Here is a 288358-nt window from a genome sequence, read left to right on the forward strand (position 1 = left end):
GGTTAATTGTTATTTTTCGATAAATAAGTTTAAAGGAATTGTAGAAAAAAGAGTACAGTAAAATATAAATGCTTAGATTTTGTATTTTTTATTTATATTCTTGATTGTTTTACTCATGAGTGATTACACATCAGAATTCTTTAGATATAAAATGCAAGGGTTTTTGAAAGTTTTTTTAAATATGGAAATAAATATTATTTTGTTTTAATTTTTTTAATATAACCAAATGTTTACAAACAGTTTTATTAGTTTAACTTACTTATTTAAACATTGTTAATAATATTTGATAAATTAAGTTTTTAATAAGTGCGTTATATCGGAGTTATTCGAACATTTTTTGTTTGACAAATAGATAATCTAATGTATTATGGTTGTAAATAACAATTTCATTAAAATTGTGTTCTATATGCTAGTATATCTGTAGATGTCTATAGATGAAAAACATTATAACGTGCATCTATAATACTTTACACTGCTGTTACTGCGCATCAAAGAAAAATATATAGAAAACGCTTTTAAGATATGTTTGTAAGTTTTTTATTCTCAGGTTTACCATAAATAAAATTTTTAGCTTACAGCTTAATTGGAAGCTAGATCTATGTTATAATAAATACTGTACTGTTTCACTTTTTCAAAAAAATTGTTTTAATAAATAGTCCGTGACTTCTTTGTCTTTAAATAATCTTCGTCGATACAGTATAGTGCTAATCTTGGCGCATTAGCGCTAAGAAAGTAACCAAAAAATTTTGTTAATTCCTGTAAAAATATTATCGATTAATGCAATGTATTGTAATATATAATATATTTTTTATTGTAAAAAACAAAATTTTTAAAATATCTCAAATTTGTTCAAAAATGAATACTAGTAGAAATATAACAGAATGCTAATAGAACGTGACGACAGATTAATTGTAAAATTTGTTATTTTGTATTACTGTAGTTAATATTAACATATTTTGTCTATAGTTACAAAATAACTATTCTATTTGATTTCTGCGTGCAATCTGTTATCGGTAATATACAATTGAAATCTATAAATAGAATATGAGTTTAATGTAAATGCAGTTAATAGTAATTTGCTACAGTATTCTATTCCAATCTGTTGAGAAGCTGCATATTGTTTCTTATTCAATAATTATTAAATTTTTAAGAAGTAAGATGTTCTTATATTTAAATGCTTATTAGCATTGTTTATTATTAAATTAATTTTTAATTTAATAACATAATTTTACTATTTTTTATTCAACTTAAAACTGTGTTTCAAGACTGATAATTTATGCGATGCGCAGTTTCTTGAATTTGAAATGTATAAAATCATCTAATAAATATCACTTGATATCTATAAGCTATGATCTGTTAGGACATTTTGTTTCCTTGATATTGAGTTATTAAATTTTATGTAATATATTATTTTAATTACAAGTGTTGTTAGAAAACTTCTCATCGTGATGTACAGTGCGTTGCATTGATGACTATACAATATGATTACTATGTAAAAAATTAATTTTATTTATTTTAATTTGATTATTTAGTTAGACAATTTGCGTCATGGTGTCATGCAATAACTTTACAAAACGATATTGTGAATGTGTGTATAATGTTAATTTTTCGAGTTTTATTTTTATTACCTACGCCTTACGTATCCATCATTACTCTTAAGACGGATAAATATGACAGCGAACTTTTTAATATGGTCATGTAAGTTCTAATGTTTATAATAAAAAATTTGCCAGCTAATAGCTGAACTGGTTGCTGCGATCTCATGGTAACGAACAAGACATTCCTCATCAATTTCGTTGACAAGCAATACCAATTACTACTGTAAATCGAATCTGCGATATCTTCCATTTGACACTTCAGATAATCGCCCACAAAACTATAAAAAAACAATTGAAACAGGAAAGAGGCCAACACTGATACGGATTTAATAATCATAACTGCGTCATTTACTTTCAATGCCAAAATAAATTGAAAACCTGAAAAATATTATTACAGTTATAAAATATGTATAAATTAATTCTCTCTGACAGTATTAACACAAAAACTTTGTTATGCTATATTACGAGACAGATTTCAAAAATATCATAATTCTACAGATATTTGATAAGGTTTTAGATAAGTAACTTTTTTTAAATCTAAAACAGTTTACAATATTATAATGGTATCATAGACTTGTGCAGAGAAGTGCTGAACTTAAAACATATTTACCGATTAAACTAATAATAAGACAACTAAACAGCACTTGTACAAGCAAAACGAAACTTATTACATCTGTTAGAAGTTTTGCATGTTCCATTAAATAACGATGTCTTGATCCCAATACTGAAAAATTCTCATTTTCGTTTTTATTTGTCTTGCCGTATTTAGTAAACTCGATTTTTAGAAGTTCCATTTGACCACAAACATGAAGAACGATAGCAAAGAAAAGTGCATCATTGCCTTCATAAATAGATTTTAATATTATATTAAAATAATTTAAATTGAACGTTTTATTTATAATAAAAATTTTACAAATAATAAATTTAAAAAAAATAACTATATTAATTAAATTAAAATAATATGTTGTATGCAAATTTTTTTGGTATTAATAATTAGCTTTTTACCACAATTACTAGTGCCAGTGAGAAGCAATATGAATGATTCCATCGAGGAAATCACAAAGTATACACCCGCAGGGATATGTACGTCCCCTAAAAATGTTACAGGCACGGGTAATTCTGAAGCTTGATTCTCGATGGTTACATTAATTTGGATATCCTCACCATCGGCTGCTAGCATAGGCATTACCGTCCAAATTAATGAACACCCATAAGTTGAAAGTATGCAAATGTAGCAAATTATCCTTCCCATGTATGCGTGTCGCCTCATGATGATACGCTTCCATTCGTCGTCGATCGCGAGATAATCTTTCACAGCAGAAGAATAATTGCGAATCAGATTGTCGGCGTATAAGCGGTACGATAATAGTTTTAGTACACAAAGAATGTTGCAAGACATAAGCATAAGATCATCGAGTTTTACATAAGCATCGCTGCTACCGAAATTGATTTCGAGGAACAACATAATCATCATCGCGGTCTACACAAACAAGAAAAACGGTTTATTATATAGTTTTAGTATTTGCTTTAGTATTTAGCTTTGTTTTCCACTTTTTGTCCATACTGCACTAAACGTCTCACTTGATCCACCACACATGACGTGTCGAAAATACAAGTGGCAGAGAAGTTATGTTAAGACATGTAATATAAAACTTGAGAACATACCATACTGACGCCACACACGATAGAACGGACTAAAGAAAATGTATTATATTTTTGCAAGGGCCAAACGCCTAATGGTAGAGTTAAGAGTTTGAAGGGAGTCATAGCATAAGCGATATCGTCATTCCATGACATTATTGCAATTTGCAATCGTCTAGAGATCGACGGTGCACTACACTCAATAATTTCGGTCTTTGTCCACAATACGACTTGATCCACTACGACGTTCGCTTTGGCATTCATATTTTATTGAAACTAGCAATTTTAACATTTACTAAATTATCTTATTATTTTTCGAAACATAGTTATATTAAAAGCTGAAGTTAATGATACTTTTATACGAAAGAGTAGGGTGAAAATCGAATTGATAGAGAGCGCTATATATTTTTCTTTCAGCGCATCGTCCGTCATTGCTGGTGCTACTATATTTTTTATTTGGATTATAGGGATCGCAGATCACAATACTTAGAACATATGTTCTAAGACCTGATAGCACATGCCGCATACAAGCGATGTAGAACAGAATTGACTCTAATATAGAATGCGATGTACGTTTGTGGTGAAATGTGCTCGTATTACGAACAACATCGGCTAGTAAAAGAAGTCTGACATACACGATTGTCTGTATTTCTCGCTTGAGCGAAGTAAGTCGGTGATGATCCAAGTCTGATTGTGAGATGATATGAGTAAAATATGTTTACGCGTAATATTTCTTTACTTTATGACCGAGTTGAATATACCACATTTAAAAAAAAATTATAATTCTATGTAATAAAAAATTTGTTTGCTATCACTCTATCGTATAATTTTATGTTATTAATACTATGTTGCAGTTTCAGTTTTTTTACTATAGTTGATATTGCACGAGTATATACAGATTTCTGTGAGCGCAACAATATTAATAAAACAATTGTGAGACGAATCAATATTGTAAATACTGCAACAATTTTTACAATCTACATAAAATAATTAGAAATTTGTTGCTATTTTGCGATGAATATGTATAAAGAAATAGTACAAAATAGATTACAGTAAAATATCAATGCTTAAATCTCATATTTTCATTTTATATTCTTAATTGTTCTATTCATGAATGACTATACATCACAGTTTTTTTGATATAAAATGAAAATTTTTAAAAGTGTTTTTTTTAGATAAGGAAATAAATATTACTTTTGGTAATTATGCAGTATAGAGGATCCAATCACATTGATCTTGACATATGTTATACAGACAAGGATACTGAACAACTTTTCCTTATAAATTAATTGGCTCTCTCGTACAGTTTTCGAGATATATACTTACAGAAAGGAAAAACAGTTTGTCTTAATTATTTCAAAAAATATTTATTTTACCAAAAAAAGGATTAAACAAAAAATGAAGCTCGTGTTAAATTGTACAAAAAAGATCATGTACATATTTTACCTAACTTCAATACTTTAGTCGTTATAATAAAAAAACTTTTTTAAAATGAATTTTCTTTATTTTCCTTAATAAATTATTTTTAGTAACTACACGCACACACACACACACACACACACACACACACGCACGCACACACACACACACACACACACACACACACACACATGCGCGCGCGCGCGCGCGCGCACACACAGGGGGGATGCAAAGGGTGAGCCTGCTGCCTACCCTCTCCCGTAACCGCCCCGTCGGTTGATAGGTTGTAAAGCGAGGTCCTTTACCGACGGGATGGGCCTACAACTCACCCCCTTGCATCCCCCTCCTGTATGCGTGCGTGCGTGCGTGCGTGTGTGCGTGTGCGCGCGCGCGCGCGCGTGTGTGTGTATGTGTGAGTATATGTATAGTTCTTACTGAAAAATAAATTAATAATAAAAATAAAAAAAATTTACTTTAAAACAGTTTTTTTATTATAATGATTAAAGTATTGAAGTTAGGTAACATATCTCTAGAACTTTATTTGTAGAGATTTTGTAAGCTTTATTTTCTATTTGACACATTTTTTTTTAAATGAATATTTTCGGAAATAATTAAAAAAAACTGTTTTCTTTTTTTTAAGTATATCTCGAAAACAGTACAAAAGTGCCAATTAATTTATGAGGAAAAGTTGTTCACTATCCTAGCCTCTATAATATATGTCAAGGTCAACAGGATTGGAGCTGGGTTCCCTCTACTATATTCCCTCATAATTATCTTACTTTTTTCTAATTTTTTTAAATAATAAAAGAAACTTTACAATATAAAGTTTTTATTAGTATTATACATTTATTTTAATTATTGTAAATAATATTTGAGAAACTAATTTTTTAATAAGTGCGGTATATAAGTAAATCAGAGTTTTTCTAATATTTTCGATTTGACTAATAGACGAATACATCGATGTATTATGATTGTAAATATTAATTTTATTAAATTGTTCTCTATATGCTACTATATCTGTAGACGTCTGTAGGTGAAAAATATTATTATAATGTGTATCCATAATACTTCACACTACCGTTGCTACCGCATTAAAGAAAGATAAAAGAAAGTTAAGATCGTTATGTAAGTTTCTTCATTCTTAAGTTCACTACAAGTCAAATTTTTAACTTACAGCTTAATTGGAAGCTGGATCTACATTACATAATAAATACAATATATGTAATAAATACTATATTTCTTCACTTTTTCAAGAAAATTGTTTTAATAAATAGTCTAGTAATTTCTTCGGTTTTTGTCTTTAAATAATCTTTGTCGATACTGTATCGTGCTAATCTTGGTGCAATCGCACTGAGAAAGTACCAAGAACATTTTTTAAATCCTGTAAAAAATGTTATAGATTAATGTGATATCTTGTAATAAAAACAATTAATTTTATTTATTTCAATTTTGTTATTCAATTGGACAATAATTTCACAAAATGATACTGTTCATGTGTGTATAATGTTACCTTTTTAAGTTCTCTTCATTAATTACTTATGCTTTAATAACTTATGCCTTACTCCACCATTACTCGTAAAACAGACAAATACGACAGCGAACTTTTTAATATGTTCATAAAAGTTTTCATGTTTACAAGGAAAAAGTTGCCAGCTAATAGTTGAACTGGTTGCTGCGATCGCACCATGACGAACAAGACGTTTCTCATCAATTTTGTTGGTAAGCGATACCAATTACTAGTGTAAATCGAATCGGCTATGTCTTCCATTTGACACTTTAGATAATCGCCCACGAAACTATAAAAGAACAATTGAAGCGTCAAAGAGGTCAACACTGCTACGCTTTTAATAATCATTACTGCGTCATTTACTTTCAATGCCAAGATAAATTGGAAACCTGAAAAATATTATTACAGTTATAAATTATGCATAAATTAAATTTTTCCGACATTCTTGACACAAAAACTGTGATATGCTGTGTTACAGAACAAGATTAAGAAATATAATATTTTCATAAATATTTGATAAGTTATTAGCTAAGTGTCTTCTTTTTACAAAAAAGTTTACAATATTTTAGTGCTGTACTATGATATTGTAAACTTGGTCGTATCATGCAGAGAAGTGCTAAACTTAAGAAATATTTACCGATGAAACTAATAATAAGACAACTAAACACCAGTTGCACAAGTAAAACAGAACTTATTACATCTGTTAGAAGTTTTGCATTTTCCATTAAATAATGATGTCTCGATGCCAATATTGAAAAATTATCACTTATGTCTTTATCTATTATGCCGTATTTATTAAACTCGGTTTTCAGAAGTTCCATTTGGCCACAAATATGAAGTACGATAGCAAAGAAAAGTGAATCATTACCTTTATAAAAAGATTTCAATGTTACATTAAAACAATTTAGAATAAACGTTTTATTTATAAGAAAAAATTAATATCTGTGCAAGAAGTGATGTACATAAAATCAAAATATTATCATATTGGAATTGCAACATAGCTACGATATACATTAAAAAAAAAACATCTATTTAAAAGCATCAGAAATGTTTAGCATTAGATGCATGTACAATTGAATAGTCCAAATTTGTCGACTAAATTTAATGTTTACTTTGAGACAAAGTAATATAAACTTTTCAATCAAAGTGTTCACGGTTGCTTTGTATACTTTTGAGTCATCTTTCGAGAAGCTTATGAGCTTATAAATTTCTATCTGGAAAAAATACTGTGTTTTTGCACATGATAGAGTCGTTAAATCATTTTCGTATCTCGTTTATTGTAAAAACGTATTGGACAAGACGTGTTGCATCAATCGAAAGAAGTGATAATCTGTAAAAACTTTATCTTGTGAATAAACCAGATGATACAAGACGTCTAAGATTTATTATGTTGCCTTTTGCTTAAAAGCAGTATGTAGTGTAACGTTGTATTTCATCAATTTCACAAGACACAATTATCTTTGCTGGTATTTTATTTTAATTTCTCACTTAAGTCATTTAATTGACGTTGATACAAGTTCACAATAACCATTTTATTCAGTTCTAACAGCTTGTAATAAATCACGCCCTTGATTAAATTCTTCCTATAGAGTATTACTTATCGGTCAGATTGAAATCACTTTTAAATTATTTAAATCAAAATGCGCCTATATCGTACAACACATCTTCGCTGAGAAAAGAACAAATCTTCTATTCGCACGCTTTTGCAGCATTTTTTCCATGAAATTCGTAAAGCGTTGAATGCACATTTTATCTGTTTCTATGTTTTATGCTGGTAAAGTAAATGTTTTTTAAGATTTTGTTCGATATTCTGCCAAGTTAAATGCTATTTTTAATAGATATGTGTCGACTCTACGAAATTTTAAAAAGATCGAGAATATTAATTTTAAATCAATTTTTGAAGTACTTGAAAAATTGGATTATTCATTTATACGCTTAATATATAATATTGATAAAAATAAATGTATCATGTTATCAAATCTCATTTAGTCTGTCTGTTGATAGTTATAGTTTGCATATTAATAGATTTGTTAAGAAAATAAAAATATAAAAATTAGGATTCTTACTAATAAATTGTACATAAACTAAACTTTTCAAATTAAATAAAAATAATATGTTTTATGCACATCTCTTTGGTATTAATAATTAGCTTTTTACCACAATTGCTGGTACCAGTTAGCATCAATATAAATAATTGCATTGTAACAATTACAAAGTATATGCCCGTAGGAATATCAGGGTCTCCTAAAAATGTTACAGGCACGGGTAGTTCTGAAACTTGATTCTTGATGGTTACATTTACTTGGATATCCTCACCATCGTCTGCTAGCATAGGCATTATCGTCCAAATTAATGCACACACATAAGTTGAAAGTACGCAAATGTAGCAAACTATCCTTCCCATAAATGCGTGTCGCCTCATGATGATGCGTTTCCATTCGTTGTCGATCGCAAGATAATCTTTCACAGCAGAAGAGAAATTACGAATCAGATTGTCGGCGTAGAAACGATACAATATTAGCTTCAGTACACAGAGAATGTTGCAAGACATAAGCATAAGAGCATCAACTTTTACATAAGCATCGCTGCTACCGAAATTAATTTCGAGGAACAACGTTATCATCATCGAGCTCTACACAGACAAGAAAGACGATTTATTATAAAGCTTTATTATTGCTTTTTATTTCTATTTTTTGTTCATGTTGCACTGAACGTCTCACTTGATCTACCACATGATGTGTTGAAAATACAAGTGACACAGAAGTTACGTTGAGACATGTAATATGAAAATTGAGAACGTACCATAAGGAAGCCGCACACAAGAACACGGACTAAAGCAAATGTATTATATTTCTGCAATGGCCAAACGCCTAATGGCAAAGTGAAGAGTTTGGAGGGAGTCATAGCATAAGCGATATCGTCATTCCATGACATTATTACAATCGACTTGAGGTCCACGATGCACGATACTCAATAATTTCGGTCTTTGGTCTTTGTCCATAATACGACTTGATTCACTATGATGGTTACTTTCGCATTCATATTTTATTGAAACTGAACAATTGTAACATTTACTAAATTACTTTATTATTTTCCAAAATACAGAACTGAAGTTAATAGTACTTTTATATGAAAGAGTGGGGTAAAAGTTGAATTGATAGAGAGGGTTATATATTTTTCTTTTAGTGCATCTCTCTCGTCTGTCATTGCTGGTGCTACTATATTTTTATTCGGATTACAGGAATTGCAGATCGCGATACTTAGAACATATGTTCTGAGACCTGGTAGCACATGCCGCGGTGTAGAATAAAATTAAGGGACTGTAGTATAGAATGTACGTTTGTGCTGAAGTATGCTCGTATTTCACAACATCGGCTAATAAAAGAAGACATATAACATTGTCTGACATATAACATTGTCTGTTTGTTTCTCGCTTGAGCGGAGTAAGTCGGCAACGATCCAAGTCTGATTGTGACTTGATATGAGTAAAATATGTTTACGCGTAATATTTCTTTACTTTCTTACATCACAGCTTTTTTGATATAATATGAAAGTTTTTAAAAGTGTTTTTTTTTTAAATAAGAAAATAAATATTATTCTTGGTAATTGTTCAGTATAGAGGACTCAGCTCCAATCACGTTGATCTTGACATACTCGTATATTATAGAGGTAAGGATATTGAACAACTTTTCCTTATAAATTAATTGGCTCTTTCGTACAGTTTTCGAGATATATATACTTACAGAAAGAAAAAACTTTTTTAATTATTTTAGAACATATTCAGTTTACAAAAAAAAGTCAAACAAAAAATGAAGCTCGTGTTAAGCCTTACAAAAAAAAATCATGTACATATTTTACCTAACTTCAATTTTAGTCGTTATAATAAAAAAAAAACTTTTAAAATAAGTTTTCTTTATTTTCCTTAATAAATTATTTTCTCTCTTTCTCTCTCTCTCTCTCTCTCTGTGTGTGTGTGTGTGTGTGTATGTGTGTGTAGTTACTAAAAATAATTTATAAATAAAAATAAGAAAAACTTATTTTAAAATAGTTTTTCTGTTATAACAATTAAAGTATTGAAGTTAGATAATATCTATAGAATCTTATTTGTTGAGGTTTTTGTAAGTAAGAAGTTTTGTAAGTATATTTTTATTTGACACATTTTTTTCTGAAATAAATATTTTCTAAAATAATTAAGAAAAATTGTTTTTGGTTTTTGTAAGTATGTATCTCGAAAACTGTGTGAAAGCGCTAATTAATTTATGAGGAAAAGTTGTTTATCTTTGTCTTTATAACATATGTCAAGGTCAACATGATTGGAACTGGGTTCTTTATACTGCATAAATACTTTACTTTTTCTTAATTTTTTTTACAAACAAAAGAAAATTTCCAATATAAAGTTTTTAATAATATAATACATTAATTTTAATTATTGTAAATAATATTTGAGAAACTATTTTTTTAATACGTGCGGCACATAAGTATATCAGACTTATTCTAATATTTTTAATTTGACAAATGGACGAATAAATCAATGTATTATGATTGTAAATATTAATTTTATTAAATTGTGTTCTATATGCTACTATATCTGTAGATGTCTGTAGGTGAAAAACATTATTATAATGTGTATCTATAATACTTTACACTACCGTAGCTACGCATTAAAGAAAAATAAAAAAAGTTAAGATTGTCATTTAAGTTTCATCATTCTTAAGTTCACCACAAATAAAATTTTTAACTTACAGCTTAATTGGAAGCTGGACCTACATTATATAATAAATACTATATTTGTAATAAATACTATATTTTTTCATTTTTTCAAGAAAATTGTTTTAATAAATAGTCTGTAATTTCTTCGGTTTTCATCTTTAAATAATCTTTGTCGATACTGTTTTGTGCTAATCTTGGTGCATTTGCGCTAAGAAAGTACCAAGAACTTTTTTTAAATCCTGTAAAAAATATTATAGAATAATGTAATGGCTTGTAATAAAAAAAAATTAATTTGATTTATTTCAATTTTGTTATTCAATTGGACAATTTGTGTGTTATGGTATCACACAATAATTTTACAAAATGATACTGTTCATATGTGTATAATGTTACCTTTTTAAGTTCTCTTTTCATTAATTACTTATGCCTTACGAATCCATCATTACTCGTAGAACGGACAAATACGACAGCGAGGTTTTTAATATGTTCATAAAAGTTTTAATGTTTACAACGAAAAAGTTGCCAGCTAACAGCTGAACTGGTTGCTGCGATCGCACCATGACGAACAAGACGTTTTTCATCAGTTTAGTTGGCAAGCGGTACCAAGTACTAGTGTAAATCGAATCTGCTATGTCTTCTATTTGACACTTTAGATAATCGCCCACGAAACTATAAAAGAACAATTGAAACATCAAAGAGAGCATCACTGCTAAGCTTTTAATCATCATTACTGCATCATTTATTTTCATTGCCAAGATAAATTGAAAACCTGAAAAATATTATTAAGGTTATAAATTATGCAGAAATTAAATTTTTCTAACATTATTGACACAAAAATTATGATATGTTATAGTACAGAACAGCATTGGGAAATATAATACTTCCATAAATATTTGATAAGTTTTTAACTAAGTGTCATCTTTTTTAAAAAAAATTTATAATATTTTAGTGCTATACTATGATATTGGTCGTATCATGCAAAGAAGTGCTAAATTTAAAAAATATTTACCGAGCAAACTAATAATGAGACAATTAAACAGCAGATTTACAAGCAAAACAAAACTTATTACATCTGTTAGAAGTTTTGCATTTTCCATTAAATAATCATATCTTGATGCTAATACTGAAAAATTCTTATTTACGTCTTTATCTGTCGTGCCGTATTTATTAAACTCAGTTTTTAGAAGTTCCAATTGACCACAAATATGAAATGTGATAGCGAAGACAAGTGAATCATTACCTTTGTAAAAAGATTTTAATATTATATTAAAACAATTTAGATTAAACATTCTATTTATAAAAAAAAATTAAGATCAGTGCAGGAAGTGATGTAATAAAATCAAAATATTATCACATTGGAATTGCAACATAGCTGTGACATACATTAAAAATAAACATCTATTTAAAAGGTTCTGTATTAGATGTACAAATGAATAATCCAAATTTGTCGATTAAATTCAATGTTTACTTTGAGATAAAGTAATATAAACTTTTCAATCAAAGTATTCGCGATTGCTTTTGAATAGCTTATGAGTTAATAAATTTTTATCTAAGAAAAATACTGTGTCTTTGGACATGATAACGACTCTATCATGTGACTTGTGCTAACGTCAATTAAATCACTTGAATCAGGAATTATTTTTAGATCTCCTTTATTGTAAACACGTATCGGACAAGGCGTGTTGCATCGATCGAAAAAAGTGATAATCCGTATGAGCTTCATCTGAATGAACCATGAATAAACCAAATGCTACAAAACGTCTTAGCTAAGATTTATTATGTTGCCTTTTGCTTAAAAGCAGTATGTAATCTAACGTTGTATTTCATCAATTTCACAGGACACATTTATCTTTGCTAGTATTTTATTTCAATTCCTGACTTAAGTCATTTAATTGACGTTGGTACAAATTCATAATAACTATTTCATTCAGTTCTAACAGCTTGTAATAAATCACGCCCTTGATTAAATTCTTCTTACAGGGTGTTATTTATCGATCAGATTGAAATCACCATTTTTAAATCATTTAAATCAAAATGCACCATATCGCACAACACATCTTTGCTGAGAAAAGAACGAATCTTCTATTCGCACGCTTTTGCAGCATTTTTTTCATGATGAAATTCGTAAAGCGTTGAATGCACATTTTATCTGTTTCTATGTTTTATGCTGGTAAAGTAAATACTTTTTAAGATTTTGTTGGATCTTCTACCAAGTTAAGTGCTATTTTTAATAAATATGTGTCGACCTTACGTAATTTTAAAAAGATTGAAAATATTAATTTTAAATCAATTTTTGAACTACTTAAAAATTGGATTATTTATTTATACGCTTGATATATAATATTTATAAAAGTAAATATATTATGTTATCAGATCTTATTTAGTTTGTATGTTGATAGTTATAATTTGCATATTAATAGATTTGCTAAGAAAATAAAAATATAAAAATTAGGATTCTTATTAATAAATTTTACATAAAGTAAAACCGAGACGTAACCACTAGTTAAAATGTTGTCCCACGGATTACATGATTTTATCTGATTGCAAATAATTTTATTAAGATTTTTGGTGACTTTATATGATTTTATAATGTCTTCTGATAATTTCATCTAATTGCAGAATAATTTTTTATAATTGGAATTTATTATAATTTATAAAGATTTTTCTAAAATAAATGTCGTAAAAATTTTTAATGATCTTTTTCTTAGAAATGGCATGGTGTGACTTCTAGTAACTGTTTCTCATTAAACATTGATTACTAAATCCAAGAGTTTACACTGGTTTCATAATAAATTTTATGATAATTGCACATGATTTTTAATGGTTACATAAAAATCCAAAATAATTTTTGATGATTTCATGAAAATTTCTGATAACTTCATAACGATTTCATTACAATTTTTGGTGATTTTATCTGACTTCATGATTTTACATCTGATTTCATAATGATTTTGAAGACACTATCCCACGATTACATTAAGTGGTTACACCCTCGAGTAAAACTATTTAAATTAAATAAAAATAATATGTTGTTTACAAATCTTTTCGGTATTAATAATTAGCTTTTTACCACAATTGCTGGTACCAGTTAGCATCAATATGAATAATTGCATTGTAACAATTGCAAAATATATGCCCGTAGGGATATCAGGGTCTCCTAAAAATGTTACGGGCAGGGGTAATTCTGAAACTTGATTCTTGATGGTTACATTTACTTGGATATCCTCACCATCGTCTGCTATTATAGGCATTAGTGACCAAATTAATGAACACACATAAGTTGTAAGTACGCAAACGTAGCAAAATATTCTTCCCATAAATGCGTGTCGTCTCATGATGATGCGCTTCCATTCGTTGTCGATCGCAAGATAATCTTTCACAGCAGAAGAGAAATTATGAATCAGATTGTCGGCGTAGAAACGGTACATTATTAGCTTCAGTACACAGAGAATGTTGCAAGACATAAGCATAAGAGCATCAACTTTCGCATAAGCATCGCTGGTACCGAAATTGATTTCGAGGAACAACGTGATCATATTCGAGCTCTACACAAAAGGAAAGACGATTTATTATAAAGCTTTAGTATTGCTTTTTATTTCCATTTTTTGTTCATGCTGCACTGAACGTCTCACTTGATCTACCACATGATGTGTTGAAAATACAAGTGACACAGAAGTTACGTTGAGACATGTAATATGAAAATTGAGAACGTACCATAAGGAAGCCGCACACAAGAACACGGACTAAAGCAAATGTATTATATTTCTGCAACGGCCAAACGCCTAGTGGTAAAGTGAAGAGTTTGGCCGGAGTCATAGCATAAGCGACATCCTTATTCCATGCCATTATTGTAATCGACTTGAGGTCCACGATGCACGATACTCAATAATTTCGGTCTTTGGTCTTCGTCCATAATATGACTTCATTCACTATGACGGTTACTTTTGCATTCATATTTTATTGAAACTCAACAATTGTAACATTTACTAAATTATCTTATTATTTTTCAAAATATAGTTATTTTAAGAACTGAAGTTAATAGTACTTTTATACGAAAGAGTGGGGTGAATCGAATTGATAGAGAGGGTTATACTTTTCTTTCAGTTCACCGTTTACCACTACACCACCTTGGCGCATGAAAAGAATCGATTTTTTTTTTGTAATAACGCGAAATTCATATCGCGTACGGATATACGGATGTAATACATGCATCATAAAGAATAGGCAAAAAACGGAAAAGAGAAAATCTTGGACGTTAGGAAAGGCCTCGAGAGCATTTCCGGTTGACACGCAATATTATCCGACGACAAACATCATTCGGACGATGCGGCATCGATATTACAATTGTAAATACATTAAATTGTAAATGATCATCCTTAAGATAACATCGGTGTCGTTAATCCTGGGATCTCGGCAATCGTTCTCAGCCGCTCGCCTCTCATTCGCCACGCTTGGAATCTGAAGATCCGGATTGCTCAATCAAAGCAAAGATTTCGGAAATAGGAACCAAGCTGGGCAGAAACGCGGCAATTTGGAATTTTATAAATAAAGAGTCTGGAAGGTTCTCTGGCACTTATTCCACTCATTTTTGTCGAAGTCAACATCGTCCGAGTCTTCTCTCTCGCTGCTGTGCCTCCGCAAGCCGGAACATACAAATTTGTCTATTCACAAAAAATATAGTATCTTCATCTCGAATACGAGTCCAGAGCGAAATATGCTCCTGGGCCAATTCTGGCGATCACTCCACGGCATTGTCGTCTCTCGCGCAGCGAGGAAAATATTATCACTCGATCCACGCGAACAATATTACGCGAAAGTGTCATAAGCTATTGTAATCGTGACAGTTTTTTGAATAAACACTAAAGCGAAACTACAATGGTGACAATTAAGTTTCTTAGGAATGATGCGATAGTGTTTCAAATGTTCACTTTTTTGACGAAAATTAATCTTTTCGAAAAATCCTACTTGTGTCTTTTTAGTATTTGACACGTAGGTAAGTGTAGTAAAAATTTTCCAGCGTGCTGTAGCGCGTGGAGTATCGCGCTCGCATAGTAATGGCGATGGCCAGTGTCCGAGCCGTCACAAAGTAATTTTGAAAGCATTCTCAGTTAAAGTACACCTAAGATATTTTTATTTTTGAATACAAATTTGAGGATTTGTATTAATATTTTCGTAATTGAAAGAGCCATGTGCCTTTAAAAATTTCTTATAATAATGTATAATATATATTTATTGATGTAACAGAACATCAAATTTGTTTAAGGTAATTGTACCCTGTATGTTCTAATACTTAATATAGTTCACTTGCAGTCTCTCTCTCTCTCTCCTTTTTCAAGCAGTTACATATTTATTAAAAATATTTTTATTGTACCAACATAAATATTTGAAATTGTTCCAACTCATATAAATAATTTAAATTAATGTTAAGAAATGTTTCTTACTTTTATCAGTTTTAATTTTGAACTTATCAAAGAATTGAAAAAAAATTGCAAAACTTAGGTAGCCGGGCTATTTAGCGTACAGTTACCTAATTTTAAATTGATTATACAATTCCACATTATTTATCTTGCATTAAGATGTTTCGCAATAATAATTACAAATAATTTTACAGAATGATATTACTTACGTGTGTACAATAATATCTTTTTAAGATTTTATTTGAACAATTACATGGCTAATCTTCATTTACGTATTCATCATTACTCGTAGAACGGACAAATACGAGAGTGAGCTCTTTAATATAGTCATGTAAGTTTTAATGTTTACAACAAAACATCGGCCAGCTAGCAGTTGAACAGGTTGTTGCGATCGCATGATGACGAACAAAACATTTCTTATCAATTTCGTTGGTAAATTGTACCAATTGCAGCTGTAAATTGAGTTAGCGATTTCTTCCGTTTGACATTTCAGATAATCGCCTACACAACTATAAAAGAACAACTGTAACAATAAAGCACTCAACACTGATGTGGTTTTAATTATTATGACTGCATCATTCATTTTCAATGCCCAGATCAATTGGAAACCTGAAAAACACGATTATATAGAATGCAAAAATATCATCCCTCTTTCATGTTTGGTACAAAAATTTTGCCAGTTTTATTAAACAATTTTATTAAGATATCTTGGAATTAAGATTAGATTACTCTGTAGACATTTGATAAAATTTTAGCTTTATAATTTTTTCTGCAGAAAAAAATTACAATATTTTAGCGGTGTAAAATATTCACACGTAATAATGGGAGAAGTACTGAAAGATATTTACCTACTAAACTAATAATAATACAACTTAATAACAGTTGGATAAGTAAAACAGAGCTTATTGCATCTGCCAAATATTCCGCATGCTTTATTAGATAACGATGTCTTAATACCAATATTGAAAAATCTTCATTTAGGTTTTTGCTCTTCATGCCGTATTTAAGAAATTCAATTTTTAAAATTTTTATTTGTCCGCATACATGAAGAGTGATAGCGAAGTAAAGTGAATCATTACCTTCATAAATAGATTTTAATATAACATTAAAATAATTTATATTAAAAATTTTATTAGAGTAACTCCGATACATACGAGTACATATATCGCACCTAATAAAAATTAATTTTTTAATTACTATTTATTGTATTCAAGAAAAATAAACTATATTAATACAAATATATCAATACAAGGAATATAAACTATATCAATACAAATTTTATACTATCTTTTACGATTACACTCTAAATTTTTGTAAGTAAAATTTTACTCCTAGCAATCATGATAGTTGCGCCAGTCCAGCAAGAGTAAATTTTCACTACAAAGAGGGAGTGAAGAAATTTTCCATGCCGTGTAAATATCGGAGTTACCCTATAAAAAGATTATTAATTAAGATATATTGTAAAAGGGATGTAAAAAAAATCAAAATTTTATTATATTAAAATTATTATATATAGAAAGAATACCTACAAAGAAACATTTAAAGTGTAATATTTAATATTGGCAAAAACAAATATATTACTTTATTAACTAGAAGAAAGTCAATAATGACATAGATTTTCTAAAAATGCACACTTATTTGTTGAAAATTTTGGATTTTATTAAAAATATGATTTGCTTAGATAAGATATTAAAGAAGTAGAAATCCATATATTATGTATTCCTGACTTTTATTATATAAAATCTTCTAAAAGCAGTCTTTAAAAGAAAGAATAAAGTTTTCACGATTTTCATTACAAATTGCAAAGTTCAATCAATATGTTATAAGAAATATATTTTTAATATTAGATTATTCTACATGTTTATAGTATTCTAAAACTGTTTTATTTATATTTTTTCTTTTTTATTTTTATTATAATTTGGTTTTAAGCATGAAATCGAAATGTAAGATAAACTGGCACACCTAGCGATAAAAAACTAAAAGAATAGAGTAAAAGGCACTGTATTTTAAGATCTGTTAGTTAAATTAGTAGCATAATTTTATCTTTATATATGTGATGCTATATACGTGTTGCATCTTGCAAAACCTGCAAAAGGTATTTGAATAAATCAACAAAAAATTGTTTAACATTAAAGTGAAAAGGCTTCTTCACGTTAACTTGTATTTTATACAGATGACTCATGTCAAAGAAAATAAAAAAGAAAATATAACATTACTGCCTATAATATAAATTTTGAGGCTTCTTTAGTCAGATTTTTGCTTATCTTACTCCATTACTACAAAATTTGAAACAGTATTATAAAAACTGCTATATTATTTGGTGGAAGACATTTTCTAGTTTGCGTTCCAGTTTATGTTTACAAAGATTTATTTTTAGTTTTTAATTAAGAAATGTAATTATCCAAAACAAAGTGATGTGTCGGTATTGGCGGCTTTATCTAATTTAGCATATTACCTAATTATTAATAAATTTTATAGAAACAAAAATTTAAATATAAATTAAGATTCTTATTAATCACTTGACTGGTATTAACGTGTTTCTGCATCCAAAACAGGATGTCCAAAAAAGAGTATTGATTGATGCAATAATGCGCATTTTATTCTGCTCTGATCAAGAAGGTTTTTATCAAATTCATAAAAACGTAACAATACCAGTCAAGTGGTCAATACATTTTTTGAAAAGTTTAAATCGTTTAAAGTAAATTATACGTAAGAAATCTATTCGGTATTAACACATTAACAATTAACATATTACCACAATTGCTGGTGGAAGTAAGTATCATTATAAATACTTGCACTGTAGAAATCACGACGTATACACTCGTAGGGAGACATAACTCCCCTAAAAATGTTACGGGCACGGGTAATTCTGAAATTTTATTCTTGGCGGTTACATTAACTTGGATATTCTCACTATCGCCTGCAAACATAGGCGTGAATATAAAAGTTATTGAACCCAAATAAGCGAAAAATAAGATACTGTAGCAAATCATCCTTCCCAGAAATGCGTGTCGTCGCATGATCGTACGTTTCTCCTTAGTGTCAATCGTGAGATAATCATTCACAGCAGAAGAATAATTGCGAGTTAGATTGTCGGCGTATAAGCGGAATGCCAATAACTTTGTTACAGCGAGACTGTTGCAGATTATAAGCATAAGAGCATCGAGTTTTAAGTACACATCGTCACTACCGAAATTGATTTCAATAAGTAACGTGATCAACATTACAGTCTACACAGACAGAAAGAACTGTTTATTATAAAGCTTTATCGTTGTTATTTGGTTTCAGCTGTATTTTGTTTTCACTGCTACATCGTACGTCTCACTTGATCTGTCAAATTTGATATGTCGAAAATACAAAAGTAGCAGAGAAATTTTATTGAGATGTCTAATATGAAAATTGAGAACGTACTATGCTAAAACCACATATGATAGAACGGACCAAAGAAAATGTATTATATTTTTGCAGGGGCCAAACGCCTAATGGCAGAGTTAAGAATTTATAGATCGTCATGGCATATGCCAGATCGTCGTTCTGCGACATTATTGCAGTCAGTGTAGACCTTTACGTTGCACGTTACTCAATAACGTCGGTCTTTATATATAATACTAGTTGATCTTCAACGACGTTTGCTTTCAGTTTCATATTTTATTGACGTTGCGTAATTTAACATCAATTACCGAGGTACCTTGTTATTTTTCAAACTACAGTTATTTTAAAAATTGGAAGAAATGACTGTAGAAATAGCGCATTGCAAAGACGAATGGAGAATTTTTCATTTTTCTTTCAATATATACGTGATATACGCTTGTCATGGAGCGTGCTGCAACATCTTTTATCACATATCATCTTTCTATCACAGGTACAATTAATTTAGAATTTAGTGCATTAGTTTTATTTAAAAGAAAACACAGTTATTTTTAGTGCCATCACGATTTTTCAAATTTGTTTCATAAATGTCAAATTGCTGACAATACATTCTTCTACAATACATATAAATATATAACTGCTAAAAGATTATACCAATGAAATTATTAACACAACTATTTTTTTCATTATTTCATCAAATTATGTTGTTATAACTTTAGTTTATTAAAACATTAGCAATATTGCACAATATAACTCATTATTACAACTTTTTAAAATAACGTGTTACAGTGATGTACAAGATATTCATTTATACATATAATAAAGAGAGCAATTTTATTTACTTTTGATTATTCCCTTTAATATAAATTACTACAGTTAGACGTATTTATAATAATTTTATTACAAAATGATTTTGCTTGCACGCGTATGTCAGTTCTTTGACCTCTTCTGTCAATGATAGCCTATGCATCTATCATCACTCGCAAAACCGATAAGTACGACATAGAGATTTTTAATATGGTCATATAAGTTTACAACAAAATATTTGCCAGCCATTAGTTGAACAGGATGCTGTGACCGCATGATGACGAATAAAATGTTTCTCATTAATTTCACCAAAAAGCAATACCAAGTGCAACTGAAGATCGACTGTGCGATATCTTCCATTTGACACTTCAGATAATCACCCACAAAACTATAGAAGAACAATTGTAACAGTAAAGCGCCTAACACTGCTATGGTTTTAGTTATCATTACTGCGTCTTGCGATTTCAATGCCAAGATAAATTGGAAACCTGAAAAACAAGCAGTTACACAGCTTGCACATAACAACTCCTTTTGACGTTACAGACAGAAATTTTTCTCTAACTTTATCCAACAATTTTGTTATATCTATTAAGGTATCACAGGATAAGATTAGAAAATATTTCAATATTTGATATTTAATAAAATTTTAGCTTTTGTGCATTGAAAATTACAATATTTCAAAAATATAATATAATATATATGTATAATGATTTTATCATATCGTAAAAGTATTGTATTTAAGAAATATTTACCGATCAAGCAAATAATAAGATAACTGAATATTATTTGTACGAGCAAAACGAAACTTATTACATCTACCAGAAGTTCTGCATTCTTCATTAGATACCGATGTCATGTTGTCAGTACTGAAAAATCTTTATTCAATTTTTTGCTTTTCATACCATAATTGCTAAATTCGATCTTTAGAAGTTCCATTAGCATTGAAAGTAAAAAGACTTTATTTATATAATAAAATTTATTTTTTTACCGTGTTTTACATTTGTTTTAAAGTAAATTGTTAATGAAATAAACCAAAATTGATAAAAACATTATTTTTTTAAAACACAAGTTTTATTAATGAAGCCTTAGAATTTGTCATTTACAAGTTTATCAATGTTAAACTTTATTGTTGAAGAACTGATACGTATTATGTTTTAAATGTTTTTGCATATAATAGTGCAAAGTATTTGTAAAACAAATATAGCTAGAAGACAAAAGTGGAAAATATATATTTTAATGGAGTATGTATTTTACTATTTTTATTTTTAGTTTTTCAAACTTTAAACATCGCATACTTCTTTATGTCAGTGAGAATGTCGTATCATTGCAAACTACTAGTGGGCCGCGAGTGGGTCATCCTTGTGTAGAATGATATATAATACGCTTATTAATATAATAAAAAAAAACAATTTTATTTACTTATAATTTAATTAATCCGTTCAAGAATGATAGTGCCTTACAATAATTTTTTTTGCGAAATGACACTGTTACGTATGCATGTATGGTGTACGGTGTTCAAATTATCCTATCAATTATTAAACCTGCATTCTATGTATCTATCATCACTCGCAGAACTGACAAGTACGACATGGAGGTTTTTAATATGGTCATGTAAGTTTCAATGTTTACGACAAAGAATTTGCCAGCTAGCAGTTGAATAGGTTGCTGCGATCGCATGATGACAAATAAGACATTTTTCATCAATTTCAATGGGAAGCTGTACCAATCGCAGCTGTAGATCGAATGAGCGACATCTTCCATTTGACACTTTAAATAATCGCTTACAAAACTGTAGAAGAACAATTGTAAAAGCAGAGCGCTCAACACTGATCCGCATTTTGTAATCATCATCATGTCATGTGTTTTCAATGCCACAATAAAACTTAGACCTGAAAAACACATAAACAGTACATACATAGTATGCAAATATAAATTTTCTTTGTCATTATTGTACCAGGAATTTTTATCCGATAATTTTGTTATAATATTATAGGGTACTACAGAATAAGATTAAAAAATATCTCGTGGACGTTTAGTAAAATTTTAACTTCATAACTTTTCTGCATAAAGATTTATATCATTCTGATGGTATAATGTAACGATTTTATTATATAACCAAAAAAAATATTGATTCAATGGATATTTACCGATGACGCAAATAATAATACAACTGATCAGCACTTGCACGAGCAAAACGAAACTTATTACATCTACCAGACGTTCCGCATGCTCCATAAGATAGCGATGCCTTGATATCAATACTAGAAAATCTTCATTTAGATTTTTACTTTTCACACCATAATTAGTAAATTCGGTTTTCAAAAATTCCATTTGTCCGCAAATGTGGAGAACGATTGCGAGGAAAAGTGAATCATTGCCTTTATAAATAAATTTTAATCCTCCATTAAAATAATTTCCATTAAAAGTTTTTGTGATAATAAAAAAAGACTATTAGAATTTGTATAAAAAATTATTTAAGAAAAGACAAAATGTTATTGCATTGTAGATGTAAATTAGAAAAAGAAGATCTATTAAAAAAACGTTCGTCAAATGTGAAACCTGTATCTATTAAAAAATATATACAGTTTCAGCATTTAATACAACCAATGAAAATAATTATTCTACTTAATTAAACACCAAATTTATATTTTTTCTACGTTAATAAATAAAATTATTGATATTCAAAATCTAAAAATTTCGAAACTTATTACTAAATTAAAAAAAATAAGAAGTTTAGATTAAACAAATATGTTGGACAAATCTCTTCGATATTAATGATTAGTGAATTACCAACATTGGCGTTAGCATTGAGTAACAATAAATAGTATTGCACTATAAAAATCGTGTAATATAAACTCGTAGAGAAGTGATATTCTCCTAAGATCCATGTCATAGGTAAGGGTAAATCCGCTGCTTGCTTCTTGGATACATTAACTTGAGCATTCTCATCGCTTAACATAGGCAAAAGTATGAACATTGTCGCAGCCACATAAGCCAAAGATATGGTACTATAGGAAATCATCCTTCCTATAAATGCGTGTCGCCGCATGATCGTGCGTTTCTCCTCGGTGTCGATTGCGAGATAATCACTCACAGCAGAAAAGAAATTGCAAATCAGGTTGTCGGCATATAAGCGAAAGAACACTATCTTTAGTGTAGAAAGAATGGCACAAGACAAAAGCATAAGTTGATCGAGTTTTACGTACGCATCACTATTACTGTAATTCACTTCCAGGAATAACGTGATCAGCCATACGACCTACACATATAGTTTGGTTTATTATGAAGCTTTAATGCTGTTTTCTTATTTTCACTGTATCTACGCTGCACTAACATCTCATTTGAACTGTCAAATTTCATATGACGATAGTACAAGTGGAAGAGAAATTTTATCGCGATAAGATCAAAATGATGTACGTACCAAACTGAAGACGCTTACGATAGAACGAATTAAGGGAAATATACCATATTTTTGCAACGGCCAAATGCCTAATGGCACAGTTAAAAATTTCAAGGGATCCATAGCGTATGCCACATCATCATTCCGTGGCATTGTTATAGTTGAGTAGAGTTCCACGTTGCGCGGTAATCTCAATAATATGAGCGTTTATCCATAGTACGTATGTACGAGACGATCATCGGCGACGTTCGTTTTTGTGTTCATATTTTATTAAAGTTGCGCAATTTTAACATTTACTAAATAACCTTGTATTTTCTAAAACGCAGTCATTTCAAGAACGAAAAGAAACAGTCTTTTTATATGGAAATAGAGTAGAGCAAAGATCGAATTAAGGGAGGGAGTATTTTATTTTCCTTGCAGTGCACCGTCTGTCATTGATCGCGCTACAATATCTTTATTCAGGTATGATCCTTTCATCGAAGGTATGATTAATTTAGAGTCGAGTGCATTAATTTCTTAAAGAACACGAATAGTGTTTTCAGTGCCAACAAAATTCTTCAAACATTTTATACATGTACATTTTATATACGTCAACTTATATTATACATAAAAACTACTATAATGTTGGTAGAGTTTTACTACTGAAATTGTTTAATTAACTTTCTATTATTTATGTCACAAATTTAATTGATTAAAATATACATAAACTTTCAGGTTTATAACGTAAAGTTGATAAATTTGTATTTAAAAGTTTCAATTAACTATACATAATAGAAGAAATTTTAAATAGAGAGAGAGAGAGAGAGAGAGAGAGAGAGAGAGAGAAGACACAGAATAGACTATTTTTAAACATTATAATTAAAAATACGTAATTATACGAGATATCTTTGGTATCTCATTACCTCACATCTATCTCACAACCTTTTCTCTAATGATATTTTGACACTTATAAACTTGATTTGAATGATTACTTTTTTGTAACGGCGAATCGTACATTATTACAGCTTGTTAAAATTATATGTTGAAGTTGATAGCCAATCATTTTGTCAAACGTATCATTATGGTGATTCGAAATCTTTGATTTGTTCTTATGGTATAGAATTAAGAAAAAGAAGACTTTAAAATCTTACCTATACTTTTCTCTTTTGCATTAAAAGCGAAAAGGCTTATTCAACAATGTTTGTTTCTTTTGCTCTAATCTGGTTTACATTTTGAATGAATTTTTTGTTAATGAGGCTTTTGAATTTATTTGTCATTTACATAAGTTTATTAATATTAAGTTCTATTGTTGAAGAATTAAGAAGTATCATGTTTTAAACGTTTATGTATATAACACATTAGATGATCACTCACGATACTGTAAAAGTATAACTGTAAAACAGAGTGTTCATTACCGATGCGCATTTTTTAATCATTACTGTGTCATGCTTTTAGTACCAAAGTAAAATTTAAACTTGAAAATCATACAAATTTACTATATGCAAATATCCATTCTCTGTACTAGAAATTTTGCCAGTATTGTTCAATAATTTTGTTTTGTTATGACTATTGTTAAAAAGTTCGTACAAGATCTCATGTCGCGCACTGTTGAGCATCACCGTGTGCAAGTTGTCAGTATAGCGATTGTCAATGTCGTATGATGTACGGTCCGTTGAACGTATACTCACACACGCGCACCCAACTCCTGCGCAACGATGCTCAACACGCGATCTGTAAATTTTAGTTATTACAGAATAAGATTAGAAAGTATGTCATGGACATTTGACAAAATTTTAGTTTCATAACTTTCCTGTACTAAGAAAAAGATATACTAAAAAAAAAACGAAGTTTTAATTTAGTAAATCTTGTGTTTGCGCATAATTATAAACACATTTTTTAAAATAAGAATTGTATTTACTATAAAAAACATAATTTTCTTTTTTTAGTAAATTTATTTACTAATTATCAAATCTATTTTATGCAATACAGTTATCAGTTATTGAAATAAATATAAATTTTACATTTTCTAATTAACTTAAAAAAATAATTTTTCTGTTAAATAAATTATTCATTAATTGTAAGAAGTAATTTGCTTGAATTAGTTAGTTTATATTTATTAAAATAGTTTTATTTTTTATAATCTAGCAATTTGCCAATAATATTTATTCAGTTTAATAAAATAACGTTTTTATTAAATAAATTTATAATTTATAAAAAGTATTTTGTACCATCTAGTAAATGTTTATTTAAGATCTTAGAATTATTATTTATTGAAGATTATTAAAGTTGCATCACACAGAGGGCGTAAGTGTATGTTACCTGAAATTAGATTGTGTGATTTGTATTGCAATATTGCATTTATTATTGAAAAAACACACTTACCTTAGCAAGATTCGAACTCTGGATCTCTAGATTATACGTCTTCTGCAAATGTGCTATTCCATTTCTTCAATTGAGATATATATTAGATATTGTATATTTATGGTAAATATCGCACTTTATTATAACAAATAAAAAATTATTTTTATTTTATTCGGATATATTAATTCTATTCAAATATATGTTTTCTTAAATCTAATAAGTTGTATACAAAATTATTTATTTATTATAAGTAAGTTATTTATTATTTTGAAAATATGAATTTAAACAAATATTTAACAAATGTTAATTTTAAAATTAACAGATTTGGATTCAATATTTTAAAAATTTATTTAGATTTTAACAAATATTTTATCAAATACTTAATTTAGCCGTTGCAAAACTAGGCAGCGTTAAGAATTTTAGAATACTAGCGTATGCTACATCGTCGATCCACGCCATTATTACAGTTAAATAGAGCTGCACGATAACTCAGTAATATCTGTCATTGTCCATAGTACCAGATGTCCATCAGCGACATTTGCTTTCACGTTTAAATTTTATTGGAGATACGCAATTTTTACATTTATTAAATTACTGTAGTATTTTTTTGAAACAGTTCTTTAAATTCTGGAAATAATAGTCTTTTTATGTGGCAATAAAGTGGATCAAAGATCGAATTGACGGAAAGAATGTTCCATTTTCCTTTCAGTATCATTGATCAGGCTATAATACCTTTTATTTAAATACTATTTTTTTATCAAAAACTTGTACAATTAATGTAAAATTTGGTACATTAGTTTCTTAAACAATACTCATAATATTGTCAGTGCCATCATGTTTCATTGTTGTAAATGTTTTTAATTTGAGTAGATGAAAATGTATTGTGATTATAAATTGACTAATTATTCTTCTAAATATCTTTATGTGAAAAATTGTTTATTTTCTGTTTTAAGCTTCTACCATCACGCGTAAAACAGATAAATATGAAATCGAAGTTTTTAAAATGCTCATGTAAGTTCCCAAATCTACCACAATAAAATTTCCAGCTTGCAGCTTGATCGGAAGCTGATTCCACATCATAATAAATACTATATTTTTTGTCACTTTCACAGGAAGATCGTACCAACCGCTCTGATAAACGGACTGCGCAACTTCTTCCATCTGCACTTTTAAATAATCCCCAACAACACTATACAGCGTTAACTGCACTAGAAAGGCACTAAGCACCATGAAACTTTTTGACACCATACCAAAGTCGTTGGACGTTAAGGCAATGATAAATTGGAATCCTACAAAAACATTGCTGATTAATATAATGTTTTATATTTCATATTTTTTGCTTAATGCATGGATATTATATTAATGCATATTCACCTACTATAATTATCAGCATACTGCTGACAAAGAATTGTACCACCAAAACAAAACTAATTATTTCAGCAAGTTTTCTGGTCATTCGTATTAAATGATCGTGTCTCCTAATTAATGCGTTAAAGCGTTCGTGCACTTTCGGACTTTCAACGTCAAAGTTGACGAAACTCGCCTTTAGAATTTTTAATTGACCGCACACGTGCAGTACGATATGAAGGAATACAGAGTCACTACCTAAACATTGTGATTAAGAATATGCCAGTTGCAAAATGCATAATTATTGATTATAGACATAACTAAATGTAAGAGAAAAAATAATTTAAATAAATACATTATTTAGTATTATTTAAATATAACTATTTTATATAAAAACTGTAATTTTTATTTTAAACATGTAATATTTATTTGTTTAATGTAAATAAGTTATTTGAATAGTACTAATGACATACCTATTTGAATTAAATAACCTTTTCTATCAATAAATATTTAAGAATACTCGCATTATATATCAAATATATATCAAGATTTTACAAATATTAATTAGAAATTTGATCTTAGCAAAATTAAATTTTTAAAATAGACATAAAAGTTTGCTTTACATCTGACAATTGAACAAATTTATATTCAAAATATAATTACATAGCATTTTAGTAAATATTTGCTACGAAATATTTCAAACTACGTCTAAAATAATTTAAATACGAAATAAATTAATATTCTGTAATAATAATTACATAAACAATAACTTACCATGATTGCTGAGGCACATGATTATTAAACAGACATACTCCAGCACAAAAATCACTAAATATGAGCTCGTCGAAATGTGGAAGTGCGCTAAGGTACATGTCGATGGAATAGCATATCCCGCTTGGTGGCCCAGGATAGATATATTAGTTTTGGCTTCTTCACTGCTTAGTTGTGCGTGTCCCACAATGAAAATCCCCGAATCGACATAAGCGATAAATATGGCGAAAATACAGATTATTCTTCCCCAGAAAGCATGCTTCCGCATAATGATGCGCTTCTCCTCGGTATCGATCGCAAGATAATCGTTCATAGCAGAAGAGTAATTACAAATCAGATTATCGGCATATATGCGAAACGATATTATTTTTGTTAAAGCGACAATACCGCATGCAAAAAGTGTTAGGGCATCAAGATTCGCAGTCGCGCTGGTGCAGTTGAAATAGAGTTCCAAATACTGTACGATCACCGCCACGGTCTGAACAGAAAATAAAAATAATGGAACAATCCGTCACGAGATGGCTTTATTCGCTCTTTGTTTTTATTATGTAAATTATTATTAAAACGTACGACCGTTCATGATAAATTCATGTAACATTGATAATTCATTTATAAGAACGAATCTGTTTGTATATGTCGAAAACACAAACACAAGAAAAATTTTGTTTCATGTTTTGCGACAAAAATGAAAATTGGGAACGTACCAAGCCAAAACTAGACAAGATATGACGCAACAAAGCGAACTTATTGTATTCTTGCAAGGGCCATGCACCTATGGGTACGGTTAAGTGTTTGACTAGGGTCATAGAGTACGCCGTATCGTCATTCCATAACATTATGGCAGTCAAGTAGAAGCGCACTGTACTGACAAATATTAGGCTTTGTCCATAATGCAGGGTCGATCATCGACAAAATTCGCGTTCGCATTCATATCTTATTGAAATTGCACTTATGAAGTTGAGCAATTTTAATACTTATCCGTATGCTCTGCTATTTTTGAAAGTACTTACAGTTATTAGGAACAATTGATATAACATTTTTTTTATGAAAGTACGGAAAAGGGTGAAGAATAAAATAGAAGGGAAAAACTTTTATTTTTATTTCGGTATGTTTTCTTTGGTTGCGACTGTCGCCTTGGCAATATTGTAATAATTTCTCCATTTTTTTAATGTTTTATTGTTATAATATTTTTCTATAGTTTTTTTTTTATAGAGAAAGATATAAAGTATGATACAATTTTTAATTTAAAGTATCAGTTTTTGAAACATTATCAGATAATTAAATTTTGTTGCGTATACATTCATATATTGTTAAATGTGCCTAAATTTAATACTTAACAACCCTTTAACTTAATAAATAAAAAATGAATATTCTTGTTTGATAGATTTTTAGTACAATATAATTTCTAATTTATAAGAGAAGTAAAATTTCTCACATTACATAATAAAAATTACGTTTCTTGTTTATTTGTAAGAAGATCGTAACAAGTGCTCCAAGAAACAATTTATAAACCGCTAAAGAAGAAGAATGTATAAGGAATTTACACAAACGTTTATACGTAACAAATATGTACATTGGTCAAAAGAAACAAACGGTAAGAAATATGTTAAAATTATAAATAATTGTATTTATATTTTATTTTACTTATGTACACAAGTTGCTTTTACATAACGCATGAATTATCGAGAAAATATTTTATTTAATTAATTGTCATTTGTAAGAACGATTTATATGTTACAGTTCTCAAGATATCTGTTATAGTAATTCGCGTAAGAGTGAAAAATTTTCCAGCACTAATTCGGAGAGGAGTCTGAATTCTCATCATAATGAATAGCAGATCTTTCGTCATTGTGAGCGACATTTCGTGCCATGTAGAGCTATATATGGTGTAAATAATCGATTCGCTTTGAGTCTGCAAAATATCACTGGCATACGTGAATACATAAAATTGATTAGAGAGTAACATTTTTATCATTTCTTTGTAATCCTGTTACCTCACTGACAGGATAATTCTTACCCCTGAAAAATCACAATTTTTTAAATTATGGACATATTATATTTACTAAGATATTTATGTTTAACGTATTTCACGTAAAAATACTGAAGTATTTTACGTAAAAATTTTGAAGTATTTTTTTATAAATTTTATAATTATTATTACTTTATTCTTTTTTTATATCCATATTGGTATTTTTCTCTTTCTTATTATATAATTTATTTACATTATAAATTTAAAAAAAATTCAATACTTTAATTGGATTATATAAATGTACTGCGAAATTGTTTTGTAATTATTATTACTTTTACTTAAGTTTGTATAGATATATATATATATATATGTATGTAATATTGTATTTTGTAAATCGTTTCAAGATAAATTAAACTAATAAAGTTATTAATGTTATCACAAAATGAGTTAGATATATCTGAAGCTGCAATAACTACGCTAATTGATTATTAAAAGGCATATTAAATTAACGATATTAAAAATATCTTCAATATTCTTAGACAATACTATCAGCTAGCAACGTCTTTTGATCAATGGTCCTAGCACATTCCTGTAACTTTTCCTCCTAACGTTTGTTATTGATCTTCGTAAATTGAATCATGAAAAGCTCAAACTGACCGCAAAGATGCATAGTGATGCTGAAGAAGAAATTATGGCTAACACATTCCGATATTAATACCAGAGACCTTTGTACTATATTATCATAAAAAATATTTTGAAAGTAGAATATAAAACTCCTACAGGCACGTTGATGGAAGAACAAAAATCCCTGCAGTCTCAGTGCTGTTATCTATAGTTACAATCTGTTAAACACAAAGTTGAACATATTTATTTTTACAAAACAATATATGTCTAACTTTTTTATTAACAAAACATATTTGAATTTTATTTAACAATAATCTCATAAGGATCTAATACAACCTCTTGCTTATTGCTGAGGAAGGCGGATGAAAACTATACGCTGCCTGCTTTCCCTCCAACGGTCAACTGAATCGATGCGATTGAGGCGATTAGACGTCCTACACGTGCACACGCCGTCATCACTAAGCGCAATTCTTTCTTCATAGACGGAGATGACCAGTCTTCGATCGCAAAGTTGACATTAACGGCAAATTTTTTTCATGTAAATTTGCACGAAAAGATATTCAACCACGAATGTATGGCGCTTTCTATCATACGAAGAATTTGTAAATCGTCTCTAACAGCATTACAGCTCTTGAAAAGTTCTATCACCACGTTGATCAGCGTAGGGGATTGCACTATAGCAAATATAAAATTTTTATGTGAGGCTGCACTACGTGAAAAACGATATATCGAGAAACAACATTTAAATTTTTCATAAAATTTTAATTATTAATTATTTTTTATGATATAAAATGTTTTTAAACTGTACATTTTCTAAGTATTATAAATATTTTAAGTAATTTATATTTTTTAATATATTTCATACACATATAATGTTATAAAATTTGTTCTAATCATAAATAACAGATTTAAATATTTATTAATTTAAAATTAAAAATTTCTTTTAAAATTGATTGAGAAAAGATGTAAGCAAGTACAAGTGCTTAACTTTGTTAATTTTTTCTAAGAAATTGCATATCCTTTTGCTCTTACCATTACAAGCAACTAATTTCTTTATTGCATATTATCTTACGTTATGTTACATTATTTTACCTCTGCTGTGAATATTATGAACCACAGATTAGTGTAAACTACGTTATTTCGCTGTAAACAAAATATTCGCGTCATCGATCTTATCACAGGAAAGCTTATAGTCCATATTATTGTCCCAATTCATTTTCATGTTCAGTGATGATTTCGACCTCAAAAAGAAAAATTGCAGTCGTGCGTGACTGAATATTCCTCGGGTCGATGCCTTACTTTTGCCCCCGAAGAAAATTGCTATTGTGTATACGCATCTAGTCCTTCCGCATTGACCAGCCCTTAGGGTGGTAAGATAAGTGACATGACAAATTCGTGTCTACCGCGCGTCTTCGGAACGGCCGATAATGCACGCACAATTTTCGATGTACAATGCTCTCGTGTCAGCGCATAGATGCTCACGAATAAATTACGTGTTGAATGATGATGTCCTGTATACTACTATTTGCGTTTCCTTTGCGCGAGCAAAATGTTTTTTTTTCCGTTATATCGTCTGTTCGATGCGATATAGAGAATAAAAAAAAAAAGAACTTGTCTCGAGCTATTTATTGACAGTACGTATGAAGAAGTAGAAGAAGCAACACGCATAGTTGCAGTAAGCCTGCATAAGCCTTCTGTACGATTCTGGAATATTGTTGATCTTCTGGTATGTATTTAAATTAAAGCTTAAAATATAACAATGAAAATATAATTTGAAATGTATGAATACAGGTCAATGCTAATCAGAGCATGACGCGGGTATTAATGTGCAAATTTAAAAACGTTTCCATTGCTTTATTACATTTATGAATTTAAAACTTGGAACTTCTCATTCTTTCGTTATTATTAATCAAATTATATATAAAAATTAAGTATAGGTATAATATTTTAATTAATCGCATTTACGAATTTTGTATAGCAATAAATAATTTTAATTTTGCAAATTTTAATTAGATTTGTTAACTTTTATTCTCTCAGAGCCACTCGCAAAAACGAAATGTATGAAGCTGCCGTCCTCAGAACGTACACCATCGCCATGCGATTAACGTAGAAAAATTTTCCACCGGTGAGCTGAAATGAACGAGCTGACCTCATCAACGCAAAGTTCATGTCTTTCATCAACGTTAGAGGAAGCGTATACCAGGAAGTCGTGTACATTGCATGGAATATTCCTGTACTTCCTCTTTGTATAAAATCACCGCCCCAACAATACAACAGCGATTGCATAAACAGGTAGTTTATGATTAGACCAGTTTTCGCTGATTCAAAATAAATACCATTTCTTAAGTAAATTAGTATACGTATTCCTGAAAGAGATTTTATGAAACTACGATAGAAACTCAAATTTAACGCGATATAATGTGATAAAATTAAAAATTTTTAATAGAAACGCATTACATTCAAATAACTTAATAAGAGAATATAAATTTCTAAATAGTCATTGAATTAATTAAGCGTAATGTAATATTCATTCAATATTAAACATTTGTTATACGATACCTGAAAGTGCGAATAGGAGAGTTACTGTAACAAGTTGGTATAATATAATCAAATGGAACGTATCTTCTATATTCTGATTGTGCTCCATTAATTCGCAGTGTCTATTAATCAACTTAATAAATTGCTTTCGATAGATTAGCAGAGCATCTGGCTTGCTTGTTAAAGTTTTAAATTTTGTTTCAAGCACTTTAAGTTGACCAGAGATATGTAGAGTAACATTAATGAAAAAACTGTCCAGAGTAGATATTGCTGTACATATTGACAGCAATTGAACAGTATGCAAGATGGTGAACATTGTGTACTGCAAAGTTGTCATATTATCACCAATATCACCAGATGGGATTATATATATCCTTTCTGGTAAACTAATATTACCTACGTATAATAAAAATGCAAGTAAAGAAAAATGCACATGCTTAAGAACAATAACATAATTTAACGTAATTAATTTAGATGTTAGAATGAAACAGAGTTAAAGTTAAAAAAAGATAAATAATAAAACAGTATAATAAAGGTAGCACTAAATTTATAATGGCCAATATCTTCAAAATTTTTTTAAGACGCTAACAGAAAATTAATTTTAATCTAAAATAGGTGTACTTTGTTGGTTGAAAAAATATAGAAACGACAATTATTTACATACAATTACATAATATACTTTTCACATTTCTACACTAAAAAAAAATACTTAAAAATTTATTTGTAAAATAGAGGAAGATCGCCAATGCCGACATATTTTGTTCTTGGATTATATTGTTTATTTAAAAATAAATTTTTTTTTAGGATTCTTTGAATAAATAAAAAGTATTTTCTATCAGTTAATATAACAGCATTTAAAATATTCTTTTGAATTTCACAATCACTAAGTTTTTTGTAAGAGTGTCTGATAGAATGTGCCTCAAACCGACATAGTAAGTAGTAACTAAAACAGTATGCATACATTTTCCTTTGTTTTTCTTTTAACATAAGTCATGTAAAAAATACTTATAAAAGTTAATACATATGAAAGTTCCAAGAAGCCTTTCACTTCGATGTAATACATCTTTGTTGTACAAACAGGAATGATCGGGGCTCGTTGCCACAAGAGGCAAATTGTCAATGATTTTATTTATGTATTTATGACGAAAAAAACAATAGAAAAATTATAGCAAATTATCTCTTTTATAACATAAGTATTGTTTCCAGTTTTAATTAAATCAAGTAAGTATTACAATAAAGAATGAGAAAAATCTTATTTAAGAAAAGGCAAGTAAGTTTTCGAGCATCTCAAAATTACGTATTAATATTTTTTTATTTGAGAGATTAAATCTAAGTTATACATTATTAAAAGCTTTTGTAGCTATATAACATGCTGTTTTGATAATAAATAATTTGTTATAATAAAATGATTTTAATATATGCATGTATGCTTTTAAAAGATTTATATCGTTATTAGCGACTTCTCTCTATAAATTTTATTTGACTGAAATAAATCTTTATGTAAATATGGAAGAATTAAATTTTATGCCTAGCAGAAAATTAATAAAAAAAAATGAGATATTTTGAAAAAGTGAGAAATGCATATTTCAATATCACAATCAAATTCTTTTATAACTAACAAAACCTTACAAATAACATTTGATGACTAATGTTTAAATGTTTTGGTACAATTATCTCAGAGTTAATACACATTAGAATATATCTCAGTCTAAATTAAAATTCAATATATAACAAAAAATAACTTCTTCAAAACAAATATCAAATTTGAATAGATTACTCTAGAAAATTCAGATAATGCAAACTCTTTGAGAATTATTTCTAATAATTATTATTAACATACATTTTTTATTTATTATAATTGAACAAGTATTATAGAAAAATGTCATATTACCATTTGATGTATTCATCATTTGGGCTTTGAAAATTATTTCTTTTACGTTTACAACAGCGACAGATATTATGTAAAGGAAACCACATATGTAACATGAATATATCATAATGAAAGTGTACAGTCTGGATCTAGATGATTGTTCTTTCATAATCTTGTATGCTTTTTCATTATTCTTTGCAGACAACCAATCGACAAAAGCAGCATTGATGTTTTGAGCTAATTTTTGTTGGTTAGCAACAACACAAAAATATTTCAATTTCATAGACACCACGCATACAGCGTATATTATGGCATCCATGTCTCTACCAGTGTCACCATGCTTTGCAGTCAATTCCATGTACAGGAACAAGAGTGACAAGAACTAATAATGACCCCATTGCTTTAGAAAATATGACATATGCGCGTATAGTAACGAGTTAAAAATATAATCCGATCTTGAAAAATTTGAACTGTTTACAAAAGTATTTAGTAACTTTTCTGTACTTTCTTAGAACTGAGGGTTATTCCAGTAAGCTTATTTTCTGACTGGTAGTTGTTGCAACGCGTTTGTGCAATTTCTTTCCTCAACGTACTATCAACGTACCTGCAGAATTGTTATTACGCTCCAATGGATTATCGTGAATATCGTCTTCTTTTGTAGGGGCCATATACCGAGTATTTGCATAAATGTCTTGTGAGTAGAGAATGCATAAGCGATATCATCGTTCCAAACATCATTCGACATTATGGTGGTTACACGAACTACGCGGATGACTCAACATGCGAAACTGTTCAACTCGCTACGAGTGCAATTTTCGTAATATCGCAAATTCAATGTCGAATTACGAACATTGTCACGAAACATTATGGGATATCAACCACGAATAAGACATATTATCTCCATTAAGTTCATGTTTTATTAGTTCATTCCATGCACGATGGATGGTAGTAAGATAAACGTGAAGAGATACACATGTCTATACACTGTACGTGACAACCATTTTCACTATCCTGTAGTCATGAAAGCAATAGAAAAAAGGTCGCGTCAGCAGTGACAAAAGAGAACGTGCATTGTTCCAATTTTAAATGACAAATTAGTTTGGAATTTGAAAGCAATGTAATTTACAGAAATTTACGTAAAATCTGTTTCAGTCTGATTAATGTATTCCAAGGCAAGTGTGACTTTTAGTGCAATTTGATTGCAACATAGGTTTGGGCTTCGATTGAGTGCTGAAAACATCGCAGACAATACGTCGCAATAACGATATGTAACAATTGGTAATTATATTTAGAATTGGACATGATGGATAAAAGGTAATAATCGGTATGTTTAAATTATAAAAAGTAAATTATAATAAGTTAAATATAATGATTGTAATTATTATGATATAACTGATCTAACAATTAAAAATAGTGGACACAAATTCATAGAAGTATGCAAAGTGTAACTAAACAAAAGGACCTGGAATATACCATAAGATAGAGGACATGAATCCAAGTCAAAAAGTCCTGAGTCATTTTTTAATCTGGACCTTCTGTTCCATGTTATACAATGTTAAAGTTAGCGAATCAGCGCTCGTCTATAGAAGGAAAGCAGAAACGGACAATAGTGGATAATTACACTTAAATGTAAAGTTGGTCTCAAACAAACCATATGTTATTAGGTTTAAATAAACATATTATTAAAACCATTTATGCAAATTATTTACTTCACACAAATAAATATTACTTTAAAAAAATAAATAATACTTTAAAGAAATAATATTTTCTACAAACAAGTAATACTTATTTATGTAAAGTAAATAATTTGCTTGAATGATCCTAACAACATATTTACTTGAACCACGAAAAATTTTTTCACAGTGTACATAGAAGAACTTGATTTTATCCAATAATTTTTTATTAATTAGAATTAGTATTAAAAAGTAGGAGAAGCACACTTCGAACATTTATTGTAATTATAAGGAAATAAATAATTAAGTCATATTGAATTGATAAATTATTACAAAACATCGAAACGTTTATTTTAGTTGTACACCTTAAGATCTTTAAGATTTTTTTAAACAAGATGGAAAGAGAAAAAAGAGAGAGAGAGTGTGTGTGTGTGTGTGTGTGTTTGATTACAACTGTTCTCCCGCTACGTAGTTTGTCAGCTCCGCTCCGCCCGTCTATTGTCCTTTCCTTTTATAGACAAACGCTGATTTGCTAACATTAACATCGTATAACATAGAATAGAAGACTCAGATCAAAAAATGACTGAAGACTTTTCGATTTGAATTCATGTCTTTTATGTTATGATATAATCCAGATCCTTTTGTTTAGTTACACCATATATAAACATGAATACTGCATAAAAAGAGAAAAAAGAAATTATTTTTCTCTTAAAAAGTGTATATAATGCCAAGTTAAGGTTGCAATTTTTAAAACAAGATAGCATACCGTTTTCAAACACGTAGAAGAAAAGAGGGTAATATGGCATCCATTTTCATTTTATTGATTAACTTTGTTTATCATTAATATTTTCTATTGAAACTTAAACGATTACATCTCGTCAGAGTGTTGTTTAACAGATTCTAGACTCAAAGTAATGAAATATTTATTATTTAGGACGTGATTTATAAAAATCTAATGCATTGCATAATCGATGGAAGAAAAAAAGTGATTGTAATATGGCTATCCATAAAAATAATTAAAAAAAATTAATTTAGTTTAAAAGAAACATAGTACCTTATTAAAAAATTATATATTTGTAATTTGACATTGTTTAGAAATTTCATGATTTAGAATTTTCTTACGTTCAAAAGCTTTAGAAATACTATTAAAAATTTCATTAAAAATTTCATTAAAAATATCACTTTATCCCCGTTTAACATTAAGAACAAGCATAAAATTATGTCTCTAATGTTTCTAAACACTGTTCTTTAAAATAACAATCAATTTATTAAAGAAATATTTTCATATAAAAATTTTGTTTAAAAAACCGTATTTACAAAATTCTGTTATTGGTTTAAGTTTGTATAACTCGAAATGTATACAGTCAAATAAAAAGTTAAATAACAAAAAAAATACTCAAGTGTGTGTACTTTCGTGTGGTAATACACTCAAGTTTAAGAATAATGAGGAAGTGTATGTAATTAAAAGTTAAAAGTGTACCTTGAAAAAGTTTAGAAGTGCCCAAAAGTAAAAATGCCTTATAATAATTGTCAGTTATTATGTATTGGCATATTAGCATCACTAAAAAACGGCAGGCTACTAAACGAATAACTCCATAAGCAATTGTTAGAATACGTCACCGAATAACGGAAATAATAGGGGTAGCCATATTGTCGTCAATAGTCATAATACTTCTCTTCTCCTCTATATATTTCTGAGAATTTCTTTGTGAGAAGAAATAATTGATTTTTGGCACAGTTAGATCATGATATTGTGTTGTAATTAGTAATTTTATTAAAACAATATTATCATAAACTTTTGATTCTACAGAATTCTATCTTGCCAAACACAATTCTGAATCGTAGATTTGTAAATTGTAAAATATTTCCATCAAATGTGTTAAATGTTATGTTTCTATCATTACACATAATACAGATAGATACAAAATAGAAGTTTTTAGAATACTCATAAAATACTCTAACAATAAGTTGCCAGGTTGACTACGATGAAATTTCTAGCCTGCAGCTTAACGGGACAATTGTGTACGCATAATAATGAAGATTAAATTTTTTGCCAACTTCGCAGGAAGATCATACCAGATGCTTTGATATATGTAAAGTCCAACTTCTTCCATTTGGGATCAGGTAATCCCCGACAAAGCTGTATACGGAGTTAGAAAAGTATTATACCATACAACTTTTCCCCATTACAACAATGTTGTGCGTTTTTAACGCTAAGATAAATTGAAATCCTGAAAAATTATTTATTTGGTTAATGTAAATTCTTATAATTACTTATATATTGTGGAAAACTTACGATGTATATGATACAATCTTTACCCACAACAATACGTTGCTAATAAATAACTGCATCAGTAAAACTAAACTAATCGATTCGATTAGATTCTTGGCCAATTCCATCAGATAATTATATTTTTGAATTAGATCACTGAAACGGTCGTAGATTTGTGAACTTGAAGCACCAAAATCAATGAAATTAACTTTTAAAATTTTTACTTGATTACACATATGCAATGTAATATTAAGGAACAGAGATTCATTAACTAAATTTTGTAGGTGTTAATATTTTATTATTTTTAATAATTATATCGGTACTTTTTTCCTTTTTATTATATATTTTATTCATACTATAGACTTTAAAAATAATTGAATAATTTAATTAGATTATATAAATGTACTGCAAAACCTTTTATGTAATTATTATTATTCTTACTTTTATATATATATATATATATATGTCAGGGTGTCCCCGTATAAGTGGCTACCCCCTTTTATCTCGTAAACTAACAAAGATAGAGCCCATAAATGTAATATTAAATTAAATGTCTTGAGCTAAACTTTATTGTAAGCACAGTGGTTACTTAAAAAAATTGTCTATGTTAACGAACGAAGAGACATGCATAATTTTTGCATGGTAAAGTGAATATTTCTATATGATAAAAGTCGTGACGTTTTTTCTAATGAGTACAATGATGTATGATATATCAAAATTATTTTACAAGTTGTACAAGTTATGTCAGTTTAAAGTTTCGCGGGCGACTAGTATCATTTCAGTTTCGTTCCTGCGATGTGACTAACTTTCGATTCGGAAGTTATATATGTAATATTTTATTTTGGAAATAGTTTCATGATAAATTAAACTAATATAACGTTATTAAAGTTATCATAAAAAGAATGAGTTAGATATACAGGGTTATTCAAAATAACATATTGGTTTGCATATTTGTAATCCTCCTACTGGCATATTTGTAATCAAATTCTGAGACGATTTTTCTTATAGTAAAAATTTGTCCGAAGCTTAGTTTTTAAGTTATAAGAAGGAATAGTTAGCGAATGACAGATCAGATACAAGTAGTAGACAGGGGTGGTGCAACTCGCTGTTACCCGCGGGTATTTCCGTGAGGCGCCTGCTGCACTCAGATGACATAACACTACACGGACAATACATTCACATTAAAAGTTTAAATGTAAATGTTTTGCCCGTGTACTGTTGTGTCATCTAAGTGCAGCAGGCGCCTCACGGAAACACTCGTGTGTAACAGTGAGTTACGCCATCCCTGCCTATCACTTGTATCCGACTCGTCATACGCTAACTATTCCTTCTTATAACTTAAAAACTAGGCTGCGGACAAATTTTTACTAAAAAAAAAATCGTCTCAGAATTCAATTACAAATATGCCAGTAAGCGGGCCAATATGTTATTCTGAATCATATATACCTATATACCTGAAACTGCAATAATTACGCTAATTATTAAAAGGCATATTAAAATAACGATATTAATAATATCTTCAATATTCTTAGACAATGCTGTCAGCTGGCAATATCTTTTGATCAATGGTCCTAGCACATTTACGTAACTCTTTTCCTCATAGCGTTTGCTGATCTCCGTAAATTGAATCCTCAGAAGCTCTAACTGACCGTAGAGATGCACAGTGATACTGAAGAAGAAACTATCGCGAACACATTCTAATATTAATACCAGAAAACCTTTGCATCATAAACAATATTTTGAAAATAGAATATGAAACTCCTTTGTACAGACATGTTGATGGAAGGACAAAAGCTATGTAGTCTCAGTGCCGTTATCTATTACAGTTACAGTCTGTTAAACACAGGGTTGAACATATTCATTTTTACAAAACAATACATATATGTAATCTTTTTTATTAACAAAACATACTTAAATTTTATTTAACAGTAATCTTATAAGGATTTAATACAACCTTTTGCTTATTGCTGAGGAAGGCGGATGCAAAGCATTCGCTGCCTGCTTTTCCTTCAATGGTCAATTGAATCGATGCGACTGAGGTGATTAAACGTCCTACACGTGCATACGCCATCATCACTAAGCGCGATTCTTTCTTCATAGACGGAGATGACCAGTCTTCAATCGCAGAGTTGACATTAACTGTAATTTTTTTTCTTGTAAATTCACGGGAAAATAATATTTAACCACGAATTTATGGCGCTTTCTATCATACGAAGAATTTTCAAACCGTCTTTGACAGTATCACAGCTCTTGAAATATTCTATCAGAACGTTGATCAGTGTAAGAAACTACACGATAGCAAATATAAAATTGTGTTTTTATGTAAAGCTGCACTATATGAGAAATATCGAAAAACAACGTTTAAACTATTCATAAAATTTTAATTACCAATTATTTTGTGTGATATATAATGTTTTCAAACTATACATCTATTAATTATAAGTAGTTTAAATAATTTATATTTTTTAATATATTTTATACATATAATGTTACACAATTTATTTTAATTATAAATAACCGATTTAAATATTTAGTAATTTAAAATTGAGAACTTTTTTTGGAATTGATTGGGAAAAGATGTAAACAAGTACAATGCTTTACCTTATTAATTTTTCTTAAAAATTGCAAATTTTTTTGCTTTTACCACTTTAAGCAACTAATTTCTTTATTGCATATTATCTTACGTTATGTTACATTGTTTTACCTCTACTGTGAATATTATGAACCACAGACTCGTGTAAACTACATTATTTCGCTGCAAAAGCCATAAATCAAGTATCCGCATCATCGATCTCATCATCGATCTCATCATCGGAAAGCCATAGTCTATATCACTGTCCAATTCGTTTTCATGTTCAGTGATGTGTTGATTTCGACCTCAAAAATAAAAATTGTAGTCGTGCGTGACAGGATATTTCTCGGATCGATGCCTTACTTTTGCCACCGAAGAAAATTGCAATTGTCTATACGCATATAGTCCTGTCGTGACCAACCTTTAGGGTGGTAAGATAAGTGCCATGACAAATTTGTGTCTACCGCGCGTCTTCGGAACGGCCGATAATGCACGCACAATTTTCGATGTACAATGCTATCGTGTCAGCGCATAGATGCTCACGAACAAATTACGCGTTGAATGATGATGTCCTGTATAGTACTATTTGCGTTTTTCTCCAGCGAGCAAAATGTTTTTTTCCGTTATATCGTCTGTTCGATGCAATATAGAGAATAAAAAAAAAAAGAAATTGTCTTCAGACATTTATTGACAGTGCGTATGGCAAAGTAAAAGAAGCTACACGAATAGTCGCAGTATAAGCAATAAGTTTTTGTACGGAAAGTTGCTGAACTTTTGGTATGTATTTGAACTATTTAAAATATTAATAATTAAAACATAATTTGAAATGTTTGAAAACTAGGCAAGGCTATTGAGAGCGCAACGTGGTTACTAATGTGCATTGTATGGAAACAACGTTTCTATTTCTTTTATTACATTTATGAGTTTAAAACTTGAAACTTCTCATTCTTTTGTTATTATTAATTAATAATTATATATAAAAATTAAATATATGTATAATATTTTAATTAATCGTATTTACAGATTTTGTATAGCATCAATAATTTTTATTCTGCAAATTTTAATTAGATTTGTTGACTTTTATTCTTTTAGAGCCACTCGCAAAAACGAAATGTATGAAGCTGCTGTTCTCAGAACGTACACCATCGCCATGCGATTAACGTAGAAAAATTTTCCACCGGTGAGCTGAAATGAACGAGCTGACCTCATCAACGCAAAGTTCATGTCTTTCATCAACGTTAAAGGAAGCGTATACCAGGAAGTCGTGTACATTGCGTGGAATATTCCTGTACTTCCTCTTTGTACAAAATCACCTCCAATGCAATATAGCAGCGATTCCATAAACAAAAAGTTTATGATTAGAGCAGTTTTTAGTGATTCAAAATAAATTTTGCTTCTTAAGTAAATTAGTATACGTATTCCTGAAAGAGATTTTATGAAGGTAGAAACTTAACTTTAACGCGATTTAATGTGGGAAAGTTAAAAAATTTTAATTGAAGCACATTGCACTGAAATACCTTAAGAGAGGATATAAATTTCTAGTCATTCAATTAATTAGGCGTAATATATATAATATTCATTTAATATAAAAAATTTTCTATACGATACCTGATAGTGCCAATAGGAGAGTTACTGTAACAAGTTGGTATAATATAACCAAATGAAACGTATCTTCCACATTCTGATTGTGATCCCTTAATTCGCAGTGTCTATTAACCAACTTAATAAATTGCTTCCGATAATATAGCTGATTATCTGGCTTACTTGATAAATTTTTAAATTTTGTTTCAAGTATTTTAAGTTGACCAGCGATATGTAGAGTAAGACTAATATAAAAACTGTCCGTAATAGATTGCGCTGTACATACTACGAGTAATAGAACAATTTGAAAGATGGTAAACATTGTGTACTGCAAAGTAGTCATATTGTCACCAAAACTACCACATGGGAATATATATGCTCTGTCTTCTGTATTAATATCTGCGTGCAATAAGAATGTAAGTAAAGAAAAATGCATATAGTTAAGAACAATAGCACGATTTAACATAATTAATTTACATATTAAAATAGAACGGAATTAAAGTTAAAAAAGATAAATAATAAAGCAATATAAAAATGTGTTCTGTAATTTAATTCTTAATGCCCTATATACAGGGAGATTATTCATGGTTGTACCCCTTTTTATAGAAACATGATTTACCGACGGATATTTATTTCTAATGTATTATTATATTAAAAATTACAAATGCGTGCTCCTATGGTAAAAAGGGTACAACTATTAATTTAAGCCTGTATTTAAGTTTTTTTTAAGATGCTAACAGAAAAAAATTTTAATCTAAATGAGAAGTATTTTATTGGGTAAAAAAAATTAAGGAACGATAATTATTTACATACGATTACATAATATACTTTCACATTTCTACACTAAAGAAAAGATACTTAAAAATTTATTTGTGAGGTAGAGAAAGGTTGCCAATATTCAAGAAAAGGCAAGTAAGTTTTCGAGCATCTCAAAATTTTGTATTAATATTTTTCTGTTTGGCTAACTAAATCGAAGTATACATTATTAAAAGTTATTATTGCTATGTGATATGTTGGTTTGATAATAAATAATTTGTTATAATAAAATGATTTGAACGTACGTAAAGATGAATGTATTGATTTGTTTAAGACAAACTTAGCTCACAAAGTGAGTAAAAAATACGTGGACGTTTAATCACAATGTAACTTTATCAAAACGTTTCATATTTTATAAAAAAAAAAATAAATAAATAAATAAAAGAAAAAGAAAAATATAAATAAGTGTTAGAATGCTAAAAATATGTGAAATGATCTAATATTATTAATTAACAATTTGTTTTTAGTAGATTTTATATAGAACAACGTCTCAAACTATGGATATATATTTATTTTGTTATCTATTTAAACAGAATATGTTTTTATGTTATTAAATGATTGTTTTAAAAGATTTATGTCGTTATTAACAACTTTTCTCTATAATTTTTATTTCACTGAAATAAATTTTTATGTAAATATAGAAGAATAAAATTTTATGCCTAGCAGATAATTAATAAAAGAAATTTAAGATATATTTTATAAAAGTGACAAATGCATGTTTCATTGTCACACTCAAATTTTTTTATCACTAACAAAACGTTACAATTACCTTTGATTACTAATATTTGGATTTTATTATACAATTAATATATATCTCAGAGTTAGTACACATTAGAATATATCTCAGTCTAGATTAAAATTTAATATATAATAACAAAAAATAACTTCTTTAAAACAAATATCAAATTTGAATAGAAAACTATATTAGAAAATTCAGATAATATGAACTTCTTTAGAATTACTTCTAATAATTATTATTAACATAAATTTCTTATTAATTATAATTTAGCAAATATTATAGAAAAATGTTATATTACCATTTGATGCATTCACCATTTGGGCTTGGAAAAATATTTCTTTTATGTTCACAACAACGACAGACATTATGTAAAGAGAACCACATGTGTAAGTTGAATATAACATAACGAAAGTGTAGACTCTGGATTCAAATGAATGTTTTTTCATAATTTTGTATGCTTCCTCATTATTTTTTGCACACAACCAATCGTCGGAAGCAGCATTGATATTTTTAGCCAGTTTTCTTTGGTTAGCAGCAAGACAGGAATATTTCAAAATCAAACACACCGTGCTTGATATATATATTATGGCATCCATGGTTCTACCGGTGTCACCATACTTTTCAGTCAAGTCCATGTAGATCAAGATAATTGACAACAACTAATAATGATCCAATTGCCTTAGAAAATATGACATTTGCGCGTATAGTAACGAGTTAAAGATACATCCGCACTTGAACCGTTTACAAAAGTATTTTTCTGTACATAATTCTTGGAACTTAGGGTTATTCTAGTACGCTTATTTTCTGCCCGGTAGTTGTTGCAACGCGTTTGTACAATTTCTTTTCTCATCGTACTATCAACGTACCTGCAGAATTATTATTACGCTCCAATGGATGATAGTAAATACCGTCTTCTTTTGTAGGGGCCATATACCAAGTATTTGCATAAGTGTTCTGTGAGTAGAGAACTCATAAGCGATATCATCGTTCCAAACATCATTCGACATTATGGTGGTTACACGAACTACGCGGATGACTCAACATGCGAAACTGTTCAACTCGCTACGAGTGCAATTTTCGTAATATCGCAAATTCAATGTCGAATTACGAACATTGTCACGAAACATTATGGGATATCAACCACGAATAAGACATATTATCTCCATTAAGTTCATGTTTTATTAGTTCATTCCATGCACGATGGATGGTAGTAAGATAAACGTGAAGAGATACACATGTCTATACACTGTACGTGACAACCATTTTCACTATCCTGTAGTCATGAACGCAATAGAAAAAAGATCGCGTCAGCAGTGACAAAAGAAAACGTGTATTGTTCAAATTTTAAGTGACAAATTAGTTCGAAATTTGAAAGCATTGTAATTTACAGAAATTTACGTAAAATCTATTTCAGTCTGATTGATGTACTCCAAAGCAAGTGTGACTTTTAGTGCAATTTGATCACGACGCAAGTCTGTGGGTTTCAATTAAGTGCTAAAAACATCACAGACAATACGTTGCAATAACGATATGCAACAAGTGATCACTATATGTGGAATTGAACATGAAGGATAAAAGGTAATAATCGGTATGTTTAAATTATAAAGAGTAAATTATAATAAGTTAAATATAATAATATTATAATTATTATGATTTAACTGATCTAACAATTCAAAATAGTAAAAACAAGTTTACAGAAGTATACAGGGTGATTATTAATAGTTGGAACAACTATTTACCATAAGAGATGCCAACTGCACATGCAATGTATATGGAGTAAAATCAGTAAGCCATCTCTTATGATAAATAGTTGTTCCAACCATTAATAATCACCCTGTATAAACATGGATTTTGCATGAAAAGAAAAAAAAATCATTTTTCTCGTAAAAAGTGTATATAATGCCAAGTTAAGGTTGCTATTTTTAAAACAATACAGCATACTGTTTTCAAATACGTATATATTTTTGAGACTTTCTTTGTGAGAAGAAATTATTAATTTTTGGCACGGTTAGATTATGATATTGTGATTGTAATTAGTAATTTTATTAAAACAACATTATAGTAAACTTTTGTTTCTACAGAATTCTATCTTGCCAAACACAATTTCGAATCGTAGATTTGTAAATTGTAAAATTTTTTTATCATGTGTTAGATTTCATGTTTCAATCATTACACGTAATACAGATAGATACGAAATAGAAGTTTTCAGAATACTCATATAAGTTGCCAGGTTGACCACGATGAAATTTCCAGCCTGCAGCTTGACTGGAATTCGTGTACGCATAATGATGAAGATTAAATTTTTCGCCAACTTCACAGGAAGATCATACCAGGTGCTTTGATATATGTAAAGTCCAACTTCTTCCATTTGGGATTTCAGGTAATCCCCGACAAAGCTGTATACGGATAATTGCGTCAGGAAAGTACACAATACCATGCAGCTTTTCCCCATTAAAACAATGTTGTGCGCTTTTAACGCTAAGATAAATTGAAATCCTGAAAAATTATTTATTTGTTTAATATAAATTCTTATAATTAATTATATATTGTGGATAACTTATAATGTAAATGATATAATCTTTACCCATTATACACAATAATACGCTGCTAATAAATAACTGCGTTAGTAAAACGAAACTAATCGATTCGGCCAGTTCCTTGGCCAATTCTATCAGATAGTTATGCCTCTGAATTAAATCATTGAAACGATTGTAGATTTGCGGACTTGAGGCACCAAAGTCAATAAAATTGGCTTTTAGAATTTTTACTTGACCACACATATGCAATGTAATATTGAGGAACAGAGAATCATTACCTTTATAAAAAGAAAAAATAAGTACAATCATAGAGATGTAATTTCTCACTAGCGTAATAGAAAGTACATGATTCTTATAGTAAAAAATTTTTATATATAATTTCTGTTTACAGAATCAAATATTTAACTTTATCTTTTATAGATTACATTTTTATAAAAATATTTTTTATGCTTTTATGTTATATATTTCACTATGTAATAGTGAAATATTTGTACAATTAACCCTAGCTCTCCACACAGATTTTCTTTTATCACCTTCTTCCCCATCAGGTTTATGGAACCCTGTAACTTCGACATGTTATATCTTTAAACAGAAAGCATATTTTTTAGCTCATAATATATTAAATAAATACCTGAAGGTCTGATAAAGACAATAAACGAAACTCGAATCAAAAATATTTTATTTTCAAATAATTATAATTTTTTTTAGAAAGAAATTTTGTTGCATAAAATCCTAAAATATGAGTACTTGCATATGGTCCGTCAGACCCATGTCTGGAAAGCTAGGGTTAAACAGACACAAATAAATCAAAATGTGAATAACGTCGTGAGAGTCAACACAAGATTTTCATGAGTGAATTGATGCAATTAACAAACAATTGTTATTACAGTACAGACGTTTCGATCCTCAGAGCTCAAAAAGATCAACTTCCAACCGGCTTTCAAGCAAATGTCGTTTATAAAATAAACTGCAAAGATTGTGAGGCGTCACATATGGGGCAGACGGACAGATTTTTAAATATTAGAACCATGAAACATAAGAATCAACAGAAACACGATTCAGCTTTCCGTTAGGTATCACAGATCACAGAATTATGCAGCTTATCACATAAATGCAAAATTCTTTTCCGTGTATTTTATTATTTTTCCTTTATTCATTTTCCGTTATTCAATGTTTTTGCATAGCGCTATTCTTAGAAAAATATTATACATAATTGTTTTAATATGACTGTTCAAAAAACTTTTTATGCAACGACGTCAACCATAACGTATCAAAAAAATCCGCATTGTCTACACAATTGTACCGCATCATTTTCAGCTCCGAACATATCAATTTTTTTCTATCTGCGCTACACAAGTTTGATTATTAACCATTGTACGTGAAATGGAGTAATAATTTTATACTGAAGATTTAATAATGAAGATGATACAAAACAGAGGATCGAAACGTCTGTACTGTAATAATAATTGCTTGTTAATTACATTAATTCACACATGAATATCTTATGTTGGCTCTCACAACATTATTCATATTTTGATTTACTTCTTCAGAGCCTTTCCTAGTTTAATTTTAATAACAAATAAGTTGTATTAGTAGAGTTACTAAAAAGTAGTGTTAATTTTATATTCACAATTCTAAGACACTTTATGTAGTATTGTACAAAAAAAAATATATAAAAGAAAACGACAAATAAATATTACCATGATTACAAGTACATGTAAGTACTAGCACGATAAACTCCAAGAGACAAATAATTTTATACATGCTCGTTGGGACATGCAAATATTCTAACGCGCATCTCGATGGCATGGGATAATCCAATACAATTTCATCTGTTATGTTGATCTGATTATCTTGTTCATTAGTCGGTTCTTCACCCAAGAGAGGAATTAGCGAATAAATCATTACACTAACATAAGAGAAGCACACCATGAAGCAAGAGACAATTCTTCCCAAAAAAGCGTGTCTTCGCATGATGGCACGATGCTCTGTGTTCTCAATCGTCAGATAATCATTTCGAGCAGAGCCGTAATTGTCAGTTAAGTTTTTCGCGTATATACGGAAACATATAAGCTTCAGCACTCCGAGCACACCGCAACAGGCCAACATGAGACCGTCGATGTTCTGCTCCGCGTTAGTGCAGCCCATGTGAAACTCCATGGAAGGGAAGATCACTATTAGGCTCTGTTGATATGGGTAAATGGTATATTTTCTCATTCAAACAGCTTTTGTGTTTCTAGAAAAAAATATGCGCCAATTCCAGATCGACGGATCTTTAAAAATATTAAAATTTAATTGTAAATGCTGATCTCTAGAACCGAAGTAAGTGACTCTTAGGCCTCTACGCATATGAAGAAACGTAAGAATTATTTGAGCGAATGCAATTTTAATATTAAAATAATAAATAAACTTTTATTATATCAAAATAACACCGAATGGTACTCTCAAATTGTCAAAAAATTGGAAATATAAAAGCTAATAAGAGTATATTGGGTTGTTAATGCGTTAATGCTATTTTAACTTACACAATAACAGCCGCGATATACTCTTGTCAGCCCTTATATTTCCAATGCTTTAACTTTTATTAGATAATTAATAATACAAATTTTTTGTGCTATAGAATAAAAATTTAATAAAAAATAATATTAATAATGATTCCTTTAACTTTATACTTATGATTCATTTAGTTGTTTTTAGTTTGTGTATAGTCTATTTTTTTATATTGTGGTATAAAAAAATGTGTTAACGCAATTTTCACGAATGACGAAATAACACAATGAGCGACATAACACACACGCTACCCCCGGAATTTCTGAGAAACAGTTACGCTACCCCTCAATATGACCAAGAAATAAACCGGTATGTCCTAAGCAGAAATGTATTCATTAGTCAATTTACAACAGCCCTTCTGTATATCTATGATATACTCGATCAATGAGTTGCTACTCCTGAAAAAAAGCATTTCGCTATCTACGTTGTCAACGGGATCTCTATCATTTACGAATTTAAACACTTGATATTGCCAACGATATCAACACAGTTTTATTTCAAGTGTTGTAAAAATTGTTTTATATTTTCAAGTAATCGCGCGACAAGAATTGCCGAAATCAAACTGTGACGATGCGTACCATGCAACAAGTGGCCAAAATGCATCGTATTAGCGAAGAGACGTTATAAACTTGAAGTGGCCAAACGCCGACCGGCCACGCTAACAGCTTGAAGGGAGTCATCGCATATGCGACATCGTTCTTCCATCGTTCACGTGCCATCGGGTCGGGGTAATGACTGTAACTGATGCCAATAACCGATGATGTGCACGACATGTGCATCGACACAATGCAGGTATTACGATTCATTTTTTATTCAGCTCGAAACGTCTACCCGCTTATCAACTCGCCTGTATTTTCTTAATGCATTATCAGAAAATGCAGAAGATTATGCTTTCATATCAAATTGATGTTGCAGAATTTACGTAATCGTTTCTTCTGAATTCTGCTGCGGACATTCAACTACTGTATCCTTTGTATAGAGAGGACGTGTACAGTTCAGTCACTATGGTCCACTTCGAATGTAAGTATAACATTTTATTTCGCTTTCGCAATTTTGATGCTACGTCGATCGAGTTTTATGAATTCTTCTGCTCAAAAGTGATACAACAAGTGAGTCTTTTTTACTTTATGAGTCTCTAAAAAAGTAAAAAGCGAAATTAAAAATATTACCAATATATTTGTTCCCAACAATATTTATTGAACAACCATGATTTGTAATACAAAAAATAAAAAAATAAAAAAACTGAGACTTTCAGAAACTATTAAAATATATAATGTAGAATTTACTCATTTTTATGTAAACGAGTATATTAGAGCTTTGATAAAATATATATTTGGTTTATAAGCAAATCATATCATTTACTTGAATAAATCGAGTGAGAAAATTCCCTGCGTTTTTGATGATAAAGTTTTTCCCTTATAAGTAGCTGTATAATGACTATATCATAAAACGAAAAAAGGTTATGATTTGCAAACTGCAAAATGATCTGTAATTTTGAAAAATATTCAATGATCTATTTTGTAATATTAATTAAAATAATTATATGATTTTTTTTTAATAATTGATTAAATTGATTGATTAAATGCAAGCATAATATAGTATAATAAAAAATTATTATTGGAAAGGGAGAAATTTCTGTCTTAAAATTAAATTAAATACACCTGTTAAACATACATGCAAAGTATGGAAGATCAAATAAACGATCAAAATGATATCAAATTTATCTACAATATCCTTGGCTAAATTCAGAAGGAAACAACGCCTGTCGATCGTGTGACCATTTTAGTTCGTTTCCAATAACCGTTTTTCTTCCCTCCGTGCAGGAAGGAAACCGCAACAGCTCTATATAGACAGAGCATTTCCAGTTGACCACAGAGATGCATGCAAATGCTCAAGAGGAAAACATTGCTGTCAACATTCTTCGTGGTTGTGCTGAATAGTTAGAAAAATATATAGACCGTAGCAAGCGACTTGCGTATCAAACGGACAAATCAACACGTAAGACAGCTTAATGCTCTTTTATTTTTTTCTCGAATTTCTCAGTTAGTGTAACACTCTGTAAAAATGATGACGTCGCAGAGGATAGAAGTAATCTAATTATCAACGATGCAGTAAAAATTTGAAGAATTTATCTGAAAAAAGAAGACAAATCTGACCAGGTTGGTGTAACAAAATATAACTTGCTGATGTTCTTGTTTTCTAATATATATTTAGTCATAGATAGTTAGTTCGCTGCTCTGCACACTATTTAGATTCTTCAACAGGTCGTCGCTCTGTAACGTTATCAATGTTGTCTTTATATACCAAAATCCCGCACTAATAATATAGATAATTATACTCAGAGTAACATTGTTATTGTAATTGATATCCACGCTTATATAAACTGTCATAACTTTTGTAAATTAATATATATGTATATGTATTTATTGTGAATTTTAAAAATATCTCATATTTTTTATTTTTTAAGATATAAAAATTTGTTTAATTGTTGCTTATATGTTCATAGGATGCAAATAAAAATTTCTAATAATTATATTATATTTTAATGTACTTTAAGTACATCAATAATAAGAAAAATAATACACTTCAAAAAATATAACATAGTTATTAGAAATTTTTATTTGCTTCCTATGTACATATAAGCAACAGTTAAACAGATTTTTATATCTTGAGAAATAAAAAATATGAAATATTTTTAAAATTTACAATGAATACATACATACATACATACATACATACATATATATATATATATATATTTTTTTTTTTTTTTTTTTTTTTTTTTTAGCCAAATGGACACATTAGTTGTTTATACAGAGAAAATTTGTGAGACTTTTTTTTGTTCTATGTTTTACGCTATCTTCGCATGTTAAGGGTTACAGTGTCATCAAGCGTAAGCATAAACACGCAGCTCATATTATTATTTATTATTGATCGGAGCACATTTCGCTATGCACCCCAACGTTGAATGTTCCTGTGGCCTTGTATGTACATTTGCAACTCGCACATATGACTAAAAATGACTATGTTCATTGTATTCAGTAAAAAGCTTTAATATGTGTCATTGATCTAATAACTTGATGATAAAGCACATGTTAGTTTCTCATATTGCGTCTCCACACCGTTATAGACCCGTTGCGAAACGTTATCACGAAAAAACTTTTGAATTTAAATTTTTCATTATTTTTTCAACCAATGTGACAATTTATTGTCTAGTCGTGACAATATTTATTTGATATAAAAGCCCTAATCTAAACTTAAATTGGAGTCCGCAAACATGTAAATTATAATTACATGAAGAAATTACTTCAAGTTCTTAGAATTCGACTTAGACATCTAATTCGACATAAAAAAACTTATATGAAAATTTATCGCTATATGTACATGCGATATTGATGGTGTATTGAGATTTCGTTAATCATACATTTGTAAATTATATGAGTATAAGTCATTGTTTATTAAAACTAACAATTTTAGCATCTCCTTACCATCCATTTTAATCATTAAACATTTAACGTTATATTAAACTGCAAAACATTTTTAGAAAAATTTACATTAATTTTCTTATTTTGAATTAAAATTGTTGACACTTTGCATATACCAAAGTAATAATAATTGTATGTTACAGATATAATAAGTATTAGGAAACTTTTATAACTAAAACAATTAAAAAATATACTACTAGATTTATTTGACTTATGTTGCATTATCTGTGTATTCAACAATATATTTTGAAAAAGAAAGAAAATGATTCATAATCTGAATAAACATCAAAATAAAATTTTAGATTATAATATTAACAGATTTAAACGTATTATTATATATTGTAAGAGAATATTGTAATAGCTGAACTGGCAATTGTTTCAAAGAAAATGAAAAATGTATTATTATAGTAAAAAATTAGGAACATTAAGAAAAGAAGAAATCATACTTTTTATCAAAAAATGTACAATGATTTAAAGTTTAAAGGAAACAGTGCTAGTAACTGTAATTTTCTAAGCACATGTATATTTTAAATATTACATGAAAGAAATTAATTTGGCACAACAATTGCGCGTTATGGCTGTAATAAACAATTTTATTTAAAAATGACATTCTATTAAATTCTTTCTTTACAAATCTTTGTCTTGCTAAATCGTGAACCGATTTAGAATTTTAGCAGATTTCTTTTACTTGTACGTGTCATTTTTATTTTTTTATGTTTCCACCATTACTCGAAGTACAGATAAATACGAAATAGAAGCTTTTAGGATACTCATGTAGGTTGACAAATTTACCACAATATTTCCGGCTTGCAATGTGACAGGAGTCTCAGTCCGCATAATGACGAAGATCAAGTTCTTCATTATTTTTGGAGGGAAATTGTACCAATAGTTTTGATAAATACAAAGTCCCACTTCTTCCATTTGGGTTTTCAAGTAGTCTCCAATAAAACTGTATAGCGTTAATTGTGACAGAAAGGTACTCTGCACCATTACACTTTTTCCTGCCATAACAGGATCATTGACTTTCAAAGCTAGGATAAACTGAAATCCTGAAAATAAAATTATTTTTTAGAGTCTCGTAATATCATTTCATGCTTTGAAAACAATACATAATATAATATTCACCTGTTATACATAATTGTATGCTAATAATGAATAGCTGAATTATTAAAACAAAATTAATTGTATCGGCAAGTTCTCTGGCCATTCTTATCAAGTAGCTATGCCTTTTAATCAACGTGATAAAACGCTCGTAAACTTGTGGACTCGTAACGTCAAAATTAATTAATTTTGTTTTCAAAACTTCCACTTGTCCGCAAACATGCAACGTAATGTTGATAAACATAGAGTCGTTACCTTTTAATAGAAAAGGAATTGATACACGATGCTGTAATATTAATTGAATATAGAACAATTGATATTTGATTTTGTTATTTAAAAAAATGTTATTTAAATAGTATTAAAAAAATGTATATAAATATCAAAAGTATGCATCCAATAATTTTATTATATCAGAGTTTGTAATTATATATTCTTATAATTCTATTTTTTCATATTTTTATAAATTTATTTTTATATTTTTACGATATGTAATTTATTTGCGTTCACATTATATATGCATTTGTGTGTGTAATGTTTGGTCATATTGGATAAAGTATATATTTTTTTAAGTTAATAAAAAATTTTGATATATGGCATTACGTAATTTTGCCTCATAAAATTATAAAATTTTCTAAATGTTATAACACACAAAATAAACGAAAATATCACATAGCAAATATTACCGTGATTAGTAGTACTTGTTAAAATAATTGAGACTGCTTCAATGAGACACATGATAGTATGCATTCTTGCTGGAGCATTGAAGAAGTACTCCACAGCACATCTTGATGGTACTGTATACTCTAATATGTCCTCGTGCGTTACATTTATCTGGTTATTTGTAGCAGCACCCAAAAAAGGAATTAGCGCATATATTATACAACTGAAATAAGAGAATCCCAGCATGCAACAGCAGAGCATTCTTCCCGTAAAAGCATGTTTTCGCATAATGGCCCGATGTTTCGTGTCTTCAACCATCACATAATCGTTCAGAGCAGAGCTATAATTTTTAGTCAAATTCCTTGCGTGTTTACGAAACCATATTGTCTTCATTATACCAAGTATTCCGCAACAAATTAACATGAGGCTGTCTACGCTCTGTTCAGCATCAGTGCAGCCCATGTAGATTTCCATGGAAGGCAATATCACCATTAGGCTCTGTTGATATGTGTAAATCATATAATTTCTTTTATGTAAAACTTTGTGTGTCTACAAAGATACATATCGATACTATTTTGATGAGTTTTTATTAACATTAGATAACTGCAAATAATAGTTTTTAAAATCTAATGTGATTGCCATATCTTTGTACAATACATGAAGCATAAAAAGATACTAGAATAAATCAAACTATTTTAAAGATAAATAATAGTACGTAATTATATGTAGTATAATAAATGACAAAAATTGTACAGGCAGAGAAAGCTAATAAAATATAGTCGCTCAAATGTATCCTTAAAATAGGGACAACTAATGTAGTTATCGGAGCTCACGTTATTAGGTGCTAAGAAAAAAATATTCGCTGTTATTAATCAACTAACATTTAGCTGAATCCATATGTTATTTTCTTTTTGCAATAAAACTAAATATTTGGCTTAATATTTGTTTTGAAGAAATAATATTTGTAGTTAAGAATCTTAAACTAAAATTAAATATGCTTTAGTGCTTTAAATTTTTCCTAAAGAAAATATCAAATTCCCAAATTTTAATTTTTAAAGCAGAAATAAATGAAATTGTAATTATATAAAATATATTTTATTTACTTTTGCTTTAGAGTGCAATTTTGGGGGATTCGAATAATCCTTTTATAAAATAGAGTTCTCTAGTAGAGAGTTTCAAGACAAGAGTAAAAAATCTCATAACGCTGCACCTTTTATTCTATTCTGTGTAATTCTTTACTTACGAAAAATATGGGAATATTTTCTCTACCGCGTCAAATCTGTTGATTGCATCCAATCGCGAATCGGATATTTGGTTTCACGTGCGTGAAATATTGAAGAATAGCTGTCACTTTTGCTACAGTATGTTTTTAATTTCAGATAATAAATTTTTTACAGCAAATATATTTTACTATTAATAATCAATTTTAATAACCAAAAAAATTTGAACTAACTAATGTCACTAAATCATTTCTTTGCAAGTACATTAATTTTTTTACGCTAAAGTGTAAAGCGCGTTTAACAAAAGCTTGATACTGATAAGAATTTGCTTGCCATTCTATATCATGTCATTTATTTAGTTCGTTCTGAGACTCATACGAAACACGAGATAAACTATACAGCATATATCTACAAAGTCTCACATTAAATTATGCTATTTTTAAGCATGAATGAGTAAAAACAGACGTGAAGATTTCAAAAGAGATTTGTTAGTTAAAACTTCCAAGGATTTACGATCGTGCTTATTCACGGGTTACTCGTATTATGTCCCTTAGATAGAAATATTTCACTCTCTACGTTGTCATTAACGAAACATTTATTGTCCAAAAGTTCAGGCATGGTGTTGCCTGAGAGGAACACTTGGTATTGCCATTGCGTAGCTTTGTTTAGGATGACGTGACGTTGGAAATGTTTTATATATATCCTCAGCCTATCACGCGATAGAGATCACTGATATCGAAAAAGGATGCGTACCACGCAACAGGTGGCAAAGATGCATCGCAATAGAGAATATATGTTATAAACTTGAAGTGGCCAAACGCCGATGGGCCACGTTAGCAATTTGAAGGGGGTCATCGCGTATGAGACGTCGTCTTTCCATCGTATATTCGCCATCGGATCGAGGTAATAACTGTAACTGATGTCAATGACTGATGATGCGCTTGATACATAGACGTGATGCCTCTACTTCGATTCATTTTTTATTCAGCTGGAGATGTATACCTGCTTATCAGCATGCCTTTACGCTCTTAACGCATTATAACAAAACATAGAGAATTATGCTTTCACGCAAAATTTGTGTTGTTGCATACGAATTTACTATATTTTCTATTGACTATATTTTCTGAGTCATCACCCATCGAACAACTACCTCTTTTATTGCGCGAGCTGTTAGTGCCGTATATATTTTGTTCACTATGCAAGCGTTTTATATTTTATTTCAGTTTAACATCTTTTCGATTGAATTTCTATCCAAAAATACACATTGTTTAAAGAATTTCTTTTTTTCTTTTTTTATAGATTATAGAGATCAGCGAACTGATGAAGGATTATGCGTCACAAGTATGTAAATAATTCTACTGTAAGTAGTTCCATAAATACGTAAGTAATCCTATATCCAGAGATGTTTTTTCTTCTGAATTTTAAATATATTATTTTAATAATAATAAGCAAGTTCAAGTATGTATATTGTTAAAAGAGAAAATGGTATTATGGGCATCCATTTACAATTTTATTCAATAACTTTGTTTTTTTTATAATTAATACTGCATATTAAAACTTAACGATTATATTCATCAAAATGTTGTTTAACAGATTATAGGTTCAAAGTTATGAAATATTTATTACTTTGGGCGTGATTTACAAAAATATGACGACATTGTATCATAGATTAAAGAGGAGATGACAATGTAGACTACAAAAATAAATTTTAAAAATTGACAATGAATGATATAAGGCTGAGAACGAGCTATTCTTTCGTTTTTTGAATTACAATTTATTGAATCTTAACAACCAAGATACAGTTAGCGGAACGTTTCAGACGTACTCTTACAATTCAATAGAGAGACTTGGAACATCGAAATGTTACTTCACAACGAACCATGGATTCAGATTGTTCTCGAGTTGCATCGACGAATAAAACTATGCTTATTTTTATATAACGAGTAAAAATCAGCAGTTATGTGCTCATGTAGAAATTTATATTTAAGTATAGTAATTCGACATTGGAAATGTAAATTAATGCGGCTGAAGAAGGACAAGTATTCAGTTCACGCCTTCTATATATCCATATGTGTACGCATTCTGCGTTTGTACACATTCACGATTTTCACGTTTCCATACGTCTACTTGTCCACACTCTACGCATTAGTATATTTTTATTAAAATTAAATATTTTCATTCTTTACACTTATCTCTCAATTTATTTTTATGATTAAATTTTATATTCCATTACAGTATACTATTTGGATTAGAAAAAAAATATATTTTAACATTTTGCACATTTATGTTCTAATGAAAAAGTGGTACGTTATAAAAATTTATAATAATTCCAAATAATAGGAATTGAATATAGCATATTTTTTACATATTTCAATCCATAAATAATAATATAAATTCAGCTTCAAAAAGAAGGTAGTAAATACTGCTCAAAATTCTGAATAAGTAATTATTTGCTATTTTTTGAGTATATCTAAATCCAAAAAAAGTTTTTCAGCGGAAATGGACAATGAATGCAATTCTGTTCAAAACTATAAATAGAAATTTGGATAGAAAATGCATTGCTTTAATTTAATCTATTCAAAACCAAATAAAGTTTTTTTTAAAAAATGAATATCAGTTTTTGAAAGTTTGGAAAGTTATATAAAGAAAATCGCGTGTTTTGCGTAACACTATCCTCGCATTTTACGGCGTTGAATGTAAGCACGCATCTCATATTTTCATTCATTTTTTATCAGAACGTATGTATTTCACTATGCACCTCAATGTTGAATATTCTTGTAGTCTTGCGCAATTGCAACCCTTATGCACGATTGGAAATAACAGCGTTCGTTGTAGTTTAAAAACTCTAATACGTGTCATTCATCTAATAGCTTGATGACAAAACATATGTCAGTTTCTCAGCCCATTGGGTCTCGACCCTTATAGGGTGGAAATCATTTTTGTGATTATAGACCACGTTCTGTATTATATTTTATTTCATGTTAACAAACTTTATATCATTTCAGCTATGAATGGTATAGATTACTGTTGAAACATAAAAATATACAGCGTGGCTAAATAGATTGTTTTTTTAAATGCTGTTCTCTGTGGACCGCATTAAGGAACCTGGTTAGAGTAGTATACAAATAATTTTGCATATCAAAGAAATCTTTTTGTCAAAGCAGATGTAAGGATTAATTTTAAGCAGAAATATATTTATTAAATGCTTTTTACAATAACATTTTTTTGCTGATATTTTATTGCACTGTATTATTTTACTTATTAAGAAAATTCAAAATAAAAATCTTTTTAAACAATTCGCTAGTCTGCAATATTTTCTAATGTAAGAGTGTCAAGTTTTTAAGTAATATAAATTAAAACCAAAATTAGTTAATTAAGCTAAAAATTCCACATTGCTATAAATGCTTTTCTTAAATAATATGTGAAATGACTTATAAAACAAAAGAAATATTTATTAGTAACTATTTGTTTTTCGTTTTTTAATCATAACACTTAAAACTGATAAATAAGACAATGCAGTTTTTAGGATATCAGTAAAGGTAGCACGTGTGACGTAGAAAAACTTTCTTGCAGTCAAACGAATGGGCATGTTTGTTTTTATCATAATAAACGCCAAGTCTTTTATATTGTTGGGTGAAAAATCGCACCAGTTGCTGTCGTAAATGCAAATGACAAGGCCTCGCTTTGATCCCTTAAATTATCGCCCGCGTACGAATACAGGAAGCATTGCATCAACAAAACGATCAACATTACAATGCTCTTCACCGTCATAATTGTATCCTGAACGTGCCAGGATACGATAAATCCAAAACCTTAAATTAATACATTTTATTTTCTGACTGATCTTTTTCAAACTATAATTATGTTAAAATGTTATTTTGATTAAACCTACATATAGTTGACACCATTTATAATAAAAGCATACTAATATGAAATTCGAAAGCTAATACATCGACTTTTTTACGATATATAAATTTATTTTTTGTAGTAAAGTAATTGTTAATATGATATTTTTTGGTTTTGTAATATCCAAGTACATATACGAGTAACATCTCTTCTTCATCCTTCTTAGCTCTATCTTATCTCCTATCTAGTATTGATCAAGAGACCATAGCATTTCCGAATTACTCGCGCGCATCCGACTACATGCATATTTAAAGATCCAGCAGTCAAAAATTGCTCGATGATCGTATTGTTGCTTTAAATTTTCTGATGTCTCTTGAATTGTCTAACGTGCATAAAAAAATATTGGTAAGCAAAATTTACGGTTTATACAATTTTCTAACAAATGTTATTCGATGCCTTTTAAAGTAATGCGTATACCTACAGGTAAAAAGAGATCACCATGGAGCTAAAAGTTATTCCGTTTTATCGATCAAATAAGATTTTTTTATCACTCTATTTTTTTAATTTTAATTACAGGATTAATAATCAATTTTACAAATCTAACTGAGGCTGATTAACTTTATGCCAAAAACAAAAAGTCAAAAAATTTAGATCTGTTTTACCTATTCTTAATCTTATATGATGCAGTTATCTGCAGTTATCAACGTGTGCTAATATTTACTTTATACAAAAATTTTGCCGTTTCTTTGTATAAAATGAAATGGTCTGAGATATAGATTACATAATAAAACAACGTTTTGTACTTTAATTTTAGCTTAGATACGTAATATGAAAGATTAGTGTGCTAGAAAATTTGTGCACTTACTTACTTACCAATATTGTTATGGTAGTATGTATTAATTTATTGATGTTTAGTCAATAAAATTTACGAGTATCCCCTTTTAGTATCCACTTAAAAATTAATTATTTAACGCTATATTTACTCTTAACACTTACTTTTTCTCGTGGGGTTCACTTGTATTTGAGCAAAATTTTGTGCGTCGCGTACGCTGGTAAAAGTACGTGCTACGTTAGCATGAAAAATTCATAGAACACGACTGATTTCAGCCTGGTGGATGAAAATATTAAAGTTGCGAATAAATATTTTTGTATATAAACAAAGTGCCTTTAACAGTCATAGCTAGATCTGACGAGAGAGAGTAAATGTTAATAATAATTAGAATAGTAGAAAATATATAATAATAATAGTTTTACTTTACTAAGTCATATTTTAAAAAGATATTAGTTTTACAGTTAAAACAGGCTGACGCAATAAAAGAGAAAAATATTTCCTTTACTAAAAATATTTTTGCTCACGTTTCTAGTATTACTCTCAATACAGATAAATACGAAGCGGAAGCCTTCAGAATTTCCTTAAAGCACATAAAATTTATTGCTAGAAATTTTCCTGCGGTTAAATGATGAGGATTAGATGCGCGTAGAATCATCAGTGGTAAACTTTTCATCACGCTCACGTCAAAATTGTACCAGGGCGTATCGTATATCGCAGAGGCTAATTCTCGCGATTGAAATTCCAACGTTTGTCCCGCGAAGCAATAGAGAAAAAGTTGTACCAGCAGTACAACGATAAAAAGAAAGTGTTTCATAGCAGCGTACGTATTGTGCATCGAAAGCGTAAGGATTAATTGAAAGCCTGAAATACATACAATAATTATCGATAAGTTCAAAAAAATTTGTCAATTTTTAATTTGTACATCTTTTTCTATAACAAAAGCAAAAATATTATACTTTGGCTTCTTTATCTTTATCTTTTACGCGTGGCATGAAAATTATTATTGAATGAGCCAAATTATAATTGCTCTGTTTTTTTAATACTTATATAAAAATGTAAATCGAATTTAATAAAATGTACCTTCGACGCATAATAGAATGACGCTCATTAAAAGTTGCGATAAGATGACCAGACTAAATGCTTTTTGCAAATAATGCGCCAAATATATAAGACGATTATGTCTCTTCAACAGGATACCAAGTTTTTTGCCATTAAAAAATTCTTTGCTATCTATTTCAGCAAAGTCCATTCTGAGAACTTCGAACTGTCCGCACACATGCATTGTGAGATTAAAGAAGAATCCATCGTTTCCACACTGCGAGGTACAGTTGACAAGAATTTGTAATATCTGCAGGACTAGAATAAAGCCGTAAGCGGAAGATGTATAACTTTCGAAGATGCAATAAGCTGCTAAAAGCAATCTCTTTTCGCTCGTTCTGTTGTGAAGCTGTTCTTCAGAGATCGAGAGCAGATTAAAATTGGCGAATATAAGGGGCGAGAAGAGAAACACGCAAGAAGCACACCCGAAGTAAAAAAATACCAAGGATCCCATCCTACTAATGCGCGCGTACTTTAGCATAATATTGCGAGAATAAGGCTTTTTCACAAAACTCCAGTCATGGATGATAGATTCCACCAAAATTAATTTATATCTCCAGCTCACACGATGCAAGAGCAGTTTTGCTATACTAGTTACTGATGTGGACACCGATAGAAAAGCGTCCAATGCGTCCTCGTGACCACGACAGTGTCTAATAATTTCCAAAGACAGGCTGATCGTTGCACTTAGCTAGTTTACAAAAAAATAAAGATATTGAGTTTTTACATATATAAATACTTCATTTTTATCAAATTGTATACAGGATGATTTAAAATAACACATTGGTCTGCTTACTGATATAATCGTAATCAAATTCTGAGACGATTTTTCCTTTAGTAAAAATTTATCCGGAGCTTAGTTTTTAAGTTATAAGAAGGAATAGTTAGCGAATGACAGGTCAGATACAAGTAGTAGACAGGGGTGGCGCAACTCGCTGTTACCCGCGGGTATTTCCGTGAGGCGCCTGCTGCACTCAGATGACACAACAGTACACCGACAACACATTCTTATTAAAAGTTTAAATGTGAATGTGTTATCCGGTGTACTGTTGTGTCATCTGAGTGCAGCAGGCACCTTACAGAAACACTCGCGTGTAACAGCGAATTACGCCACCCCTGTCTATCACTTGTATCAGACCCGTCATACGCTAATTATTTCTTCTTATAACTTAAAAACTAGGCTGCGAATAAATTTTTACTAAAAGAAAAATTGTCTCAGAATTTGATGACGAATATGCCAGTAAGCGAACAATATATTATTCTGAATCACCCTGTATATTTCGCTTTTTTGTCATTCTATCTTTATCTTTTATTAGACATAAAACGTGGATAGAATGAAAAAAAAGCACGTTAATATAAAAGTATCTTTATAACCGCGTTCTGTATAAGCCTTTATCTACATGTTGTAACGTATACCTATTTATACATTTTTATTAAATTAATACTAATATATTAAATATCACTAATTAATATTATCTCTTATGTACCGTAAAAAAAAATATTTCTTTTTATTAAGAGGCGCATTTTTATCTTGTGTCTCGGATTCTAAAAGTCTAGTCTAGTCCCGGCTCAAAAACACAATATGAATATGTATGGATAAAATATGTCATTTCAAATTAAACAAAAATTAGTAAACGTTATACACAAATAAAAAATAAAATAAAGTTTCTATATAAAGTAAGTAATATCTTAAATAATATTTAAAAGTTTAACTTACTTCTATTATCGTCGACATAAACCATCGAATTCTTGAAAATTTATTTTCATCTAACACCCAGAGTCCAATTGTACCAAGAAGATATTTATAAAGCGTTAAAACGTATTTAGTTTCAGCATTCCATTTTATAGATGATTTCATTTTTAAATACTTTAGAACTTCAAACAGTAGCAATTTCTTTTGATTTATTTCATCCGATAACTGTTACAATTATATATATTTCTTTTCAGTCTGCTTTTCCTTTAAAGCAAACGTAGTCGTTTCTCCACGATAACAGTATCGTATGATACAACACGTACTTCGTTTTGCTGTGACAACCCCTCGCGAAACTAACTTTCCTGGATTTCTGTCTGTTTCATTATTCATACTTTCAGCTCTCGCTATTTCCTTTAAGAATGCAAGTAGAACTTGCGTATTCCCATACGTATTTGTACAAATAATAGGGTTGCACGGCATTGTCCTCGACGATTCTTCGTCTTTCAAATAATAAATTTACAGCCCTTTAAATTGTATCTGTCAATAAATAAAAATCTACGGCTGCAGTAATGAAACATTCTCATGAATTATCATTCTATCTTTTTTCCAAGGAACGATTTATACATTTTTCTAGGTAAATATAAATAAGGTACAAAAGGTAGAAAAATATATACGGAGATAAAAGATATATATTAGAAAACTGTAAAGAAAATGTAACATTTGACAATAGCATTTCTTGGCAACTAAACCGACAAGTTTTTCACAGTATATCATTATAACAAATCAAGGAGCGTATTTTATGTCTCCAAATTTTTCTGCGGTAAAATCTTTTGTGAATATGAAAAACAACAAAAATATAATTTTTACAAAGGAGAATCTACAAGAGAAGTAGAAATAAAAGGTCGTAAAAGTAAAAATCATTGTGGACAATAATAGACAATATAAGAATACTAGAATTAAAATAAATAATGTATATAAATTCAAATCTGCTACAGTTAATAAATCAGTTTTTCAATGTAAAGAAAAGCATATAAATGTAAAAGATCTCTCTATCGGGATCAGAGAACCAAGATATATATATATATATATATATATATATATATATCATATTAAAATTAATTAATTTTCTTTAAATTAATCTTTTCAATGATTGAATATTCTTGACAAATAGATGCGCAAAATATTATACTAGTGCTCAATAAATATGTTTGTAACATTTGTAGTGCCACATTCAACAGATGCATAGTGCTTACAATGTGCCATTGCTCGACGTATTTACACATTTATAGCATTGAAAAGGTTAAATAATATAACTTAATGTAAATTATAAATAAAAATCTTAAAATTAAATTCTTTTTATAATTGATATACTATAAGTGTATTTTAATAACAATGAACAATTTGCTATAATTAAATAATTGACATTCTTTTTCTTCACTGCAAAAATCGAAGTATATATTTGAAAATACTTTTTAATCAAACACATCAAATTGTTTGCATATATTACATAAAATCAAACATAGGATAGATTGAGGCAGATCAAAACATAAAACGCGTCGATTATAGATTAGATTTTAAAACAGTTATCATTAGTCTTTTATTTTATACGATCTGTCTTATCATTCTACTAATTACGTCCGCACGCACATTTGCACCGTGGCGGAAACAATAGACATCAATTTTGTGTATGTATTGCGTATGATTCAGTATCAATCAACAGTATAAGCGCAGAGATCGTAACTGCGCAAAGAAATTTTTGTCTCCCATAAACGATTCCAATTTTGTGAGAGTGTAATCAAAAAGCTTAATAAACTTTTTTAAATAGTTTATTTATTTCTTTTTATTTTTTTTTAATTTTATTTTTTTTAACTGGTAATCCGTTTTGTCCCCCATGTTGACACAAATCGGATAATTCCCTTTTTATAATTTTTTTGATGTGTTATAAGAAATACTCTGTTTATATAACATTTAAAACTTACTACATAAAACTCAAATTAAAAATGTAAAGACTAAGAATTTATAGTAAAACTTACTAACAAAATTAGTTTTTTTATATTTTTTTACCTACAAAGATAAATTGATCTGATTCGCTTTGGTCTACGCACATACACACACAACGCATGCACGCATGCACACATTAATGGTATTGATTAACATTACTTTTCTAATACAATTCGTAAAACAGAAATATACGAAATTACTGTTTTCAGGATATACTTCACTGTTTCACAATTAACATAGAAACATTTTCCACCGGTAAAACGAAACGGAATTCTTGATCTCATCATTGCGAAATGCAGATCCTTCTTCAATGCTAAAGGAAGCGTATACCAGGAAGTTTCATATAATGCATAGAATATACCTTCAGTTTCCTCTTGCAGGTATTCACTACTATAACAAGGTACCAACGATTGCGTTAAGATGACGACTAAAGCAAAAACAAACTTCACTGATTCGACATGATTATTCTTTTTTAACTGTACCTCTAAAAGCAATCCTAAAAATAAGTATTTTATTATAAAAGATGCACAAACACATTCATGTAATATGCAATAAATACTTATATAAAATATGATCAAAGGTATTAAATACAGAAACAAGAGGTTTTATTTTAAAGTTGTCGCTATTTTTAACTTATTAAAGACAGAACCGTCATTCCTTAATAGTTGACAAGTCAAAAATATGCAAAAATGGACAATATACTTTTGAGCAATATACAGAAATTATGAAAATTTGCTACAAAAATAGTAAAAATTTTGCAGAGACACTTCATAAAGTTCGTACTGCTTTTGGTCGTAATGATGTACCTCTGCAAGAATTGTTATTCTAATCAAGAAATTTGAACCTTTAAGTCATGTTATTATTCGCGAAATCAAGCCACAAAAATATGATGGAAGATTTCCTTAAAGAAGTGATTTGTAAAAAAATCAAGGCGGCCATTTATCAGATATTGTATTCCTCACTTAATTGTATAGTTTGTACTTTAGATTGAATTAAAAATATCATTAAAAAAAATTATTTTTCTAGTAATTTAAAACAATATCTCTTATTGAAAAACTCTGTATAATAAGTTTCTTTTTAATTTTTACATAAATATGCCGTGTGTGAATTTTATATAAATATATTACGCATTGCATAACTGAGAAGTAAAGTTTTTTACGTATGTCTTACCTATGAATACAAGCAAAACCGTCGATACCACCATTTGAAATAGTATAAGTAAATTGAAGCTGTCTTCTAAATTTTGATACAATTCCGTTAGTTCGCAAAATCTGTTAATTAAGTTGACAAATTTCTTTTGATAATCTAACTCAGTGTCCATCTTATTCGCAAAAGTTTTGAACTTATTTTTAAGTATCTTGAGTTGACCGGTGAGATGTATTGTGATGTTATACATGAAGGTGTCCGCCATATATATTTTGAAAGCCACTATGACTATTTGAATAATCTGGATAGCCAAGATTATCACGAATTGTAAACCAGTGATTGAATTACTCAATAGACCAGATGGAATTATAAATACCCAATTTGATGTATTAACTACATGGATCATAACAATAAGAAATGTCAAAATAATGCATTAATTTAATATAAATTAAATTATAAAGTTAACATTTAATCTCCTTTGTCTTTATTTGTTCCTCATTTGCTCTCGTGGGGTATTTCACATTTCAAGTTTCTATTAAAGAGTTACACTGTTCTTGAATAATCATAACTATCTTAAAAATCATCATAAATAATTAATTTTAAGAAGAAATTGGATTTAAAACATCATATTTTTCCTCTAACTTTTTAGTCTTCTTTTCTAGTTTTTTATACAATGCACGTAACGTATCCTATATGAACGCATGCGCATATGGAAATGCACCGGAAAGGCATTTATGATTGCTATTATATGCGATGTATTGCCATGAGAGACCTCACGAGGACACAAAGGAAAGTAAGTGTTAAGTTAACAAAGATAATAATGTAATAACTACAATTAAATAATTTTACCATTTACTGAATCATCCTTGAAGAATATTTGCTTGGTATTCACAAATATGATGGCTAACGGATAAAAAGCAAGAAATACAACGAAGAAAACTAATAACGTATAAGTAAACACTTTCGCTTGAGTCGCATATTTCTTCATAATATTTTTTTCTTTGTTATTTGTAACAGACAGCCAATCATCAATAGCAGCATTAATATTTGTACCAAGTTTCTTTTGGTTGACTATAATACACAAACTTTTCATGATTCCGAGCACCGGAGTCGTAAAATATACTATACATTCTATATTTGAGTTGACATTCTGGGTACTCCAGAGATTCATCATTACAAAAGATAGCATTGTCAACTGAAAAAATATTTAATATTTACTCAAATATTAATATACATAAATAATTTTTATAAATAATGTTGCAGGTAATAAAATACTAGATAATTTCCTTTATGTTTTATTATAAACATAAGTTTTAAAAAGTAAAATATTATAAAATTAAATTGTATTCCTTAAAACTATTTTTTCACTGAAATCATTCCATGAAGTCACTAAATATTGATCTCAAATTGATCGCAAACTTATTTAAAAAATTTTAAGGCTTTCTCTTTTGTGGTTTACTGTATACGTTATATTATCCCACTTGCATTGACGTACCTGTACAATTATGCATAGGTGCCATCGTAGCTTCGTGAATATCGTTTGCGTTTGTAACGGCCATAAACCGTATATTTTTAATAATACTTTATGAATGTTGAAAACGTAAGCAATGTCATCATTCCAACGTTTATCCGTCATTCTGATGAATGCGCATGTGCTTGTGTGAAAGTGTTAATCAATAATTACACTGTTACTCATTAATGAATATTAGATCGTGGATTTTTCCGCAATGAACTCTTAGCTTCTAATATGAAGTAAGGTAGAGATGTATCAGGCTACCGTGTATTTTGTTAGTGTCTTGCATAGTCGAAAAATCAAATTACCTTTGTTATGTGTGCACAGCATCCAATTCTCGCTCCAAATAAGCAAGCACAATATTATCCAAGAACTAAATCATCACCAATGTGCATTTAAGAGCTTCAACATTGTATATACACTATCCATAATTGATGTAGTTGTTTCAAAATCGTATACATATTGTTTGATTCTGAAGATCTAAAGAAACCATATTCCTTAATGATCATAAGTATGTAGGATTCTTTGGCCGATATTCATAGTTGATTCTTATATTTAAGATCGTCTTAAAATACTGTTTTAAGATGCCATTAACCAATTACATAGCCGTATTACCATTTTAAAACATTATTTAAGGAGACCTTAGTACAATGTTCAACTGTAAATACAACTTGTATTTTCTCGCTGAAACAAATCTTGAATATCATCCAGCTACAAATTACATATATCTAATATATTACAATGATCAAGTGTGTTTCTAAAATAATCTACTTAAAGGCTCGAAAAGTCGCTAACCTGATTGTAGTTCAAACGAATCAATCTTGCATTTCTCGTACGAAGATTTTCCACTTCCGCTCGCGCAGCTCCGATTTCACAAGTCAGTAATAATGCAATATAAAAATTATTCCAAAACTATACGTTCAAAAACTTTTCTAAGGTTTTGTCAGACATTATATAATGAGTTATTATATATGTATTATTGCGTTCGCCGCACATGCACGACTTCTTCACGGCACTCGCAAAAGGAAGGAATTCTCATGTAACTAACAAAAAGAATTTTATTACAACATAAATACAATCGAGTACGAAAGCCAGATAGCACGTCAAACTCAGACTAGCATAAACGTCGCAAATAAACGATCCTTCTCTGTCTGGTTAATTTTTCCCTGCGGCCAGTTGAATATTGATTTTTCTTCGACCAGCTGATTAAGCCAGTCTTACAATACGGGAGTAGCAATATGTATAATAAATATGAAATAAAATTTTTACATGTACATTACATTGTTAGCGTAACCATCGCTTTCACTAGTTAAAATAAGTTGAAGTAAAATGGAAGCTATTTTCCAAATTTTACAATTGCGTTAGTTAGTTTACTGTGCATAATTAAACTGAAAAATTTCTTTTGATAATCTAACTCGGTATCCAATCAGCAAAAGTTTTGAAATTATTTTTAAGCACCTTGACTTAACCAGTGATATGTATTGTAAGGCTAAAAAAGAAACTGTCCGTCACACATATCATGATGTAATGCTTATTGAATAATTTAGGTAACCAAGATTATTGCAAACAGTGAATCAGTGATCAAAATATTCATTCAAATCCAAATAATACTCAATTTGTAGTATTAAAACTCTCAAAGAGTTTATTTATATTTCTTTAAAAAAATGATGATCTGCTTCGTCGCCAATGTAGGAGCGAATCGGATAATTTCCTTTTCTTAAATTTTGTTGTTGTATAAGACTATAAGAAAAATATTTTTGTATATAATATTTAATTATATAAAACTTAAGTAAAAAATGTAAGATTAAAAATTCATAGTAAAACTTAATAACAAAATTAGTTTTTTGTTATTCTTTTATCTATAAAGAAAAATTGATCCGATTCGCTTTGGTCTACGTACATACACACAATGCATGCACGCACACATTAATGGTATTAATTAATATTACTTTTTCAACACTATTCGTAAAATTGAAATATACGAAACCGCTGTCTTCAGGATATGCTTCATTGTTTCACAATTAATGAAGAAACATTTTCCACCGGTAAAACGGAACGGAATTCTCGATCTCATCATTGCGAAATGCAGATCCTTCTGCAACGCTAAAGGAAGCGTAAACCAGGAAGTTTCGTATAACGCATAGAATATACTTTCACTTTCCTCTTGCAAATATTCACTACTATAACTAGGTATCAACGATTGCGTTAATAAAAAGGCTAAACCAAGAGCAAATGTCACTGATTCGATATAATTTTGCTCATTTAAACGTATCTCTAAAAGCAATCCTGAAAGTAAACATTTTATTTTAAAAGATGCATAAACACGTTCATGCAATATAAATACTTATATAAAATCTGATAAACTGTATTGTATGAAATACATAGTTTACAGGTTTTATTTTAAATTTCTCGCCATTTGTAACTTATTAAAAACAAAACTATCATTCCTTAATAAAATCTTAGTGGAAAATGCTATAATTAATAAAGTTTTTCTTTCAGTTTTTATATAAGTATGTCGTGTATAAATTTTATATAAATATATTACGTTATACATAATAAGTAAGAAGTAATAAGTAATAAGGAAGAAGTAAATTTACGTATGTCTTACCTATCAATATAAGCAGAACTGTCGTTATCACCAGTTGAAATAATATAAGAAAAGTGAAGCTGTCTTCCAAATTTTGATATAATTCCGTTAGTTCGTTAAATCTATTAATTAAGTTGACGAATTTCTTTTGATAATCTAACTCAGTGTCCATCTTATTCGCAAAAATTTTGAACTTATTTTTAAGCATCTCGAGCTGACCGGTGAGATGTATCGTGATGTTGAAGATGAAGGTGTCCGCCATATATATCATGAAAGCCATTATGCCTATTTGAATAATCTGGATAGGCAAGATTATTGCAAACTGTGAACCAGTGATCGAACTACTCAATGGACCAGATGGAATTATAAAAATCCAATTTGATGTATTAACTACATGTATCATAACAATGCAAAATGTCAAAATAACATTACATTAATTTAGTATAAATTAGATTACAAAGTTAACATTTACTTTCCCTCGACATTGTTTATTTCTCAAATGTCCGCGTGGGATGTCATTCATGTTTAACGTTTTTATTGTTGTAATAAGATAACTTTCAACTGCAATTTTACTTAGTTTCAACCTTCTAATATACGATTCAAAAGTGAAATCGCAATAACAATAGGTGCAACTATTTAATTTTGGCAAATGTATATGTGAACTAAGTCATGCAAATGTAAAATAATTTTTAAAAAATCGTAACTATCTTAAAATTCATCATAAATAACTGATTTCAAGAAGAAATTGAAGTTGAAGGATCATATTTTTCTTCTTTTTCCAGCTTTTCATATAATGCACGTAACGTATTCTACATATACGAATGCATGAACATATGGAAGTACATCGGGGAGGCATTTCTGACCGTTATAGTACGGACATGGGTGATCCCACAAGGGCACAAAGGAAAGTAAGTGTTAAATAATAAAAATAATAACATAACAACTACAATTAAATTATTTTACCATTTACTGAATCATCCATGAAGAATATTTGCTTCCTATTCATGAATATGATGCCTGATATGTAAAAAGAAAAAGTTATAATTAATGAGAATAATAATGTATTGGTAAGCATTTTGGCTTTAGCAGCAGATTTCTTCATAATCGTCTTTTTTTTATTATTTTTAACAGATATCCAATCATCAATAACAGCGTTGATATTCATGCTCAGTTTCTTTTGATTGGCTGCAATACACAAACATTTCGCGATTCCGAGCACTGAACCCGTAAAGAATATTATACATTCTATATTTGAGTTGGTATTTTGGTTGAACCAGAGATCCATCATAACGAATGGTAATATTGTAAACTAAAAAAATATTTAATATTTGCTCAAATATTAATATATATACATAAATAATGATGCATGTACTAAAATAATAAATAATTCTTTTTATGTTTTATTATAAACGTAAATTTGGAAAAATAAAATATTAAAGAAAAGAAATTGCTTTCCTTAAAGCTATTATTCCATGAAATCGTCAAATATTAATCTCACATTGGTCACAAACTTATTTTGAAAATTTCAAAGCTTTCTCTTTTGTAATTTATTATATATGTACATGTTATACTATTACTCCATTTGCATTAACGTACCTGTGCAGTCATACATAGGCCCCATCGTATCTTCGTGAATACAGTCTGCGTTTGCAACGGCCATAAACCATAAACTTTCAAGAATACTCTATGAACGTAGAAAACGTCAGCGATGTCATCATTCCAACGTTTATCTGTCATTCTGATGAGCGGAATTCGAAAAATTCAAATAATCGCTCATCCAAGCTACTTCTTTAATAGTGATAAACTAAATTTTGCAGCATTACCAATGATTTACGATTATTCGATTTTGGGACGTTGCAGTAAGTTAAATGTATATATCGTCTTATAATTATTGTTACATTGCTCGTGGATAGATAGAGTGGCACAAGTGCTTTGATTTGCACTTGATTCGGATTGTAATTAACGAACGACTCGATTTTATGCACGACGAGCAAGCAAACAAGAGAATTCGCGGGAATTTGAGGGTCTGCGCCAATTTTCGCAGGTTCGGTAAGTCTCGTGTGATCGCAAACGGTTCACTGGCTGAGAGCGGAGATTCTCCAACGTAACTCTTGAAATATCTATACAATAATGATGCGTATACGGAACATTATTAGGGAAGACAATCAAAATTTTGTTCTACAGTATAATGATGATGCCTTATCAAACGAATTATAAGAGGATAGTGCATAAGTAATTATTTCTTTTTATTAATATGTAAGATTATCACTTCACATAGCTTACTACCTAGCAAAAAAGATGACGTCAAATAACGTTTAAATGACGTCTTATTGACATTAGAGAGGTCATTAAGACGTTATTAAGACGTCATTAGACGTCACCTTGTTTGCTAAGTACATACTTCTATGTGTGGTGATGAATTTGATGTCAAATAGAAAAAGTGTACTACGCTTCCAACTCTCTTAAAATCTTATTCCATCATCTAAAACTCGTTACCACATTTAACATTCTGCTCTCTTCCTCAATAAGCTAATATTTCGCTATTTGCTAAGATCGGACTTCTACTTATTTTAATTTATTTTATTTCACCTAAATTTAATTTTGTTCTTTTAATTTCTTCTCTTTTAAATTCCGACTAGAATATTAATAGTAAATGTACCTTATATTATCTTCTTTCTATTTTTACAATTTATATGCATTAGTTTTATTTTTCTAAGTTTTAATAAATTTTATGGATCTTGACATTCACAAAGTAATATTAAGTGTTAAATTTTGCATTTTTAATTACCATATACTGAACATTCAATTTAATCGCTAAATGTGTGCGTGCGCGCGCGTGCGTGCGTGCACATGTGCTTGTGTGACAATGCTAATCAATAATTACATTGTTACTTATATATTTCTTCATAATTTTCTTATCTTCCTTACTAGATAACTAATCGTCGACAGCAACGTTCATATCAACTTTTTATTTTATTGAAAGTAGTAAATAATAATATTGATATATTTTTAACAAATTAAATCATAGAGAGAGAGAAAGAAAGAGAGAAAAATCATTATTTATTGAGCGCTCTAGGTAGTTAGCCTCTCAAGCGCTTGTTAGAGAGAGAGAGAGAGAGAGAGAAGTAGAAGTCTAACATTAATTAAGAATGAATCTTACATTATTGAAAAAAAAGCTCCGGATTCTGTTCATGCCATGACGACGGTGTCTAGATGATCAAAAGAAGTTATAGTTATAGAAGAGAAATGACAGAGCATAAATACTCTTTTCCCTCTGTTAATTTGTAACCTCATTATTTCATATAGGTAACTCATTATCACGCATGACATACTTCTATGTGTGGTGATGAACTTGATAAACAAATAGAAGAGAGAGAAACACTTCCGACTCTATTAAAATTTCACGAGGTCATCTAAAACTCATTATCACGTTACACTCGATGTCCGACTATCGTACTCAATAATATAAACTATTATTTTGCAATTAACTATAATTAAACTGCTATTTCTTTTAATTTATTCATATCGTGCATAGTCATTGTTGTTTATAAAACGATCATCCCACTGCCTCGTCGCGCGTTGAGAAATCGTAAACGTTGAGCTGGCTCTTGTCACTGAATCACGCGGAAGCACACTGATTCGCAAATCTTCATAAATTAATTTCTCGTTAATTATTGTAAAACTTTTCAAATAGAACTAAATGTAGGACTTTTTATTTTAGTTTGCTATATTTATCCACGAGCAAACACTTGTTGGGTATAATTATTAGACATCCCATACGAAAAATGAACAATTTATGTTAATAGAATAATTAGGATTCTTTTTATTATAACAACAACCGTAGTATATATCCGAAAATACTTTTTAATTACACATATTTGTATACTGTTATATAACAGTACTTTTAATAATAACATCTCTGACAGTTTTCAATTTTGCTACATGTTATATACGCATATAAACGACGCGTGCACGCGTACATAAATGCTATTGATACTTTTGTATTGCTATTCGTAAAACTGAAACATACGAGGCCGCTGTCTTAACGATATTCATCATTGTTTCACGATTAACGTAAAAAAATTTTCCACCAGTGAAACGAAGGAATACTTGATCTCATCATTATGAAACGCAGATCCTTCATCAACACTAAGGGAAGCGTGACCCAGGAACTTGCGTATAACGCATAAAATATACCTTCACTTTCCGTTTGCAGAAATTCACCACAATAAGTATATACAAACGATTGCATTAATAAGTAAACCACGATACAGGCACTCTTCATTGCTTCAATATTATTGTTCTCGTTCAGGTATATATTTAATCGCAATCCTAAAAAAAAAAAGAAAATGTATTGTTTGAAAAAACGAGCACTGTGCAATTTAATGTGCAAACAGTGTAAATATTATAGATCAATTTAAAACATATTCTACATATACATCTACATATAAAAAATTAATATATACAATTGGGTAAAAATCCAGAAACTATCAAATATCTCGAAAACTAAGCATTTTAGAAAAAAATGTTTCAGATAAAAGTTGTAGGGTTTTAAAAGATCTATTTACTGGTCTTATCAGTTTGACCTTAGATGGCGTCACCAAAATCAAAGATATAAATGTTATAGTATCGGTACTTTCTTAACATTCTATATTTTTTATTGCATTTTCTTGTAGTCGATTTCGAGAGCTTTCCAAAACACTATAAATAAGTTTATTTTTGTTAAGTACTTTCCGAGTTATGATGCTTGAAAGTTACAGTACATTTAAGCTTTTAAGCTTCACAACTCGGAAAGTATTTAACAAAAATAAACTTGTTTATAATATTTTGAAAAGTTCTTGACACCAGCTATTAGATTCTGAAATCAAAAATAGGATGTTCCATTTAAAAAAGTTAATATGATTTTTATATGATCTTGACGACGCCATTTAAAGTCAAATTGATAAGATCAGTAAATAGACTTTTTGAAACCCTACAACTTTATCTGAAACACTTTTTTTTAAAATGCTTACATTTCAAGATATTTGATCGTTTCCAGACTTTTATACAACTCTGTATATGTACGTATGTATGTATGGCTGTTTCTTTAATTTTCATATTGATATATCGTGTGCAAATTTTATACAAATGTATTACGTATTCTTATATTATATACTACAAGGAATATAATTCCGGTACCAATCAAGTATATTTAATTATTTTTACCTGACAATGCAAGTACGATTGTCGTTTCCATCAGTTGTAATAATATTAGAACATGGAAACTGTCTTCTAAATTTTGATATAATTCCATTAATTCGCTGTGTCTGTTAATTAAGCGAACAAATTTCCTTCGATAATTTATCTCGATGTCCGGTTCGTTTGCAAAAGTTTCCAATTTGTTTTTAAGCACCAAAGAGTTGACCAGAGAGATGCATCGCGATATTGAAGAAGAAACTGTCCGTCATACATAATATAAAACTTAATGTGTATGCTTGAATAGCCTGGATAATCATGACTATCACAAACTGTGAACTACTGATCGAGTTGCTCAATGGACCAGATGGAACCAGTAATACCCAATTTGTATTGACTGCACATCATGAGAATGGAAAATATTAAAATAATATTGCAGTAATTTAATACACAGTTAAATTACAAAGTTACATTAACAAAAATAACAACACAAAATAATAAATACAATTTTTACCATTTACTGAATCATCCGTGAAGAATAATTGCTGTCTATTCATAAATATGACTACTGCTATATAAAAAGCAATAAACATAATTACTCCGTATAATAATGTAAGGGTGAGTATTTTAGCTTTAACTGCATATTTCTTCATAATCCTCTCAATTTCTTTATTATCTTTAGCAGACACCCAATCATCGATAGCAGCGTTAATGTTTGTACCCAATTTTTTTTGACAGATGACGAAACATAAAATTCTCATGCCTGCGACCATCGCACTCGCAACGTATATTGCATATTCTATATTTGAATTGGCGTCCTGGTTGTTCCAGAAGAAATCCATCATAACCAAAAGTATCATTGCTAACTGAATTACAATTCAAGTTATTGAAAAAACTCACAAAATTTTATTTTCTTCAAAAAGAGAGGCTAATGAGAATCACGACGCGTTCGTTAGTGCGTGCCAGTAAATCTACCGAGTTTATTTAACAAACTTCCGTACTATCATATTGACGTATCTCTCACCTGTGTGAGAAATACCTCTCAACTATAATGGAAAATGTAAAACCGCTTTTCTCATTACAGTGGTTCCAAATCGAACACTTCTGTTTTTATCGACTTTTAGATAGAATCTTGAAAGATTTTAATGTATTTTTTTTTAGTACACTAGAACAATACAAGCGCGCGCTACACGCGCGCCATTTATTTAATTTTATGTTTACATACAACTAAATATAAATAATAAAAACTTTAAAACATAATTATACATTTATGATTAAGAATCATAGAGTTTACAATGACAAATAGCAGATTATATTTTTGATGACAGATTATGAATAAATAAAAATAGAATATGATTTGATTTATTATTAAATGTCTATAAAATTATTATTAATAAATAGAATACATTAATATCACATTCTTGTAATTGATACTCGTATGTATAACTTTTTTATATCCTTTATATAACAAATCCTATACAAAATTTAAAATTTAAACATGTTATAATTATTTATTTTATAATTATTAAATATACAATAACGTTTATATTTAGTACGTGACACGATTGTGTTTTTGTATTTAAAAAAAATATTATACACGAGTTATCAACTTCCAAGCATACAAGATTATTATATATCAATAACTTTTGAATCGATCAAGTTCCAAAAACTCTCAAATAATACCTTGGGTAAAGCTGTATAATAAAACTGTCATTACATTTTTTATCCGTGTTCCACGGATAAAGATATTGCAATGAGGAGTTTAATACTCTGAAATCTTATTTTTTGAGATATACTGATATCGTGGAAGGATAATTAGTGGAGTCACACAGTGGTTATTAAAAAAAATCTTCAAACTCGTGTTCAATTGCATACTTAACTTCTTTCGTCATTTATTTAAAAATCTTTACATTCTCAGACTTCTTTAAATCCTTTCCACTGTCTAGCTTCTTTCTATTTTATACTCTCAAAATTCTTTTTTCTTCTTTTTTACATTATTTCACAGATTTTTTATGTTCAACCGAACATAAATTAAAAATCATACTGAAAAACGTCAACAATAAACTTTGACTATCAATTTAACATAGACTTTTTCAGATAGGATGCACACACAAACAATCGCGCTGTGACTCATTAGCCCGTCTTTTTTAAATTATTAAATTAACTTATATTTACGCAAATGCTAATAAATATGCATAAAAATAATGCATATAATGACGTATACAATTATTTTTAATGTTTTATTTTAAATATAAATTTGGAAACGTAAAATGCTACAAATTATATTTCTTGAAAATATTCTTTAAATTATATATTCTTTAAAATTACTGAGTATTAAAAAAAAAAATTGTTCACAAGACCACATTGCGAATTTCAAGGTTTTTCTATTTTGCGGTTTCTGATTGTACATGTATATTATCTAGCTTCCCTCTTCTATTAACGTACCTGTGAAATTATGCCAAAGCTCCATTGTATCTTCGTGAAGCCCGTCTTCTTTTGTAATGGCCACAAACCGTATAATCCTAGAAAGAATCTATGAGTAGAGAAAACGTAAGCGACGTCATCATTCCAACGTTTATCCGTCATTCTGGTGAGTGGAAGAACTCGAATGACCGTTCATTCGAAGCTATTATATTTTGTTCAGTTGCTACAAACTAAATTTTACCGAATTACCATCGATTTGTGATTGTTCAATTATTTTCAGACATTATCAAAAGTTTTCAATGCTGCATATTAACGTATTACTCTACAGAACTCATGTTTTATTAACTTGCGCAGTCTCTTCTTTTGCCAGCAAAGTAAGTGCAAAAAGAGATTGGTGTACATGTCTTTACAGTCTTTCTTTTACTTCCGCAGTTATTCATATCATAGGTACAGCAGTATATTTGGTGAAATTGTTAATTTTATTATTTTAAATAATAATTTTATCTTACTTGACGTTTAATAATTTTATATTTATTTTATCACAATAAATAAATTTGAATAAAAGTTAAACAGAACATTACGTAATCACGATATTAAAACATTTTCTTAATTTTTATTTTTATTTTATTTTGACATTATTATAATTTATACTTCAACATTGTTTTATATTACAAAATAAAAATTAATAATAAGACTTCAGAAATAAATAAAATGAAACATTGCCAATATGTGACGCAGCAGTTATTAGTGCTTTAGTTATTTAACACGTTAAAAGAAACACTACTTCTTTGGATGTACAATTCACAAATTTGTAAACATTTTGACCGTAAGTATTTTTTTGTTTTATATATTTTCTTAATATTTTTGTATTTATGTATATCTCAATGAACATAATATTAATATAATTTTATTGTTCTATCAAATTACACATTTTCATTTGTTATCATTTACAAATAAATGTTTGTCAATTGGTTACATTTATTTAAGAAATATTATCTAGAGTTAGAATAATTTAAAAGAACTACTTTTCCTCTAAAAGTTTCTACTCATGTTTTAATCATTACCCTTAGTACAGATAAATATGAAGCGGAAGCTTTTAAAATTTCCTTAAAAGTCATGAAATTTATTGCTACAAATTTCCCTGCAGTTAACTGCTGAGGATGAGCTGTTCGAAGAATGATCAGTGGTAAAGTCTTCATCATGCTTACGTCAAAAGTGTACCATGGTGATTCATAAATTGCACAAGCCAATTCTTTCGATTGAAATTCCAAAGTTTGTCCAGCAAAGCAATAAAGAAAAAGTTGCATACACAGTGAAAGAATGAAGACGCTATGTTTTGCAGCGGTTAAAGCATCGTTCATTTCAAGCGAGAGAAGTAAAAGAAAACCTGCAAATAATACAATGTTAAGTATAATTAGTATGTTTGAAAAGTTGCACATTTTTTTATTAATCCTTACATAGTATTTATAATTTTGTAATTTATATATTGCAGAATTTATTTTTGTAAAAATTTAGGCAATTCATATTTGTTAATTAATCTACATTATATATGTGAGTGATTTGAAAAGTTTCCGATCTGACTAATAAAACACAAATGTTTGAGGTAGAAAATCATCAAATTCTAAAAGGTAAAGTGCTGTGAACTATTTTTTATTTGGATAAAAGTTGTTTTACTGAAGTTATAAAAGGTTTAAAAAAAACAGAATTAAGTTATAAAGAGATTACGTTGAAAAATAAACAACTCGCTGAGTCATTTGTTCAAATTCGGAAATAAGAACGTTCAAGACATTTTTAAAATGTCTAACTAAATCTGTTTTTCATCGTCAGCAAACACGATACCCATCGCTCGATCATTTTTCTTATGTCCAAGGTTTAAAAAAATGTTGTAATATAGATTATGTTAAAAAATAAATTTTATTTTGTATCGAAAATTAATATTTTATTAGTCAGATTGGAAACTTTTAAAACCATCCATGTTGTCAGATAAAGTTCACCCATGGTCTCGCGGGTTGATAGAGCAAGTCAAACTGAACAGAAAAGTCTTGTACCATTTTTCAATATTCGCAATAGTTACCGAGATAAAAATCAGTAAAATTGGCGAATGAGCACGTACTTTCCCTACCCACTGCACGCGGGGACCACTCGTCGGCGCTCATTTGCCGGCTTTACTCATTTTTATCTCGGTAACTATTGCAAATAATGAAAAATGGTACTGGACTTTTCTGCTCGGTTTGACTTGCTCTATCAACCCACAAGACCATGGGCAAACTTCATCTGACACCCTATAGATATGTATGTATATGGAATAAGTAGAGAAGAAGAGGTATTATAGCTATAATACCTTTTCCGACAATATGGCTACCCCTATTATTTTTGTTATTAAATTACGTATTCTAACAATTGCTTATGGAGTTATTTGTTTAATAGCCCGCCGTTTTTTGTGGTGCTAATATGCCAATACATAATGACAATTATTATAAAGTATTTTTACTTTTGAGCACTTTTCAAGGTACATTTTTAACCTTTAATTACATACACTTCTCATTATTTTTAAACTTGAGTATATTGTTAAACAAAGGTCACACAAGAAAATTCTAAACAATATTAAAAATTATAATTATATATTTCATGTAACTATACTATTTTGTCCCCTTCAAAGTAATCCCCATGAGATATTATACACTTGTGCCAACGGTTTTTCCAATCTTCGAAGCACTTCAAAAAATCATTTTTTTTTATCTTGTTCAGCTCCTCCTTCGATGCCGTCTTTATCTCGTCAAGCGTAGCGTAACGTCGTCCTTTCATGGGCCTCTTCAGTTTAGGGAACAAGAAAAAGTCACAGGGGGCCAGATCTGGGGAATACGGTGGCTGCGGCATCATTAGTGTGTTGTTTTTGGCCAAAAAGTCGCGCACAAGCAACGATGTGTGAGCAGGGGCGTTATCGTGGTGCAAAAGCCAATTTTTGTTCTTCCACAAATCCGGGCGTTTCTGGCGGATTGCTTCGCGCAAATTGCGCATAACTTGCAGGTAATATTCCTTATTGACCGTTCTACCCTGTGGCAAGAACTCATGATGCACCACGCCCCTGCAATCGAAGAAAACTGTCAGCAAAACTTTCACATTCGACCGAACTTGGCGCGCTTTTTTCGGTCTTGGTTCGTGCGGCAGCTTCCATTGAGATGATTGAGCTTTAGTTTCCACGTCATAACCATAAACCCACGATTCGTCACCAGTTATGACCCTCTGGAGCAAATTTGGGTCGTCGCGGACAGAGTCCAACATCTCATTAGCAATGTTCATGCGATGCTGTTTTTGGTCGCAATTGAGCAATTTTGGTACGAATTTCGCGGCGACCCGTCTCATGCCCAAATCATTGATAAAAATCGAATGGCACGAGCCAATCGATATGTTTAGGTCCTCAGCAACTTCTCTAACGGTGATTCGACGATTGGCCAATACCATTTTCTCCACTTCATTAATTTTTTCGTCTGTTGTTGAAGTGCTCGGGCGTCCGGCACGCTCTTCGTCGTTCACATCTTCTCGGCCTTCTGAGAACATTTTGTACCACCGATAAACGTTGCTTCGGTCCAAGGTAGCTTCTCCGTATGCCACAGTCAACATTCGGAATGCATCCGCGCACTTAATTTCGTTTTTCACACAAAATTTGATACAGGTTCTTTGATCCATTTTTTTGAATAGGTAAAAATCGAAGACGATCCAAAACACGTGCAAGCAAAGCAGCTGTCAACAATTAAGTGAACATTCAAAATGGCCGAGCTTGTCGGCATAAGTGAGAGACATGAGTACCAACATAACGCCACAAAAAGATCGAAATTCGAATATACGTAACCTGCGAAAATTCAAAATTCGCGATACTTTTTGAACACACCTCGTATATTGTTAAACAAAGGTCACACAAGAAAATTCTAAACAATAAAAAATTAAAAATATATAATTTTGTAACTAGGTACTGTGTTTCTTTTAAACTAAGCTAATTTTTTTAAATTATTTTTATGGATAGCTACATTACAATCACTTTTTTTCTTCCATTGATTATGCAGTACATTAGATTTTTATAAATCACGTTCTAAATAGTAAATATTTCATTACTTTGAGTCTAGAATCTGTCAAGCAACACTCCGACGAATGTAATCGTTTAAGTTTCAATAGAAAATATTATATACAAAGTTATTCAATAAAATAAAAATAGGTGCCGTATTACCCTCTTCTTTTTTAATAAATATAAATTACGGAACTTTTTTAAGATAAATTTAATTGTTGTTCATTTAAAATAATATCTTACCTTCGACGCATATGACAATCATACTCATTAAAACTTGTGCCAAGATGATCATGGTGAATGCTCTCTCTAAATAATGCGATAAACATATGAGCTGATAGTGTCTCTTCAATAGGATGTTGAGTTTGCTGCGGTAAGAAAAATCTTCGCAACCCAATTTAGTGAAGTTCATTCGGAGAATTGCAAATTGGCCACACATGTGCATCGTGAGATCGAAGAAGAACCCGTCGTTTCCGCACTGCGAAATGCCGTTAACGACGATCTGTACAAACTGTAAAGCTTCAATGGCACAGTAAGCGAAAAGAGATGTATCCTTTCCAAAGATGCAATAGGCCGCCAACATCAATTTTCTTTCATATGTTTCATTAAAAGTCTGCTTTCCAGATGTCCAGGGCAAGTCGACGTTGGCGAGCACGACACTGGAGACGAAGGATACGACCGAGGCACAACCGAAATAGAAGAATATCGAGGATCCCAGCCTACCTATACGCGCGTACTTTAGCATGATATCGCGAGAGTGAGAATTTTTCACGTAAGTCCAATCGTGAATGACCGATTCCACCAAAATCAATTTTTGTCTCCAATATACGCGATGCAAGAGCAGTTTTACCATGCTAATTAATGACGATGAGCTTAATAGGAAGGCATCCATGGCATCCTCGTGACCATTACAGTGTCGAATCATTTCTATCGACATGGTGATTGAAGTACTCATCTGGTTCATGAAAATAAAATCAAGATATTGTGTCTCAATACAAATATTTTTTTACTTTCTTTGAAACACATACAGAGTGTTCATTAATGGTTGTATACATCTTTTAACATACGAGGTAAATTACAAACTTTACTTCGTATAAATTACATAAAGTGCAGTCGGTAAATCATTGTTAAGGCACTCTCTTATGGTAACAAGTGTATACAACCATTAATGAACATCTGTATATGACTTGTGATATATAATAAGTTATAATAATTTAACAAAATATTGTTTTACATCAAGATAAAGTACAGTATACTCGTATATATAAATAAAATAAAATTTAACACATTTCCATTATTTTTAATGAAATAGAAACAAGTTCAAGTATACAAGGTGATTCTTAATGGTTGTACCCACTTTTTACCATAGGAGCATGATTTACCGAAGCATTTGTAATTTCAAATATATATTATATATTATATTAGAAATTACAAATGTATCGGTAAATCATGCTCCTATGATGAAAAGTGAGTACAACCATTAATAATCACCCGGTATACTCGAATATGTAAGAATATAAAATTAAAGTAGCATTACTTACTTCCACCATTGTCGATAAGAACCATCGAATCCTCGAAAAAATATTTTTGTCATTCAATACCCAGAGTCCAATTATGCCGAGGAAATTTTTGTGAAATTTCAAAATATTTGTAGTATCCGTATTCCACTTCACGTTTGACTTCATTCTTGAATATTTTAAAACGATTACGTAAGTTCTTTCGTCACCGACTGCTATACTGAATCTCCTAAGTGTCTCTTCAAATGGTTTTTTTCCGAAAGCAGTCGTGACTCTTTGTCTACGTACCTCCGCATCGTTCGATATTCGATTTGTTACAGGTACAAGTACCTGCAATACTTAAAGCAACCCCTTTGTGGTGCAACCGGCCAACGGGATTTTTTTCTAATTTATTATTTATATCTTCGGCTTTCGTGTTTCTTGGAGAACAGATGCCGTTTATATTCGTATTTGTACAAATAATACGGTTACAAATAATATGTGACACAACATAGTCCTCGACGACGTCTACTAATAACTGAAATACTAGACTTATAGCCGCTTAAATATTCTATTTCGCCGTAAATAAAAAATATACAAATAGCTCTCACGAAACTGTTGCTTTCACTGGGGGAAAGATTCGTACGTTAATTTTAAATGGAGTCGAAGAAAAAATGAAATGGAAAGTTTTACGCAGAAAAATTGTGATGTGATGAAATTACGTTTTGCTGTATACAATTGCTAATAATTTATAAGGACGCTTTCAGGTCTTTAAAAATTATTAATAGAAAACAATTTAATAACAAATCTTTCTTGGATTGTATATTATGTTTATGATTATCGAGTTGTAAGATTGTGCGTTTTGCGCGATTTATTACAATGTGATATGGACGTACAAACATTCGAGCTTTGATCATGATATATTCTTATCTAACGTTTGGCAAAATGTGTTAGTTAATCCATATCACGCAATCACGTGTAGAGTTCACGTATGCAAAACTGAAGAAAACGAAAGGTAACGTTGTTTTAAAGCACATCAGTCATTTATAATCATATGTCGACAATATCAGTTTTACACGTCTATCATCACTCTGAGAACGGAGAGATAGGAACCTGTAGCTTTCAAGATCTCTTTGAATGAAAATAAATTCATTCGTAGAAACCTTCCGGCGGTTGTTTGATGAGGCATCCTTCCTCGATGCATCACCATAGGCAAATTTTTCATTGCTTTCAGATCAAAATTGTACCATGGACTGTCGTAAAGACTGTAGCCGATCCTTCCAGTTACGTATTCTAGTTGATCACCAGCATAGCAATAGAGATACAGTTGCACCAGCATTGTCAGAATCAGGACAATATGTTTTATTGCTGCGATATTATCATTTAACTTCAACGATATTATCAATTGCATACCTAAAAATAAAATTTAAATTATTGTAGACAAATAATGTGATACAGATTTATTATTTAAATAATGTACAATATTCGTTAGAATAATAAGAATAATATATTATATTTTATATATTTTTCCAAGTTTTTAAATATCTTTTTTTTAATAATAATAAATTTTTTTTTGCTTTTAAAATAAAAAATTCTTAACTTATAATGCTATAGTTTTAATGCTTTTTAATAGCAGCTTTAGCAAATCTGATGGACACATTCACCTTTTTATTTTATTATACACCATTAAAAATCAGCAGCAGAATGTAACCGAAGCAAATTTCAAGCAATGACATTAAAAACATTTAATGTATATTTAATGTAAATTTAATGTTGTCAAAAGTTTAATAAATTCCGTGCACATGCTTTCAGTTATAGATACGTTAAATTTAACGTGTATCTAAAAAAATACATTAAATTTCATGACATTTTAACAGTGTGTTTAAGAACATATATTTTACTTAAGAAATATTTATATGTTTTGAATTTGGAAGATTTTATTTATCTTATCTTTGATATTTTATTTTCTAACATTCTTTTTTTATCTCTTTTTTTCATTTCCCACTTAATATTTTATTTACTAAGCTCTAGAATTCTTTGTTAAAATAGCTGTAAATTTGACGTATCAAGTTAGTAAAGTAAAAAATGGTATTATTGATCATATAGGTATTATGAGCACTCGTATTATCTCCGTGACAAATTGTTAGTGATTATAAAATTATTTATTTAATAGCCTGCTTATGTAGTTGCGTAATACACAATAGCTGACAATTGTTATAAAGTGGAAATTTTTTTCAAAATTTATGCATTTTAACATTTTATTACACATATTTCCTTATTGTTTTTAAACTTGAACATTAGACACACAAATGTATTTACACTCGAGTGCTTTTCTTATTGCTTAACTTTTTATTCTATACACATTTTGTTATGCAAAATTATTCAATAATCTCACATTTCGTTAATGTAGGCATAAAAGTATACGGGTATTATCGAGATTTTAGTATCAAAAGCCAAAGTCATGTTATATTATATACGGGCTGGGATTGTGGAATATGGTCGTCCACCATGTGCATCCCTCTTGCAACTTTACAATTTCATTGTAGATGTTGTATAATGTTCAGAAATAAAGAAATTTTACAAAATTTTATTTAACAATTTTTGAAGCCAAAGCACAGCTAACCTGCTATTGAAAAAATTTTATTAAATAAAATATATTTTACGAAATGTTTGTAAAACCTTCTTTTATAGTACTTATGTATAAAATCTATGAAAAACCATTAATTTATGTTTTTTTTTTATAAATAAAAGTGCCTTTCATGACATTAGTTGTTAGTATTCCACGACCCCCCCCCCCCCTGCTTTTCACAAATGAATCCCTTTTTTCCCTTTTTAGTAAATTATTAATTACATTTGTTCTATACACCCGATGAGCTATATATATAGTGATTGGTAAAATTCTATGGCTAATAAACTGAAGTTAGTTGGAATTGTGTTGCGATAATATTTACTAAATTATTGTCAAAAAACAAAATGGCATTCCACAACCTCTTCTTTTTTCTATATAATTTCAAAAACACAGAAATAAAATACCTTCCACACAAAGCAGCAGTACACTCATTGACACTTGCGCGAAGATAGCCATGTTGAAAGCGTATTCAAAACTGTCAGCCAGCCTTATCAAATCGCAATGTCTGCTAATTAACATTTTTATCTCTTTCTTACAGGTTTGCTCTTCAGCTTTGATGCCGGCGAAGTCCATTTGCAGTACTTCGAACTGCCCGCATAGGTGCATCGCGAGACCAAAAAAGAAACCATCGTTTCCACAATGCGAAGTAGCGTTGACGAAGATCTGCGCCACTTGTAGCAGCAGGACACAGGTGTAAGCGATTGTTCGTAATGATCCGAAAACGCAGTAAGTTGCTAAAAAATACGGTGTCACCATTGTATCGTTATTATTCACTTCGGATACGTTTAGCCAGGGTATGAAGCTGTCAAACGGAATGGCCATGAAGATAAACGAGAAGCCCGATGCGTAGCCCAAATACAACATCGTCAAGGATACAGCCCTGCCGGCGTGGGTGTACCTCATCATGATTTCCCGTCGTTGTGTGTCCCGGGATATCGACCAGTCGTCAATAATGGAAGTCACCAAGACGTAAGTATGCCTCCAGGAAAGACGAATGACGAGAAGCTTGGAAAGGCTGACGACAGATGAGAGGTCCATGAGAAAAGCTTCCATCATATCTTCGGGACCGAGGCATTGCCAGTATGCTTCCAGAGACAGGCTGACGATAGTACTGATCTAATTGCCGAGAAAACCGTTAATTCAAAATTTCTTCATTTTGAATCGCTAATTACTCATAAGCAATTAAATGTTTAATAATAAGTGTTTTTATTTTTTTTTAAATCGTGTTTTCAGAGATAACAATGTGATAAAGAAATTGCAATAGAGGAGTTAAAGAAATAATGTGTATACATCTTTAATTTTTTTTTTAATTTTTTTTATGTATAAATAACTTTCGTAATATTTACCTGGATCAAAATAGCTAAAGAGCACCGTGCAACAGATGTAAACTCTTCCGCATTCAAAGGCCAAACTCCAATTATATTAAGAACTTTTTTGTAAACATTTAAAGCGTAACGAGATTCATCGTTCCAGTTTCTTGCTTCCTTCATTGTTAAGTCGATATTTGTGTGTGTCTTCTTTTTAAAAATTAATTTAAAAATTAATCAAGGCCACGCATGTTCTTATGTTCTATATCGTAGATTTTACAAGGGAAGAAATAAATGCCACTGATTTCAATGAAACTGGGCAAGATTATAAAGTAAGTTTTTAGAGTTATAACTTATATATCCTTATTTGCGCAGACAGTCTGCGTAGAACTGTTTATATGCTATTACAAAATCAATTTAACGACCATTAAATTCATTAGTAGAGTTTAGGATATTCCTATCCGAATACACTGTGACACATGTTGTAACTGCTTTTTATTAATTCATAGACACGAATTTCACTGTTAATTAATTTTTTTTCGTTATATCATAATGTTTTATTATATAAATCATTATTACAACAAAAATTATTTTTAGTCTTTAAATTAAGAACAGTACTATATCTATTACGTCACAGATATTCGAGTATAAACATTTCAATAAATTCTCTTAGTGACTCATTAATGGCATTTAAATTGATTTTGAAATATCTCAGAAATTGTTGACTTGCAATATTTATCTGACCCAATTTGAATATCATTATATTGTCAATCAATACATTCAATAATCAAGTTCTGTTTAAGTTAATATCAAAACATTTCAAAGGAATGCATTGCATAGATATAAATGCACTATTGATAGATTTGCAAATGCGTTAAAGTACACTTCATCAATGAAAAAACTAGATATACTTTGTTTAATGTAAAAAGAGATTGATTTAATGAAGATTCAGATTGATTTGACTTCAGTTGCTCACAATTATCACGCACAAACCGAATAAAATTCTCGACATCCGTTTCTTTCGATAACGTATCGATTTCCTTTTTCACTGTGCGTTACCCAAGCACCAAACTCACTGTGAAGACGCGCGGCAAGCAAAGCCATGTCACTACCCACGCCGTCGAGGGCGAGGCGTCCTCTTCTTTGATCTTTTATTCACGCGCGGAACGGGGTTACACCGTGCAGAAACGGAATCGACATAATAAAATCACATGTTTCCATGCAATTCGTCATTTTGTGGTCGAGAGCTGTATTACAAACTTCTAAACTTTTTTTTTTTACCGATTACAGTCTCTACAGAGAAAGCCTTTACGCGAATATGCATTTGTGATATGCAATATGTACAATCACGCGTGTCCCTTTCATCGTGGCAAAAAAACAAGAAGAGAAAATTACTAGTGCACTTCAATTCTTACGCTGTAACCCTGTAACTGCAATCGAAACATGTACAAACGGTATTATATGGTATCACAGTATACGAATTCGTTTGCCATAAAACGTTAGTCTACCATTCTGTGCCGTTGAAATTACTGAAAGGGAACGGAAAAGACAAGGGATATAAAATATCGTGTATTGTTGAAGAAGAACTGGAAACTTTTACATTGAAACATTCTCTGTGATATCTCTAAGAAACAGTGATGTTCCCTACATATCTCTAAAATTAAAGTACAATTAAAAACTTTGTTCTAAGTTATCTCAAATTGACCTACAAACTTTAATTATCGCGAGGGGAAGCGAGAGATGTAATCGACAGCACAATTTCAATAACTAGAACTTTCTATAAATATATATGATTTAGCCATCTAACATAACACGCAAGACCGAAAGATACGAAGCCGTGGATTTTAAGATATCCTTAAATGTGATCATGTTCATGACCACAAATTTTCCGGCCGTTAGCTGATGAGGAATACTGGCTCGCATTATAATAATCTGAAAGTCCTTGGCTCTACTAGCCGGCAGTTCGTACCAATCGCAGTTGTAAGTAGTGTAAGCTAATGCAGTACTTCTTGTCTCCAAATAGTCACCGGCGAATGTGTAGAAAGACAACTGGATCAGCATGAGAAGTAAGATACTAGCGCTATGTACAATCGTAGGTACATCGCCAACAGGTAACGACGCGATTAACATGTATCCTAGAAAATGTTATGATATTAAAAATGTGCATATTTTTAATAGAAACTGATATCACGAGATTCAAAAATATATTATAAAGATTACAAATAGAGTTAAATAGATCCCAACCATGTCAAAACACTTGTGTTTTTTTTTCATAAATATAATTCATTTTTTGTTTTCAAAAATTTATAAATTTAATTTACGACCGCTTTGAGGCTAAATGTTGAAATTATCGTACACTTTGTAGATTAATTTTTATTAAATTTGTGGTTTGTAAAATAAATGAAAAAATTGATTTTTTGAATTTATTAATCTGTATTAATTTATTCTGTTTAGAAATTTATTTCTGTATATATTATCTTACAAAATTTAAATTAAAAATTAATGTTACAATGAGAAATAATTTAATTTTAGCAAAAGTTTTCAAATTTAACGATTTTTTATTTCAAGGCATATTACCATCTATACACATGAGAAAACTGGTAACGAACAAGTACATCAAAACGTTCGCATTAAATGACTCCTCCATACACTCGGCTAGCCGGATAAGCTGACAATGCCTTTGGACTGCTTCAGATATCACGCGATGAGCGTTACTGACTCGGAATTCGGTTAGTTTGATACTCAACGCGTCAAATTGGGCGCAGAGGTGCATAGCCAGTCCGAAGAAGAAACTAGTGGTACCAAAAGTTATTATACAAGTGGTGAACATCTGCATTGCCTGAATGACCATAAACGCCTGATGCGACGACTCGCTCCGAAACACACAGGACTGACTTTCTGCTTCATCGCTCACGCTTACATTGATCTCGTTATCAGGATGTTGCCTTTTTGTGGTAACTGCTGATATCGCCATAGCGATATAAACACCCAATATGATGGCCACCATAATGAAAGTAAGCACTGTCACGCGTGTCGACATTGTCGCGTATTTCTTCATAATCCAGCGAATTTTTTTTTCTTTCTGCATAGTCCAATCGTCCACCATGGAAGTGACTATCTCGAGTAATTCTCCTCGATGGATACGAGGTGTGATCAGCCTTGTAAGGGCTAAAGTGGCGGCGGCACCCGGTGTCACCCAGTCGAAAGATCTTTTCGCACCATTACAGTGTATGTAGATTTCGGCGAAATAAACGCACATTGGAATCGCCTAAAAAATAAAAAAAAATCAATAATTTATTGTCATGCATATTGCAATAATAGATTATTCAAAAAATTATTTGGAAAAAAAAAACGTCGATCATCAGACGAGAAGTAGTGAAATATCACTCATATCACATATTCACGATAAATTCTAAGGACAAGCGTTAAAATTAGTTTGTTACAATCTATTTTGACATTGTAAAATGGTTACTAGTCGTTAGTGTTCACTGTGTTTTTATAAAAATTGAATTTTTGCAGGTAGCAGCAATTTTTACATATTTATACTCTACATAATTTTGACAAGTATGTTGAATATAATTTTTTAACTTTATTGTGAATTTAATGTATGCCGTAATGTGTTTATGAATTTGACATATAAAGTTATATCTTGTAGTATAAAAAAAGATCGTGAGCCATTTGAGCGTAAAACCGCAAACGTTTTTCCCTCCTTAGTAAAGTGTAAGTTATGTTCGTTCTATACAGCCAAGGAATTTTTATAGATTAATTGGTGATAGAATAATATTGGATATAGACATCTATGGCTAACAAACTGATGTTGATAAGAATTGTGGCGCGTTAATATTTACTAAATTATTTTAAAAAAACAAAATGGTATTCTGTCATCCCCTTCTTATTATGGATAATATATACATAATAATAAAGAAAAATTTTTAATACCGATATAAATTTTCTAAAGTGATATCTTTATTTCTCGAAAACTAATTGCACTTATTAATACTAATAAAAAATCCATATAGTTGACATATTTATATCTTCTTTCTACATAAAATCTGCCATAAACGAATTCTTTGAATGCAAGATTAAAATTTACACGATATTCTTTTTCAAATTGTATAGTTTAAACAATAGTGAGTAAATTATTAATAATATTACATCTTTTTATATGTTTACGTCGTTCTAAAATTGTTTTATTTGTATTTTTCTCTTTTTTATTCTTCTCATAATCAGTTTTACATAAAATTACGGTTTACCATAAACTAGCACACTTGTCATTAAAACACGTTATAAGAGATAGTAAAAATCATATGAGGAAAAAATAAGAGAATAAAAGAGACAGGAAATTAGAAAATCTATCTATTAAGTTAGTAAACTGATCTAATCTTCATACATGTCGCGCTACATGTTGCGAAACAGCATGATGTATTTGTATAATAAATCGACAAAAAACGTTTTACATCAAAGTGAAAGGCTTATAGGAATCCTCACATATATTAACTTGTATTTTATACAGATGACTCATGTTAAAAAAAAAAATAGGATGTTGGGTTATTGCCTACTATGTTGAAGTTGTTGGATCATTTTGTTGGATACTCACATTTTTATGGAAAACAATTATTGCAAAATTCAAAGCGATAAACTTGCTATATTCTTTGATATAAGAAGCTTTCTAGTTCTTATTTATGTTTTTAAAATTTTATTTTTAGTTTACACGTAAAAAATCGTTTAACGGTATAATGGTAATTATTTGACTTTGTGGAACCGCGTCATGTAATAAATTTGTAAAATTAATCATTTCTGCATTAAATCACACAAGAAAATGTACAAAAATATGAATACAGAGTTTAAGAAATTTATTGTCTTCATTTGTATTTTAACTGCAATTTCACCGAAATTGTATAATCAAAATACGAGAATAATATAGTATACCAAGTAACTATATTTAGCATGAAATATTGTACAAATTTAAATAACAAAAAATTCTCTGTTAAAAAAAAATTCTCGTTTATTAAATATCTGTTGACACTGTTAGTAGAGATATTTTAATGTACCTAGTTAGCATGATTAAAAGTTATTTTATGCATGTGATGCTAAAATATTTATCTATTAATCATTGATATTAATTGTAATGTCAAAATAAAATTAATATTGTATTGAAGTTTATGAAAAGGAATGACCTATGTAACGGTACTTGCTTCCAAAAATATGGCGATAATCCATCTGAGGTCCATAAAGATGTTTCTCTCCCTCACTGGCCAAATGCCCACGCAACTGAGAGCAAATCTGTGCACCGACAGCGTCACGGTAACGTCTCTATGGAAAAACATTCCGAATCCGGGGACTCTTGTCGCAAGTATGTGATCGTCAAATTAAGACGCAACACACAGAAGTATTCTCAACTTCTTTTCGAAGATACCACTGTATTGCATCTTTTATTCACGTGCGACTGTCTCCAGTCGTGCTGACTTTTCGCGAGACCCCGCGGAATGTATCTTTTCTTGAAAAAAGCCGTACACGCTACGAATGTCGCGGTCTACAAAACCTCTATCTTGATGCATGTACACAATGAAACCGAGCAGACGTATATTGATAGCAGGTCTCTTCTTTTCTCTTGTAAAAATATTTGAAGCTTCAAATCTTCTTGTCTCTCATAAAAAATGCACATAGATCCGTGTACCAACGTTACGGAAGGAGACTAGAATTTTCCCTCTCTAATTTTTTATTTATGAACCGCGAATCTAAATGCCGTATATTATACTTCGACGTAGAACAAAGATGCTGAAAAATTGCGACATACATATTTGCTACGATCTACAATTTGTTCGATTTTCCTTTAATCGTAAGTATACAGCGTTTGCTATTTCAACTTCTTTAATATTAAATTCCATCTCTAGATACGTTGTACAAAATTGCATTGCATTAATGAGTGAATGAAACATGCGTATTCCCTATCTTTGTCTTACGGAAGGAGACGATAGTTGCGTAGTCGTCTTTTGCAGCTTTAGAAAAAAAAAAAACGGTTATTTTGGTCCCGTTACTGAAGTTAAAAGTTCGTTGTTCTAACACGAAAGAATCACAATTAGTCCTTGGGCGGAGCAAACAGGATGGAATACCAACGAGCTATAATCGCCAGTTACTCAAAAATTGGCGTCAAGTCACAGCTCGTAACCGGTTAAACGTCCCCCCCCCCTCTCTCTCTCTCTCTCTCTCTCTCTCTTTCTCTCTCTCATCAAGAGATCGCTTCACGTTATTCCGTGCGCAGTGCACAGAGATGACCTTGGTACCGGGAGAAGAGCCCGGTACACCTTCATCGGAACGCGCGCGTTCCCTAATCCCTCGCGGGGTCATCGACTGACTGCCGAAAGACGCTTTTGTGTGTATCTGTATCGAAGCCGGTTTTACACCGCAAGGCAGTTGCGTACTTTCGAAGCAGTACTTATTCGAATCTGTTACGGTGACTTTGAGGGAAGGGCATGACGAAGAACTTTTTTATCCCCACAATAAGACTTCTTTATTCCCATCCGTATCTGGAATTTCTCCACCTAGATCGTAAGGTATTTCGTTGAACTTTGGAAGGGAAGTACATTGAGCAGCTGTAATTTACATACCGCGACCCGGATAAAAACTGGCAGAGCTAGCCCGATCTCAATAACGGTAATTTTCACTGCCGCATTTCCAAACGTTCATTCATTGCAATTGGCATTATTGACGGTATATTGTCGATTAGATCGTTCACGGCGTTACTCGAAGCTGTGATGTCTGCATCAGATGGGAACATCAGATGTTTATCTAAAATCATGGAGCGTATTTAACGTTAATAGACCCTATTGTATTATCAGCTGTGATGCAAGAGCCATCTTATAAACAGTTATAATTGTTAAGAACTGCATATTATGGCATACATGACACATATAGTATATGACAGAATTGCGTACATCACATAACGTACAATCGCCATATATTTCCGATTAATATAAAAAAATATCTAAGTAACGAGGAAATAATAAATATTCACAGAAATAGAAATTCCTAAATACTCCAATAATCTTACATTAGGTGAAATATTTGCGAAGCAAATTTATTTAAATAAAACAAGACGAGCTAAGGAGCCGTGCTGGGTGTTGTGCGCCAAAAACAAACAAATGCCAAATAAATGTAAACGTTTTGACCTTTAATCAACGGTCTTCTGTACAAGAACTTAGATTCGAATATGAAAATGCGACATCCGCTTACAAAATTCGTCGATGTGTCGGGAACGCCGTAGTCTAAATGATAATCTCGAGGACCGTGAATAGATATCGTTTTCGGAGCATGATCTATGACTTCTGAAAACTACATCTTGTAAGAGGTTAATAAGAATGTTCTAACACGAGTGAGAAACGAAAACGAAAAAGGATTTTGTAAGCGGATGTCATATTTTCATATTCGAATCTAAGTTCTTGTACTGAAGAAGACCGTTGACTAAAGGTCGAAACGTTTACATTTATTTGGTATTTGTTTGTTTCTTGGCGCACAACACCCAGCACGGCTCTTTAGCTCGTCTTGTTTTATTTGAATTATTATTCATAAGAGCCTTGAAATTGTATTTGTTTTTAATTTTCAAATTTATTTATTTGAACATATCGTTGTCCGTAATCGCAAAACCTACTTGTTTAAACTTCTGACGTTAAACAAATTTGCAATAGGATTCTCTATATATTTAATTGCCAAAAGAAGAATAATTTCCGTATAATAAATGCAAAATTTAATTGCTAATCTAATTTGTAAAACTATCAGCATTGCAGAACCGTTCGAGATTTAAATGCTCGATGTACGCCGCATCGACGAACAAAAATCCAAACGTGCTCTTGAGAATAATGCCTCGAAGCTTTCGGAGCAGAGACGCGAGAATTCACGCAAAAGTGCGGATAACATTCCAGTCGTGGTGCAGAGATCTGCATCGAGTCGAAAGCGTGCTGGTAGTGCATTGTAATGCCGGCTTCTACGCTCCAGAGCCAGGGGACTTGCTCAGGTAGGTAAGTACCGTTCGACGGGCTACGTCTGACACCAGTCACGCCACAACCTTCGTCGTGTCAGGTGCACGAGCTCCTGAGGAACCATACGCGCGCATAGCTCATTCGCAGTCCGACACAGATAGAGCCCATAAATTTTCCATTGGTCTGGTCTAAAAGGTACGTGGAGGAATACAAGAATTGTTATACGCAAGCTTTTCATTAATGTGATCTTTATCCCGAAGATAAAGCAGAAAGAAAGCCATTTTTTTTATCCGGAACCCTCAAGAGCGCTTGGATTCTTAACATGCTTGGACGTTTACGTATCTTTACGAGTTCGTGGGATTGACGTGAAAGTAGATCATCTGAATGTGAAAACGTAAAAAGTGTCGAGTTGAAATTTCGTACTTTAGGGAAGCTTGCTGGTAGAGCTTTATTCAAATTGCAAGCGTGACAGTTGTGAAATTGGGAAAAATATGACAAATATCGAAATATATTTGTTCGTCTCAATGTTCATTATATTGCATTTTATTATTTCTTATAGTTATATCCTACTTCACAGTTATCTTTTTTAATCAAATACGTTCTTGTAACCCACATTCCGTTTAACATACGTTACTGCAGCATACATTAAGCATTTCATTAAGATTTGTTTAGTTGACGAAAATGTTATAATACCACACAATAAAAATCACAATAGTGTAGCTTTAAAAATTAATATAATACATGAAGAGTTAACGAGAGATCAGCATACCGTGCTAGATCACCGTATTAATATAAATCAATATAATCGAAACAAAATTAGACGTTACAACAAATTCGCTCATTTTCGACGAACGTAATAATTAGACGCAAATAAAAAAATAAAATTGAAATTGTAACTTCTTATAGAAATCGTACTCATCTTTCACGTGGAGACATCTTTTTTCGTTCAGTGTCAGAATGAAATGTCGTGTACATGTTTAAAAGTCTAACTTTGTTTTGCTAATATAGATTTCTAGTTTTATGTTCTAATATTGTTACATTTTAATATAATAAATAAAAATAATAATTTATAAAAAAATCATATAAATTTTAATAAAATAAAATACAAAAACTCAATATAAAATTAAATTTTAATAATTCCCCTTTTTGATTTTCAATTTATCTTTTTAACCTTTTAAATAAATCATTTATAAATAAATAATATTTAATGTTTTAAATTATATAAATATTTAATGAATAAATTAAATTATATATTAATTAATTAAATTAATGAATTTTATATTATATTAAAATACACAGTAGCTATAGCTTTCATTACACTTGGCACATTAGACGCTCATCATATCCTCGTTGCGGTACAAAGAACAGTAACGTAGTATTCCATTAATTAAAAAAGAATTAATTGTGGACATTTCGCAAATCAACCCTCGATTGATGTAACTTTTCTCGAGGTACACGCAAAATTTTCCCATCATAAATAACGTAACGGCAATTTGAGCTTCAATGATCGTATCGCCTTTCCACATTGGCAACACCATCGAACACGCTCTACTTGACTGCGACTACCGTTGCTGCTGGCGCGGCCACGCGAATTTTTCAACCGGCAATTCCGCCGCGCTCGCTCGCGCGCGCACGCCACTATGCGTGTAATTGCAATCTATGAGGGATTCGTTTGTCTTGCTGATCACGTTGGTGAAGTTTACGAGCTGACTGACTATTTCCGAGATGTTAAGTAACTGTTCCGCTACCTCGATGGCTATGCGTAAGAGAAAGGACGTCTCACGTGCTTGAACTTGAACTAACATATGATCCAAAATACTGGAACGTAAATACCTTGCATTCAAGTTTGCATGCATCTCTCTCTCTCTCTCTCTCTTTCTCTCTTTATTTTATTTATATATACATCTGTACGTATAAATGTAATTTTCTTTGAATTATTTTGATTAAATTTTGTATATATTTCATAATAACTCTAGTAATTTTTGAAATTTTTTTCTTTAACTTTGACTTTGTATCTTTGAAACTAAGTTGTTTCAAATGTTATGGTTATATGAAAAATTTTTATTTTGCATTAATGTGAGAAATCATCCTTTGAAATCTTTTAGAGTATTTAATGAGCATTCTGTATGCATGTGCATGTGCGTGAACGTGTGCGTGCACGCACACACACACACACACACACCCAGGTTTATTCTTTTATTTATACAGATTTATTTATAAATGCAATATATTATTGTTGAGATGTATTCAATTATTTTTATATCAAAAATCAGATTGTCCGATCGTAAAATTCTAAAAAAGATTGAAAAAAGTAAAATATAATTAATAAAACACGTGTAATAAAACACAATGTAAAATGTATGAAACGTAATTTCCATCGCTATCTTCTTCACGTATAGGTAATAAAAATTGTTTTTTACCGTTCACCAGAAAAATATGATCAGTATTAAAGAATAGTGTAATTCTCTTTGTAATTATAAATTTGTAATTATAATTATACAAACAAATAATTGATAATGCGCAAGGAAAATTTTGTATGAAACTTAAACGTTTTTTTGTCATTTATTGCTAATATTTACGATAAAGGCAAAACTAGTGCCTTAGTAATGCCTGTTGTCTTAGTCATCCAAGGTTTTCCCTTATCGGTGCAATGATAAGCAAGTCACTGTACCTGTATTCTTAAAATAATCATATAATTTCATTTAAAATTGACCAAATTATGTATAAATATAACTGTAAATTGGATGACATAGCGATCTTATGTAATTGTGTATTAAAATATATTTTAGCTACTCCTTCGTAAAAAATTGATACAATTTTATTCAGCAGTTTTTTTAATTTAAACTAATTATATTTTTCTTATCCAATTATCTATATCAATAACTATGCTATTAATGTAAAATTAATAGTTCATCATTGTAAATAAAAGTACATAAAAAATACGGATGTATAAAATATTAATGTTTTGGCTCTAATATTAAAAGTAGAAATTCTAAAATAACAAGTTTCATAGATTTATTCTTTTTTTTTAATTAACAATAACATTTTTAATTGTCAAATATCCGAATTTATCCTAAGACTATAAAGAAGGAAACAATGAAAAATTTAATTTATAATGTCTTGTGTAGCAAAAATGACCGTATTTTGGTGTAATTTTAAATAAACTTTTAAACAAATAAGTCCAAATCATCTTTTACACGAATATAAATTTTGTTTGTATGTATAAAAAAAGTTCAATTTAATTTATAATGCTATTTTCTCATCAAATTTTTATAAGTATTACAAAACGCGATTTTATATCAAAAATCAAGAGCAAAAATAATTAAGTATAACTTTTAAATCAATAAAAAAATTATGCTCAAACTGTTACCAAAAACTCAAACATAATAATAAAATAATTTATGAAACTTTGAATTTTTAGTAATACACATGACACATACATCTTTAAAGATGGAAACAACCCAAGAAAACATTCATTTATTATGTAAAAAGATAACAATTTTTTGTGATATCAAATAGCAAAATACCTACAATTAATATGTCAAATGGTCTGGTTATCAATAGCTTCCACAATTACTTCCTAATCGCTTTAATTTTTAAGGCCACCTTAATTATAAAAATATCTAATCTAATTTTTGTAATAACATAATTATATATTGCATTTCAGCATATTATTTGTATAAAATTATACCGTTATATCCTGGTCATCGTTACTGCAGTAATTTACACGGAACGTCTTTCGGCGAGGTTCGTCATAAATGTGTCGTCACAATTTTGAAACCAGGTTACTTCAGAAGCAACAATATTGTGCCGTTAAATCGCTGACATCCGCTTATTGATAATCTACTTATCGTGCAGAAAAAAATAATATGCAACTGTATGATTTTAATTCCACGAATAAGGCGGTCATTGCTTCTTCTTCTTCTTCTTCTTGATCACGTGCCGCGCGTGCGACTATTGCAAAAATCTCGCATGCGCTTTCCCTCTCGACAATCTGAGAACGAGGTAGCTTCCGTGTTTCTTACTTTTATACGCGGCTCTCAAAGACAATTACAAAATGCAGCAAGCAATAAGGTTAATTAAAAGTGACGCAACTTCCATACACTTTTTTTTGCTTCTTCTTGCAAGGGAATTCATCGCATTTCTTTTTACGTGCATCGTCAACTTCCTGTTACGTCCAGTGATAAGATTATATATTCTGACACACTTTCCTACATCGTCGAATAATTAAACTGAACAGTAACTAATATCATTCTCTGTGACTTAGTAATATTTAAAATTACTCAAAATCCAAGAGACAAGAGATATTAAGGGAGATAACACACTACGATTAATTCAAAAAATTAAGATGTTTCATATTTAAAACATCGTTTCATGCTGAAGTAAGCAATTCGTACGGTCTATAATAAATTTCTTGCTTCCACTTCTGGACTGTTTAATATTTATCAATGTTACACAATATTGAGATATGTTTACCCGAAGATGTGACAGTTGAATCGGCTCCTTATTCTTTCGACTTGCCATTCACGATTTCAACGCGTTGGAGTAACGATGACTAACAGTTCGTACCGTTAGGCCGAATCGTTACTCCAGCTGGAGAATGTCAATTTCATGCGGTTTACGGTACTCAAATTGCGCGTTAGTATACACTAGAGTTGCCCCAATCATTTATCGTCATTGTCTTCGTTTATGACAGTTGCTATGATTCTGATCCTGTAGGACGCTTGACAATGATAAGCGACAATATCTGTTTGTCACTATAGAAAGTAGTTATGACCAGAAATAGAATTATGTTAGTAAATTAAATGAAGGCTTGGACTTTACTGCCTGCTAAACGCCTAACTAATTCATTTTTTCCAAATTCATCTTTGTATTCTCCAGTTACACAAACATTGATAAATTATAAAATTTAAATTACCAAAATGACAAAAATTATAAATACTCATTAAATAAATATAGTTAAGAACAGATCGACTCTGAGAACAAATTTTTATTCTGTAAATGGTACTCGCCAATATGTGTAGTCATTCTATACATATGTATCTGTACTGTTCATTGTACGTAAAAATATAATTGCATTTCATTTTCTAGTTATACACTTATACACTGCGTTTTTTTGTGCGCTGACTCAACGCTTTCGTCATCAACGCTTTCATATACCTCGTGAAAATATGCGCATAAATATAATACACCAACACTAGTGAAGGAGTTGAAGGAAAAACGGTATCCGCGTTGCCATGAGCCGAAACGTTTCCGGTATGTCGTCCGCGTTTTAAATCCTTGCGACAACGACCTCGCGGAAGGTTTCTTCTAAAAATAACTCGGCCAGAATCCGAGTCCACCAATAAGGTCAACGACTCCTCTCGAGGATCTCTGTTTTTGATCAGAATGCAAATGAGGCTTCGTTGCAATTGCACATCATTAAATTGCAGATGCGGCGCCGAGTCCTCGATGATTATTCAGCAAGAATATCGTCAGACTGTAGCACAGATAGTCACGCTAACCAAATGTTGTGTTACAGAAACGGAAGGATGTGGTGGTCGAGGACGTGTCTTCTATTAGTACTAATCGGGCTGACGGGCTCTGAAAAGAATAACGAGGATGATGCGTCAAGCGTCTTCATAGAGGAAGCCAAAAATCTCTTTTCCCAAAAGTCGCTCGACGACATGGCCCAGACGTTTTCAGAATCCGGCAAGCAGGTAGGACGAAAATTTTCGTGCACTCTTCAAAAAATTATCTAATGCAACTTCATTTTATTCGATCTTTTTCACTTTAACTGTTTCCTGGGTCTCGATTTCATTCTATCTTAACACGTTAAAAAATCCATCATAAATATTAAAAGTAAAAATTATGTTTATTTTATATCCATCCAGTTAAAAAGAAAATAGAAAACGATAGGAAATGTTCAATTATTTTTAAATAATCATAGTTATAAATTAGCAGTTTAAATACGCAATTGATTACGATAGTTTTAATCATTTATATTTACAATAAAATCTATTAAATCAAAAAAACAATAAATTAATATAAAAATTCTATCGTATTCCAACGATTAAATCTACTTTATATAATTATAAAGAATGATAACATTTCTTTTGAAAAAGGAAAAGTGAAACGATAATTAAAATATAAAACGATAAAATTTTTACGCAGAATGTATCGATTCCTATCGTTTCCTAGTGATTCTTTTAAACAGAGTATTTTAAAAATACGATTGGATACAAATATTCGGATAAAGAAAGTGTGGATTAACAGATTCGTGACATGATGTTCGATAAGAAATCTTCGACGGACGGTGTCGGCCAGATCATCTCCGGGCTCAGTAATTTGATAGGAGGTGGAGAGAACAATCAAGGTTTCGACATGTCAATGGTGGGTTCGCTTCTGAGCGCTTTTAATCCTGCTAAGAGATCGGCAAGAGGGGAGGACGGGAAGGAGGAATCCGGCATAGACTGGGGCAGCATAGTTAGCATGGGCAGCATGTTCTTGCAACAAAATGCGAATAGCGAGATGGCAATGGGTCTCATGCCAATGCTTCTAGATGCCCTGGGTCATGGAGTAAACGACGTCGATGGCGGGCATAGAGATCATTCAGGGCACTCCTGGTTCTTGCCACCGATATTGGAAAATATTCACGTCGCGTGGGAACACTTCAGGTAGTACACCAACTTTATGATAAAAATGCGATGACAATATAAATATTAAGGTAGTTTTATCGCAAAATGACTTTCTTAAAATTTGTTTGAAGCTTTTCCCATTTAAAAATAATGACATTCTCTATAACGTAATTCTTAGAGCGACAATCAGGCACGTTCAAGAGATAATTGCATTTGAATTTAGTATTTTTCTCTAATGCTGTAAGACTTGTAGAGACAGTATGTTTTCAAAGCGCAAAAATGGTATTTACAAATTTGCATAAAAATTAGAGGTCTGTAGATAAATATAATACGAATCGTCTAAAACAAAGAACACGGGGAATAACCAAGCAAATATTAATTACAAAGCTTTAGAAAGATTGAAATTTTCACGAGACATATGAAGGGCGAACACTCTTTGCTTTCCAAAATGTTTCATTAGGATATCCAGCTTGTTCGTTTATTTCTGACATTTAGTAATTTTTTCGAAATATTCTCCTAAAAGTTCATAAATATAATATTTACATTTATGTGTAATATTCGCAATCTGCAAAAGTTACTGTCAACTCGATATCAGAGTGACGTTGTTACACATGTGACGTACGTACAGTCCACGTAAAAAATGTTTCGTAATCACAAACGACGTTTTTATCTCATATTTTTGGTATGCGTAGAATATTTTCCTTACTTTTTTACAATAATAGATTATCGTAAAAAATACACTCTGTAATAAAATCGTTTAATGCTACGCTTGTTTTTGTTGAATTATTACATATATGGAGGGACTAACTTTTAGCTGGGACTTGCGCGATAAAACTACTTCTTTTTCTTGCCGGAAACATTTCCTTTAGCTTGAAAACTTTGTACGAAGATGGCAACTCATAACTTGAAGAAGAAAATAAGAATAATTAAAAAATATTAAGAATAACATTTATAAATGTAATTTATCGATATCCTTTTTGTAATTGAGAATATTTTCTTGTATTTTAGTAATTCGGAACTTGCACGTGCATTATGGAAGACAAGCGGTCTATCGACAGTAATTGCTCAAATGATGGACAAAAAGGGCAACATCCTATGGGAGAAGATCCTAGACAGTTTTGAACATCCTAGTATACGTCGAAGGTGGATTAAGTCGCTCACGAATTTTCTGGCCGAATGGATGTCTCACATTTCTGATCCGGCGAATCAGCAGCGTTATCTTACAACCGCACAATTCGTCGGTAATAGTTTTCTAAAGTCTCAGGGATTCCCAAAATCAATGATGTTTGATGCTACAAAACCAGCGGAGAGTCTGTCCAGGCAAGTATAACGTTTAATTTTTTTTTTTTTTTGCAAATGTGCACAATAGACAACGTAAAATTTCTTGTTTAGATTAACAAATGGAATGGCAAAGAGGTACTTAAACATGAACATCGACAGTTCGGTATACGTAAAGCCAGCAGTATCGTATTTCCAAGAATTAGTAGGCTTGGCCTCTGAAAAAGGATTTATCATGTCCCGAATAAATGCACGAGAGCTAAGCAACAGATTAAGCGATGTTATTAATAACGATTTTATCGGTCCTATTCTCAAGGTAAATATAACTTCTCCGATATAGTAAATTTATTATACATAGACATATTGCAAACTTGGTTTTCTTTTTATTTTTTCTTGTTTTATTGCCTAAGATTATAAATTGGTTTGATTAAAATTTAGGGCTTTTTAAAAACTGAAATGATTAGTACCGCAGTTAAAGTATCCCAGCAAACATCAAGTTACAATTGTATACAAATATTATAATTTCCTATTTAACAATGTAACCGTTATATAACAAGAGTGTTGTATAACTGTAACATTTTATAACTGTCACTTGGTATTTGCTGGACAAAGAATTGTAATTTTCTCATATAATTGGTATCGAGTTGAAATTTATATTAATTAAGTTTTCATATGATTTCTCACAAATATTTGTTTCTAGTCGTATCGAGCGTACAAATGGGCGACGAAAGTGCCGCAATGTGCTAGTCAAATATTATGTACCATTAATGAAGGGAGTCGACAACAAGAGGCCAGTGGCAACATAATGGACGAGATATTTGCACGCGTGCGTAAAACATTATTGAGGGCAGCAAGTTTCCCCGCAGCTTGGGCAGTCAGTAATAAGTTAGGAACTCAATTCTGGCCCCTCTATGGAGCCATCATGGAGCATGAGGGATGCATCGTGAGTAAACTATAATTAATGAGGAAATGTATTTTATTATCTAAATTTTAAAATTAAAGAAAAAACTAGTTTAAGTTACAATAAATTGTTTATAACTAATTTTAATTAAGATTATAACGAAAACGTCGAGACAGAGAAGGGCACTTGAAAAAGGATAGTTAACAAAGATCTTTGCTAATGAAAATATCTATATTTGTTCCGCTGATTACTCGCGTTATCCTGATTATAACTTAATCTGGATTCTTTTCTCATTTTGCTTTCAGACTAAATACCCAGCGGATTGCACTGCTTTCCACGAAGAGGAGATCCGAGTGACTACTACAGAAAACATTCATAGCGAACTTTAAGTTTAGCTCGATAACTTTAAGTTTAGCTCGATAACGATCTGTGAAAGACATTGATAAGAGTCGCCTCTACGATTAGAAGAGACGTGCCGCGAAGCCGTGTTTTTATTTATTCTATAATTCCATCGTATTCATTGCACAAAAAAAAAATAAAATACGTCTAAAATTGCGTTGATGATTGCGGCGGAGTCGATTTAATAGAAACGACTAGACTATTAAAGAATGTCTCTACGTTTTCTTTACATGTACAAAGATGTTATAAAGTATCAGTTTTAAATAGCTAATGTTAATAAAACGTAACCAGAGATGAAAACGCTTAGAGGAATGCCGTGAATATCTAGAAGACGTTTTCTTATACCTAATACGGTCTAAATTCAAATGTTCTTTAGATCTTTGTGTTATTTATAATTTTATAAATAAGTTCGTGCTCGAGAATTAAGACTTCTCAAAAGGAACATATGATGTACGCAAAAGGCTTCCAATTTTTTCGACGTTTTTGAATGGATAATTACATTTAGAAATAAGAATAACATTTAAGAAAATTGCACTAAGTTTAATGCTTCTCTTAATGACATTAAAAATGAAATCAATATCTTTTACTAATATTTTTACCTATATTTATTTTTTTCTTTTCTCTTTAGAACAAATTGGTGTCATAATTTTATCATCTCATGCGCACGTATCATTTTTAATTATCAATATATGTAATGCTTTAATTATTGCGAACTGCAATGATCTCATTCGTGCGATTGGGATGACAAAAAATATCGTAAGATATTTTCATTTTAAAGGATAGGCAATTAAGACCATAAATGATAATGTAAAAAAATTTTTCTGAAAATTTTTCCATTTTGAATGTATCGGAAGTAAAACTGTGCCGCTAATGTGATAAATGTATTGATTAAAATATCATAGGATAAAATTAAACTTCCTAAATGTTAAAAGACTTACGCTTTCACATTGAAACGTCATTAAGAGAATTTTCAAAGATACTGGAAATTAATTGTCAATATAATATTATCCTGGTAAATAACCGCAGAACGGATCCAATAGCCGCGCATCATGCGAAAATATTGTAATATTGTAACCGTAAATATGTCAGAATGGTACAGACTTCAGTTAGCTCTAATGAAAAGCTGTTAAATCCACAGCATTAATCGAATTGCAATTCCTTTTCATTGCTTATACAGTATATATTCGTCGATTTAGATAAATGGAAGTGCAGTCATGGATACTTTGTGCATGCTGCACATTTATACTTTAGCGCGTTTCCGTGATTTTTCCTCGCGAGCGCAATAACACGTGGTGCTCAAATCTCTATATCATAACGTATAACTATTGTATTAATAATTGTACCTATATGAATTACATATCGTGTCTTTCCTCTTTTTCCATCTCTTTATTACTTCTTACTAGATGAATCTATAAAAATTCTAAATCTATAAGTTAAAACATCAAGAAGGCACGTTAGTTTGCAGTATATAATTTATGGACTCGCTATTATGCGAAAAATAGAACTTCTCGAGTCCGAAATGGACGGAAGTCCGACAACTGAATACGTTCGATATGACGGATTGACGACTGGTTCGATGAGACCCACGTTCGACATTCGTACGTTCATACCGAATCCACAACAATGTTCTCAATAACTTTTTGTAAATAGTAGTTAAAAGATAAATAAAGATCATGTGTGAAATGTACAATGGGGAATGGTGTAAACCTGTTCCTTTCGTGCGCCCTAATGTGGCATAAACGTCAACCGAGTCTCTCGACTTCTCCGGCGTGCTTACTACTTCCTTTTAATGTTCTTGCATGCCCACTCTAAACCTTCCTGAAAATAAAGAAAAATTTATTTCTAAAAGTACAATTAATAATATATAAATCAATTTATTTTAATATGTCTAATATTTTTTATATGCGCAACTTTTTTACGCGGACAATAATTCCCCATAAAAATTAAACTTCTTGAAAATTATAAATTATAAATTTAAATTTTTCATTTCTAAGATTATTTATTTTTACAACAATTAATATACTAAAACTTATATGCTCTTCTATCTTTTAAAACATAGAAATCAGGTAAAATAATATATTTATATTTTTGTTTATAATTATTATATCGCATTTAAAAATTTAGGAATAAGAGAAACATTTGCTAAATATGTACCTTCACGCCCTTGCCCTCGGTAGCGATGCACGATTGTATTTGCCAATCACGATCCTTAATATTGTGTAAACCAAGTCCCTCTGCTATTTCGGCTGCCGTCACGGCGTGTCCCAGGTCTTGTTTATTCGCATATACTAACAATGGCACTCCGCGTAGCTTTTCTTCTAGTAGAAGTTCTGACAATTCCTGTCCCGTTTCCTCCAGCCTTTTGATATCCGCACTATCAACGACGTAAATCTATTGCCCCAATAAACATTATAAAACTTTAATTTAATTTTTATCTAGGAAGGCATTAAGGTAAAAATCTGAAATAGCTGCACAAATTTTAAGATAAAGTTAACTTGAAATAAATATAAAAATATAATACATATACTTTTGGAATAATCATAATTATTTTATAACCACCATTTATTAAATAAAATTAACAAACAGAAACAAAAAAAAATTGAATTATTCTTTATTTAAATTGTATCATTACAATTATTATCACATTTATAGAATTTTGCACTATATTTGCAAGCATACAATTTTTGAATCAATAAATACATGTATTAATGAAAAACTTTTGCATTAAAATTTGGAAGTTAATTATAATCAGTATGTATATGCACAATTCAGAGAGAAAGAAGATAATTCCCTTTTCCTAGTTAGATGTATAGGAGTTATGGCGATGAAGATATAGTCTGATATAGCTCGCAACGTCACCTCGAGTAAGATTAGAAAAAGATACGCATAAAATGCACAGAAACTTACGAGTACATCCGTGTTTTCGAAATAATTTCGCCAATAAGGTCGAATTTTTCTAGCTCCACCGATATCCCAAACGTTCAATTTGAAACCCTCGCTCTGAACACTTTTTATATTAAAACCTTGTGTTGGAGTCACCTTAAGAAAATTTATTCGTTATTTATATATTACATATGATTTATGAGATGTATGTTATGTTTATTTTTATATTTTACTTTTTGATTAATTTAAAAGCTTACCTGCGTGATATCTTCGCTTGCCAAAGATTTCAAGATAGTCGTCTTTCCGGCATTGTCCAGACCCAACAGCAACAATCGTAGCTCTTTATCAGGATTTGCTCGTAATTTCCGTAAAATAGCAAGCAGACCCTGATATTAAACGTTAATTTTTTCCGATGAACAGCATTATTGCGTAAAAATTCAAACAGTTTTGCAACTTAAATACTAACAAATTCTGTGTGTGTGTGTGTGTGTGTGTGTGTGTGTGTGTGTGTGTGTGTGTAAATTATATATTAATATCAATTAGATTAATTAAATTAATAAATTGATATAAAAAAAAGTTTTTCTTTACATTATAAAATTATTTATCTTATTATAAAACGTGATATATGACAATTTAGAAGTTCTACTTTAAAATATATCAAATAATAAATAATACAACTTTTTATCAAATTATTTAATATCATATATATATTATTTTAATAAATTATAAAAAACAAGAATTTTTTGTATAAAAAATATCAAACAATATGTTATAATTACTTGCAATTAATCGCAGTATTGTGTAAAAATTACATAGCTAGAAATATTTTGAATTTTGTTCACAATCAGTATGTGCAATTCAAAAAAGATAATTCCCTTTTCCTAGTTAGATGTATAGGAGTTATGGCGATGAAGATATAGTCTGATATAGCTTGCAACGTCATCTCAAGTAAGTTTACAAAGAGATACAAATAGTGCACAGAAAGTGAATTTGTATACAATAAAAAAAAATAAAAATTGTTTATTTTATTTTAAAAAATGTGTTTTGCAGTTCTTAATTTCCTCTTGCGTGTAATATAAACGTTTAATATACATTTTGTATACTACAATAAAAATTTTCGTAGGTTATGTTTCGAATATACTTCATGCATTCAAGAGTGTATCAGATGGTGGTGGGAAGGAAAAGAAAGAGTGCATAATACATATTGTGCATTTGTATTTAATTCATGTGACACTTTTTACCATCTTCTTGTTGATATATATTTCAGGTACTGGAACGAAGACGTGTGAACGATTTACTGCGTTATTTCGACGCTTTCCATTACATTATATTAGAATGTGTGTTGTTTTCGTGGTATCCAAGGAAGATGGTGACATCTGTACATTCTAACTGGTGTTACATGCTGATCAGCGCATCTCATACCGTTCGAAGAAGCTACAGTTCAGTTATCACATGCGAATAATATACTCTCTTCGATATAATTTTATAACTTAAACGACAGTAGATAAATAAATACTGTTTTACCTATATATTTCATTTATTACTTTTTCCTTTTAAAAAAATATTGCTTTTTTTAATCATACTTCAAAATATATAACATCATTTTAATTAGATAATTTAAATAATTTATTAGTATTATTTTAATTATTTAATATTTAAATAATTTTAATTGTTTAAACTTGAGATAATAAAACTCTCATAACAATAAAACATTAATAAAAAGTATTTGACAAAAAAATAATTTATATTATTATAGTGTTATTATTTACAGAAACATGCTAGTATATTATACTGGCTTAAATGCCAGTCCACTCTTTTCCGACCAGGATGAGATTGTCACATCAATATCGTATTTGACTCAAATTTCATTTCCTGGAATCACAGACATTGAGATTGGTTGGAATTATTTTCTTCTGTGGCAAGATACAAAATTGTATATCACTGGTAAAATCAGTGAAAAAGATGATAAAAACAGACCGCGTTTAATGCAAATTCCAAAGGAGTCATCGGGAAGGTATTAGAGACATAAAATATCTTCTTCTTATCAAATCTTTCTTTATTTTGTATAAATATTTTATTCTTTTTATACAGCTGTAAAATAGCTGTTCCTGGTCGGGACAGCGTAGTTGTTTTGTCCACACGTGATGAAATCTGGAAATACAAGATATACGATGATTCCTGGCATAAAGTAACACTTTTTATTTCCAACAACGATGACGTACAAGCTGAACATGCCATCAAACTATCGCAAGCAGGATGCACAGTAGTTTTAACTAATTTAGGTGTGCAATAAAAATGCGCTAACATTGTAGCCTAAATGTTAGTGTTAAAGAAAATTTTAACAAATTTTTTTTTATTTTTTAAGGACGAGTATTTAACGCTCCCCTTTTGGCTGAGATACCAAAGAGAGTCAGGTTTGTTGATCTTGCCTGTGGTTTTGACCATACCATTTTACTAGCAGAGAATGGTGATGTATACTCAATGGGGATGGGAATGTACGTAACATTACATATGCATAAAATTATTTTTACAAAATTTTATATTGTCTAATAAATAAAGTAATTATAATTTATACGATATATAGACGTGGTCAGTTAGGGCACAATGAATTAGAAGATTGTGAAAATCCGAAACTTATTGAGGCTCTAGCAGGTCTGAAAGTAATACAGATATCTGCGGGTGGTTGGCATTCTGCCGTAATCACTGATCAGGTCGGTAAATTAATTTAATTGTATCTATCATTATGTGATTCATAATTGAAATTAATTTAACATAATAGGGTGATCTTTACACTTGGGGATGGAATTCAAATGGCGAATTAGGAATTGAGAGCAAAGACAAAAAAGTTTACGCCGTTCCGACTTTAATAGATTTTAAAAACGACAGAGGAGAGACTATAGAAGTTAATGTTAAAAAAGTCGAATGTGGAAATTGCTTCACTGTATGTTTGACAGGTAAAATGAATCTTCTCACACAGACGCAACCATCTTAATAAAGTTTTTATTTTCTAGAAAAGAAAGTAATGTCTGTTTCTTCTTTAGACGATAGCTGCTTTTGGGGGTGTGGCGCTAACAAGTACGGTCAACTAGGAAAACTTCAACAAAACTTTGAAAATCCGTATAATTTTGTCAAGTTGGATATTCAATCGCTAGATCCTAAAACAGTGAAAAACTTCAAATGTCGCGAGTGGGGTATGGCGATGATTACAGAGTGATAATATATTTTTGTTACAAGTTACAAAATAAAAAAAATTCTTTCAATCATTTATTCGTATTTATCGTATTACATATTCCCTGCATGCATATCAAAGATCTGCATTGCTTCATTTGCCTCTATTAGCGGTAGAATAAATTGACGATTGTAGGCTAACTTTTCTAATTCAATTATCGAAGGTGGTGGTGGCGGAGGAATTTCCATTTCTTTAACCATTTGCTCTTTTCTCGTATCATGAATCATTTTCTTTCCTAAAAACGAAAAATTCATCAGTTTTTAGAGTTGCAAAATAACGCATTAGTTGTAACGCCGCTAACTATTATCGTTATTTTTATCTTGGTAATGATCGTTACGTTTTTCAGTTCATAACGGTAACATTGTTACCATTTTACGGATACGATAATTCAGTCGTTACTTTTATCGTTATTTTAATTTTCTATTCTCTATGTGTCTATTCAATAGATTTGCACATCTCTTCAAAATGTGCAAATACAATCAGTGTGCCAGATCAATGGTTACGTGCAATAAATGCAATTATAAATTTTATTTATTTATTTTATATTTTAAATATTGAAAAACATTTTGTACTTTATATTTTAAACTGCATTCCGACAGTCATTGCTATTATTGTCAATACTGAAAATCAATAATACGTTACGTAAACTACAGATTTTCAATACTGCCAATGAATATTAGAATGCATTCTTAATAAAAACATTAATGTTTAAAAATAATATTTAATAAAAATTGTTGATAAAATTTGCGCGTTTGTAAATTGCAATTTTCTACAATATAAAGATAAGTATATTAAAGAAACAAAAGTATTAATATAAAGAATTGGAAGAATTATTAAATAAAATTTAATATAAAGGAAAGCTTGTTACGCAGTTTCAAGTTTTAAGTTTCAAAATATTGGTTTTTAAATAACTTTATATCTAATAACTAATATAACTTTTAACAACTAATATAACTTTAAAATCTAATATCTTATCCAAAATTACAAGAAAGTAACGAAAACATAACGAATCGTTACTTTCTAAGTAACGATAACGCATTACTCTTTCAAAATAACGTTTACGAACCTGTCAGTTTAATTATTATGTAATATTGCAGACAAACCTATTACATGATTATAACAAAATAAAAAACACATAATTATAATTTAAAATAACGAATAAAAAAGCATTACCGTTTACCTTTAACCTTTTCGCCATTTATTCTTTGACTTTCAGCAATTTTTTCCAATCGTTCGCGAAGCTGTAAATCAAATGTTCCTCCAGGATCTGCGAGTTTAATTTGACGTGGTAATCGAACAGTGTGAGGCATATGAAAGATTTGTACCTGTATTGGTTGTGCAAAAACTGCATATATAAGGGCATACCGCAATTCATTAGCGTACCTGTTTAGAAAAATATAACGCAACGATAAAATCTTATATTGTATTATTTTTCATTGAAATATTCATACGTAAAAATAATATTCAAAATAATGTGTAATATTGTCTTATACGTACATGTTGTATGTCGCTTCAACAATTATATCCAGGACATCGCTTGGATTTGTTAAATTAAAAGTTCCAATAGCTGTGTTTGAATTTGCGAATACATCTGTTCGCAAATTCTCTGAAGTTTTGACGTTCATCGATGACCTTTCTTGCAAATTATTTATTGCACTGAAAAAAGAATCTTCACATCATGTAATACTTGAAAAAACATGTCCCAATAATTTAATTAATTATATCAGTAACTGATGATACTGCATCAGTGATAAAATATCAGTTACAGATACAGCTAATCAGTTTATTGAAACACTTTATCTTAAAGGGTATAATAAAATATTGTAAAATGTATAACTGTAATAAAGAATTATATTTTATTCAATTTACCTGTTTGAACTGTTATGATCTTTCAATTCTCGTTCGAGAAAGAAAAATTTGTTTTCTTGAGACATATATTTGTCATCTTTTGTAATTAATTCCTTTTCAGATAATTTATTCGTAATTAAATATTCCGCTTCATTATTGGCAGATGCATCGGTGGAAGGATTTTGTGACATAATTTTAGAATATTCATCCCAATGTAGCAATCGATCGTTACTAGATAATTTTTCAGTAACACAGAGAAATAATATTCTCATTTCCTTAAAAAAGTCCTCGCGAAGTAACTTCCTATCTACAAAAATATTCGATGTCTGTCAGAAATGTATTTTAATTATTAATTTATACCATTTATTCTATTAAAATTTTAAACTTAATTATATATGTAATCATTCAAATTAACGTATATTAAAATTTTTATTTTAACAGATCTATTTATTTATATTTAAAAATATTATATGTATATTTTTTCTCAAATATTCTCTCTAGAGATGTGCGAATAATTCGAATTCAAGTTGAATCTCAAATTCGAATTCAAATAGTTCAAAAATTTCGAATCATCGAAGATATGACTTCAAATAGATAACCTTGACTTTGATTGTTTCATTTATATCTACTACGCGATTAATCTTGTATCAGAGCACAATTCTCGTGCTTAATTGCTTGTCCATTTCTAAAATTTTTCTACCTTTTCTTAATCTTATAAACTATTCAAAAATTTGTATACACGATAAATAATTATTTTTAAATTTATTTTAACATTTCATGGGTTTATATCATAATTTCATGGAATTTAGAACATAATTTGAAATTGTTTCATTATATTTTTCTATTATATTTTTATAATAAAGTACACTAAAGTATTACCATTTTAATAGTAATATTTTATAATTTGTACATTATGTATTCAATGTTCGTTTATCCCCCCATAGTTTAAATAGTATAGTTTAGTGTAGTATAATACCCCCATACGCGTTTATTAAATTAACATAATATAAATTCGGAAAATTTTAATTCGTATTTGTATCAAGAAAATTCGCTTCGATGTGAAAATTGCAAGATTCGATTCGATTCAATTTGATTTCAAACATGCTATCAAAGATTCGATTCAATTCAGCCTCACTAATACTTGATTTGCACATCTCTAATTCTCTCTCTCTCTCTTTCTCTGCAAAAAATATTTCATGTGGTAAATATCAATTCTATAAGATCACCTCGAATTAATTTCATTTCTCCAGCCAGCCAGCTAATTAATACACTTCTATAATGATCATCTAGACAATTTTTGTAACGTAGAACTTGAAGAGCTATAGCGTCCAAAAACCAGAAAGCAGCTTTATTCGTCTTGTAGTCTTCAACTCCCAAAAGATCACCTAATAATCTATACAGTATAATTAAATAACAAATATCTCATGATTTTAGATTTTATAAAGTTTAAATAACAGTTATATCTAAAATTTCACCAACTCGATGATATATTGCGGCTTCTCCGTTTCGATCCTCACCGTCTTTCCAACGAGACTGTTAAAAGCGTTTGGAAGAGTCGGCATGTACATAATCCCTTCGAACATCTGTACTTTCAACAACAAACTCCGTATGATAAAACAACGTTCTTACGAAATTATTATTGTATTACATCGTAGTAACGTTTTCATTAATAATTTAATTAATAATAAAATATCAATAATAAATGCAGTAATAAAATTTAATCAGTAAATCATGCATCTACACCTGATATGTATGAACATGATAACTGCAGAGCAATCTAAATTTGTTTGTATATTAATTTCAGGAAGTTAACAAGATGTTATTTAAATCCAAACTAATATTGAAGATTAAAGATATATTAAACAACCTTGTTATCCTTGTCAACGAATTCATTGTGCTCTCCTTCAAATACCGAATCATTTTCAAAATCTAATATGTCGGACGATTTCATATATTATTATAAATTAAAAGCGAAATGTTATGCGTCATATAAAGTTATTTGCATCAGATATTCACACTTGTGCGCTCACGCGATATGAATGCAATCGCAAAATCCAACAGAGAATTGCCTGTCGCTGACGACGTGTCGTACATCGGGTGAGAAAAAAATCACATTTGTTTTGTTTTTACTCATTGGTTTTATTAATTTTTTTTCCATATTTTGTTCAATATTTTCAGAAAATAACACTCCAAAGCGAAAAAACCGTATATTCTCACCAATCCCAATGTATGTATAATATATATATATTATACTTTTCATATATAATATATATGTATATATATATAATATATATATAATGTATACTTTTATACTTTTTATATATAATATTATTATGTAGAGTAGCGCACACTTTAGACTGTTATGTATCGATACCTTTTATAATTTTATCGATAAATTACAAATATTGAAAAACATGAAACAGACACAGTCGGCGGGGACGCGCGGACTTCGGCGTGGGACTTTTTCTTACGGAACCGTGAAAAAAGTTTTCGCGACGGATACTGCCGTCCGCTGCTTCCGCGTCCACCTACCCAGGGACGAACAAGCGAGCTTAATCAATCGGGAACACAGCGAATTTTTTTTCTTTAATGCAAATATCAAGAAAACTCGTAAATAAGAAGAGAAAGGAAAGTCATGGCGACTTCGATCGGATGTAAAGCCGGAAGTCGCCAATCTTCTCTCTTGTAAAATGTTTTTTTTACCCGTCGAAGAGTTCTCTTGAATGAAAGGACCGAATTGCAGTGGCGAATGTAAGGGAAGGAGGAAGGTACAATGTAGGCTGGCAGGAAGAAGCGGAAGCAGCTAGTCCTCGTCTCTCTCGAACGCTAATAACTATAATATATAATAAGTATGCGCGAACATACGCGTGCCCCGGCGCGACTGACTTTTTTTATTTATATATTTTCACACCGAAGTCAGAAAGGCAATACGCAGTATGAACTTACTTAGTACATTTGTGTTTCTTTTCGTGTGTACATGTATGTGTGTATGTGTACACGTGTTCTTTTTTTTTACGTGTGTGACTTTTACAACTATTTTTCTCATTTGTCTATTGTTCCGTGGCTTCTTCTTCTCTTTCATCATTTGGTTCTCCTATTTCTTTTTGTCCCGTAATAATACGCTCTCTAACTTTCTCTTTGTTAGATCATTCTACCCCCGTTTTACCTCGCATTCCCCGTTTCTTTCAATTTTTTTTTTTTTTGGTAGCTTTATTCCGTCTTCCCCCCGCACTTTCCGAGTCACGAAAATTATCCGGAGACACGTGAGAGTAAGAGGGATAGAGAGGTACGAAGAGGAGGGATTTGAAGGATTGGGTAGTCGGAGGGTAGCGGAGAGATAATCGTATACAGACGCGGAATAATGGAATTAATTAATCAAAGTAAAATAAGGAAAATAAAAAAGTATACGTACACAGATGGTGGCAGTTACGATCGCAAATATCATAACATATCGTTCACTGCGCGTTCAAGTTTCCTAAGAGAATTAGAGAGATCTTATGGAATCTTCTATTTCTGTAAAATATTGCAAGTTATTTCAATTAACAAGAGAAATATTTTAAAGAATGGACACGCACACACGAATTTGGAAAATATTCAAAAAAATCTTAATTATCGTTGCAAGAAAAATAGTGTTTCTAATTAAAACGTACAATTGATATATATTTAATGTTTCTTTGTCAAATATTACAATTACACCAGACAAACCCTTATTTTTTATATTTTGCTATTACTTATTATTAATATATTCTCTCAGTCATTTTATATTTCTTATGTAATCAGTTATTCTCTAAAGAACACTTTAAGAACACCTTGATTTGAAAAAAAAAAGAATACAAATACAGTATTCTTCGTTAATGCATTCAGAAGAGCCTCTATTAATTTTAGAAAACTTTCGCAATCGTAAACAATGCTCTTTTGAGATCGCAACGGACTTTGGGATAAGGCGCGCTTCTCCGTGTATGAGCAACGAGATGTTTCAATTTCTTTCGTTATCTCGCTTGCTTACAAATTACCTTTGACTTTAGTATTAAATTTACAAACGTAATAGCATTATTAAGTTTGCAAGTACTGCGACGGGAAAGAAATTGAGAACACGTGCAGTTGCACGATACATGCGGAAAAGCGGAGAATTAACCAAACTGGTAAACTGAATATTTTTCAATCGATTTTATTGAAAATAATACAACAAAATGTCTCATAATAATAATATAATAATAATAAGAATATAATAATAATTAAAAATAATTAATAATTATAGATACGTACTGTTCTCTACTCGATATCTAGATAATCGCCTTAAAACATTGTTTAAATAATATTATCATCGTCATTTTAATCAATGTAATAATAAAATAATAATAATAAAGGCAATAAAGTTAATAATAATAATAATTATATCATAGAATAATGTATCAATAAACAAACTTAATAGGCTAATTACTCGTTAATCATTCGTCATCGTTCTCGATTGCTATCAATGGATCTTTTACTTTACCTAGTCATTAATAATGGATAATTAATTAATTCATTAATTAAATTACACGTTGCTTGGATATGCACATAGAGATATAAAGTCGTTTTTGGTCCCACCTAACTGCAAACGTTATATTCATACAATTTTTTTTGTGTGTATCGCTTGGATCGCTTTACATGTGTATGCGTGTGTGTTTATACGTGTGTGTGCACGTGTTGCAAATAACTACTGTCCCGCTATCGGTAAAGCTGTCGTTTCTCTATTTCCCTTTTGTCCCCCGCATCCGTATTCCGAAATAATCTATCGCGTATACACATGAACAGCATTGCGTGTGCGAGTGTGTACACTCGAATCGTATCTCGCGGAACGCGTTGACAGGGTGTCCCCGAAAAACGGTACCGCGAAGAATGACAAACGAAAAACAAACAACATATAAAAGAGGGGGGGGGGGGAAATGAAAGAACGAAAATTCCGTACCGAAAGTTAAATACGCGTTCACGCCATTTAATAAAATATACATACATGTATATTTTACCTATACATATATATTTATATATATATATATATATATATATATATATATATATATATATATATATCGCTTTTCTCGTGTCCTATGCCCGTTGTTTACCCAACGTTTCGCTTTTCCACCCTCCTTCCCCGATCTCGGTGCCGTTTTTCCCCGTGCCTTTCTTTTAGTTCTATCCTTCCCTCCCGCGAATATCCCTTTTGTTATCACTGGGTACGAGTGTCGCGTCGTCGGAACACGTTCTTCTAGCGTTATTACCCCCCTTCCCTCTCACCCCCTCCCCGAACCCATCCCATTTTACAACTGGCATTGCGTTCTCCACTTCCGCACTTCGCTTTTAAAGTACGCTTAAGTTTACCTAATAACATTATACTCTCACTAGATACATCGCCGTGCAAGGGCGGACGACGTCTACGACATCACGATCGATATGGTACCTCGATCCTCCCGACGTGTCAACCCTCGACGAGAGGTATTTCTTTTTTTTTCTTCTTTCGCTACTTATCCCCTTTTCCGCTCATACAGCCAATTGAATATAATTTTTCGCGGGACCGACGCCACCGGTCGCCGAATAAACCTAATTAATCTTTCTTATTAAGGCTACGCCGCGCAATTTCTCGCAATTTGCAATTTCTCGCACGAATACTGGTTTATATCAGTCTCATGTTTCTTCCGCCGAGCCCGGTCGAGCCGACGCGACGCGACGCGACGGGGACGTCGTCTGCGTTCCCTCGAAACGGTCTCTCCGAGAGAACGCGGGACAACGGCGCGCCGCCGACTCCTCGGCATCGATGCCTCGTAGTCGTCGGCGCCACGCACTCGGACCAGACTCCGCGTATAATGTAATGCCAGTTGTACGTTTCTTTTTTTTCGGAGACGAAACGGTACGTACGTCGCGTTCGTCTTTACGCAGGGAAAACGTGCGCTCGTAAGAATAATTCGCTAGATCAGGCGCTCGCGGGCCTCCTTTGGCGTTCTAATTCGTCTTAACCACACAAGTGACAATAATTAACAATAACAATTTATAAGAAATCGCGCGCTGCGCGAAAACGCATTTTTTTTTTTTCCTTTCCATCGCATTGGCCTCCGTCGCTCGCACTTTTCAATTTCCTCTCTTATCTCTCTGCGACTGCAAATTTCTCATACAATTATAATTCAAATGTATTTTCTATACATGATTTTCATAAGAAAAGTTTTTCTACGCTATAAAACAACATTAACATAAATATTGTGCGGCATATGCGTTTGAATAAAATCTTATATTTTGTCTGTGAAGTTCATGGATATTATTATTATTATAAGAGAGGAAAATACAATTACTTTGATTACAAATTCTAAAAATGCAACATACATATATGGCGACATCAGGAGTCGCTCCAATTTTCAGCGAAAGAATAAAAAGAACCATGATCAAATTAGCTTCGATGAAAGAAGCTTTTCTAAGAAGTTACGAGCGATTGTTTTTTGTATTGTCTAATTCACGTTTCGTCGCACGAAACAATGACGATTCACGGCTTCCTTTATCTCTCCAAATAAAATTTGGAAACTCGACACTTGGTCAAAATGAAATCGATTCTCGGGGGCCGGTTTTCGACGCAACCATATCAATTACAGTTGCGGAATTATAAAGCAATCGCGACGTTCACGGACTAGTAACGAACTCACACGCAACGATTAACAACGTCAAAGCAAATTTACATCGCGGCATCGCGTACACATTACACGCTCGCATTTACCACTAATTTCACCCCTCGTCGGGGGATCCCGAGGTCGGGTGAGCGCACGTTTTCCATCTCGTCTCCCCGTGCCGAGCTCTCGCAGGCGACGCGGCGCGATGCGACTTCGAACAGTAAGGATTTTCAGCATTTCTCCTGAATCTTGCGATTCCAATCTCCCCTCCCCCTCCCCAGCGCGTGCTGGGTGATAAGGAAGAGATTCCCTTCCGAGAGAGACTTCCGGTCTCGATAGAATCCTCTTCGAGTTCGTCAAGGTCGCGTCGCGTCTCCCGTTCGGCCCGTCCGCCTTTTTCGTATCGTTAACATACTTCAAATAGTAATATACCTCACAACCATTTTGACAACAATCAACCGTCAACAAAAGAGCGTTCCTACCTCAAAGAACCTTCAAAAGGTGCGCCACCCAGCCAGCGTCGACCTCCGGCGACACTTCCGACTTCGCGTTCCCCTTTTGATTTGCCGGCCGGAAGACGGCCGAATTCTCCCCCTCGTCGATGGCCGGAAATCGAGCTTGCCGGCTGACGTATCACATGTTCGAAAACTACGAACCACGTACGCATCGCGATCGTTCCGTCACTCTCGCATTCATTCACAGATCGCACAACAAAATGCCCTTTGATTTCTTTTTTTCTCGCTCTCGCCTTCCGCGTGTTCTCTATCTTTCTCTCTCTCTTTCTCTCATACGTTTTCTCACTTTCTCCTCTCTCTCTCTCTCTCTCTTTCGCTCTTTCATTCTCACGTTCACTGTCCAAAACTCCGCTCGCAAATGCATTTCATACATTTCATACAATGTCATATTCGTCGCATGAAAGACGCTCGAAAGGCTTACATGAAATTTGTTTTATCATAATTTCGCGCATTGTCACAGATTTTTGCTCCTTTCCGCGCCGAATTCTAGTCGACGCTTTATCAGCAAAAATTACGTATCCGATGCGACAGTCAGTCGCAACGAAGTGGAAAATTATCGGTAGTACGTGACGCTCGCTCTTTAAAAAATTTAAACTCATAACGTTCGCACGATTAGAAGAAATTTTGTATTTTTTTTTTTTTTTATTTCTTTTCGTGCCGAATCTAGCTATTAAAAAAGAATTTAATTAAAGCCCGCGCTTTTGGTAATAATCGGTCGGAATGTATCTTCGATAGCATTTTAATATTCTCCGATAATAATATAGAGATTGAAACTGTGCGTTGGGCTCCAGCTTCCGATAGCTGAAACCTGGCTTTCAGAATAATTTTTTTTTTTCACCCGCAGCCGTATTGGAAAACGTGATGTTCGATTTCCATGCGCGTTTAAAAGAGGATTGCATCGAGCTAATAATATCAATCGCGATGACTACAGGCAGGATGATAATTATGTTTCATAGATTTCCATATCACGCGCGCGCGATTGCTGTTTAATTCCCGGGAGCGAGTCGCGTATTAATAGAAGCGATAGAAACGATAGAAACGTTTCTTTTCGTTTTCTTCGTTCGGAAACCGATAGCACAATGCCTCCCGATTAAATCGGATATCCCGGGTCCGCATTAACAATTAACAGTATCAACAAACCTTGGTCTTCAATTGGTTTATCGCGCGGCGCCAGATTGGCTCGCTTCTCCAAAATTGATCGCGGTCCAATTAGTAGCAGACGACTATTTCGCCGATGAATTTCCACTTCGCCACGCCTCGTCAATTATTACTCGCCTAATTCTCCCCGCGAACGTCCTTCCTCAATCGCATCTTGTCGCACGAAATGCGCACACCGTTTTCTCTGCTCGGTGGTCGATTCATCGTCGAGTTTAGCATCGCCGAGTCGCACGTAGATCTCTTTTCCCGAGAACAGAGATGTCCGCTCGATGCAACGGTGACAAACGAGCTAAACGGTCGGAACCTTAAAGGCGTTCCAGACCGGTTACGTTTCAATGTCACGTAGAGATATCGCGAAATTTTGATTACGAGATTGCAATTATTGTTGATATTCTTTACAATATCACCACCCATTTTTAATTTCTCGAAAAAACGTTTTTGTAATTCAGATATTGAGCCACCATGATGGCTTCGACGATGCGATCGGCGGGATGAATCGTCGCTCCGTGTCGAACGTTCAAACAAAGTCGTAACGAAAATAACACTACTAATTATACACTTTAAAAACGATATATCCTAATTACATCATATTACGTTTGTGTACGTCAACTCGGTTCCGAAATTGCTCTCGCCCGGCGCATATACGCGTGTTTTACGTGTGTACCTTCTTTTCCTACTCGACCAGCGATCGAACCCCGGCACAGTTTCCCCTGTATACGTTCGGATTCTCGTGCGATAGACAAGGCGAAAAATGTAATCGCTACATTCGTGCGACCAATCGGCGTAAAAGATACACACATTTTTCCGTATCTCTAACATGGAAAAATTGCCAACATTTGTCAAAATGATGCCGGTTTCGATCTCTGCTCGTGACTACCTCGTTCCATCGAAAAACGATCAGTACATTAATTTGCAAATACGTTGTTTAACTGTCTCGTACGTGAGTGTGTGTGTGTGTGTGTGTGTGTGTGTGTGTGTGTGTGTATGTGTGTGTGTATATATATGTATACGTGTAAATATATATATATATATATATATATATGTATAGGCGTGTCGGAATGCCCTGCGATGTCTCGCGATCGATCCTCAGCGTGTTTCCTCCGGCGTGCACTGTCTTTCACGGAACGGGAGTAAGGAAAAGCTTTCGGGCCGGAAGGAGAAAGTGCGAAGGATGCACGATGTGAGACGTGCCACGCACTTACATCTTACTGTCGATACTGCATTTAATCGACCGACCCTCGAGGGTGCCCTTAGATAAACCTGTCGCACTGTCGTTGAGCGATGAGATAATATAATCGTCGACGAGATCACGAGTGACACGTATACCTCTACGTGTCCGCGTACGTATGGGTGTGTTCGCGGTGTGTATATGTACGTATATGTACACACGTGTATGTATACACGATAAAACGACAGCGCCTACCGCAGTAAGAATGATTGATAAAACGATATACAATCGCGATCTAAACAATAAATGGCGACACGTATTTTCAGAGATCGTGTGTTACATGTATGCTTTGTGTATGTGTGTGTGTATGTATGTGTGTAGTGTGTGACTTCGTATATATAGTATATATGCATATTTATATACCGCGTTAGACGCGCCTTAAATTTCTCCCTTCCGGTACGAAACGATAATATATAACTGTAAAATCCATGTAGAATATAAAAAATATTCTCTCGCCGCCTCTATCTAACTATATGAAACGCTGCACTAAGACTGTATACTTCGTTACGAACGTATATGCGTGTGTATACCCGCGTGTTCGCGCTTGTGTACATGTATGTGTGTATGTATGTATGTGTATACGTGTGCTTGCAAGGAGATGTGTACATGGTCATGTTGCTTTACGTACGATTTTTCTTTTCAAGCTTACGGGAAAGTGTTTTACGTCTAGATAGTGTGGTGGGTTGGATCGAAGCGTATCGTCGGATCGAGATCTCTCTCAATTCTCAATCTCTCGATCGATACCTCCGTCGCGCACTTCTCCGCAGCGCAATGCATCAAATACTTTTCTAATTTTGATTCAGCAGTACGCTGCGGCCTCTCGCGCGACTGTATTGTCTAAAATTTCGTAAAACTCGCTAAATTTTGTTTATTCACACACGCTGGACTCGTCGCCAATCGCTTTCGCATTACGTTGGCTATGAAAGCGATCCCTCGACGATTATTTGGCATTCGACGACTCTGTCGTTATCGATACACCGATTTCGCATGCTGAGCTAATTCACATTCAAGACAACAATTATCACAGCGTTGCCAATTACATCAACGAGATTTGCGGCTCTCAAAGTAAAACGTCTATAAATAATAAATAGACATTTATGCGATAATTTAATGACAATCGAAAGCCAATTATTAAATTGACTTTCGCCGTACGTTTACCGTCGAGAAGCTCTATTCTTTTTTTTGCGCTCTCGGTTAAAACTTCCTTTTTAAGCACGCTGATAACATTATATTAATTTATCTCGAGACGCGCGGCGCGCAAGAGAGAGAAATGTTCGATCCTCGATACGCCTCGGACTTAGCTCGGGTACCTTAATAACTAGAAGATACATCGTTTAAATCAAAAGAGGGAGAAAATCCGGGACGAGGGTTGCCCGGGGGGGAGGGAAAGAGGGGAGGGCGAGGGGGAAGGGGAAAAGGCGGAGAAATCGAGGGTAGAGCGTAAAGGTCAATCGAGCATCGGACACTCGATCGAGAAGGTACGAAGGTACGCGATTGAGCGCTGCGGGACACGCTTTATTATCCCGCCTGCGCTGTTGTGTTGTTGTTGTTGTACTTGACGAACGATCACGAAGGGACACGAGAACAAAGAAGTAAGGTACAAAAAAAGACGCGTTGTTAAACGTTACGTCGGCGGGCTGTAACTGACCCGCTCACTACTGCCACCGTTGTAGAGAACCCGGGTCCTCCCATGAGGGATTGAATCGAGAGGGCTGAGGGGTTGAATGGAGTTGAGGGGAGAGTGCTTCGCTTAAGAAACAAGCTTCCGCCGTGCTGGATACAACGATAAAAACGACGGCGCCCGAAAGGCGCGCGCGCTCGATAGCGCCCGCGGTGTATTTCTTTTTTTTTTCCTTTTTACGCGATAAGACTGGCTCTGCTGCTTTATTAGCTGGGGATTAATTAACGCCCTGTTTAATGGGGGGGTGCCCTGTAATGTGGTGGCCGAATCGTCGTAAGGTCGACGACCATCGCGTTAGCGACTGTCGCGCGCGATCGATCCTGAGAGACCGTATTCTTCCGCCCTCGACAAAAGGCGCGCTCGAAACGAAGGGAAGAGCGATAAGTATGATTCGATCGGCGTGTAATTGAGAGAATTATTATGTTCCCGACCCCTATTCCGTTTAATATCGATTTGCAAGTCGCTATTGAGATGCTATCGCTAACGCGATCGGCGCGATCGGCCATTTCGAAGATCCGGACGATTGTTGTGCCTTCAAAACATCTATCGTGTTACATGGATTCGTTTGAGGAGCAAAACAATGGATAATGTACATGGCGGCTACTGAATCGTACGATCGGCGTTTCGACGATAATGAGCACGTTGACATTTAGTGAGCGCGCTGACGAAAATTAGCAATTCGCCCTCGCGCAAGTGCGTTCCTTACTAAATATAAATCTAAAACGTTCTTCCTCTGTGTGTTAATCTCGACAATAATGACGATAATGTGTAGTCGCAGCATCGAGATCCGATTTTTTCGAAACGCCGATCGTAGACAGCCGCGTGCGAAGTGCCCGTTAACACTTCCGCGAATAGATAATCATACGATCGTCATCGATGAGTATTTAACGTAGGATCGTGGCTGATTAAAAACGGATTTCTAAGCGTGTCCTTGCCTATAAAGAAGAATCGGTCCGATCGACCGGAGATATTAAAACGTGTTCTCAATTTACAGAAAAACGTATATACGTCTACGCGGTATGTACAAATATGATTCGCGCAATCTATATACAACCAAATTAGAATTACGATTTATTTAACGTTGGGCCACATCGTGGTAAAGCAGCGTGGATCTGTAGCTCGATAGGCTCGCTGGATCTACATATTCTACATCGTCGATATTCGCTACTGATTTAGATCAACGCAGACGTACCCAAAAGACGTGAAAAAGCCGTCCCCCTAATCTTCCTCCGAGACGCCTCTCTTCAACGTACTTTTGGTGCATCCCGTGATTTTATTAATGCCATCCGCATCAGAGTTGCTCAGTCCCGCCGCCGTAAATATTACTTGTCACGGAAATTTATGCTTCTCGTAGGATTAACTTGTTTCGCCGATCCTGACGTTCCTTTCAACAAAACTAACGGGCGCCATTCGCCACGAGAGCTGTGAGACTTCGCTCGCACGTCCCTTCCCATTTCCTTCATAACGTTCCAATATCTCGGAAAGACGCGCGTTTTTATGGTGCCGTGGCCACATTGTCGCGCAAGGTGGACACAAACGCGCCTTCCGCGCACCTGCCAGGAAATTTGTTGTTCCGCAAAAGAGGCGAACGTGTGTAAAAGTACTTTCGCGGAACGCAATCGGGGACCGCAGACTGTCATTCAATGTCGTTCGGTGGCTAAGCGGATCCCGCACACGCGAGCGTGGCTCTAATTGAGGCTGTTCGCGAGTCGACGTTAGGAAAAAACAGGAAAACGTGATAATCGACGTCGATTACGGTCGTGATAATTGATTACGGTACGGCAGTCCGTGGTTCTTGTATATCGAGCAATGTATTCAGCGTATAAAGCTGAAAGGCAAAAAGAAGAAGAAGGAAAAAAAAGTCAATGCGAAAAAATTCGCAGTCTATATCTCTGGAATGAATTCACATGTAGCCTACCCTACACAGCCGACGATTTATATCCGTCGACCTTCCGGTGATCACGACTCGCGCGAGAACGAGTTGCTGAAGAGTACGAGTTAAGAAACGCCCGTGGAATGATCGTGGAATGACGAAAGACCCCGAGAACGACGGGAAATCGACAGCCGGTATCGTTTGAACGAAAATTGATCCTTTCGCGAGTTCGAGAATGCATTGAGAAAGAATCGGAAATTACTCAAGAATCGGACGTTTGTTCGCGCAGATCGTGAAACGTTGGGAAATACCGAAATATAATAACCTCTTTCTGCTTTCGCCTTCTCTGCCCTACGTATCTTCCGTTTCGTATCATTTAGTCTCTCGATTCTCGATTATGGCCACTACGCATTTATGAACACATATACTTTTGATTGTTGCTGCTGACAAAGTATCGTGCATGAAGAATGTTATAAAAGACATCGAAATCTGGACAAATTGCCGATTTCTTTCTGGCGAAATAAATTTATAAGAAATGAACGTTTCATTTCTTAATAACTGTAATACATATATATGTATGCATACATCATGTAATATCTTTTTTATTAATTATTTTTTTTCGTCGAAAATTTGATGTGTGAAAAATTTTTGCAAATTTTCCTAACATATTGAAAAAGTTTCCATTCATTCGATTTGGTCTAATTTATGCAGCGCGTAAAATTTTTTTTTACATTTTGTTCCAATCCGAATAGATCAATAAGTACAAGTATCTATTTCCGAAAATAGATTTTCAATAGAAAGCACCGCCGATGTTCGTGTAAGGGACCGTTTTAGTGGAACAATGATACTTTCAAAATGCCTTGAGGACAAGAACCGAGAGGAAAGGAAAAAACAAAAAACGTACAATCAATATCGAGCTAGGAAATTCACAGAACTAATGTATTATTCTATCGTATATCGCACAAAGAAAAATAGACCGAAAGAAAAAAAAAGCTACAATTTCCAATTGTGTCTTCTGCTTTAAAGCGTTTTATTTCTTTTTTAGCTAATGCAAAGTCCGGTATAATATTTTATGATGTACGAGAGAAAGAGAGAGAGAGAAAGAGCACGTTTTTCATTCTGCCGTTTTCGACAAAGAATGGCCTGTCGAGCTCTTCTCGTGAACGATGATTAATTAAGATTACGAAGAGAGGATGCTCTCGCAGAATCGCGCGAGCAAAACGGATATCGATCGTCATGATTCCGTACGGATATTTAATGACAGTAATAATATACGACGATGATGACAATGATGATAGTGATGGCGATGATGAGGATGATAAAGTTGAGGGTGATAATGGTGATGTCGGTCAACCGCCGTCGTCGTTGTCGTTGGGGAACATTCGATCGGCGCGTACACACATCGGCAATATGCATACATACATATGTATGTCGTAATAAGTAAGTCGTATGTACGTTATCTGTTGGTTTTGCATTTGACGCACGCGATCCGGCAAACCGCCCACGAATCTCTGCGCGAACGCGCATACACAAATATGCATCCGTATTTGTATACGTATAGATATCCTCGTTGCGCCGGTTTTGCATATAATCGCGTACATGATCGTTTCAGGAATACCTGCGCACATGTATATGTATGCAAGTATTAATTTTTATCCTTTATCTTTAAATCGCGCGTATATATATATATATATATATATATATATATATATATATATATATGCATTAATTTTAAATACATTTATTTGAACAATACGTTAAGTCAGCGCGTTATGTTGGCATATACGTGTATGAAAATGTATGGGGCATGTCCTGCGTGTGTGCCTCGCGCTCGCATGCGGTTGTCATCCGTACCTCGCGCGCGGGCACGCACTTCCGGAACGTATACCCGTGTGCACTTACGCACATCATCCGCATATACGCACGCATCAATCCCTCATCCTCGTCTTCGCAAACCATAATCACGTGACAATAACGATAATGATAATAATGATGGTAATCACTCCCACGGCGCTAATCGCTATCGCGACGGCAATTAATGCGCGCAATCAATGAACCAGTTAATGAATATGCTTACGCCTACGTCTACTTAATTATACAATCATAATGATAATTATCGTAATTACTCGTATGCATGTTCCGGATCATCGTCGATCGACGAAACGCGTTTCCTTATACGCCGGCGTATCCTAACGATCGACCGCGGATGGAAAAACATGGCGTGGCATTGCTGTTTTCTCGATTGCAACAGATCGGGGACAATCGATTCTGTCCACTGTCTTCGAATTCTCCCTTCGAAATCTAATGCTAAATCGCACGATCGAGAGACATCATTACGACATCGAAACGCAGAACGAACGAGGAGAGGCAAAGAATATAATATTCTGGAAGAAACGTCTGCTATTAAGCTTTCGTCGAAGAATGACCCAATCGAATGCCGTACATTATAAACGAGCTGTGACAAAAATATTGGTCTCGATAAGATTCTTTTTTTTTCGACTTGGGAATATTTCTGGCGCGTCCCCAAAGTTTTTTTCATTTTTAATTTAACGAACGTTTTCGCGTCGCTTTTATTCAGCTTATTCGGCTGCCAGATGCTCAACATCGTTATCGTATTGTTTCGCGGTATCAATTTAAAAATTAATAAATTTTATATTTATACTGAATTATACGGCACGTTATTTCCAAATCGTGTTGACGAAACGTAACGAAGACTTTAAACTTTTAGAAACGTTTGATGAAAGGTAGTCTCGGTTATTCTTGAGAATATTGAAGGTACTTTTTAACGCGAAACAAAAATCCAATAATAGCATAGAATTGAAACGCAAAGAAATTGTTGAAAACTGTTAGACAAGATTCTATGTAAATCTGACGATGGGAGCGAATGATCGAAGTAAACTATTATTCTACGAACAAAACTTCTGGCGTAAAGATTCCTAATTGTAAAGCAAGCAATAAAATGCATATATATGTATGCACGTGTACGTGTGCATACACGTAAAACACTCTCGTACGAAGGGCGCCTGTTTCTCGTTAAAATTAGCATTCCCTCATTTTCCCGTCGAGTCTTTCCTGGCGTAGGGCCCTATCAACCCTTACGCGAATATCTCACGCCATTCGCTTCGAGCTTCTCCTCGCTGCTTTACGACGACCGCCCCTGGTATCGTTTAACCTCGCGTACCCCTAACTTCGCGTTAGCATCTTTTTAGTTTTCCTTAAGAGCATATAAAAAGTCGTGTGGCACATTGACGGTTGGAATGTTATTTTGTCTTCATTAAATTTATAATAAGAATCATAATTAATAATAGTAGTAATATAGTACTTTTTTCGGTGTTATTAATAATATTGTTTTATGTATCATTTAATAATAATAATAATCATAAGAATCATAATAATAATAATTAATATATTTTATATATAATATACCTTTCTGTGTTTATACTATAGTAGTTTGTTTCCTCTGCACTTATTTATATTCTGCATCTGTGACTGCGGGTTTTGATTTGTGGGAAACTTCGCTCGGCCTCGCGACGCCGCGATCGACGCGACGGTCCATGCCGGGTGTGTCGCGCGCGATTGATCGACAGAAAGAAACCCAACGTCCCATCATCTCCTCTGTCCCAATCACGATCGCGCGATAGTTCGACTCCCCGAGTGAACGTTCGAACGGGATCTGACGCGAGCGTCTTCGTGACGTGTCTGCGTTCGCAAGATCGCCGCGAGATCGTCGATCGCGATCCATACCGCCAGTTCCGCCCCGTGGAAGTCCCGCCGCTGGCCGATCGCGAGACTTCGAGGCCGAGACGATCCTTGTTTTTGCATTGCTCTTCGTGGCATCTGCATTAGCGTACATCACTGCTGGATATATGTATATGACGTAGAGATTTTTAATAATCCGTACTTGTTATTTATTTATTTATTTTTTCCTATTTTGTTTGCTTTGCCGCAGAGCGATCGTTGCGGGCGCCGCGATCGCCACGGGCGATCGTGGCCGCGGACGCCACGCGATCGCCGCTACGTGCCCTGATGCTGAGAGAAATGTCTATTGTTGCCTGTAGTGTGTATATGTTGTTGCCGGTTATTTGTTTTTGCTTTGTTCGCCGAACACCGGGCGAGTATTCAGCCCGGTGCGCGCACGGGCGCGCTAGTCCGATCCAGGATCGACGACAATCGCCCCGATTGATCTCAAACGCCCAACGTGCGTCGCGCTTTCGTTTTCTAATCTACCGATTGGACCCGATTCGAGGTTCCGCGTCCGTCTCGAAGGACCAAGCCAGATGTCCCGAAGTAGAACAAACGATAAATCAACTGTTACAACGAACAATGCAATTAATCGTTCGAGCTCGAGAGCCACTGAATTCCCGTTGGATTGCTCTCGATAGCGAGAACACCTTGCGTCCCCGTCAACGGACCGGTACCTCGTGATATGCTCCGTTATCGATTGGTCGTACTAATCGTCGCACGTATGTATCTAACGATCATCGCTGTTCCGCGCTTATCTCGCGATCTCAACAGCAACGTCGTCGATCCCGTCTCGGCGGCCCCGTCTGTTACTGTAAGGAGACGACTGGTATCGGGAGGCTGTTGCAATATGTTGTTGTAGCTGTAATGTTAGAGAGCAGACTGCGTGTACTGTTATTTCTGGTATGCTGTTTCGCGTGTCGCCGAGTATGCGAATGCGGCCGGGGGCGGGGGGAGGGGGAATTATAGCTGCGGGTGAAAGCTGCAATAAGAGCGTAGGATTTGCGCGGAGGATTTTCCGTTAGCGGAAGGATTATAATCCTGCTGTAAAGGGTTGTTGCGGGATGGTGCGGAGGAAGGGCTCGGGGACCTTCCGGGGATCGGATACTTAATTTCCTTAATTCACCTCTCCCTCGATTATAGTCACTTTTCTTAATTAACCATTAAAACCATTGTTGCCCGTAGAGGAGACCCGACCTGGTTGCCCTCCGAATCGTCTTCGCCGAGACCGAAATAGCGAAAAATGCGCGCGCGAGACGAGAGAACTTGTGTGCTTCTTAATCTTTCTCACAGTGTGTGTATGTATGTCTTTTGATTGATTTATTACCGGTGATTCAGCGTACTTGGTCCGTAAACTAATTGGTCGTACTTTGAAGCTCTCCCGGCGTATTTAGGTCTGCGACGTTTTGGTACTAACATTTGATTAGAGTACCGACGATCGATTTTCCGATATGCAACTCGATTTCATTAATTAAAAAACGCGCTTCGCCTGCACGCGCGTCTTATTGTTAGTTGTCGAATAGTGAAATAAATTGAGGAACGTTTAAAGATCGCGAATGTTTCTTAGATATTTTTACGATGTACTTTTCAAATATTTTTTTTCTTTTTTTTTTTTGTAAACGTAATGTCGCGTGACAAAAAAAATATTAGATCAATTTTGCTTCTTCGACAGTATCGGCACTCGTCGTCGAAAGTCCTCGTCTCGAAGATGCTGGGCTCGGCTTATTACGATCTTGGCGATTTGCGCAATCAGGCCGGGTCTGACGATAGTGATAGCATATAGAAAAGAACACGATATATAAACAACCAAAGCGCCAAACTACGAGTACCATCGATGCTAGCTGCGTAGTACCAGCGCCATTTACCTAATCGCTACTAGTCGAAAAGTCTAGGCTGAGTCGGTGCCGGGAATGATCGCCTCCGATCGGCCTGTCGGCGAGAATGAGATCTGCGACTGTCGATAATCGTAATTTCGCAACAATTTTAATAACTGCCAATTACAGTCGTATCAAAAAATTATTTTGCGAATTATGTTTTGAGAGATATTAATAGATCGATTTTAATTTAACACGATACTTAGCTTCAATAGCGGAGAAGCCGGAAAAATGACGCCGACATACTATGCAATTTGTTCCGTTCCTGTGATTGATTATACCGAGTAAATTAACGGATGTCGTTGTATACATACAACGACATATATACAATCCAATTACCGCGCGAAGAATTATCAACCCGCTATTTCGCGAGATTTTGCTTCCTGCAATTTGGGAAAACGGAATTAGTTCGTGTTCATTTTACCCGATTAAAAATACAAGGAGAGTAGGAGTTTCAACTTTGACGTCTCGGGAGTATCCAAATAGCGCGGAAAAACGAAATGGGAAAGGGCGAAAATATACAATCTCGCGGAGAGCTCGTTCATTTCCAGCTGTCGCGAGTCGCACTCGGGGATACTCACGGCAGTCGCGATACGAGGAGCTTTCGCCTCCTTCGCGGCCCCTCGGAGACGAGATCTCGGCACCGGTTTCCCCATGTTGCCATTCTCGCGTTCAAATCTTCCGACTTGTTCGTCGTATATCTATCTATCTATCCTATCTACGATACGTGTGTCCGCCGTCCGACGTCGAGACGACGCTGGCGATTCGCCCAGTTGAACACAATTCGGTCGGTACTCTGTTTCTCTTTTCTTCCTCCCCCTCCCCAACCCCCCTTAATTTTTTTACGGTCTCCAACACGCGTGCGGTCGATCAACGTATACGATGCTGCTCGCTCGCCGAGCCTTTTTTATGCCTTTAGAGTCATTTCATGACTGAAAAAAGCTTATGGAATGCAAGCTTATTAAAGCCGATCAGGAAGGTACCGAGTCCTCGACCGACAACGGAGGAGACTTTTTCGATTTGCTATATTGGTTCAGGCGAACTCGCGTGGACTTGGGCTCGTGAACGCGCGGATCTTCCTCCACATATTCCCAATTATTTATTCTTTTTGATAAATCCTCTTTTGTTCTCAATGAAATCCATAATATTCCTGTATACCTTTATCTATCACATATAACATTCCATATTTTAAGATTTTATGAACTATCGTAAAATATTTCTAGTCAACGAAATAAATATCAACAACTATGTATTAAAATTGTGAAATTATAAGAAATGTTCTACGTTTATATAATTTCTCTGTTTCAATATGTTGTTATTTCTTATTACTTAAAAAACGTATATACATATTCACATGCAGGCAATAAATTTTTATAGAAACAAGCAATAAATTTTACAATCGTCTACTTTAATGAAAGTTCAATTTCAATCAAACAGATTTTACTTCTTCAAACGGATAGATATTCTTTTTATATTATTATATATCTATAATTTTTTCTTAATGATACGCTCTTGATTATTTTAAGATCGAGGATTTCTGTTTTTAAGATTGATAACTGTATTTATGACTCATTTTGGCGAATTAATCATAATCAATATTATTCAAAGAAATATAGCAAGGATCACTGATTTATAATAATAAATACTAATTATGATGGCGAGCGAATATTATCTCTAAGGGAAAACTCGAGGTCAATCACACGGAACAATCCTCGTTATCTCGACAACTTCGAGGAATAGGAATGCGTATATATGTACGCAACCGGCAATTTAGATTAAGAACAAAATGGTTTTCTTTTTCGTTAGATTGCTGCTTGAGACACACATATATAAATGCTTCTTCAATTTTAAGGAAAGATCCGTACGCACGCGAGGGAAGACCTTTTTTTTGTCGAATCGACGTCGGTCGCTTGATCGTGTACATAATGTCTCGTGTACATGTGTGTATTTGTGTATACATGTATGCGTACGTTTGCCACGTGTATGCATGAAACTGTGTATCCCTATATGAATGACAGGCCAGCTCTTCGTTGATCACGAAAATCCCAACATTCGAGAATGCGCGTGAATTGAAAATAGAATTTAAAAAACGGTAACTTAGCGCGTAACAGCTCGTTTTACTCCATTTTTTTTCTCGACGTGTCTCGCGTGTACGTGAGCGCAGAATCGCGCACGCACGCGTATGTGTATGTGTATATGTGTGTGTTCGTCCGTGTCTATGCGCGTGTGTACATGTGTGTATTTAATGAGTGAATGCGTGTCTGGGAGTGTGAATCCTGTTCGTGTACCTAATTGCACTTATTCGAAAAAACGGAACATAAGGTTGAACGCAAGATGGCGGCCGGACGGCCCTGGAACGTATGTGTAGGTAATATACACCCTTGTTTAATTTACTTTAATAAGAAACTCTATATACCGCTTTTGTCTCTATCGCGTTCGCTGTTGTCGCCCCGGTCAAGCGCGCTCGAACTAAATCCTTTTGCTGCTACGATAGCCTTATCTATTTTCGTTCGTGCTACTGTGCAAGTCGTAAAAACGTAACTTCATAACTTAGGCACAATTTGGAACTGTTTAGACCATTTTCACACGACCCCGACTGCTGACGCCCGTGTGTCCGTCGATATCGTGGTGACGAGACAGTCTATTTGCGATGTCCGCGAATCGATGGCAAAAGTAACGCGTAACAAATCAAATTACTGGAAAATGAAAATACTGACATTTGCTGAAATTAAATATCTCAATTTCAATATACCAATATATCCAGAGTAAATTACTTATTATTTTATATAGTACGATTTCTCTTTTATTACCACACGTAGCTTAAAAAGTTCGGCAATTTAGAAAGAGCTGAAATATACGAGTATTCAAACATTTTTTTTTGCACATTTACTCTCATTTGAAAAATGACACGCATTACGTAAAACTATGTATGCAATACTTTTATCAAAATTCAAAGTTTTAAATAAGCTCATTATTTCAAAGAAAATATAATTAAATTACAATAATCGCCTTTCTCGGGAACATTTTCAGATATTTTTTTATTGACAAACGAATTAATTAAAAAATAAGCACATAGTAACGTAACGATCAAAAATGTCGACAGGGTATAAGAATTAAATCGTTCCAAATTCGAGGATGCAAATCGCGAATGTCCCTTTTGCACTCACGTTCGTAACACAGGAGCGTCTCTTGCTGTAACCATACCAAACGTGACAGTATTGTGAGGTAGCTGACATTGAGCCGTTTCAGGGCCAATCGGACCAAATCTTCCAGTTTTCCATTATCCAGAATCGCGTCCGAATCCCATTCTACCTTCGCGCGAACTGAAAGGGCGCCGAAGGGATCCGCGACCTCTTTCCGCTCTCCTCTCGCAAGGTCGGCGAGCGGAGAAAGGAAAGACGCGAGAAACCCCTCAGTTTCCTCTCGTTCTGCCGATCGAGGCCCGATGATGAAAGCGGGAAGAGCACGCGCGCGAGAACATAAAAAGGTGTGCAAACGAAAACGCAAAAAACAGGAATCTTTGGACCCGACTTTCCGAGCGATGCCCGCCATCTTGGTCCCGTCTGACCACCGGTGTGGATCAACGTAATTTCGCGATCACGCTTCTTCCGTCTTCCTTTTCTTCCTATTTACCTATCTATCTAGCTCTCTCGCTCTCTTTCACTCTTTCTTTTCTCTCGCTCTCTTTTTCCCCCCTCTCTTTCCCCTACTTGCTCGTTTTGTCCCGTTTGTTCTCGGTTTGCCTTCTCTTACTCGTTTTTACTTTGTCTTCGCACACCGTAATTACAATAGTCTTTTTTCTTTATATATATATAATATATATATATAATATATCCGTAATCTTATTACATATACACTAGCTGGTTACAATAATTTGTGAAAAATATACATCAAAATTTTGTTACTTTTTACATCACAGATATTTTAATATAATATATCATCTTTTAATTCTTAAAGATTTCTGTTCCTCCCCGTATATTCGATCAATCCGTCACTCGCCGGATTGTTTAGCGTATCGCCCGCGACGAAGGGAGGGACGACGGGATGTACAAGCGCGAACGGACCGAGAAGAACTAAGGGATTCTTTTGAATTCTCCGATCGCAAAGAACAAAGTTACGCGTCAGGATATCTTTTATGCATGCGTTTTTTTTCCTACTCTATCGCAGTACGATAATTACCATGTATTTCCAAGACAATGAGATTTCTCAGCAAAAGACTTCGCAACAGAGATATCTAAAAAAAAAGAAGCATAACGGATGGGCGTCTAAAAGGCATTCTGATCCTTCGGACGTCTTTCAGACACCTTTCGCACGTTTCTCGTTCAAAATTTCAAGACTTTTGCATTCTCTGCGAATATAACTATGCATTTTAGAAAGATAACGATATACATAAAACATCGAATTTCTTATCAAATTGTTCTTCAGAATCGGACGAGAATTGTCATTGCGCGAATATTGTAAACGCGTGCATGAAAGAAACCTAGACCTACTCGATTTCTCAATAACGGAGAACAACGATGCGATTTCGATTTGAGAGGAGCTTCCGTCTCGCCTTCGTCCCGCCGTCTCTCCCCGGAGAAAAAAAAAGAAAAGAACGGAAAGATCGACAGTGCTTCAACAATCGCGTCTACAACGGTACATGCCTAGCCTCGAGTTCTCTCATATCTCTTTCCCCGACGATCGCGCGTAGCAAATTCCTAGAGAGAGACCGGGAGTCCCTCTGTAGATTTTACTCGAAGAAAGTCGCCAAAATGATAAGACAAACATCTCCCTCAGTCGACGTCAATAATCCCTCCCTTCTCGAGCGAAGGAACGAAAAGACCTTCGCTCTCGCGTATCATCGATCGCTCGGTCCGGACGGCGATCGCGCTTCATCGGTGTTTCGTAAGTAATCACGCCCAGTGTGAGAATCCTCGGCGTTGCCGCGAGAGAACGAAGTGTAACGCAAATACGCGCGTCTAAACTGTTATGGCGAACACGTCGACGTGTCACTGGGAGATCGTTACGCGGACGTATCGTTAATTACGCCGTCAGTTGATCGTACTAGTCGTCGCGGCCTAATCGTCCCATCCTAAAGAAGGGCGAGCCTCGCGCGTATCGCCCTCCAGTCCGCGTCGTCGAAAACGTCACCTCCTTGGTTACAACGTGCACGTATAACGCGTGCCCTGCACGATTAATTTTATACTAGCACATTACGTTATTTTGTTATTTTTTTTTTGCAACCTCAGAACTTTTAAGAGCTTTTAAGAAAATTTTGATCACTCAAGCAACAAATTCGTCTTTTAAATTATTATCTTGCTCATCGAACGTTTCAATTTCACTAGACTTCTGAAGCAGAAAACGTAAAACAATCCCATTATGTTCATTACCGAATCTCAATTATTTTTGATGGTAAATGCCAATGTATTTTATAACATCACTTTCTCTCTTATTCCGGCCAATTTTCGACTAGCGAGTGAATATGTGTAAAATTACAGGTACCGATTGGGTAACACATTCTATATAGAGAAAACCACCAACAATTTGATCGTCGTCTGCTTGCAGAATTTGATCCAATTACGACCAATACGGTGAAGAGGACAGGTATCCGTAGCAACGGCGAATTATTTTCGGCGACGCGGACGTCGGACGCGAATTCATCTCGTTTGTCCTACATTTTGCTTGCGCGCTTTTCTATCCTCCCTTGGTGTGTATATCACCTTTTCTCTCGCGAAGAAAAAAAGAAATACCGAAAGACGTACCGCGTTGCATCCGATGGATCGTGGAGATTTGAGATCCGCCGATTATAGACCGCACTAAACGTCGCGACGAAACATCGTAACCGTAATTGAATTAACGACAATCATAGTGTACGCACGTTTACTATCATCCGCACGATAAATATCTTTTTTTTTCACATCTAACGATAAATCTTTCGATAAAAGGTATCGGGCTTGAATTTCTGGGTGTGTCAGTGATGCGAATTCGCGGGTATAGGTTTTGGGTTGCTGGAGAGTGATAAAGGGGGGTTGGGGGTGGGGGAATGAGTGAGTTAGTGGTCGGAACAAGTGTATAAACATATTTCCCTCCTTTTCGCATAATAATGCCTGGTGAACGTTTAGAAAAAGACTTCGAGGCATCGAGTAGGTCAGATCACACCGAGTGACTTATATACTTCAATGAAGGTGTGTCTGCGAGGAAGTGAGGAGTAGGTGAGGTATAAAGGGAAGAGAGACACAGGCGGTGGTGTGGTGGTGGACAGTTAAAAAGTGACTTAGCGGACACAGGGCGAAGGAAGGTTTAAATTTACGTTTACACACAATCATAATTAGCTTGCATTTCGCTTTGTTGCTGTTCAGCTTGTTATTTTTTTCTTTAACCCTAAGGAGACCTTAACGTTTACACTCAATAACTTGTTTCCGCGTTTACGCGCGCTTCCTTTAAAGTTACATTATTCACGGTTTTTTTGCTTTAAATAGGGTAAATTTTAAGTTTAGTTCCAAAAAACACCGAGAGAGTAGCCTTGCCTATATGGTTTACTTTTTTCGTAGGTATAATTTTTTTTGCATTAATAAGGAATTTTTGCATTTTTAAAACACCGAACATACATGCCTTATACTTTATGTACAGCCTAGAGTCTTTCAGTCGTTACTTTTAAAGAGAGTCATGAGATGAGTGCGTGTGGATCATCCTTTTTTCGTTTCTTGCTGCTGCTCTATATATCCTCCTCTTTTCTGTATTCCTTTTCTTCTTTTATTCGCGTCACATTTTCCCGCGACTACGCTCGGCTATGCGAGAAAAATAGGAAATCCTGGCCCGCACTACAGTACTATTTTATTTTTCTTTTTCTTTTTTTGACGCCGTTTTCTCGCGTTCGTCTGGCCTCCGATCCTTCCTACTCCGGCTTTCGTCTCCGTCAATTTCGTCTTGGTCCAACGGTCTGCCTGCTACATTAACGAAATGACGAAATCGCCCCTTTAATACTAACCGCGGATCATCTCTCTATAAAAGCCAATTTTATAACTGAGAGAGGACCGACAGTCGCGCACGTCATTAAATTATTAGGGAAAGTAATAGAGATAAGAACGTTTCAACTTTTCATTCTATAACTTGGATACTATCTTAAATTTCTTAAGAAAATATATATTAATTCCAAATGAAGTTATATATAGATTTCAATGGAATTCTCTTCAACATATAGACGTAGTTGAAATTGAAAATATTTTTAAAATCTGGATTACAAACACGTCTATTCTATAATAGTTAAATTATCATCTTGATTCAATCATCAGACAAAATTTTGACTGAGAACGGCGTATCGACGTTTGCATTTGAAATTATTTATCTCTTATCGTAATTGTCAACTGGTAAAAATTCAAACTTTCATTGAGTTTCCAAGAGTCTTCGCCGAGCCGGAAAATTTGTCGTGCCCAAACTCTCGACTATGTTTCCTGTATCACAATCGCGAGCATAATTGGACGTGCATGACCGCGTGAATTTACAGTAAATCAAATGTGTGTGTGAGAAAGAGAGAGAGAGAGAGACGTGTGGCCGCTCGAAACGTCGATGTTCGTCATTCGTTCGATATTCGTGTCATCGTTACTTCAAAACCGGCGGCGGACGTCTCGAAGTCGTCCGTCCAAAATCCGTCCCGACGCGTCACGATGAAGTCTGCCGGTTCCCTAATGCATATATCGCTTTCGCGGGAGCCGCGATGTATGAGAAACGAAAACAGAGATTAAAACGTTCCTAGATTTAGTAAGTCTTTTCTCTTGCGCGCGCGAAGAAACGATACAACACTGCCTCCGCTCGCGCTGCTGCAACTGCAGCTTCTACTTTGTTTTTTTTCTCTCTCTTTTTTTTCTCTCTTTCCCTCTACGCAGTAGAAAATTTGTATTCGTATCAAAAAGTGGGCGTCTCGCGCTTCAAGAAAAAAACGAGAGCCGGCGTGCGCGCGCGCGCAACAGTATCCTTTCCTCTCTTACATCCCACGTTCTGATTTCGCGTTCTTTCGCATCCTTCTAGCTCTGCTTGGATTCGGACCGCGATTTAATCTCATAGCCAAAAGATCGCGATCCTCGTGGCCGTAATTGCTCGCAAAGAAGAGCCTATGGAATTATCTCCGTTTTCAAACTTTGTATGCAAAACAGAGAATTAGAGCTTGATATCCTTTTCATGCTGTTACTAATACTTGCAAATTTCTAAAATAAAATCCTTTCATTTTTTTTGTGTCAAAAAACTCGAAATATTTTATACTTATTTAAAAGATATTAAAACTACAAAATATTAGACACTCTTTACGCTGATCGTTATACGCGCAAATCATCCGTAAGAAAAGATATGGACGAACAAACGCGATGGCATCCCGAACGTGAGCCACTACGTTGATCGTTTGCGGATCGACGAAAAGATCACTCGACTTTGTAGGCAATTCTCAACAACGAAGATCGCATGCCGATATTTTCTGCATCCCTGCATCCCATTTTGCCGCGTTCACGACGCCCGAAACGTGGGACGCGTTCAAACGCGTCGAACGCTGGCCTCGAAACAACCGAGATTTATTAGAAATATTGTCGCCTCGTGAAAAAGAAAAACGTCACCTACGCGCGCCAACAAAAGCCTTGGCTCGTTCTCGCTTCGCACACGTTCGTAATGACCAAAAAATATATGTATATATAATATATTATTCCTTATATAATTATGTCGCTTCTTAGTTAAGTAGTGTTTAAATAGTAGATAATAAGTTTTTTTTTCTTTTTGCATTAGGTAGTTTTACACTCACAGAGGAAAAAATATGCTGTCGCGTCGGCATTTTTGTTCCATCGTTTGACCTTTCGTCGTCGTCCACCGATTGATAGTGGTTGCAGTAATTAATAATCGTAATAATAATCATCGAACGGCTAACATTTCGCGTTGCGCGTGTGCCACATACGTGATGCGCGTCACGCGGCGTGCCGAGCCTCCTTCGACGGGCTAAACAGGTCCACGACAGTCGCGGGACGCTTAACGGACTCGTACTGTCCGCGATCGTATCCCCGGGTCTCCGCGTCTATCGTAGAAGAAATGGATTTCGCATCGCCGTGCCGCGAAGGTAAAGAACATCTCGGCTGTAACGCCGCTGTAACGTGCACGCGCGCAACGCCTAAGTATCTCGTTATGTTCCCCATTTTTGTATACTCGCGTATATGTACTTGATGTGTGTATGTGTGTATGTATGTACGCTGAGCGCGTGTCGATATTTTTGTATGTGACACTTGTGTATATATTATACATATATATGAGAGAGAATCTCGTGGAATGTCGGGCGTGTAGAAACGCGGTCAGAATGGGTCCTTGCGTCTGCTAAAGCGTGTCGCGTGTGAATACTCGGCACGATGAACATGTCGCGTGTGTCTTTTATCCGTTACGTTTCTCGGTATACTCCGGTGCGAAATGTACTTTCGCCGTAAGTTTCGAAAGAGTTTCTCCTTCACGCGCGCCTAATACCAGGTTGGCCGGGCCAGGTGGGCCAGCCGGACGCGGGTTCGTACGGCGGGTATGCGCTAACTGGCGGAATCGCAGTGGGTTTTACGGTTGGTTGTGCTAGCATCTATGCATCGCCACTTTTTGTTCTCCCCCTTCTTGCACTGGACTTGGGCCTCGCAACGTTCGAGGTTTCTTCCGATCGGAATAGAGAGTGGTGTGGTCGTGGTGTGGTGGGGCAGGGGGCGGGGGATCAGGGTGGGGACAAGGTGTCATGGGATAATCGAGGGTATTATCGCGTCGGCGACGGTATTTGAGGATTCCCTTCGTCCCTGTTCGCTCGAATCGATCATTCGGCGCGCGCGACAAGTTTTCCATCGCCTACGTCGCGTCCCTCTCTTTTTCCATGCCCCGACACGAGGTATGGAGACGAGAGGATTGGGAGAATAGATCCCGAGCGCGAAGGGAAGCCCCGTTCGCGACGCGCAACAACGAGAAGGCGCACGAGGTTGCGGTGCGTGTGAGAAAGAGATCTGGGCTTGTGGGAATGTGGGCTTACTGTATATGGATCTTTTCATTTGTTTACTGTATTCATAACTGTATACTTTACTGATAACTGATACTGACTTTCGTCTACTCTACGGAGTCCTCCATGCTGAGCGCGGTGCCGCGCTGCTCCGCCGCCGCCGCCGCCGCTGCCGTCGCCGCCGGCTGTTGGCGTTAGTCGGCTCGCCGGATCTGCTGCTCGCGGTGTTGTAGCCCCTCTGCAGTTGCACGACCAGCCCGCTCACGGCAGCGTATTCCTTTTGTTGTTGCTGCGGCTGAGTCTTCTGGCTCGAATGATCTACTATAAGCTTACTATCACAGGCACTTTTTTTGTCAGTTGACGCGGCGTAGAGGTTGTGTAAGTCCGGGTAGTGATTCAGCTGTGGTTGCTGCTGTTGCTGTTGCAGGCTCAGAGGCTGCTTCCGGTCGCGATCCTCCTGGCCGCCGTTGTGAACCTCGCGCTCTCTGCTGCTGCGATCGATCCTCGAGTCACGAGTGCTGTCCTCGTCCCTGCTACCCGCTCGGGAGATCGACAGAGGCGTCGGCGGTGACGTCAGCCGATCGCTGCCGTCCTCCGTGCGACCCCTTTCCGACGGTGAGGGACTAAGATCGACCGTGGGCACGCGCTCCGGTCTCTCTGGCACCATCCTGCCCGTTGGTCCTCGATAACTCTCGTCCTCGCTACTGTCTTGCGCCATCCGCGGCAGCGGGGTCCTCCTCGAGTTTCTGCAGAGCTGATCGATCAGCGTTTTGCTGCTCATCGTCTCCGGATGTTGCGACGATGACGACTGCTGCTGCTGCTGACTTCTCGCCTCCGCTATCGCCCGCTGGTCCCTTGGAATGCCTGTCTCAAGGCTCGATCTGATCAGATTGTCCAGGAAACTGCCGTTCGCCCCGGGTGCATCGTAGATACTCTCCACCATGTCGCGTGGCCCCTTCGATATCGAAGCGCTTCGAGAATTCGAAGTTCCGGCCGCGTCTGTCGTTCCGGATACGCCAACCCCGTCCCGTTCTCGTTGCTGCTGGTGTTGCTGCTGTACTATGGTGGCGTTTCGTTGTTGCTCTTGCAATCCACGCATTCTCTGCGACGCGAAATATTGTTCCGGAAGGATCGGCACGTTCGGCGCGCCACCCATAAATGGGGAGGGCATGAAGGGCGTCGGGTTCCAGAAGTTAAAGGGTCCGAACGGCAGGTGGGGCATGCCTTCCATGAACGGAGGCATTTTCAGTCCGTTCGGACCGGGTATACCACCGGGCGGTGTGAACGGTTTCTGCGGCTTCAGCTGCGGCTTCTTGTCGACGCCAGCAGTGCTCGGCCGCATCGCCGCGGCCGCTGCCGCCGCCGCCGCCGCTGCCGTCGTCGCAGTTTCCTTCGACTTGTCATCCGGTCCCTGCTTCTGGTCCCTGCGAAAAGAATAAAAGTTTAAATTACAAATCTTAATAATATATTCTTTATAATAATTCGCGATATGTGGTTTTAAAAAAATGTTCCGCTAGTTCAAAGACATTATGATTTGTCACATAGACAGATTTGTTACATCGTTCACGACCGATACTAGTTATTTGTAATTTCAATGAGAAAAATTAACAAAAAGAAAAACAAGACGGAAAACTTTTTAATCGACTTGCCTCTTGCGCGGCCTCATGAGATGCCGCTCCTTGACTTTGTACTCAAGGGTGGAGTGCGGAACTCCGTAAAAGCTGCCAGCACGATGCACGCTCATCTCGCCGCGCTGAACTGCGCGTACCGCTTCGACAAGACTGTCCCTGTCGTAGTTCCTGTATTTCCCGCGCTTAGGTCTGGTACCCTTGCCGCCGGTACCAGGTTTCGATTTGTTCGCATCCTGTGACTGCTGCTTGGATTGCTGTTGATGCGCCGGCGACTGCTGTTGCTGTTGTTGCGGCGGTTGCGGAGGTGTGTAACGGCCCCTCTTGAATGGACTCGGGTCTGTCATCATACTTTGCTGTGATGGAACGCCGGCCGATTGGCAGCCCGCTATACCGGCCGCGCCAGGCGTCTGACCTTCTTGGAATTTGACGCTGATGCTCTTGGCGATGACGTCGCGGAAATTGACGGCCACCGCTTTACCCACCAGCGAATTCGTAGGGCTGCTGGTGCCGGAGAACGCTGGACTAGCTCGTTCCAGGAGACCCGGACTCGAGGCGGCAGCCGCGAAGCTCTGGGCGAACGCGGCGGAAGTCGGCTCGCCGTTTTTGCTAGAACAGCCCGGCGTGCTGGCGGGCTTGTAGGACGGAATCTTCAATATCGCTCTGCCCTGAGCGCTGTCGCTGGCTTCTTCCTCGATGTTGGGATTGAAGTCGTCGTTCGTCATGGGCCCGCGCTGCTGTTGCTGCTGCTGCTGTGACTGCGTCTGCTGATGCGCGGCGAGAGGATGGTGCTGATGATGATGCGGCTGCGATTGGTCTCCGTTTACGTTCTTGTTCAGCCTCTTGTCTTCGCTCATCAACTTCCTCATCACCTCGGGTATGCGATAGTCTCGCGTATCCATGCCTACTGTTGCAATATTTGTATTATTAAAACATTTGTAATCTGTAAATGTGATATTGGTAAATGCATTACTTAGGTAATGAGATAATTTAACTTTAGAAAATAATAAAGGAATGAGAAATAAACTTAAAGAAACTTTCACACACAAATCCAAGTTTAATTCAAATTTTTCTTTTTGCATAGCACAAAAGTATTTATTAAATTTAGCATAACTTTTTTTAAATAGTTCGTAATAAGACTCAAACAATACGAAAATAATTTAATATAAATTTAATGACGACTTTGATACAAATCGTTATATATTATCGCGAAATTGTCTAACGTTTTATTTTCCATCAAGTAGTTGTTATAATTTAAAATATGGATGTAAACTATTCAAATTGAATTGCATCTATCTTCAAAGGTAGAAAAAAGTATTGGCGAGCTGATTAACTAGGCCCTGGCTTCTATCGATTCTAGAAGTCCTATTGTAGCGTAATACACTTTTCGGCTTTCCTCTCCTGACGCAGATTGGTCGATCAGTCAGTGGACAAAATAAACGAATGCTTATTGGAAATGACCCAAATCCCGAGTATCAACGCACTATGTTGTTTTGTAACAAGCTAATTTTGTACGTGTGTATAGTCTTATGTAATTGTATTAATAAATGTAAAAAAATTTATTTTTTTAATTTTAGAAATTTAAAACTTATCAAGAATTTTAATTGCCATCGGAACTTTGATAAACAATCAAAATTGCAATTCTTAAATAAAAATAAGGGATAAACGCTTTAATTCACACAGTAGCTTTTAAGTTAGTTTCAATATCACTTCAAGAAATTTAGATAATTGATTTTACCTAATGGTGCAGCGGCAGCCAACATCTTTTGAATGTAAGGGCCAATGTTAGCGTGCTCCAGTCCCGGCCATTCAGCTCCTGTTTCGTGTCCCCGCTGCAGCAGGTGCCTGAGGGAATCGCCACCGGTCCCTTCGAGAGTGGAAAACCTTACGAGATCCTCCAACGAGAGCAGAGGCTTCAACAGGGCCTTCTCGACTTCCTTCTCCTCTTCCGCACCGGATAATTCTTTGTCGTCCACCTGTTAAAAATATCTCTTCTAGCGTTTTCTGCATATTCCGCGCTTACAAAAGAGCATCTAAATTGCAGATTACAGTCAAGTTGTCCTCTCGAGGAAAGTAAAACTAGAAGCTTCCACTCCGTCTCCGGAGACGTGAATAGAAGCATCGCTTTTCTCATCAATAGTCATTAAACAATCATTACTGCTGGTAAATGACAACTTCTTTATTCGAGAGTGCTTCATCGAGAGGTGTCTGTCTGAAGAGTACATGTATTTGTGTCGTGTGTAGGTGTCAATTGTTCATGTAAATATATACAAAGTGTTTCCTGTAAAGTGACCGCATTGCATATTTTTCAAAAAATATCAAAATGGAGAAGAACGTAATAGAGGAAAAGTTGTTTTAGCTTTCAGGATATTGTACACACACACACACGCACAGACGGATTTTAAATATATAAAAAGAAATCACGCACCAGTTTTAACTATTTTAAGATGACATTTTTAAGAACGTCATTCTTGAGAATCTCGCTTTAAAACTTCTTTGCGAACTTTGATATTTATCTTATTTTATAAAAAAAAAAACAAGTCGCTCTCGTACGCAGAGAACTGTGAACTGGAAGACTACCCTCTTCTATTTTTCTTCCTTCGCCCAATACTCATCGTAAGATATTCAATTGAGTCACTTTACACAAAGCACTCGGTACATGTATCTCCATCGAATGTAAAATAGCCAAGCGCCATGCAGGAGAGAGCTGCTAATCAGTAAATGGTATTTTTCAAAGCAGCGGCAAGTGTTTTACAGGAAAAACGTTCTCGATGCTCTCAGTAGTCCCGGCACGATAATCGCGCACTACCTTTCCCCCTGCTAGTCCTCAACGGAAGGAAAAGAGGGCAGAATTCGCGCAGAGAAAAGCTTATCTTCGGCGTGCGTTTCGACGAGATACGCCGGAATTCAAGTGCAGAGATACCACTCGGGACTCGTTTAAGGCGCATGCATTGCACTAAAAGTGAAGCAACAGTCTTCTATGATGGCTGCTACGTATATAAACGCGCGGTACGCGATCGCACGAAATGCAGGCACGAAAAATGAGACTTTAACCGTTTTCGTGCATAGACCGTGCTTGCGAGCTCGTGGCAAGTTATATCATAAAATAGCGCCTCTTAGTGTTCATGCTGAGGCGAAGTTCAGTCGGCAGACGATTTTAAGTAGCGACTATTGCAACCAACAGACCGTGCAGTTACAATTTTTAAAAAGATACAATACGGCTAAACGGCAATGCAGGATATTTTCTCAATTGAGGGAACGCGATTCGTATTACGCAACAAAATCACTTTTAATCTTCGGCGTTTCCAAAGATTAAAATCAGAACAAAATTTTATAATAGTGTTTTTCAACCTCGCTCAATTCTCCCTCCGGCAATAATAGTATTCTAAAAATTTCAACTAAAAAGAAAATTCTGTTTTCTCAACTAAATCGAGAATTCCAACACATTTTAATGCCCTCATAGTCATCTTCAATTGTATATTTAGTTGCGATCGATTCTTGTTCTACACACACACACACATACACTAAGCGAAATTAATCGCGATTAAATCGAGAATCGAGAATCAAGGCAAAAGACACTATCAGGTGATGAGGATTAAATCGGACCACCGCGTTTAATCTGCTGTGATCTTCGATCACGCGAATGTTTCACGGATGGCGGCGTATTCACACTGAAATTGTGGCCCGCCCATTTCAAAACAATGATTTGATTGGACGAATCTATGCAGGGGGATTGTATGCGCGACACATCGAGGATGCAGAGTGTCGAGGTCCAGAAGCGTACATTCATCAATTCCGTGGCGCGGCTATAAGCACCCGTAAAAACGAAAGAAAGATCCAGCCCGGACAAATCCTCCTTTCGTCTCTCGAGACGACACGACCTTCCCAAAAACTTACCTCGAATCTTGCAACCTCGCGGACACCAAGTTGCCGTGTGTTAAACTACAAATAGTGAGATAAAAAAAGTTAAACAGCCCATGCAAAAAAACACTGGACACTACGGAGCACCACGGCGACCGATTCGGAGCCGCGTAGACCTTTAGTCTCTTTCCTTCAACGTGAGCTCACCGAACAAACGCACAGTTGCCGTTAACGTTCTTCGCACTAGGTCGATATTCCTTTCTCTACCTAATTCGCCACTAACGAGGAATTAAAAAAAAATCTATCTCTCTTTCTCTTTCAAAAATTATTTTTTATTTAGAGAACGTCCTCGAAAGCATAAAAATTAAAGGAAAAAAGATAAAGTGATTAGTATATAAAATTCACATTATCTATATTTAACATGAAAATAAATTTTCAAATGGTCATTTTTATTCTTTGTCAAAATAAAAGTTTATTATATTACTTGACACATATATATATGCAGAGCTTGGCGAAAATTTTAGAATAATGCAATTATAACCCGTACTAAAGTTACATTTAGAATAAATTAAATTACGATCACAGAAATTACGTTGATCGACCGAGTCCGAATTGGGCGACTATAAGCGTATCGTTTAGCGATACGAGACACTTTCGGTCCACGCGAGATCCACGATCGCCGTGCCAGAGGTATGTTTTGGGGAAGCTTCATTCGTTCTTCCTAACCAAAACCACACTTAGGTACAAATGAACGGTATATATTCGCGAATTTTCCCGACGAGATTTCCCTCGTGCATCGTTCGGTTTTCCCACCCTTCCACGTTTCTCTGCATGGTAATCGGCCTATTTTGCCGCGTAAATCATGAAGACTTATTACTCGCACGCGGACGATTTAAGTCGGAAAATATCGTATGTGATCTCTCGAGTGCCTGATACAATATTCTATAACGTTGATAAACGACTCTTCGGAAATTATCGTAAGCATAATTTTATACTTCCGCGATAACTATCTGAGATAACATTTCTGTATATATCGTTTTTTTCTTTAATTAATATTTTTTAGAATATTTCTTCTTGTGTACTTTGACGATCGATATTACAGACTTATACAAAATTTGACTCAGAGATATTTATAACTATTATCGCTATGTACCTAAAAACATAATGCAAGTGTTGCAAGTTTCATCTACGAAAGCGTTGATCAATCCGATATCGATTTTTTTTAATGAAAATCTAATCAGATTATTACCTATCAATATATATATCTTTTTATCTCTTTTCGTTTGTGTTATCAATATAAAGTAATCAAAATGCAGATATTATGGTACACTTGTTTCATAATATATCGGATAAAAAGGCTGATTTAATTTTGTCGACATTTTTATAATATTTATCTCGTAATTTATTGAGCAATAGAAATCCGATATATAAGTTGAAAATAACGTTAGAGATCAGGCACTCGTAATGGATCGCGAACACGAAGTACGCGGTGGTACCAACATCGACATTTCGCGTTTATTTGAAACGAGTCAATGAAACAACTCCGAAATCACTTTGTCGTGCCATCGACTCGTTTCCGGATGAGAAATATCGGACATCGATAACGGAAACTCCGGAGATAAAAGAAGATATACACGATGGAGCATCTTCGCGCGTCGTTTCGGCTCGTCGCATCATTCCCTCACGAGATTCCCCAGTCGCTGTCTATGCCAATTTGCATCCTCAGCTTTTCTACCCGACACGCGTGAAAGACCGACGAGACTTCGGCACGTGTCTTTGGCACGTTTCCACTCTCCGCTCTCTGCATCTCGCCCATTCTCGCTTTCTCTCTCTCTCGCTTTCTCTTTCTTTCTTTTTTTCCCTCTTTCTCTCTTTCTCTCTCTAGATCTCTAGCTATCTTCCGTTGTCTATCCCCAAAACCTACCTCGTCCACTTGCGGGGGCGGAGTGGTCGCGGAGGCGTTTTGGGTCGTATTTGGTGTTGTAGTAGTAGTAGTGGTGGTGGTGGTGGTGGTGATGGTGGTGGTGGTGGTGGCTGGGGCGCCGGGCTCGTGAGGGTGTGAATGGGTGCTAGTCAGGGACGCGTCCCTTTCGCGTTCCATCGCGAGCTTGTAGACCTTGTTGCGCAGAGTGCTACGCGGTATCCCGTAGATCACCGCTGCCCTCCGCGTGCCGAGCTTGCCGCTCTGGATGTCCCTAAGGGCGGCCTGCAGCTCCTCCTCGGTGTAAGTCCTCCTGCCGCCCCCGGCACCCACCACTGGAACACCACCGACGCCTGCCGCAGCCGCCGCCGCCGCCGCCGCCGCGGTCACAACCGGTCCGGTCATTCGCGGTTTCGCGCGGTAACACGAGCTGAAACAGCATTAATCAACGTTATATCGAGGCCAGCTGATGGTGTTTTTGCCTGCAATACCAATGACGGGGAGCCGGGACGTTCGAAATGTAATTTCAGGATGGCATATAGGGTATATGGAAATGAGCTCCGAATGAATGCTTGGCGAGCCGAGTTTGCAATATCGCGTCTCTGAAACCTTCACTGCGAATATCTCTAAAGTATTGAGAGATACGTCACGTAACGGAAACAATTCGTTGGAATACACGTTGCTTGTCAATTGCATTTTGTCATAGGAAAACTTATTTTTGTGTCCCCCTTCGAGTTTTCCATTTCGCTGTCCCCGACTCTCGAGATAGCTCCTCTAACTATCCGTCAGTTATCGTAACGGGAGATCTCGTTTAGTCTGTCATATATACTAATGTCAGAGAATTAATTTTAGTTTTCCAAAACTGCGCATGTAAACAGGAAGAAATCATGTATACTAAAAAATAGTGTGCCCCGGAGGAAAAATCAATATCACATAAAACGGTTACATATTGCGCGCATACACACACACACACACACACACACACACACACACACACACACACACACACACACACACACACACACATATTCCTCCGCTATTCCTCCGATCTCCTCTTATCGGTAAAAAAATACAATAAAATATTTCGCCGAGAGTTTCCATTTTCATTCTCTTCAGAATTGTTATGAAAGAATCATAGATCTGATCGAGACAGAGTCTGTGTGCTGAATATGAAACATTATAACAGCAAACAATAGTAAGCAGGCAAGCAGCCAAGAGACTGCGTGGTTTGATAATCGATTGGTCAATAAACGCGTTCGATACTCACTCGAGCTTCGTACATATGTAACAAAGTCAGAGTGTTCACCATTTCTCGCAATGCAAGCTCACGTGTAACCACGTTTCCTCGACTAACTCGAGAGGCGACCCGCATCAAATAGCCACGTGGCCGTCTCGACGCCTGCACGTGTTTGACGTCGTGCCAATGGTGAATTGCGAATCCGTATAGCTTTGATCCTGGCTCCGGGGGACACATCGAGCCATGCAAATTAAGTTTTTTCAAACGAACAGACTGAAAAACGCGTTAACTCGGCAATTTCGCGTATTGCGCGTAACCGATTTCTGGTGAGAAGAAAAATGCATTACACGAGTATTTATGCTCTTTTAAACACGCAATTCATTAACATAAATATCATTTCGCAGCGCGATTTATACACGTGTTGTGCGAACGCGATTTATCTATGCTAAGAAAATTAAAACAATATACAGATTAAATTGCCAGAAGGCACAAGTCGCGTATGAATAATTTTAATATCAGTTAGCTAGAATTTTCTTTTTATTGCTATCATAAATTTTCGCGTCGGCACATCGCCATTTCCTGTAACACATTATGTCTGCGAGGCAGCAATTTTGTTGCGGCAAGCTATTCTAAGAGATGTTTACGACATAAAACATTTACTATAAGGTTCTTGTTTTTGTTTTTTTTTTATTTAGTAGAAAAATAAATCTTATATTGGATTGCAACAAGGAAAAAGTTAAATAATACTAATCCAAAGTAAATAACGATGAACGTTGATCTCCGCAATAATGCAAACGCGATTCAATCTAATAAAAATTTAAAGAACATTAATAATAAAAATTTCTAAGAAAGAAAAGCAATAAAAACTGTCTTCCGGTGCTATTTTCGCGCAACAATAAATTTTCTCAATCCTTCCAACGGTCAAACGTTGTTCGCGTCTAATCGCGTCTCGCGGCAAGTGCGCGAGGAGTATGAATTTTCGGTGCGAGAGCATCCGGTAATATTTCGCGCTCGCATAAAAGAACGCGACGTGGCACGAAGGCGATGGATATCGGGTCGGTGTAATTTGTCACGGAGCGCAACGATAAGATTAGGCGTAAGAAATCATCGCGAGCTTCGCACTCCCCTTCGCCGTCCCACCCTCGCTCGCACCGTGGAGCCCCCCTTTTCGCAAGGTTCGTCGACCTGTGCCGCTGATAAAAGTGCATTTCGTCCGACGTTGGCGTTCGGCCTCCCGGATAGGTCCCGCTACGTCAGTAGTCATCGACCGGCGCTGATTTATCTACGATTTTTGTTTGTCGACTCGTCTGCGGTTTTACGCGAACGATACGCGGCGGCTACGTACGGAAACTCGGTCGGCGCGTTCCATGTGCGTTTCAGGTTCAACGTTCCTCGAGTAATGTCGTCGCGTAATTTCGAAGAGAACGGTATTCGCGTCCGCCAAATAAAACGACGCGGTACGCGTATCTAACCGCAAGGAATTTAGACTTTATCATCGGTTACGGCGACTATTTCCGTAAAAACATGGTGCCCTCGCGCCGCGGCGCGCCTTCTTATCGCGCACCTCCGCGCGACAGAAACATTGTATCGTGCGTTATATTTTCAATGTAACGTAGCAATTTGTGTCAAGAACGAATTCCTTAACTTGAGAAACAGATTCGTCCCTGTGCGACAATGTGAGATTCCTCGGACATATATATATGAGAAATCTTGTGCAAAATCGCTAAAGACAAATATTAAAACTGATATCTCTAACGTCTCGACATATTTTCAGATGCCGGAAACCAAGGTTTCACGATCAAACTGGATGGTTCGGTTTAGTAAATTCTCGCATAAATCACAAGGCTCACGCAATCGCGAACCAGATAGTCGTAATCTTGTCCTTCGCAGCGGCGTCAATATCTCTTTGGCTAGCAAACCTTCTCCAAAGCCTTCTACGAACCGGTTTTACTTCACTGCTCGGTGTCTGGTTTTATTGCAGCTCGCCTATTTTTCAGTATCGCGGACGCGCAAGTGCGAAGTGTACGTCTAATTTCGTTTCTTTGTGGCTACTTGCCTTGAGAAGACGCGTTCTTAAATCTGACCAGTTGCTTCACGTTTCTAAATCTTCATGAGAGCTAACTTATTAATATGCTTTTAAAATGTAAAAAAATTCTTGTTAATCAAGATTAACGTAAAAAACGTCTAAAGTAAAATACTTAAATTGATAATTCTACTTTCTGACACAATTTGTTAAATATAGTTGTTAATATTTAACGCAATAAATTTTGATTTGACGCACGCAAATAAAACAGACACGCTAGCTGCATAAAACAATCGAAATGAAGATTGCGCCGTAATAATGCAACAGTTCTTAAAGAAAAGTATGAAATTGGCCAAACGAGTCCAGTTATGCAATATCAGTTTATAGACGACGTTAAGTATCTCGAAGCTTGTCTACTTTGTAGTACCAACATAAAATAGAAAAACTTGTCTAGATCGTATGAATTTAATAGGCATACGCTAAAGCGGAACAACGATCTAACAACCTACATAATTTTCGTTTCACTTAAAATTTCTGTGTAATCGTGATTAAAATTATTTTATGACGCATTTGATACAAACGGCGAAAAAGAGACGAAAATCGTCATAATTAATATCTCTAAAGTATATAATATAGATCCTTTTGATAAACTATGAACGTATATACTTACATCCTTTATTCAGACTCATGAATTCTAACCAATTCACGTTGCACAGAATCCGTCTTGAATCGCAACAATTCGCGAGAATGCAGAATATTTCAAGTTGTCGCTACTTTCCTTCATCTATGAATTCTTTTGCAATACAAAATTTACTTATTTTATCCTAAATTTGATAAACTTTTTTTTCTTATTCTTACATAACTTTTAAACATTGATTTAAATCATTCTTCAAAAAAGTAACACATGTAATTAATTATTCAAATCATTTTTCGTCACATTTGTTATCACCGTCATACTTTTTTTAATACAATATAGCTATAAATTTATATCTTTAGATCTCTATCTACTCAAAATTTAATCACGTGAAAACCAAAACATCCATACACCGGAATAAATTAGGCTTTAATTTCAACTCAAGTGCCACGGTTTCGTCGACGGTCCTATCTTATCGCTAATTACGCAGTCGCATATGCGTCAGCGCGAACCTCTCTCTCGCCTCTCTTTTCTTTCCCACTTGAAACTTTCTTCCCCCTTCTCTCACTTGTTCCCTATCCTACTTCTTCGCTCTTATTCATTCTCGCATTCCAGTCTCCCCTTTACGCTTGTTCATTACGCGCCGCGACATACGAGGTACTCTGCATGCATCTTCGATATGTCGGGAGGTGCAGATTACGGTGGACTAATAATAGACGATGATAAAAATTTGACGCGCAAAATGTTCCGCGAGGGAAAACAGCGAAAACATGGGGGCAACGTACGCCTCCAACGATCTGACACGCTCGGCTCGCTCGAACTACTGATATTTTCCATTTTTCACGAATCGTGCAACGAAGATAAAAATTGTCATTACGACCAACAGTAAAAAAAAAAAAATACCTTAACTTTCCGAGATAAAAATTTCCCGATGCCTTTAACAATCGATAGAACACACCTTTTCAATTAATCTAATAATGGTCGAGAAAATTAGAACACAACTTAAATTTTTTAAATAAAATTCAAAACCAAATCCGATATTTATCGTTTACCAGGTTTTCCACATTTTAACATAAATAATAAAGAGAATAACATAAATACTACGTTTTACTATAATTTGTTTTATAATGATAGAGAGGCGAAATAAAATATGTATAAAACTTTTCCCTTTGTTGTGTCATTTATTTAGGTGTGTGGATAAGTTTACGAAATTTGCTCCATCATGTTTCGTATTCGAGACCGCAACCGAGTTGCATCGATTCTGTGAAACGGACTGCTTAAATATTTATCGAGGTACGTACCGCAGACGTATAGCAGTTTAAAGCTCAAAGGGTTGTAAAGTTCAAGCAACTCGTCGGTATTATTACGGTTTGGAGGATACCGCCTGCTTACCACGATCGCACAAACGTATTACAACGAAATTTTTTCGTACAGTTTAAAACACTGAAGCACGATATACATTAAACATTTACGTGTGAGAAGCATGCAATAAGCGACCTGCCTAGTTGTGACAGTTTAATCAAAGAACGTATTATTCCGTTTACGTCACAGGAAAAAATATGTTACTGCATTTTCTTCGCGAAGAAAATATCTTTACAAACCTAAATTTAGTATTTTGTCAAGCAATTGCAATAAATTATTTTCCAACACAGCCCCTTTGTAACAATATTACATATAATACAATCTGCCACAAATTCTGTGGAATTGTTTTTTCTTTTATAATTATTTACGCAATTAAAAAATTGAAAAAGTTGCGAAATTTTAAAAACTGCAAAATTATTTATCTCTCTAATCCAATTAAATTGTCAGAAAATAAAAAGAAAAATGGTCCCAGATATTAAATGTGATAAAACTTATTAAATATCTCATAATTTTATATCTTATAAAATTAATCACATCCTTTTCGTAATCTATCGTGATATGAAGCGCAATTGATTATCAATTATTTAAAGGCACATCAACGTGAATGACGACACGTAAATGAAAATAACTCTCAACTCAGCATAATGAAGAAAATATAAAATTTTTGCGTATAGATTAGTTATAAGTAATAGTAATAATCTTTTCAAATTAGTGAAATGCGAACTGACGGCTCGTCGAATCTGTAATACGACTTTATTTATCCCAACGCATAAATTTTTTTGCAAGCCGTTGGAATTATCATTGCTTTAATGTAGCAGTGTGATAGCCAAGAATCACGAGGAAAACATCGCAGCCATGTAGTAAATTGAGAGTCATTCGCAACAATTTAATTAAACAATCATGAAAAATATCTTCTTTTAAATATATCATTAACATTACTATACAAATCAATAAAAAAACACGTTTCATTAATTTTAACTTATCGATAAAGTTTATAATGGATGAGTAATATTTTTGCATATTTGTATCTGTATTAATTTTAGGATATTGTTATCTTCCCTCGAGAGAATACGGCATATATCTCTAACGCGTCTAGGATAATCGAGTGTTCGCAATAGTATTATTACGATCGACTCAATAGAGCAAGTTCACCTAACGAACTTGAGTTTCGCCACGATCCTAAATTCTGATAACTGCAGCTCTTTACTTACAACCCTGTTTATCTCTTGCTATAATTACAGTACAAAGACTTATAAATCACACATGTACGCAATGCAACACAAACGTATAGAAATTGTTTCATAATTGATGACTCGCCTGGTAAATCTATTTAAATTAAATGATCGAGAATGATAACTTTGTTTATAAATAAATAGAAAATATAATATTTTTGATCCCAAAACGATTAAGATAAATCTTCCTAAGAGTTCAGTTATATTGCAGCAATTGCTAATTTTCTTCCTCATATTTGTCCGTATAAATCTGAAAAAGCAGCACACGAACCACGAACTCGATCAGCCGGCACCAGTGTCGAGCGAGAACGATACGATTCCCCTCTGCCGTTGTCGCGCATGACGTCTTTACGAGGGAGATAAATCACGGTTATGCCCGGCCGCGTGATTGGCACCTAATTGCGACGGCATTCCGGATCGACTGGCTGTCAGTTTCGCGATTTTCGAAAGTCGTTCGCCGACGGTGTTTTAATCGACGCCTTATCGAAACGCCCGCCCGGCCCGCCCGGCCCGGCTTAAACGGCCACTCGATCACGAAGAACGTTCGCTACGGAATGCGATCGTGGCTCGTATTCTCTTTTTCCCCTCCACATTCGCATACGGAATGCATATTCGTATCTGTGGCTCGCCTCGAGGTGCAAAGCGAGTTGCGCGATAACGCCGAAACGACGCTTCATTGTCGTTGACAAACGACGATTTTCCAATGTGTGAGAAAAAAACGCTCTCTTGTCGAAGGCAAATATTCGTGCAAGTTGACATTGCGCGTTTCTCTTTTGTTTTTTATTGTAACGCGCACTTTTAGAAAGAGTCTTATCATTTTAATTATAATTGCTTTCATACATTTATCGCTTTAATATATTTTAGCATTAATATATTAAGTTAACAAAAAGAAATAAAATTTATGGTGGAATAAAACCGCGGAATTAAATAAAACATTTGAATTAAAAAGATATAAAATTTTTGCGTAAATGAAATCTTTTTAACTTATTTCCCTACCATTTGATTAGAATTGCTATTATGAATAATTTTTTCATTTAAATTTCAACTCTATTTATTACACAAACAAATCAAATATGAGCATGCTTTATTGTGAATAATACATGTATCCATAATTTAAATTAAAAACATCGGGTCGCGTTAATTTATTTATAAACCAATTGTCATTTAGTAAGATATTTTTTATATTGTTCCATTAATTAGGAAATGATAAAAAATTACTTACTTAAGAATAGTCTTCGGGTCGATGCCTGTCGGCATTCTCAGAGGTATTTTCTGTTGCTCTAGTAGAGATATGTTGTTGTCCTAAGCAAACAAACAAACGGATAATGATATTAGCATAAAAAAACCATCAAGAGTGACTTAAATAAACAAATAAATAACTAATATTACGCAAGCATACAGCCTAGTTACTTAGACGTCAGCGTTAGTCACTTAATAACACACCGTCTAGGAAGCGCTAATAAAACACTATATGAAAGGAATTATTGTTCAGCAAAATACGTTGCGTAGATAATAATCGCGTGCGACAGCCCACTAAAAAAGTATGAATAACAGTTACGGATAATTTGCACATCGTTTACAATCGTCTCCGTTCATTATGTGATCCTTCATCAAACACTTGGCGAACCACGCAACGTACGATCGTTCTTGTCGCAAAAATTCAATGTCCCGAATAAATGTCTCGAACGAGAGTCGCGCGCGAAAGAGAGAGAGAGAATAAGGACGGAGAAGAAAAAGGCTGAGAAAAAGACCACATGCGTTTTCACGTACGGCAGAATGAGCGGTCTCGAACTTACCTGAGAATTTCTGGGTTTGGCCGAGAGATCGAGCGGTTGATCGGCCGCCGCGGCGCTGTCCTGATGGGCCTGCACCCCAACGAGGGGTGCCTCCCTCGGCGGTAAGCACCACTGGGGCAGCAAGGTGGGGTAAGTGCCGCTAAGGGCGGCGGCGACCACGGACGCCGCCATCGGGTCCACCTGGACCGACATCGGTGACTCCGCCGATCGCGAGCTGCTGCTACTGTCGCTCTGCGGACTCTGCGGGGCACAACGCGGAGAAACGTGTCATCCCGGTTCGCGCGATACGAAAAGAACGTCCGACTGAATAGCCGCGGCGGATTGGTTGGACGATTGGTAGAAAGGGCGCCAGAGGGTGAGATCCACGAGAAGACGCGAAGATGCGGCGGGATCGAATTCTGATCGAATTCATTTCATGTAAGGCACGCCGCCTCCACGCGAGTTCTCGTGAATCTTTTATGGGCGCGTCAAAGCGATCAAAGCTGCCGAGAGGTTGGCGCGCGCGGCGCCCAAGTACGAGGTACGCTCGACTTAATCAAAAGTGGCAAAGGCTAGGTCAGACTCTCGAACCGCGCTCAGTAAAGACGGCACAACAGGTGTATAGAACGAAGGTGTGTAAAGAGACTTCGCGATGACGCGATCGCGTAAGTGCATTGCAGGCGAAACGAGCAGCATTAATGTTTGTGCGCCAATTTTTCTACGGTCTACGGGTAAATCATTGACAAGATCGTCGGTATATTTCGAGATTATCCGAAGCGTTCGTCGTAGGATCGCAGAATCTCAGGATCCGAATTTCGCGCGCGAGGAGAGATGATTATATCCGTTTACTCATTCCGGTCTGTACATCCGTTCCCTTCTCGCGGATAATCTCTACACAAAATTAGCAATGAAGGACGAGGTCGATGCTCAGCCATGCGCAACCTCACACTCGGCAGACTCGCCGGAGGGTACTTACAAGGGGCGGCTGGTCGTCGTGGGGTAGCTTGCCGTCGAGGCAGAAGTAACACTTGTCGAGCGGCTTCCAGTCTTCCGGCGGCGGGCTCGTGCGTCTTCCAAGAAGAAACGGTGTCGCGACGCTCGTCGCGGCCGCGTTCCCGTCGCGGCATAACAGCCCCGACCTGGTCCCTTCCGAATCCGTTGCCGGCGTCGTCAGTATCGTGGTGCCGCCACCAGAACCCGGCACCTCCTGCAGCTCCTCCTCTTTCTTTACCCTCAGTAAGCCCTGCGTTACCGGTGCCCGCTCCAACGCGACTTCCTCCGTTCGTTCCTAAAACAAAGAAAATAATACAATTAACAATTTAACAATTTAAAGCGGATTTTTATTCTTTTTAGCAACGTTTGACTCAGTCCCTCTAGAGGAAACTCTCTACCGTTTCGTCATCTTTAAGTGATTGTTACACATGCCAGATCTGTATGTACGAACCTTGGTCCCTTCCGTGTCGGTAGCGTTGGCAGTCGGATGATCCCGAGTCGCACGATCGTTTTCCGTTCTGAGAGGGCTGACCGCCGACGACCTGTCGGCGTCCTCGTCGAGCTTGAGCCGTTTCTCCGCCTCGTTCTGGCCCCGTCCCGTCTCCTCGTCGTTCTCGTCGCCGTCCTCCTCCCCGTCGACGTCCTCCCCCTCGTTTTGCCGGCGTCCGCGTCGCCGTCTCGTCGCTATCGTCGTCGTGCCAGCGGCGATCGCCGTCGCCGTTGTCGTTGTCGACGTGGTCGTCGCGATGCCGGTGGTCGTCGTCGTTGTCGCTACTTCCGCCGTCGCCGTCGCTGTCGTCGACGTCGCCGTATCCGTCGTCCTCGCCGAGGTGTCCTCCCGCGCGGCACCGTCCGTGGGCTCCTCGTCGTGGGCAGTCTCGATTTTGACTTCGCCCAGCCTCAGACGGCGCGAATCCTCCTGCTGATCCAGATGGTCCTGGACCGGCGTGGACTGATGGTGATGGTTCTGCAGATGATGCCTCTGTAGGCTTTCCTGTTTCACCACACCGCCGGTCGCCGCCGTCGTCGTCGTCGTCGTGGTCGTCGCCGTCGTCAGCACCGTCGACGGCAACGACGTGGGATGCAGCTGCGGCCCAATCTGGTCCAAGCTCCCGGCTATCGGGTTGCAGGACGACGACAACGCCGGGTAAAGCCGATGGTGGGGCTGTGATTCGCTGCTGCGGGTGCCGCTGTACAGGTTGTCCTGGTATTGCTTCCATTTCCTACGGCCCATCAACTCCTCTGCTACCCGTTCCAGACCTGCGACACCACCGCAACTACATCAAACAATGATGTGCACCGCTTGCCCGAGACCCGGATAAAAAGGAGTATTACTTTCGATAAGGCAAACGAAGGACATTCGATACTGAGATCCACACGTGTCTCAATCAGACAGATTTGGAATCGATAAAAATTTCGAGAATCGCTTAATACTTATCAATTCGTTATTGTCAAAATTAAAATCAAAAAACAGCAAATAACACTTTATTATATAATTTATGATAGATTTTTATCGAACATGCTTATTAATTACGCAAGAAAGTTTGATATTGAAATGCTTAAGATAGTAATTTTTTTCAAGCACTTTTCTGTTGGATCAGTTGAATGCAGAGTTGAATTCTACAAAATTCTACACATTCTTTTGACAAAGTCCATGCTAGTAGTACAAAAAAACCGGTATTTTCCGGAAAAACCAGCAAAAACTGAACTTTTTTAGGAACAATAAAATAAATGAAAAACTTTATCTTTGAGCAATTCGTTCAGACCCTTATGACTCTTCCACTTGATTCTTCTTGATTGTCTTCCGATTTATCTTAATCTATAAAATTATTACCTTTGCCTTATAACTTTTTATCACTTTTGTTGCTTTAGTCGCGGGACTTTTGCACTTACTGATATTTCATAAGCAATATATATTTCTGCTTATTGTTATTAACAGAATAGGATTCAAAACAAGCCAACGCAGGGTCTTTGTGTCCACCTCATAATTTTTTTTTTTTTTCGTATTACTCATGTTGAATGATTAGCAATTTATTAACTACAGCAAAATTATTTGTTTTGTATAAAGCATAAAAATATATTTTAGTATTCAATAGACATTTCTATAGTATTTGCCAGTTTATGGAACAAAGTCCAAAACGGTAAAACAGAATTTACCATGATTTTTTCCACTCACTGGACTTTTTCTACCAAATCTGATTGGATGTAATGAGCATGTTCAATGAAACCATTGAATGATATGAAACATAAATATGAAATATAAACTTACACCTAGCAGACCGTTTCGTTTTTTCATTTATCTGTTTTGAAACAGTTTTGAATAACTGCGTGGTACCACGTGTGCCGAAAGCCAAGCGGTCAAAGTCTATCAAAGTGTATTTCCACGAATGCTAACTATCGCTATCACAAGCGTATGCACTAAAGTAAGTGGCACGCGGTTTTATAATCGCGGTTGCATAATCATGGGTTACGAGAAATCTAGCGGCCGCAGATGACGATATCTAGCCCGCTGCACAAATTCACGCACGCGCATCGCTATAATGCCGCGCGGCCGACTTGTTTGTCATAGGAAATGATGGACGATGATTAAGGTTCCAGAGAAAAGCACGCGGATGCAGTCCTTCCACAGCGAGAGTCGCATGCGAAATTATGCAGATCTCGCGCGATTGAGTAACCGGACATGGTGGTTTTCGAAGGACACGACTGCGCGTGTGTGGCGAAGCAAGACAAAAAAACCCATTTGCAAGGAGGACGACTCATTTTTTTCCGTTCTTTTTTCTTCCTTCTGTTTTTAGTAACTCTGAATGTAATTCGAGGAATAAAATTTTCACAATTATCGAAGCGTTATCAGCAGCATTTGAGAATGCCCGAGGACTCAATTACACAAGCATAGAAACGAAACGTGTTAATATAATTAATCATCCTTTTCATTACGCCGAACGTGTGGACGCCCCGTGCGATTAAAGCGCTATAGAAACGTATTTTCCTTACAGCTCTGCTAATCTTCACGTAATTACGTGCAATTATTGGGCCGTCGCAAAAGTTTCGCCACTAAAAAAAGATGGAAAACTGTCCCGTTCGATATTTCTCTTAAGTGGACTAGATATCGAGGGAGATAAGACTATTGGCGAAAAATAATGCTCGCGCTATCTGTTCTTATATAATTCCATGAAACGTATTCGAATGCGCTCAATATATATCACGAAGACGTCGGTTTTTGTATTTCACGGACAGCTACAATTCGCTCACGCCAGTTGTAATTGCGTTCCACTCCCCAGAACAGTTCGCGATAGAGACGGCGATAACGGAATTTTTTCACTTCCTTATCCAAAGGCCGAATAGTTGACTGTTATCGCAGCAGCGTGACGTGCCTTGCAACTCTCTGCCGCGTCCGTCGCCGCGCAGGCCCCCGTCGAAAAGATTTCCGAGCGTCAGTTCCGCGCCGGCGGATGCTGTTTAATCATCAGCAGGATTTTACAAATTATGATATTTATGCTAGTCGAAACAATTATCAGAGCCACGCCATAGTACGCTTGCGATACATGCGCATTTGTGACGGATGTTAATTTCCTGAATAAATATTTAACATCGCGGAAATATGCCCGCCAGCGCGAGCTTGTGTTTTTCGCTCGTTCATTAATTTAGCAAACAGTATTCGATATTCATTTGAGCAAAAGCTCCGTGATCCCGTCGTACATTTCGTCATCGAAGAACCGTGAAAACGATTTAATTTGCAATGTTCGAAATTTAATTTTGCGTCAGACGTTTTCTCGCTCTCGACTACAATTTTCACGGCTCTCTGCTAAAATCATACTTGGAACTTCCGGGAACTTATCGAGTTCGTTTAAGCCTGCCTCGCTGGAGGCTTGAATAATGCACATCACGAGACAGCGACAAAATGTATTGTGATCCTACACAAGTCATCCTTAAATAATGTATACTTTTCACTTTAAAACTACATTTAAAAAAGTGTTTAATTTTAAGATATTAATATGTTTTATTTCCGTCTCTCTCTCTCTCTCTCTCTCTCTCTCTCTCTCTCTCTCTCTCTCTCTCTCTCTCTCTAACAGTTTTTAATATATTTAAAAATGTTTTAGTTTTAAACGGTATTTAAAATTAAAACTCTAAAACATTTAAAGCTGTTAAAGATTTCAGCTTTAAACGTTTTAGTATTTTAAATCTATAAACACTGTTTAAAATTAAAAGCATTTTTAAGCATTTAAAAACGATAGAAATAAAACATTTTAATACTTAAAAATTAAATATCTCTATTTTCGATTGCATCAGTTCATTCTGTCGTTCTTTTTTTTTTAAGCGAATCTCTCTAATCTCTCATGATATCCTAAACGCAATTATCGCATATATTTCATCGCGATTTCATTGACCGATAACGCGAGGAAAATAGAATTTACTCGTCGAATCGTCGGTATCTACTCTCAAAGGGCATTTTCCTATCTCTGATCAAACGCAAATCGACTACAGTCGGCCAATTACAGCTCGGACTGGCCAATCAGCCGTGCTTCTCGGCGGACACCCGGTATCGCGGCGCGCGTGCCGCGGATGCAACGTACCGTCACGCCAATCGGTACTCGCGGCACTGTGTGTACGATGCACCACGTGCATACGTTTCGCACGATGTGCGGGAGCAGACGTGCGCGCTCTCCTACGTTCGTGAGCGCGAATGCACGTACCAGCGCGGCGTATGTAACGCGTGTGCATCGCGCATATGTGAAAATATATATCGCGTGTGAATCGAGTCGGGCGGCGATTTTTCATGGCGCTCACCTCCGTAGCGCTGAATTGATTTTGTCGTTTGCCGCGCGGCAGGATAGTCATTAGGGCCGCAAAGAGCCGGTCGCGGGTCAACCACGGCATGTCGTTTCTGCGAAACGCGTTGTTTCTGCAGAACGGCGGGGAATTCGCAAATTAAATTGCACTCCGGATCGATGCGACCGCTCATTGGCGTACGATTCGGTATGTCTTGGAATTTCGACGCTTTTGCCGGCCGTGCGTGGACCAGGTCGCGCTTGACAATTTGATTTAGATCTAATTCCACAGATTCGACGAATCATTTCGAGATTAGAATTCTATTTATAACACAGATATAGAGCACGTAAATGCGTAATTAAGTGAGCTTTGTACAAAATTCGCGCGAGCGCGTAAAAAAGGGAGCACAATGAAAAAATTGCGCCGACGTAAGAGAGATCGTTTATCGTATCACATTTTTCCGCGTAACGTTTTGAAAAAAATATTTTTCTAAAAATATAAACCTCATTATAACGAGAAACCGCTACGATGCAGCGTAACGTGTTACTGCACCGTTTAATTTAGGATCAATCTGTAGTGGCTCTTTGTGGTAAAGCAGGACCATTGAAAAATTCAGAGGGAAAAATTTCGACACGCTAAAACAACGTTGTTATATTTTGCCAGTTCTTAAATTTATAAAAAACAATATCGCCCGTATTAAATGAATAAGTATAATTAAATCGCGACTTACAAGATTCTTTAACGTATTACATATATTACACGTTTGTGTACAAACGACTAAACCTCGCAGCGTGCATAAAATATAATTTTACCAATCAAAGCGCTGCCATACGTTGAAGGCCGTTGAAAGGTGAATATCCTTGACTTACAGCGAATCGTCGAGCGGTAGAAAATTTATACAACGAGAAGCGCACAGAGTGCGAGGCCTCGATCCATAGCAGTATAATAATCGTGAAAACAATTTCGAAAGTACATTAGGCTCTTTCTCTAAATTAAAGTCTGCTAAGGTCGGTTTATCTCACGCAAATGGACATTCGCGAACAGCTAATTATTCTGCGGCCGCAATTATTATCGCCTGACTCAACGGCGCGTATCGGAGTTAGTTTAATCGTGTTATTTTCTTCGAAGAGCGCACAGAGCACACTCGCGTTGCTGTCTGCGCAGTCCGAAATAATCTGTCGTCGTGGCGTATCTCTCGAGCAAACTTCGGGGGACGTGAGTCGGGAATCGAAGTTGTTCGATCATCGCATGTACCGCCGTTTCGAATTTCGCGAGCGTAATGAGTCTTATGCGTTTTAGCCGTTAATTAGTTCAGTCGTTAATTATGCGTTTCGCTCGATAATTACTGTGTTATTGATTTACACCTATATTAGCGACCAATACGCGACAGAAGAAATTGATAACTGTACAATTGCATATTATGAGATATGTGAATATCGTTCTAATTGTCTTACAAAATGAAATTTAATGTGCCAGCCAACACAAATTTCAAGCTTCCATTTTCAAACAATTCTCGTTTTAATTTTCTCATTTCACATTAAAAAAAAAAAAAAAAACTCGACTTTCAAAGAAACGCAAGTTCAGTTTGTTTGAAGTCCAGTGAGAATAATAAATAAATTAGAGATATCAACTGTATTGCATTTATGAAGCAGCGTGCAATACAAGGTTAATTTCGTATCGAAATTGTTAAATTGTATATTTAACAGCGCAACAACGTAATCGTGTGTAAAAAATTAATTCGAGTTCTGGTGATCTGGCCCTCGAAACTGAACTGGTGCACACTCGCGCGATCGTATTACACGGTTTCGATTGTAGGTTCGTGCAAGTGCGATCCGCCCGCAGCCTTGTCACTTAAATTTATTATCAATTGGTTACCAGTTTGTTTTCAGGATACCGAGTACTCGGCATTAATGGTAATTAATATGTAACGGCATTAGCATGTTAACCGGTTCTCCAGCAAAGTTGATAGAAAGGTTCGAACAAGTAGCGAAGTTGATTTTCAGCGCGGAGGGATGGACGATCTCTACCGTGTGAAACGCATACAAATTTCGGGGATTACTGTAGAGTATAGTGATCGCGGAAGATATATCGCGGGTTTCGCCTGAGTTCATGAATAAGCGCGAATTACCTCGTGAAGAACGAGAACGCCATTGATCACTTTGGATAGCTCGCAATTATACCGTATGTACGTGTTGAAGCAAACGAAATATTAATCCTTAATTCTCAACTGGTGGCATCATTTCCCAATTTGTGACTACGGTAGTTTAGAAATATAATTACAACACCTTAGATAGGAATAGTGACATCATTTCTTACCTTGACTGTTGTAATTACGTCTCTAAATTATTGTAATTATATACATATACAAATAAGAATAAAAAATATTTTTATATAGATAATTGCAACTACGTGTGGGCATAAACTTTATAATTTATTCTTCAGGTAAATATTATAAGTCAAGGAATAATTGAATACAAAAGGACAATTTTTTTCCGGTTAACTAAACGTTTGAATTATTAAACAGTTTGAAATAGTTTAAATTTAGAAAACAAAAAAAGAGAGATGGATCACATATAACAGATTATACAGCAAATTTAAGGACACAATTCAGAAAGGTAATTTATTTTAAAAAATGATATTCACAGAGCCTAAAGATGCAAAAGATGGAACTGCTTACTATATTTTCCCTCTTTAAGTCCGCCGCCTTTGTCTACGCGAGCGTACAGAAGAAAATAATCGAGAAAACCAGCTCGAATTAACGCAGTCGCTTGGAAGCGCGCATGAAAAACATCTGAATAAATTATTATTGTTTGTCGAACGTTTCGAACAAATGGCGACGCCCATCGCGCTATCCCATCGTCGACGTGTGCGGCCATTATTTAAACGCTCTACTTCCACGCAGCTTATCAAATACAGGTATAATGCGCTTTGCGGAAACACGAACTGGATCCACGTCGGCCACACCGCAAGATGCGTATGCGCGAATGTATATGCGTTCGCGTATGCCTGTCAGAAAAATGCACGACTGATATTACGGTCAGGGACGAGTTTTAACGCCGCAGTTTTAAGTGGAGCTTATATACACCCTTATCGTCATTTCCGAAAAAATTACTGTCGCAACGGCTTACACTTTAATCTCTTTCATGGCTGAAATAATTTGCAACAACGACAAGAGATTCACTTCTAATTGGTTTTAGAATAAAATTGATTATATGATTAAGCTGATCTAATTCTTTTTATGGCGCATTCTCTCGCGGAATTGAATTAGAATTAATTAATCGTTAAAAAAAATGGTTATATTTTTTTGCAAAAACTAAAGTAAACTTGAGTAAACTTTTTATCACTTCTGTCCGACATTTACCATTGTCATAAATTTTCTATAACTACCAGACCACTTCTGCGGATCATAAAATTAATTTACTCGATAAGAAACAATACAATGTTTACAACAATACAAATGTTAAAATATACTGCGTTTAAAATTTATTCAGTATCATTTTTCGTGAGAAATACGCATGTTTTAATATCATTCCAATCAAATTGCAAAACAATCCGTCAAAAGAAAAGATCAGCATAATCTGATGTGTTCAGATAAATTTAGAACGTATTTTTAAAGTGCGCCTTGATAAAGAAAAATACGAGTTAAAGGAAAACATTGCATGGCGTAATCCGGAAAAAAAACCAATTCAATGAAAATTATGAAAACACACGGAAAAATATTTGCGAAATTCCGAAGAGGATTAGTCTTGTACGGATCAACAGTACAGTTTGCCTTGCTCGATGTAATTTCAGTTCCGCTCGACGGACACCGGTTGATCGACATCGACAAAGATGCGCGCCTGCATTTCGCTAGCGCATCCTCGGCAGTAAAGTTTTAAGTTACGATAAGACGCACCGTGATTCTCATGCGCGAGTCAATAAACCTCATCGATACTTCGCCTCACTTTCCCCCTGTGCAACTCGTGAACGAGATTTCGCGCTCGCGCGCATACAATGACTCACTGTTGATCGCGATTGCAAGTCCGCCGCGAAATATCTGATAATGTCATTTGTCGCATTTCGGCGAACATGTATTTTAAAAAATGGTTTTTTTTATACACGAAAAAAAGAACGAAATCTGAACGTTCATTGATAATACAGCAAAAATATCAGCGATCAATAATTGTTAATATCATTTACACGTGTCTTAAGATAAATTCTCTGCCGACCTTTTGACCTCGCGATCGCATCGAATCACAATCGATCGCCCTTCGCGAAAGGGATTATATTAATTTATTCAGTGTTTTCTATTATGAGATTTCGCATCAATTAAGCAAATTTCTCGTGTAACAAGTGATTCGCGACGCGCGCGACGCGCTTTCGCAGCAAAGTGCTAATTGCTTATCGACGAGTTTCTTATCGCATTGCAAATTTGCGATAACGCATTGACGATGAATGCGCACGTAAGGAGCGATGCGTTAATTAAAACTCGGTATATACAAGACAGCAGCAGCGGAGAGGAAGCGCACGGGGCATATTTTCGCAATGAGCATTAATTTTTCGTCAATAGTGCGATAATCGGGTGTTTAAATGCAGATGCAAATTATGCGCAACGTGTTGTAAAGGCTGATAAATGATGACAGTTAGATGCACACTATGCACAATGAGATGAATGATTAAATAACACCGCGAGGTGGCACTGGCTATAAGTTAATCAATTGTGACGAGCTCCGAGAACTTCCAAATATATTACTAATATAAATTTATAATTGAAAATTTATAATTCAAAATTTATGATTTATGATATCTGCTGCTAAATAATCTCCAAACTCGAACTCTGCAATTGTCTAACGTTCAAAAATTTCTATTTTCAATATTCTCTTTAGTTCCGTTCGTCGTATCTACTTAAATGCTCAATTCGCACAATATCTTAATAGTAATCGCTGCGAGTAGGCGCCATGATCGCGTGAATCACGAAAAATCGTCGTTGCGCATTTAGCGAGGAGGTGTCGAGAAAATCTACAATTTCTTTAGAATCGCGCGACGCGCACGCCTCGATTATGACCGCAGGAATAGGCCAAGTCATCGTCGCGCCGGAGTGTGCAAACTTCAAGGTTACGTAATGAGTCATGAAAATCTGGCCGTGCAGCTCGCCGACCGTCCGACAAATATTTTTCCTCTCCTCGCGAAAAATTCGTGACGGCGCAGCGTCTCGGTTTTTCCAAACGACCAGTTTCCCCCCCCCCCCCCAGCCCCCAAAAAAAAGATGCTCGTTAATACGGAGACTCAAAATGAGAGAGCGAAATGAGTTCAGCGTTTTATAGATTCCCTCGATAATTTCCACACGTCCGTCGCGTCGGATTTATAGATGCACCGTAAAATCGCGAAAGTCCACTATGCTACGCGGAAGTTAGTGCGATTCAGCGTTTTCCGCGGAATCATGCGCGTGACAATGCATGCAAGCCGCTTATCTCGCGATGATTTGTGCGATGACTGCGATCGGATTATCGCGAGATTAATCATCGACCTAAAGCGATGATGTTCCTTTCCCTCGCGAGGATGCTATATCCTTCGTTGGATTGACTTTATTAAGACCCGAGCAACACACTGCACATGCAATCAACAGAGGTGAAGCATGAACTCGCACACCGCGTGTGCATTGATAATCCCGGCATCGTCGCTCCGCGTATGAATGAAATATAATCTCTTTCTGCTATATAGATGGGGATACAGCGAAAAGAGATGTAGCCGTCATAAATCAAATTCTCTCTCTAGAAAACAAAAAAAAAAAGGCGCAAGACATTTCATCGAAAAATTTGCGAGGACGAAGAAATAATTGTTCTCTGTCCAATTTCGCATTTTTATGCATCGCATCTCATTAGAGAAAATATTACGTTTATCGTATAAACGTATTACAATTTTTTTGCTCGCTTTCTACGACTGCTCGGGTCTTATCACTTTGTACTTAGCACGCTAAATGATAGTATAAGTATATAAATAAATTTCCATCTCTTTAATGATGTGTGAAAATAGCATTCTGTTAGAATTATCATCCTATTAGCATTACTCCATTTACTAAGTGCGTGCTTTTCCTAACAAGTGAGTCAATACGGCTTTTCCTTGACGAGAACACGGCGTGCGAGAAAACAACGCAGTCGGTCTACGTGTTTTCCGTGATTGTTTCATCCGCGCGCGAGCTCGTTATATATTCACGACAAGCGAAGTCCCGAGTCCTTGATCGATTCCGTACAGAAGTAATTAGACTGCAGGCGCGGCCCTCGGATGAAATTCCAGGCAGGAGGTGCCGAACCAATCTTATCTCTCGTGCCATTTAAGAAGACGAAGAAGTAGGGCGGGTGACCACGCCCGGGATTAAACCAATGACGCTGTACCGGGAAACAGTTCGTCGAATAAAATCATTATCTATCTCTACGTGTAGATTGGCCGTTTACGAGCTGAATACGACTACGATATGGCGTCGTGTTTTTCGAGTCGCTGTCAAGTCGCTACACTGAAAGAGTAAAATAACAAGAAACAGGTATTTCCCGCACGTCAGTATCTCGCTGACGACAATTATAAATTATAATTAATTTGCTCGCGTACGACACATCGAAAGAAAAAAAATTTCGCACATTGGTGCATTATTTAAGTAACGGAGGAAAACGCGTAAAATTTTTATTTTCAAATTTACCAAAGTTTGCGAATCCAAAGAAGCTGTGTGAGATACTTTGCATAAAAGTCAACTATACATTTATCTCCACTACTATTCAAACACTATTAAAACATATGCAACTGATCACTGTGACACAGCGCCAATTGATTTTATATGCCACTACAAAATGTACTTGCGCAGTTTTCCAATTTTCGATTTTATTTGTTAGAAATATTCTATCTTTTACATTTCGATTTGTATTGCGCGCTGCGTTAATGCTGAAAGATTAATTATTTAGGAAACCTTGATCGAAGTACATTGCGGTAAGCTGTTACTATCGCTATTACCATCGTTACATAATGCACTTGGATTGAATAATTCATGAGCGACAATAATTCATAGTCCAATATTAAACGTCACTAATATAATCCAAAGAAAGGTACGAATCGATAAATCAAATTCCATAATTCGGTCTACGTACTAATCTCCCTAGAATCCGCCCAATAATCGCGATTCTCAACGATATAAAAAAAAAGAAAAAAAGAATCGAGAAGAGAAGGAAATGTCCGATCCTCCGGAGCGAAAAATTACTGAAGAAAACTCGACGTGTGCCTCAATCTTTCGCCTACCGCTTGACACGCAGATCAAAACTGCGAAGATTCGAGAACGGTGCCACTTTCTACCATCGTCCTCCGCGGATATAGCGGCGAGGATATAGCGGCACCATTCCTCAATTCTAAACCGAATGGCCTCGAGGGGCCCGCTCGGCCAATGGCGGAGCCGCGATTTTTAGCCCGACGGCCCTCCGCTCGCCTCGGTTCCTAAGCTGCTATATCGCTGCGGTGCCTTCTCTCTAATCGGTGGCCCGTTTCGACCAATGGCAATCCAGTTTAGACGGCAGTAGAAGCTTAGGAAATGGCTAGTCTCTCTATCTCCCTCTCTCTCCCTCCCTTTTTCCTCTCTCGGTCCCCTCGACCGTAGTAGGGCCGCGACCAACTCTCACGACACACAAGGCTATCCTTTGTCCGAAACTTCGCTTGGCACTCGGCCGCGTTGAAAACGTCTCCAGCTTCTACTATAATCGCGCCGTAATTACAATAACGAGCGGCCCGTCGCCGACGGTTCGGCACGCGGCGTGAGTTGAGTTTACTCGCTCGTGTTTCGCGCTAGTAAACCCACAATGTTTTCTTCATTTCTTCTTTTATTATGGGCAGGCTCGATAGAGTACCGATTTCCTGACGCACCAACGGTAAATTCGTGCGAAAATAGATGATGATTCTCGTAATTAGATTCATATGAATACGATTTCTCTTATTTCTTTATCAACTCTCTCCAATTTCTTCGTTGAAATATTGATGAATGGAATTTATTATTAGCGCAGAGAACTCTCATTGATATCGATGTAAAATAATATGAAATCTGTGTTACACGCAGATATCTTCAGTAATAATTTAAGAAAATTAATTGTCTCAATATATTCAGTTGTAATAACATGAAAAAGTTGCGAATGTTGTCTCGCTTTCGCAATTAAGCGCAACCAAAAATTGTCGCGTAAGTAAACCTCGCAGCAAGCGATATATACGAAGCTGATCAAATGGTGCCGAGTGGTCTCGTTACTGGTGTTGTCGTTTGCATAACGCCATCATGGAAAACTAGATCGCTGTTACTTTCAGACCTCGTTTCACGCCGCGGCGGGATAAACGTGACGATTGCGATTTGACGGAAAAAGGAGAAAAACAGGCGTCCACGCCTAGACGCAAGTTATCTGAGTCGCTTTGTTGCATGATCGCGAGAATCCCATTCACCTGGCGGGGACCGCTTAGCGGTTTCCGAGCCGAGCGAAGGACGCCGGCGTTGTACACGATAGATGTCGAAAGGCTCTCCGACAGGAGAACGTTGCCTGTCTCTCGCGAAGGCACAATGCGGTATGCCTGCCTGCCCGCCGTGCCTCATTAATGACTCGAAATGATGCTCGAGGACGACGATCGCGCGCGAAGTCGTCGCGTATCGAAATTCTCGATCTTACGGGGCGACCAGAGTAAAAATAAGCAGCGATGAATAGTAAGTTGCGCGAAACGAGAGTTCCCATGGAGATCTATTGTTGCCGTCGTTGTCTGATCCCCTGATCGCGTCTCCTTGAGCATGAAAGTATTAACAGACAGTCACGAGCCACGTTTTGAGCGCACGCCACCTACGTTCCCGCATAAGATCGCAATCGCCGGCCATATAATTAGCGCTCTATGAAATAAAATGGTAATTCCCAAACCGTGACACATCCCCCCTCGGAATTCCCCCGCAACTCGGAAGACCCGGTTCCCGTATTCGCGTGACAACCAAACGGCACGACATTTCGCCGACGACGTATGGTCGCGGCGACGGCGACGAGCGACGCTATAATACTTGGACGAGACGGTAACATTCGCGACGATTTTTTGGAGCAACTCCCGAATGCGAGACTCGACGCGCCCTCGAAATAATCACCCAAAGGGTTTTCAGACTCCGGCGGCGGGCGAGGTACCAGCTGCCAAATCTTTTACAGCCATTCTCTTTGTCCCCCTCTGCCCTTTTCTCTTTCTCTCATTCAGTGTTCTCGCTTACTAACGGCCATGAAGCAGCCAATGCGTTTACGGAGGGGCCCCGCTTCCTTTTCTTCAACGCCATAAAGCTAAGTGCACGCGTCTGTGCACGTATAACGCACAGACAGGATCAGGATGGGTCTGCAGCTAATCATTTTTTAACGATCATCAAGGAGAGACAGTATAATTAAACAGATATTTTAAAAAAGTTTCCTCGACCCTTAATTCTGCACAACCAACTAAAAAAAATATTTTCAAATTAAATTAATTTTGTGACGCATGTGAAAATTGAAATTACATTTCCAGATGCTTTAATTCTACACACGAAAAACAAGCTAATCGCGCAAATTTTTTTGTTTACTTTCTAAAATTTCCAGTGATTCACTATGCTAGAAATCGTGGCGTTAAAATGCGTCCAAGAAACTTTTCTAGACCTTAAAGACGTAAAAGAGTAAAACATATTGTTCAAGATTCAATATCAATTGTCAAATGTTTTCTGCCTTTTGAGAAAAGAAGAAGTTATAGTTTGAATATCAGTCACGATTTTAATCATGATGTAGAACGAGTCAATATTCTACGCGAATATTTATGAGATATCTTGGTTTTAGTATCGTTGCTGCTCAGAATTACGACCGTTCATTATTCAACGGCTCCAGCAACTAGCAATCATTTTCAACAATGGCAGCTCCCATTCTTTGCAACAACAAACGCGTACGAAAACTTTAAGAGGGAGATATCTTCGGCGCGCGACATTCACAGACGATTGTAGTTCTGTTTGAAGCCGGCCGAGAAGACTCGTACACTGGCATACACCACAACAGTATTAGAACTGCAATCCGATAATGCTGGGACACTCTCGAATCAGTTTAGCTTGAGTTAATGTCGCGACGCACGGAAGTACGCCTTAATAATATTAACGTGAAACTGAAACTGTTTAATCAGCAAATTCATTTGATTAATCGGCAACTTTTTTTTCCGCATCGTGGAACCTCATTTCGATATTTTCGTCCACGTCGTGCACGCCTATAACAAGACTTTCGTCGTAGTCGCGTCTGCCTAAGCGGTAATCGGACACCAAACGAGGCAACGGAGTCGTTGTCTGGTGACCCATTTATCGCTCTACGCTGTCTAGTATTACAACCGCGAGAAGAGTTGCGTCGCGAAATATTATCGTACGGACCACGGTAGATTCGTCAGTGACAAAGAAGTGACAGTGATGGACCGGACCGTGTGACGAACCCCCGGTGGAAGGAAAGCGAGATTATTCTGTGTTTCCATCGAGATTTCTTGATTTTCTTTCGTAATCGCAATATCCACAACTGCGCCCAATAAGCGAGGAAGACTTGGCCATCTCTAGATCCGTCGCTCTGAATTTTTTTCTATGAATGACACGCGAAGCGAAGTAAAATGATATGATGTACTTCAAAGCGAACAATGTGCTCTAAGACTGGAATAAAAAATATTTTATTTATTTCTGAAATATTTTATTCGTGAAAATACGTACTATAAATTAATCTGGTTTAATTTAAAAATTAAGTTTTAAATTGCAGTGTTAATTGAAAGCAAATAGCGATTCAATACATTGTAAATATTATTTTAATAGTTAATAAATTAAAAAAAATATTGAATTAAATATATTTGCGCAGTAGAAAAATGTTTATTTCCATTGGATTGAAGATCATATCATTTGCTTATGTATTATATTTCATATCCTCTACGGCACGACGCTGCATAGGGTAACAGCTAACGAAAATGTTGAAACGGTCAGCCAGAAGAAGCGAGATGTAAGAAAGGCGAGACGATAAGCAGAAAGGAGCGGACAAGTCAAGAGAGAAGATAAAAGCGAGCAAGCGAGAAAGAAAGGAAAAGAGAAGAGAGAGAGAGAGAGAGAGACAGACAGAGGGAGAAGGAGAGAGAAAGAGCGAACTTTATATGCATGTATGCAACAGTTAGCGCATAGTGCGAAGAGAGATGCTATTGCCGACGTGTGCACATGAGCCGAAGGGAAACACGACGAGAGAAAGAGATGGAGAGAAAGAGAGAGAGAAAGATAGAGAGAGAGAGCGACTCTGCCGGTCACACAATGTCGCTTTTTCAACATATACGCACGCACACGCACGTTTTCGCACACACGTGCAGGTCCGTATGCACGTAGACGCGCATACGAGCGAAGAAGACGAGCGGAGCTCTCTGCGGCGGTTGAATATCGGCGTTTCGGTCGGCGTGATAAAGCGAAGCCTCGCGCCGGATGAAATTTTGCGGCGTACGCACGAGGGACGATTAAAACGCAACAGATCACCGCCGCCATCCGTCACCGGATTAGCCCCCGCGTGTTTTCAACTCTGCTTCGCTTCACCGCCGCGTGTGCGAATGATATTCTAACGGCCCGCTCGCGGATCGTGACGGAGAGCGTATGGAAAGCATCTCGTCATTCGAAATGAATTAACGTCCAAAGAACTGTAATCATTTTATCCTATTATTGTTATCCAGCAGGTGTGAAATGAAATGAAGGGAAAAAAAGTGAGAGGGCACGAGGAAGGATTTACGGTACCGCGTGTTATTACTTTTATAAAAATTGATATTTTATCACCTATTAGATATCCACTTTTTGCAATTCTTTTTCTAGACTTTGACTCATCTTTGTGCGATAAATCTATATCAATTAATACGATAAATTCATCGAATATCGATTCGATCAAATGAGTTAAACAAGAGATACAACTTTTTAACATCATTGTCTAAAGATTAATTAGAAAATATATTTTACGCACGAAAACTTTTAGATTCTTTAGAACTAGATTTGAGGACCATCTCTGCGATTGTCAAAAAATATAGACCTTGATTCAATCGCATTAATTCCGATGCAGATTGCGTCTCGACATTCAATTGTGTTGCAATTTTCACTCATCGAACGAAAGTCGGTGCAAACGTTCCGATCTTCAACCGGTAGCAGTTACAGCTGATAATCCAGCGATAGCGAATTTAGTCCCTCGAAATTATTTATCTCGTAAATAATTTAAAAGCCAAGGGCGTTAATTACGCGAAATTAGCATCTAACTTCCAACACGACAAGAGAAACTTCTCTCCGCGTAGGGCGAAGATGAGGAGGGTGGGGGAGAAGGAAGAGGGGGAGGTGAAGAACACAGGAGTAGTTGTAAATTGCTTTATCGTATTGCGGGCTTCTCGGCAGCGCATTCGGATGAACGGCGAACGAGGCACGGGGAAACGAAGTAACTGATTTATGAACCGGAGTTACGAGACGTCGTCTAACACACGATGGGAGATCGGTTGCGTGCCCATGAATGTCAAATAAACGCACGACATGGATTCATCGGAGCGCGACTTATCACCACCGACACGCCGTTTTAATCAGTTGGGACACACTCGGACAGGACTCCTTCTCGCGCGTACGTTCTCTCCAGTTAGGATAGTCGGTTATCTATAGATAAAATATACTTTATTCGCGCCAGCTTTGCCATACTCCTACTAAACGCTAACGTTGTTCGTTAACGAGCTAACCGGCCGCACTAATTATCCTCAGGGTCTACGTAATCACTTAATACCTTGTTATCCGATTGTATCGGACGTTGACCTATTTTGCAATTTCGAAACATTCGCCACTCATGTGTCCGGGCGATTATTATTTAAAATGGCCTTTCGCACATCGATGCATAGTCGACCATTGAGAAACTTTTCTTTCGTCGCGCTGAGGCAATCGGTTATGCAAGCGCGAAGTTCCAAAGCGGAACGATTTAATTACCGCGACGAGTCCGACAAGATTAATATACGAGATTTATTTAAAAAACCGGTTGAAAGCTGCAAAGAGTAAAAATTTTAAATAGATACACAAATATGTCGCGATGCGTTGCTATAAATTTTGCAAAATTTTTGACGAAGTTTATTTTATACCGATTACTAAATAAACGAATCGCAAAGACAATATAAAATAGCTATTTCTTTTATTCGCACAGAAACTGATTTCAAAAATTTAATTTTTATTTTTATTAAATTGTTGTCAACATTGAATTATATTGTTTTAGAATAACAGTTACCTTAACAGTATTTTAATTTTTAAATTCCAAAATAGAATAAAAAAAATAAAAGCTAACAGACTTGTTTTATTTATTATTTTTATTTTAACTTTTAAATTTATAGTTTTTGAATAGCAGCTATTCTCTATTGGTATCTCTTAGTAATGACATATCACAATATATGTTATTTAATTTAGTTTCGAAAAAATATATCGTTTAACAATTAATTAAAAATTTTAATTATACATGGCAAAAACATACGACACTAAAATTTTAATAAAACTCAGCGATCGATATTTCTTTTTTTTTCCCGTCTATATTATAGTAAGACTCCGGATTACGCACACCAATTCGTTTTACTGCGTATTGCGATTTATTTCTATCCGCTCTCCCTTCGAGTACTAATGCCGCTTTGAAGTTCCTCGAGAAGAGCGTTCCCGACGCCGTCGCATCGGTCGCCGAAATAGAGGGGAAAAAACGAAGGGGTAAACGAGAGACGAGGGGGAAACGGACGGAGAGAAGATGTGTCATTTTCGTCAATTTAACGGACCCCCTTCCTCCCACGACTCCCCAAAGCAGCTCGCGGCGCTCGGTCCCCACCGTTGGCAGTGCCCTACCAACTTCCGCCCCTGACTCGCTCCCACCCTCGTCTCGTCGAAGCGAGGTCAATCGACGGAGAGGGCTGAAGACGACCCCCACCCTCTCGCAGCGACCCTCCCTACCACGGCTACTCAATATCGTTTCATTACGCACCCTGCTCCACCGACCACCCAACCACCCTTCTCTTCCTCACCGTCTCCCTTTCCGTCTCTCTCGCTCTCTCTCTTTCTCTTTCCTTCTCTCCCGCTTTCTCTTCCGTCTCGGTTTAACCCCCGTCGTACTCCTCACTTCACCCTCCTTACGTCCCTACGCTACTACCACGGCGACGAAACACGAACGCCGACGAATTTTTATTGTTACTTCTCGCGCCGCTTCCTCTGACCTCCCACCCCCATCCGCCCAGCGCCTTCTCCTCTCCCTTTTTTATGCGCCTTTTAACGATCAGCAGTAACTGCGCCCATCCGCCGCCCCTTGCTCGCGCCCGCTTTGCCTTGCCTTGCCTTGCCTCGCGTTGCCTTGCCCTGCTCGTGCCGAGCCTTTTTGGAAAAGGGGAACGGATGCGGCTGAACAATGGGAAACGGGATGATACGTATACGTCGAGATATATTGCTCCCCCCCACTCCCCCCCCCCCCCGAGTTTGCGTTCGGTTTTCGTTTATGCTTCCCCAGCACGATACGGGAAGTAATCCGGCTAATCGGAAGTGACGCTGCACAGCCTTATCAGCTCGACCGATACGAGTCTCAAATCTCGCGAGATGGATATCGCGTTTTAGCGGCCTTTATACATTCAGCTCTCTTAAGAACTATTAATATTACATCTTTCATAAACACTATGTATCCCCTATAAATCTTCCACTAGACAATGAAATATTACCGGATATGTGTGTAACAACGAAGCGCATGCTCGCATAATCTGCGCTTTGCATGAATGAAAGGCAAGTGTGCTAGATAGATGGGCCTTCACTTTTCTTAACATCAAAGAGATTAACGCGATCATTTTGACGACTCGGAAGTAACATTCGATTCCGGTGTTACTCGATAAAACTTGTACACCCTGTTTATTTGCCATCGTAATACGCGTGTGGTATCCAACCTTGCGACAATCACACTGATACGCGAAATTCTCCTTCTAACATTCCGCATTTGTTACCAATCGCTACACTCCTCGTCCTTCCTGATTCTTTATAAAGACATTAAGGTAATTTAATAAAGTTTAATCGAAGAAAATACAAGGAGCTGTGACATTCTTTGTAAATAAAGAGCGCTCAATTTCAATTTAACTTTCACCACTGAGAGTAAAGATTCAAGATCGTCAGTGCGCGCGCGACTCGTTCCTCTAAGCAGCAGTTCTAATCGGCGCACGTGCACGCGCGTCACGCCGTTGCCTCGCAACTGCATACCACAGCCGCGCGCGAGAGAGGATCCCTTTACCTATACTACGTCGATCCACTTCCGCGTTTTCACGTCCGCTGAATCCGCCTCTGTCGTCGTGCAGTCGTATACGGCGTCCACGTCGTCGTGACGGCGCAATAACGCAATTCAGACATCGTTACTGCGGACACTCTCGCGGCGCACGGTGCCCTCGCGAGATCGCGACGCCCCGTCGACCCTCGGCTGCTCCACGGCTGTGCCACGAAAGGCGGGACGACGCGGGGGAACGACGGGCTTCATTACGTCCAATTCCATGTCCTCCCGCCGGCGCGGCAGCCGGCGATGGGTATCGCGCGATTACGTGCGTGCGAGCCGACGACGGGGATTACGCGGTGCGTGACGATTACCGCGCGTCTCTCGCCGCGCGCGCTTCGCTCGGCACTCGCGCGCCCGCGCTATATACTGAAACTCCACGCGAGGCACCGCGATCTCACCGGCCGGTGAGCGAGGCGCGCGTAACAGGTGTAACTAACTTCTCCAAAGGGCGACGCGACGCGCGAGGAGTCTCGCTCCGCTTCGGCGTTGGAGCAACAGTTTCCTAACTTTGGAAGCTGGCCGCGCGCGCGAGAAGGACGACGACCCCTCTCCGTATAGCCACCGCCTTTGGAACTCCACTCACTGAACCGACACCTTTTGTTGCGCCTACCGGCGTGTCGTCGGCCTCGTCTACCTCAACGCCTGTTCTCACTCCTCGCTCCAAACACTTTCGCGTCTCGCGACGCGACGCGTAGACGCGCCGCCGCCGTCTTCGGAACGATACGATGATGCGTGGCACTCTCGCGCGCGCGACTTCGGAACACCACCGAGATTTTCAAAGCCGGTTCCACCCTCCGCCGTCACTCTTTTCCGAACGCGCACTGGTCGATCCTCCAAGATCGTAGGGAGTCTCGAGAGGAGAGGCGGAGGAACGCGGCGCGCACACATGCAACTCGTGTCGCCCCTGCCCCCTCACCCGACCGCTCGCCTCCTCCACTCTCTCCGTCGAACTTCCACTCTCTGTCGGCCTTCCTTTTTAGGACCTCTTCGCTTATGAAAGACAAAGATGAGATACAGGAGAGAAACAAGGAAGGGGTAAAAGGTGGTGGTCGAAGGAGAGAGGAGAAAGAGGACGGCAAAAAAGAGAGAGAGAGAGAGAGAGAAAGAGAGCGGAAGGGAAGGTGTCTCGAGGAAGGATTCGCGAAAATTTCTCGACCACCAGCGGCAGCTGCGTTCCGAAATGAGGAGCGACGCGAACGAGAGGTGGCGGCGGCGGACGACGACGACGACGACGACGACGACGACGACGACGACGACGACGACGACGACGACGACGGCAGCGGTGGCGGCGGTGGCGGCAACGGCGGCGGAGGAAGGGAGTAAACTACGGAGGGCGCGCAGCGGACAGAGGGAGGGACGAAGGAGGGCGCGAGGCGGGAGAGGTCACAAAAGTGGAGGAAGAAGCGTAACGGCGAGTGCACGCAACACCGACGCGTGCGGAAACGTGCCTTCCGCGAGTACCGGAGCTCGCCCCTTGACGGACTAACCGAAAGGCGAAGAAGGGGAAGTCGGGGGGGTTGAAGGAGGGCTGGCGGGGAACGGAGACGGCGAACGAGAGGGAGAGGGTGGTAAAGGGGGGCAGGTGGGAAAGGAGGACGGATGGTCGTAAGAAGAAGAAAAGAAGGTTTCGGGCGGCGGCCGGGATCGCTCGGTTGTCTGTGGTCAAGGCACGCAGCTTGTGCAGTATTCTCTGCGCGTCTGACGATGCCCGCCTGCTACCCCTCGGCGACGCCGAACGAGGGGTAAACGTCGCCGACGTGGAAGGGTGGACTGAGGAGGAGAAGGAGGAAGTGGAGGAGGAGGAGGAGGTCGTAAAGCCTGTCTCGCGAGCCTGATTTCGCCACCCTTCCCTGTACGGGAAATTGCACGCGCGCGGCGCCTAATTCTTCTCGTAGCTTCTCGTACCGATAACGGAGACGCCGGCGCCAATCTCCTCTCTACGAATTTCAAATTTCGAGGGCTGACTCGACTCTCCCTCGTACGCGACATATATATATATATATATATATATATGTATGTATGTATTTTTTTTCTAAAACCGGTTATGAAGGGTCTTTGACACTGAACGTTACTGGCTGTTCTTTTATTTCTCAGTTGACAAGTTTGTCCTCGATATTGATAAGTCAGACGGCCATATTGATTGCCGTCCGAACGTGTGGTTTAATCTTCATATAGACCGGTTATCGATTACCGTTCTCGGAAAAAGGAAGAATTACGTATCTTATCGCAAGAATTTAGCCACGAAGAACGTCTATAGAAGTTATATTACATAATATGTAACACTATATGTCTGCGATAATTCAATTTATGAAATACGATTAAAGTCTCTCAAAAACGATATTCAAATCGCAATTAATTAATTGCATATTGCGCAATTATCATATCGAAGACGGATACTCTCGCGATGAAAGAAACCGCAATTATCTTTTCCATAAATAGATTGTCAAGAGAAAGATGGTTTCTTACCAGACGCACGCACGAAAACTTAAAACCGCACGGGAAACTACTCACAGAATATTATCGGATTTTCCGGCAGCGTGGTACCACCCTGTTGAACGTGCAGGCGCGAGTAGGAGTCACGCCTGGCACATAGTCAGCCAGGATTCGGCGTTTCGGTTCGCAACAGGTCTCAACCACCAGCGTGTTTTCTCTATCTCTCTCTCGCTCTCTCTTACACTCACCCACAGGCACACACATACACACACACACACACACACACACACACACACACACACACACACATTCTCTTTTCCTCTCTCTTTCCCTCTCCATTCTCTCTTTCTCGTCGCGTCTCTCTTCCTCTCTCGGTCACTCTCGCTCGTTCTTCACGTTCGCACACTGTTAGAGAATCCGTTTCTATATTATATATCCGCGACATACATAGAAGCACGCCACGCGGAACGTATGCACATACGTGCACACTCACACATTCACACTTGGGCAAATGCATGTATATGTATATGGAACATTCTTGCCATAGTACACATACACACATACCACGTACACCCACGCAACAAACACGCTGATGACATACCTATCTTGTACGCGAGATCAGCGCGCGCGCGTGCGAATAGTCGATCGTCGTGCATCTTGGAGCAAGCGTGTGCCCTCATACGGGAATGACTCTTTCACGCGTCGTACGTACTCACGCACGCACGTAGGCACGCACGCACGCACGCACGCACGCACGCACGCACGCACGCACGCACGCACGCACGCACGCACGCACGCACGCACGCACGCACGCACGCACGCACGCACGCACGCACGCACGCACGCACGCACGCACGCACGCACTAATATAAAATATATATCGCAGTACGTAAGCAGTACGTAAGCGCAAACGCGCGACTTGTCGCCGGAAGGAACGGCTCGACTTTTTACTCACCAACTACGAAGACCATATTCTTTGTCCATCGCAGCAGCTCCCGTCGGATGTGTCTGCGTTCCTGTATGCAGCGGGCATAGGGGCAATCCGCCATTTTTGAAATCACATCTTAGGATGTGTGTGCGCGTGCCGGCCGGGTGCGCCTGCCTCGTGTTCCCGCGTGGATGTCCACCCCCTCCACCGCCGGCGCTCCTCCGTCCTCCTCGTCGTCGTCGTCGTCGCCGTTGTCGCCCTCGTCGTCGTTCTCCCGTACCCCCTTTCTCGCTCACCCTCCTACCCCTTCCGCCCCTACGACCCTAGTTTCCCTTCCGTGTCTCTTTCCGATTTCCTCTTTCCACCCCTAGTCGCTCCCTTCCCTCGAATCCCTTTCCTTCTACCCGCTCCTCTTCCGCCGACAAGCCGTTCCTCTGTCTTTCAGCGCGCGCCGTGAGCGTGAGACGTGGTGCGTGAGGAGGGAAAACGGTAGCGCGCGCGTGTACACGTCGCCGCGCGCTAACGTGCGCGCTGCCAAGTGCGACGTCACGCGTGATGTAGCGCGTCGACAGGAGCGACCAAAGTCAACCACGTCGTCGTCGTCGTCGAGATCGTCGTCGTCGTGGACCGCCGATGTGGTGGTAGCAGCAGGAGCAACAGCAGCAGCGATTGTAGTGGTAACGGCAGTGGGAGTCCTGTCGTTGTCGTCGTCGTCGTCGTCGTCGTCGTCGTCGTCGTCGTCGTCGTCGTCGTCGTTGTCGTCGTTGTCGTCGTCGTCGTCGTCGTCGTCGTCGTCGTCGTCGTCGTCGTCGCCGTCGTTTCGGCCGTGGTGCGACGCGACGCTCCTCCACGCGCGTCGGAGGGATGGCGAGCCGACGGCGGCGTCGGCGTCGGTGTCGTTGGCGGTGGCGGTGGCGGTGGCGGCAACGGCGGCAACGGCGGCACGGTGGGGATGTAGCCGCGTCGGAGGGATGACGACCACGCTACTCCTCCCAGGTAGCGGGACAGGGTTAGGGTACAGAAACGCACAACACACGTGCACGCTTGCGCCCTGAGCGCCACGAGAGTGCAGTCTGTCGCCGGCGGCGCGTCCTGACTCACCCTTTCCTTCTCTCCCCCTTTCTTTTTATCTCTCTATCCCTCTGCCACCCTACCGCCCTCCCTCCTCCCTCCTTCCTTCTTCCGGCCCGCTCTGTAGTACCCGCACCTCTCGCACGGAGGTCCTCTCCCTTTTCTTCCGCCGAATTCTCCTACGGCGATCGGATCCGCGCCTCGTCCTTCTCCTCCTCCTCCACCTCCTCCTCGTCGTCAGCCTCTCACTCGAAGACACTCGCAGATCGCCGGTTGCTATCTGAAACAGAAACAAGACCATACTCGGTCAAGACGTCTGCGGATATATACACAAGGCAATTTGCGTCTTATTGTTAGAAGAATAGTTTCTTTTTCGCCTCTCTCTCTCTTTCTCTCTCTCTCTCTCTCTGTCTCCCTCTTTCTCTCTCGTCTCAAGATGATACACTCAAAGAAGAGAGTCATATGGTCGCACTCTTAGAAATGGGACTCTTAGAAATGTTACATCCTATTAGTTGCGCATCGATACCTTCGACGTGTCTATCCTATCTACGACTACGTCGCGTCGCGTCGCGGCGACGAGGTCCTCCCACACCGCGATTCCGTCGCACCTGCGTGCAAAAAGCGGAGTGGGCGGCCGCCGGCCCCATCCCGAAACAGGAAGGGTACTGCTGTTGCTGCTCGAAATGAAACATTGCCGGTAAGAAGAGCGTCAGAGTCGGCGGTGTAGGTAGTAGGTGGGTGGTAGGGGTGGCTTGCACTCTCTCGCGTGGTGAGGCGACACGAGCACAGAGGACGTGGAGGAGGTGCAGGAGGTGGAGGACGAGGAGGAGGAGGAGGAGGAGGAAGAGAAGGGGAGGACGCGGAAGGGTGGCTATAGGGGCGGATTCGCGCGTTCTACGTCCGCGAGGGGGCAGGTTGGCTGGCGAGACGCGAGCGGGGGAGAGCGCACCAGGCGAAGGGAGAGACAGAAAGCAAGCGGGAGCGAGGGAAAGAGAGATAGACAGAGAAGGAGAAAGAAGGAAGAGTGCGCCTAATATGCAACAAGAGAAAAAGAATTGGCGATCAATAGGTAGTAGCTGGTAAGCGTCCTTTCATCCGCCCCCGCGGACACCTCGTCCTTTCCACTCGCCCTGTCCTCCTCTCTCGGCCCACCTCCTCTCGCACTCTCTCACCTCCTTCCGTCTCGGCGGTCTCCATCCTTGCGCCATCGCCCCTCTTAACCCACCCTCCGTCGCTTGCCGGCCACCTTCACCCCCTTCTACCCCCCCCTCCCCTGCCCCGTTCCACCTTCCCGATTCTCTCTTGAGTTCATCGCGAAACTCCGCCACTCCATCGCCTTCGTTGTCGAGACATCCGCCCTAGCGCACGCCTAAGTTTGTCTCGGCTCTCGAAGACCAAACATCACCTAATTAGCCGGTTATTTCTTTCCTTTTGTCCCGACACCCCTGTTGATTTCATTAAAGTGACACTGTTTCGCGGACACCTAAAGAAAAAAATTGCTCGTACCATTTATGAAAATGTAATAAAATACATATCTATCCACTCGTATTTGAACATTTCCGCGAGAAAAGTTAAATACGATTTTAACAAATATTTACAAAAATGAGACGTTTATAAAATTCAGACACATACATGTGTGCTCAAGTAGATGCAATTTATAGTCGACTTTTTAAAGTGATTGTCAAATGTAAAAAAGAAAAAGATAAACTATAAATTTTTGAGATTGTTCGCGGTTGCACTTGCCTTCGTCAATTTAGAGTAAAGCGAAGATGCCACTTCGAAAGATGAACGATAAAACGAGAGAGATACCTGCGTGTGGAGGAGTATTTATTCCCTTGGGTCGGTTTACCCGCGTTTCCAACGGTCAGTTGACCCAAAGCGAAATTATACTCTACGTCGCGCACAATAATGAGAAACAAGTACGAGGACACGCTCACCCCCGGCGGCGGTCACGTGACGAGATACGAGCGTGTGCCGAACGCCTCTGATCTTTCTTTCGCACAGGTGCAATTTACTTATGCCGGATCGCAGAAAGAGCGTCCGCCGGTATATACATACATTGCTCCACCGACTTCGCCGGCGCGCTCGGCTGTCCGGAAGGAGGATATTGCATATTTTATATTAGGTCGTGCGCCGAACCCTTCCTCGCGCCCGTCGCCGTAAATTCACGAACTGTTCGTACCTGACTTTGATTCGATCGCGCTTCCGAGAAGTCCGCATAATTTCACGAACAATTTTGCAATACGATTGCGTCATACTAAATGATTCAGTTCTCGTTCCCTTTTTATTTCGGTATTAAACATTGATACCGTAAAATCCATGAAAGTGATGTAGATATTCTTTCCTCGTATTCTTTCCGAAATAATTATGAGTTACGTGCTTCGATTTCATTCGTAAGATGTTAAAAGTAGAAAAGACATCGTGTATTAAGAGATTTACTATCAATTTTTTTCAAAATCTTTCGAAATTCTGTATTTACTTTTTACTTATTAACGTTGTCCAATTTATGTACTATCGAATGTCTCATTTTTTACTTTTGTACTTTAATATTTTTTTTTTTTTTAAGTTCAACTATCTCCTTCGCGTCTTGCAACTAAAAACGGTAAGACATTCATATCGACCGTATGTGCGTTTAGGATAAGAAATAGGGAATACCGTGCACGTCTTGCGTGCCATCGATTTTCACCGACGCGACGCGACGCACCGCAAGATGCAACAGATCAGCGACGAACGTTGGATATACGCGGCAGCGATCGAAGAAGAAGTCGCGGTCGACGGTATTCCTTAAAAGCATTTGATCCCCGCGATTGATATTCCGCTCGCGTGTGCTCGCGTCTCTTCGTAGTTCGCAGTCCGGGTTAACTTGGTGATACCGCTGACGGCGTAAGATCGATTCGATGCCCGTCCTAGGTAAGCCTATGCGAACGATATCGATGAAACGCGTCGGGCTTTCGAGGCTCGTAACACACACGCTTCCCGCATTCGCCGCGATGTGTGCATGATGCATACCGGGTGCTCTCGAGCTCGCTCCCCGCCCGTATACGACGTCATTGAACCCTGGCCACTTATGCCCAGATGAAGAGAAGAGCCTTCGCCACCTTGGCAATTAGTCGCGGTACCATTACTTACCGCGCGAGCACACGACCGCAACTTTCGTCAATTGCGCCGTGTCAGGTTCGCACCCCACGCCAGACGTCACGCCGCGGCCGTACTCTCTCCGCGCGCGCGTTACGCTTCAACCACGGCGTATACACGAATGTGTGTACTCTACTTCTCGACGACGTCATTGAACTCTTCTAGCGGGCGCCGGAACGACCGGAATTATTTTAGCCTCGGAATTAGGTATCATTATCCTTTTCCACGATAGGTCGGATAATTTGAAGGGAGATTTTGATGGCTCATGTATCGGATGATAAGCAAAATTATTCTAAAGAAGAAGATTAATAGTTTTATTTTATTTTTTTTTTTTAGGTAATTACAGTGTCGACATGGAATGATAATATTCGACGGAATTCTAGCAGAGATGAAAGGATATTTCCGACACTCATATTTCTATATACATGTATAATACTTTGTCGATCTGCTAGTTTAGAATGAATAATACAAATAATTTAACAGCGTCGGAAATCTCAAAAATAATAATTAAAAGTATACTTCGCTCCGTCACATTTCGCTTTCCGCAACCTTCAATATTCTTGAACGTGTTATACTTCGATCGCGATATATTTATAGATTCTTCCGCCTATGACCACATGATTGAACCTTAATCAGCTGAGCGAAGAAGTAGAAAGCAAATATGCTTGGAAGCATCTCGTATAATTTGCTTGAGTGGACTCGCATCTCTCCTCCCGTTCGTTATGTCGAGTTTTATGCTAACGACGATGCTCGGCAAAAAGACTAGCGTACAGAAGTGATTACTACTGACGATTTCAAATGTACAAAGATTCGTATTAAAAAAAAAAATATTAAAAAATAAAAAATTAAGGGGAATAGGTTACACGTGAATTCGACATTTTACTTGATTAACCAATTGCCTCATAGATGTCTGGGCTGAAACTAGACGTACGTAAACTCGCGAATATGAATAAATTTGCATGTATGTTACATCGTTATCGTATAACTTTCGCGAACTCCGCACGACTCATCCGAAGTACTCATCAAAGATACTCGCTACCGACACCCGGCAATTCCAAAAAGCGCTTTATACATATATATGTATAACATCGACTGGAGTGTCCCGCTGTAAACACTCGAATTCGAGAAGCGCATCGATCATGCTCAGAACGTAACGACAAACGTTCGATATCTTTATGCACATTGCACTCCCCGTCGCTGTGCACATGCACACGTGTTCGAGGCGCGATCGACGTCATCGCGATGCAAGCTGTTTGTCGATAATGCCTTTCGAGGTAGCGAGAAAAGAACGTCGCGAGTGCACAATGTATGCGCATCCGTCGTGGTATGCGGCGCTTTAGTATCTCTAACGGTTATATCGATCACCCGAAAACGGAATCTAACGTTGATCGAGCAAGCCCTTTTTCAGAGTCGACTCACAAATATATGTATGTATTTTCGCCGACCATATAAAATATATATTTTCAATTTCAAAGACGAATTTGCATTCGAAATCCATGCTTGTAAATTCAAAAGATAATTTCGAGAGATTTAAATTTCCCCAAGTTTACGCATTTTACATTAATTTCTAAATGTATAGATACGTTTCGTCGTAAAACACATTGAAAGTGCGATTAACAATTAAAATAAGATAAATTAAAATAAATAAATGAAATACAATGAAACTGAAATAAAATACAATCACACGTCTTATTTAAATTCATTAAATACTGGCATTACGTTTTAAACACTACTAAAATATACGGTTTACTTAAAGCTGGAGTAGGTGGAAATTAAACGCAGCCGTTTAATTATCGGGAGTCCCTGGTATATGGAAGCCTGTTCTGTAGCGTTCGTGCTGTTTCGCGAATCGATTTAGCGTAGAATGTCACTAAGTAACGACGTGAGTCATTGTGGAATGCCGGTTGCAAAGAACACCGGAGAACTTCCACCTAACTACTCGATAATACTCATACACTCGGCAAACTAACTAAACGAGATCCTTTGAGATGACGAAAGATCAAATTTCCGCAAAATAATTGAGCTACACAGGATATATTGATTTTGCACTCTGTCTACATGTGTATCCATGATTTTACATCCTTTCTCTAAACACTCTAATAGAAAAAGAAACAGAAACGTGTGATAGAATGGAAACGTAATTTTCAAGATAAATATAAAATAGAAATATATAAATGGATATGTGAAACAGCTTATAAATTTAAATATCTACTTTTATCGATTAAAAGAAAAAACATATACATTTTAAAACATAATGATATCGAGAGCGTAATATGAAATAAATAATGTTGCATTTTTCCCCATTTCCTTTACGATTACAAATTTTAAACTTTTCTCTTTGCGTATCGATTCTACGGCCGCGTAAATAAAGTCATGGTTCAACTGTTATCGCGAAGTACTGTTCTTCTCCTAAGAAATTGCACCGAGTCATCGAGAGTCACCGATAAGAGATGCAACGCGCGAGTAATCTCGCGCAACTCGCTAGAGTAAAATCCACAAACGCCCGTGCCGCGCACACATATATGTGCACGCACGCTACTACGTGAATATGTAAATATTATTTCTAGGATTCGCGCGAATGCCAACGAGAAACGCGACGGTGTCTTGAATATGAGATTCCGATGACACGTGTGTGACACGTCCTTGCGGAACGGGGACGTATCAAGACAAGAAGCCGTCTACGATTGTTTACACGTATCAGATTGATCACAAAAGTTTCTCCATTTTTTTTCTAATTAAATATTAGAGTTCACGTATTGTAAAAAAAAAAAATTAAATTTTCTGATCGATTCATCAGTATTTAAAGAAACGTCTGGATGATTGGAAGAAGAAATTCGAAATCGTCATCAATTCGATTGATACTTCAAAGCTCAGCTTCCAAATGCGTAAATCTGACTGAAGAACTCGGGGGCAGGTTGCGCCGCGTATCCACGACACCTTGGCCGGCCACCTTACTATTTGCGCGGCCCCTAATCGATTTTCCCATTACGCGGATCCGGAGAGCGCCTCGCATACACGCTCTCCCTTCCGTCGTTCCGTGTCCAGCGTGCATTTCCGTTGCGCGGTGAACAAACGAACTCTCGATTCTCATCGACCTCGCCCCTACTCGCCACCATCCTCCTATACTCACCCCTCACAGCTCCCCCACCGATCCAGTCCGCCCTTTTCCTCATCTTTTACCCCTTGCTTATCCGACCGCCGCGGTGCGGTGCGTCGCCGATTTTAAGATAACGTAATCGCGATCTCGATAATATATTCCAGATCTTGATAATCTCGTTGTTTATCAGAATTATAAGTATACTCGTCAGATAACTGATTAAGAAATGCTTCTTAGATGTTCAACCATTTTTTGAAAATATTTTCATAGTACGTTTATTTATTAAATGCACAATTAATGCTTGAAAAAGAATTCAAATTAAAAGATGTAATTTTACGCAGTTGTGTAAAAATATCAAAAATTAGCCAATAATTTAAGTTAATTGCGCAATTAGATCGGATTAAAAACAAAGTAAAATAAAATAGATCATGAACAATTCAGCAAATAAGAGATAGACGTATAATTTACAAGTGTACATAAGAAAGTAACAGGGATATTCGGTAATAACCGGTTTTTTTCCCCCTCATTCTTTCTTTAGAATCGACCCTTCTAATTTCAAGCGAAATTGTAACACTCTATTAACGTAATTCAAAATATGCTGAGATATCAAAGCGTCATAATTGCCATTCCTATTTCGCATTCACGTTGGTATTGAATTTTGCAAAAGATTGGGATTTAAAAAGGGATGGGAAGAACGTCGGCGCAGCGCACTACCCTCGCTCTCTTCCATGGCTTTATTGACTAGCGAAATTGCTTCCTGCGTTTCTTTCAATTAAGAGCCCTTTGATCGAGGCGCGATACGGCTCGCGGGCATCGAAGACGACGGGCCGATGTTGAAGTTTAATATCCACGGTCAGCAAGTTTCCGCGCGGCATACGCGGTAATCGCGGGCTCTCTCGAGGCGGTTGCAAATTTCGCGGACCCGCGGGAGAGAATTAATTAGCGTCGGGCACATTTCTCCGCAGCACGTCGACGGAATTAAAGTAGTAATCAAGAGTCGCGCCGGGAGGTCTGCACCTTTTGTACCGTTCGATTCGTAGCCACGTTGCACCGTCGCCATCAACACCAGCGCGCTTCCCACCCGCGTCAAAATATTTTTCAGAGGCGGAAGGAACCCGCCGATGAGCAAACAAGATAGAGTGGTCCAGAACGGCTACGGAGGAAGAGAGAGAGAGAGAGAGAGAGAGAGAGAGAGAGGAAAGAGGGAGGGAGAGAAGAAGACGATAGCAGAACTGTTTCAGGAAGAGCAGTCGGGGGCGGTCGAGGAGCGAGAGAAAGAAGGGAAGTAGGGGGAGATTCGTGCGCTCCGTTTTTTTCCCCGCTGGGGGTGGCGGTGGGCGCGAGGCAAGGGTGCGTTGGATTCGGTTACTTGGTCTCACCCCTTGGACCACCACTACTACCGCCTCTAGCAACGGCGGCGTCGGCGGCGTCGACGGCGGCGGCGGCGGTGGCGTCGACGGCGGCAGCGGCGGCGGCGGCGGTGGCGGCGGTGGCGGCGGCAACGGCGGCGGCGGTGGCGGCAGCAGCCGTGCACTCCATCCTCCCATTTCCACCCCCTCCCCTCCCCCCAGCAGCAACCTCTTTCTCTTCCCTCCGTCTTTCTCCCGCCGCCGCCGCCTCGCCGCCGTTCTCCCTTTGCTCAACCTCTCTCGCTCACTCTCCCTTTCTGCTGTCTCTTTTTCCCTGCCGCACGCCTCAGTGCGGTGCTTCTCGTTTTTTTAACGAAGGATCCGCTCAATACCTCGGCTGTCATAACCTCCCGCCAACCTCCCAGGGTGGCCCGCCTGCCACAGCAAACCCACCCTCTCATCCAACCTCCGCCTCGCGCCTCCACGGGGCCCACGAACCGACGAGCCACCACCTAGCACGCCCGCTCGTCCCTCTGCCGCCACCCTTGCCCATCCTCTCATTCCTCTTCCCCCGGTTTTTAACGTTTCGTTCGACGTTTCCCTCCGGGTGAACGCCGAGTGGGCGCGAGGGTGGCTGAGGGGGATGGACCCGGGGGGAAGTGCATTTCGTCGTTACTTTGTTTTACGTCCTTTCTCTCCTTCTCCGTCTGCGTCTCCCACCGTACTCCTCCACCTTCATCTCCCTTAGCGGCGCCACCCCTTTGGTATGGTCCTCCTATATGCTTTTTCTATCTCTTTCTTCTTCTCTCACTCTCTCGCTCTCTCCCTTCGTCGTCTCGCGTTTTTTCTCTTCCTTCCATCTGCACCTCCTCATATTCCCGACGCTACCCTCTGGTTCAAGCTCAACATACGTACTTGCGTACGTCCAATTCTATCCCTCGCACTCTGTTTTGATATGTCCTTTATTCTGGATTGCATTCGAAGAAGTCATTTTTAAATCTTATCAATTGTTAAAAATTGATCGTATATTGATTTTATTGACCATGATATGTTAGTGATATGTAGTTCATATAAAATTTTGAAAATTTCCATAATAAGAAATCTTTGGTACACATATGCAGAAACTTTTCTAAATATACATAGTAATGATCCCTAAACCCTTTTTAAATACCATTCAATACTCCCACTTCGTCGTGGGCAATTCTAAACATTGCAGTATTTATATTCAAAATCTTTCCGAAATAAGTAATGTGAATTAAGATTCAGTTCAGAGTAGTATGCAACGTAAGCCAGTATTTCGTTACCTCTCTACTTTCCGCTCGCGTTTCACACCTGTAAATCCATCGTGCGTACTTGACATAATACATCGCGACGAAAGCTCACGAGAAGAAAAAGATTACGTTATAAAGCGAAATGTTGAACGAGAGGGTGAAAGTCGGTCTTCTTTGGCGAACCCTCGCACCATTAGCGAAGCCCACTTACCCCTTTTAGTCTTTGTTGCGCGAGAAAGCGCGGAGAGCCTCGCGAAACGAGCGATATTATGCGGATTAGTTCGCTTCTCAATGGCCGACGAGGTGTTTTACTACCCTTTCGATGCTATTTATTTGCACCCGCGGTGGCACGCCGCCCCTAAGTAAGACTATGTAAGTACAAAGCATTATACATATATTCATCGATCAATAGCATGCAATCTATTGTGCCATTTCGTATATGCTTATTCATTTGATGTTAAGCTTTTGTTCATAATGTCGTTATATTTATACATATAAAAATATGTAACCGCTTTATTTAATAAGCCGATTATTCTGAACGCGATATTTTGGAATTAACTGTACGAAAATTATAATAAAAGAAAAGATTATTTGTAAATCTTTATGCGTATTATAATTACGTAAATTGTGTAAAAAAGAAAATTTTTATTTCGATTAAAAATCATTCGTTCGTAAGCAAGATGAAAGTAAAATTCCTCCTTTATAAATGGTAATTTTTAGCTATTTCTGCATTCTTACTACAAGGTTTTCTTATAGGTATTTTCAGCCGCAAATCTACATTATTATCGCATTAAGATCTCTCGGATCGATTTCATTCGCGTTAAACAACCCATTGTCTAACCATTCTCTCTGACCAGATGAGAATTACGAAACTCCACGTCACTCAATGTTCTTTTTCAATTAATCAATCCTGTAACTAATTTCAGGCTACGTTAAACCAAGAGTTTGAGTCAATAATGAGTCTCTCCGTGGATTGTAGTTCTAACTGTAATACTGAGAAGCAAAACTTATTTAGCCAGGGTTAAGCACATTAGTGCGAATGTTGGTCGTTAATATTGCGAATACAACGAGGACGCTGTTGCACCACAGGAATAAATATCGAGGCTAAAGTTGCGCGCATGGTACGCTTGCAATATTACTGCGACATACAGCGGGGAAAATCTCAAAGGATTTCTAAGAGGCACGAGCAGCGAGTATTTACAAAAGCATTCTATAGCAGGGACGGGTCACTGGTACAACTTGTTGCCAAAGGCAGAACGATCGGAGCACACCGATAAGAATCACGTTCGGGACTATATCGAAAGTACCGGCGACCAGGTGAACAAAGATCCCGAATCGATTTTCCACGTGGAAGATACGCTCCGGTCCGCCCGGCGATCGCGCTCGAGACAGCCACGTGATAAGGTCTTCACGAGCGATTGCCGTTCACAAACTGTCCCAGTCAGACATTTTCGCTGTTCCAAGTCCGATTAATGGCGAAATAGCGTTACCAATTACCAAAATTCAATCTCTTTCCCTACAAAGCAACTAATAGCGCTTTTTATTTAAAGATAAATGAGATCAGTGCATCAAAAGTATATCTATACAAAATAAATTGCCTTATATATTACAAAATGCATATATCCTGAAATTTATATTTACTGCGAATTAATCCGTAGATACGTTTGTACGTCTTATGTTCACGTCTGACTATCTTCTTTAAGATAATGTGACGTCGTACGCGATATCTTCAAAGCTTCTCGACACAATGCGTGGCGTACGTTCACCGAGGAAGGTAATCCTGGGTCAGTGGCAGAGAGCAGACAAGTAGAAGAGTATAGTCTCTCCACACACTCGCATTTATCTCTCCTTTCTTACTCTCATGAGTAACAGAGAATCGTCCGGATAGTTCACAGCAGCTGACCGACTGCCGGTTGATGTCAGTGCTACGTTCTTCTGCCTCAATGTCTGTTTCATTTCACAGCTTTCCCTCTTGCGCGTACTCAAGTGCTAGTTTGTACCGGTTATATACTACGAGTTTAATTATTGGATAGGAAATGAGCCGTCTATACTCATCTGTAGGCTCTTCTTTGTAGTGATTAAGAATCGTACCAAGGATAGTGTCAATAGTGTTTTGAGCTCTTTTTCATACCCTGACGTAACGCAGTACGTATTCTACATATTTAGCAATACAGATTTTAAGAAAGAACAATCGACATAACTTTAATCTTACATAATTTCATGCAATCTAATAATTACGCACTCCAGTCAACAATGATCGTATCAATTAAGTTACAAAGTAATCCGGTTGGACGAGAAATATCGTTCAGAGAACTACCGGTGGCATTCATACTTCAATTACCTCGAGTTAAAGAATTAAAGCCAAGGTGATGGGCGCGGCTAAGTAACGTCTTGTGGAAAATTGCCACGGAATACTAGGAAGCGATAGCCTTCCCGGACGGCGAAGAGGCTTAAATCCTGTTTGGAGGCTCTCGAGAATCGCTGCGCTGGATGCAACCCAACGCGGCACGGTTCTCGGGGAAGCAACAGTTCGTTCTTTACCCCCTTCTCCTTTCACCCTCCGCTACTTCCACTCTCTGTCCTCCTTTTGCCACCCTAAACCACCGCCACCAATGCACAGAGTTTCCTCCGACCTATTCCCGAGTTCTGACACCCCCCTTCCCCCTTCTCTCGCTCTCTCTCTCTCTCTCTCTCTCTCTTTCTCTCTCTCTCTCTCTCTCTCTCTCTCTCTCTCTCTCTCTCTCTCTCTCTCTCTCTCTCTCTCTCACTATCATTTTCTGTCTCTCTTTCGCATTCTCTCTCTCTCTCTCTCTCTCACTCACTCACTCACTCACTCACTCACTCACTCACTCATCCTCTTCTTTTGTAAACGCTTGCGTGACTATATTTTGAATGTCTATTAAATTTAGGCTTCTACTTCTTTTCTCCCATCCGTTATCCCCTCCAGGCGGACTCTTTCTTTCTATCGTCTTCCTCACGCGCTGCTACTTTCAGGTTGACTCTTGAAGACATCGCCTCCTGATAAAAGAGGGGAACGTCCCTAATACTTCAGACACTTTCTTCCCTATATGACGGGCGATGCGACATTCAGTCTCGTGCGAAAGCATCGTAGAAGCGTAATCATGTGAATTTTGCATGAGAATTTGTTGTTTGTCTATTGAATTATATATCAGATATATAAACTTCTTATTATTGTAATAAAAATCTTTTGTCTCTAAATATGATAGATAAAATAACTTGGTTACTTTTCTGCTGTACATTTTCCGCTATGTGCTCATAAATTTTATGCATTTAAGTCATTTTAACCACAGATATAGAAAGAAAGCTTTTCTTACATAATTTAATTGTAAACATATCCAAAGAGACATGTGTTTCCTCTCTGTAATTTTATTTTTAAAGGAGCTTGAAATTTGTTAATATTAATATTTGTAATACATATGGAAATTTAATTCGTGATAAAGTTGCAGCATTCTTTGTCCTGCGCAAATAAACTCGGGAGTTGTAGAAACACAAAATGCTTTAAAAACCGTTATATAGAAGTAAACTGCTGTCAGCGCTCTGTAGATTTATCCAAGTTTATTAGTTTTTCTATGGGGGCTTGCACATTCTAAATAGATTTAAAAGAAAATTGTTGCCAGCAATATATTGGCATTATTATTGATACATCGTAAACAAGCTTGGAAAGGATGTAGAAGATAACGTTCACGATGATATAAAAACGCAGCGGGCACATCGTTAAAATTCAATCGATACTTTTATGACAATTTAATGGCGATCTACGCCCGGGCTTGTTTTCAGAGTAAAAACGAAATCAGCGATAAATTAATGCGCACCGATTTTAACGCGATATCCCTCCGTAACATCGACAGTGTGTTATTGCGAATGGAAAATTGCAGATTTGCCAATACGTCCAAACTCGCGGATATTGGTAAATTTTTGTTCGACGAGGGTCTAATAATACAAATTAAGTATCGGAGCTCGTGCATCCTTTAAGCGATACGCATTATGGCATTAACCGCCAATTATTTCTATAGGAACAATTTGTAATGGGTATTTCTTGTAATTATTGATAATTATTCTATATTGATTGCAATATAATCGAAATCATGTTTCAGAAAGAAATCACGCTGTCGAATCGGTTGGCGCGATAACATTTATTTTTCAGGGCAAATAAAACACAACATCAATACTTTCATCATTGACGAACCGCCACATTCGTAGATGGGCACTTCAAGCCGGACCGCGGCTAATGATAAACAAATACCGATATACAACGGCCGGGATTTTAATTAATTCCCGCGTAAAAATGTACGATACGTGATCGAGTCGCTAATGGATTAAAAGTTCTCGCCGCCGCGATATAATTGTTTCAATTTTCGAGTCAAATTGCAATGCGCAAATGACCGCGATGACGCGAGCCGCGAAAATGGGAGCTGACGGTGTGGCAAGGGAGAGAAAATTATTTGTCGAAGCGCAAAATAAAAGCATCACGAGGAGTATCGTAGAAGCTGTACGTAGAAACTGCGGACACATGCAATAGTCTCACGACAGATAGTGTATATGTATGAATGAGAGAGAAAGAGAGAGAGAGAGAGAGAGAACAAAAATGAAATAGAAAAGAAGAGAGAGAGAGAGAGAGAGAGAACGACGAAAGAGGGGCGGTAAAAACACTGTAAAACAAAATGTTTCGTTGGGCGCAATTTCCAGCCGCGGTACCGAGTTGCGAAATGCAATAAAAATCGCTTCGTTTCACCCGCGTACTCGCCGCCGCTATCCGAGAGAATTTGAAAACGAGCGAGACTGCACGTCGTTCGGCTAAATATACGCGCGCACGCGCCGCCGCGGGATAATGCACATCGGATGAAATTAATTATGATTTGACGAGAGAATAGCACCGCCACTCGGACTCGTGTATCAACGGGATTTTTATTAAGCTATCACATTGCGCTATTTGCGCAATTTACTTTTTCGTACCGTTGATTTTGAAGGATTTAATAATTATTCCCACCCAATATTAAAACACGTCACGTTCTCTTTTATGATATAATACGAGATTGTTACGCAATTTTAGAGATCATTTACGATGTATCCGTTAGCATTCTATAAACACATTAAGATAAATAAATTGTATACATTAAAAACTGTAATATAAAAATTTTACTTTAAGCTACAACATAATGATAGCAATTAATAAAAAAAACAACTTTATACGCACACTTTGCTATGATAATTTTTTCATTATAAAAAATAAACTAAAATGACAATAAAAGTTGTAATTATAATTTTTTTATTTCCTTCTTTCGTTTCTTCGTAATATCACCTCATTTCATTTTTTTAAGATCGGCTTAAATAATATGTAATTCTTAATTGTTGATAAAATTTGTCATTAATATTTTATGAAAGATTTGCTTAATTAAATTTGGCTCTGCCGTTAAACAATAGTTAAAAAAAAATAAAAGAGAAAAAGGAGAGAAGAGAGACATGTATCATGTTGCAGGTATCATCATTTAATCGTGCCATCAATCACGTTACAAAAGACATTACCGCCTACGATCTGTGTTGCAAATTTGTGATTAGCTTTTCGTCGGGACATTGCAATTACGAGACATTTTGCATAAAGGCTTCACTGCGTCCGCATTTGGAAAGATCACTTAATCTCAATACGATTTCATTATAAGATTTGAAACTTATTGACACGAACGATAATCTGGAAGCTTTTTCTTTTTCTATTCCCACATGTCCCTATGTGGGATATAGTATCGCGCTTTAAATCAGATTTACAGAGCAAAGTCTCTTAATGCGTGAGGTGAAAAATCACTGGAGTGCGGCTGCGGGATCGGTTCTGACGAATATGATACCGGAAACCGCAATTTAAAGTGATTTAAAGAACGAACGTTACAAGTGGAGTACAAAAAAGTAAAAAAAAAAGAAATATATCGTATTAAAAAAATATATAACTTTTTATTGTTAAATCCTTTATTGAAATTATCGAAAAAAATCCAATCATGAAAATCTTTTACACATTCTTAATGAAACAATAATTAAATTAGCCTACTAACGAGAAGCTTTCAGGTAAATTAAAGTTTCAAGATTTTACTACGTAAAAATTGCTCTCACTTAAAAAGTAAGAATTTTACACTGTAGAAATTAAAAGATAAACACTTTCGGCAAGAAAGTTCGGCAAAGAAGGTATTTTTACCTAATACATTATCACCCTTTTAGGACTAGAATAATTTTTATAACCCATTTGAGTGACGTAAAAATAAGAGGAAGATCAACAAAGGACCAAAAGAACCTAATACTGTCATAAATTTCCGATTTCGCTTTTTATGAGAAACGACAGAGAAGAGACGGTTTTGAGAAAGAGAAAAAGAAACGGACAATAACCGACGTCGGGCTCGTATGCACAGGGAAAACTGTTTCTCGGCCGACGACGGTGGTACGAAGAAGTAAAGATGTGCGCGTCGCACAGATTGCAAAAGAACGACGGAGAAAGTCGGAGCAGGAAGGAACGAGAGAGAGGAAAAGGGGTGTCGTGCCCGGCATGGGAAAAGCTCTCGTAGATTCTCTCGTCGTGTGTCTCGGCCGCCATCCCGCCTCCCTCGCCCATATCCACCACCCTCTTTTACACTCATTCGCACGCGCGTGCACACAACTGTGCGCGCGAGATCTCTCTGTTCCTCTTCCTCCCCCGTCGTCTCTCGCTCTCTCCTTCGTCCGCTAACTCCCTCGCCGCGGGGTGAAGGACGGCGAAACGCATCAAAGAATCCATCAAATTAAAAACGCAATTATAAAAAAACGTCGTCGCCTCTTTGTCGAAAAGCAAGCCCACCCTAGGCGACCCCCGTCCTGAAACCCCGCGCCACGTCCCTACCCCATCTGCGTGTACACCCTCCTCGCATGGAGCGTCGTTGCCGCTATACTAGTCGTACCACGCGTTGATGTGTCGCACGAGCGGCGAACCCTTCGCCCCCCCTCGTTATCCCCTCGTCCACCCCTGTCCCATCCCGACTCTTTGCCCCGCAGCCCTTGCCTTGAACACGTACGCGTCTGGGTTCCTACCCCAAAAAAAAATGCTATCGATCCCTCGCTCCCGCTGCCTCCACGCGCGGTCTCAATTATGAAACGCTCCGAAATAGGAGTATCGTCCCCCCCCCCTCCATCTCCCTCTTTCTCTTTCGCTCTCTCTATCTCTTCTCTTCTCTTCTCCGCTGACGCGGATCCCATCGTCAAGACGACCGAGTGGCGGACGGATGAAAAGCGTCGCTCACCCTTCACCTCGACGCGTCGTTGCACCAGCCCTCGATGCATTCGCGCCGCTGCATCTCGCTTCGTTTGCCTCGCGACGCGGTGCGCTCTCCGCAGAGACTTGGTTCCCGCTTTGGCGCCGACCCGTAGTGAAACCCGTAATGTTTTTGGCAAATGAAAATGCGCATTTTCGTGCTGGCGAACCTGCGAATGTCGTCGGCGAGTTAGACATGCGCCTCTGCTTTGTGCACCGCATATTTTACATCGTCGCGACACCGTAATATCGCAAAGAAACTTTTGTGCCGCGATAAGCACGAGACGACGATGTTCAGCGACATGGTCGTCAAGAGCCCGTATCCTTCGAGATCTCGATAGCTCGACCGTGTCTGCAATTTTCTCTTGAAAACAATACCACCTCCTCTATACTTTTGCCATCAAAATTTTTACATTTTGTATAATTTAAGAGTATTGCACAGAAAAAAGCAACGTCCGCAATCATCAGTTCATTCAAACCTTGTAAATAAAAAAGTGTAATTACACTGTTATTAAACTTACTTAATAATCAAAAGATGAAAATGTCAACCGTAATAAAAGCAGTCCTTTGTGCTACGAAAAGTCTCGAGAAGAAGTAATGCTGATCGAAAGTATTTAACGCAGAGCGCGACTATTGATTTCCGGCAAGAAAACAATAATTCTATAAAAACAGCGTATCACTAAACTCCGCTAAATTATGCAAAAGTGAAAAGCATATATACGCATTTGTATTCGCGGAAACGGTCCGCGGGTTCAGTTACGGGTATATACACTGGATTTCCCGGCCTGTAACATCTACTGATGTCCCTCGAAAAGCTAGCCAGCCAACCAACCCGCAATACTTTTTAGACCCGGCGCATTTTGATTATAGCCGCGAATTGATCGACCGACCGCGCGGTGGAATTATTGTCGTCGTGAATGCCACAGAGGATCGAATAGCTAGAGCTCGGTCGGAAGTGTGACAGGTGGTTACTTCGATATTCGCGCGCCCGACGTTCCCGAGGCACACGGAACTTCGCATTCTTATGAATAATATTCGCCGGCGAATAGGAAATTTTGTTCGGGGGTGGAGGGGGGAAGGGGGAGGGGGAGGACGCGGTAGCGAGACGTGCAGGCGCATTAACCGCGCGATCGGATTCGCAGGTCTAGCGAGACACTCGTCCTCGTGCAATACACTCTCTCTCTCCCGGAGAAGCGCATATACCCCGAACTTACTAAAAGACTTGCCTTCGCTCATGAATAATGCTCTCGCGTGCAAACCCTCCGAAGAAGTCGCACGGTACAAAGTACCGAACGGGTAAGTGTGCGCGGAGAGAGAGTAGAGCTGCATCTGTGTGTGATGGCTGATTGTGCGGATCGATACTCGAAGTTCCACAGGTGTCGTGAAAATAAACATAGACGAAATTTGTTGCGTTTAATACGCTAATCACGACGTAAGTGCATAATTTCAGCTTCTGTTTTTGACAGCAATAAAAAAAAGCTTTAATAATTAAAAAATTGAGACCTTTTTAAATAACTTTTACTACAATAAAACTCTGTCTTCTCTCTCTCTCTCTCTCTCTCTCTCTCTCTCTCTCTCTCTCTCTCCCTTTCATGACATTTTGATTATTTCACATAAATTTCATATTAAAAAGAAGATGAACATTTGTTACATCCATACGTTTCTTTTGTAGCAACAAAATAAAATCGCGTGTGTCCCTATGCGGATTAAGTAACGAGAAAATTACGTAATGGCCATTACAGCAAAGTTATCCTCGCGATCGCATTCGAAAATGCAAAAACGGAGCGCACGGAGCGACGAACGGAAATCGAATAATTAATTTGAAGACGCGTGGGGGCATCAGTTTGCCGCGTTTGCGATGAAATACGGATAAATCTTGTCTGAAACAACGCCGATGGGTCTTGCGGGTGGAAAGAGGAGCGGGGGGAGAGATGGAGAGACCGGGGGAGGGAGAGACGGCGGTTCCGACGGCACTCATCTCATGCCTCCCCACCCAGTTTTTTCCCAGCGAGCGGCTACCTATTGATCGGATATTCAAAAATTTCAGAAACGAGGAGATATAGACGGAGGAAGAGGGGAGACGCCAGAGAAGACGAGAACCAGAGGAAGAGGGAAAGAGGACGAGAGGTTGGGAAGGCGGAGGGGTGTAGGAAGAGAGGGCACAGGTGGGAGGGTTGTCGCGGACCGTACGCGAGGGTGGGGGTTAACTACCACTACCCCCCAAAGACGCGGCTTTCTTTTTGTTCCCGCGAGTTCCTTTTTGTTTCTTTCCCCGTTGCCCGACCCCACCCACCCACCATCAGAGAGCTTCGATTCCTCCGCTCGCCTTTGCCACCCGCTCACCCTCTCATCCTCCTCTACCTCCTCCTCCTCCTCCTCCTCCTCCTCTTCCTTCTCCTCCTCTTCCTCTTCGTACCACCGTCCACCTAAAATACGAGTTCGATATTACCTTTCACCCGACCGCTCTCGCTCGACCACCCCCGCGAACGTCCTCTTCCGTTTCCTCGCTTCCCGCTTCTATCCCCCTCCCCCTCCCCGCCCGTCATGGCCGTCCGACCATTACCGGTCCCCGCACAATTTAATTGCTGGCATTTTATTAAAAGTATCGACAGCGCGCCGTCTTGTTTACGACTTTGCAAATTAATGCCCTGGCCGACCGGCCGCGAGCTCTTCCTCGCTTCCGCTTTTGTCGGTATTGGGATGTGGAGAGGGATTCGGAGGGGGAGGAAGAAGGGAGCCGGGTGGAGCGAGGAAAAGCTCGACAAAAAATCTTGAAATTAATATTTCCTCCGCCGCCTCGTCGGGAGGTGAAAGGGCGTTGACCTGGCCGCGCGTATAGGTGTATAAAGAAACGTATCGACGGTACGTTCCGCGCTCTGCGATTTCTTACACACATTCGAAAAACGTGCTGTCGTAACAACCGAGCTACAAATCCCTTTGTAGCTCGCAGCGAGACTGCAATAGGAATTGTTCGTCTATAATCCCCACGAAATTAATTAAGCTTCATTAAATTAACCGTGTACCTTAAAAATGCTACCTTCGCGAAAAGTGTGCTTGTAATTCAAAACGATCACTTGTAATCTCTTCAAAATTCATAAACAGACCCTGGAAAATTCTCTCAGCTTAATCGAGCATCAAACATCGAACATCCGATTCGTCGTATTTGTTCTCTCTGATTTAGATTTTTTTTTGTTTCGGTAGTAATAATAAAATACGTCACGAAACGGGATTGAAATCGGTAGTTAAGATCTCAATCGTCCGTTCCTCAATCACCATAAAAGAGAAAAAAAAAAGAAGGAATTGTCGAACATTGGCGAGATCCCCATCGTTGGTAAATTACGGAGAAACTCCGACTTGGGGCTCGTAACAAGCGCAGCCTGTAATACACTGCGTGTACGAAAATTCGCGCAGCACGAAACAATAGAAGCGCGCGCGACGTGCTAGGCGAACGAATAGTACACGCGATCCACCGGATAGGCGGAATCACGTGGAAGGCAGGAATGCAAAATTGAAACGCGCCACGAAAATCAACACTCCGACCGGCGAGAGGTTCCGATGCATCGCGTCAGCTCCGCTATAAATTGGTCGGCAGCGGCGCGATACATGACGTCTAATAATTATAGGAAGTGGAATTTAGTTGGGGGGAGGAGTGGTCCGCCTGAACAACTTGTTGACTCCGACTCGCAGCCACGGTATATATGCACATCGACGGCGGCTAGGACGGGGAGGGGCGCGGCGTTTCATCGATGAAACACCAAATTTACAAAGTGGCCCGGGAGCAACGCGAAAATTCGTGCGGCTGGCAGAAAAAAAAACAACAACAACGGATCGCGTACGAATAAAGCGCAGCCAAATCCTTTCGTTTTTATTTAATGGAAAACAGCGCTTTAAATAATGTGAATGAGTCGCAGTATTAGTTATTGATAAAATGAAGCATTCGATGAGAGAGCGGAATGTATATTTTTATTAACTGCCCTCCGGAAAATTTTAATAAAAATATCCTGATCAAATGTTTGCACTTTTTTTATTAGCGCGCTTCCAAAACTATCTATTTGCGACGCTGGCAGGGCTAACTCTCCAAAAAACAGAAGCCACGGTCCATCCGCGCATTTATCGTCGTATAAGAAGCTTATCGTTGAATTTCGCCGAGCGACGCGAAAAACTAATACTCTTAATGAAATATAATAGCTCCGCGAAATCAACCGTTCGTTTTACGAACACTGGATTATCCAGAAAGGGTGAGATCGGCCTACGAAAATTCGTCTAGCACATTTACCACTCTTTTTTTTCTCACAATCGATCCAAACGCTTAATCTTCAATTGGACTGTTCAGTGACACCATTTCGAGTCTCGTCGAGTCTGTTTAGTTTTGTCTCGCCAGATTAAAAACTGTACAAATTACACATCAACATTGTAAATAAAACGGCAAATAAAAATAAGTAAAAAAATGGCCGCAAGATGAGAAAGAATGACGAAAGTGAGGAAGAGCCAAAGGACAGATAAGAGGAAAGCTCAGACTAGCGAGAAGAAATCCGCGGAAAATACGTGACGGAGGACTCTACTTTAGATCGCAAAGAAATGCCTTTTGACGCCGCAAAAAATGCGCTGCTGAAAGCTAGCATGTAATTTGGACAAAAATCCTAAACCTCGTTCGTCTAATCTCGATGCTGAGAATTTAGAGATTTTCTTTGGATATCATTTCGATTTGGATCCTAATTTACGTCACGCACATTTACGATCGTTGAGCCGACATGGATTCATTATTAATTGTTTGTACATAGAGATTTGTTGCCCTACATGTGTTACAACGGAGGCTATTTTTAATTTACCTTTTCTTTACCAATTAATGGAATGTTAATATTTAATTTAGAAAAAAAGCAGGGAATCTCGCAAAATCCAGAATTATTTGATCACACCGCTGGCGCAAACGTTTTTGATTGCATAAGCCGAATGAATCAAATTCATACTGCAACTACAGAATTCGATCATTAAATTCCGTTGGTAGTTCTGCCTGGTATATTCTGCACATAAGAGCGCATATACATAAGATAATCAGTGGCTTCGTATAAAGTATAAAGGGGGCATGCGCGTATGTGCTTTCACAGTAAAAAAAAAAGTCAGCAAGTTTCAGTAGATATTTCTAACGCGCAGCCTAGTATTCTGGAAATTATGTGTAGCCATACGAAGTTCCTTTAAAGTACGTAATTTCCATTTAATACGTTCCAACTGGAGCTTCCTTCAAGAATTGATGAGATCGCTTAATACTGAAAATGGATCTAGCATGATGCCACGTGAAAGAAATTTAATATCTCAAATGCGTTTCGGGACGAACTAGTTTATAGCGCGCGAAAAATAATGAAAAACGTTGGGTGCCTTCGGGTATCATTAGTTTTGCGTGAAAATAGCGCGATCTATCGAGGCGAGTGCATCGTTGACGTTTCGCGCATACAATTCCCCGAATCGTGATCGATCGCGCTCGCATCTGGTTCAGTGGCGCGCCGGCGACGATCGATCGCTAGGAATGTCGATTTTCGCGAGGCTGCTTGAGGAGGCAGCAGTCCGCCCTGTGGCTTCTGGTCGCGTTTACCTAATCCGACGGGCGGCAAGGGGGGAAGAGAAGGGAAAGACCGGCGTGATAAAGCCCGCCGTCGACGAGGGACGGAAAAAGACGGAAAGAGAGAGCGAGCGAGAGAAAGACAGAGAAAGAAGAACAGTCGCGCCGGTTCGCCATTGGTTAGCACCGAAATGTCGGCTGACAGGTTTCGTGCGGTTACGTAAACTTAGCGATGTAGATAGCCGAACTAGAATGGGGACGCTCCTGTCGGCGCGACTCGTCCGTCCGTCCGTCGAAATGCACTTGCGTGCAAGTACTGTCCGACGCAAAAACATGCAGTCCTCTTCTCCTTTCCCGCGTCCCTCTCTTTCTCACCGATCGTTTTCCTTCGCGTACGCACGGTCACGCACACGTAGGCACGCACGCACGCACACACGCGCGCGCGCGCACGAGAACGGTGCAACGCGACGTCGCGTTATACACGCCGCGCCGCCGACTCCTCACGTTGCACCGCGAAAGCGTGTGTCACACGCGCACACACGCGGCTACGGCTACTCACGTCACAATGACGGCGACACGACGCGGTAGCGTCGAGGAGCCCGTGTTCCTCGTTGTGTGCGTAACGTCTCGAGAATCGCGGGATGGAAAATACAAGAGCGATGCGGTTTCGCGTCGCGTCGAGCCGAGCGAGATTGGATATGCGACGGCTGCATTTGGAATTAGTCACGGAGAAGTTCGTCAAGTCGCTTATGGTCGACTTGGCGGTCGATAGACAATACCTCTACCAAGACAGAAAATCGCTCGCCTCTCCCTCACGTCACGTCACTAAATGCACTCGTTTCCGCGACTTCCAAACTTAGTCATCTTCTCGCAAACGCCGATGGAAAGTTCCAAATCTACCATTTCGTATATACCTCCTCGTTCGATTAATTTTATTTTATCGCTCTACGCTTCTCTCTTAAATGGAAGAACGTCCCTGCAGACCTCGTCGATGTCCTAATTATCATTTTTATAATATAATATCTCTATCACGTACTTATATTATGATATCGAGATCGTATTGAGATGAAGATATTGGAAATATCCTCATTTAAACATTCGCGGAAAAGGAAAACGACGAGAACACCAGCATTTTTTTGTTAATTCCTGAAGAAAAGTTTAGTATGATTTCAATAAGGTTAATGATTCAGTGATCAGGGTCGTTATACGTCCGTAAAAAAGAAAAAAAAAATAGTAAAATACTGCGCTGAAATAATGATACGGATATGTTTCAGAATCGTGAAATCAAGAAATGTACAATAAAATGAGTCTGAATTTAATGAAACGGTTTTCGAATCGTTATTTCCCGATATTTTCATAATTCGCGTCGTGTAGGTGCGCGCGAATACTTGTTCAAAAAAAAGAGACGATTTGCGAAAATAATAGCGCGATGAATCACATCGGCACCGTTTGATTTAGCAATTATGACAATTGTACGTTTGTCACAACACCCCGTTGAGAAGCGCAAAAATCCTTTTCGCACCGAAATCGCTTCGTGTACTTTTCTCTTTTACGCACCACGAGAAATTATTAATATCACGCATTTTTTAATTTACGTCAAGTGCAACGCTTCTAGTTTTACGATTCTTTTTATTATCTTATTCGTATTTCTTTATTATTGCTTCGCTTTTTTATGAATTTTTACTCAATCTATTGTTGTACGCTGACAGAGCATGATTTAATTCTAAGAGTTCGACGTACCGACGGTAATTAAAGCATTCGTGTTATTCGCAATACTCCAGTCTGCACAATAGTCAAATTTGCGTTGTGGCTGCCGCACCCGCAATGGTTAGCCGCTATTAAATAACATCTATATCGCAGCCACGAATTCTCTATACACCTAGAAAGTATTTAGGAATCGCTTTTAATTACACGCAATCTTTACGCGATCCTGCGCATTTTCCGTTTTAACTTCTAAAAAAAAAAAAAAAAAAAAAAAAACTTTCTGATGTAATATCGTATCTAATTCTCAAAAACATCGTAAAATTTTACTATTTAAGCAAACTGTCTGGAATAATTTTTTCTCGTCGCGTTTTTTTTTTCTTTGTTCTGTAGCATCTATCGCGATGAACGTACAGTTATACGGTAATTTTTAACGTGCCCGTCAATTCGTCGCGCCATATACGGAGTCTGCACGCGCGCATGAAACACCACTGAGTAAATTACCATAGTTTCCGTCAGGACCAATTTAGAGACCGCTTTAGCCTTTTCTTCGTTTCCATCTCGGCGACGACTGCGGAATACAGCCTGCTTTACATAAACGCTTATTGTCGATTTAGACCGGCACGGAACACGTCCAAAGTTTTAGAGCGGCGGGCTCGCGATACGCGCGGCAAAAGTAACGGATGACGGTGCAACGCGAAGACTCTGTAGAAATCTCGAGGAAACGCCAAGCATTCGACAGCGAGTCTCCACATGAAGAGATTAATTTTAAAAAATGCGTTGTTTCCGTACACATACAGAGAGAATCGGTAAAAGAAAAACTGTTTCTTTTAACGACTAAAGAATAGTTCTACGTATCTCAAATCTTTAAGCGAAAATGTTAAAACGCGTTCTTCGTCGGAAAATCGTCACGATAAAAGAATGTTAAGCAATAACAAAATAATAGTAAATAAAAAATAAAAAAAACACTCGAATGCGAAACGAATTTTTATATCTGAAGAAGATTCGAACAAATTTCTATTTTCTTGTTTTTTTAGAAATTGATAAAATCGTCTAATATTTTCACATACAAAGTCGAGAAGTCGATTACTATACGGCCGGAGAGATAAGCAAGTCAAATTTTCAGAGGCAATTTGGCGCTATCCGCTGCTCGTGTATAACCGACGAATTACGAAGGCATTACGGCCAGTTGCGAAACTAATTCTACGCAAAACGTGCCGGCGACGGAGGTCGCGCGCGGATACGCGTGTCGCAACAATGTCGGATTCCCGCGCGACTCGCCCGTACGATCGCGCGGCAATGAAAGCGAATCAAATGGGCAAGGAGTAGCGAAATCGGTGGAGCACCGAGTCCCACAGCGTCGCTTTTCAGGCTGACGCTTACGTCATCTATGTGATAAGATCTTAATAACAAGCAACGGCAAATAGTGTGTGTACGTGTGTGTGTGTGTGTGTGTGTGTGTGTGTATGGCAAGAAACATAGCGGTCACGGGGAGAGAAATATGCAGAAAATTGTTCGGCGCAGCCGGCATGCGCGAAAAGCATACGTTAAAATTCGCACTGCGTATTTTTTATCGGCGCCCCCGATCATCCCGTTGCTAATTTCTTTTAATTTTACGGCTGATTCAGATGCTGACGCTACCTTCCGGCCTAAATATATTTTTTTTATAGAACACACACGTGTTGGTTACGGTCGTAAAATTTCAATCGACCAATTATCATCGTCGCAAAAAGGCTTCTTCGTATTCTGCATGATGTAGTCGAAGATTAAACGCAGATCTTTAAAACGGATTATTATAATCATAAAATCTTTCGGTATCTCTATAAGAAGGAAAAATATTTCTATTTTTTTCTTCTTTCTCTTCTCTTCTCTTTCCTTCTCTTTCTTCTTTTCTAATAAAGAAAGGTCCGATAACAGATTCTGTGATTCATCTTTTATAGAGCAAATATTCTGTAAATATCACGTAAACATATTTACAATAAAACTGTCCTCTTCTTTACAAAATCGTTTTTAGAATACAACGCGTTTTAATATGTAAAAATCGACATAAGTATTCCGGTGTGACGACAAATGTTTTAAATAATGAGCAAACTAGCCGTTTCAACAATTTCGAGGCAACAATATCTAATCTGGTTACGCAAATTTCAAATGAAATATATGTATGTATGTAGAATGTATTTATGCAGACGTCAATAATACGAGGGGAAAAAGTCCAAAACGTAATTGCGCAATATGAAAAAATCATATTTCTCAACTAGATCGTGTTTTATATAGTTCTATCACTTACTGTTCTATTACTTAATATATTTTTATATTTTTATTTTACAAAAATATATTAATTAATAAATCATGTCGCAATAGCAATAATTTTTAGAATAACTCAATACGTCTATTTTAAGTATCTAGAAGAATACGAGATTTCATGGCGCATTTCGTCGTTGTGAAATATAGGAAATTGTCGTAAAAAAAATCCTAAAGTCATTGGTCAATCGCGCGGACTACTAAATCTACATCGTAATGTCAGGCAAACGCGGATGTCACAGCCTCGAGCACGAGTAGTATACCACGAGCGCTTATTGGCCTGATTTTCGCCATTATCAATATTAATAGAGTCTTGGTCCATTAGCTGTTCTAGAGAGCGGCTCCGAGAACGATCTACGATGTCACCGCAGATCGATTCCGCTTCGACCTTTTTTCCTCACGGTCGCCCGCGGGGAAATCTCGCCTGTGCTTGCGGACAAGTTTCATTCAAAATCTAAAAATTCTCTCTTTGGAGTCTAAAGATACGTTTAATAAGTCCGCCATAGCGGACTATAAAGCGCAAATAAATTTTAGAAATTTTCTGAAAAGCGTCTGATTGTGGCGTCTCGTGGAATCATTTCAGTGAGCATTAAATCGTATATTACTGTATTATCTATTCCCCGAGTCCACCGTAAAATTTACGATTTCTAAGAGTATAAAATTATCTACGTTTAGATATACAACGTAAATGCTAAAGCTTCAATATTACGTAGATAAAGAAATAAAACTAAAGAAAAATCGTGTATATGCGTAGTAAGAGAGCTTGCGAAAGTGAATACTTCTTAGGAGCGGTATTTCTCAAAAACATCGCCGTTTAATCGTTCGCGTGCACAGAAATAGCGATCAACACTAACGCGAATTTAATGTCAATATCGTGCAATAATCGTAATGCAATTGTGTCGTTACGCCCGCTTCGTAATTCACTCGATAGGCCGAATGTAAATTCCACCGATGGTTTGGATTACTGCGTGGATACGTCGGACTTGGTCAACCCGGTAGGTTTCGCGGTGAAAGGACGACGTATGTATTCCCGTGCACGCGCGGGAGTAACGAGTCATTCGGCGCGTGGTCGTACCGCGGTACACAGAGATGCATTGAATTCTGTCACGTAAACCAGCCGCCGGACGCGGGACCGGTCGCATTTTTTCTTTATCGGTAGTCCATTTCTCGCGAAGCGAAACACCGCCGATCGAGTTCGCGCGCTTCTCGTGGAATGCGCGCGAGGAGGAGGTGTGCGAATCGCGATTTTTGCACCTCCTTCCTTTTCCGCCCGTGTTCGCAGGCCCCGTGAATGAAAGCGGCTAGAAAACGAAAAGCGAAAAAACGAGAAAGAAAAAGAGATGGAGAAAGAGAGAGAAACGCAATCAGAAGATGCGTGTCCTGCCGCATCTAATGGCGCGCCTATCTTCTATTCCTACTGGTCGCATCGTTCTTTTTTTCCCATCATTAGACATAATATCCTTCCTTGAAAACGCTGCTTTTTGCCGCGCGCGATTATTACACGGCTTTCTTTGGCTCTCTGTCGACCTCGACCGCAGCTCGAGTAACGTATCTGCTACTAGGCATGGCGAATCCATTATTCAGTCCGATATAATGACCGCGCTTCTGTCCCTCTTCATCTTCGCGCCGGGATCAAGATCGACATCCGTTCGATAGCGGTTCTTATGTACTCCGCTGGCTTGTTACAATATTCTGTCCCTTTCTGCGCCCGATTATTGTGCCTCACGATTACGCTGTCGAGCATATTGTGCGCAGCCGGGTATTAAAAGGGATATTTGATTAACTTGTTAATCGCGTTTGCATTGTACTGTTATTCCGAACGTTTTTTGTCAAAGCACTGAGGTTATATTGAATAATATAACATTGATCGTTATTCGTATTAGATGTTTGAAACTCTTTTGCGATTCAAAGATCTAAAAAGATATAAAATTACCAGAACAGAATTTATATTTTTTTTCCGAGAACTAAATATAAATGTGCATCTCTAATCTCTTTCTTGTCCTTATTAAATATTTATTGATTAAACTAACTACTGTTATACACTGTTCAATATTAAAGAATCAAATTTAAACCAATTTCTTGAGTTAAATAACATTTTGTTATTTTTTAACTTCTATGCATGTCAAAATTTATTATTTTAACACAAATATATAATTAAAAGAACAACATCGTCTAATCAACCCATTTCTGTGGTTAAATTATTTAATTTAAGATTAAATAATGTCATAATGTCTATATTAACGTATGCACCTCTAGCAATTAATAAATTAAATTTTAGTCAAATTTAATATTTTAACTTTGTTCTAGTTTAAATTGACGGCATATTAAGAAGGAGCAACCTATAACGGCAACCTATAAAAATGATTAAAAATAATTCAAATTGAGTAGAATTCGACAGCGCAAATTTAACAGTTTAGCACATACAGAAGAGGTCGACAAGATTCTCAATCGAGGTCACGGCGTATAGGTATGTTTAGTTACGTAAGTCTAAATCTATCGATCAATTTGCTAATATCGACCTGACCGTATTCCGTATCGCCTAATTGTACAACGTATCACTCATGTGCAGTATGCGACTTCACGACAGCTTGCCCTCATATTTCACGACTAAAATTACGCGATGATCCGTAACTGAAGATGTCAAATAACCGTCGGACTTATCGCACGTTACCGTAGACGTATGATATTTCACCGGTCCGGTATTTAATCGATCGCCCTGATGCAAGCGATGAATCGATATCACGGTGCAATAACACATACGAAATATTAGACGAGGTAGCTCGCAAAAACAAGGGACAACCAAGGAAAAGATCAAAAATGAGAACGAAAACCGAATAATATCGTTATTCGTCGACACCGATTGAAAGATTTCGGTTGAGAATTTTTAATTCACACAGACATAAGTCGTCAATGTCTTATAATCAATATAATTGATGCAGATAAAAATTAACTCGATTCCAAATTTGAATCTCTTTAGATCAATTAAGAAAACATCGATATTATATCACGATTGACTTTTATGGACGTTGACTTGAAATTTCCTACGAGTTATTTCAACAATCGTTATATTTTGCGAACCGTCAGCTTTCGCAACAAGACAGTTTCCTGACATTTTACATTGACAGTGTAAGATAATATCCGTTGTGCAATTCGTGCGAGATGCTTATTTTCAACACAAATCAATTTTTAAACATAGTTCATTCAAGTGAAAGATAAAGTGCTGTCTCTTTAGAAAATGCGAAATGTGATCCATTACATGTAATTTACATGAGTTGCTTGTCTCGAAAGCAATAAAAACCGGATTTTTTTTAACATGGTAAATTTAAGTGCAATACAAAGTATTGCATCGCGTCTTATTCAATAAGTTTTAAAACTATGCATTTTCTGAAGATTAAAAAATTTATAAAATATAACCAGAATTATATTAAACTACAATGAAAAAAGAGTTTGATAGCATATTCAATAAAATAATTTCAATTAAATATTCGGCTAATATAATCCAAAATAATTCTGCCTTTCTAAATATTTAATAAGTAGTTTAGAAAGTATTGCCAAACAATTGGTTATATTATTACGTTGTAATACTTTTATACTAAATATTTAGAAAAGTAAAATTACTTTTGTTATATTAACCGAATATTTAACCAGCATTATTTCGTTCAATATTGAATAACTATAAATAAACTACTATAAACTATTAAAAAAATATATATAAAAACAAGGCTCAAATAATATTGTTGACATAATTTAGGTGGTACGAGACCCATTTTTTTTAGACTTAAACAAAGACTGTTGGAGAATTGGTTTTTTGCTGCTGATGATTTTAGTTAAAAACATTTCAGGGCCAATAATTATGATATCAGCAAAATGAAAATACTCTGTGAGAATAATAATTAACACGATAACACAGTATCGCTTCACGTTTGACGGTGCGATTGCATTAACAATGAAAATGATTGCTTTATCAGTGAGCCATTACGAAACGAAATTTGAACGTGACCAGCGCAAAATTAGTAATAATCTTTTTTTAATGAACATATGCATGATGTAATTCAGAGAGAGAGAAAGAGAGAGAGAGAGAAAGAGAGAGAGAAAGAGAGAGATCAGAAAGACAATTATAAGCTTTCAAGTATTTTTAGACTTAACAATTACGTATGTTCTTATATTCGTTTGCATATTACATAAATAGATATTGAATACTTTCCATGCAAATACTATGCATGAAAAACGAAAATTGTTTTTAAATAAACAATAAAATGCTATATAATACACATATTTAAAATAGATTTTAAAAAGTAATAAATTATCAAACGACAATTTGTGTCCATCTATTTATCCACCCAATGTATTATGTATAAATAATATTATACGTATACATTTCGCATGTTTTAATCTCCATGGATTCAACCGGGCAACGATCCTCTTTCGTTTTCATCCATTTGCGAACAATTAACGAAAGGAGTCGAGTCGCATGTTTGGCGTTTTGCCAAAAGTGCATTGTTTATTCCGAAACGCCGATAAAAGGATCTCGTTCTCGCATGAATCTCTAACGAAACTTTCGAGCACGGAGCCGGCGTCCATACTGACAATTAACGAGTGCCTCTAGAAGCGTTCGTCGTACGCGTCCCTCTGTACGTTTCGTGCGGAAGCCCCTCTACGATATTCGACAGCTGGATGAAGAAAAGAAACTGGGTCTCGCGTTCGGGACGCGGAACGCACGCGAGGACTCGTTACGTAAGTCTAAATTCGACCGCCATTTTGCTATAACGTCGCGCGTTACCGGAGTGCATGCTCGTTCAAAAATAAGGTCTCTCTACCCCTGTTCCGCCTGCGGTTCTCACACGGTCCTTCCTCGCCGTGACCCGTCATTGTCCTTGTTATTTTCCGAATGTCACCGCAGTTGCAAACGTCGAACCGCGTCGCGTCCACGTGCGCGACGCCGAGCGCACGCGCGATGCACCTCACGTTGCAGTGCGTTCGCGCTCCCGCGTAAGCAAATTCTTATAAATGAATTTCGTTTTTTCGCGCACGATCATTTTTTTTTCAGGAGCCGGAAGTTTGACGCGAATCGTTCCCGTCTTCCATTACATTTTTGCTTTACCGTTTGCTATACACCGCGCGCTATCAACGAGAAGGAAAGCTTCATTTCGCTTTTCTATTAGCAGGCATTTCTCGCATTTTCCCTCTAATTTACAACTGATATGACACACATGCTTTGTGTGCTGAAGCGGCTTTCGATCTCGTCTCAATTTTTATAATGATGGTGACGTAAGATTTTTCAAACAACAGAATAGTCGAAGCCGTGACAGGTAAAGAGAGAAACATAACTCACTGCAGATTGGCACTCAATAAAATTTTAAGACCACTGTTTAGCATAACGCTTGGATGATAATCGCGCAATTTACAGATCAAGAATGTAAATACGCAGCTCTAACTATTTATAACCGTTCCCTCTCAAAGACAGAGAATTAATCAAAGTAAATTTCGAATTGAGAGAAGTTCGAGGAAAATCGCATTTTTTACGTAAAAAAAAGCTCGCGTCCGAGTGGAACACAATATCATTCGAAAATAAAGCTCAAATAAAGCTCGTAAAAATCTTTGGCGAGCGCGGCAAAGAACTCGCGCGCTCCCGCGGACGGGATTCCGCTCGCGCGAGTGACGCTCGTTAAAGGTCTAGATTACGTTCTCCGGAGAAAGATGGGCGCGAGAGTTACGCCAAGCGTTCATTCCGATTGAGAGAAGCCTTTACGCAATAGAAATTCCTCCGGCCGGCATCTCAAGTGCAGCGGAAAGTCTCAAAGCGGCGGCGGCGGCGACGACGAACCGGGGGAGGGAGAGGGAAGGGGGACGAGTGGTGGAGGCAGTGGCGGAACAATAAAGAATAATTGTACACAGAACGCGCGCGGGAGGAGAGGAGAACGCGCGCGCGCACGAAAAGAGAGAAGGATTTTGAAAGTATCCGCGTAAGCGGAGTTTTCAAGTCGCCACAATGGCGCAACCTGTTGCACGTCGGGCTTAGAAACTAAAGGTTCGAGCTTAAACGGTAACAGACGTACCCCCGCGGTTTTTCTCTTTTCCACCGTACGCCGCCGTTTTGTCGCGCGCTGTTTGTGCAAAGTGCGAAAAATCTAGCACACTCACACACGCGCGCGCGCGCGCGCGCACACACACGTACACACACCATGCGTTTGTTCCGTGCTCGTACGCTTTTTTGTCTTGCGCGCGTGCGGGCGTCGCGTTTTAGAACACCGGCGCGAGTTAAGTGCCGCGCGCCGGCTCGTTGCATTACGGAAAACGATGTAATCCCATCGATGCAATGTGGGCGCTCGCGCGCGGCATTAACGGCGGTTACACGTTATGTTTGTCCAGTCGCGGCGGCGCGTGGGTCGCGCGTTTTTTATTTATTTTTTTTTTTTACAGTACGTCTCGGCATTCCATTGCTGGAATTAAATATTGACTAGCATCGCGGCCGAATTTATGTGACGAAGCGTAACAGAATTCGCGGCCGCTACCGCTGCCGACCGGACGCCCGCCCGCGGCAAATTGACCGTGTTAATTTTTCACGTGCATTTTCGCGACCGCGCCGCGTATTATTCCATGAAATTTCACGACGCGCAAATAATCCGGAAAGGGCGCCGCGCGCGCTCCTCCCTCGGCCCGGCCCGGCCCGGCCCGGGGTTCTGTTGTCGCGAAACATTAATACGAAAAAGCTCCATTACGCGCACCGGTAACGACTCGATTATTATTATTTCAAAACGCGGCGATATCGATTGCACGCCGCAACACTCGCGAATGCGCGCAACGAGAGCGCGCTGCGCTTGCCTAATGCCGTTACTCTATCGACGCCGGAACTTAACGACGTTCTAAATGTCTTTTTAAAAGTCTGTTATTATTTCGTATTACGGTGTTTAGCGCCTGGCGCTGCTGCCTGTTAACGACAGCAATTATTCTCGAAACTTTTCTTTCTCTCTCGGATATTTTTTTTTTCCTCTCCTCTCGCCGCCGTACGTAGTAAAACTCTCGCTTTCGATATCGCGTCGACGCGACGCTGCTTTTGACATAATGATGCGTTTAAACGTATCACATCTCGAGATATTGGTATTCGAGACGATTAAATGATCGCATATAGAACTTCGCGACGTTATTAGACGCATAAAATTATTCGCTGCGCGAGGAATGCGAGAGCGGGAAAACCTAAACCTGAAGAAGAAGAAGAAGCCTGAACTTTCCGAGCAAAAAAGATTACGTAATCCTACTACGAGAGAAATTGACGTAAACAGCTTACGCTTCTCGCGGTGAAGCATCGTTAAAGACTAAGCGCGGCCAGCGCCTCTGAAGGAGACAAAAGTTGGCAAGAAGCGAACTACTTGAAAAGTATAATTCCACGGTCACATTGGCACGCGCCATTTAAAAAGTTCAACATAACGTTTAATAGCGATGTCGGCGGGACGAAACAACGCAATAAATCGACTTTTGCGTCCCCCTATCGCGGTAACCCACCACGCGTATACCCCGTAACTTCGTTTTCGATCATCTTTTTTTTCGCCAGCATCGCCCCGTTTGCGCGATAACTGCGCCCGCATGTGGCCCGCGTCATCATATAGTAAACTTCATCGAGGTCCATTACGCGGGCGGGCTCGCGGCCATTTTTTTTCATTTCGCGCGCGGGAACGAACCGTCCCGGTTTTCCGTTCCGATTACCGACGCCCCAGCTTTTCCATCACTTTTTCGAAATCGGCGATATGTATCGCTCATAAAGTTCATTAACGCACGGTCGGAAATTCTGTTGGCTCTTTCGCACACCGCTGGCTGGCTGCCGTCGCCGCCCGCGCTCCGACGTTCAAATCAATCCGCGCGCTTTCCCAGCCTGCTAGCCGTGAAATTTACTTATCTCCTCATAAACGCTAATTCGAATTAATTAATTCTCTTAATTTAATTAATTCCCTTTTTCACAATGCGATCGATATACGTACGTGTAGAAAGCTGCTACACAAATTTCAATAGATCGTACAACGATAAGACGAGGAGACGTCTCTCTCTACGCAATTCCCGGTACTTTGGATTCAAAATTTTTTTTACTCTAATACACGTGATAAGAAAAAGAATGTTTTCAGTCCCGGGTAATTTCTAAGTACTCCAGTACGCCGCCGCTGCACGCGAAGTTCTAAATCGAGGTCACACCGAATTTTCTACTTTAACCTACTGAATACGGCAAATTTCAGCTTTCTAAAGCGGAAAGCCGCGGCGGACGATCTTCGTTGCGAAACTGCGAGTTTCAGAATTAGTCCCGGCGACTTCGGGGATTCCTAAATGACCGCACGGCGAGCACGTACACCAATATGCGACACGTGCAAATACATCGCCTCTTGCGCGAAGCAATTCTCTCAATTGTTTCCAAAATCATAGTCTACCTTATCCATCGTTAAGTCGAATAAAACTCTAAAATAAAAAAAGTTCTCGAGCAAAACAAGAGAGAGAGAAAGAGAGAGAGAGAGAGAGAGAGAGAGAGAGAGACGTTAACAAACTAATTGTGTCGTAATTTTGAAATATATTAAGAAAAAAAGATATATTTTTCGGTAAAATGTCTTTTGTTTTAATTCGCCTTCCAGAGTAAAGTTTTAATTGCGTTTGCGAATAGCATTCGTTGTCCACTATTTATAGCACTATAACGCGGTCAGGGCGAGGTTTTCAATTGCGACGCAAGCATTTGCTCGCCCGGAGATTTAAGGATGCTGCGCACGGACGCGTGGCGCATCGCATCGGCCAGTGGTAACGTGTACGCCGAGAATTTCGCATCGCTCATTATCATACGAGTATGGCCGCGCCAAGATGACAACGGATCATATGAATAATCGTCGCTCGCGCGCGCCGCATAAATCGGGATTCGAAAATCACGCTGAAACAGATACACCGAGGGAGGCCGATTTATATCCGCGTCTTGCCTCGGCTACGCCATTTTGCTGATACCCGACCTACGTCATTTTGAAAATAAGCGTCCCGTATAAATCCGCCGTTGCTCGACAGGTATAATAATCGCCGGGATCGTTTCGCTGTGTCATCATCGCGCAACACGATGTCATTTTCGATCCTTTGTACCGTCGGCGATTTTCGCACGCGACGATTATTATTCACCTTCGGGCGTAATTGCGCTGTCTAGCAACTGCATTTCGATCACGATATACAAAAATATCCAGATAAAAGCGCATGTAATTCACTGCAGCCGAAATAGGACTCCGGCCTCCTGTTGGCGCGCCGCGACGCGTCGAAAGCGTCAAAGCGACTTGTAAAAATGCCTTCGGCGTGCGCGAAATTTTCGAAAACTACCGGAAGCAGAGTTTATCGATAGTTTGCATTTGAACCGATTCGCGATTGAAAACGCCTGTCGATAAAACGTGCCCGAACTTTATAAAATGCATTTCCGTCCCATATCCGATTAAAAGTGTCATCGCGTTGGGCGAAAAAAAGTGGAAATAGAAATATTACAATATCTTTTGCATATAGCCTAGGATTAAATTTATTACAAGTAAATGGATGACTGTTAATCTGTAAATGGAAATCAGACATGCGCAAAGATTAAAAGTGCCGTTTTGTTATTTAACGAAAAGATTTCATTATTTCTTGAAGACAAAATGCCAGTGTATGTTATTATATCTGCCTTTGCAAAAATTTTATGGCTAACATTTCATAACTACTACGGTCATTCTTGTCGAGAAAATTATTTATTGAAAACGCCGTTAAAAGCGCAGTTAAAAAAAAATCGCATTCTCTCAAAATAGACAGACGAATATAGGCGAATGCAGATCGGTACGTATCTGTTATAAAAGAAATATGGAATTTTGCAATAAATGTATAATATATTCCGCACGTACACGTTATCACTTAAATACTTTTAAAACAAGCCTTCAAATTCTTGCATAATCCCGGTCTGTCGAGCGTTACGCGACGGATGATCGTCGCGAGAGAGAGTTCAAAGTCGAGAGCGGAGTGGAACCGAGGCGAGACGACGATAAAAATTTAGCGAGCGGGACGACGCAAATTTTTTCACGTCACAACGTCGGCATTACGTGACGACGGCGCGGCGCGAAAATCGCGCTCGATTTCCCGAAATCGAGCTCGGCGGCAATGGCGCGGCGGCTCGAGCCGCGCGGGTCTCTTCGCCTTGACATTTCGCCGGAGAAAGAGAGGCGCGATCAATTTCAGGCCGCGGTGCGGCGCGGCGCGACCGCGAGAATAGATGTGGTAACCGAATGCAGCAGCCGAAGCGGCGATTCGAAAACGTCGAAGATAATCGCGCTTTTTCTTCGATCGCGCGCCGAGATAATCGCGCGAGAATTGCGCTAGGTCGGGCTGATTACGTTTTAATACCGCCTCGATCATTATCTGCGCGTTATAAAGTATCGTGAGAGGCGCGGGCGACGCCTACCGCGATAGTCTTGAAAATTTTTTAATGGCAGCGGAATCGCGCATGATTTTCGTGAGAACAAAAAGCGACACTCGCCCGAGATACCTTTACAATGGAAAATATTTTCTAGTTCCGTTGAAACCGGTCCTAGTCGAAATTTTTTTGGGGTTAGTTTTTTAATATATCCGAGTGTTAATTTAACCTAATTTAATTATGTTGTTTGAAGATTTTATATTCCATTGATATTTAATATTTTTTAGTGTTAAAATAACATGATTTATAAGAGAATAAACAATTACAAATATTAATTTTATTGAAAAAAATATATTTCCATACTCTGTTTTCAAACTGTGTTCAAGTGTTACACTTCTTGTGTAAATTTTTTACATAATACTAATGTTACTTTTTAACGTATTCATCTTGTGTTAAATTAACACAAAAATTTGAGTGGACCGTTTGAATGAGACATGTGATACATGTTAAATTTCACACAAATTCTCCAACTGTGTACACTCCACATTCCAAAACGAAAACTCTTTTCTGTGTATATAGAATAGAAGAAGAACAGAGACGGAAAACAAGTTTAAAAAATTGATTTTCTATCTTGAAAATTTATATCTAATTACGGAAAATCTTTCGTCATCACTTTAAACGTCCGAATTAAATTTCAAGCGATGCAACCGATTATAAGGCTAAGCAAAATAACAAAAGACGAACAATGAAAAAGATTGAGAAGGATAGTGGATTAAATTTTCCGGAAATATCAATTTTCAATTAATTACAATTTCACAGATAAGAGAAACAGCGATAATTACCGTGCAGCTTGCGCAAAAAGGGAGAGGAGAGGGGCGGGAACCACCGCATTCGTGATAATTCCTCGGGCTGGAAGCACGCGCGGCCGCGTACGAAAATGGCGATGTCCACCGCGGCTGTTTGCCGATATCGCACGGATCCGTGCGTGTTGTCGCAATTTAAGCCGATACGGCCGATCTTTCGCCGCGCGCATAGATTAATTTCGCTAAATTATTACGTCAATAAACGTCCGTGCTTAACGCGCCGTTAAACGTTCGGCCGGCACTTCCGAGGTAACGATACGCGATTTATCGCCACGGCCGAGAAAATTCGCGAGGCCACGCGAGACATGCGCGTGCAGCCGTGAGTCATTTCGATGAGTCGAACTTCCCGAGGATAGTGACAAAGAGATCGCGGATAGTGACGAGATGCGCCTAAACTTTGCGTCGGACTTTGGGAGGCAGCCACTCGAGCGAGTGCTCCGTCATTTTTAAAATCGATGTAACGTCACAAACGTGAGGAAGCAATTGTTTTGTATCTCTTTGTCTATAAATCATGACGCACGTGTCTCTCCTGCACGGTCAACTGCGTCGTTAATAAAGTTTCTTTCTTGCGCATATATCTTCTTTTTCAATACACATTGCAATTTGTCGTTGCGATACTTGCGTGATTAATTGTGTTATTTTAGGATGCACGCATCATATTTCAACGCATTATCAAAAATATAAAAAATTTCAGAGAATATTCTAGTATTACGTTTGAGTTTGTGTAAAATTTGAGCACATAATTTAATTTTCTATTTACTCTTCATTCTTATGTAAAATCGCGTACTTATTTGCAAATTTGATGAGAAAGTAGTATTACAAACTAAATCAAAATTTTTACATATAGCAATAAAACTCTAATAAATATTCCTGCAAAAACTCATTTAAACTTACTCGTTAAAAGTTATTTATATATATTTAAAATTGCAGCAAAATATAATAATTTTTGCTGCAAAAACCATTATAACTCAAATTTGACATTATTTTCTTCATTGCAGCTAGTTCCAGGGTCAAAATTCGAACATTCGTGAGCAAAATTTGCAGTTGTTGATTCAGAAAAAAATAAACCTAGATAGAAGAAAATAAACCTAAAATTTCGATAACTTTTAGCTCGTATTGTACAGCTTTAAAATATCCTTAAGCGGATAGTCCGCACACCAACAGCCTGTCAATAATCTGATCTACAATTTTTTTGTCCGTATGACAATTGATTATTTTTTAATCTAGAATATTGTCGTATTGTGAAATGGAATTAACGAGTGATCTCTCGTGACACATGTACAGACAGTCATTAGAATTATTTCGTAATAAATGACATTATGTAACAATATGTAATAACTTGAAGCATAATAATTGTGCAACTCTACGTGTCTGATGCGTGGCGTGGCTTTCGCCGGATAAGCCGGAAACGGCGGTGCCGGCGCGATCAGGAATCGGGAACGAGATCGCCGGCGAGGTTCTTCGCTTGAAAAATATTGGGTTCGATCGAGAAAACAAAAAGGAGCGTCAGGCGAGGCTGGTTTACGCCAGTATACACGCATTTCCATCGAATTAGCCTCGCACACAGCCTGTGCGTTCTTTTTGCGACATGCACGTTCTAATTACCCCGCGAACCAAGCGCTAAGCATAGTCGCTCGACTGGGCATAGTGTAATTGGTTCGTAGAACGTAAACATCCAGGAATCTGTTTACTCGATAGATCGCGCCTCTGTTATCGGAAGAAAATTGCATTCTGAGGAGTACTCGCCGCCGCTGCTGCCGTCGCCGCCGCCGTTGAACGCCGGCTGCGTTCCCGCCCTTCCGGCAAGCCTGAACGTTCTTTGCCGTGCCGCAAGGCGCACGAAAATTGCATACACCGACATTCGAATTTGAAGCTGTTTGTCGTCGATCAAGAGAGCTCTCTCACGTCGCGAACGAAATACACAATTTCACAAACGCATAACAAACTTATTAATAAATACAAATGATTATCTTGCATCTGAGAATCAGGGACTAAAATCGTAGGCTGACGTTTCAATAGATAGCTACGAAAAGATTGATGGCGAAACGTGTCAAATCTAATCGTAGGCTGACGTTTGGGAAGAGCTACGAAAAGATCGAGGACGAAACGTATCAAACTCAAATCGGAAAAGAATTGAAATCTCTCGACGAAGATGAGATATTTGCGTGTAACATCGTCCCTGGAATTTCGCGAACTATCCAGCGCCGTTCACATTTGGATATGTCAGGAAATATCAAAAAGCAGTGGTCGAAATTTATTGGCAGAATTTTCGAACAGTACGACGTCGCGCACGCGCGCGCGCGCGCGGCGAGAGAGGGTCGAGAACCGACGTGGGACGAAAGAATTTTCGATTTGCGCCTCCTCTCTCATCGCCGGCTGTACGCGCATTCGAATCTCGGCGTTTTCAGCTCTCGGACGTCCATGCATCGTTCATGCACGTCGGTAACGTCGGAGACAACGAGGTTCCGGTCTCTCCGACTTGTCGGAGCGACAGGTTTCCGTGCGGAACACGTGACGACCGGCTCCGCTCGATAAAACTGACAGACGCGACGCGCGCGGCGGCGTTACATATAGAGCTTCGCATCCTTCGGCGCCCGTTCAAGCCGCACAATTTTTACACGATCGCGGATCAGTTATCCGTCGACATTGTCACACGGGTTTCTCCTCTAGAACGATATCGTCACGTTAAACATTAATAATACCAGATCGTGCTACAAATACGATAATTTTTAAATCAGAAAAATTCCATGCGCCAACCTCTTTTGCATTTTGCAACATATCTCACGTCACACGCTAATATTTTTTAAATTAGTGTCAATTTTTAAGCCAAAAAAATAATGCATCTCGCTTTCTCTCTCTTTCTCATACTTGCTAGTTTCAACTATTATTTTGTTCAAACGTACATCGACGATTTATTTTTCGCGTCAAATTTTCTTCGATCTCGCTACACTTTGAGTAATCGTATGCCTGTCTGAAACGGATGACAAATAAAATCAGAAATGTTTGATGTTTCCATTCCTCAAAGCGCAAATCATTACAGATTCGCATTGATTTTAAGGGAGAGCGCGCCCCGCCACCAGAGCAACGTGTTTTTCAACTCACTAGTACAAAAGAACCTTGGTAAACGTTATCCGACACAATGGCGCGATTGGAATCGATCTGGATCAAATTCGCTCGCGTGAAACAGCTCGCGGATTAATAATTACAACGGTGCTTTTCTATCGAAGCGAAATTATGATTCGATATTACGCAGACGGTACGGCAGAAATTTTAACTGTCGTGTTTATACGTAATCGTCGAGAAATTATAGCGCGAGATACGCGAAAAAGATGTGGCTGCGGCTGCATTCGACAAAAAAAAAAAAAAAAAATAAGGGGGAAACATTTTACGCTTCTCTCTCATGGCATAATTTACGCGGCTCACTTCTGCGAGAGTCACTCGTTGAACCACCACTTCACACAGCGATTTTATCGCGATTCCTATGCGAGAGCACATACTGTTATAATTAATATTTGAAAAACTGAGAAAAAATCACGAGCAAGGATAGAAGTATTTTTTTCCTTTTGTAATATATGTACATCGATAATGTTGATTACAAGTTTGCAAAATATAAAATATATATGAACGTCGCGCGGTAAACAAACAGGACAGAGTTTTCGATTATATGACAGTCCGTTCGTTTTATTGCCCCGCGTTCTAATTCGAATCTGTTTGCTTTATTCTTGTTCTCATCACTTTCGAGTCTCGTTCTCGCAACTTTTTTGGAATTCATTCATCTTTTTAAGCGTTTTGCAAATCCTCATATACATTGTTCGCTCTGTAATTAGTTTTCTTCTCTTTCACTGTAGCTCCCTTCACTTATTCACGCGACTCTGACAAGCAGTTGCAGGAAATAAAGTGATTCACGCTATAAATAGTGACAATTTGAATGAAGATATACACAGGAAGTTCTCCACTAGTAGTTTAAATTTCATAACTAAACGAAATTACTTATTGCGCTATTGAATTGTTTTCATAACCGTTAAATAAGAGTTATTCGAGAAATGATTCGATCTTGACGTGAATTTAGACTCACTAAAGGCTGATAGAGTTGTCCAAGAAAATGATCGTTTCGATCATGTCAATCGGCTAATTTCCCAGAAACGCATCGGCCGACATCGCTCTCACATCGGCAATGAGAAAACTCGAGTGATACCGAGAGACAGAAACGGCGTGCGAAATAATTCGCCTGTGGCGGTCGTAACGGGGTCAATTCGCCGCTAGGGAGAGAAAGAGAGAGAGAGAGAGAGAGAGAGAGAGACAGAGAGAGAGAGAGAGAGAAGTCGTCACAGGGTAGATGATCGTAGACAAAACAGCGATAACAAAAATGACGGCGGAGGCGTCTCGGAGCAATTGCGGTGCCGACTTGGAATCCCTCTCTATCTGACGACGACAACGACGACGACGACGACGACACGTCTATTTGACGATCGTCGTCCGCGCGTCTCGTTGCATTCGCCGTATACGAGGATACGCTCGCGCTTTGCGAACGTACTATCTTTTCGGCCATTTTGGTGTCTAAGAGAGCCGACGGTAGTACGGCCTCGCGCGCGCAGGAGGGAACCGTCGATCGGCCCCTCTTTTATAACTCTTCTCTCCTCTCTCGACGTCTCTTCTCCGCCTCTTTCTCACCCTATCTCTTGCTCTCTCTCTCTTTCTCTCTCTCACACGCGCGCGCTTCCTCTCCTCGCGCACCTAGAGGCACACACGATGACACGTGCACATTCTCCTTTGACGCACACGCGCGAGCGCGAACGCGAAGGCGCACTCGCGCGCGCGCGCGCGTATCGGAGGACACTCCTTCTCACTCGCACACGATCTACATACATGCACATGCACATGCACATGCACCTCTCTTTCGTTCTTCCACCGGTACTCCGTCACTTCGCTTCGTGTAACTCTAATTGCCGCGCGCTCGTAGGAAACCGTCGGATTTTGGAACGCCGTTAACAAACGCTTTTCCCGTTTACTTTCCTCTTTCTCTCTCTCTCCCTCTCCCTCCCTCTCTTTCTTTTCTCATCCGATTTCACGATTCGCGAATAAAACGACGACTACTCACTCTCGCGGCAGGAAGTACCGTCGAGCTTCCTCGTCTTCCTTTCCTTCACGCGTGTACCGCTTCTTCAGAACTTCTCACGGCGGCTCGCCGACACGTCGGGCAGCAGCCGGTCCTCGCGATCGGCGACGCGTTTCACCGACGACATCCTTCCGTTCTTCCGCGAGAGAATCCCAAGTTCCGAAGAGTCAACCGTGAGTACTCCCCGTGCAAAGACGTCGTCTCTTCTCGATGTACACTCGCGAAAAAAACGGCGAAGCACGGGTGATCGCGAGACAAGAGCCCGAACGTCGTTACGGGCTCGATGACACGCGGGCGCGCGGGCGCCGCGACGATCGACGGATGCACCGATGTGCACCCCCGTCCGTCCGCCCCCTCCTCGCGAACTTCTCTCTCTCTCTCTCTCTCTCTCGCTCTCTCTCGCTCTCTGGAAGGAGCCTGTTGCTCCGGTTCCGTTTCGCCGCGACGTGTCTACACGGTTCTCGCGGATCACCGGCGTTCTTCCTCCTCCTCCTGCTTCTTCTCCGCTGTCTCGTATCCTCCTCGCGATCGCGACGCGATAACGTCGTCGCGGATATCACCACGATTAACAACGACAACGACGGCGATTTTCTTTCTTCTCTCGCTCGCCGATTCCAGCACCCAGGTCGCGATCTCTCGTCGCTCTCGTGCTCTCTTTCTCCTCGTCCTTCGTTTTTGACCGTTTGACGAGGCGGTCCGATAAAGATCGACGATGATCGACTCGACTCGCACGATCGAGAATTATTTCATTACGATCATCGGCGATCCGGCGAACCGAATCCGGCGCGCGTGCACAACAACAACAACAATAACAACAACGACGGCGGCGACAGCGGCGACAACGACTCGCGTTTCAATCGGCGGGATGGGATCTCTCTCTTTCTCTCCTTTTGCACTTGACGGTCTCTCAACCCTTCGCGATCACCCTCGCGCGTTCTCCGTGTCCCTCGCACTCTGTCGACGGCCAAGGCGGACCAAAAGCTTGCCTTTCCTCTTCTTCCGATTTCTTTCCTTCTTTCCTTCCGCACCGCGTCTCTCCCTCTTTCTTTCACTCCCTGCTGCACTCTGTCCACCCCTCGCGTCACTCTCCCCCTGCTCCCGGTACTCGCGCGTTAAACACGGGCGAGAGGGAGACGAGACGACGGACACACGCACACGCACTCCACTTGCCCAGGCCTCGACGTTTGATCCGGCTCCGGATATGCGACGTTAAGTCGAGTTGCGTTGGGTCGCGCTGCGCTCCCGTAACTGCATCCGCGTCGGACGGCACGGCTTGCGCGCTGGGAGCGCCGCCATCCGACCACCCCACCATCATCTTCGATATCCACCACCACCACCCGACACTACCACCACCACCACCACCACCGTCGCCACCACCGCGCGCCACCGGCACCACTACTACCACCACCCGCCGTCATCGCCGCCGGCACCACTACTATTACTACTATACTACTACTACTGTTGACGATGCAACTAGGCGCACTACTACCAGCCGCCATCGCACGCTACCAACACCACGATCTTCCTTTACGCTTCTCGTCGTCGTCATCGTCGTCGTCGTCGCCGCGCACCGTCCCGACCGGTTACCATCATCATCATCATCATCCAAACGTCGTGGACGTCGTCAACGACGTCGACGACAACGACGATGACGGCGACAATGATGAGACACCAGCGCAAACAAGTGTCCCAATGTGTAGGGTAAATTGGGATATTATGGCCATACGGAAAAAATGGCTATAGTCTGTAATTTCTTCAGTAATTGCTAAATAGTGCATTTTTATAATCATTTTGAAAAATAATCAATATTTACAGTAGTTTATATGTGTACACTATTCGAAATTTTATTCTGATATAATGAATATTATATAATACTTTTACTTTTGACTACCTGCAAAGTTTTGCATGTGTCCTCTAAAAGTTGCTATAACGTCGAATAAATTACTGTTAAGCTATCATAATCAACGTTACGTATATAATAAAAGAACCTAAACTGTAACATGACTTATAGTTTGTGCTTTTATTTTCACTATTTATTTAAATGCACTATGATCATCTTTTTCATACAATTCGGCCAAGATGACCCACTTTGTTTTTTCATACTTTGTTTTCCTTTAAATTATAGAAATCTGTTTTTATCCTTACTTTAAAAGAATTATAATTGTTGTGTTATTATTGCAATATCAAATTTTCCAATTTTCATATTACTATTGCAATATTATAATTATAACTAAGTCATATATAATTTTATATATATATATATATAAAAGATTTCATATTACTATTGCAATATTATAATTATAACTAAGTCATATATAATTTTATATATATATATATATAAAAGATATATATATATATGTTTATACTAAATATATAAAATTATAAGTTTTATTTATCACTTTAGAAAATATTACATTCATTTTTAACATGAAACGTCTTTTCCTTAAAATTTTGATAAGATGGCTAATGCATATGTTATAATATTTTGTTAATATTTGATTTCTAATAAGTGTTTTCTCTTTAAAGTATAATACTTCAATAGTATTATTAACTTTAAGATTCAGTGAAGTGATATGTCAAACATTAACAAATAACAAAAATAAAAATGTGTTTTTTGCATTTTGAAAAACTATGGCCATCTTACCGAGTTTACCCTATCACAAACGTTCTCTAAAGTGCAACGTGCATACGTTCGTGCGTGTATGCGTGTGCCCGCACATGCACGCGGACGCGCATCTCAACAGCCACCAAGAGCTACAAAACGCCAAACCGTTTGTTGTGTATACCGTTCGCGATGTCATCGTCGTCGTTGTCGTCGTCATTGTCGTCGTCGTCGTCGTCGTCGTCGTCGTCGTCGTCGTCGTCGTCGTCGTCGTCGCCGTCGTCGTCGTCGTCGTCGTGGGCATCGCCGTTGGTCCAATTGCACATTTTACGTGTGCGCCCGATTCTATCTCTTTCTGCCTTCTCTCTATCGTCCCCTTCCCTCTTCCTCTGTACCTGAGACCCGGTGTGCACTGAGTACAGAGCGCCGCAAAAGTTTCGACTTCCTTCGCGGGCTTGATGTTTCGGAAAGACCGAGGGAAGATAAAGGCCACTCAACCAACTCTCATTTTGCGCTTTTCATAAGAGTGCTTCTCATAAGACACGTAAGAAATAAGGATGATCACACACACAAATACAATAAGATGAGCATCTGTGGTGATTTGGAATAGACACTTTCTAACCCTTTGTGATTCGACGTTTTTCTCGCTGCTTTCCTATATAATCTAATTAGGTTCCTAGTGTCTCATAGTGCTTTTAAAAAGGTTTTTGGGCTTTAAAATCTGTAAAAATTCAGGTACACTTTTCCACATTCCAAAAGAATTTTACATGAATGATGTTTGACCCAAAACGATTGTCACTTTTTATTTGCCTGAATTCGAAAGAAAATAATTCAAAATTAAAAATTCGCCTGTGTTTTCAAATCCCCGCTTGGACCACGGAGAGCTAATTTTTAATTTTTTCTTACTATAATTGACAAAAGAAATGGAAAACACCTTATGTTGTTAAAATATAATTTATTAATTTTGCTCAGTTTTTTTTATTTTCTGCCTTTTATGTTCTTTGGGGAACGAAAAATAAAAGTAACCGTGTACATGTGTATACGTCTCTAACTTCTATGGAAGAATTTTATGTAAAGTTAGCAACGGCAATTCGATCGGATACAGCGAAATCGTCGTCCCGATCGTCAGTACTTTCAGTCTCCTCAACTTTACAACTTCGCGGCGATCGCGAGCAGAATGGTACCACTTTCTTAGCGCAAGCACGATCATTTTTCCCTCCCCGCGTCATTCATACGTCCGCCACGGAATCCATGTGCCACGGCAACGCGTGTCGGGTAGGAAAATGGAACGCGCATACTGACGAGGTTAAATCGCCCATTACGATTAACATTGATATTCGAGATACGAGGCGACGCCTTAACTGCGAGAGCGGCGGCAACTTGGCTCGTATACATCGTAAAGTATTCCCAAGTAATGCAAGCAGTCCGCTTCTGACGTGTGACTTATCATAGTTAATCGCGAGAGCGGCTCGCGCGTGCCTCCTCGCCTTCTCGGCGACGCGGCGGCGTCGCTGAGATTTGAGCGCCCCGTTGCGAATCCAGGAATTCCATTGCATTATTGAGCTAAATTGGGAATGCCTCCTTCGTCGCGCTTCAACGCTTCGGCTTCCACGTCGCTTCGATGAAAAGTACCGTTGCTTTACTATCAATCTAAACGGTTTGTACAAACCGGCAGACATGTCTCGCGATCCTTTTCTCCTAATATCGCTACGTGCCCGCATGTGTACGTGTGTGTGTGTGTGTGTGTGTGTGTGTGTGTGTGTGTTTGTGTGTGAATGTGTGCGAATCATTACAAGTCGCTTGTAATTTGTCTCGAAACGTCGTCACTTATGGTATAGAAACGAATACGTTAATTATCATCTGATCAATCCGAAACTCAATTTGCAAGTTCGCCGAAATGTGAACCAGAGCTCCGGAAACTTCAGCATTCCCGACAAACGGATGCGCGATAATAGCGGCATTCGCAACGTGGCGCTTATCAAATGGTCTCGCGAATTCTCTCGCGCACGATCCGCGGCGCTATTTGTCTTTGTTTCGCGCTCGCACTCCGATTTAAAGGCTACGTGTTGCGTTAGCCGAAGAAGACACATCAACTTCTATCTTTAGAGCGAACGCGCTTCGGCTCATTTCGTAGAGCTCGGAGAGGCACGGACGCGCGCGTACACGCGCGCGCATTCGGCTCCCCGGAACCTGTTCTAGTCACATGGCCGCTTTGTCTTACGCTCGTAGATCGGTTTAATGCATTCTTACATGCGAGCCTCTATTGATTGTCCTCCGCCGCGAGCGCTTGCCAACTCTTCTGACAGCGCTTGTGCCATCGAGAACTCGTTTTGAATAGAATCAGCGAGAGAGAGAGAGAGAGAGAGAGAGAGAGAGAGAGAGAGAGAAAGAGAGAGAAACTTACAGTTTTTTCTCTTACGTTGTTTAAATTTTGCGACCTAAAGAATCGTGAAAACTAGCCTTTGAAAAATTGATTCTTCAATTGTTCAATTGTGTTCGCGTTTGATTGTGATTGATTATGAAAATCTCCTTGCGCATTTGACAATTTATTGCAATGTTAATTATGTTTACTCGTACATATTAAAAGATCAAAAGCATTTTCAATTTTTTATCCCGCAAAGTAGAGAATAACGTAACATAATATAAAATGAGATAACATGATATCAAATTCTTGCAGCTTACTCTGTGACAAATTTAAACATTTTAGCATTTTCGTTTAGTATTAAAACGTAAAGTAGATTATCTTGCTCGAATTAAATTCTTTGATTGTAGGTAGACAATATAGCGTCCTACTTTTTTATCAACATTTTATTTTCGGAGTATCTTAATTCCCGATTTAGCGAAACTTTTTAAAATTTTTTTAGTTACGGCAGGTCATGTCATCGGATCAAATTCTCGCTGACGAAAACTCATTTCTAAGTCATTTCCATTTCAGCTGAATTCGCAAACTCTTGAACATTAATGCTAATCCGAACGAAATGTCTTGGGTATCGTTCCGGTTTATATTCGTCAACGAAAATAATATACTCAATTTTAATTGAGTAATCTAATTTCTGATTGTGTCAGACAAACGTGTACGCTTCTTTTTATTTAAAAAAAAAAGTATACGTTATAGTAAAGAAAACAATTGACTTTTATCATGTTAAGTCTTATGTCTTGTAAGCACAAGAGACTGTGTATTTTTCTTACAATTGTAGCTGCAAAACAATTAATCGAGGCTCATAATTAACATATCCTGTGAAAAAACTTCACGCTGCTTCACGCAGTTTCGCGAATTCAATCCTCGCAAAATGTCGCGAGCGCGTATTGCGTAACAAGCGAGGACGTTATTCACGCACATGGCATGCGCGCGGCCTCGTCATCGCGCGCGGATTCACTTTTTGAGGATCATCGCGTAACACGCGCGATACGGCGGCACCGTGAAAGGCATCGCGCGCGCGCGCACGGCCAATCGCGACGCAAAAGCGGAAAGGAACTGGCTCCCCGTGCGACGGCGTCGCTCCAATCAAAATTATCTTGATCGGTAACACGTACTGTCTACGAATTGTGTCGTCCAGTCACGGACGCAACAGCGGCTGGCTCCGCAATTTGTATGTCGCCTACGACGTTTTCCGCGTCGGGCTCCGTGACTCTTAGAATTTGCGATCTACCAAGTGGCTTCATGAAAAATGCAGATTTGCGCACGATCCGCGGACGTTCGCGATGAAGACAGGGAGATCGAAGGAGCCACTGCGCGTATCAATAATGCAGAACAGTATTCCGCGGCTGGGTACCCTTCAACCGTGATCTAAAACGTCAAACCCTCCAAAACGCGGTCTTCTTAGTTAGACAGAATTTATGCCAGAAGAAGAATTCAATTACGAAGAGATAAAAACTGCTTTTAAACCGTTGGTCAATGTTTTAAAAAAGTATATCGCATGTCGTTTGTGACGTTGATATAAATTCTTAATGGCTAGTGATCCGCTAAAATCGAAGGACAATTTTTCGGAGTAGATACATAATTTTACATGTTGACCTGTTGGATGCATTTATTCGGCAAGCATATAAATACGTTTTCTCGCTCAATATTTCAGCAAGGAAATGTAAAACAGAATTGACTATTTCCATGCATAAAACGTTAATTTCATAAACATTAGAATTTTATTACTTCGGAGCAATTGTGAATCTAAATTATGACAAAATCTAAAAAAAAATATCTAAAATGTGTTAACTTTCATTGACCTAATATACATACCAGTATATTTATCTTGACAGTCCGTTTTTAAAACATCCGTGACAAATCGCGAGCTACAAAATTATTTCGTACAAAATTATATTTGTTTCAATCGCAACTGTATAAAATTTAAAAAAGCGTGCTAATTGTTTTTATAAATATTCTATGCTTTTCATTCTTATATTTAAGTTTGATAGGTACTATACAACGATTGAAAAAATAGTTTTGCTGAAGTATCTAAAAATTTAGCTGCATATATATATTTGAAAATATAATAATTTTATCAGGTCATCAAAATAATTATGAAAGGCGCTCAAACAGTGCTATAAAAAATTTTGACATTTCAGCAATCAGCTTAAGTGTCCCATATAATCATTTTGATGATTTAACAAAATTAACATCGCGAAAAAAAATATACATGCACAAAAAGAAAACGGTTTTACAGTACTTAAAAATTCATCTGGATACAGATTCATCTGGATAGAGATCTGAAAATAACTTTATTGGACCCTCAAAATAATTATGTAGGACGCTTGAAACTGATTGCTAGAACGTGAAAACTTTTAACAGCGCTTGTCATCGGTGTTGAGCGTTCTACATAATTATTTTGACGATCCAATAAAATTATTTATGACTCTGTATCTAGCTAAATTTTTCGAACGCTTCAGCAAAACCGTTCTTTCGATGTATACTTGATGATCTACGTGTATATGCATTACTAGCGCGCAGTCAGCTTACTTGGAGAAAAATTCTCTCTTATAACGCAATGCATAAATTCTCTCTCCAATTTGTTTGCTGGAACCACTCACGCGCGGGACCAGTCGCTCCGCTCCGGTCTCGCTTCTTAAGTGCGGCGCATCGCGGCCGTGACACTTTGAATAAGGGACAATCTAATATGCAGCTCGTCGCAGCGTTGCAAAATTTAAGTATCGTCCGAACGTGGAAGAGCGTCGGATGGACGCGGACGGCCGTTTCGTCGTGACGAAAAATTACGCGAAACGGATCGCGTCAACGGGTAGCGCACTCAAATAGAAGAGAGATTCGAATGCATCGAATTTAATTTATAGAGGGGACGGACGCCATCGACCCGTTATAGAGAGGGTAAGACGACGACTCGAGCCGCGAGCGGCCAGGCAGCTCGCAGGCTCGCACGCCTCGCATGCATCGCGTACTAGAAAGACGTCCGGGCACGTTCGACGGTCGTACTTTCTGGCTAAATCGCAGTCACGACAACGACGTTATTGTCACGTGAGAGTCATGAACTCAGATGGCGAAACGGAACGATCAGTCGGGCAATATACGATTCCGTCGTGACGCTATCGAATGCCCGGGTACGTAACCGCATGCAATATCGATGCCGTTATACTTACTCGTCGCAGCGCGCGATTAACCCCGATTAAAGCACGTTTATGGAAAAAAAATACACGTTACATATCAGATAAATTTCATGTAATCTTAGCTTAAGAGCGTAATAACATTACGGGTATTTCCGTGGTGTTATGACGTCCGGTATCGTTGGCAGTAAAAGGGTTAAATAATAATAGCGATATTTATAATAAGATAATTTTGAGCCCCATATACCGTTAGATATCGTCGCGCGTAATTGTCGCTTATAATCGAAAAATTGTAATAATTATATAATTATATTTCTCTTTCTACGAGGAACGATTTTTCTTTTTATCGTTCCATCATCGATTTTGCAGCATTTGTCCGACCGTAGCGTTTTTGCACAATCGCTATGTATATTGCACACGTCGGCAACCGTCGTCCGTCCCTAAAGTCTGCATCTCGCATGTCGAGATAAACCGCGCGGCGCGCAGCGACGTCCTATTATTAATCGGCCTATCTTATCGGCGTGCGGGCTATCTTTTTCGCATACGGTTTCAAACTTTGCGCAAGACTCCCGTTCATTTCCCGCCGCACAAGAGGAACGGTCGAAGAAGAGAGAGAGAGAGAGAGAGAGAGAGAAAGGGAGGGGCGATCGGGGGGGAGGTAGTCGAGAAAGGACCTTGAGATAGACTGCAGCGGTTTAGAAAATTCGTTAGATAATCCGCGAATACTGTGCGTGCTGCTCGGGTCTCAAGATGGCAGCCGAAAGTAGCGAGATTAGATAGGGTGCCTAGGCGACGACGCCTCTTTTGTCGTTACGCAACGCTCGTGAAATCGACCATCGCCACTCGGCGCCATTTCAGAGGCGAATCGTATTTTCGATCAATAAACGTGCTAAGAGGATTTTTCAAACGTGATAAAAACATTGTTATCATTAAATCCTTTGTTTTAAGGATCAGTGTCAATAAAATATTCGGTAAAATATTCTCTCTTTCGTTCTATGGTATGTTTTTCCAAAAATGCGATTTTTTAATGCGTAAAATAAAGAAATTAAAAAGTAAATAATCCCTTTGTGTAAATAATCAATTTGTCCAATCTCTCTCTCTCTCTCTCTCTCTCTCTCTCTCTCTCTCTCTCTCTCTCTGTCTGTCCAGAAAGAAAATTAGCGCGCGACCTTCCGTGACAATGACGGAATAATTAATCTCAAAGCTCCCAGAAAGATATGTTATTTGGCCCCGAGGGGAAGGATGGAAATCCGACACGTCGACTCCAAATTGTCCATTACGGAGGATTCGTCGATATCTCCGTAAAAATGTGTACGATATTTTCGCGGGTTAATGGAGCGCGCGGTGCGCGAAAGAGAGATTCGCCCGTGGAGAAGTATGGCAAGTTCCGTGCGCGCAAGCCCGCCTATCACTCACGGTCATCTATGACGAATCGAGAGCTCTGCTCTCCAATAATATTCTACTTTTTCGCATGTACCGCGCGTACGCGACCGAGGCTTGCCGCGGCGTGTAACGCTTCGGGGAATTTTCAGATAATCGCGCCGCGTTTTTCGCCCGCAATCTCGCGGTTGATTCCACATGTAGATAAAGCGCGATAAAAACTGGATTAATCAAATGGCCATATTAGTCTAGAATTCTGGTTTCGCGTAATTCACCGCGCAATTTTCAAGCTTGCGCTACGATTGAAGCCAGCAAGCATCGTTGATTTACGTAAAATGATTATTTCTATTATTATCGAACACACCTCTTTTAATTATAAAAGACTCCAAAATCGTCATTTTAATGTTACAACTAAACCAACAATTGCAAAGTTATTCATTGTTAAAAAGTCAAATGTTTGACAAATTAAATTTTGAAGTTGCTAATAGATAAAAGTGTCTTTTAATTGTTATTGAATTTCCTTGATTGATAAATTAAATAAGATTAAAAATTAAAACGTGCGATGAAATTATAAATATCAATTTCAATTATATTGTTTCAATTGAGTCGTTTTTCATTTAAAAGTTTAAACGTCATCAAATCATTTTTACGGTAAAAATTAAAAAATTGCGATAAAATTCTTCTTTAACTTTTAAAAGCAAGTCAATTATAAATTTGAAATATTCTAAAAGATGTTCAGTAGATATTCCAGGATATGTTTTAACACGGTAGAAAATTTAATTGATCGCAAAGACGTTCGCTGGTTCCTAAATAAAATGCTCCTTTTTTTTTTAAATAAATTTCAAAGAGACTTTTATTTCTCGCGAAGCATGTGCGCGCGTTGCACGTGTTGTAAGCGTGAGTGCACAAGACAAGAGAAACAAGGAGGGAGAAACGAGACGAGACGAGACGAGAGGTTTCGAAGTAGAGAGGGAGAGTCGATCGACGTCGCCGCATTATGCAGTAAATCCGATTCCATGTATACTTGACATTAAATTTTCCGCCGGCCTTCTAAGCAGCGCTTAGCCGTTATGTGCAGCCAGTCAACCCGCTCTAAAGCCTTTCTCTTTGTAAGCCAATGCCTGTGCCACGTACCGAAAAATGTCCGCCTACCGTCGCGTCTCGTCAATTCACCGCTGATCCCCGTGGCCGACGGACGCGGCAGAGAATCGCTGCCGGCGATAGTTACGTTGCACCGTTCGACGGCGTTCGAAGGAGAGAAAGAATCACGACGAACGTGCCTCGCGCGTCTGTCTCGTTTCTCGTTTCTCGCGCCTCCCGCGTGCATAATGCAACAAGAATGCGATTAGACGATAGACTGCACCGACGCAAATCCTCTGCCATTTCGAATTCGTACGGCGCCTTGCCCCCTTACATTCCTTCGTCTTATTAGCCCGCGGACGAACAACTTCGCGAGTAATTGCGTAGCGATAAATAATTCGGTGCAACGCAAGCGCGTGCAGTCACTCCAATAAAAATATTATGTAATACGTCTATCTCGTAACGATTAGACAGATGATTTCGTTATCAGCACTGATGCTCGTGGCGACTTAAACTTATCTCGTTTCGACTTCCTATATATTTTTCACCGCTCCTACAAGTTGTTGAATAATTCTTATATAACCATTTAAAAAATATATTGAATATGTAGTGTATAAAAAAACGTGTGCGCGACTTATGTAACCCTGACGGTCATTCACACTTCATTCCGGAAATAATCTAATTGGCTGTTCGCTTATTTCTACAGCGATGAAACTTTAGTTGGCTAAATGATCAGCGAAGTGGATCGAAAGTTTTCGAAGGCATGGCTAATAATCGATCAAAAGTAAATGACGCCTCGTTACAGTGCATTCACACGCGCCTCTATATGTAAATGTTATTCAAAGTACTTAAATGCAAAAAAAAAAATGCATCTTCTCCGCAGAAGGGACGGTTCACGAGTTTCCGATCGACTGCAGCTGCAGTCCCCGGTCGTTTCGTGCGCGCGAAATTTCTCGGTACAACGTGCAGCGTGCAGCCTGTGCTCTTTGCTCCGCGTGGCCCGGCTCGGCCCGGTCGGCCCGGCGCGGCGTGACGACGCGACATGCGTGTGGCCGCGTGAGCGTGTGTACAACAACGCGGGCACCGTGCACGCGCTGGTTTGCGTGCGTCGATGCCACGTGACGTCTAAATTCAGTCGGCCATTTTGGAGCATGATTCATTTGTTTAGAATGGGTCGGATAGGAGTAGGAGGCGGAGTCACGCATACGAAATCTTCGTGAGCGTTTTAGCCTCGTGCGGCGCGTCCGGTCCGCGCCGCCGAGAGAACGAATGGCCTCCTCTTCTTCGTAGTTCGCTTTTCGGCGCCCGATTCACCGACCGACGCGAGCGACGGACGACGGCCGATTCGGCGTTTCTTCGGGACAGCTGCGGCGCGTCCCAGCGCGACATGCCTCCCTTTTTCCTTTGTTGCGCCATTATTTCTGCCTCGGAACGGAATCGGGTCTTCTCTTTGTTCGTCGACTGCGTGGCGTCGGGCGAAGGGGTCGCAATTCCCCCTACAACTCTTTCGGAGTCACACGAAAGTCTCGAATTTTTCAAAATTATTCCCACATTTTTCCGATAGCGAATTATTGCACTCCTATTTTTAAACGTGCGAATAATAAATTCACCGACTTAACACGTCATGTTTCTTTGCATCTTGTACGAGAGATTTACTTGCCGCGCGTGTATGCGTGTCTTTGTTAAGGATTAAGAGTACGGAGATTATTTAAATCAGATTCATGTTGCAACGAATAAAAAGTGGAACGTTTCTCTTTTATTCACAAACATAAGCGGTATATATAGCATATATATGTATGTATATATGAGCGCGAGAATAAAATGTAATCGGTGGCCGGCGCGGCCTCGCCCGTCCAAAATCCGAAATTGGACACCTCGTCCTTCTTTCTCCTCCATTACTTTTTTTTTCTTTTTTTTTCGTCGACGTTTCTGTCGACCCTCGGTGCACCTTCGTAGCGAATTTGGCGCCCTCGAACAATAACCGGTAAGAGATCGCGGCAGCGTTGTCTCGTCACCGCGGGATCAAGGAGCGCGACAAGGCCACGAGGTAAACGTTATTGCGCGAAAAGGAGCATGAATTATTTATTTGGCGCGGATAAAAAAAAAGGAGAAAGGAGAACGATCGTATGCGATGGCGGGCGCTCGTAGACATAGGCTTCAATAGGAAATGATTATGCTGCTCGTCGCAAGTCAAAAGTAAAAACAGAATTCTTATCGGAAGAGGCTGCAACGCGCGAATAAAATCTGTGAAATCGAGGAAACTGTCCCGTTTAATAACTTCCCGTGGAAGTGACGGAGACAAAAAATAATCTGATTTATATACCCCAAACTGTGCACATAATTTTAAAGAGAATATAAAATACTATTTCTCGTGTTTTCGGGAGCGGTAAAAAATCAACTTTTTACCCCAAACTGTTCTTATATGTAATATTATTTCAGTTAATATTTCAAAAGCTATTATTTTATTTTTTTTTTTTTTCATATAACGGTAAAACGAAAGCGAAAAGTCGGACAAAAGATTTTCAGCGCGCAAAGCGAACATGGTCGAAAAATAAGTTTGGTGTACTTCAAATATGCAGAGTAACGTAAAAAATTAACAGCCCGAAAGCGAATATAAATCTCGGCGAAGAAATGTTACAGCGCACTAATCCGACTGTTCGCGATTTATTATATCCCGCCGAGCGTTATCAGTAAAAAATTAATAATACCAAAACGAAATCTCTCACTCTTTCCTCGTTGTAATGCGGCATTAATCTTCTCTCTCTCTCTCTCTCTCTCTTCCTCTCTTTCTCTCGCGCGCACTACAACGAATTACCCTACTTTTTTGCGAGACGAACTCGCGCCGCTCGGCATTACAAAGAGCCGGCGATGCATGCTCGGCCATGAGACTCGACTGCGGTTACGTCGCAGTTCGTATCTCCCGTCTCGCTCGCTTCCTCGAGGATATTCGGGTCGGGCCCGACCGGCTGTCGAATCTGCACGAGGAACATGTGACCCTGCTGCAGTCGGGCAGCCGGTCCGTTCTGCATGTCGGGTGGGCCCAAGGTCAGTGCCAGTGGGTCAGTCGGACCAATCGCGTCACGGCTCCCGCCGAAGGTCTTCGCCGAATTTGCACTACGACGTAAAATGGACGTTCGGTCCGCCTCGCTGTCTTGCTCTAACATCTAAATTATTTCGGCGTATTTCTCCAATTTTCCACCTCCCTCATTGATATTATTAACGTAAAATATTAATATTTTGTTAATATAATATTTTGTTAATATATTAACTTATTATATATATAACCTTTTTCCATAAATGAGTCAATGTATTATATTTATTAGTTATAAAATTTATAATACACAAAATGTACGAATTATCAACTCCACTGTATTTGATTATTTTACCATAAAACATAAATACAAAAGCTATAGAAAAATTTTGTTAGTTATTAAGTTATATTTTATAATACTAATTCCTTAAAAATATATTAAAAACATCGGGAGAAAATATTCACGGGCAAACTTTTTGTTCAAATCTTCGCAAAGCGAAGAATGTTATTATTTCTCTGTATCTTTAAAATGTAATATAGTATGAAATAATATTTTGAGGTTTAATTAGAGAGGGAAAGAGAAAGTTATATCATTTTTTAAAATACCACATATGAATATGCGTCATGTGTAAAAAAATTACAAGAGATGTATATAATAAATTTCAGGTCCGCGCGCGACGTTAATATTTTTTAAAAATCTTATTTCGTTTATTCCGCTATTTCATCCATTCTTTTATTCGAGCAGACTTCGAGAGGAAAAAATCTCATTCTTTCTCTCTATCCATCCATCTTTCTCTCCGTCTCGCGCGCGCACAGCCGCGTGTATATGCAGCAGCATGTCGGAAAGGGAACGGATAGGCCGGCATCCGAGGAGGCCTTGACCGTATCTCCGCTTATCGCGTCGCTCGCGCTGCACGCCCGGCGTCACACGTCACGTTGGTTAAGTCATCCGACGACGAAGACGACGAAGACGACGACGACGACAGCGGCAACGACAACGACAACGATGGCGACGGCGACGGGAGCGATGATGACGCCGAGATGTTCTTCAGCGCGCACGTGCACAACCGACTGGAAGAATACTTTTCTGGCGATCGTTAACGCTGGAGCTTTATAAGCGCGGACACGCGTGCGTTGGTGATAGTGAATATAGTGTATAGGATGCGTCAAAAGATATTATTCGCAACAAATTAAATGGAACAGACGTACATATATTGAATTCGCAAGGAAATATTCATCGCGAAGATTTATTATGCAGACACTTTATTAGGAAATAAACAGAAACGATTATACGAAGAGAAAAAATACGCGTTGCAGAAGCGCATTTTTATTTATGCAAATTTTGATCGCCTTTGATCTATTAAATTCGAATATTCCATTTTGAATCACGAAAAAAAGTGTTCAAGCGCAAAAATGCAGCAGCGCTTGATAAACTGCATCTGCGGTTCACGAAATCTGCGGAAAAATGTGGCGTTGCATTGATAATCTGTATCCGCGAATAAAGGTTAAATTCTTCGCGAAACCGGTTTAGAGATTTTAAGAAACGTTTAATGGTGACGCGGCAAATTTTTCGCCGCTTATTTGACGTTTATTCAATCATGGGGTTAAATAATTAAACGCCCGTCGTCTCTCGTTACATCGTGTGTGCACATTATTTTTGCTAAGAGAAATAGTACCTCCTTGATTACGAAAGGGCATCTCGTGCCGACGGCGATGCACACGCGCGCGCGAGCGCGCGCGAGCGAGCACGTCACGTTGTCGCGAAGGTAATTAATTAAAATGAGAAAGGGCGCCGCTTTTACGCTAATTCCAATTTAATTTGCCCCACAATTATTTGCCGGTTGCGAATCGATAAATCATTATTGACTTTGTCAATAAATGCAAATGCGCTGGTGCGCTCATTACGCAAATCAAATTATTATTAATTAGTGTACTTTGTTTTATTAATCGTCTAGCTTGTCGTTCGATAATAACAAATTGCGAAATGTAGCGAGATATTTCGGTAATTAAGCGTACACCGGGCGCTTCCTCGCGCCTCGGAAAATTCTCTAGATGAATTTCCCGTCCGCGCTTGTGTACATGTTATACAATGCGAACACGCGGTGGCAACGCGCCCGTGAACAATTCCGCACGACGGACAGTCGTGAAAAAGCACAATTTATCGATAAAAAAAAGTCGGCAAATATTTCCAGGAAGAGACAAGCTGAAATTGCTATCGATTGCCCACGACGTTATGTCATTAGCTCGCGCGAGATCGAGATCCCCGCGAGATCGGAATCTAGCGCGAATCGCTCGCAGATAAAGTCGCGCGCGTGTGACTCGCGTGCACGAATATTATTATTTTATTCTGACGTCAAATACAAACGACCGTCGACGCGCCGCCCGCCGCGCGCGTTGTGCGGTACCGCGGATACGTTCACTCGTGCTATCTGGGACAGCGGCGCGACGTGGCAGAAGGGTGTCTTCGCGCCGCGTCGTTGTTGCGGTAACAGTAAGTGCAAGGTATGCTGACACAGAAATAACGCGTGCATAAACGCACCGTAACGAAGCGATGTTTACTTGTAAGTATCGTAGGCACCGTAATTGGCATTACGTAAGTACTTGTCCCTACGAGTCGCAGCAACCAGCAGCAGCAGCAGCAGCAACAGCGGCAGCGGCAGCGGCAGAGGCAAACAGCTCGCCACCTTTCTCCGTCGAGTGTCGAGTCGTAATCAACGAACGGGACACTCGTCGCACGATTCGCGCGATCGCCCTTGAGCCAAAAATAGTTTTCCCCCGCGATATTAATCTATCCGACGGCGGTTTCATTAGAAGCCGCCGATTCGCGCAATACTTTTGTATTTGCCGCAGGTTGCGTCACATTCCAGTATTAATTAAGAACAAACATGTCGGACGGCGGTTATTCTTGATCGAGTTATTTCCGGCATTTCCGCGCTTTTTTGTATTGAACACTTGCGAGAACGATATCTATAATGACACCTCTGTATTCTTTGACAATAACTTTTCATATCATTTTAGTTTTACGATACAATAGTAAACTTGACTGCTTTCTGTCTGTGATTTTAATGTAAAAATCGTAATCTGTTTTATTTACCTCGGGAAATATTTACATAATAATATTAAACCTTAACTACTGGCAGAGTATAAACGTATCGCTATGTATACACATAATTGCGCAAATATTTCTCAAAATTACTGTTATTTCGAAACAAAAATGTCCTAAAATTAATTAACCGAAAATTAAGAAAAAATATTTTTATTACTTAGAGCCTTACAAACTTTATTTCCTGTTCTTTTCGATATTTGTAATTAATGATTATTTTTGTAGCTTCAGAATGTTTAATTATTACACCAGACCAAAGAAACATAAACTTTTTACACAAGTTGTGTAAAAACAATTGTTTGACTAAGGCTACAGATTGTTTGATCAAAACAACCGTATATTTAGTAATTATAACTAAAATTTATTCGATCACAATTTAATTAAACGTTTGGTCTATCTCACCAAATATTTCTTTCATTGTCAGTATAGGTCATATTTGGCCAGTGTAGTTACAAAATTAAATACATTTTATTTTAAATATTAAATAATAATATTAAATAAAGCAATGTTAAATTTTAAATTTGTTAAATATAATATAATAAAAATTATTGTAAAAATGTAATCTAATAATAAAAATTGTTTTATCAAATTTAAAATAACGTCTTTCTCCCTTTTATTGTTAACAATAATTTATCCCATACTGTTACATCCATAGATCTTTACGCGGAATAAAAAGACGGAGAAAAAATGATTGAAGACAAAAGTTTTCTAAGGAATGAGTCCACTGGCAGTTTGACGCCAAGTTACTCGCACTTCGGGGAACGCTGAAGATCGAGGCGATCCAGAAACGATTCTAGTAGTCCGTATGCCGCCTGCATCGCGTTCTCGCGCCGGGATCGACCGTGTGCTCGCCTCCCGCATTCAAATCGTCCCAGGGATCGTGGGACCGCGGGCGGTGCACGGGAACCATCGAAACCGAGCAGCGATTTGCAAGGAATGTCAGTCCCGAGTTCGTAGCACCCAAAAGGGAGAAACCGGCACGAAGAGGCAGCGCGGTGAAACACGTCAAACAAAACCGTACCGGAAGGGAATGTTCCCGCTGTGAAATAGAGAAGACTGCCGACTGGGTGGTGCTCTAGACGCGGACAGCGTGGCTTTATATTCCTACATATTCCTCATTCAAGGACTTATTTACTGATTAAAAAAGAATTATTAATAATAAGAAAATTTTTATGAATAACTTTTTATGAATAAATTCACCTCTTACACAAATTTTCAAGCCAGATTTAAAATTCGTGCGAATTTGAAATGCAAATTGAGAACTTGGAACTTTTCTATAAACCGCACGTATCATCTAGCTATTATAATTCACGTAGCTATCAAGTTACTCATCGAATTACTTCATGAAAGATGACTCTAATAAAGAAAGACGCGTGCGGCACAGCGGTATACAGATTCTCTTCTATTCATAGCCCTGAATTTTCGCCGCTCCGCCGGAATTCCCGCCCCTCATCATCAAGCGTACCGTTAATAATTCATGAAAGTACGACTTAACGGATCGTCAAACAATTAATAATCCAACGACCGCGGAGATCTGGCCCGCAGGGTCGCCGCCGCCGCCGCCGCCGCCGCCGCCGCCGTCAGCTGGCGCGACGCCAATGTTTCCGCGCCGCGATAACCCATAAAACTTTCTCGACACACTTAAGCGCTCGTTTACACGTCGCGGAATTAAGCCAATTTTCCACTCTGTCGGCAATCTCCGCTCCGGTCGACGGGGTCTATTTTCGTCGGAGGCGCGTCGCGCGAGGGCGTGGAGCGTTCCGGCTTTTCCGCGACGGCAACCTTGAGGAGAGTCGCGGCGGATTCCTCCGGTGTTACGCGCGCAAGCATGCCCCATTCTCTCTCTTTCTCTCTCTTTCCTCTCTATCTTTCCCTCTTTCTCTCGTTCTCTATGTACCGGTCGCGCACGGTCATATTTTGGCGATACCTACTTGTTGCGCGAGGACCGACCTATGTGCACATATGTACGCCGTCATCTACATACCGCTGGCGTAGGTACAGTCGGCATCAGAGCGCGCGCCGCCGACTGCTTGGCACGAGCGCAAACAAAGTGAACGACCGCGGCTCGAAATAATTTCGTTGCCTCCTTCGAAACGACGGACGACGATTCGCTTCATCGCATCGGCCTTCCATCCTTGTTGACTTACGCGCTTTTATCGGCCCATTTCGCCACTTGTATGCCGCTCGGCAAGAACGAATTTCATGCGAGCAAGATCCCCTCTATACAAGATCCACGTCGCAATAAAATCTTGCAGCCTCTCAAAAATCTTCGTAACGGATGAATCAATTACGATCCAACATACTAAATGAGATACCAATAGTTTTCGAAAATTATGTTGACTAGATTTTGAAATGTATTATACTCTAAATCCGAATCAGTGGATAATAACTGATTATCAGTGGCATACTTGGAAAACTGATAAATCAATAATTATCTTAACGTGAAAATCAATAGAAAGTTATGGTAGTCATTGAAAAGTTTTTATTGGTCACTGTATTAATAAATATATTCATAAATAGTAATAAATACACAATAAAATATTGCAGATTTTTCAGCTCAGATAATCACTGATTACATTGTGGCACATTCGGAATTGATGATCAGAATTATTTACTGATAATCAGTGATTCAGATTTAGAAAGTAGAAATTGCAACGACAATCTTTTATAATGTCATTATATATTTCATCAATATATAACATCGTCTGCTGGCACGTGTACAGGCGCCCCAACGAAAAAATAATTTTGCGAGAGTGTATATTTATAGCTCTTTCGTGTCGTCTTTGTGTTTCGAAAGTTCGCGAAATATCGCAAACGACTGAAATAATAATCGCATGACGGAGCCGGTAAAGTCGTATGACCCTACTGCAGCAATCGTATGACCCTGTTACACCAGTCGTACCCTTACCACACCAATTAAGGGTTAAATTTTCGCATGACGAGTTTGAAAAAGGATCGCGGATCAAAGTGCGAGCCAACGTAATACGTGGAAAAAATTGTGCGTGCGGCGTGATATTGTTTTAATACATAATACGTTTTTCTTTTTAAAAGAGCATACGTGTCTACGGCGGTGGGCATGAAATACGCAAATTGCGTACGCATTAAAAAAGAAAAAAAGCGATGCGACGTGTATAAAATAGCGAGTACCGTGTCTAAAAACACATGCGCTACATGGTCGGCGCGCGTTTAATAGAAATAATAATACGAACGATAAATCTAACTCGGCGGAACAAATCGTTTGAGCTGCTCGCGTATTATGAATTCATGACTAAACCGGAAGTTAATAGATATTTAACGCGTCGCACCGCTCAATTGTCGCGCTCACGCGCGAAAAGATTCGGCTAACTGGATTTTATGGTTATTAACGGCCAATTTTCCGAAAATCATCCGCAGACGAAAGCTGCGCGTAACGCGTTCAGCGTAGCGAAAATTCGGTACAATGTAAACTTTGTTTCACGTCTCTTTGATCACTTATTGAGAAATTATTTCACGCGTCCTTGCAAATTTAACGTTATCTCTGATAATCCCCCCCCCCCTCCACGTAAACGCAACCACCATTTTGACAATCAATTTCGCAAATATCGTCCGGACTAGAAAGAACGGCTATTTAATTGTTCACGGGATAGCCTTGAGCGATCAAGTGGAAACATGGTAGCATCAGAATGCTCGTGAGTTTTTACGAGTAAATAAACTCGATGTGGTGCAAATCAATGATGCGCAAAAATTAAAAGTTATACGCATAAAAATAAAATTTTACACGCGATTTATTTGGAATCGTTTAGCAGTAAAGTTATATTCGCCGAACGTTGCGAAAACGGGATGCGCGCAAATGTCATTTTTATTTCGGATTAACAAAATGCGGAGTCGCGCGAAACGATAATGAGATATCGCTTAATGGAAAAAATTCCGTGAAAACATACGTTTTCAGTCAATTTTTTCCTATATCGCAGACAAACTTTTATCAATAAAATAATATTTAATATATTTAAGCTAAAAAATAAACTAAAAAAATAACACGATATATGTATGTGTGTATATTTCTATCAAAATATTATCAAACGGTGATAGTATCTATCAAGTTTTATTTCAACGTTTTCCTAAATGTTAAAATCAATCTTCCCAATAAACGGGAATATAATGTTTTTAGTTTCCGCGCTACTTCTAAAGCAAAACTATTTAAAAATAGACTTTATTAAATTTTAATTCTCTGTCGCATTAAAAAGTTATGAAAAAGGAACCCTCTGAAAGGGTTAATCGTTATCGTACCCTATCCGTTTTCCTGCAATATATGCGAGCTTAGCTTACGTAAACGCGATACCCGATAAATACATATCGTCATCTGTTGACTGCGGCGACTGAAACGAATATTTTGGCGCGGCTCTTTCTCTCATCGACGTTAACGAACTTTTGCGGTCGGCCAATTACAAGCCGGCTGACCGTATACAAAAAAAAAATACCGTCATATTACCCTCTTTTTTTTGTCCGCCTCCTACCCTGCCTTCGCAAAACTGTTCCCGCGACATTGGACGATCGACTGTACGTACATACGTACGTACGTATGTATGGCATCGGCACGCGGAAGCGGCGTACATACGGCGTATGTACGTATACCGCCCCGGTTATGTATCCGGTATGAATTCGCTCGTACATGACCACCGTGTGCATTTCGGCGGTGCGGAATAGTGCGCGAGATAGTCAACGGGGCCACCCTCTCCATGCCCGTTTCATCCCGCTTGGAAAATTTTGGGGGTTGGCCGCTTTATAACTCGGCTGCTGCGGCTGCCATCGACCTATATACTCGCTCACGTACATACGGCGCGTTTGTACAAGGGTGTATGTGTGTGTGTGAGAGAGAGAGAGAGAGAGAGTGTGTGTGTGTGTGTGTGTGTGTGTGTGTGTACATGTACACCCAAACCACGTAACCAACGGCGGCGATATAAACACCGTTACTACTTGTTGCACCACTCCCAGAAACTGGAAGTTACTCGCGATTCGGCGGACCCCCCGTGGCTGCTACCGAGTGGAGCGCGACTCTTACCATTCGCGGCTCTCCGAAATATCGATCGGCACAAATTTGACCTAATATATTCTTCAGCGGGATCGCGGAGAGTTAAAGGGCGCGTTTAATATCATAATTATTGTACGATTCGGATATTTAATTATTGCGCGGTTCGCATACTTGACGGGTGAAAACGCGCGTTTCACGACACTCGTAAAACCGCGCAATTAATAGATGTCTGTTTAACCCGCATATAGTTTATACAGATACAGAAATGTGAATATGGATTTATGGAAATGCGCGAGTTGTGGGATAATGCAGCGGCCGCTCGATCTCTCTCGTGCCACACAAGTATTTTAAATTGATCGATTATAACGAAAAGATTACATTGTAACGTTTCTTCGTGCATCGACTAATTCACAGAGAATTATAATCGTTCTGCGTATTAAATCTCGAATGTGAACCAACGCAGTTATAATCGCGTATGAGTAACTCGAGAAGGGTGGGAGATGATAAATTTAAATATCATGACGCATTATACTGCACAGAAAGAAAATTGGTATCGAATCAACAATTCATTGTTTCATACATGTATAAGCGAGAATATATCAAATCTCTTTGTTTCTTCTTTTTGTGAGCAATTTATGTTTATTTAAGATTATAAATTTTTTAAAGAAGATTTGATAGACTTGCTATGAATTGTTGATTTGATACTAACTTTTTCTGTATATATTCATTAATAAGTAGTCGTGCTTTTATTAGATAAAAAATCCGTTCAGGTAAAAAGTAGGTGAAATATTCCTATTGTGTACACAAACCAAAGCGAAAAATGAGATAAAAGGGTGACGAATATTAAAACGCATAAGAGAATGACATACTGAAATGACGCACAGAAAAGCGTCATAATGTACGTGCAAGCTGACAACTCGGTAATATCGATCAAATGCGACCGCGTTACCGGCACCCACATGTTTCGCACGCGAATAGAAGACCCGGCATTGTTGTTATAATCCAATAGCGCCAAATGGCAGTTACAGGCAGACTACTAACCTCGATTCGTCGAAACTGCAGCTGGTGACTTCGTGTTACCTTTTTTTTTCGGAAATCGAGCACATTGTTGCATTGTCTGGGCGTGGCGGGGGGATACGCCCACGTAGACAAAAATGTCGACGGTTTCCGGCAATGTCGTAGATAATGTAACCGCACGCGCGGTCGTGTAACCGCCGGAGTAACAAACGTAATATTCCCCGGCGTGGGAAGGTAAGGTTTCGCGCACGGCATCATAAACACACGGATCATCCTAAGGTATCGCCCTTCGCCCGGACAGAGAGAGATGCGACGGCCTTCCTCCAAATAAATTCGATCTTAACTTTCGCAGACGCGTTAGCCTTGGCGCCCGTAAAAAGGGATCTCGATCGTAAAACGGCCGCGTCTTTCGGCTCCAATTCAATCGGCAACTGACGGCCGTGAACCGTCTTCAATAACTCTAATAACAGTCGATTATGCAAAGTTCGCGTTCAGCCGTACGTCTTCAAATTAAAATCGACGAGCATGATCTCAGAAATTAATCCATTGATTCTTCGAAGTCGGGAGAGTATCTTTTTTTCTCCTCACGCAAAAGGAGAAAAGAATCGAGAGATTTCTACTGTGCTTCTGTAAAAATACCATAGATACCCACATAAAAAAAGAACATATAAGTTCAACTGCGATGACGCGTCTCGTCAGTACCTTAACTCAACATTGCCGAGTAAATTTGGCCACGTTTAGAGAGTCGCCAATTACGTATCATCTCGTTCGACAGTCGGTTCGCTCGCAAAGAAATGTAAAGCTCCTTAACGCGAGCTCACTTTTATCCGGTTCACTCGACGACGGCACCAATCCGTCAGACGGCGACCGATATTAGAGCGACTCAAACATAGGGACTGGGGAAAAAAGGAAATGGTCCGACTTTAAAAGTCCCCGTGTACATTCCCTTTTCCGACCGTTTGCGTGCCTCTATGAAGATGTCCTCACGTTTCGAGCAACGTGCCGATGCGACGGTCGGGAGAGTGGGCGAACGGTTTTAAAGCGATTCGAGGTACACCGAGGGAAAAGCGTTCGGTGGAGCAAAGCGCGAGAGGAAAATTCGAATCCGGTGGGACGCGTCCCGGTTGCAGCATACGGTTTCGCATATATGATATCCTTCAGAATCCCTCATGCGGGACACGCGGGGACTCACTCTTCGCAGCATCAACGCCCGCGCACACGCGTGCAGCGTGCAATTGACACACGCGTGCATGTCATACGTACGCATCCTCGAAACTCGCCACGTGCTGATCGGTGCATCGCATGTATGCATCAGTGTGAGAAGATTTGTACGAGTGTTCGCCATTTGCACTAGTCGCGTGTTCGCGTGGTCACGTATTGCATGTATACCGAATGTACGTGTTTGCGGTATATGCATGTGTGTACGCGAGTGTGGGTGCTTTCCACGCTGACCCGTTGATATCTATATAGACGCACACGTAGGAGGCGCGCATGGATGCGCGCAAATGGCCCGGCAGTCTGCAATGCTGCCTGTGCATGTGCACGTGCACGTGCATGTGCTATGTGCTGCAGTATATACATGTGCATGTGCTGCCGGCTGCGCTGACTTGTGTCCGGGGACGAAGGGAGAGACAGAGAGAAAGAGAGAGAGAGAGAGAGAGAGAGAGAGAGAGAGAGGGTGGAGAGGAGGAGGAATGGCGAAACGCGATGTGGAACACACTCGCTCTCGATGGGTCACTCTCACTCTCTCGACCGAGAGGGAAATTCGGCAGCTGTTTTAAACCCAGCTAACTGGCGAAACTCTACCGCCGAGCCACCTCCGCCCGCTCTACCCTCCTATCTCCTCGAGCTCTGCCCCTGTATCCCTCCCTATTACTTTCCCCTTCCTTCCGACGCGCCTTCGTGGGCCCTCTTTGTCACTCCCGTCACCCGAACGCTGCATCACGCGACGCAGTAGTATTTACGGATACGAAATCGATTTTTACAATGGTGATTTTACCGCGCGACCAAACCGTTTTAAAATTCACGCACTCGCCTTTGTCTCAAGGACATCGAGCAGTAATTCGATGGGAACCGAGGATAACGTACACCTGTGTGCACGCCTCGGCTTAATTCTAATTACGTTGCGCATGTTCGTTGCAGGGTGAAATGAAATAAATGATGAGTACTATAATCAAGAATTTTGATATAAAGAGGCGCATATTATCTGAGCGTATTGTTCTGAATTTATATTGAAATGGAAATCTATTCAAGCGACTCTTATAGTTATTCATAATCTCGAATTAAATTGAAAAATAGTATAGTAGAGTTTGATACAATTTTATTATCTTTCATTGGACAAGTTACTTTGGTTCTGCGCTCTTAATATTTTTTACTCTTATATGCATCTCTCTCTCTCTCCCTCTCTCTCTCTTTCTCTCACGTATCAAATGTTCGTAAATCATTATCAGTATCAGGCTATGCATTTCTTTCGTTCTATTCGTGCACAGATATGATTAGTCGAAATGAGACCGCGGCAAACGTAATAGACGATTTAAGAAACTTCTACGGTGATAAGAGTGTTGCGTAGTAATAGGTCTATTTGCATGTAATTAAAAAAAAATAAAAATCATTATCGCATTGAGTCAGGTAAACAGCAAAAATATAATATCCCCGAGGTATGCGCTTTTAATTATGCCACTCGCCGTATACGTTTATCGTCGAAGCGAAAATACAACGCTTGTCGCTTACCGGAATATTCGTTCGGCATTTTCAACTATCGAGTTTATGTCCGTGGCTTTTTTGTATGAAGCGACGTGTTACACACAGGCTTCAGTGTTTCCAGGACAGATATCAGTTGCTCTAATTTTGAGTACTAACAATGCACCAGTCTCACGCGGCTCTTTCGACGAACACACACACACACACACACACACACACACGCGCGCGCGCAGACGCGCGCACGCGGGTGTGAAGCGCGAGAGAGAGACGCACCAAATATGGAAGCACGCAAATATAAAAAAGGACAGTATAGTAATAATAATGAAAAATGAAATATGACGGATAAAGGATTTCGTTGCACTCGTCTAATTAGCCAAATGGATTCGTCAGATCTCGGATTAAGGCATTATCTCGCAAGTTATTTATCACCCGTTAATTCTAGCGATATCACGATATACATTTAAGGTCCATTTCTGCCTCGACGTCGCATACGTACGTATATAAAGGCATTGCGCCTACGTGAATCTTCTCTATTAATAGAGGACTCCGACAAAATTGCATTCGTGGATACGTGATATTGAGTTGCTATAATCTACTGACTTGTGTCAGGGAATATGACATATGCATTATCTTTTTTATTTCATCTTAAAACATGCATATTCGTATTCTATGAAATTAAATGAAATGAAAACTCGAAATATTTTTTTTTCCTTTTTTTTTTCACCAATCCGTTCTCCGACTTTCTTTCTCTCTCTTTCCCACGTCACGCTTTATGATAAAACGCTTTTTATTGTAAAGCGGATAAAATTAATCGATTTCTCGCGCGGTATATTCCGTACTTACCGGCCTACTCTTCGTCGTCACGAAAAGAGCGAAAAGAATATCGAAAATTCGCATCGCGCGTAAAACTCGCTCGCGTTCGAGAGCGAGCGAACCGCGACGAACAGGCGCAGCCTGGTTTGGCAACGAACACGACGTTCGACGGTCGTCCGCATCGCAAATGCATATCCGACGTGTGTGCGTGTGTGTGTGTGCGTGCGAGCGTGCGTGCATGCATGCATGCATGCATGCATGCATGCGCGCGTGCGTGCGTGTAACACGCCGTGCACATTTGCGTCGCCCTCTTTCCTCTCTTCCCCCTTTCCCGCACGCCATCCCTCTCGCTTCTTCCCTCCTTTCTCTTCGCGTTTCTTCCCGCTTCGTCGCGCGGACGCTCGTGTGGCAGCCTCGCCGAACGTATGGCTTTTTTTACTACACACTGACCTGGGTTAACTCGGCGCGCAGTGCCGAATAATAAAACCGCCGGAACACGCGCGCACGTACACACACATACATACATACAAAATGTACGGACGAATGCACGCGCTAACACCAACGCCAATCCCGCTCCGCCCTCCGGCCAAATATAAATGCGCCTGATGCATCGTGTATCACATACACACAGACATACATGCACACGGCGGTAGTGGTAGAATGCACCGAGTGGCACATAAACGGTGCCTCGAAACCGAGGGCAGGGCCACGGTCACCCGAAAATACGGCCGCGCCTCGTTCTCTCGCGTCTCCTTTCTCTCTATCTTTCATGTCTGCTATACTTTTCCCTCGCTCTTGCGAATTCCCTTTCTTCTTCGTCGCCGTTTGCGACGAGTTTCAGTGACTACGTGCGCATCACTACAGGCTGATTCACGCGACCATTGATGGCGTGTCATTACGCGGCACTGTCCCCCCCCCCCTCACTCTTGCTCGCTCGCTCGCTCAAAGTACTAAAAAAGTATATACATTTTATGAGAATAAATATTGTGATGCGAGTAATTTCGTCTACTTCTATTTTCACCATTGCGCGATATCTAGAGACTCAGATTTCCCGCATTTTCCTCCTCAGCTGCGAAAAAGTTATATCTGCACAAACGGAGTAAATACTTGAACAGTATCTTTATATTAATCTTAGGGATTATTTAAACAAGATTATATTCCCCATTGTATTCTACAATGGACTAAATACGCAATACGTATTTAGTTCAGAATTGTTATGTTAATAAGAGTTAATAAGGGTTAATAAATTCTGTATTTAAACGAGCGGGAATGAATAAATGGTATAGGCGTATATTTCTTTGGCAATTAATACTTGAGACATCCAACATTATGTCTATCCACACGTTCCTAATGACATTACACACTTGCGGTTTTCTTTACCACGTCTGAGCAAACACTTTACGTCTGAAAGCCACGTATCCTAATTGACTTAATATTTTCCCCGTTTAAAGCGCTACCTACGACACCTTACTACGCTTTATTATTCGACATTCCAGATTTTATTTAATTCTGAACTGTCAATGCGAAATCCACAAACCATTCAAATGTAACGTGTATCAAGAGATACATATATATTTGATATAAAAATAGAAAAGTCAAATTTTTTCATTTTTATATCTTCTAGAAAATAATGAATATTGCTTTAGCGATACAAACGTATTGAAAAAATGATATATTTAACTGATGAAGCATTATCACACCTGAGTTAAATAATTTTTTTATAAACTTCATTTATAAAAATATTGAAATAAACTAAGTAAGAATAAAATGTTGATTAAAATCACCCAGACAAATAAAATTCCATATAACACAAAAGTAAACAAAAAATTGATTTCTTTCTACTCTGACATTGGGCCTTATTAGATGCTTTGGTTTTTAATAAAACCAAAATCCAAAATAAATTGAAAATAACAAAGGAGCTAATTATTATCTTCCAAATTACTTTCAAAGTGATTATTAATCATAAAAACAAAATCTCTTAAAGTCTACTATTAAACGTCACAATTATCTTTATTTTTTATTTATAACTAATTTCTTAACTTTTGAAAATTCTTGGCCATTTAAGTGCAATTTTAACTTTTCAGATATTAGCAATATTGAAAATCGTTATACTCTGTTGCAAGCATACACATAACAAATAAATGACAATGGCTACATCAATAAATGTATAAGTAAACCTTATTTAATAAGTACACTATTTATAAAAAAAGTATGCTTATTCCAAAAAAATCAAAATATATATATTTGTTTTTTTCTATAGTTAGGAAGTTGAATAATATAATAATGTTATAATAAAATAATGTATACTTAATCAACTTTGCAGCAAATGTTTATAAAAACGGTTCATTTACCCACTTCGTCAAAAGTTTTTGTTGCACCAAATAAACGTGTTGCTATCGATTTTTAATTTCCCAGTCCCTATTTATCTACTTTCCATAACACCCCTTTTATAGGCATATATTCTAGGCATAAAGCGCGTTTTTAAGTGGTAAATTTAAAAGTGAGCCTTATTCAATGTCGGACCTTACTATATTTAAGTAACTTAATAACAGAAAAAATTAAAATTCTTAATAAATGAAACATTGTCGTCGCCTGCACTATCCTTACAAAAATTCGAATTGCATGGTTCATGTAGTTATCGTCCATCACAAGCGAATCTGTACGGAATGCATGACACAGAAAAGTGGTCCGGCATGACGATTATGCTTAGAGCACTCCTGAAACAAAGCGTCCCCTGTCCGACCACCACGACCTATCCGAATGCGTGCCAGCATGCGTACGCACGCGAGATGCCCTGTGTATAAGCGAAAGGTCCATCAAGCCGTCCGTTTGTGCCGAGTTCGCAAGCATCGCGAGCGTAGACGTCAAGTACGGGAAGAGAATAACTCGATGAATAAAAGCCGCAGCTAAAAATACCGTTTGCAGACTATTTATTCAGAATTTATGTTCAAAATTTTTGACTTTACCGCAATATCATAATAAATTATTAGCGTTGATAATTTCCGCGTTTGAGAAAACGAAAGAGAGAGAAAGAGAGAAATAAAATTTATTTAATTTTAAAACGTAATATGAATTGATGTCCGAATAAAACTGATATCACAATACGATAGAATTGATATCCAATTCAATGTCGTTTTAAGCGAACACTGTGGATAGAGAATGGCTTCTTTTTTTAGAGATCAGACATGATTAATCGTGCACTGTTATCTTGACGACTTCGCGTTAACCGTTACTCGGAGATTTCGATGTTGATTCACGTATCATAAAGCGGGAGATCGACCGCGGTCGTACTCGAATTCCCAGCGCGCGGCCGAACTATCATAACTAGCGCGATACCACGAAACGCAAGTTAAACGCTCGTTCTGAACGAACTCGCGGGAGTTAAAATTCGACCGCGATGCGGTCGAGCCGCAGCTCGAATTCGTCTTTCGGATCGCGCCGCACGAATGGACTGTCAAAGCGCGCGGTGTATATCGGTATCGATAAAGCGCAATTAGCGGAATTGTGTTGGCCGCACACACAGTTGCGCGCGAGCGGTAACAACGAATCGATTACGCCTCTTTTTTTTTTAAACATCGCGCTCGATCGATCCGCGCTCTATCCGCGCGGCATCGATCACAACGCTCTAAACAATTTGAAACCAGACACGGCCGTTTTCTGACTCATTCGCGACACTCACGAGCACGTCAGTCAATAACCCGCGGCGCGACGCGACGATAATCGCGAAGAAAGAGCCCGATATCAATGCGCAAAATCAAATTAACTTATCCGATTCTATTTGTTGTAGAAAGAGAGAAAAAAAAGAGAGATATCGTAAACCTAAATTGCAATATCCGATACAGAGGATTCGCGCTCAAAAGAGACAAGATAGAACTATTATCAATTAAGCAATTAATTAATTAAGCAATTAATGAGCAATTGCCAATTAGAAACAGTCAAATGACCGAGCTATCCCGAAATACTTCTGATCGCTCGTAAATGCGTCCGGAATTACAATGACGAAGCAATCGTTGTTTCGAACCTGGACTAAAGCATTCAGCGTTTTGATCGTATCGCATTCAGTAATGTTTGCTAAAAGAATTATTCGAGATCAGGTATTACGGCTTTCATGCTCGTGGAGTACAGAGAAGATGTATTAATCTTATCAGAGAGCTCGGTTCTCTCTCGGCGAAATCTCTATATGGAGGAATACCTATACAAGGACACTCGCGTCTCGATCGCTTGCAAGTCGAGTTGTGTATTTGCGTTCCGTTCGTGTATTATCTACAACCGCAGCAGGGATGATGAAAGAGCCAGGCGCTTCATTAAGAAACAGGCGGAGGTTCCACCACGGCCGTTGATCTCCATTGTTTACGCGCGTCGGCACTATTTAAACAGGAATTGAACATCCTAAGATACCTCCGCTTTTGATGTTTCTGAACGAATTAATCGCCAGTTGCTTTAACAGTGTCTGCATTAAAATCACGTGGGCCAATTCAAAACTCTCACGAACCTACTAAACTTATTCGAGAGCTATGAACAAATTGGTCTTATCGTCAATCTCGCTTTGCGTTTCAAAACTGATCTTATATAACTTTCCGTAATCAAATGGTACAGTTATATTCGAGTTAAAAATGTATGTGAAAATATACAATTGGTGGAACGAGGATCAGCGAGCAAGGCACTCTTGGCGAAAAATTGAATCGTACAGATAACTGGAATAGACTCTCGTATTTTTAACAGTCAACGTCAAATAATGACCCGTAATTTCTAACAATATATAACCTAACAGTAAATCGTGGCGGTCGCTCTCTGTGAAAGCCCCCACCCCCTCTCCCCTTTCCTTTTCACGTGTAACGTATCCGTGCGCTTAACGTAGGCGTTGTAATGACTGCGGTTTCATACAACCGCTCCACAATAGGTTTCACAATTGTTACGGCACGTATCCAGGCGCGTGGTCTTATTGCGCGAGAAAAGTGATAGTTTGTAGCATTGCACTTGGGTACGGCGGTGAAGTAATGCAGCGCGCCAGGCTGCATCTCATTATCATTTGGCTTTATCAGCGTGTACATACGATGGCAGCGGCAGCGGCAGCAGCAGCAGCAGCAGCAGCAACGGCAAGAGCAGCATCAGGACGACTGTACTCTCCATTGAGTACCGCGCTGAATGTCGAGTCAAAGCGACTCCCTTCGACGACTTTCTCATCAACAATGATGTATACTCGACCGAGTCGAAAGGTTGCTATCTACGAGAACAAGGAATGAGATGATCCCCTTTAAGGATCATCTGCTCTCTCCGCTTAATTGAGAAGCTTACCCGAAAATCGAAGTACGGAAATTAGTTCTTCGCGACTGCACAATGATTAAAAAAATTATGTGGCTTTTCCACCGATTGTTGAAGAATTATAACTTTAAGATAAATTTTTTGAACATGTCTTGTGTACAATAACTTTTCAAGTGTTCAAAACGTAGATAAAAAAAATTATATTCTTGCTTATATATGAAATAATGAAAATCTTATATGAATATAATTTAATCTTTAAAAAATTTGACAATCTTAAATTTGTATAAAATATTTTTTATATCTTTATCTTAAATAATATGATAGTCATCTGTAGCACAATATGATTGTTTTGATATTAATATCATTAAAAATTCTAATTCTGGAAGACGTTATTTTCTATTCGATGCTTTTTCCTCTTAACTTATGAAAGTTATTATTAAATAATGAGAATATATTTTTCTTGATAAAACTATTAATAAAATTTTTCATGTCTATCTGACGCTATGTAATCTCATTTCAATATTTAACATTTTGAATGTAAAAAATATTCTAAAACCAAGAGTGTTCTTTTCTTCTGTACAGGCAATCTTTGTAAGAGTAATCTTTTTGAATATCATCGAAGTTGCTTTTTACACCTCAGTAGCAACATACAGTTTTCGTTACTAATCAAAAATTTATACTTATTTTATTTCTTATTTTTTTTTAGAAATATTGAGTATATTTATATACGTGATCTTTATTAATTTATAAAACAGGTATCGTTTATGCGGAAAAAACCAGGTGACTATTCTTAAGTTAAAATGTTCATTATTTATACATTTTTTCAAGCGATAACTGCCGGTTTTATTCCTGATAAACGCTTACGGAGAAGAGCAATCATGAAATATTTATCTTGGGCTACACAATCTTAAATATTGCACGTATTTAATTGCATTTAGAAGTGTTGTAAAATTACAAGAAATTGATCGCAGGTTCTTTTTTGCAATAGGTATGTCCAGCGGCCAGCAGAAAAACATGTTTGCTTGCGTTACCGAAGGCCGTGAAGCAAAAATGTGGATCCGGATCTAACTTCATATATTTTGCTTCGTCTAAATAAGAATCTCATTTATTACGCCATTAACAATCTCTTACATAACACAAATCATATTTCGTGTTTAAAAATAATTCTCTAGTTCATCTTTTTTTTCGTCGAGTTACGTTGATGCAATAAAAAATAGTACTTAACAGTAAAGAGCAGATGATCTTGTAACATTAACATAAATCACAATCAAGAGAATCAAGCACAAAACCAAAGTGCGTAGAATACGTAAAAAACATTAACGTATTTGATATGTAGAAGTAGGAGGGAGAAGTTGCATTTACTAAATTGCCAATTCACTTTGCGCAAACACGACCGCCTATTCAATGTGTGAATCAGTCTCGTTTAAATCCGCACTAAGGATTTCAATCTTCTCGAAAAATTTCCACTTCGTCTTAAAAACTCGCTACGAAATGTATGATTTAAACGATCACGCAAGGCCACGCTCCGCAAGTATCATATCGGTATCTCGCTGCTGAAAAAAAGACGCAAGCGCGTAGAGATGAAAATAACTGGAAAATAACTAGAAACTTTGATTCAAAAAACAATTTTTTATTCTGACCTTGAAAAGTTTTTTTACTCGAATATATTTTCCGACATTTAACGCCGTATTATTGTTCTACTTTTAGAATTCAGTTTTGTATTCATCAAAGATTTCCGTGTGAAGATAAGTGTAAACAAGCAAAAATAAATTGCAGTACAATAATTAAATGACGATGAATACTTAGATCGTTGTCAGGAAGCAGAAAATTAATTCAAATTTCACTTATTTGAACAAACACATCCTTTTTGTTTATTTAATCATTAGGAACTCAAAAATATTAAATAATATCGAAATAAATAACATCGTACGTATATCAAATATTTTAACAATAAATATCAAGAAATTTTTATTTTATCTCTTTTTTTAGTATTTTAGTAAAAATACAGATTTTTTAATCACATAAAAACTAGTTTTTTTTACTTGGTTTCTTACCTCGAATTAAAAAATTTCCGTTTTTTCATCTCTACGGAAAATTTCTCGCGCAACGACACAGTATAAGATTTTAAGGTAATTCTGACCAATATACTGTGGTTCATGTTTATAATATTTTTACGTGACAATTTATCTCTCTATAATCGCTCAATTCATCAATTTAAATAAATATAATATACTTAACACCAATCAATATAATCATCAAAAACATAATAGAAATATCATCAAAAAATTTGCTCCTATAAATTATGAAAAAAAAGCATGGAACAGTGTAACAAAATAACTTTGATTAAATATTGTCAATTTTTAAAATTCGCAAGTTTTTGCAATTTTTCTAAATTGCAAATTAAACTACACAAAACGTCTTTAGATAAAAGTTTAAAAAATTTCTGGAAAATATCCGGAAGTATACTAAAAATTTATAGTAACATGATACAATTATCAAGCTATCCATTATGAATAAGTTCAATACGTAATGAGTATTACAAAGAAGTTCTTGTTTACTTTCTACACCGAGAAAAAAAATTATTAAACTTTAATAAATATTTATTCAAATAGCACTAATGAAATAATGACTAAATGTAATATATATCAATTTACTGCAAAAACTATTAATTCAAGTCATTTTTTTCTTATAAAATAAATATTTTATTAGTACTATTCAAATAAATATTTATTATAACTTAAGAGTTTTTTCTCTCATTGTCAGTATAGTGTTCCATACTATTTATATATAAAAATAATATGGATGTAACGTAATTAAACAAAGTAAAATACATTAAAATATACGTGCGTAATGTGTTTTTCAACAATATACGTACTGCAAGAAATATTAATGTTTCGTGTTTATATCGAGTGCTCAGTAACTATGTAAATTACATTGATAAATATTCAAGATACTACACAGAAAAAAATTACAATCAGATCAACAATAATTCTCACATATAAGCAAGAATTTCAAATCTTCTAGAGAAAAATTTAATAATCTTAAACAAACATTATTTACATGAAGAAACTTTGTTAAACAAGTTATCAAATTTTTCCAGGATTTTATACTCTTGCTTATTATATATAAAAATATCATTGTTAATTTGATAATGAATTTTTTTCCTATGTATATTTGATAATTTTTCAACTTGGCTAAAGTCAATTAATATATAAATTTAAAATTGAATGTTTAGCATAAATTTAAATTTAAAGGTTCTTTTAAGATTCCTTGTAGGACGGTGCAATACCGCAGAAAACTCTTGGCAAAGTACATACCGTGTGTTACACCCGTCCTCCGACAAGCACGTTTGAGTTTACACGCGCGTAGCTGCCAGCCTCGAGGGAAGAGAATACCGTGTGGCTCCTCGTGCGATCGGTCTCCGCAAATTATCACCCATCTGCATTTCAACCAGTCGTCAAGGACGAACTTCTCCTAACCTCCTTTCGCGGCGATTTCGAAACCTTGTCTCGGGGATCAGTGTCTTCCTCCAAACGTCAATCGTTCAAACGATTCGCGCGATTCGAATTGATTTGGATTAGCAACGCGAGATCGTCCGCGTTGTTCCACTTCGCGAAACGTCGATTTTCGCGCGTGTGTCGGAGTTACCTTTTTATCAGACCGCACTCGCGTTCGGGACTGACGAGGCGTGCGCTCACGCCTCGGATACTTCCCGCGCGATTCGACGTCGCGGCGCGGTGCAACGCTCGGCGAGCAACGTTGCCTAATTGCACTAATCACTCGTGAACCGAATCCTTCGGCCTGTATCGAGAAATACGATATGCCAACGGAGAGGCAGAAAGAGGGAGAGAGAGCGCATGCGATGCAACGGACTGCACCGCGACAGAGAAATCACGCCGCGCGGTATCGTTCGAGATTACGATAAGCGGTAATTACCAAACCTAACCTAACCTAAGCGGGGAGGGAAAAATGACAAGCGCACGGTAATTCTCACCGTCGCCGTATCCTCGACGCTTCGCGACTTCACGCTCGGTTCCGGCGGAATGCACCGGACGGGTCTCGGAATCCGCGGAAACCGCACCTGTCTTTCTTTCTCTCTCTTTCTCTCTCTCCTCTCTCCTCTCGGCACCACCGCCGGTAATCCTCCGTGGAGACAACGATTTCGAGTTGCGTCGACTATTAGCGTTTACACCGTTCGCGTCGACCGCTATTGTTATTGTCGCGACGCCGCCGGTCTCACACATACACATACACACACAAACGTAAACGCCCGCGTGCACTTTCGACGAGGGAAAACGTTCGCGTTACGATACGGCGCGTCTTACGCTTCGCGAAAATGGACGCTTAAAGAGCGTCGACGACGGCACGGCACGCCGACACACTGCGACACTCATGCGTATTCGCATGCACCGCGCGCGGAGAAAAGCCGCGCGCGGGATTCCCCGCGGTATGCGTGCGTGCGTGCGTGCGTGCGTGCGTGCGTGCGTGCGTGCGCGCGCGTGTACGTGGTGGAAAGTGCAGTTTAAGTGCCGTCCGCGATGCCGCCGCCGATTCGCCAGCTTTGCTTAAAGTGTCTCTGTTTCGCTGACTCGGACAACATGTTGTTCCGTACTGGCCGTCTGCACGTTCCGTGCATCCAGATAACACCCGTCGATTCACTAACCTACCTCACTCCTCCGCTACAGGGTGGTCCAAATTATGCGCGCCACGCTCCGCCGAGCGAGCTCGTCGAGTGCATGCCGCCGCGTCGTATTATACTTTCCGGCGATCGGCTCGTCCGACTCGCTCGACCGGCTCGCACTTGAATTCCCGATATATTTCGAGGGTCGAAACGCGATTCTACCACGCGTATAACTCCTACGCTATTTTTGCACTCGACTTGACTTCGCGAACGCGAAGATATCGAGTTATATCGCGCCGTATTTTCGAAAACTGAAGCGACCCGAAACAAAAAAGATGTAGATAGAGGAAGGAACGAGATGATCATTTTTAAGTAGCAGAATTGAGTAGTAATTAGTTAAAAAGTTAAAAGACTAAAAGTAATAATGTTTAACTTAATTACTTTTTAATTTTAATTGTTTTTTTAAACATCAATCTTTTTACTAAATTAAAAGTTTATCTATGTAAAAAAAATTATAAAAAAAAAGATAAATTTCCACATAAAAAGAACAATATTTCTTTGTTATTTCATAAACTTAATTTACAAATAAAATATTACATGTGTTTGATGATTCATGCCATTGTTTTGAGTAATCTCTAACTTTAAAAACATACGCATTTCTAATTTTGTATAAATAATGCTTTCTAAAATTACTTTTTAATTTAACTAAAGTCAATTTAATCTTAACTTTTAACTAACTAGTTTGTTCATGTAACTCTTAGCGTAATTAAAGTAATTTTTTAATTAACTTTAACTTAATTTAGTTAAAAAATATATATTAACTTACTCAATTCTGCCAATTTTGTATTTTTAAAATAACTCAGCAAATATTAGCGCGATATGATTTTAACCAACGCCAGTATATTAGCCATAGAATTCTACCAATCATCCTATAGATAAAAATTTGTCGAGTATGTAGAACGAATGTAATTTACAATTTATTGAAGTGAGAAAAAAGATGCATTTGTGAGATAGTAGGGAGCTCATGAATACTAATATTTAAAAGGTACTTTTAATTATAAAAAATCACAAATTAATGATCCTCCTTAAATCTTATGCACTAATAAATGCCATAAAACAACCTAGTCGACACAATTATGTGTTCACTATGTAATAGCTATAAGCTGTAAGTTTCAGTATCACACTTTATGTAACGTGAAAGTTGCAGTGAACTACTAGTAATATTATAATTTCCTTTTTCAAAAAAGTAACGATAATGATATATTTACATCATCTTATTATAACTTAGATTATAACCGATACTACTTTCTTGTATAACGCATATATAATTCCATCGTTTAAATTCTATATATATATTGAAACATCACGTGCTTATTATGTAAATATTGTAACATGTAGCATTTACACATTTATATTATATAAAAGAAAGCAATAGATGTAAGTAATTATGATATAAATATCACAAAATATTTGTGTAATTATATAAAAAATTATTCCCAAATTATATAGTAGTTACGAATTGTGTCGACCGAAAAGATTTTGATGAACATTTAATAAAATATATTTTATTAAAAAAAAATAATTTTTAAAATAATTTCTTTGATGCTAGTAAGCATTACGCAACGTTCAACTAAGTTGTAAAGTCACAAGAGCGGTCTTAACGCTCGTAATGCAAATGGTTCACGACCATTTCACGACCCCTTTCACTACTTGATATAACTTTGTATGCTGAATTCATACACAGATTACCGCACAGATTAAATTTAATTACATTATTTGAAAAACACATTCAAGGACTTCAAACTAAAGTTAAAAAATTATATCTATCATGCTTCTCAAAATTACGTAGAGACTATACACATGTTAAAAATCGCTGCTACCTACAAAATTAAAATTTGGCTTTTATAAAAACCACAATGAACACTGATAATCAGTAATCATTCTACAAAATGTCTAAATAGACCCTAATAAAGTAATTTTTACGATTGCTCGTAGAATTCAACACGAATTATACGAAATATCATGGTATCTCATCACTTCACACGTATTTCACGACCTCCGTCGCAAGTCTATATAAATTTTTATGGAAAAACCAATGATAAATTCAGTTACTCGCACTACATAGATTAGTGTACATTAAAATATTTAACATTAAAATACAGTGGCACAATATAATCAATTTTAACACTGAAATAATCCATGTATATTCCATTAAATAATGTAACAATGCTATTATTGGCTGTTTAATCATTTAAAATATTTATATGCTTTTACATTTAATTTTGCTAACTTCACGTATAGAAACTTTTAATATACACTAATCTGGTATAATGCAAGTGACTAAATTCGCTATAATACTGGAATCAAATCAATATCAATACTTTTTACTTCATTAACCTTTCGCATGACACATGGATAAAAGTCAAAAGTTCAGTCACAAGACCCTGAAATGAAAAGAATCTCTTTCCAGATTCAGTATTAGTGCAATATTATATTTTCTCTTTTTACTATTTACAGGGACACAGCGCTGGCGCTGTTTTTTTTTTGTAAAGATTTTGCGCTCTTAATTACGCTGGGGTCCACCAGCAAACCCCACGTGACATGCAAAAGGTTAAATTTTAATTCCATTAAAAGGATTAAAGCGAATGAATTGCTATGAGAATTAAGAAAATGATAGAAAAACCTAATATTTCATCAGAATAAAGAAAACAATTCATTAAAAAATTCCAGAATTTTTTACATAAAAAGTAAGATTGATCTAAAAAGTAGGAAAGACAATATAATGAAAAAATATGAAGCAAGTAACAAATACATGCTTTTTTAAATATAAAATGAGATAGCAAAAATATTATTATATGTAAATCCTGTATTTTGTAGTTTCTGCGACTTTAATTACGTAACTAATCCTTCATCATAATTTATAATTGATTTAAACTTGAGGCTATCATTTTAGAATAGTTTTTTTATTATTCCATTAAATGGTCAAACATTTTTTATTGTATCCGCTAGATAATCAAAGATGTATTTTCACTATTCCGCGAAATATTTTTCAAACATCTTCAATTCGCGCGATTAGCGAATGAAAAATACTGTTTCTTTACGTATTTTTCAAGTGTTCTTTTTTTAAATCACAAAGTACGAAGTAGAAAATTCATAGCGTGAATGTATCATTACTTATTCAAATTTCAAATAATCAATCATAAATCATCGTTAGCACCGTTCACCTATAGCATTTCCTAACTTGAGTTTCTCATCGATTTCATTCGTCGTGACATCGATTCCGCGGAACCGCGGCGCGCGATGCGCGCAGTATACGCGTCTCCCAGTAACAAGCGGCATAATTAAATGGCAGCACGAAATCTCGTGATCTCGCACGATACGAAAGACATGTCTGCGTCACAATATCGATCACGGCGACGTGGCGGCGACGCGTCGCAATTTCAACATCGCAAAACCTGCTACGAAACTAGTATATAATTATCGCCACGAATTAGCCTCGCTAATGTATTCATGCTCTTTATCTGCGTGCTGTTTATTCTCGGTAAGAAAATTGTCGTTCAAGACGTAGTGTTCGTATATCTTTTTCTTTTGCATAATCGTCGTTACCTCATCCGGCTTAATTTTTTTTTTCCCACGGAATTAAACACGCCGCATCGAAATTAGTATTTCCTAGTAAGCGGCAGTGAATCCTCTTCGAAAGAAAAAATGTTCTTAAATACAGGTAAGAAAAGATATATCTTAAAATATAGAAATGAGTTTTAAGAACACAGACTGTACATCCATGAAAAGAATATTTACGCTGAGGAATTGAACGATTTGCTGATCTGCAAATAATTCGGTTGGACACTCAAAAATAATTATGTAGGACGCTTACGCGTAGCACAACGCGCTGTTATATATACAAGTGCTTCAACGCGTGCGGCGCATGTGTGTCTAAAAAGAAGCACAGCGTATAATGCGAGTCCGGCGATCTTTTAAAAGCGCACTTTTTTGCTCTAATACTTTTCGCAAATAATGCAAGCGGCGGCGTTTGCCTGAGCGACTAACGCGACGTGCGCGCAAAAAGATGTTCGCTCCCGCCCCTGCCCCCCTTGCCGCACCGTTCATTAAACAAGGAGAACGCGCTATCCATCCTTGGGTTAAATTATCGATACGGCGCGACGCCGTCGCATACTGATCGTCGTAAGCCAGATTAATGGAATTCTATTGGGAGCAGACGCGGCGTCGTTGGCCGCGCGTCCGGGAGACGACCTTATCAGCGCGCTATTTCGGTGGCGATGATAACGTCACTCGGAACGCGTCGACGACGTCGATCCGGCCGCTGCCAGGGCTGCCAGGTGCAGATCCTGAATTCCGCCGCTCGTTCGTGCGATAAAATCGCCGCGCTGAAATAATGCTCTTTCGCAGTCCCCGTCGACGCGGGAAACGTGTCGAGACGGGGGTCCGAGTTAAGTCCGCTGCGTGATCACCGCAAGCTCTGTACTGTAGTCTTCGAGCGGACGCGGACGGTCCGAAAAACGAACTGAAAGAAAATCTGCGATCGCTTAATCTTCCGCCGCGGCGTTCGCATCTTTTTGCATCTCACGATCGATCGCGTAGCGTGTTCCACGATTACGTGATTAAGGAATTTGCTATGGCTTTTTGTATGACGACAGGATTAACGCTGAGAATCGAACGCATTCTCAAATGGATGAATACGACACGTTGAAAAAAAGAGTTTGATAATAGCTATTGAATGTTGAGTGACATAATGCCAATTAAATATTTGATTAATAATACACGGATAAAAAAGTTGTGTTAAATTTAGCGTGTATTGCATGTCTCAAACAATCCACCCAAATTTTTGTGTTAATTTAAGCTCTCATTAACATGAGATGAATTTGTTAGAAAATAATATAAATATTATGTGAACAATTAACACAAAAAAATGTAAGATTTCGATAATTTGGAAACAAAATGTGGATATTTCTTCAATAAAATTAACATTCGCAATATGTTGACACGTACATTTTATTCATTTATCTTAAACTTTATGTTTTAAAGCTATATTATTCTTATGTAATTTGTTTATTCGCTCATAATTTGTGTTATTTTTACGCTAAGAAATGCTTAAATATAAACTTAACACAAAATGTTCAAATAACAATCATGTTGGATATGTTAAAAGAATTTAATACAAAAATTTTAACGGAAAAACAATTTTACCTTTCTAAATATTTTGTAAGTATTACTAAATTTGATAAAAAAATTTAATAATCTTAAATATACAAAAAAGTAAAATTTAGTAGCTATTACCAAACTCTTTTTCCAGTGCAATCGCTTGAATTCATTAGCAAATTGAAATTTTTTAATCGCGCAACTGTTTCTCGATCGAAAATCGCGATTTGCACTTAATGTATGCGGCGTTAGCTCATTGCAAAGGAAGGAGCAGCTGAATAGAATATTAATCTTCTCGGCTATTAAAAAATTAATTGCAAAATCAATCACGGGGCATGTATTATCACAAACTATATATTTTTTGGTTGTCAAGAGTTCGAGTCCAGCGCAAGAAAATTTGAATTTAATATTATCCGCGGCAAAAAAAGAATGCGTATGGATATTAAAACGCTTCTGATCAACAGGCTTACGTCAAACGTCCAGTTTGAATCTGTTTGCATCTCTTTACATTTAGCGTGAAAAATACTTGCGATTTTTCTACTCGTGCTTTCTCAAACAAAACTTTAAAGCACTTTACGCGCAAGTGTTCTAACGTTCGTTTCGCGGAGATAAATCGAACATTTATCTTCTAAGATTACACAAAGTTAGTAGAAAATTCGCGAAACTCATGATAAAGCTAGATTTACATTTTAGGAATGTGTCTCGCTCATATTCCAACAGTACTTTAAATGAACACGGTTTACCATTATGTTACACAAGCTCGTTATTTAGCAGGACACATAAAAAGAAAGTTCAAGAGTGTTGCCGTTGCTCGCCGTCACGCGAAAGAGTGATCAACGGAGGAAGCAACATTAAGAATGGATCTCAGGAATAGCGGTTCAAGATTTCAGGAGCGAACTGTGATTCCTAAATGATGAAACAATTATGCAAGAATGTAACTGTAAAAAAAAACAATTAACGTAATACTATACCTTTTTTCATTATCTAAATGTTTTTGGCATTTCAAAGAGACTTGTTTATTCCTCATTAATTGACATTATTACATTGAAAAAAGAATTTGATGATAACTATCAAATATTGGAATGAAATAATGCCAATTAAATATTTAATATAATCAAAAATAATTTTATAAATATTTAGTAAATATTACTAAATTTGATAATACTTGTTAGTTGTTTCTGGTTCCACCAAGAAAAAAGTTTCTTTGATTCAAAAAATATTTGTTCAAATCGAAGAAATTTGCGCATTGCTATATGGTTAAAGAAAAGCTTCTTTGATATGAAGAAGTTTCTTAGTTATTCCTTTTATTAAAATTTAAAAAATAGTTAGATTATAAAACGCAAATCTTTTTTTAAATAAAAAAAATATATTTTTAAAATTAAAATAACTAAATTATTTCTGTCAATACTTTCTTTGAATTAAAAAATTCTTCATTTAAATTAAATAATTAATTTGAACAAATAATTTATTTACTTTAAAAAAGGCTAATAACGTATATTTTTAATGAAATAAATTTTTATTTTCCTCAAAGATATATTTACTTTAACTTAAAAAAAAAATAAGTTAAAGTAACGATCAATTTCATAAATTTAAACATAACTTTTCCCTGGATGTATATTAATCAAATATTTAATTGGCATTATTTCACTCAACATTTGCTAGCTATTACCAAACTCTTTTTTCAGTGTAGTAATAACCCATTGTCGAGAGATGCGATTGTGGCGTGTACCTGCGCTTATCTCGGTAGCTCCTTTCCGCGTGCTAAGTGCATAAATAGCTGAAAACGAGAAACTGGTTTCAACGTGCAGCTCCATCCCACGCATTCGTCTCTTCCTCCTCTCTACCTTGTCATTTCGCGAACGCGAGCGTTTCAGTCTCGACCGTTGCATTAATCTCGTGCCGAAAATAGATCTTCGATCCTTCCCGAGCCATTCAATAGCAAACTCGCGGGACGGTCATGCCGTGACGCAAGACCGAAAACTCTAGAAGCGGCTCGAGAAAAATATCGCGATATCCGAAAGCCGATCGATTGCGATAGACATTACGAAATCCGTTGCAATGATCGAGGGTTATCGCGCCGACACGGCGCGCGATCGTAAAATCGCGATAACATTTTCGGCATGAATCATATATTCTTGTTCTTGGAGTTACTTGCCACACGTACATACGTGTGACGCAAGTACGGATGAAATATCCGCTCTTCCGAAATTATATACACAATCGCATGCAAGCCGAATATACCTGCAGCTACGCTCACGTATTTTTTAATATAAATCTTTCTGTTTTTAAAAATAATCTTAATTGAATTTTTGACTATGGGATTACGTTTTTATTTATTTTTTTTTTTTAATTTATATATCGGATTATTTTTACACAAAAAGAACGATTTTGACGAAGTATTTAAACATTTAGTTAAATACAGATCTGAAAATAATTTTAACGAATTATCAAAATAATTATAAAGGATATTCATAATCCAATCATATATAATAATAAGCAACGCTACCGAAAAATTTCAACATTCCAGGAAACATCATAAACGTCCTACAAAATTATTTTGATGATCTAACAAAATTATTTTCAGATTTGTATTCGGTTAAACTTTGAGATACTTTGGTAAAGTCACTCTTTCCGTGTTAGAGAATACGCACTCGATTCTCACATCTGTGAAAGTACTCGATATCTGACCGACAGTTAATTTCGCGAAACGAAATCTCGTTCGTGATCAATGCACTTCTTTTACCGTTGATACAAGGCCACGCATACATCTGCGACAAACGTCTAGACGCAGTTGCGCTCCTTCGTTCATGGGGGGTTTCGGATCGCGCCTTAAATTCAGCTTATCTCGTCGCTCGCGTTTCTCGACATTCGTCGAATGTCGTGCCTGAATCGACCGATAGCGGCCGGCCTCGCGCGCACGTATAAACGGGGTAAACGAACTCTTTGTAGCGAGCACGGAGGGGGGCACCGAATTGCGAGCCCAAAGTGCATCCGACGATAACGGAGACCGATATTATGCTCGTTTCGCAGCGACGTATCCGTTTCGTTACGTGTCGCGCGTTCCTCGCAGTCGCTTGCGCGGTTGTTAAAAATTTTTCAGATTTACCTTGCCACGCCCGATCGACGAGACATCCCGCGTTTTATTAATATTAACATCGTTCGCGCGAATATTCTTTATATTCTCACGTACATTTTTTTTCTCGCTATATATCACACGTTTATCTTTTAATATTTTCGTATATATATTTTTAACAGCCCCAATCTCTCGCTGATATTAGTAATGCGATTCCTGCATTGTTTTTGCACTGCATAAACAATGTACGGCAAAAAATACATACATTTTTATCAAATTACTTATAATTGATACTAAAAAAGAGAGTTCCTCCAATTTTTTTAAATAAAATTGATAATACTAATATTAATGATTTAATAAATATTTAATAATTACACTAATTCTCTTCGTCGCCGGAGAGATTAAAAATGGAGACATTCGACATAATAGTAATTTATGTCTACTATTCTTAAAGCTTGTTTTAACGAGCAAGGTATAATACTATGTAAAATAATGTAAAATAACAGCACGCTTGAAAAGCTGCGCATTATGTAGAGCTTTCTGGTAAATACCTGCGAACTTTATTTGGTAAACTTTGCATTGTTTAGTAGTAATACTAATAAACCAAATCCGATCTCGCGGGCGTTGCCTAATATAATAGAGGAAAATATGAATAGTGGGAGCCAGGAAAGTAAGTAGGTAGAGGATACGAAACAAAGCGATGTTTTGCATTCGCTGCCTCGCGTAATAATTACAATCAATTCACTCCGAGAGCGTAACGAGAAACGCGGGCGTTGTATGAGTTGCCCGTTAAAATTTACGGCCAGACAATATTCATTGATATTATATGATATTAAAATTTATGGAATATAATATGTTTTACACGCGAAACATGGGACATTTTGCGCGGCTCTAATTGGCTAAAAATCACCCATTCCCTCGAATTTTAATGAAAAACATATTTAACGACGTAAATAAATGTATTGCGTAATACCATGCATTATTATGGTCGCATTGTTTGCTTCTTATTACCGATAACATTTTTACGCGCGATCAAATTCCGCGATATTTAACGCCTCAATTTCAAAATAAAAAAAATATTCTCACAATATATGATTTTTATCTATCTCGCAACGCGCAGAATATAACTTTAGGCATATTGATTTATCGAGATTTTTATTCCATTTTACACTTATCCGTGCCAGCATTATTCTGTGCCAGCATTATATGAAAATTCAATTATTATTCTAAATTACATTATATACCCCATTTTTGGATATAAAGTGAAAATTGTGCGTTACATGAGAGGGAGATAATTTTATTTAAATCGCGAAAAATATAATATTCTTTTACTATCAACCAAAAATCCAGCAAACTGCCAGTTACCTCCAAATTATATAAAGCGATCCCATTAATGCGTATTTTCCTCGTAAAAAATTAGAGACCGGATAAATCAGATTTGAAAGGAACTAATTTTACGTGTCCCGTAAATCTTTTGCTCATAAATAAATTGCTAAATATAACAAGTTATTATATCCTATAATTAAAATAAATTAAAATGAAACAAAAATAACTTTAACATAATAAATAAAAACAGAGGTTACAGACTTATTAAACACTCGATCTTATTTTTAAATATCACTTTCTCTTTCTTTCCCTATCTACATATTACATATTTATACTCCATATATGTACATGATAGCCGCTTTCGTTTAATATTAACATACGGAACGATGTTTTAAACTATCTCTTGTTTAATTAAAAGAGAAAAAAAAAGATGGAGAAAAAGAGGCAAGAGCGGGCTTTGCTCATTAGGCATCTGGTCGTTGCTGTTTCACCGAGGGTGAAACGCGAACTAGAATCTCGCCAATTCGCATCTACCAGCTAATCCGGCGAGCGAGTCGTCGCACGCTCGTATCCTTTCAGCGCGTGTATACCGGTCATCCAGGTTAAGGTGTCATTCGATGCCCCATTACTTATCGGACATGCGGATTCCTCGAGATGTACGGAGGAGGGAGGTAGAAATAGAGGCGACTGATAGAGACAGAGCGAAAGAGAGAAAGAGAGATAGAGAGAAATCTCGATTCCCGATCGCAGCGGAGTGTCGATTCCACGACGACCTGGAAATCCTCGAGCGAAACTTGCTATCGCACGCAACTGTGATCACCGTGATCGCCAACGCGTGGTCGCGTTTCCGCGATTCGGTGATAGTCCAATAGCAGGTCGGCGAACGATTCGCAACAGCGATACTCGAACCTCTCGATCTTATTGACTGCTCACCAATCGCGTAGACTGGAAGCGGTCTCGTGCACTGTGAAACGGCCGTTTCGAAATTCCGTCGCGCGTGTATTAGCGCGCTCCGATGGCGAAACCCGTTGGTATAGACCTACTTTACAGTGTCATGCGGATAATTGCATAATTAATTTTTTTTTACCCCCTCCCTTGGCCCTTCTTTTCCCTGCCGTGTTCGTAAGTACCACGGGACTGATACACGCATTTCGATCTATATCCGATTTCACGATAGGTTTTCCAAATGATTTTTTTTTTCGAGCTCCGTAAAAAAACGCGCGCATCGATATAGGTACGGATTTTTCGAAATTTTTCGCTGCAATTGCACGTGATAACTTTTCTGCGATTTAAAAAACTGACTCTGAAAATACGAAATTGGTAGAGATTTTTCAATTCAAGGGAAAATTAAGCGAAGTCGGTGAATTTGAAGTTTCAGCCAGCCAATTTCAAAGGAAAAATTCAACACGACAATTCAGATACACGTATAATATATTCTCGATTACACACTCGCACACATGTGTGTGTCCTACTGAGAAGTGTAGTGAGATGAAATTGCAATTTTTTTTTTTTATCAGATACACTTCGCCGATTGGCCGGCTTTCATCGTGTGAGAGAGTTAATGTCAACAATTTTTTAAGAAATATATATCTTATCGCGGTTTCGAAGAAATGCGGAGTAAGTTGCGCGCGAACATAATTTGACAACGCGATATAGCCGCGGTGCTCGTGATAACTTTTTAATTATCGAGCGATTAATACATCAAGATAAAGAGCTCTTCTTCTTATCAGAAGAGGATATCGTTTGAAATGTTTACTTGAGAAAACAATTGTCACACGGCTTTTCTGATACCTTTCCCAGGTAGCATGAAACAGCAATATTGCAGCAATATTGCAGAAATGCTGCAACATTGTTACAAAATTGCTGCAATGTTTCACGCTATCTGGGTTCTTCAAGAGAAGATATATACGTTTCCCAGTTTCGGTGGCAACGAATTGTATCGAAATTATTTCTGGGGAAACTTGCAACACAAGTACGAATTCTTATCGATACGATTTTTATCGAACGGACGTATGAATCCTTCGGCAAGGGCGCCAAGGATTCGACAGCGAACGTCTGCTGGCCAAACGGCCGACCGGCCGGCGCATGTTTCCACCGCAAAACGAAGGAAATGCGTTCTCCGGTGAGAACGCAGAAAAAAAAGAAAAAAAAAGGAGAAGACGTCGAATCGCCGTGGCCGTGCCTATTTCCAAACGGTTTCTATGCTCCTCGGGCGGTAGTAGGAGGTCCTTCGCCTTCTCACGATGGCGACGGACGCCGCCAGTCTCTCTCTCAGTTCCCGCAAGAGTGAGATAACCGGAATACAGGTTTCTGCGGATAGAGTTGTGCCGTGACGACGACGCGGCGGAATGGTAGGGGGTATACCGGTAGAGATGCTAATGTCGGCCTTGTGCCAAATACCCGTGCTCCTGATGCCCGTGTGCACGCGCGTGTGCATACACGCGCACATGAGCCAGCGCGCGTATGCACGTGTCGACGCGTATATACGTACACGCGATCGGCTGCGCGTCGATCGGCGACGACGGAGTGTGCCGAAACCGCGCATCGGTGGAACAGAGTCATCTACCCGTCTTTCGACGCTGATAAGGCGAGAAGTAGTGTGCAGTTATCGGTCATCTGTACGCTCGCTCGAGTTTACGAGCCTCTAATTGGAGTAATCTTTGCGCTTATAAGCTGATACGCTTATCCTTGCCCGCGAATTTGCACGGTACGCCCCGTTGTTTTTATTAGTGACAAAAGAATTTTGAATAATGTGAATAACAGATACGATTACCTACAGAAATATCACATTTTTCAGATTAACATTTTTATATAACTAAAATAAATATGCTTTAAATATTTTGATTAAATATACAGAGTTTAATTTCTTTTACATCAACATTCGCCCATAGAAAAATTATATTTTAATTGATAAAATCGTTTATTTGTCTTAGTTTTTTTAAGTTGAAGTGAAATTATGGGGGAAATAAAAATTTATATGATTTCAAGAAATGATGTTAAACTCCTTATTTTTAAAATAAACAAATTATTTATTCAAATTATTTCTTTAATGTTAACAAATAATTTTTTATTTCAAAGAAAGTACTGACAGAATTAAGTGTAAGAAATAATTTAGTTGTTTTTAACTTGGTTTTAAAAATATATTTCTTGCATTCAAACAAAGATTTATGTTGCACAACCAAACTATATCATTAATTCTAATAAAAGAAATAATTAAAATATTTCTTAAAATGAAAGAAACTTTTCTTTAACCGTATAGTAGTGCAAGAATTTCTTTGAGTCAAATAAATAGTTTTTTGACTCGAAGAAACTTTTTTCTAGGGGTTAAATGAAATGTATTATGAATTACGTTAATTTATCCATTGTCATAGAGTATTTGAAAAAAAGAACACTATTTGGAAAATTTTAAATACGTATACATCAATTTAAAACAATTGAGCTGCAGAAGTGTTAAACAGCTGTACGTTTTTATGCGCTTTTGAACTCCTAGATATAAATACTTTGCAATGTAATTTATCATGCATGCATGTGCACTTTAATGATCGATACTGGCAATCGATCGAAGACTATTAAATATTGCAAGAGATCGATTTTTTTGAACTACATACATCTCGCGGAGGTAATTAATATACATATTATTTCGAAGCGAATACGTCATAGAGAGTAGCGTATAATATTAAACCAGCCCTCCCCCCTCAACAAAAAAATAAATACCATGTAAATAAATGAACAAATACAGTAGAATTAAATGCTAATTCTGTGCTTCAAGAACTAATGAAAATAAATCAAAAATACCGAACTTATAGAAATTACAGAACTTAGAAGCCCGTCGCGCGGTTGATTTACAAGAGAGAGTTTATCTTAAAAAATTAGGTGCTCGTATAAATTTAGTATTAAAAAATTTCTTTTTTAATATTATTTAAAGATATCAAGTCAGCGAATTACGTGCTTGTTCCGTTTGGCAAGTACTCGAACTTAAATATTGATCGCATGGTTGACTAACAATTCAGAAAAAAATTATCTTTAAAATCGAATACTGAGCAAACAAAACGAACACCTAATGCGGCGACTTGATATCTTTAAATGATTAGTTTATGCATACGTATCCAATAAACTTTTACGAATATATTATTTAAAAATTAAACAAATTTTATAACTCACCGAACCGATGCGCAGCAGCGGAGTTGTAACACAGCTACATTAATCTATAAAGTGCATATAAAACCAAATTAAAAATCCAAATTATGGCGTCCAAAATATCTCGAATAGTATTCGCGTATTTAAAGTAACTTTACGTCTACTGAGCTGGCATAGTCATTTTAGCACGATCAAATGTAACTCATACAAGAATTATTTCCTATTTTTTGTCTAATTACGATGTTTTGCTCCAGCCGTTTCGATAAAAACAATGGCTGTGCGAGCTTCATAGACGTGACATTTACCTTAATTCTGAAAGTATCGCAGTGAGACAAAAATTGTTAACTTGATTACATTTTTTTAATTGAATAAATTTGTTCAATTATTTGTGTATTTACAAATTTCTTCAGTAATTTCAAACATTTATATATTTAACATAAATAATTGAAATAGAAATTCAATCTAGTTAAAAAATTTAGTCAAACTGACAGTTTTTTTTCTAAGTACAGGTAATATACTTACCCACAGGGTTGTTCCGCCGTTGCCCGATGCTCCCCCTGAGCCTCTGCCTCCTCTCAGATTCCAGTGCACAACACTCGCGTAAACGAGAGATTAATTACGATCACGCACTGATTATCTAAGCAACGCGCGACACTTTGATGGCGGAATTTCGAGCGTTAATCGAAGTGGACTTTATTACATCACATCACAACGAAAGTAGCTACACGTATGTACAAACAGAATTCGCTCGACAGCGATAACAGTACGAGTATACGTTGCTCGGATGCGTAATACGTTCGCCGACGGAACATGCGATGATTCGCAGGGTTACCTTTACGTCGCACCGCAAAACAAAAAACACGCGCGTCTGAGAGCTATCTCGCTATGTTTTCAAACGTTTCTCTCATTACAGTTACTTATAAAAAATTGTACGTACAAAAGAACTCCATCGACGTCGATGACGTCACGCGAGAAGGTATGCCTACGAACCGTATGAACGTTGGAGCGAGAGGCTCGCCCGCTAACTTCACGCTGCCCGCAGAGAGAGAGAAAGAGAAAAGGGGATGAGAAGGAAAGAGAGTAGATCGTTGTTTCGTCCAAGCGTTTCACTATATATATTGTCATACACAAGAACTCGAATGTACGAGGTGAATCCGCTCGACATCAACGATGGTATGCGAACGGGCAGGCGTACGAATGGTGCGTAAACGTCGCGATGCGGACACGGTAACCTTGCGTCACTCGACACACGGCGAAGAGTCAACACGCACACGCCTCAGGACGATCGTCACTGTACGCAACACTCATTTCACACCACACTGCATAAACACTCGAATTGTGACTCGAACTGTATGTGCGGAGATACACACGACGAAATAGGAGCTGGCGTGGTCCGTGCCGGCCGGCCGCCGTACCCGAAATGCGTAGCGTCGCCGACGCTGCTACGTCACCGGCCCGTTGGCCGAAGCACTGCGCACTTCGCGCGCGACAGATTTTCGCGAATTTAGCTATCACTCGCGAAACACGCGTATCGCGGGGACTCCTCGTCGCACTCCTGTCACACGTGTGTCGGAATCGAGCTTCCTGCGACTGTACTTACAGCGATGAAACGCGTCGCGACGACCGTCGACACGGGACCGATCCGTCGCACGTCCACTACGCCGCCAGCTGCTGCTCCATTGCTACTGTCAGTGGCGTCCCCTATTAGCGGAATGCGGAATGCCGAAATCACTCCGAATGATTCCGAAACGTTACAATCGATAATACATGCACTTATCATGAAAAATCTTTTTCAGAAAAATGTACACGTGTCCAACGAGCGATAGGCTTTTCGTTGTTTGATTTGCGTTAATCCTTCTGTTTACTTCGAATTTATTATATGATCACATCGTTTGACTCAATGTTGTTCTAAATATTGTAAAAAATAAAGAATTTTTATAAAGAATCAATCAATTTTTGTACATAAGAAAGGAATATTAAATATTAGGACAAGGAATTTGAATTTTATAGCTTCAAAAACTTTCAAATTTCTACTTTTAAAGTGAATAATCCTTTTCAAAATAAATTTTTTATTTAACTTAAGTTAATTTAATTTTGATGTATAATAACTTTTAACTAATAATTTTTTTGTTCATGTAAGTTTTAATGTAACTAAATTAATTTTCTAAGTCATTACTTAATTTAATTTAAAAAATATACCAATTTATCCATATCTACGCGTAATAAATATTAATAAAATAAGATATACGAATTTTTTTATACAAAACGCAACATAATTTATTATTATTTATCTATAATATTTATTGAGAAAACTGATTCTAAAATTCCAATTCCTATTCCTAATTGCTTTTCCATGAGAACTTTTTTATTTTTTTGAACTTTTTTCATCACGTTGAGCCAAACAATGTCATCATATAATAAAATCAAAGTGAACAACAGGACTAAAAGTCTGCGCACAATAGGGAAATATTAAATATTAGGAATAGAAATTAAAATTTTAGGATTAGTTTCCTCAAGGAATACTATAGATAAATAACAAGTTATGTTATATCCCGTACGACACATTTATGTCTTGCGTTTTATTCGTATTCATTATGCGTTACATTTAATATTCATTGAGAAAACTGATACTAAAATTTTAATTCTTATTCATCCTAATATCTTATATTTCTCTATAGTGCGCAGGCTCTAACGTAAATCAAACAACAAAAAGCCTATTGTTCGTTGGAGACGTGTACAGTTTTTTCCTGGCAAAAATTCTTCTTGGAAAGTGCATACGTTACCGATAATCGATTCGTAACTCTTCGGAATCACTCGGTGCGAATTCGGCATTCCGCTGATAGTGGAGCGATGGCCGACGGCACGGCGTAGTGGACGTGCGACGCGACGGATCGGTCCCGTGTCGACGGTCGTCCCGACGCGTTTCATCGCTGTAAGTACAGTCGCAGGAAGCTCGATTCCGACACACGTGTGACAGGAGTGCGACGAGGAGTCGCCGCGATACGCGTGTTTCGCGAGAGATAGCTAAATTCGCGGAAATCCGTCGCGCGCGACTACGCAGCACTTCGGCCGACGGGCCGGTGACGTGGCGGCCGTCGGTGGCGCTACGCATTTCGGGTACGGCGGCCGGCGCGGCGGCACGGACCACGCCAGCTCCGATCTCGCCGTGTGTATCTCCGCACATACAGTTCGAGTCACATTTCGAGTGTTTATGCAGGGTGGGATGAAATGAGTGTTGTTTACAGTGACGATCGTCCTGAGGCGGGTGCGTGTTGATTCTTCGCCGTCGGGCGACGCAAGATTACCGTGTCCGCAGTCCGCTTCGCGACGGCTACGCATTACATATTCGTACGCCTGGCTCTTCGCGTATCATCGTCGATGTCGAGCAAATTCACCTCGTACATTCGAGTTCTTGTGTATGACAATATGTATAGTTAAACGTTCGGACGGAACGGCGATCGACGCTCTCTTTCCCTCCTCCTCCTCCTTTGTTTACGGGTAGTGTGAAGTTGGACAAAGCAACGCGTGCGTCTGAGAGTAATCTCGCTGTTTCCGAATGTTTATCTCATTGCAGTTACGAAAACTTATATGTGCAAAGAGAACTCCTCCGACATCGATGACGTCACGCGAGGAGGTACGCCAACGAACGGTATGAACGTTGCAGCGAGCGAGGCTCGCGGCGAGACAGGCTCGCCCGCTGCAACGTTCATACGATTCGTTGGCGTATTTGCTCGCGTGACGTCATCGATGTCGACGAAGCTCTTTGCACGTACAAGTTTTCGTAAGTAACTGCAGTGAGATAAGCGTTTGGAAATACAGCGAGGTTACTCTCATTGTCAGATGCGCGCGTTTTTGTTTTTGCGGGACGACGTAAAGGTAACCCCGCGAATCATCGCATGTTCCGTCGGCCAACGTATTACGCATCCGAGCAACGTATACTCGTACTGTCATCACTGTCGAGCGAATTCTGTTTGTACATACGTGTAGCTACTTCCGTTGTGATGTGATGTAATAAAGTACACTTCGATTAACGCCGAGAATTCCGTCAACAAAGTGTCGCGCGTTGCTTAGATAATTAGTGCGCGATCGTAATTAATCTCTCGGTTACGCGAGTGTTGTGCACTGGAATCTGAGAGGAGGCGGAGGCTCGGGAGGAGCATCAGGCAACGGCGGAACAACCCTGCAGGTAAGTGCATTACCTGTACTTAGAAAAAAAATTGTCAACTTAACTAAATTTTCAACTTGATTGAATTTCTGTTTCAAATATGTATGTATTCGAGTTAAATATATAAATGCTTGAAATTGCTGAAGAAATTTTTAAATTCACAAATATTTAAATTGGAGAAATTTATTTAATTTTAAAAAAATTTAGTTAAGTTAACAATTTTTTTTCTCACTGCGATGCTTTCAGAATTAAGGTAAATATCATGTTTATGAAGCTCGCACAGCCATTGTTTTTATCGAAACGGCTGGAGCAAAAAATCGTAATTAGAACAAAAAATAGCAAATAATTCCAGTATGAGTCGAATTTGATTGTACTAAAATGACTGTGTCAGCTCAACAGATGCAAAGTTACGTTAAATACGCGAATATTATTCGAGATATTTTGTATGCTACAATTTGGATTTTTAATTTGGATTTATATGTACTTTACAGATCAATGTAGCTGTGTTACATTTCCGCTGCTGCGCATCGGTCCAGTGAGTTATAAAATTTTTTTAATTTCAAAATAATGTATTCGTAAAACTTTATTGGATATGTTTGCATAAACTAATCATTTAAAGATATCAAGTTGCCGAATTAAGTGCTCGTTTTGTTTGGTATTCGATTTTAAAGGTGATTTCTTAATTCAGTTAATTACGCGACCGATGTTTGAGTTTGATTTTTTACCAAACGGAACGACCACGTAAATCGCCGAGTTGATATCTTTAAATGATATTAAAAAAGAAATGTTTTATCATCAAATTTATACGAGCAATTTTTTAAACATGAACTTTTTCTTGTGAACCAACCGCGCGACGGCTGACGGTCTTCTAAATTCTGTAATAGGTATTTTTGATTTATTTTTATTATTTTTTGAAATAATCTAATTAGCACTTAATTCCACTTAATATTTGTTTATTCATTTATATAATAAATATTTATTTTTTTTTGTTGACGGGGCTGGCTTAACATTAACATCCATTTTTTTAATTTTCTGCCAAATGGTTCGAGCACCTAATTTCGGACTTTATCACCAAATTAGCATCAAATTAGTACGTAATTTTTAAATTAATTTTGTGTTGGTGGGGGGGCCAACTTAATAGCGGTTAATTTAAAATCAAATTCCAAGAATTCAAAGAATAATTCGCAGAATGTAGCACATGTCATTAACTTTATTCGCAATATTACTACATTTCTATTGACCATAATTGGTGTAGCATAATAATATTAATTAATAACAATCGTACGAGCACTACCTCTTACAAGCGCATGTGTAATTTTAATTGCACTTCAATTGTATTCTTTTTGAATGCTCGCGTTGTTTAAGCGAACCAGTACAAACAAATATGGTATCAACCAAAAATTAAAAGACGTGAATATACAGAATACAGCGAACTTTTTAATCTTGCATCTTATCAAGAAAAATTGCAATGATGAACGTACTCTGCAACACAAGTGTACGATTAGCTAGATGTTACAAGCAAAGTGCAAGTAATAGTTTAAAACGTTTAGAATAACCTGAGATATGAAGGACTTAAGCAGTCCAAAGTGCAAGTTCATAATAAATTATTAGTTTACGTGTATATCATTTATAAGGAATGTTTGTATAAAAAGTAATCATTGCTCAATGAGCTTGCTTAGAGGTGTGCAATTTAAACATTTGTAAGATTAAATCGAATCAAATCTTTAATAACATGTTAAAATTTGAATTGAAACTAAAATTTTCACGTCAAATCGAATCGAATCTCTTTGATTCGAATACGAATCGAATTTGAATCAAATTTTCCCGAATTTACATTTTCCCCAATTACATATTAATTTAAACGTAATAATATATTTTCAATAATGTCGAAGATCCTTTGGAGTAGAGAAAATTAATTGCAAATATTCGAATCCATTGCGATTCAATTCGAATTCAAATTATTCGAGCTTCGAACTATTCGCGCATCTCTATTGCTTACTTAAATCGCGTCAAATAATTTATATCATCGTTTGAAATGTCTAAGAGTCCAGTTTGCAAATTTCTGAATTATAATCCGATTTTTTCAGTTTAAATAAATTAGCAATAACTAATAGTTCTGTATTGGCACAATACTTTAACGATTAGTCGAATAAAAAAAGAAACATTATTCAACACAAATTATTACTGTTCATGACAACATATATTCTTGTTACTGGTTTAATAAATACTGATTTTCAGACTTTGCACAAGTGCACTATGACCATTTTGTTTTAAAGTGAATTCCCGTCTTTTGAAGAATTTAGTATACTTGTAAATAAACTCGCACCGATCGAATCCGTTTGATTAAAATCAAAGCGCGTATCTCTCGAGTCTGGCGGAGAGGTCGCGGCCGGATGCACATAACGGCGCGCATATTTCCGCGATTTCGTCATTCTGGCAAAAACCTTGAATTACGTAAACCGCGGAGATTCGAAGGGTAACCGAGGACATTCGCTAAGACAAACAGATGGGCAAAAGTCGCGCCGCCGATGAAAACGCTTGAAGGAGGAAACGTCGTCGATCGCCTTTGTCGTCCTCGCCTCGTGATCGATCGACTGCATATCGCCGATCGCAATTGCATCGGCGATCCGTGCAAGCAAGAAGGATAGACCGGGCCGCAGCAGCAGCGGCGGCAGCGGCGCACGTTAAGCACGGTGCGAAAATCACGTGAAAAACTGGCTGTCCTAGAAACGGACCAGCCTGTCAGTGGCACAAACCGCTCCTGACGTGCACACGCATATATGATCATTGAGACGCATTATCGGCGTCACCGAACGCGGGGAGGGGGCTCAAAATGTGCACCGAAGTCGGCTTTTCTAGCACGCTGATCGCGCGGGATCAAGTGTCGCGGGATCAGTCTCGAATGGTTACGCGAGTACTTCTTGCCTTTTTTTACCGATCGTTAGCCGCGCGATACGATCGTGTCGGCGCAGCAGCGTTCGTATTTATACCTATCGCGAGTAGCAGTAATATTCGAACGATGAATGATCGGCCTGATATACGGCGTTTATCTTTGCCGTTTGAGTAATAGCACCTATTCACGATTTATTTTGATTGCCTTATCGTCGTCCCAATCGTCAGGTTTCCATCGCGGGAACGTTGACTTTTATGCAAAGATTCACGATGTAACAGCGCGCCGTGAATATAAATTTGTCACTGTCGTTTTATGATCGTCTTAATGACGATTTTAACTTGACAAATCACTTCGGTCGTAAAGCGCGACGCGACCAATTAACCACCGGCGGTCTTATTGGTACTACAATATAATCATAACACGTATGCCGCGCATTGTGATGCCGTTCGCATCCTCACGGTGTGTGTAACGCCGGGCTTTAAGCCTTACTTGGAGTCCGGAGGGGCGGACATTACACTTTTCTTTTCTGCGACCGAGAGTGGGTGCTCGCCGGTTGCGATAAAATCGCAGAAAATAACCTCTGAGTGACTGGTTTTCCATCGGCTTCTAATATCCCGTGCCAATCTTCCCGGCAATCGCATTGCGAAATGCCCTTCGAGGGGCCGCGCGTCCAATTTCTCGAGACGCTTCGTAACATCATGACTCGCCACTCGACCTAGTCTCCGTTTCATCGAACAAATCGGAACAGATTTGCCGATTGGCATCCCATGGCCGCGAAACCGTCTCCTAAGAGTTCTTCGTAATCGAAAAATTGTGATGACGGTATTTAAAATAATCTGTTATGATCAACAATTTATTTATTTCATTATTCATTATTTTATAATATTTTGCTGTTACTAAGTTTTAATGAATGCCAGTAAATATGCTTTAAGGTGCTAAATATTTCAAAACTTATAGACTTAATTGATTGATTACTTACATATTAGCTTATTTTTAACTTTAAATTTTAAATTGTAAATAAATGGTGGAAGACGATAAAATAACTTCATCATTTCTCATTAGAATGTTTAACCAAAGCTAAACATTCTAACGAGTATCGATATGCAATTATGTTATTAAGTCCTCATTATTGTTGGGATTTTCCACAAAGTATTTATCAATTTATCTCATGTAAATATATTTGCAATATTTTTGCACAGTGATCGCAAACGCAGTTCTGATTGCATAATTCATAAATTTAAGAATACTCTAGTGACGCACTTCAAAATTTTTTTATTATACATAACCTGTTTTGTTGCAAAAAATTGCAAAAACTAAACTAGATATTAAGAGTGTAACCGTGAAGAATATCATTTTTTGCAAAATTATGTTAATGCGTTACATAGATTTAGAAGGCCACGAATTATATACGACGAGATTTATTTGCGGTAGAAATATTAGAACTTTGGCATGAAATTAAAAGTCAATCACAATAAAAAAAGACGCGTTTATTTATGCGGAAGTATACAATATGAGTATCCTTGTAAATAGGAAGCCTACCGTCATTGAATCAGATACATTGCATCTCGATACATTTTCCTGATCTGATCCTTTAAATTTCTCAAGTGATTCTTAGTAATCGACCTTCGAGATATAACGTGTTTAACGTACGTGTTGGCTAGACTACGCGGTTAGAAGGGAGCTATTTTATAATTAGTTGCAAGAACCTATGAACTTTAAACGTCTGCTGTTAGACCCTGGTAATGTATTTGTAATCATTTTCCGGTTAAGAATTAAAAAAAAGAATTTTAATCACCTTCAAATTATATGTTTGCAGAATCACAAAAAAATAGTATTTATTCATACGTCTATCAGACGTGTAATGAATATTGAACAGATCTCTCTAAGCAAATTCAAATATAAAATGTTACGTATATGGAGTATACCAAATGCAAGCGTATTTACGTTTTAATTATTTGTTTTCGACAATAGCGAAAAATTTGATTTAAAAAAAATTAAATTAAGAGGTATTTACGCTGTTATTTATGTATACGGAGTATTATAGTACAAAAGTCTTATAGTACAAAAAGACGAAGTCGTTAAATAATAATCTACTAAAAATCCGTCAACATTTCTAAAAAAATTTGATTAAAATTTTAATAAAAAAAAAAGTACTATAATTCCGGACACAATCCAGAAATCAGAAACGATACTTCCAGTTCCACATCTGTCGAGAGACCGGACATTTCGTGGTCACCTTGATACTCGATTGGCATCGCAAAAATGTAGGGCGGCGCGATAAATCTGCGAATGCCGATACCGGGGGTTCGAATGACGCATTAGAAATCGTCCTGCAAGACGCGCAAATTTATTATGCGGATGCCGGAGGATCACGCGGCCGCCGCTGCCGCTGCGGCGCAAGTAATAATCCTCGAGCGTTCTCTAATGCGACTTGGGGAACCGGGCGGCCTCCAACGGCCTGAAATCGTTCCCCCGTGGCCCCCGCGGTCCAGCCCGGTCCGCGGGCCCCCTTCCGCCCGTAAACCTCTGTACCCAACCCCACTCTCTTTCATGGGGACAGAGAGGAGAATGCGCCATCTTGCCTAGGCCGCGGCATATGCGCTGCCGAATGCCGCTACACACACTCACACACATACACACACATACAAGGCGCATGATTCTAACGCGACAAAGAAACTTCTAAGTCTCGTTGTCGTGGTTCGCCCGTTCTTTCCAAGCAGACGAGCCTATCGCCTCTCGCTCGTTCGCTCGCTCGCTCGCACCGTTCAGAACACTCGCGAGTGCGTGTGTGCGCGCGCGCGCGCGAGAGAGAGAGAGAGAGAGAGAGAGAGAGAGAGAAAGAGAAAAAGAGAGGGAGATAGGACGACCACTTCAAGGACGGCGCTCGCGCCGATCGATCAAGCCGGTCGGATCGTTCACGATGCTCCAAGGAAACGATCCGTCACGGAAATTCAGGGATACTGCTCCTCGCGTCACGATGGAAGGCACGTCGCGGTCGGTGGACGGAGAGGACGAGAGCGGGCGGTGACGGAACGGGGCCCGAACGGGTTTTTCGACCGTGGCTTTAATGCCCCGCCGTGAATAAATTAATCCCGTAGGCGGCGCGCCGAGATCGAGATTCACATGCCGGATTCCTCGCCTCCACCAGCAGCCGCTCCAATTTGAGAGAGGAGAGCACCTCTCGCGAGGAAACGAACGCTCGGGAAGGGCGCGATCGGCGCGCGTTTAAGTCCGCGGATGTGTCGCGTGCATCGCTTGCATAATGCATTTATTGCGAGAGTGTCGGCTAGCTCTGTTCACGCCTCCCGATTTCATTTGCCGATGACAAACGATAACGGCAATGACACCTCTCTCCGACTGCAACGCGCACGAGGTTCGCTCATGGTACGCTACCGAATGGATAATGCCGCGGAAAATTAATTAAAACGGATGATTAATTGTAATACATTTAGAAAAATCCATTTGCGATATGTACAGGCAATTATCATACCGACAACGAGTCATAAAATATCGAGACAGCCGACGAACACGTATAGTGTGTACCGGGCAACTTGTACAGGGAATGCCGAGTATACCACAGGGCGCAGTACAACGTCTCTGTAGCTGGCCGTGTAACCCGTGATGAGACCACGCGTTAATTAATAACGCGATCATCGTCGCTTCCGGTATCAAGCGGCGCAGCCACCGCCCGCGGCCGCATCGTGAGACGACGATCTCATCGAAAGGGTGCGACGCGAGGGTAGTCCGTGCGATTTCCAGAATGAACGAACGATCGATCGAACGATATAGCTCGCCTTTTTGTACAGAACGTAGAACTTGGCGTAACGAATCGGAAATTATACGAGGGGCAATGCGTTTCGCACGACGATAATATAAATGAGCGTGCTTAAGTGAACGTACGGCTTCGCAACGCTGCGCTTCCAGCAGCGGCGCGATGGTGATTCCGAGCGAAATCGAAGGTAGTAAAATTATAATCGACTCGACTGCAATAATTAGTATTTCTGTTGCGATTCTTGTGCTGCTCGAACGTAAAGTCGTTATCGTCTTCAAAATATGTATAAATTATATTTCTCTCTCTCTCTCTCTCTCTCTCTCTCTCTTTCTCTCTCTCTCTCTCTCTCTCTTTCTCTCACATATCTCCTCTTACTTTCCATATATCTATCTACACCTAGATCTATACCGAGGGGAAATTCACAGCCGGCATTGGTGTACAAAATTTCGGCAGTGGACTGCCGAAAAAAGTAAGCAGTGACCTATAATATTGACGGCATTGTCGTCAGTGGTTGGGGAGTGGTGAGCTCACTTCAGAGTCGATCATGGGGTTGAGCACAAAAATTTTTGAATACTTCGGGAAAGCTTTAGAATTCTTGTGCAGGCATTGGCGTATGATAATGGGCACGCGGTAGTGTTCATAATTGCATGGCATTGCCTTAATTTTAATATAGGATTGACGGCATTGTAGGCATTGACTAACAATAAGCATTGTCGGCAGTGTACAAAAATGTCGGCAGTGTTTTACAGCAATGCCAAAAATCGGCATTGGTGTACAAAATTTTGGGTTGTGAATTCCCCCTCGATCTATACTGACAGAAAAGTGTTCATTATTTGTGATTATTATTGCACAAAAATTATTTATCGGTTAGAAGCTCCATTTTTTATTATTATTACTGCTACAATGTTAATAATAACTTTGTATTTATAGCTCTGCCAATTATTAAGAAACAATTTTATTATAAATTATCATAATTTCAAATATTAATATAATAAAATATCAAGATATGAATGCTGAAAATAAAACAATAAAATAAACGTTTTTATATAGTAAATGCAATCACATTGTAGTAAATATAATTCTCTTAACATTCGCTTACTATTTACATAGTAATTACAACTATAATTTACATGATTAAAATAACAATAAATATGCAGTTAGCAAATGACTTTGAATTATATTTCAACTATGATAACTTGAACCTTTTTTACTCAGTATTATGTCATAATCAAAAAGTAGAAAAAAAAAAATTTCAAAAATAGAGTATAGAAAAATGTAAATATGAAATATAAAATTTTATGCGTTTTCAATAATTCATCATGAATTTTCTGTCAAAAACATAATTGACGCGAGTATTTTTTACGTCTCGCGTCTAAAATCTGTCATATCAAAATACAATGGAAGTTACATCGTGAATTTTTTGCGGAAATTCGTTGAGTGCAAAATATATCAGGCAGCGAGTTCAAATAGTCGATAATTGTAAAAATCCAATAAGTATAATTATTCTATTCTATAAATGAAACAGTGGCAATTACTATTTATTTTATTTCAAGATACTCATTATCAGATTATTCACGTTTTTATTCATGTTTCTAGTTTTTATACTATACTATTCTTTGATATTCATATTTTCATATTTCTATACGCAATACCGTATTCTTCGATACTATGCAATACTATTCTTTGGTACAAGTGGTAAAATGGCCAAATTACAGTCATAGTATTTTACTTTTTTTCTTTTTATTGTAAATTTATACTTTGAACGTTATAAAATTTATCTGTAAATAAAAATCTAATATAACTAGTACGACTTATAGCTTTGTAATAATGAATCTTGTACAATTTATATAAAATATTTAAATATTTGTGTTTTAATTTTGTCAGTCTGATATAACTTTTTATTATTTAAATACAAGTCATACATTTTTAAACAATAACAATTACAACAATGATATATATTTTTTTTTCTATTTTTCCATTATTTGTTTAATTAATCTCTATATTTCTTTCTGTATTTCAACACTGAGAGAGGGTGGCAAAATGAATTTAGTTAAAATTTGTTTCAAGCGCTCTTGCCAAGAATTTTCCAAGATATCCAAAATCTGACATTCATCACTGCCAGCTTACGACAAACCGCGTTCAAGCACACGCGCGCGTGAGCACACCCTAAACTATGTACGCGCGGGTCTACGAACTGCACGTTTTTCTGCCCTGATGAGCGACAGTGACACAGAACGATGTTTCGCGTGCTTGCCAGGTTCATTCCGCCCCGCGGCGATGCGAGAATCGCACGTCGCGCTAAAAATGGCGTCGTACA

General features: G+C 37.2%; 19 protein-coding genes, 2 long non-coding RNA genes and 1 pseudogene across 35 annotated transcripts; 4 read left to right on the forward strand and 18 right to left on the reverse strand.

The window, feature by feature from the left end:
* Positions 1-521: 521 nt before the first annotated feature.
* Positions 522-3506, reverse strand: LOC113003170. 3 transcript variants are annotated; one of them, XM_039458466.1, is made up of 6 exons: positions 3264-3506; positions 2763-3078; positions 2604-2690; positions 2209-2439; positions 1629-1976; positions 522-756 (listed from the first exon to the last, which is right to left on the reverse strand). In XM_039458466.1, exons 1-5 carry the CDS (start codon positions 3501-3503, stop codon positions 1636-1638), a joined length of 1215 nt encoding a protein of 404 aa, XP_039314400.1. In that variant the 5' UTR covers positions 3504-3506; the 3' UTR covers positions 522-756; positions 1629-1635. The 3 variants fall into 3 exon arrangements, with proteins under 3 accessions (XP_039314400.1, XP_039314399.1, XP_025987226.2); XM_039458465.1 differs by having other exon boundaries at positions 1633-1976; positions 2604-3078; XM_026131441.2 differs by having other exon boundaries at positions 2604-3078.
* A 1978-nt stretch (positions 3507-5484) lies between these two features.
* On the reverse strand, positions 5485-9349 carry LOC105206770 (odorant receptor 82a-like). The gene is made up of 5 exons (XM_026131442.2): positions 8968-9349; positions 8323-8797; positions 6803-7033; positions 6169-6554; positions 5485-6039 (listed from the first exon to the last, which is right to left on the reverse strand). Exons 1-4 carry the CDS (start codon positions 9097-9099, stop codon positions 6217-6219), a joined length of 1176 nt encoding a protein of 391 aa, XP_025987227.1. The 5' UTR covers positions 9100-9349; the 3' UTR covers positions 5485-6039; positions 6169-6216.
* A 1352-nt stretch (positions 9350-10701) lies between these two features.
* Positions 10702-14753, reverse strand: LOC105206761 (odorant receptor 22c-like). Its single transcript, XM_026131443.2, has 5 exons — positions 14590-14753; positions 13946-14420; positions 11885-12115; positions 11269-11644; positions 10702-11114 (listed from the first exon to the last, which is right to left on the reverse strand). Exons 1-4 carry the CDS (start codon positions 14719-14721, stop codon positions 11304-11306), a joined length of 1179 nt encoding a protein of 392 aa, XP_025987228.1. The 5' UTR covers positions 14722-14753; the 3' UTR covers positions 10702-11114; positions 11269-11303.
* Positions 14754-16497: 1744 nt separating this feature from the next.
* LOC113003171 (odorant receptor 9a-like) lies at positions 16498-19871 on the reverse strand. The gene is made up of 4 exons (XM_039458391.1): positions 19704-19871; positions 19048-19522; positions 17141-17371; positions 16498-16901 (listed from the first exon to the last, which is right to left on the reverse strand). Exons 1-4 carry the CDS (start codon positions 19833-19835, stop codon positions 16561-16563), a joined length of 1179 nt encoding a protein of 392 aa, XP_039314325.1. The 5' UTR covers positions 19836-19871; the 3' UTR covers positions 16498-16560.
* A 1649-nt stretch (positions 19872-21520) lies between these two features.
* LOC105206746 lies at positions 21521-29186 on the reverse strand. The gene is made up of 8 exons (XM_039458782.1): positions 29031-29186; positions 28330-28804; positions 27583-27813; positions 27169-27497; positions 23890-24075; positions 23259-23727; positions 22616-22846; positions 21521-22357 (listed from the first exon to the last, which is right to left on the reverse strand). The coding sequence occupies exons 1-8, from the start codon at positions 29160-29162 to the stop codon at positions 22017-22019; spliced, it is 2394 nt and encodes a 797-aa protein (XP_039314716.1). The 5' UTR covers positions 29163-29186; the 3' UTR covers positions 21521-22016.
* A 742-nt stretch (positions 29187-29928) lies between these two features.
* On the reverse strand, positions 29929-36200 carry LOC113003172. The gene is made up of 3 exons (XM_026131445.2): positions 35932-36200; positions 35395-35709; positions 29929-30313 (listed from the first exon to the last, which is right to left on the reverse strand). Exons 1-3 carry the CDS (start codon positions 36070-36072, stop codon positions 30026-30028), a joined length of 744 nt encoding a protein of 247 aa, XP_025987230.1. The 5' UTR covers positions 36073-36200; the 3' UTR covers positions 29929-30025.
* LOC120359712 (odorant receptor 22c-like) lies at positions 32674-35677 on the reverse strand. Its single transcript, XM_039458394.1, has 3 exons — positions 35349-35677; positions 33479-33853; positions 32674-33285 (listed from the first exon to the last, which is right to left on the reverse strand). The coding sequence occupies exons 1-3, from the start codon at positions 35644-35646 to the stop codon at positions 32945-32947; spliced, it is 1014 nt and encodes a 337-aa protein (XP_039314328.1). The 5' UTR covers positions 35647-35677; the 3' UTR covers positions 32674-32944.
* A 6413-nt stretch (positions 36201-42613) lies between the features above and the next one.
* LOC113003173 (odorant receptor 63a-like) lies at positions 42614-46022 on the reverse strand. The gene is made up of 4 exons (XM_039458390.1): positions 45847-46022; positions 45279-45639; positions 43453-43824; positions 42614-43265 (listed from the first exon to the last, which is right to left on the reverse strand). The coding sequence occupies exons 1-4, from the start codon at positions 45985-45987 to the stop codon at positions 42925-42927; spliced, it is 1215 nt and encodes a 404-aa protein (XP_039314324.1). The 5' UTR covers positions 45988-46022; the 3' UTR covers positions 42614-42924.
* An 899-nt stretch (positions 46023-46921) lies between these two features.
* Positions 46922-57493, reverse strand: LOC113003180. The gene is made up of 8 exons (XM_026131485.2): positions 57287-57493; positions 55337-55811; positions 54678-54908; positions 54301-54601; positions 50646-50808; positions 49218-49701; positions 47565-47795; positions 46922-47476 (listed from the first exon to the last, which is right to left on the reverse strand). Exons 1-8 carry the CDS (start codon positions 57425-57427, stop codon positions 47136-47138), a joined length of 2367 nt encoding a protein of 788 aa, XP_025987270.2. The 5' UTR covers positions 57428-57493; the 3' UTR covers positions 46922-47135.
* Positions 50717-60344, forward strand: LOC120359715. Its single transcript, XR_005576492.1, has 3 exons — positions 50717-50859; positions 50983-52226; positions 57833-60344. It is a non-coding gene; the product is annotated as an uncharacterized LOC120359715 (long non-coding RNA).
* A 1269-nt stretch (positions 60345-61613) lies between these two features.
* Positions 61614-70494, reverse strand: LOC113003181. The gene is made up of 7 exons (XM_026131486.2): positions 68645-70494; positions 67999-68344; positions 67174-67542; positions 66204-66499; positions 64027-64227; positions 62292-63000; positions 61614-62072 (listed from the first exon to the last, which is right to left on the reverse strand). The coding sequence occupies exons 1-7, from the start codon at positions 68783-68785 to the stop codon at positions 61732-61734; spliced, it is 2403 nt and encodes an 800-aa protein (XP_025987271.2). The 5' UTR covers positions 68786-70494; the 3' UTR covers positions 61614-61731.
* A 4605-nt stretch (positions 70495-75099) lies between these two features.
* On the reverse strand, positions 75100-79643 carry LOC105206736 (annotated as a pseudogene).
* On the forward strand, positions 75422-80131 carry LOC120359714. Its single transcript, XR_005576491.1, has 6 exons — positions 75422-75561; positions 76639-77042; positions 77163-77277; positions 78848-79014; positions 79129-79222; positions 79996-80131. It is a non-coding gene; the product is annotated as an uncharacterized LOC120359714 (long non-coding RNA).
* LOC105206728 (odorant receptor 10a-like) lies at positions 79745-85273 on the reverse strand. The gene is made up of 4 exons (XM_011176205.3): positions 84714-85273; positions 84450-84594; positions 83152-83863; positions 79745-80235 (listed from the first exon to the last, which is right to left on the reverse strand). Exons 1-4 carry the CDS (start codon positions 84719-84721, stop codon positions 79895-79897), a joined length of 1206 nt encoding a protein of 401 aa, XP_011174507.3. The 5' UTR covers positions 84722-85273; the 3' UTR covers positions 79745-79894.
* A 152-nt stretch (positions 85274-85425) lies between these two features.
* On the reverse strand, positions 85426-89479 carry LOC105206718 (odorant receptor 22c). Of its 3 annotated transcripts, none has more exons than XM_011176198.3 (4): positions 89334-89479; positions 88380-88550; positions 87438-88149; positions 85426-85817 (listed from the first exon to the last, which is right to left on the reverse strand). In XM_011176198.3, exons 1-4 carry the CDS (start codon positions 89442-89444, stop codon positions 85477-85479), a joined length of 1335 nt encoding a protein of 444 aa, XP_011174500.3. In that variant the 5' UTR covers positions 89445-89479; the 3' UTR covers positions 85426-85476. The 3 variants fall into 3 exon arrangements, with proteins under 3 accessions (XP_011174500.3, XP_039314322.1, XP_039314323.1); XM_039458388.1 differs by having other exon boundaries at positions 85477-85817; positions 89317-89477; XM_039458389.1 differs by having other exon boundaries at positions 85477-85817; positions 89252-89477.
* A 417-nt stretch (positions 89480-89896) lies between these two features.
* Positions 89897-90619, reverse strand: LOC120359713. The gene has a single exon (XM_039458395.1). It carries the CDS (start codon positions 90468-90470, stop codon positions 90135-90137), a length of 336 nt encoding a protein of 111 aa, XP_039314329.1. The 5' UTR covers positions 90471-90619; the 3' UTR covers positions 89897-90134.
* A 284-nt stretch (positions 90620-90903) lies between these two features.
* LOC120359775 lies at positions 90904-91446 on the reverse strand. Its single transcript, XM_039458783.1, has one exon. The coding sequence runs from the start codon at positions 91444-91446 to the stop codon at positions 90904-90906; it is 543 nt and encodes a 180-aa protein (XP_039314717.1).
* LOC105206635 lies at positions 91054-106886 on the forward strand. 3 transcript variants are annotated; one of them, XM_026131538.2, is made up of 10 exons: positions 91054-91354; positions 91431-91568; positions 91860-91904; positions 96117-96351; positions 101838-102015; positions 102572-102972; positions 103942-104253; positions 104326-104527; positions 104912-105154; positions 105418-106886. In XM_026131538.2, the coding sequence occupies exons 2-10, from the start codon at positions 91445-91447 to the stop codon at positions 105499-105501; spliced, it is 1824 nt and encodes a 607-aa protein (XP_025987323.2). In that variant the 5' UTR covers positions 91054-91354; positions 91431-91444; the 3' UTR covers positions 105502-106886. The 3 variants fall into 3 exon arrangements, with proteins under 3 accessions (XP_025987323.2, XP_025987324.2, XP_039314321.1); XM_026131539.2 differs by having other exon boundaries at positions 91072-91354; positions 102596-102972; XM_039458387.1 differs by lacking the exons at positions 91054-91354; positions 91431-91568; positions 91860-91904 and having other exon boundaries at positions 96297-96355.
* Positions 106878-109760, reverse strand: LOC105206648 (ADP-ribosylation factor-like protein 3). Its single transcript, XM_011176131.3, has 5 exons — positions 109636-109760; positions 108652-108780; positions 108419-108550; positions 107666-107902; positions 106878-107329 (listed from the first exon to the last, which is right to left on the reverse strand). Exons 1-5 carry the CDS (start codon positions 109636-109638, stop codon positions 107288-107290), a joined length of 543 nt encoding a protein of 180 aa, XP_011174433.1. The 5' UTR covers positions 109639-109760; the 3' UTR covers positions 106878-107287.
* Positions 109691-111657, forward strand: LOC105206655 (RCC1 domain-containing protein 1). The gene is made up of 7 exons (XM_011176139.3): positions 109691-109833; positions 110166-110408; positions 110486-110676; positions 110760-110889; positions 110979-111105; positions 111174-111348; positions 111436-111657. Exons 2-7 carry the CDS (start codon positions 110170-110172, stop codon positions 111606-111608), a joined length of 1035 nt encoding a protein of 344 aa, XP_011174441.1. The 5' UTR covers positions 109691-109833; positions 110166-110169; the 3' UTR covers positions 111609-111657.
* LOC105206664 lies at positions 110473-116423 on the reverse strand. Of its 3 annotated transcripts, XR_005576490.1 has the most exons (7): positions 114951-116423; positions 114698-114864; positions 113493-113778; positions 113121-113279; positions 112797-113006; positions 111782-111858; positions 110473-110545 (listed from the first exon to the last, which is right to left on the reverse strand). XR_005576490.1 is itself a non-coding variant. In XM_039458392.1 (6 exons), exons 1-6 carry the CDS (start codon positions 115052-115054, stop codon positions 111677-111679), a joined length of 1101 nt encoding a protein of 366 aa, XP_039314326.1. In that variant the 5' UTR covers positions 115055-116423; the 3' UTR covers positions 111646-111676. The 3 variants fall into 3 exon arrangements, 2 of the variants coding, with proteins under 2 accessions (XP_039314326.1, XP_039314327.1); XM_039458392.1 differs by lacking the exon at positions 110473-110545 and having other exon boundaries at positions 111646-111858; positions 112804-113006; XM_039458393.1 differs by lacking the exon at positions 110473-110545 and having other exon boundaries at positions 111676-111858.
* A 15276-nt stretch (positions 116424-131699) lies between these two features.
* Positions 131700-182466, reverse strand: LOC105206711 (mushroom body large-type Kenyon cell-specific protein 1). 7 transcript variants are annotated; one of them, XM_039458382.1, is made up of 10 exons: positions 182267-182466; positions 159258-160066; positions 158790-159101; positions 157835-158074; positions 157261-157340; positions 149554-149980; positions 147666-147710; positions 145507-145744; positions 143790-144672; positions 131700-143564 (listed from the first exon to the last, which is right to left on the reverse strand). In XM_039458382.1, the coding sequence occupies exons 1-10, from the start codon at positions 182358-182360 to the stop codon at positions 142253-142255; spliced, it is 4440 nt and encodes a 1479-aa protein (XP_039314316.1). In that variant the 5' UTR covers positions 182361-182466; the 3' UTR covers positions 131700-142252. The 7 variants fall into 7 exon arrangements, with proteins under 7 accessions (XP_039314316.1, XP_039314315.1, XP_039314318.1 ...); XM_039458381.1 differs by having other exon boundaries at positions 143790-144675; XM_039458384.1 differs by having other exon boundaries at positions 143790-144675; positions 159258-160083; positions 182267-182455.
* Positions 182467-288358: the final 105892 nt, after the last annotated feature.

The sequence above is a fragment of the Solenopsis invicta genome, chromosome 16 (assembly GCF_016802725.1).
Source record: "Solenopsis invicta isolate M01_SB chromosome 16, UNIL_Sinv_3.0, whole genome shotgun sequence".
In the NCBI taxonomy this organism is placed as follows: domain Eukaryota; kingdom Metazoa; phylum Arthropoda; class Insecta; order Hymenoptera; family Formicidae; genus Solenopsis; species Solenopsis invicta.

Coding starts and splice junctions, on each gene's coding strand:
- LOC113003170 (XM_039458465.1), bottom strand. CDS start 3,503: ATGAATGCCAAAGCGAACGTCGTAGTGGATCAAGTCGTATTGTGGACA. Junction 3,079..3,263: donor TCGTGTGTGGCGTCAGTATG/GTATGTTCTCAA, acceptor TTGTTTGTGTAG/ACCGCGATGATGATTATGTT. Junction 2,440..2,603: donor CACTGGCACTAGTAATTGTG/GTAAAAAGCTAA, acceptor CTATTTATGAAG/GCAATGATGCACTTTTCTTT.
- LOC105206770 (XM_026131442.2), bottom strand. CDS start 9,099: ATGTCATGGAATGACGATATCGCTTATGCTATGACTCCCTCCAAACTC. Junction 7,034..8,322: donor AACTGGTACCAGCAATTGTG/GTAAAAAGCTAA, acceptor CTTTTTATAAAG/GTAATGATTCACTTTTCTTT. Junction 6,555..6,802: donor TCTTATTATTAGTTTCATCG/GTAAATATTTCT, acceptor AATATTTTTCAG/GTTTCCAATTTATCTTGGCA.
- LOC105206761 (XM_026131443.2), bottom strand. CDS start 14,721: ATGGCATGGAATAAGGATGTCGCTTATGCTATGACTCCGGCCAAACTC. Junction 14,421..14,589: donor TTGTGTGCGGCTTCCTTATG/GTACGTTCTCAA, acceptor CCTTTTGTGTAG/AGCTCGAATATGATCACGTT. Junction 11,645..11,884: donor TCTCATTATTAGTTTGCTCG/GTAAATATTTTT, acceptor AATATTTTTCAG/GTTTTCAATTTATCTTGGCA.
- LOC113003171 (XM_039458391.1), bottom strand. CDS start 19,835: ATGTCGCAGAACGACGATCTGGCATATGCCATGACGATCTATAAATTC. Junction 19,523..19,703: donor TCATATGTGGTTTTAGCATA/GTACGTTCTCAA, acceptor CTGTCTGTGTAG/ACTGTAATGTTGATCACGTT. Junction 16,902..17,140: donor TATTATTATTAGTTTAGTAG/GTAAATATCTTT, acceptor CGTGTTTTTCAG/GTTTCCAATTGATCTGGGCA.
- LOC105206746 (XM_039458782.1), bottom strand. CDS start 29,162: ATGTTATGGAATGACGATACGGCGTACTCTATGACCCTAGTCAAACAC. Junction 28,805..29,030: donor TCTTGTCTAGTTTTGGCTTG/GTACGTTCCCAA, acceptor TTTTCTGTTCAG/ACCGTGGCGGTGATCGTACA. Junction 27,814..28,329: donor CATGTGCCTCAGCAATCATG/GTAAGTTATTGT, acceptor CACAATGTTTAG/GTAGTGACTCTGTATTCCTT.
- LOC120359712 (XM_039458394.1), bottom strand. CDS start 35,646: ATGGATGCCATAATATACGCTGTATGCGTGGTGTCTATGAAATTGAAA. Junction 33,854..35,348: donor AATGATGAATACATCAAATG/GTAATATGACAT, acceptor TATTATACGTAG/GTAATATTAGTTTACCAGAA. Junction 33,286..33,478: donor TCTCCTATTCGCACTTTCAG/GTATCGTATAAC, acceptor AATCTCTTTCAG/GAATACGTATACTAATTTAC.
- LOC113003172 (XM_026131445.2), bottom strand. CDS start 36,072: ATGTCGAATGATGTTTGGAACGATGATATCGCTTATGCATTCTCTACT. Junction 35,710..35,931: donor GCGTAATAACAATTCTGCAG/GTACGTTGATAG, acceptor GGTCATTATTAG/TTCTTGTCACTCTTGTTCCT. Junction 30,314..35,394: donor TATCTGTCGCTGTTGTAAAC/GTAAAAGAAATA, acceptor GTGAGGTAACAG/GATTACAAAGAAATGATAAA.
- LOC113003173 (XM_039458390.1), bottom strand. CDS start 45,987: ATGTCGAATGATGTTTGGAACGATGATATCGCTTATGAGTTCTCTACT. Junction 45,640..45,846: donor GCGTAATAATAATTCTGCAG/GTACGTTGATAG, acceptor GATCATTATTAG/TTGTTGTCAATTATCTTGAT. Junction 43,825..45,278: donor AATGGTGAATGCATCAAATG/GTAATATAACAT, acceptor TATTGCACGCAG/ATATTAATACAGAAGACAGA.
- LOC113003180 (XM_026131485.2), bottom strand. CDS start 57,427: ATGGCGAATATACGATGGAAAGACGACGTCTCATACGCGATGACCCCC. Junction 50,809..54,300: donor ATCCTAAAAGCTTCTATTTC/GTATTTATCTGT, acceptor TATTGGCATCAG/TTACAGTCATTACCCCGACC. Junction 47,796..49,217: donor TACATGTACTTGTAATCATG/GTAATATTTATT, acceptor CTTTTTATAAAG/GTAATGATTCTCTGTTCCTC.
- LOC113003181 (XM_026131486.2), bottom strand. CDS start 68,785: ATGACGGATAAACGTTGGAATGATGACATTGCTTACGTTTTCAACATT. Junction 66,500..67,173: donor GGTTTTGCTTGTATTCATAG/GTAAGACATACG, acceptor ACTTATTTTTAG/GATTGCTTTTAGAGGTACAG. Junction 63,001..64,026: donor TTATGTCGACGATAATAGAA/GTAAGTTAAACT, acceptor TTTGTAAACTAG/CTAAGTGCAACGATCAGCCT.
- LOC105206728 (XM_011176205.3), bottom strand. Junction 83,864..84,449: donor TCTTATCGACAATGGTGGAA/GTAAGTAATGCT, acceptor TTCATGAACCAG/ATGAGTACTTCAATCACCAT. Junction 80,236..83,151: donor GATTGTCATATGCGTCGAAG/GTAAGATATTAT, acceptor TATTATTTGCAG/GTTTTCTTTTACTTCTCTCG.
- LOC105206718 (XM_011176198.3), bottom strand. CDS start 89,444: ATGGCTTTGCTTGCCGCGCGTCTTCACAGTGAGTTTGGTGCTTGGGTA. Junction 88,551..89,333: donor GATGTCGAGAATTTTATTCG/GTTTGTGCGTGA, acceptor ATTTTTAAAAAG/AAGACACACACAAATATCGA. Junction 88,150..88,379: donor CTTTAGCTATTTTGATCCAG/GTAAATATTACG, acceptor CTCGGCAATTAG/ATCAGTACTATCGTCAGCCT.
- LOC120359713 (XM_039458395.1), bottom strand. CDS start 90,470: ATGTTAATCGCGTCGTTACCTGTTGGCGATGTACCTACGATTGTACAT.
- LOC105206635 (XM_026131538.2), top strand. CDS start 91,445: ATGGAAGTGACTATCTCGAGTAATTCTCCTCGATGGATACGAGGTGTG. Junction 91,569..91,859: donor TCTTTTCGCACCATTACAGT/GTATGTAGATTT, acceptor GAATTTTTGCAG/GTAGCAGCAATTTTTACATA. Junction 104,254..104,325: donor CCAGCGGAGAGTCTGTCCAG/GCAAGTATAACG, acceptor TTTCTTGTTTAG/ATTAACAAATGGAATGGCAA.
- LOC120359775 (XM_039458783.1), bottom strand. CDS start 91,446: ATGGTGGACGATTGGACTATGCAGAAAGAAAAAAAAATTCGCTGGATT.
- LOC105206648 (XM_011176131.3), bottom strand. Junction 108,551..108,651: donor CAAGCGAAGATATCACGCAG/GTAAGCTTTTAA, acceptor AATTTTCTTAAG/GTGACTCCAACACAAGGTTT. Junction 107,330..107,665: donor CCGAGGGCAAGGGCGTGAAG/GTACATATTTAG, acceptor CTTTATTTTCAG/GAAGGTTTAGAGTGGGCATG.
- LOC105206655 (XM_011176139.3), top strand. CDS start 110,170: ATGCTAGTATATTATACTGGCTTAAATGCCAGTCCACTCTTTTCCGAC. Junction 110,409..110,485: donor CCAAAGGAGTCATCGGGAAG/GTATTAGAGACA, acceptor CTTTTTATACAG/CTGTAAAATAGCTGTTCCTG. Junction 111,349..111,435: donor CTTCACTGTATGTTTGACAG/GTAAAATGAATC, acceptor TTTCTTCTTTAG/ACGATAGCTGCTTTTGGGGG.
- LOC105206664 (XM_039458392.1), bottom strand. CDS start 115,054: ATGTTCGAAGGGATTATGTACATGCCGACTCTTCCAAACGCTTTTAAC. Junction 114,865..114,950: donor AAGCCGCAATATATCATCGA/GTTGGTGAAATT, acceptor TATACTGTATAG/ATTATTAGGTGATCTTTTGG. Junction 113,007..113,120: donor GTTGAAGCGACATACAACAT/GTACGTATAAGA, acceptor TTTTCTAAACAG/GTACGCTAATGAATTGCGGT.
- LOC105206711 (XM_039458381.1), bottom strand. CDS start 182,360: ATGGCGGATTGCCCCTATGCCCGCTGCATACAGGAACGCAGACACATC. Junction 159,102..159,257: donor CCGACACGGAAGGGACCAAG/GTTCGTACATAC, acceptor TCTTTGTTTTAG/GAACGAACGGAGGAAGTCGC. Junction 144,676..145,506: donor GGCTGCCGCTGCACCATTAG/GTAAAATCAATT, acceptor ATATTGCAACAG/TAGGCATGGATACGCGAGAC.